This window comes from Excalfactoria chinensis, chromosome 5 (assembly GCF_039878825.1).
Source record: "Excalfactoria chinensis isolate bCotChi1 chromosome 5, bCotChi1.hap2, whole genome shotgun sequence".
NCBI lineage: Eukaryota > Metazoa > Chordata > Aves > Galliformes > Phasianidae > Excalfactoria > Excalfactoria chinensis.
The window spans coordinates 22535321-22762164 of NC_092829.1; the positions used below are offsets into that span (position 1 = coordinate 22535321).

Genomic DNA, 226844 nt, shown 5'->3' on the forward strand with positions numbered 1-226844 from the left:
TGTCCAGTGCTTGAAATGTCAGAGTGTAACCTCACTGTCACCCGGGCTCCCTGCCAAGCAACAGAACAGACCTGTGTAGGGAGATGCTTCTGCCCACTAGGGAGACCATCCGAGCCACCCAGTAGCAGGACTACTTAGCAGGGCTAAGGAGTGGCTGGCTGCCACAGGGCTCCCTGCTGCTCTTTGTGCATGCTGGGGAGAACAGGACCTGTTAAAGACCCAGCTCTACCGGTGGCAGAACTGATGGCTCCAGTCTGGCGGCCCACATGCTCTTCAGGCCTGCCTGGGACTGGCAGAGAAGAGCACGTGAGCTTTCCTTTGCTCAACTCAGATAGAACCAGCTCACATGGCTTAGGCAAAGCTGAGCTGGCACCAGGCAAGGAGACTACTGAGCTCCAGGACACCATGGTCTCTGCCCGTCCTGCCTGGCAGGAGGTTGAGGTGAGGCCAAAGAATGGCAAACACCACGAGCCAGACCATTGGCTCACATAGTGGGAAATTACAGGTTGCTTCCACACGTGAAATCTTCATTTGTAGGCTTGCTTTGGTGGGATTTCTGCCTACACCCAACCTGTATGAATAATACCAGGGCTGAAAGTGAAGGTATCAGCTCTGTGGTATGCAGAGCTTTTGAATCAACACTTTCTTTGCTAATTGTGGTATAACAGACACCATCTATTTCCCCAGTAACTTCTTCAGTTAAATCTGATGAATGTGTGTGAGGTGAGCAGCACGTGCCACCACATGTGCTGGTCTTGAGGCTGGCATTCCCCACATCACCTGCTGACACTGGGGTGCCTGGGTGACTCAGCTCCCATGACATGCTGCCACTCATCAAGAAGGGTTTGCCACTTCCATCCTAATTAGCGAGGCCAGAGTTACGTGCATTTGAGGTGACCCTTCTTCTCCACATCACTGATGCACTACAAAGGGCCAATGCCCTTCTTTCCTCCATCACCCTACAAGGCAGATAGCTACAGGATGGATCTACCTTGAAGAAACAATTCCATAGCAGATGAAGGGCTGCAGTGTGCACTGCAGAAGAGATCAGGGCATGCAAAAAGTAGGTGTCAGCACAGAATGGTCTTGCAGCAGATAAACCCCTTTTTGGCTGGCAGCACTCTCACACTGCCCACACTGAGAGAACCCGGGAATGCTTCTTAATGAGGGCAGGGCTAGGACAAGGCCTGGAGGAACTCCCAGAAGCCTTGAGGAGCACGGGGAGATGATAGGAAGCTGAAACAGACCCAGGAGGATGTATACAGATGGAGTTGCTGCCTGCAATTGCTATCCTCAGAACAAAATTACCCCTGGATCAAGCTGATATAATTTCTAACTGGATATACTGGATTTCAGTGCAGATGGGCGTGTCTTGCAAATGCTCTCCTTCTAGTGTTTTTGCTGAGAAACCAGAGGGTTTCCTGTGGTAACTTGCTGAGACAAATTCTCCTTCTCAGCTTTGGAAAGGAGAAAATTTTCCACACTCTCCAGGGCATCTCTCTGATGGGACACACTGGGGAGAAGGAAGGACTCTGGTGGGCCCTGGAGCAGTGGGGGCTAGCTTCTCCTCCTTACCCTTTTTCCTCCCCTTTCCTTTTATTGTGCCTGGCTACTGCAGAAGCAGAGAGGCAGCTGCAGTGGCTCCCTTGGAAGGCAGTTGCTGGTGGAGCTGTGCCAGTTTGGCCTTAACTGTGGTTTTCTGGGGAATCAACCCAGAGATTCTATGAAAACAAATAAAGCACACACCTGATGGCTCCTGCTAAAGTGCATCTCATCTCCCTAACGCAGGGAGCCAGCATTCTGCACAACCCTGGCTGGGGCTGCTTTGTGTTTGCAAAAGCTGCTGAGGCCAGAGTACTTCAGGGAGATTTACAATGCTGGTTCACACAGATAGCGATCAAGCAGTGCTTCTCTCCATGTTACCAGGCTGACCTCCTTCACTGTCACACTAATCAGCCGATTGTATTTCAGTATTAACAGTAACCTGAAAAAAGTGCCTTGTGCCATCTCCCTAGGATTCTCCTCACCTACTTTCATAGTGATTCATAGTGGAAACACTGCAATGGCCCTATTTCCACTGAACTAACAGACTGATAGGGCCACATGCTGATGGAAGGTTCAGTGGCAGTTTGCACGTTGTGCCCTTATTTTAGCAGCAAAAGAAACAACTGATGTTTCCAGCAGACAAAGATAACAAAGCAGTACTGCCAGCTCCACCCAGCTGATGAACCAGAAGGCTGCAGTGTGGAAGTGCAGCCAAGCCACCTAGCTGCAACACACAGGCAAAAAGCACCAGTACTACTATGGCTCTCTGTACTGGCTGCTCGCTTACAATGCAGGGCAACAGAGCATCCTCCTTCCTCAAAAATGCATTCCTCGTCACAGTTCTACTTCTGCCTTCCAGTAGCGCTCTGCTGCCCCAAAGCACCACAGATTTTTGGTCAGGACTGACATGCCATAATGCTTACTTGAAGAAAGGCACATTCCTTCTATTTTTTCAGCCTGCTTTGCCATGCAGCTGAACAAAGCAAGAGACCTCCATAGTAACAGAGCATCCAGAGCATCCTATCAGGAACACTTTTTCCTCTCCTTTTTTTTTTTTTTTTTTTTTCTACTTTGCTTTTTTGTTTGTTTGTTTGACAGCTTTTCACTCACCTTGTGTAGCAACAGTTACATAAGATACAGCAAGGAAGTCCACACTCTGTCCTCAGCACGCACAGTTTCAGCTCACTCAGCTTCTCCTTCAGGGGATTTCTAGCAGGTCACCAGCCACGGTAGCTCACGTGACTCATCCAGCAGCCCATAAACAATCTCTGCCCTCCAGCTGAGGATCACATGCCTTTTGTCAGCATCAGCTCTTCCATACATACCCAGACCCTGTCCCACTAGCAGTGGTGAGAGGACCACTGACTTGTTCATAGCCCTTCATTCTCCAGACCCTGAAACTTATGAAATTGGGCTTTTGGGGTTTGAAGGGATTTTCAAAAGATTCTTCTTTGTGAAGATTCCTCTTTGTGAAAAATATCTATCAAAGTTAGAATCTCCATTAGAACTCATTCAGCAGTACCTGCTCTTCTCCATTTGCACACTACATTAGTCTGTCTCCCTTTAATCCTTATCTGCTTAAAAGCAGGAACATCTGGGTCAAAAAGCTGTAAGGTTGTGAATGTACAAGCTACCTGTGCCTGAAGGCACTGTCATTTCTCTTGACAAAATGACTGAGAGGAAAAAATGAAGATCCCTCATTCCTTACCCTACCAAAGATGCATGAGAGTCTGCAGCAAATGCCATGAGTGGAGCAACAGCTGCCTCCCATCCCACAGAGATCATGGCGTGGCGTCAGCTTGTCACTCAGAAGGCACTATGGGTTTGTGCAATGACAAAGCCACTACATTTTAGGAAGAAGAAAAGAAGAAGGAAACCATGCAAGATAGGGATTTCCCAGACTGCAACACCACCTTCATATGAGGTACTTTTGAATGGACGTGTCTGGAAACAGGAAAACCAGGAGGGGGTTTTGTGGCTTCTACTTCTCCTTGCTGAACCCAAATCCCAGGTTCCAGCTGAGGCCATGGCACAGTTCCCTTCCTCAGGCAGCATACTGCAGATTCATACAAAATACAGATACTGGGAGCTGAAAGATGTGCACACAGTGCACAAGTGACCACCTGCACTGACTGCTTGCAGACCTGTGGTGCTGGGAAATACTTTGAGCACCCTTGAGCATGGTGCTCACTGTCTGTATAGGAAACTGGTAATCACAGCCTGAACCTCTGGTTAACCAGCTGAGGCAAGGGTCGGGTCCGCTGTGGGAGCACAGGTGAAGGTAATTCAGCTGTGCTTCTGGAAGGGGTGGAGATTGACTCCACCTCTCCTAGACTTCATTTAAGGGCTGACCACCACAATAACAGCATCTCTTTTTGGAGGTTGCTTCTTCATGGAGTTTGGGTGACCAGCCTCAGTGTTTTCCATCTAGATTGAAAGCCTCAGAATTGGTGAGTTTTTCCTATAGATAACTTTTGGCTGCCTATTATACCACCATTCTTGTATTATCTTTTACTTCCTTACTTTACACCCTCCTTTCCAGCCCCTCTGGGGCTGGATGGTGCCACTGCAGCACCCCACAGACCTTAAAGCCCTCAGCCTGAGGACCCTGCTCAGCTGCAGCACCCAGAGGGGATCTGGATGTCAAACTGCTATCCTGCACAGCCACAGCTGAAACACAATAAGGTTTGACCTACAGCACCAGGCAGGAAGATGTCACTGCCTTTCTGACCACGAGAGATAAAACTGATAGCAGAGAGACTTAGCTTAACAGAGGAAAACCATTGCTCATTGCTTATAAAAAACGGGAGCAAAGCAAACACCACACTGCCCTGCTACAACAGCCCTTCTGTGCTGAGCAGATATAGCTGGGCTTCGCTGTAAGAGATTCAAAGGCACAGCAAACCCTCTGCAGGAGGCTGAAAGCCATGCACTTTCCCACAGCCCTTTCCTTGCAGATCCGTACCACAGCTCCTTGCTGTGCTGGCTCTATTCCCTGCAGCTGCTGAGCGTGGGAATTCCCTGCTGGGTGGGGTCTGGGTGCGGTGTGGGCACAGAGCGGCCCTGTGCTGCTGCGTGCAGGGTGGGCCTTTGGGCAGCTGCCAGCATTCTGTTTGTGGCTTATCAGAGCAGCAGTTAAATGCAAGGTGTGTGTAACTTGGAGCGGACAATGTGAGCACAAGTACTGATAAGACAAATTTCAATCGACTTCGTATCCTAATGTTTTATAAGTTACTCTATACAGAACTTCTTGTTATTTGTGCACCACCAAGCAAGCACAGGCCCAGCTGAAACAAACTGGGCAGGTTCTACTGCAGCTGTATTTAACTTTGCTGTGAGTTCTGCATAGCAACATGGGGCTCAGTGGAGCAACTGCAGCATGCAGCATCCTCTCCAGCTCAGGTACCCTTGCGTGACCCTCGGCACTGCACTGCAGACAACACACACAGGTACCTCATGCTGCTTGCAGCAACACAGCCTGGGGATCACGTTTCTACTGCTGAAGTGTGCTGTAAGCCAGTGATGTGCGTGAGGCTGGCAAAGAGCAGCTGTTTATTCTCCCAGGTAACCAACCAACCATCACAGAAAGGCTTAAAGTGCCAGTGCAGCATAACTGCGCAGACTGCAGTATGTCTGTCCGCATCAGTCAGTGTGCTTTCTACACTCTGTCAGGATGGAAGAAGGGAGGAAAGCAATGTGTCCTGTTGGGCCTGGAGGGGTACTGTGCACTGGCCCTGCATCACACTCCTTGTACCGAGCTGGATGCAATGAACCTGGGGCTGGAACAATGCCATGTGCTGCCCTGCTCTTACAGCACTTGGCACTGCCCGCCCTCCACCCTCACACTTCCAGAGCTGGCTTAAAGCACATCCATACTACATGTTCATTCTTGTTGTGAAGCACAAGTGTTCATACACTGATTACATGTTTTGAATCGCTACTGAAGTGGAGCGGCATTATATACATTGTTACCTATGCCTGCAATGAGGGCAGTAAGTCGTTTTGAAAACATGCACTTCATCAACAGGAGTGGTTTCTCAGTCCTCTTTCTGAAGGCATTGTACGTGCTGCTGTTTGTGAACAGGCACATCTTCAGAAAGCATAAATCATAGAATATTCTGATTGGAAGGGACCCATAAGTATCACTGAGTTCCACTCCTGGCTCCACAGAGGACCTGGAACCACAGACTGAAAATCCACCAGAGGCTGAAGGTTTGGGCACATTGCCTTGCTGCAGGTCAAGCCACCTCCCTGGCCACCACTGAAAGTGCTTTTGTCTCCTGCTGCTTCTGTGAGCAGCCCTAAGACCAGTGCTTGGCTTTCTCACAGTCACATCCTGTCACTTTCAAACACCAGAGACTACAGTGGGGCACTAAGCAGCTAAATTGCCCTGGTAGCCTATTTTCAAGGTTCACCACATCCTTAAGTGTGAAATGTTTTTCTGCCAGCCAAGCATTTCCAAATGCTGTTAGCTGAAATGAGGCTATTATCAAGTGCAAATCAATTTCTTAATGGTACCAAAAGGTATGACCACGTGCAGATGCTTTGAAGGACACAGATGGAAAGGGGCAGGAAAGAAACTCATATGTTCCACATGTGCTAAATCCAACCCAAGGCAGCTGCTCCACCACCATCCAACTTGTAGGTTTTCTCAGTGCTTTGCTGGAAGCTCTACCTTCCTCACACCCCCAGGCTGCACTGATCTGAGACCTCTTCTTGGCTGCCTGCATTTCTTTTGGATTCCAGAAAGAAGGCTCCCACATACTCAGAGAATGAATATTGCTCCCCTTCCCACAGAAAGAATTTGCTCATTTGAGAGAACTGACTATCACACCTACCAGATGCACCACTAGTTGGACCAGACCTGTCGGCAGCTCCTGTCCTGCACTGCCCCCTGTGCCGGTACTACTGGTGCAGGACCAGCAGCAAGGTTGAATAAGAAGCCAACACATCTTCTCTGGATTGTTATTTTTTTAAACACAGATCCACTCCTGATTCAGGTTCCCTGGTCAGCCCTATAAGTTGCTGGGCCACGCAACAAGTATAGGAGCAGAGAAGCCAGGGAGAAATGACTGAACAACACCATCCCCAAAGAAAGCCCCTTCAGCCCAGTACTGGCCTACAGAAGGGATGTCAGTGTGAAGTTACAGCTTGTGTCACCTGCTCACGGATGTACACTGCACTTCAGAGGGACCAGACATCATTACATGAGTTTAAGTTAGGAGTGATCAGGGAATAAATGAGCACTCTGTTCCTTTCCTCCTTTGGTGTAGCTGGCTGTAATTTCCGCAGTGACAGCTGTTCACTCTCCTTTACTCCAGTCCTACAGCTACTTTGATCCTACAGTGATCCAGGCCACTAATCCAAAAGAGGACAAACACAAAACAACAAACCTTCCCCATCAGTTTAATAAACAGAGTGGCTCATTACAAATTGCATTTGTAGTTCCCACACAGCCCCACTGCTGGCTGAAGGAAGCAGACATAGCTGGGATCAAAACAGGGAGGATCACAGATAATCACAGATAATCACTTGTCACTGAAAAGAATTTCCACTCCCAGTTACGCAATCCCAGCCTGTACACACTCATGCTATGTTTGTTGTTGTTGTTGGTTTGTTTTTCCTCACAGAAACAGGCGATTCGTCAGCCTGTGCGTGAATGACGTGCTTCTTTTGCCTTCAGACAGGATAGCCTTCATTCCCAAGCCCATTCACAGCTACATTTGACTGACTCAAGAGAAGGTGGCTTTTTATTCTAAGGAATCTATTTTCAACGATTTCTGTGCAAGTAGGTGTCACAGGTGGTAGGGGTCTCTTTCCTGTTTTGTTTTCCAGGAGAGGGAGCAGAAAAACAGATATAACTCAGTGCTAAAAATTTATTTGGGCTTGGGTGTCTTAACCTGCCCTGCATACTGCGCTGCTGAAGTCTTAGCTAGAAAAACTCACTCCAGAGGCTGCTGGTGCAACACGCATTAAATCAGCTGAGACGTGACAAGTTGCATAGCAAGGACTTCTGGTGAATCTACAGTGACCAAACACTCATCTATAGCTGACAGAAAGAAAAGCACCTCACTGTGGATTACTCAATTGTGCCACATGCAGTTAGCTGGATTTTGATACTGCTGAGTCTATCCTCCAGGCTATCAGTCAGACGCACCACAGTTCCTGTATTTAACATTGCAGCACAGAACTCTCCTAGATGGTGACACAGGATAGACTACTGCTGAAGAAAAAAGTTGATATGCTAAGAAAGGCATGGTGAGCAGCAACTATTAGCAAAGATCTTTGATAGTCATTTGAAAAATGCAAGGTTATCTGTACAGGCAACCTTGCAATAGGATATTTTAAGATGATTGTTTTTTAATATAGGAATCATAATGAAGAGACAAAATCCTGACACCAGTTGCTTTAAGCAGCCTTGCACAATAAGCACGTGACTGTCTGTTTTTACTGTGGACACGACACTGTTCCAACAGATCCTGAACTACAGGATATCTCACACTGTTTCCAAAACAAGGGGACGGAACAAATCGTTACTAGCAAGAACTGGCGGGAACAAGCTGTGACAGTCTGTGAACTTCCCATCTGAAAAAATCACTCATTATAAAACAAAAAACCAACTCGCCCTCCCCTCATTACCCCAAGGAATACAGTGCTTTTCCTAGAAGGAAACATGAATACTCCCACAGATACACTTCACTATCTTGATCTCACGAACCAACAAGTCCTAAAAAATTCAAACTAGCAGGCTTCATTCCACGTCAGGTGAAAAATGGATTTCTTTTCTTCCTTCAGATCAACTTTCCATGTTACTTCTAACAACACACAACAAGTCAAAACATTTCTTCTTTGGTACTTCTGGTCAGCACTTGAAGAGGAATGGAGCAGAAAAGGCAGAGGATAATGCAGCACATTTTTCCATGTCTCTAACAGCACTGTTTACATACCCTCAAGAACTCACTCCACATGAATTCCCAGCTCAGCTCTCTATACTTAAGAAGACTGGCACCACTGACAGCTTTACAGAGAAAAGGTATGGTCCAACATTGTGCATTACAAGTTGGTTCAGTGCCATACACTGCATTTACAAAGTACCTGAAATCCTAGGAAGGTTCATTACTGCCCGCCTTAACGTTCTGTTTCTGGATGAATACACAGACAGCTCCTGATGATCCATATCTTATTTATAGTATGATTTCCCATTAAGCTAATTGAGTCTATAAAACATGCCTTTACTGTTTTGCTGTGGTTCCCTCAGGAGCTGGGGGGCATTGCTAGTAAGTAATTCAACTGCTTTTCACCAAGGAGTCCAAAAAGTACTGATTTACCTCAGCAGACTGCATGTGCTTCGTATTTGTGTCCTTTACACACAATACGAACAGAGCACAAGGAATATAACATGGCCGCAGTTACAGGGCTATGCAGGGCCAGCCCCAAGTTTAGTACAGCTGATACTCATATGGGTCCAGTATGACAGACTCGATCCTACTTCTGCTTAACGATTTGTGTACTCACACTGTAACCATACCTACCAGCCTGCAGCACTGTCACAACAAACTACTCTTGAGGCACTCTAACCAAACTAGAATTGCAAGGATCACGGCACACATCCCCAGGTTTCTTTGCATGTGCCATACCTGGACCAGCAGGTGACACCAGGTACAGTTCAACACTGATAGTTTGGTTGCAGATGCTATCTGCTTAAGAGCATGAGGAATGGGATACACATATACCTGTCATACATGGGGTTTTCCCATGAGATCAGGTATCAATCCACAGCCTTCTTACCTTAAGCAATAAAAAGCTTTACTGAAAAAGGAAAATCCCCATCATTAGTACAAGAAAGAACCACGAATCTTCATTGCAGGACAAGGAACCAGCAAAAATGGCATTTCAGCTGCCACAACTTAAAATCTGCTATCAAAAAGGACGCAACGTTCCCAAAGAATAATCCGCAGACAACGTATTTCATCATGTCTAAACACGAGGTGCAATGTTCTGCATGAAAAACAGGAGGTATGAACAAACGCCCACTGCTCTCAGAAAAACCATGCAGGTTACACAACCACATATAAGCTTCCAAAATTTGGAATTAAGAGTCTTGCAGGGAGCTTTAATACTGAATAGTATGCAAATACGCTCTAGTCATACGGCTCCCTGACCATCTTATTCCTTTTAACTGGTTTTGTTCAGGTTTTTATGTGTAATTAAAGCCAATCAAGAACAAAGTATCAGTGGATTACGTTTTATGCCAAAGTAAATAATGACTCCAGTATAGTCAAAATTCCAGGTTGTTTTACAGTCATATCATTAGGAAGGATTCTAGGAAAGTTCAGAAACTCAGCTGTCACTCAGAAAGACATAAACCTTTCCAAATGTGCTCCTAGCATTTGTTTAGCCAATTGCTGCACAAACCGCACAGTTCTTAGATAACCCACTGACTCCTACTCTCCCCGAAAGCAGAAATGGCTTCATTTTACTATCTGTACAACAGTGTCTGACGTGACAGAAGCTGAATTCTAGGGGTAGCACTGAAAATTCAGGGAATCTGGCAAACTCAGCATTTCGCACTATTTTAGAAGCATAAGAAAAAACATTTCAGCGTCAGAATCTCCTCAAGTCAGTTATACAATTAGCATTATATTTTATTAAAGCCAAACAATGAACTGCGTCTCTTTTACTACAGTGAACTTGAAAGATACACGTTCAAGGGACTTTAAATGTAAAGTGGAGGGAAAAGGAAAAAAGAAAGAAAAAAAAAGAAGAATCAAGGAATCTCAGCCTATGTAAATTTATGAGGCCTTCCCAGAGGTCTCAGAAATCAAAGAGAATTTTAGAGCAATGAAAACCAGTATCAGGAGAGCAAAGACAGTGGAAAGAAGGTAAGGGGCTAAGTCATATTAGCTTGGTGCCTTTCCAGGAGGACTTTCATGTCCACCCAACAGTGACAAATATCTAGTAACCTTCCCTTTCTCAGTGTTTCCTCCATCACCTCCCTGTTTGCATGGATACTGAAAACTCTTCGATTCTAACAAAACAGGAAAGCAGTTTCCTTCACTTTGACTCAAGTCTTTCAGTCTTAACCTAGAATCTTTGAAGGTGTGAGGAGGATTGCTCGCCAGAGACATTCTTGTTGATGGATCTTTTCCATTGGCCCCGTCCACCCAAACACTGACTTTGGATTGCCCAAAGACTCCAGCCAGGTAGGTGACATCCAAATCTCAAAGTACACACCAGAATACGTTTCCCCTAATTAAGTGCTAGCTTCAGGGCTGTTCAACTGTAGCAGACAACTGTTAATATTTCTTCCCCCTTCCCAGTCAAATTTGTGTGAAGGAATGCATGGGGAATTACAGCTCAAGTTTTTTCTTCAGCTTTTGTTATACTTTCTCATACAAACCTGAGCAAATTCTCAGCTTTTAAATTAAGATCCTCTTAGTTTTCCCAGGGATAGAACAGTGATGTTATAAGACTTTCAACATCAGGGGAGAAGAGAACAAATGGAAATGTAACAGTTATCAAGACACACACCACAATCTGATACAAAACATTACGCTCAGAGTAAAACAGCTCATATGGAAAATACAGAGCTGAGGATAAAATTTATATTAAGATAAAATTAACAGGCAAATAATCACCACAGAAACATTAAAAGTCGTGTATTTTGATGAGACCTTCATAAAACAAAGATTAAAAAACACATTAAGAGGAAACATCGAGTATTTCAAAAACCTCTGTTTTATTTGTACAGAGTAAAATACATTGTATTGTGAACATCATTTTCATTCCATAACCGAAAGCCATTATTAAGTGTCTTCTTTTCACCAAATACCCTGGTCAGGCGCACAGACAATGGAAATAGGAAAGCTAATTAGTCTCTCTCTGCCAGAGCTACAAGGTGCATGTCAATCTCTGTTTCTGTAAGGATCCTGAAAGAACAAAAAGAAATCCTGAATAGCTTCAATGATTCTTCCCCTTAAACTCCAACCTAGCATCTATTCAAATCGGTTTTAGACATTTCAGCCCCTCAAAGCCCTGCTGCCAAGGCCACAAGCCAACATTTCAACTCTTTTTGAAAAACAAAGGGAGAATCAAAGCCACTAAAGAGCAAAGTAGCAAGAGGTAGAAAAAGAATAGGTAATTTCTCCTGTGCAATACATTTGCAAGCTGGGACCTGGTGAAAATAATGGGTATGATAATTAGTGCAATTACTCCAAGGAATACACATGTTTTTATAGCTTTTTCCTTCTGTTTGTTATCCATCTTTCTAAAAAGGACATGACTGGTAAATGAAGTTTGGCAGAGGGGTAGCATTGGAAAAGGGATAATTCAGCTCTTGTATGCTTTTTCAGAAAGTCTGTTGTTCTAAACATCCATTATCAAACATAAATTCACTCATCAACACCATATAACTTTATACACATTACAAAGCACTCCAAAGTTTGCACCTGTAGGGCTCCAAGGTTTGAAGCCTCTCTCCAATTCTCACCTGCTAAATCTTTAGATTAAAATAGCAGAGGACTTATTCCCCACCAAACTGTTACTCAGCTTTTTTGTTCTATTTTAATGGAAAAACAAACCAAGAGACAATGAAAGACTAAGGCAAAAAGTAATGAAAGACTCTATGGCGAGCCTGACTAGTAACACATACTTAAAGGGCCTTTTTGCATTAATCAACATGTCTCAAGGTTTATTCTTCCATTCTTTCACGCATTCTTCCACAGCTGTACAACATGCTGTGAGAAGGCTGTCCAGCACGCTGCATCTAATGTGAGGCACAGCCTGCAGCAGGAAGATTTCCAGGTATTGTCTGCTTAAGACTGACCTCGTAACCATGCTGCACACACAGGGCTGCACTCCAAATCAGACAATAGTGGAGGCAGCAGGGAGGAAATGGCAGGTCTTCCTTTCACACTGGGTGGGAACGTGTTGTACTTGGAAAGTAAACGTTCAGCCAATTTCAAACCACTGCAGTGATTTCAAGTCCAGAATATTTTGATCTTGTCAAAATAACTGCACTAATTGTCATATTGAAAGTAGACTCCAGATATCAGTACTAACCATTTTTTACATTCTCTTAAGCATTAAAGAAACATCTGGAATGGGCATAACAAGATTCTGATCACCTAACAATACTCTTTTTAAAAGACTGGATTCCTTAGCCAGTTTAAATACTTTAAAACAGCATCTGTTTTATTTTTAATTTATTATTTGAACAATGTCTTTCAAGCATTTTGAAACTACAAGTAAAAAATAAAACAATCAGAAAACAAACCTCAAACTTCAATTAATGACATTTTCTGAACTTCCCGTTACACAAGAAGTTAAAACAAATTGCACATAACCAGAGAAATACACCATGTTTTATCAACAGTGATCACAATCACTTACCTGAACTTCGGATTTTCCACTGTGACTACACCAACTTCTATTTCTGAAGGTTTGAAATCAATGGATAGTACAGTAGACAGGCATGTTATTGCTGTCTGAAAGGTGACAAAAAACTCTTATCAATAAACAGAAAGAGCTAAGGCATTTTTAGTAGATCTAGCATTAACGATTATTCTCTCTTCTAGTTTTACTTCCTTCCACCTCTAAACCTCAGCTAGTTTCTATTTGGTACATATCTATTGCCGTTCCAGTTCTCTCTCAAAGAAGTTCAACCTACAAAAGCCAATGGATACGTTTTCTTACCAGGAAAAAGAAAAAAGACAAAACCAAACCCTTTATCAGGCAAAGATTAACATCCCAGGTCCCAAGGACAGAACACATTCCCTAAGTAGCAAACAACAGATACAACCATTACAGTCCAGGATTACTCAAAGCACGTTACTTGCGTGGCTTCCATTTTGGTTTATTTTCTGGTAACTAAACTTACATTGGCTGTTTTTGGAAGTTGCATTTAATTACGACTTAACCTGTATGTATATATATTTTTTTACCTTAGTCATCACCTGTTTCAAAAGGTGTTACTTGCAACCTCACTCATGATTTGAATTCAACTCATAATAATGCTGAAGATGTATTCCTAAAATGATGACTGACCACAAAAAGCTCTGTAAAACTGCTATGTAGTCAGATGATTCCCAAATCAGTTATTTTGCATAGCATTTCACATATCTTAATACAACACTGTTTTAACTTACAGCAGGGTCCAATTGCTTCAGATTTTATACCTCATTTCAAGCGCTGATCTTGCAATGCAAGAGACTTAATGTTACAAGAGAACAAGACCAGGCAGGAGAAATAGGTGGGCCATACATGAGGACTGCTTAGATAGCTCTCTATGGTGTAGGTGAAAAAGGATAACTATAACACAAGCTCATTAACCCGTTACATAAATAGGGTATGCTTTTACAATGGGCCTTGAACAATAGTTCTCACAGTAGGCATAGCATCTGCTGTTCTGTGTGCTGAACTGAAGCAGTAGCACCCATCTTGTTTAAAACATTTTTTAACACAGTTTTAAGCACTGCTGAAGAAATATTATTCTGGTATGCCCAGAATCAAGCACTGCAACAACCAGCCACCAACTACAGCAGGACTGCTACAGCCACAGGTTCCACTTAGCTAACGTAACACAGAGAAACCAGATAAGAAGACCCTAATTGCTTACCAAATATCTTCAAGAGACTTTCTGGTTGAAAAGCTATACTTGCTCTGGCAACAGTACAGAACAGTCAGAAAACAGTATCAGAATCCTATACACCACAGGCATTAAAAATACTTTGACAAATCTTTATGGCCTTCTACCAGCCTACCTCTACAGTTTGTTCATACGTCCAATCAAATTTCTTCTTTACTTTCTTTTCAAGGAAACTGGTCGACTCTGTCTGTTTAACTCCTGCAGCTGTGGCCTTGAATCCACAGTAGTAACCTGCCGGATCACACTTGTACACCTGAGGGCCATGCTCTTCATCAATACCAATCAAAATCATACCTTGAAGAGAAAAATTGTTAATTATTATTTCCTTTTCCAATATTAGCAGTTTCATTGAACCAAAGAACAGTTTTATACTTCTCTCCTAAGAAACACATGCATGCAAAGCAGTAGATCCTTAGAAGCAAGTCCAATACCTAGACCTGAGACTTCCTCTTTATCTCTCATTGGCCTTTTCTTACCAGTGTCCCACACCAGACACACAACTCACGTTAGTGCAGACTAGATTTGTGTTACACACGAAGAAAGCTATTCATTAAACATAGAAATGCTTTGGCCAGCCTCAGTGTGTAAAGAACCACAAAGTCAGGAAATAAATCAGTTTAATCCTGATACAAGGCTCACCCAGCCACAGTTCACATCCTGTGTATTATATAACAAAGAGACTTGGAAAACAAAAGAATCATTTAATAAAGATGTCTTTTACCAGAAAGCAAGTTTACCAACATGATGATATTATCTAAAATATTAAAAGATCAATTTTAGATTATTTAACAGTCAGAAATAAAAAAATAAAAAGGGAAATATCAGAAGGCTACACAGATCTTTGAAGGCCATTTGGCTGTTTTCCATTTGTAATTTCAAGTGGTAGAAGCTGGTCAGATCCCTGCAGCACATCCATGTGCACCTGCACTTCCAGATCTACAGTTCCATAGTTTCAGCACACTCATTAAAAATAACTCAAAATAACAACAAAAAGAAAGCATCTTCTATTGCCATTAGCTTTATACCTGTGTAACTTTTAAATAGTAGTTGCAGCTTTGTCAGTGTCTGAACAGCTACTACTGCAAATGACAAAGAAATCCCTATCGACTATTTAAAAAAAAAAAGTATTTTTCTTTTGACAGTTTTCTTCTTGCACAGAAAAAAGTACACTTTCTATCAGTATCAACGTATGGGAAGTGCCAAGCAAAGAAATGATTGTTCCTGAACATTACATGTATACAAGCATGGGAAAACTTCCCCAACATGGAAACTGTGGTGCAACCCTGAATGCTGCTTTAGTAAGAAGTGCTTGTGTCTAGTATGATTACCAGAAGTGATTCATCAGTTCCGACAATATTCTCTTTAAAAGAAAGAAAAAAAAACCAACACCAAAACCAACAGTAACAACAACAAGAAGCTCAGGCTAAATGTTTAATGAAACAGCTATTGAGGAAACATCAAGTCTTCTACCTCAATTCCCAGACAATCTGCCAATATGGCTACACTTTGTTCATGGCCAAGTGTAAGAAAGCAAAAAAAAAAAAAAAAGGAAGTCAAAACCAACCTCAACATACAAGGATAATTAACTATGGTAGAAATACATATATAATTTTTTTTTAATTATTATTTAAACATAAGTTACGTTTGCTATTATAAAGAAATATCTGTGCGGAAATGTTGACAAGTAAAATACTAGGTACATCTTCCCTATAATACACAGAAAACGATTCAGTCAAAAGCACCAGTTAAGCACCAGTTAAGCTTATTTTTAGCCTATACACATTACTTAAGATACAAAACAGCTGAAGTCTGCGCAATCTGCATTCTCCATATGCCCAAAGTGTTTTTGCAGACCACATATGCCACTAAGAAGAGTTTCTTCCATTAACAGCCATCACCCTGCAAACAGACCAAGCCCATAAAACTGAAGTAAAATAGCACCATGTGTTTTAAAAGCACTTAAATAATTTACTTAAATTCAGAAGCTAAGTCAGTGGTAGAATCATGCTTTCAATTCAAGACTTCCAAGATTATTCTCACCTGGTTGTTCATCCCTCTCAGTTCCTTGGTTACATTCACTCAATATTACACACTTTGAAAACAGGTGAGAATCTCATATAAGTTATACTTCTTGCAAGATTAAGCAAGAAACAGCACAGACTTCATACACTATACTTACAGCAACCAAGAGGCCTCATTTCAGCATTCTGCGTATAGACCTGAGAAATATCCGCAATCCTTTTACATAGCATATCCACAGGGATGTCATAGCCATACTTGTACTTCCAGTTAGCAGCCTCATAGCGGGCTCTCTGCACCTGGGATCTGCTGTCAGCTAGAGAGAAAGAGTTGACATTAATTTCACTAACTGTGTACCATATTTATTGCCAGCATTATTTGAGAAAACCACACCCAACTCTAAGTTGTCTTAAAATACATACATGCGAAGTTTTTTAAAACCAGACTGAGAGAAACAAACTTCCTCGAGTGAATAATTATTTTTATGCGATACACAGTTGGTAAATTAAATAGAAATACTGACACTTCAGATACTTAAAAAGATGGTGAATTAAATACCTGTCATTCCTGTCATCACACAGCCAATATTTTCAGTAATGCTGAACAAATGAGTTACTGTGTTGGAATCCAGTAACTTGTCCTAAAGAAGAACAAGAAACAGAATCACAGAATATCCTGAGTTGGAAGGGTCCCACAAGGATCACCAAGTCCATCCACCTGGCTCCACACAGGAGAACCTAAAATCCAAACCCTATGCCCGAGAGTGTTGTCCAAATGCTCCTTGAACTCCAGCAGTTGAGGCCATGCCCACTGCCCTGGGGAGCCTGCTTGATGCCCATCATCCTCTAGTGAAGAACCCTTCTCTAACCTCCAACATGACCCTCCCTGCTGCAGTTCCATGCCATTCCCTCAGGTACTGTTGCTGTTATCAGAGTGAAAAGATCAGCACCACCCCTCTGCTCCCTGTGAGGAGCTGCAGGCCACCACAAGGCCTCCCCTCAGCCTTCTCTGTTCTGGGCTGAACAAACCAATGGACCTCAGCTGCTGCTCATACACCATGCCTTCCAGACCCTTCACCATCTTTGCAGCCCTCCTCCAGATGCTCAATATCTAGAAAAGGCTGTCAACTTAAGCATGACCAATACTGAAGTCCTTTTCTACCTAAATAAATTTTGAAAACAAACCAGAAAGACTTGAGTTCCCACTCCATGTTGTCTTCAAACACAGGAGTTTTACCCCTTTGTCATCAGTACAACACCACTGTGGCAAAACACTCACAAAAACATTACTGTTCTATTGGCATACTGGTTCTTTAGTAGGAATTAAAGAACAGAAATCAGAAAACTGACCTAGGGTAACTCAGCCCTTACCAATCAGAATGATGTGTGCATGTCAAACTACACCAGACCCTAATCCAAATTTTAGTTTTACCCCTTCACCAGCTCTAGAGAAATAACATTAATGCAGCACTTGGTGACAAAATACACAATTGAGCAGTAAACAAAGCTAGAATTCAATATAATCAGAACAAGAAGATATCCAAACTGCTACCTATGTCAATGACAATAAACATAATCTTAACAGTGCATCACTACACCCTCTACTTCTTTTATTCCTCATGTCCTCCCAGCCCTCCTTCCAAAATGGACTACTTACAGGTACTTTCTTCTGTGTTACAATTACTGCAGAGTCTTTCCCACGAACAGCTACAGATGTAAGTCCACCCTGGTTTATGGCCTTAAAAGCATACTCTAGAAAAATATACAAAAATCACAAAAAACTCTATTAGATATGTTAGTATAAGCAACTCTGACACATCTACACCCCCCAAAATCTCACCACGTTCTATTAGTGCTTTGTTCAGGTATTCCTAACAGTTTGCCTTTTATTTCTATTAGAGTACCCAACAAATTGTTTTAAATCAAAATGGTAGTTCTGCACTTGACCAAAGCAGTCCAACATTCATCTAACATAACTGTCAATCTTACACATCGTTTTCAACACGTGGGAACTTTCACATATTACTACATTGGAAGGATGTGATTTTTTCTGTATGCTTTAGTCGATACAGATGGAAACTGAAATAACAGGCAAGGCAGAGGAATTTTAATCTTACCACACTTTATGACTCGATATTCTAATACTACAAAGTTTTAATTTACTCTCTTAAAACAAAATCCGTGTTCATGCCTACTAAAGAGCGTTATTCAGACAAATGATTAAAATTCCCTTCATGCGATCTAAGAATCACACTTCCCTTTATTAACAATTTCGAATCTGGTAATACATATCTACCCTGAGCTTCCTAATACCTAGTCAAGAAATGAACGTTTCAGGCACTAACTAGATGTGGATAATTTTTTTTTAAATTAGCTATTTCAATGAGGCTGGGATTCAGAACAATCTGCTAAACCTGTATTCTAAAGCGTATGGGAACTGTTGAATCGCAGCCTGAAACACTGATTGATCACTTGAGGCAAGCACCAGTCAGCCTTGGCAGCACAGGTGAAGGCAATTCACCTGTGTGGCCAGAAAGGGTGGAGGCTGGCTGTACCTGTCCTAGGCCCCATTTAAGGGCTGACTGCCACTGAGGTAAGACCTCTCTCTGGAGATCACTCCTCTTGGAGTTTTCTACTGCAAGCCTAGGATGTGGGTGAGCATTTCATTTTTGATTGTCTCTTTCCACCATGATAATCTTTCTAACTATAAACCTGTAAAATATCAGCCTAACCATGCTGCTCCTCTAACTGTATGTTTGTTAATCATACATAAAACAACATGAGAAAGAAGGTAACATGGTTTTAAAAGCTGCACTCAAATCTATGGCACAAACTGGAATTTCTCCTCTGTCAGGCAGTGCTTCATAACTGTGCAGCTGTCTGAGCACTAGCACAGGTTGCCCAGTGGCTCTGGAGTCTTCTACTTGGAGATCTTCAGAAGCAGCCTAGAGGTGGCCCTGGGCACCGTGCTATGGTTGTCCTTGCTTGTGCAGGGATTGGAGAGGTCTCAGACACTCTCATCCAGTCTGTGACTCTGACACATAGGTGTGAGCAGGAATAAGTGCTCTCAAAAACTTTTGCTCACAAACATTGAAAGCAGGCAGAGTGCTGGCATTTTAGTCTGGTATCACTGTACTGAAAATCTCTGTTCTGGGAAAAAAAATCAGGTTTTAAGACAGCCTTAGAGCAACACATACCCACACCTATCCTCAACAGCACCTGATTAACTGGAATCTAGTATGCATACAAAGATTCACATGATTCAGAAAGAAAAAGGCTGGAATCATATAGTTGACCACAAGTAAATGTGGTCATGCTGCCCATGACCTGTGGCTAGCCAGCAGGAACATTAGTGTAGGATCATGCTCAAACTATTAACCTGGCTGCTGGCAGAGTGATTTCATACTTACCTGAGGTTAATTAGCACATCTAAGTACTTATCTCCCCATCTTCCCCTAGCAGACAGGTACTCAAAGTACCTTTAATACAACTTCAGACTGCACGCAAATACTCTCAAACACACATACAGATACTTCTCAGACCTGAACAAAAGATATGCAAGTGCTGTACATTTCTCATATATTAACTGCTGAATAACAGTTGATGAATGTATCCAGGAGTCAGAAACCCCCTATTTACTCTTTGCGACAGGACACAGAAACCATGTAAGTAGTACTGCAGCAGAGAGAGGTACAAAGGTGTTCCGGACCAAGCAGCGTGTTTTAAGGGCAACTGCAGGCTGTATTCTGTGACTCTTCCATTACATAGCCACTGACAACCAGTGCAAAAAAGTGTTGTTCCCACTAACCATACATATAAGGCTTACTGTGCAAGTTGCATACAAATGCTACATGCACTACAGGTATTAATAAAGAACCTGTATATGTATGCAGTCAGTACAGGTAGCTTTCTACTTATATAAAGATAGCCAAATGCGTGCCATTTCACAGTCATACCTTGTGAAAAGGTCTCTGCAGGACTGCACTGCCTACCCAGGAAGCCTATTACACACAGACCTCTTCATGAGAAAAACTTATAGTCAGACACAAAATAAACTACTGGGTACTACTGACAACTTCTGCAGACTGATCTCAGCAACTTCCTTTCCTGGAGAACAGAGAAATGTACAGATGTGCCATGTAATGTACAGAGGCTGCTGCAGCTGGGGAAGAGCTGCTGGGATCCAGGGAGAGAGCATCAGGATGGCGCTGCAAGAATAACTCGTCTGGCCCAGTCCGAAGATCCTTCAGGCGCAGTGTGGGTGAAGCTGTCTTTGCAATACTAAAAATTAGCTACACAGTTACAGAAGACCCTAAAAGGAGCAGAACCTGGTGCACTAGAAAAGTAGATTCAGTGACCTAAAGAAGAAAAAGAATTTTGGCTGCAGCTTAATCTCATGAGGTTTGCAGAAGCCTGGAAATAAAGGCTGGTTGCTATTATCTCACAAACCATGCTGCACAGAACACACGGTATTCAGGTGTAGCAATGGAGCGTGGGTTACTGCCAGATACAGACCCTACTGTTCCAGTACACATTGTTTGGGACAGCCCAAGTCCCATTCCAGACTGCTATTGTATCTCAGACTCCAAAGCACAACGCCGGTAACTCTAACAGATTAACTGAAGAGACACTTAAGGGGCAGCCTTGAAGCCCCTGCAATGGCACAGAGGCACTGGGCTCTAAAAGCCCCGCACCGCCCACGAGGCCGCACTCAGCCTCCACGCATGACCGGACCGCGGCAGCCCCAGCTCCCTTCTGGTTGCCGCGGTACCAGCAGGGCAGGGACCGAGCCTCCGTGCCCGGCCAAGGGGAGCACAACGCTCCGAGGCAGCGGCCCGACACGGCAGAGCTCTCCGCCTCGGCCGCAGCCCGGCGCCGTGGGGGAGGCCCGGCCCGTGACGGGGCAATTCAACGGCGACGTCCCCGGCGTTCGGCACCCACCGACTTGGTAGAGGCGGCCCTCGGGGGAGAAGATGGTGATGTGGCGGTCGAAGCCGGCGCTGGAGCCTCGAGACATGGCGGCAACAAGAGCGGCACGGCCCGAGGGGCTGTCGGCGTGCGGGACCCCACAGCCACCGCAACGGGCCGCCGCAGGAGCACTTCCGGGTCACTGGAAGCGCGCAGGCGCCCGAGGACTCCCAGCTCGCGCCCCGTCACGCTCCATCCCCGCCACTGCGCATGCCCGAACTCCGCGGCACCCCTCGGCCTTGCGCCTCTCCTCTGGAGAGCATGCGCAGGAGGGCGGTTGGGCGTAGTGGTGGTACGGGCGGCGGGCGGTAGGAGAGCTGGGTGCTGGGGGAGCCTTACGTGACGTGCCGCCTCCGCCGGACCATCCGAGAGCCGCCAAAGTGCTGCCTGGCGGAAAGGAGGGAGGGAAGGTAGCGGGAAACGAGAAGAAAAGCTCCGGTGTGAGCTGCGCGGGCAGCCCGAGGAGCAACAGCCCTTCGCTGTGCAAACAAAGCGCCTCCACGTGCTGCCTGGATGAGCGTCCTGTTAAAGAAATAAGCAGGCCGAAAGAGGCGGGTAGCGCTCTTGTGAGGAGCCGCTGCTCCGGCAGCTGCACTGCAGAGCGCGGTTCGAAGGCTGCCTCAGTCGGCGGGGGGAAATCCCTGTTCAAACCGGCCCATCTGCCTGCCCGCAGCTGCATTTCCCCGCTCAGTGGGGAGGGGCTGGATGGCTTTTTTCTCCTTTTTTTTCCTAAATCCGGGCATGGAAAGCTGTGCCAGCTGTTTGGATCAGCACAACTTCATTTAAAACATGATTAACTCACTCTGGTGAAGTAGCGGGTGCATTTTGGAGCACGTTGTTTGCCCCGCATTAGGCCTGCTTTGGTTTTTCCTTACAGCTATCGTTCTCTATGAATGGGACGCTGGGTATTTATTGTGAGAGGCAGGTTTTTGTCCCCTTCGTTTTGTTGTCAGCAGATAAAAAGAAGTGTTTAAAATGTGTGTTGGGAAGTCTCCAGCCCAGCAACCCATCACCAGCTGTGAGCAAAAGCAAATGCCCAAGGAAAAGCATTAAGGCTACAGAGAGCCTTTCATGATGCATTCCCTGGATATTCTCCCAGCCTCCTGCCGTCTGCAGGGACTTCCCAAAGCAGTGATAGCATCAGGTTATTTAACAGCCTGTGCTGGGGTTCTCTTTCATGAACTTGCTGGTTTCCCTTTGAGCTCCTGTGAACCACCTGCATCCACAGCACATAGAGGCAAAGGGCCGCTCAGCACAACGTGTTGTGAAGTTTCATCTGAAAACTCACATTTCATCCGAACCTCCTACCTGCCACCATCATCTGATGCTGCTTCTTCAATGGGAAGAGACAGCAAGCAATCTGTCCCCATTCATACCCTCCACAACACTCAAGATTCCTAAGACCTGTTTCTTTTAAGATCTCCTTTCCTCTGGGCTGAGGATGCTTTGCTTCTTACTCCTACCATGCATGAAGCTATTCTGTCTTGCAATATTGGAGTTTCATGTCAGATATTTTTTCCTATGAGAAAAAGGAGATGAGAAAAGCAGAAAGAATGTTCAAACATTTCATCAAAAAGCAACCAAGCAAGAAAATCCTTGACTCTCAAGTGTATGGATTCAAAGATTCAATGTTTTACTTACACCAAGATCAAACAGTTGCTCAGTACCAACAGTGTGGCAGAGTGGAAGCTGTATCACTTTGAGGACACAGCTTCTAGAAGTTTTCTCCACCTATGTAGCAATTTCATCAAGTTCCAAAGTATGGTTTTGTTTCACAAGAGTATTCAAATATTTTCCATGTAGTATCCATCATCTCTTATCAGCCATATGAGAATCAAAGTCTGGGCTGTAAGCTTCTGAGAAAGACTGTTCTCACATCTTTTTTAATATTATAAACAGTAAGTGGATGATCTTGGAGATGAAACCATTCCCACAATAGCTACAGCGTTGGCTCTTCCTCCAGTCTACTTTCCCAATGCAACTTCCATAACCATGGCATACCAAAGGCTAAGCTGAGCATTCTTTCCATCTCATTCCCATTCCCCTCACTCAGTGGACTACCAAAGGGCACCTGTGCCATCTGCACTGGTTGCAGGGTAACAACTCCTGCTGCGTTTGGAGGACTTGCCAGAATTGGCCTTTCTGGATTTAAACACAGGCCCATCCATCTGATAAATGGATACCAGGAAGTTGTTAACATTCCTGTGGTTATTTTCGTGTTGTTTTGTTTGTTTTTTACAGTACTATTGCACTAAAAGGTATGAAGTGTCAGGTAGATCTCGATGTGCTGTTTTGCCATTGTCAGGAAGAATTTCTAGTTACTGCCAATTTTTGTTTAGAAAATTCAAGCATTTCCATAAGAAAACTAGTCCAGTGGCAAGTCAGAAGTAGCAAATCTAAGACTGTGAAAGAACAACACAATATTTCACCAGTTGTTTCTAGCAGACAAAATCTTAATGTATGTTGCTTTGCATTGTAATCAAATGAATTCTAATTAAATCATGAGAAGTATTAGATCTGTATGTGCCAGACCAATAGTCGCAACCATGCCATTTGCCTCAGTAAGCTCTATTTTCTAGGTTCTGTGCAACACTGCAGCAAGGTCAGCATGCCAATTTTGAAGGTACTGAAAGCCTTGCCTAATTTTGCTGAAGAACAGAGTTTCAGTGTAGATGAAAAGCTACAGGAAAAAAAAAGAAAATTAAACAAACAAACAAACACACGACCTGAAATTCCAGAGGGAAAAACAAGTTTTAATTCAAATCACATGGAGAGGGTACAGAAATTACTTGTTAAGATGGAAATAACAGACCTAATTCATCCTTGCTGGACTACCATTTGTGTCCAGAGCTTCGTAACAAGAATGAGTCTGACAAAAAGCAGTTACTGAATTTTCTTTAGTTATAGGCTTCATACATTAACCCCATAATTGTACTGCTGAGTTCTCCTCGTCTGCTGCAACTGCCTAGCAAAACAAAAACAAACAAATAAAACCATCACGGAAGCAGCTTCATCTTGTGCAATTACGTTGTTCTGTATTTCTGCTGAAGGCAAAGCCATTTTCTTGGTATTTGATATGAATATTTTTCGTCAAAAGTGTCTTTATAGGGGATATGCCACGTGTCACCCGTAGTCTGTACCACACAGTCATAACTGCAAGCAGGCTGTGGGATAAAGAAAAAAAGAAACAAGTTTTTAGATTTGATCTAACACATCAGTAAAACACTGACTGCAGGTAGCTATTTGCCTTCGAAATCTGCACAGATTCACCTCTTTAGCAACTCTCAATTATTTGCCCACAAAAACAAATCACAAGATTTAGCACTGAAGGAAAAATTAAAACATCTTTTAGTAGTTGAGGTCTAGGTGGCATTATAAATGGTTACGATTCTGTCTGCAATCTCCGCCAGGTAGTAATGGTTTGGACATAACACATTACATTTTCAGGAATAAAGAACTGTTTCTCTGTTCAGTTAGATGAAATCATATGGGAATTAGTTCAGCATGCAGTGTTTGGCAGCTTGAACTCACAGGGCACATTAAAGACATCTTGTGTTTGTCCCGCTGGTATAAGTCCACAAATTGATTTGTGCCAAGGATGTTTTAAGAAAAGGAGTTCTCAGTAACACTTTGAAGAACAGCCAGTCAGACAAATACAGCTCTGGTGTACTGTGTTACAGGTACATTAACCCAACACGTGCAATACAAATATAAAAAAAATCACTGGTTTGCAATGATGGTTCTCAGAACATATTGTCACTCTGTATTTATACACTTGCAAGTCTACGATTGGGAATGTCCAACATCCAAAATCATTCATATGTCAATTAAGATTTGAAAATTATAAGCCCTGCTGCAACAAAATAAGTACAGCTAAAGCTGTGCTACTCAAGTTACCCTACATCCAATATTCGCTTCCATTAATAGGAATGTATGTAGCATTCATCTTTCTGTATATAGCTGTCGTCTTTATAAACCTGCATCTCTGCAGTCTGATTGTAGTGAAGAACATTCATTTACAATTTTAACTAGAGCACCAAGAAAATGAATCTAACTAAGAGCAGTATTGCTTTAATTCAGCAGTAACAATGGAGGTAGACCAGCCACCAAGTAACCACATGCTATGCAATGTCACATGATTCATTTTGCCCCAAAAAAATCTGTTCAAGCCTTATAAGGACATCTGTCTCCTACACACACACACAAAGAAGAGCACAGTATTCTGCTATAAGATGATATTGTGCTAGGAAGTCTGTGATTTCAGTAGCTAAATACCAACTACAGCTCTGACTGTTCTGGGATCTCCTTTGTGAAACTTTACAGATACGCTTGGATACCATTACTGTGAATATTAAAATGCAGGTATTTTCTTATGGCTTCTCCTTTAACATGAAGACGAGAGAATTCTATTACACAATTAGAAGCATAATGGTGCTACAGAGGAGAATTCTATAGTTTAAAATTTAAACCAAGTGAAAAATATTAGCACATTTTACAGCAGCGGACAGACTATTATACATGAGAATATAACTACATTTACATTATGAACATGTAAGGTGACAATTTCTTGACAGCTTTCATGTTTATGCTGTGCTTTGTGAATACAGTCAAATCTTCAGTGAAAACGAAGTTTTGAGCCCACTGGTACAAATCTGCTTCTTATGTTGCAACAAAAAACTTATTTCTTACTGAATTAGAAACTCCACATAATTAACATCCTTTGTGTGCTTTCTGAATGCAGCAGAAAACTTACCAAAAAATTTATATGTTTTCCTCCTGCAGAAGGGAAAAACACTATTTGGTGTCCACGCTGCCACTTACGGAAAAGAAGTCGAGTCATGCTGTCAGAAAAACAAGCTTTGTGATCCCGGAGGAAGTCTCTTGTAACAAACTTGCAATGTTTCCCTGACCGAAGGGTGGCGTACAACAAGAAGGCATCATCTTCAGAACTTAGCAAAACAAATGGAAAAGACAGAGAACATTCGCAAGGTTGTAAATGGCTGCAGGAAATGAATCAAACACTGACCTGAGATTCATTCATCAGCAACACAAAATTCCCATCATTATTTTAGTTCCATGTTAAAATAATTTCTGCTTACCATAAGGCACCAAAAGCAAGAGAGTACAATAAAAATACACACCACACAGAACATTCTTCCCTCATTACTGTCTGCTAATGCAACAACATAATCTTTTGTCACAAAACTTAACAATACAGTGCTATGTGGAACAGAACTGCTAAAACTAGAAGTTTTGGGCAACCCCAAAACTTTGTTGAAATAGAAACAATCAGCACCGATAACAAAGCATAACACAGGCAACAGCTCAAATCTGTGAGTCCCTGTAACATGGCACTGTAACAGTGTCCCCTTGGCTGCTGCTCAGACAGTAGAAAGAAAAGCAAGGTGACTTGACAGCAAAGAGAACAAGAGCAAGAACTAGAAAGGGTGATAAAGGAGAATCAATCTGAAAGAATGAGCAAGATGGAAGAGCTTTGGATTGGCTGCTGGGACAAGAAACCTGGTCAGAAGTTCTGGGAACTGGGATCACAGAAGCAGCAGAGACAGGTAAACAATTTCAAGTGATGTAACTCTTCATAATGCATCATTTAACATGTAGTTCTTTGAAGCAAGTATAGCGAGGAGAATGTTTCTTTTTCACACATGCAAACCAGAGATACTAGTAATAGCACCAAAAACCACAGCTATTAATAGTAATTAAAAACACACATAAATCAGGTGTGGATTGCCATTAAATTTAGCTATTTTCTTCAACTTACATATTTTCAGCAAAGAAGAAGTCTGCCTTATTCTGCATTTCTTTCATAACCTCTCTTTTCCAATTGAAAGAGTTGGTCAGCATGTGTTTGCGGCCCAGCACAAGCAACCGGGAATAGTCCTTTGCCAGGCAGTTGACAGCCTCTAATAACTGCAGGAAAACAAAGCAAATCAAAAGATTTCCTTAGCTGTAAGCAAGCAGAATGGCACAAAACACCAGTGGGACTTGTGACACATCCTCATTTCCCACAGCTCTTACCTGCAACATAAATTAGTAGTAATAATAATGAAATTCCTTGTAGGAAGCTGTTCACAGAAAATGCACTACTATAAAATTTTCCCGTCTCTTGCAGCTTTGCACTGAGCTACCTCAGGGACCTGGATCACTTTGGAAATTAAATAATGCCTAGCCTTGGAAAAGATATAGCAGAGAAGACCTGGCTGGTACTGGAGAGAAGGATCAAGCCCTAAACACACTGCTTTTCCAGCACCACCTGCTGTCAAAATCACAGAACTACATTTGATCTGTGCTGCCGTGAGGAAGTAGCAAGCTACAACAAAAGGGAATCTGTGACCTCAAGATGAAGGGTTTATGAAAGCCACATCCAGACTAGCCTCCCACTGCTAAACCGACATCCTGAGATAGCAAATTCACTGCTGCATCAGCTTCTCTTCAGAGGGACTTTTTGCCAGCCTCTCAGAGCTGCTCAGTGCAGGCACTTCTGTCCAGCTCCCTCTCCCAGCTTTTCTTCAGCATGTTTCCAGCTCCTGCCCTCCCCCCTCCTGCTCTCAGCAGGTGAAGGTTCTGATATTCAACATACACACAGGTACCACAGGAGTTGGTGTGTGTCACAGAGCAGTGCCGTTGGAATTCTGCCCAGAAAAAGTGAACTGCTTCTTCAGATGACTGTATGCTCAAAGGTGCTTCCTAATTTGCAACTGTTTGCTGACACTGTTGGTAGATACACGGTCTCCTGATTTTTCTCCAGTCCCTTTTCCTGCTTTGCTAGCTACTTCCCTATTACCTCTTCCCCCTGATAAACTGCTTTTCTCCTCTTTCTTGTTTTTCCATTCTTTCCCTCCCTTTAACCTCCCTTAAATTAACTGAGCTCAGTGTTAAAAAAGCGACCCAACAGCATACCATCCTTCCTCTAATTGCCACAAAGACTATGCTTGACTTACACAAATAAAATGTAGAATACAGGTATTGTTTTTAATTTCACAAGATACAGGTAATTTTGTTCTGAATACTGCCTTGCATAATGTGACTTTACTAGAGAGCACAGTGCCTCCCTTCGAGGCTGGAGCACTTGCAGAGGTGGTCTGCAGAGAGTCACATTGCCCAGGTGGGGGTTTCCTGAATGCGGCTACTCCCACCCACAGCTGCTTCTGGAGAAAGGAAAGCATGAGACACAGTAACACTTGCTTTAGTCAGAGAGGAAAACGAACGTAATACAGTTAACAAAGCAGCAGCAGTGATCCCTCACTTAACAAGAAAGACTGATCTCCTGTTTCCAGGAGTTACCTCAAAGTTATACTGTTGCATAAAACTACAAAGAGCAAGTACCCTATATGAAACAAGCTCAGCATAGATACACACTTTGAACATTCCTGCACCAGGTTGGCAGTAAACGTTGACTGTTCAATAATCTGTTCAGAAGGCAGTGGGTGGAGAACATTAAAAAAATACACAGCACACACATTCCCCATGTCACTCAAGAATTTCTTGAGAACGAGGATTAGAAAATTAGCAAAAGAATGACCATTTATACATACCTACTTATAATAAGTTGGTAAACAAGACCCTGACGGTGCCCAGGTGCAGCCACAAGTCAGTCTGAAGCTACTACAGATCAATGCAGGAATGAAGACCGCTGTTTACAAATGTATCTTGATCCCCAATGAGGCTCTCTGAAGCACTTTGTTATTGTTTAATTTTTATAGGAAAAGCATAATTAAATTGATGCATGTATACAGTGTGTGTGTTCTAAATCTTATTTCTGCTCCCTAAGCTGTGATTCAGAGAAAAATCTGGCTGAGTATGTACATTCATCTTTCCTTAGGACAGTCCCAGCGATAAGTGCGTGCACCCCCCAAGGAAACGAGTTCTTTTTTGTTTCTGCTGCAGTGTTATTTGATGGTATTTACCACCACTACCACCACATTCTTGCCCTTACAGTAAAACACACCTGCCAGCTATGCTGGAACAATCATTAACAGTTTCCCATTGGAAGGGAATGCTCCAATACTAGTTCCTGGAAGGAGCTTTGCAGAGAACCACATTCACACATAAATTGTGCACAGTTTACAAAGGATCAAACCCAGAAGTTAAGCTGAGGAGGAGACAGTCTTTGTCATACTGCAAGATGAATCCCATTTCTTCAATTGTAAAATACTTTTATGAAGCAAAGGTACAATTAAATGTCCTTTTTCACAAGTGCACAATGCAGCACTGGGAAGACGGGCTATGAGCTCACAAATGGGACTTTGAACAGGGCAGGATATAGATTTCCCAAGGCCTCACTGCCAGCCATCCGATCTGATCACCCTCCGCCACGTGTCACATTTTCAAAGGTTAGCTTTCTGCACACAGCACTTTTCCTTAGACATTACCGGTGCTTTCCCATTTGTCACATGGGAAACCCCTAAGTGCCATCACTCGGAGGCACAGCACTCAGTCCCTCAGCAAGAGCTGGCTCACCTGCACACAGCTATAGCAGGAAGAAATAGCCAAACAAATAGCTTAAGTCCAGTTTGATTCTAATAAATTCATATTAAACATTTTCTAAACATTGGGTGTTACTAACCACCATTTAAAAGCAAAGCACACCTACAGTCTGGTGTCTGCTAACAACTGCAATAAGCCGCTCTTATTGTGATTGCCGCCTCCCACCCACTCCTGTAGCTGTGAAGTACAGGGGAAACCACTGCACTGATGCAGGTAGCAGGCCTGAGTGTGCTGCCAGCTGGGGCTGAGCATGAGCATCCCCAGGGTTATGCAAGGACCGAGTTCCCACCATCAACACATTCATCTGAATTACAGTTTCAACATTTCTAGTTCCTTTTTTACGTAGTACAGACGAAGAAGCTCAAGAAACCTGTGCACATAGCTGCTACACGTAGCAGGAGGAAAGAGACTTTCCCCAGAGCACACCAGCTATGCAGGAAGGCACACAAGACAGGTTGGACTTTCCCACCTAGCCCAGTAATTTCACTGAATTCAACACCAGCGTCAGAGCATCAAATACAATAGAAGCTTCTTCTCACAGCATTACTAAGAAAGTCCGTTTTCAGAGGCATCCTGAGGATGCTTCTGCAGCCAAGTCCAACCTGACTGTGCACCAAGACACTTGGTGTTTTATCACATCCAGAACTGACACTGACTGCAAGACTTGCTCAAGTGCAGCACTGCATAAATGCAGACATACCTTCACCCAGGTAGGAACTAACTACAAGGACACTCTGTGAACAACATCCAAGCTAATGTGTCTTCTTGATTCCTGAGTGCAAATGAGTTATAAAGAGTTATATATACATCAAACAGATTAAGCTCAGGCACAGAAGCAACAGTGTAATGTATGTTTTCCTGCATTCATGCTACCCCAGGTATTTAGCCAGTAATGGAGATACCTTTAATTAGTACTTCGTTTGATTAAACTGAAGGTTTGAGGAACTTCCTCAAAATAATCTCTGAAACGGTCTGGAATGCAGAAGCAGTATGTTAGTAATTAGACTCTGGCATTCCACTCTGCTTTATTATAGACTATAAGTAAAATTTCCTACTTCAAACAATTTCGAAGAGCCACCTCAACAAAATAAACCTCTTTAAATTGCCTTTAGGTTTGGGAATATTGTTACAAACTTCTTCATACAAAAGAACAAGAATAGGTCCTTACAATTTCCAGCAGTGAGGCATGTTAAAAACAAAAACAACAACAACAACAACAATAACAACAACAACACACAAAAAAAGCTTTGAAATAGATACTTTCTAATATGTATTTGATTACAGCTGCACCCTGCTCTTACACTCAAAAGGCATAACAAGTAATCATCTGACGGATAATGAAGCAGTATTTTCTACAGTAACAAAATCCAACAGGGTGCATGCAGGCACCAAATATATATATATGTTTGTGTATATATATATACACGTTTGTATATACACACCATTTAACTTATTAGTATGACATGAAGGATGGGGAGGCAGGAGCAGGATTGTCAGTTGGAAGAGAGCTTTTTTGGGGTCTGGCTTTTCAGACCGATCACCACTTTGGAAGACCTCAGCCCCTTCTCAGAGCTTACGCCTCACAAATCTTTTAGTGTCACCATATTTGCACACACTTGTTGAATGTCACTCTTTTTGAATGATAATATTTTCATCATCATCATGATCTTCAGATGAATAAAGGTCAACTATAGATAAATGAGAGAAACACGTAATGACAACAGTTAGCGTAGCATGTTATTTAATGAACAGTGCCAGGAACTATGGAGTGACAGCTAAAAAAGGGAGGAGAAGTAGTAGGGAACTGCTTAATTTTGTAGCAGAATTTGTAGAAGAGAAAAACAGTCTCATTCTGACTCTTAAAACAACTCAAGAAATATGTGGAAACGCAAACATTCCTCAGTTGCACAACTGAATTTTTGAAAGTTGAGTTTTGAAAGTCACTGCAGAGCCAGTTAAGTTTCCCAATCCACAAACTATTCTGTTATGTAGCAACAGGCTTCGAGTTGCATAGAGAAGTTCTTTTGTTAACCAGTTATGATACCATTTTTTCCCAGTCTCTTAAAAATATATCTATACTGTTGGTCTATAGATGCAAACAGACTCACTGATGTTGGCTCAGTAGTTATAAAGTAGGCATAAAGATCGAAAGGGTGAATATGAAATCCAAAGTAGCATTCTAACAAAGCAACAACTAAAACTGGGAAATGTTTGTATTCACAAGGAAAATAACGTAATGCAGTCATTTTGTCCTTTTGTCACAAGTGCAGCAAACTTCCTTAAGATCTGAGGAATTCAGAAATACACAACACATTCACAATCAATAATCTGAAATCTACACCTAGGCTTTGACTTACGTGATCTCAGAAGTTGCACCTCTCTGCATCCTGAAAATGTTCAGGTGTGAGATGTACAAATCTGGGCTGAGATGGCTCCTGCTGTTTTGGCTCCACACTCTCCACTTGGCTGCACAATTTTGAGGGGCAGAAAGGTTAGGAATGTGGCTCCTGATCTTACGTTCCCACCTAGCTGATTTCCTGACATGGGGCTTGTGAAGGGAACATGGAGACTTCCGCTACAAGGGAATCTGTGGGAGGCAGAGCCTCTTATCTCTACAAGCAATTAAAGCATTCATATACGAAGTTTATTCTTATTGTACAATTATATTTTTTAATATGTTGTTTTCAGACAAAACTGGGCAATAAAAAGACATAAGCTTGTTTCATCAACTCCTAAACATGAACAGTTTTAGACTTCAGTTGTACTCCCTGGAAATCAGACCTCTGTTAGAGGGAGCTCCTTAGAAAGTAAGACTGAGCACCTGTGTCACTCAGGCTGTTTCAGGAATTATAGTATGATTTGTTGGATCAAAATTCTTTAATATTAAGGATAAAATCTCTCTCTTGCTTATGTCTAAGTTTTAAAAATATACATTTTACTCTTGTTTGAGAGATTAATTCTCCAGAAATAATGGCAAGTTTACAATAATGTTATTATTATTAATTCCTGGATGTTTCCCATCCTAGACAACTCCTTCCCAGGAGTTAAGTATCAATACCGTAAATCAAAAAAGACGAGCCATTTTTTCCTTACACTGCAATTAAAAATAAAGAAATGATGTAAGGTTTACTACAAAACTTAGAAAGCCAATTTACACAAATAAAACTACTATATCATGGTACAACATCCTTTCCAGATTTCAATAAATTCTGCTTTGTGCTGAACAGCTGTGTCATGCTGAGCTGCCTGCAGGGTTAAGCCACAACAGGCATCTTATGTGAAGGGCTTTTTTTATCCAGACTTCTACTGAATATTGACTATTTTGTAGCAAAACTTGGAGATTTGCAAAGTATTGAAAAGAGCCACTGGTATAAATACTCCACACTTTGGAAGTGAGTGAGATGATTCTGTCAATCAATGATTATAAAGCAGGAGGAAAATGAGCAAGTAAAAGTTTGAAAGACACAAAGTGTCGCATACGTGTTCCCACATCTCAGTACTATCCTTTCTTCTCATTCTTAAATTCTTCCTGCTTGTACTACTGTTGCCTCAACAATTACTTTCTTACTGTTCACTACTCACAGCTTAATGGCACCTAGTACTGCAAATACACCATCTTTATTTTCACGAACAAGCAAGTTTTATGGAAATGATAAGGAATAAGGTTTATTTTATATAGCATACAGAAGTGAAACTTCATCTATTGGAGCCACAAACCATAAATGAAATTATTGTCCTAAATGAAGCTGCAACTTCAGGGGTCTGCCATTACATCGGTGTTTTTGCATGTCTACTATTAATGTAGCAGCTGTATACAAAAACTCCAAGTCAAAGAATAGTTTACGTTACCATTTCACATTTTAGAAAAAAAAATAAAATGTAAACAACAACAACAACAACAACCAACCACAAAAGTTACTAGAAAGGAATATTTGTGAACTAGATGAAGCTGCACCAGCCTTAGATTTTGACAGAAGTTATAGGTAAGTACTGAAAATCCAAGATGTGAGCAGGATCTCAGGGTGGTGGTGGCAGCGGTGTTATGAAAACGAAAGCACAAGCCTGATTGATCTTTTCCATAGATAGGAAATAACTTAGTGCAGGACTGAAATCAGCTTTGTAAGACTGAAACTGACAGTTTAAAAGATACCAATATTTTAGTTCTCACCACTGTCCTATGCAGATGTCTGTACAGCACCAATGACCCAGTACAATATGAAGTGTTTTCCCCCTCACTGTGGTTCAGAAAGTCCCAGTCGGTACTTTTATTCTTTGAGGAAAGGAGCTGCACCAGCTGGGGAGATCAGTGGTTCAGCAGGCACAGGTATGATGCTGTTCAGGGCCCAGTAGAGCTGCGCTTCTGCAGTGACAACTTACCTTTCAATAAACTTGAGAATTACAGAAAAACTTTTAAACATATACAATTTCTGTGCCCAAAGGCTTGTGGCATTTGATTCAGAATTTTCACAGTTTTTCTTCTGTTCCTCACTACTATTTTCCATCTGTTCACTACAGATTATTATTCACAGCCAAAGATGCTACCTCCAAAAATAGTTGTTCCAATAAGAACTTCTAGTCCTTTACACAAATAAATACATTAACCAATAGTACTCAGATCTGGTGATTTCTATTTGAAAGATGAAAAATGTGTTTAATCTGACAGAGAACATATCAAACGTTTACCTTCCAGAGGGTAAAAATTAGCAAAAACAAACTACAGCGCAAAGGCCAAAGGTGGAGGAGCAGCTGTTTGTCCAGAGCCAGGCCCACCTGCCTTGCACACATACTAGCTACATGGTAGACCATGCAACAAGGCTTCCAGCAAGGAGGGAAGCAATCTGCTTAATACTAACATAAGCATAACTAACATTTATCAAGCTGAAGAAAACCTAAAACCCAGGGGACTTAAATATTTTGACATTGTTCTTATTAATAGAGTCATTAACTTGCATCGTCCAACACTGTAGACTCATGCTATTTTGCTACCACTGCTGCCAACATCTGAGGATGGAGATCCTAGGCAGCGAAAGTACTCACCATGGCTAAGATCCACAAGATCTAATATACTTCAATGCTTTTAAAAAGAAGTGTGTTGATAACGTCTGAAATACTCAATAGCTGAGCACTGGGTGGATCAGTGTTTATCTTAAGTATTTTTCTTTAACTCAGGAGATAAGATAAAGTAATTCAACAAACTGATAATATTGTCAGCTCCCATGAGTTAATTATGGGTGATACCTGACATTTGTCTGCAAGCTCCATCTCCTGGAAATAACTGGTTATATGAAAATCTTTAACTACTTTGTTAAGTTTTGTCCCTGCAGTCAGAAAAATAAGCTTGAGAATATTAAAATACGATCACCAAAAGGGTGCAGGCAACAGAACCAAAATAAGAACATTCCACCCACTGTTTCAAGAAAATCTTTCTCATTTCAAAGCAAATTTTGTTTTGGGGACTTGGAACAACTGTTTCCAGCTGTCTGTGACTATACCTGCCAGCCCATTTGAGGAATTCCACTGTATCTTTGCCCGCTTCTATGGAAAGAATGCACACACTCCATAATGGACCCTATGGCACTCAAAACCAAATGTCTGTGTTCAAGTGCAAGGGATAACTTTAGTTTACAAATACAGCCCAATTTATCTGATAATTCAGTGTTAAAACTATTTGATATTACTGGTTCAGTTGGCTAGGCCAGCACAGTGAAGGGGCTTTTAGATATGAGAGTGAATGGGACGAGAAAATAGAAATCCCTGTATTTTACTGCTGGCACTTCCAAAAGTCCCTTTGGGGATGCTTGATCAGTTGCAAGATAGAACTTTCTACTCTTCAAGGCGAGAAAATATTAAGTATGACATACGTATCAATGACAAGTGATGATGTCAAAAAGCCTCCAATTATTTTATTTTAAACCCCTTCCTTCAACTACTGCATCTTAGGACCATCATGAATAAATGGATTTAGACAGCACAATACAAAGTTTTTCAGGGATATAATGTGTAAACAAAAAAATTAACGTTACACAAGCCCGGGACAATGACTCATAATAACGAGCAGGATAAATCAACACCATTAAGACTGTCTGGTTCAGCTCTCTGACTAGATTCATACATCCCTCTTGCAACCACCTTATTTATTTATTCAAGTATATGCCAACTTAGAACTGCAGTGGAAGTAAATTCCTATTGATTAATCAATCAGGTAGTAGTATAGGAAGTACTAGGATCTAAAGAATATCTGTCTTCCACTCAGCTTTCCTCAAACTTATATTAAATATCAAAGCTCAAATTCCAATGAACAACCCTAATAAGCACCTACAACACACTTCTATGTTTAATTTCTTCATTGCATAGTGTAAGTACTATTATTAGTTTACCCAAATATCATGCAGTCAGGTAATAAACAAGGAGAGAAGGCATCAGCAAAGAGGATTCTTCTACACAGGTACACCATGTGAGTTAGGAACAGCACCACAGAATCAAAGGAAATTAACTGGTTCTCAGTTCCTGTGAGAGAGCTCTTGCCACACAACTTGCTCAAGGAGCCATATCAACATGAACCCTGGAAAGGATCTTTTTAAATCAAAAAGATTAAAATACTGCAGACGTGATAAATATTACTGCCAACCTGTTTCTTTTTTAATGACCACAGAAGTGAGCAGGTAAATAGATGAATGCAGGAAAGCAATGAGGACAGATATAAGCACATCTAGTATTTCCTCATTTACCTCAAAGCTAAGTTGGTGTCATCAAAAGTCTGACAGATGCACGGGTCCACTTTTAACAGTCACTATAGGAAAAATTGTGCAAGGATAGGACAAAGCAGCAGTTGGAAATGGTATAAATGATTCAGAAAGCATCAGTTAATACTGATAAAATTGTTTGGAAAATAGAGTCCTTACATTCGCACAGTTTTAGCTTCTGACTCACTTGACTTGCTATAACTTGTATGCACGTTTCTGAACAGATGTGCAAGGTGAATGATAGATCAGGAGGAAAGTATCACAAGCGAGTATCTCCACGCAGACAGAAAAAGTTGAAAAGATTAAAATGAAATACGTAAATGATTTGAATCGAAATGGAGAATTTCTCAAGATGATGTAGGTTTCCTAAGAAGATCAGGCTGTTTAATGTAGTGTCAGAGATGAAGCACTACAACTGATTTAACATCTGTTTTTGGGGATCATTTTTAGGGATGAAAATGAGAATTATTCTGACAAGGAAATTAAATAAACTTTTCAGGGGAAATTCTATCAACAGCAATTAGATTTGCTAGTCAGGATGCACCTTCTTAATCCACAAGTTCCTATATCAGTAACAAAGTCTGGGAGATTGTAACAATAGGAATCATCTCTCCAAACCTGACAGAACCCATCAACTTCTGCATCTGACATATAAAATCAGTACTGGAAAAAAAGTATATTTTTCATAGTAACTGATGCAGGTTTCACCTGTTGTGGGCAATAGTATTCTACATTAAGTGTTTTTACAATGTGTCAGAAGTCTGAAATATGAATTCTTGTGAATTGTTTTGAACAAGCACGCTGTCAGTGTGATCACGTTTCACAATGCTGTCTTCACTTTGGTGGATTCAAATAGGAATTCATATTTTTTTTTGCTTCAAAGATGAATGTGAACAAACAGCCTAAGAAGAGGTTTAGATTAGAAGCCATGGAGAATTCTACTCAATTTTTCTGGAAGATAATAAAAAAATTAATAACTTACTTCAACTTTGGTTTTAATTTTCACTGCAGTTTATAACTATTTTATAAACGCAATTTAAATAGATTAAGCTACCTATACAAATGTTTCTTCCATTCTAGCTCTACAAGTAGAATTCAACTAGAGAAAAAACAATAAATGTGGGTTAATAACTTGTTGGATTATTAATTGGCATGTAAATATACTGGAATCTCTGGAAATAACTGTGCAAGGACATCCAGGCTTTTGTCACTTCAAAAACAAATCAAAATGAAATTTAGGCTTTAGTTTCATCGTACCTTTTCTCCCTCAGATAACACAGCTTCAAAACAGGTGTATTTTCCTCCTGCTAAAAATAGCATTTCGGATATAAAAGCCAAGAGATAATAAAAAATTGATTGTTTTTCAATGTACATAAACCCAGATGCATATAAATGAACATAACTGCCGTTCAGACAATTTTATCTACATTATCTTTAAGATGACACACAAAATTAACCCACAGAATTTCTCAGTCTCAAATCAATTATTTTTACACAGAATTAGCCCCTAATAAGCTAAACTTTCCATTCGATGGCCTACTCTCCAAATCTTAATGGCACTACTCAGTATGGAGTTTCCACACAAGAATCATTCCTAAAGATGTAGTTCAGTTCCCTAAAGACTGGGTTTCAGGTCTGGGGGCATAGCATACTATTGCCGTAGAGGTAACAGTTCTGTAATTAGATGAATCAGTTGGGCAGCCCAAAGAAAGTTCATCTCACAATTTTTTTTAAGGGGGAAGTGAAACAGCAGGACAGAAACTCATCCACTTCATAGATGCCATTTGACTTTATCACCTAGATTTCAGTGGGACTTCTCTACACCACAACAAACAACCCGTTGCTACAGTTACAGAGTTCACTGGGACATGAATCACAATCATAGTGCTTTCTTGAATTTCAAGCTCACATACCTGGTGATGTACAAGAGCTTTTGTTACAAAAATATGTGATGCAATTCCCCTGATAAAAAAGGAGTGCCTGTCTGCACTCCTCCACTCATCCTAACATTTGATTTGCTGCTACTGCCAAATACAAAGGCGGAAATTAATAAATACCAGAGAGGAATCAACACAGATCATTGATTTAATCACCTTTATTCAGCCTTGTAACCAGCAGCGAAGGTTGTAAATAGTGAGGGGAGGCACCAGAACAAAGTATCAGAATTGGGCAGAAGGCAACAGGGAGGTTCCCTGATGGTCAAATGGCTCAATCTACTCAGTTTCTGCTGCTTTATTTTTCAACAAGGAATGTAAAACCAGACTGGCTACCTCTAAAAGGAAAGTGAAAGCACACATCCTTACAACTTGGAGCCGTATTTCTAGAATCTGTGACATTCATGACAAATATGCTTTCAATTATTATGTATGAGAAGCTGAATACTAAGTGTTCTTTCATTTATTTTTTAGCCACAAATGGAAACTGTCAGAGCTTTCTGAAGAACTGTGAAAAGACACACTTTTCAGGTCTTCACTCTAGGTTTGAGGCAAACAAGCCTAGCTTCCTTCACCTCTTCTTAGAAGCTTAACAGCTATGCTCTTCTTCAGGATATGGTGACCATAAACGCACGAACTTTATCTACCTTATTTCACATGGCCCCAGTGTGGAGGAGAAGATTTTAGTGTATCAGTCTCTTACGTGTGACCTAGGAGAAGAAACTGACCCAATACACCTGATGAGACACTCAAGGACCCTCAGAAATCAACTGACTGGAGAGAGAAAATGCAGTGCTGAGAGCACCAGTCACACACCTCTAGCACCAAAAATAAGTGAAGTTGCAAGAGTACCTGCTAGTATTTGAGTTCCTTTTCTCTTCTTAGAGAAAACTTGAATGTCGGTAGAGGTATCCTGTGACTAAATCAACCAAAGATCATATCATGTTACACAGATGCTGGAGGTGGCTTTCAGTGAATCCATCAAATATCTTCATTATTTGACCGATACATTATAAAGACAGGAAAGAGAGAGATGGAAAAGGCTGAGAGCAAATGGACAAACATGTCTGACAGCTCTGCTGAGTGGTAGGACAAGAGATGGTGGGAGGAAGAATTGATGAACTGTCACAGTATGACAAATAAGACCTCTGTTGGATGTATTGATTCTGAACAGGGAATGACTCATGGATCTACTCAATTTTCACTTCATTTAAAGACACTAAAGTACTTGAACAAATCACAGATGCTGCCAAAAAAGTCAAAGAAGAAAAAAAAAAAAAAAATTGTTTTCCACGCATGACTTGATTTGGGGCAAATTCATTAATAAATGCATGTTTTGCAGGACAGCTCATACAGCAGTGCTCATGTTTTGTACCAAGTACTACTGCCTTACTAGACCTTCAGCACAGCTAGAAACAGACTTGATGACTAGGAAAAATTACTAAATGAAAATCTGGATAAGTTTAGTACCTGAATTTGTCTACTGTATGTAAGCACAGGTATTACTTCTTTTGTTCTTTGACCTCCAAGTATATTCAATACATCAGACATGTGAGACAAAGTTTTCCTTATAGCTTCTCTCGAATACTGTAAGTTCCAAAAGGTTCTTTTTCCCTTTAAATCATAGATAATTTACAGGTGCAAGAGTCTTCAAAGAAACAAAGTTATACTTCAAAACTGACTGGAGTTACTAATAACGGGTTAATGTGTCCCTATATTTTTCCTCCTCTTTTTTCCACTTATTTTAAGAGCTGCTTTTTTTTATTATCATATGTGGAGAAAGAGCCTTAACACTGTGAATAAGGCTCATATCAAAACAATAGTTTAGAGCTGAATTTACTAAGAATAATTCTTCAAAATTCTTCAACACCATCCTATTTTTTTTTTTTCCTCCCCAGGAATTTAATAAGACCATTCATATTTTCCTGTAGATTAGCATTCACCATCCTGTTTTACTCCTCTGTTCCAGTGGAAGCCTTCTCACTGTCAGCTTTCCCTTCAAGGCTGCAACCTCTTTCTCCCCTTCCTTTTCCATACTGCCAAGGTTAGGGGAGCACAGGTATAACTAGCACAAAACCACTAGAACAGCTATAATACTACGCTTAAACTTTGACAAAATTTGAAGCCTAATTAACATGAAAAATGAGCAAACAAATGCAGTAACCTGTGATTGCTACGCTACCTGTGATCACACAATTCACCTAGTCATACAACCACTCTCCCACTGTTAAGCCTCAATGCAGCAAGTTTGCTACCTCCCCCAGCAGAGAGAGAGAATATCTACCAGGTAAATCCCAACCCTCTGCCTGTCCTAGACCTGCCCCTAACAAGAGCAGTCACGGCTTTTTTTTCCCTGTGGAAGGCTGTGAGAGGTGCAGGAAAGCAGTTTTGGTGGCTCTTGTGGCAGGGGCTGACTGTTGCCAAGGGGAAGAAGTGTGGTAGGACTGGCTGCCAACTGCTGCCACCAGGCTGGGATGAGAGGGGAACTGCAAGGGTCTGGCTTTGTCAGCTGCTGTACAGGCCTACTGTCATTTGCATGGGAATTATACGAACTTGTGTAGTCCATTTACAGAAATGTTGATTAAGTTTGGGAGAAACCACTTTGAACTTCTCACCAAGAGCAAGAACTATTCCTTTGTGCTTAAGGAACTCAATCTGGAAGTATTTTACCAATCTTTTAGATGTCTGAGTTCAATACAGAGAGTAAAGTTAGGGTTGATGAGGCCTCACTGGCTGAACTGTTTGAAGAAGGGAATTGTGAGTTTGCTTTGATCTATTCCAGCACACATCTAAAACATGTGTATACATATATATAAATATATATATATGTCTTCCCCCCCCCCAACCCCCCCCCATCTATATTCAGTTATGTCTAAGACCAGCTGGGTACTGCTATGAAGGGAGCTGGCTGCATACCTCATTTACAACAGACTAATCTCAGTGTAAATTAAAAATAGTGAAACCCTTTCCACATCATGTTTGCTTCTTACCTCTCACCTCCTGCTCTGGCCCCTACAATCCAGAGATAGTTGGAAAGAGCTCAGCAGAGCTTCTACACTCCTCTCTCACAAGGGAAGTGGGATTCTTCAGAGTCTTTGTATCCCTGTATGCACTTAGATTCCCTTCTAAGGAATATGACGGAAAACTGATAAACCAGAAAAAGTGCACTTGAGAATTATGCAACATTTTTGTTTAACAAAAGAACCACGCAGCTAGTGTGTGGAAATTCCCTCTCTTGACCTTTACAAGGTGAAAAGCAGGAGCACTGTAGGGAGTCAGGGCAGCAAGGGACAGGGAGTTCCAACCAACATTGTGCTAGCTGAGGATTTATGTCATTAGATACATCTGGATTAACTCAAAGTCACAACACAGCCCCAGTGACCTTTGCTTAGTCAAACAGCAAAGCTATCTCAGTTTCTACTGCAAAAATGGTAGTTTATAAACTGCAACTGACTCATCAAGGCGAACACATCAGGACCAGTCTTAAACAGGAGAATATAACACACAGAAGACTGCAAGAAATACATGACTCAACTATCTTACACTTATGGGAGTCTGTTTCTGCTGCTTGGATTACGTAGCAAGAATAATTTCCATTCTACCATACCTTTTAATTAGAAATCAATTTTAATGTCTAATGTAAAAGGATAAGCTAAGTTGGAAAGAGTTGAAAAGAGGTACTGCTAATATGTAGTGTGGCAGATTTACAGTGACTGCCCTCATAAGACATCCTCTCAACATTCTATTCCCTCACACCCCCTCCTCTTTTTGTCAGTAACTGATGCAGCAGCACAGTGATCTGCATCAGGAAAAACAGCTCTAGTTTAAAAATCAACCTGGCAAAAAAAAAAAAAAAAAAAAAAAAAAGGATTATAATTACAAAGTGACCGTATTATATAATAGAGAAATTACCACAGAATATTGCTGTAAATCTGCCAAGTCAATAAGATTCATCATGCTCTGTTAAGTAAGTGCTAGCTGTGAAAAGTGAAGGTGCCTGTGGCTACTGAAAGTCACATATCTCGTTTTACAGGACAATGGAATACTTCTGAGATTAAATGAGTAAAAATCATTCCTTCAAGTTCTGCTGTTTTTCCTTCTCACCCTGCACACAAGGTACTTGAGCCTTCCCCATATAGCCAGCCACCTTCCAGGATGCTTACAGAAGGCAAAAGTGTTTTTCAAACAGCCCAACATGTTTTATTTGTAATTCCAAAGTAGTACTCTTACCAATGTTTTCTAATTTTAATAATCTCACAAAGAGTTGTTTAGCTCGTTGTTCTTCAGCACCACATTCACATTTCCTACAACTAAATCTAAAAGTGGGACAATGCTTTTTGTTAAATTTAATAACGATAAAAATGCGTCAAAATTGCCACACAGATCTTATTCCACTTCCCATGTTTAACAGTGACTTATATTCCGGTATTCCCTCTAAACTGTGCTATAAGTGGTACAAAAAACCACCCACTTACACATACTCACCTTTACAGAGAACAACAATCTCATTTGCTCTTTCAGCCATCAGAGCATACTCCTGTTGGGCTGGGAACAGATTTACCATGCAGTATCCTGACTAACTCTGACCGATGTTGCAATAAACCCTTGAGAAAAGCACAGATGACTCCCATCTGGAGACGTAAAATAATTTAACTTCTTCTAAGTAAAACATGTTGGGCTGTGCAGCTTTTCACACAAGTTCTTGGACATATACTCCTGTATTATCATTTCTCAGGACAAGCAGAGGAGGTCAGTAAAGAGTCACAACATGCTCCTCTTCTAAATTGACCATTCCTGCTGTGCTGGACACCCAGTTTGACCTCAGCAGCCTTCACTGTTAACTTTATCCTTCACACTATGTCTCCAGCCTTTCTTGCATGTATTTCTTCACTTTGCACCACTTCCCAGTCAGCTGTCTCCACTGTGAGGATGGCAGCCTCCAAGCACATGCTAGTGGCAACATGAGCCTCAAAAGGCAGCCTGCAGCCAGGTCAGCAGTCACACGTGGGGAATTACTCCACAAAGCTGGTCTGCCTTTCCCTTATCTGGAGGCAAAGTTCAGAGGCAAAAGAAAGAGTTGCACTGTTCTGCGTTGCTGATTCTTTTCCCTCTTTTCTTCTGTTTAGCAGTCACCGTTATGTTATGCAACACAGAACAGCATACACACTCTCCTAAGCTGTAGGTATCTAGGACTCACGAGGAATTCAACCTGTACCAATACAAAATCATCTAAATGAAAAGCTGATGTCTCCATACTGCCCTCCTGGAGCTGCCTGGCATGGCAGATCCTAAGGTCCTTCCAACACAGTAGAAGCCAGGAAGGAAAAAGTAGCTTACACTGCTCAACATGCCAACATCTCATAGAAAGATTTCTGACCAGAAATCAACTGTAACTATCCCACAAGACCAGGCTGACTCTTCTCTCCACTGACTCCAATCACACAGTCTGGGGGAGTTGGAAGGGAACTCTTATAGAATCCAAAAACCACTGCAAAATCACAATAGATCACACAGGAAGGAGTCCAGATGAGTACTGAATATCTTCAGAGAGTTTACTGAATATTCAGGACTTCATTCAGGGCTCCCAGACTGGGATAGGCATGAACTGGTACAGGACATCAACGAGCCAACAACAGTTCATTTCTCTTCATCCCTTGACAGCATCAATCTGTCTTTATAGGTCTAAAAATACTGTGCCACTGCACACTGCCTGGGAATCTTCTCAGACAATCAACTCTTCTCCATGATCCCATACAAACAACTTGTAAACTTCCTTTTCTATTTTCATACTAAGGAAAGTACCCTTTTTATGAGCCAGAATCTCACAAAATTTCACCACAGCTCTCAGACATCTTTCAGCAGGTTTATTTAGTTCCCGAGCTCAGATGCTTTTATCTCTATATATGAGAGGATATCCTGCCTCTTCTGAATAGCTTTAAAGTAGTTCTAAGAACTAAACTGTTTTTCTTGTAATTACTAGAAGTAAATTAAATTATCAAACTCTTTACATTTAAAAAGGAAGTAAAATTTGGCTTTGGAAGACATATCCCAAGTTGGAAGGAAATCATGAGGAATGCTGTGTCCAACTCCTCACTCCCAAAAATCAGAACATACATCTGACAGCGTTGTCCAGACACTTCTTCAACTCTGACAGCTCAGTGCCATGACCATTGCTCCGGGCAGCCCATTCTATACCCATCACCCTCTGGTGAGGGACCTTTGCCTAGCCCCCAGTCTGACCCTCCTCCAATGCAGCTCCATGCCATCCCCTCAGGCCCTGTTGCTGTCACCAGAGAGCAAAGCTCAGTACTGCCCTCTGCTCCCTCTAAGGAGTTGCAGCCACGAGGCTTCCCATCAGCTCTTTTGCTCTGGGTTGAACAAACCTTGGGACCTCAGCTGCTCCTCATACATCCTCCCCACTAGACCCTTCACCATCTTCATATCCCTCTTTTGGATGGTCTCTAATAGTTTTATGTCCCATAATTACTAATTCAGAATAGATCTTGAATGGGACAAAAACAACAACAATGAAAAACATGAAGCCATTTCTTAGTGAAATACTAAAAAAGGAGCATTGAGAATTCTCCAAAATGGGCACTGGTAAAGGGGCAGGATTATCCTAAAAATCACTCAAGTGGAAAGAAAGGAAGCTTGTTTGCCCCTTGCTAGAATAGGACTCAGATGCTTAAAACAATAGAAAGTGAAATTAAACTTGTACAGGATACAGTTTGAAATAAGAGTTATTACAATATAAAGACTTACGTGCATAACTGTATTAGACTAAGTTTTCTATATAGTACGTTTATTCTGCTCCCTATTGCGAAAACAGACAACATATGTCCTAGTAAAGTTATTGTCAGTAGCTTATCTCCAAGGCATGACACACTAAGGGAAATTCAGGTATGATTTTATTTGACTGATACAATCAAATATGTAAGAACCACCATCTTTCATCTGCTTGTTTTAATCTGCAAAGTCTAGATAAATCTTTGAATTTTACTGTAATACGTGCTACAAAAATGTTAGACCAATTTCTCAAGAGGGTAAGTAATAACGAGGCACTAATTGTTCTGCCATCAGAATAAGAATACACAAAATCCTTAATAAATATTTAACCAGCACTTACATTTTCACACTGCAACTTTCTGGGCATTATATGGGAAATATTGAGTCCATCGATAACGATATCAAACGGAAGTCGATTTTCCACAAATGTTTGAAAGGCTTCAAATTCCTGAAATAAATCAACAAAAGGATATGGCAAATAACAGGTTTCGCTTAATAGAAATAGCTTTCATTCAATTTTTATTATAAAAACAATCAACAAAGCCTCCACCAAATCTCTTAATTTTTTTACTTGCATATTTGCAAAAATAACAACAAACACAGAAAAACTACTTCCCAGTTTCCAGGCTCACAGTTTTCATTGGAACTCCTTGTGGTTCAAAATCAGTCAAGTCATTGCTGCAATAGTGGACAGCTGTCTGAGATGAAAAGAAGAGGAAAAAGAAGGAAACAGAGGCAAAATAGGAAAGCCTGGAGACAAAAATAAGTACGAATGGAAAAGACAAAGAGGAGGCAGATGAAAATACATGGAAACACTTGAACTGAGCATTATTTTTCCAGTGCCAACAAATGCCATCGTTACTGGAAGCAATTAACTACAGTCAAGTAGATGTTTTTAGAAAACACGGTGTATGTATAATCTTGTCTTTAAGGGCTCCATTCCTTATAAAACACTTAGTGAAGACTCTTCACAGGGGTATTTTATTTCAAGTGACAATAGTTACAGAGCAGTTCCTGAAGCAGTTCCTTAAGTTGGTTACCCCAGTAGGCAGACAGTTTTGCCAAGAAAGCATGGCAGCACAGGCACTGGAAGAGCCACAGAGGAGCTGGGTGCTCTCTCTGCACCCTGTGCTTTGCTGTCCCTCCTCTTCCAGAGGGGCAGATGGAGCAAGACTTGCCAGGGCAGGCTCAGCACCTTTCAGAAGCCAACTTCTTGGTTAGGGCCATGATCTTTTTTTATGGTCCCCTCCAACCTAAGCTACAATATGACTCTACAAAAGCAAATTCGAGCTGTCAGACTTCCCATCCTCTTCAGGCACAGGGAAGGGAAAAGGGCAAACCCTGGGAACAAGCAGAAGGCTATACCATCCAGATGCAGTGCAAAGGGTTATTCAAGCACACAAACACTGACCTACACTGTAGGAAATATAGTATAAAAATTGAAATATGCTGATCTTCCAAAGATCAAGAATTGCCTGGGCTTTATCCAGCTGTTACTTACAGCTACAGTAATCAAGAGATGATTCACCCACAATTCTCTCTAGACATTCCCCTCACTAACCATCTGGAAAAAGAAATTGAAGATCTTCCTTGTGAAATGTAATTAAGCAGAGCACAGCTTCAGCTAAGCTACAACCTATCAAGACAAGCCAGACACAAAATTCACCAATGCAGTACAGTAATGACATGAGGGCCAATTTAGACAAAAGGAATTGTGCTACTCAAACAAGCTTCCCCTTCCACACCGAGAACCTGATCTGCGTGCAGCAATGTGTTTGCCAGACAGGGAGGTAATGAGCACAGGAAGACCAAAAGGAACATTTAGATGAAGTCGTCTTGCTGAACACAATAGGCTGCTCTCCTGCAGATCCCTATAAGACACCAACAAGTAGCAAAAGATCTCTCCTTACATAAAAGGACATTCAAATGAACAGAGTAGATACTACACCAATTTCTAGCTTGGGTTCATCTCAAGAAGCTGCTGAGGAAAAGTTTATCTTAACGCAAGGGAGCTACAGAAAAGTACTGCAATAAGATGTACAGCAATTCCATCTTATTTGCTGCCAGATGTTTTGTAGCAGCCTATGTACCCAGTGAGCATGACTCACTGCAGCAGGACTGTGGGGAGCCTGCAGAAGGGAGGTTCAAGTCATAACTTCTTATATACTACGTTCAAAAGAAAAGGGAACTGGAAAAGGAAAACACCCAATTTCATTCACTGCCTGGCTGGGAAAACAGGGAAATGCCAACTACACAATTGGTACAAGTGGTTCACTACCATTTCTATTAAGATAACTTATGTTTGCAAATGGATATGGCACTGACTACATCAGTTCTTTACTGAGTCAGTCATAAAAATCCAATGTGGAATTTATCCTTACACGAAGAAGGCATTTAAAATATTTGTTTGATTATCCACTAGCATGTGGGTGGCTGAAATCCATTCATACCTCAGCAACAGTACAAAGTGATCTCACATTTTTTGGTACTCCACACCATCTGGATGTCCCATGCTCTCTTTCACCATTTTTTCTTTTTTTAACCAGTATGTGCTGATGTTAACACAGAAATAGGTGTTTCTATCTTTTTCCTTCCCTCAGCCAGTCATTACTAACCCCTCCTCTACCAATGCAAACAAGTTTGCTGGAGCAACAAGGAAGACGGGAGCAGATTAAGACCTTACCTGACATGAGCTAAGCCAATGGAACAGACTTTAGCCTGAGCCAGTTCCCCTGTTCAGGTCAGTCTGTACTGGCACAGCAGGAGACAGCACACAGATTAGGGGTGAGGCCAGGAGCGTGTGAGGCTACTGTGATCACCAGGTAGCACTGACTGTGCTAACTTACAGCATTGTGAAACTACAGGATTTGATGAGATTTTTTGGTGAAGTCTCTGAGGGTTAAAAGACCACAGGATCACAGCATTTTTTCTGCTCAAGTCTGAATACAAAATATCTGGACAGACAAAAGTAACAATCAGTCTTTCAAATTCATCACCAAGTCGAAATGCCTGCTGATCTGTACATTAAAAAACAAATTAATGTAGCAGGCAAAGGAGCTACATGGATACGTGAGCAAATCCATAGAGGAATTTTAATATAAGAAAGGCCATTCTGTTCATGCAAATGCACAGAATTTGAAGGGAAAACAAACAAACAAACAAACACACACACACAAAAAAAACCCAACCAACAAAAAACCCTATAAAAAGATATCAAAACCACTGAAGAAACAAAGGTTTGTCACTTCTTCTACCCAATAAAACTTGCGCTCACTCATAAGGAATGGTGGAAGCAGTACAAGATGTGTACAAGAACAGAAGTACAGTTACTGATGTATCATTCTCCAGAAGCATTCCTAGTTCTAAGGTTTGAACAAAAGAAAAATCAGTCCTTTCTCTCTCCACATTGAATGGCAATATATGCAAGTGCAAGGAAATAGCAAATCGTATTGAACAGAACGTTACACTGCACTTAAAGATTAACCAACCCTATTCTAACCATCAAGGATATTTTTCAATGCTGTGAGAACAGTTTTTAGAGAACTGAAAACGTTCACTTTTTGTCAGTTTCATAAAACACAAAGTGCTGCAGGCTGCTCTGGTTTTGGCAGCGTTTCCTGGTATCAGAAGAAAAACACAGGAATGTGCATTAGTGCGTGAGACACAGAATCCAGCTGTCAAGCCAAAATCCAGACAGTTTTTTAAGGTGCTTTGTGTTGCAACTACTGGACTACCCTTAAGTCTGCTGTTGTTGTGCCTGAAGGCTTTAAATATTTCCCCTTCTAGTTTCAAAGCTTGGAAATCCCCTTCGCACCATTGTAAGCAGGAAGGCTTTTCTCAGTATTGTGTACGGTATCACTATGTACTCTGCATTAAACACGATTTGTTTGTCCTCTATTATTACGCTTGCAAAGTTAACAAATAAAGCAAGAGGCTCAAAGTACTGTGGCTGTAACCTCCAGAGACAATGTCACAAACAAGAAGGAACCCAGAAGCAAAGAGCAGGCAGGCGGGCAGCCAGGCTGAGGTGAGCTGCGTGCTGCCAGCTCATGCTCCTGCGTCAGCAGCAGGCAGCACTGCTGCAGGACTTGCTGCTGCCTGATGTGAGTCAGTCCCACCGCCACAAGTGCCCAGGAAGAGCACTTCCCGAGCACACTGACCATGGAAAGAGAACAAGCAGTTCATGCTGCTTGTCCTCAGTGGAAAAATACCCTCAGCTTTGCAATGCTGCCATCATATATGAACTTGAACACCTAATAATACTGTAACAGGCATTATACAAGGACAGTGGGACACTATACAAGCTATGTATCACAAACTGTACCAAAGAGAGAGCATGACAAGTACATGAGGCAGGCGAACATTCCCGTACAGTCAGTCCATAATCTCCATGTGGAAAGATGTCACATGAAGATCAGACAGCCAAATATACCCCTGTGCTGCTGCCTGCTATGCTGGTGCAAATGTTTGTAGTGAATCTAAGCAAGCAGCTCACTTAGCTGAAAAAAGATGAAAAGTCATCCAAGGCAAAACACAACCTTGTTTTGCAATCTAGCCATGTCCCCTGTTCACCACAGGGACACGCTCACCTTTTTTCTCCCTTGGCCCACTTGAAGGGGACAGAAGGGAGCAGCTGGGAGGGTGGTGAGGCCAGCTACACTAGTTTGAAAAGCATGCTGCCACCAACTGCACTTGTTGAGTAATATTTGCAATCTCAATAGGAACAGCAGCCACTCCAGGGACTGAATGGCACCAAACGTTCTGCCCTTATATCTCTGGAAACAATCCAGAGAATTATAAAACCTACGCACCCAGCATCTGTACACCGTAATAAGATTAAACTGACAATTAAAAACTGTGCAAAACCTCTGGAATACGATGATCTGCCAGAATTTGATGTGCATACCTTTTGCAAAGGAGTAGTTAAAAACAAATCTTTCCATGTGTCCATACAAAAGGTAAAAGAAAACCAGAAAACGCTACTTAGATTTAAAAAACAAACCCAAAAACTGACACAGAACTTCATAAAAGGCTACTAGAACATGGAGCCAGCTATAGCATCTTACAAATGCAGAGGGGAAAAAACAAAGGGTTGTGCTATAAAATTAGCACCATCTTTCAAATTCCTGTACTAATATCCACACATATAAAACGTTTTACAGGCATTTAGAAAAGGGAATGGCAAAGATGCCAAACCAGTAATGAGTACAAAAGAAAATTAAATTCAACATAAAAAGGATGAAGCTATGCACGCTGTAAGGGTTAAAAAAAAAAGATATTTTATATACACATTCCTGGAGAAATTGCATTGATTTAAAGGATCATAATGTGTAAGGAAAATATCTGCTCAAACTGTTGCTCTTCTAAGAGAAAATTAATTCAATCTTAAGGAATAAAGCACTGGATATATAACGTGAAGTTATTATAACCTGTTATGCTATCCTAATTTTCATAAATTACAATGCCATTTTCTGCAGTATCAGAAAACTCTGGCTTTGACCACAGCTGGAAAGCAGCTCCTCCATTTTGCAGTAGCTTTGGTGATGGATCAAACAATGAAATGGTAAAGGATGACTTGATAAAGCCCAAGTTAAAGGGGTAACCTTGTAAACTGTGTAAAACAAAAGTGTTCACAATAATATTATTTGAAAGTACTATAAAAAAAATTAGCAACATTCAAACACAGAAAACACTTCAAAACTGCATCAAGCCAGCATTTCTCAAGAACCTCCTTAGTGGAATGGATGAATGACAAGTACCGGACTGTGTACTCAAGGAGTTCCCGATAAAATAATGTCCTTAAAAATTAGCTACTCAGCTAAGTCAAACTAGTTTAACTCTTTGGTGAAAACCTACTGTTCAAATTTCATGCTTATAGACCTATCTGCATCTGTTGAATGAACAAGAAAATAAGGTGATGAAGAGGAAAAAAACCAAACACTTTATGAAGGTATGACATTCTAAAACTTCAGTGGATTCTTCCTTTTTCTTCTTACATGTTCTAGATCATGAAAGAAGACAAATCACTGCATCAGCAAAGCAACTTTGTATGTTGTTTAACAAGATCGCCAAATCACATACAGTGGAAATTGTGTATCATTAGCACATACCTTTTAACCATGCAAAAAGTTTTCAAAGGATTTAAGATTAGAAATAGGTTTTTCTTCCTTGATTGTACTAACTGGAATATGAAGAATGTATCATGCTAGGAGCATTTTCAAATACAGAGAGGATAAGGGAGTTGTTAAAAAAATAACTGTGGTGGACAATAAAACATTGGACTGTTTAACACTGGACTGGAATGTTACCTTTTTTTGCATGATGACCCATTTTTGCTGAACAATCAGTTAACAGTAGACAGCGACCTAAACAAAATCTCAATCCATTCCTTGTTAAATGAATCAAGAAAAGGAAGCGTGGACCACCCCAGAAGATCTGACCCAACCTCAAGAAAATTCTCTAACAATGAGGTAACCAAGAGAAAGAAATACATGATAAATATGTTCTCATCATTCCTTTCTACTAAGGAAGCAGCTTAGCCTTTTAGTCTTCTAACAAAATAATCTCCGTGCTTCTGTTTGCTTCCATTATAAATCAGGAGCCTCTGCAGTAAGATAAAATGCAAGAAAAGCCTTAAAAAACTGCAGCTGCCTTCGTTTCTCAACACCCGTTTTCCCACTCAGTCTTTCCTCTTCTCCTCCTTTTTTCTTTCCTTCCAGAAGTTCTCTCTTCTCTAGCTCTAGAAGATAATATCAAAGGAAAAGTGTAACATCCACCCTGAATTAAATGCAGGTAGGAAGACAGACAGTAAGCAGGATAAGCCTGCAGCTTGGTCTGCAGTGTTCTCAGACTCCAACCAGGAAGCCCAGTACTGGAATTATCTTAACATTCACCATAACTTTACCCATCTTTATTCTATGCTTACTGGTCCTTACGAGATTCAGGACTGGACCAAGCACTGAAGCTAGTGTTCTTCCTAACCTTCAAACTAGCCTTTGTCCTAGCCAAAACAGTGCAACCAAAAGAAACCTGCAACTAAACCAGAGCCCCACTCAGTCCAGCTCTCCTTGGTCCCTGTGGATCTTACAAGACTTAGCAGCAAAAAAACTGCCTTATAAGGCAACACAGGATACTGCTGCACCCCACTCTGACTGACTCCAGCAGCCCATACTTAGCAAAGAAGTGAAAGAAACATATTCATCTCTATCTACAGATGCATTCACAGTAGGCCTAGCTGAATTAACTACTCTTCTTTCTCTCTGAAAGGATCAGACATAGAAGTCATGGCATTCAGGTGCAAGATAACCATAATCATCCAGGCACCTCAGGGCAGGTATGAATAGTCAACCTCAGAAGCAGCTAATTTCATTAGACTCACATGGGCCACTTTTCTAGATTGTCCAGGTCCCTCTGGGTTGCACCCTCTCCCCTCAGCACATTGGTCAGACTGCATAGCTTGCTGTTGCTGACAAACTTGCTGAGAGCATGCTCAGTCCCCCTGGGCTCAAAGGGCTTCAAGGCAAATCTTGGAGTTGGAAAAAGCACACATCAAAGGAGAACCAATGCATTATACAAAAGCTATCAACTTAAACATTAAGACAGAGAGCTCTATTTTCAAAGCTTCACAGTATCAGCTGCAAGAATTACAGGAATATGAATGGGTCACTTTCTCTTCCTCCTCCAGACTATTACATTCTAAAAGAACATGTAAAACCCCTTTACGCACTTAACTCAGACCTAGCACGGGGACTATACATGGCCACAAATCCATCTCTTCCTGCCTTCCTCACAGCACAAGCACTTCCTTCCCCATGCACAACAGCCCTTATCAGAAGTAACTACGAATGGGATGAAATTATTAGAGTATTTGAGAAACTTCTGAGCATGAAAGTCATCCAGCAAGAGATTACACTGTCTCTCAGTACACTGATTATACCATCTCCGTCTCAATAGCACAGCTCCCAATTAAATGCAGCCAGAGTAAACAGGAGTCCAGCTGAAAGTATCATATAGACATTAGTACAAAGGTGACAGCCTTATTAAAATTGTTTTCTTCCTACATCAGCTTGTAAGGCTGCAACTTGCTATATCAGATCACCACTTAACATCCTAACAGCTTTTGGTAGCTGTGCATAAAGATTTGAATTTGTATTATCTATGCAATAGGTATTTTCTCATTACAGATAATGTTCAATAGTTCAGGCAGGCAGTCTCGAAAATATTTGTAAATACTGTTCACTGCCATTCTTATGTATCACAATGAATTGCTTCATTTTCTTTGCTAGAAATGTCTAATCACACGGCCTTTGTATTTTTTTCTAAATACAGCATTACAGAGTATTTTCAGAGAGAGGATCCTCAGTAAACCAAACCTTTGCTCCTCATTAAATACTCTGACTGCATTTTTGCCTGAGAGGAATAAGAGCAACAATACTGCTGCAACAGTAAAACAAAAGACTAAGCTGTGAAGAAAAAATAAAATTCCAAATGCATTCCATGCTGCAGTTTAAATGTTCTCGGAATAAAACTTTTCAGAGCTCAAAAATACTTAAACTATTTCTCCATTTAACCATTTTGTTACAAGAAATACCAAAGCACTAAAGAATATTAGTTAAAAGAAAATAGGGAATAGAAATCTAAAATGTTTTCTATTAGTGGCAGCTACAAAAAGGCGTGACTGACTGCAAAATGGAAAACACCCTCACGTATACTTTGCCTACATTGTAATTTCAGGCTTTTCACCTAGTTTCCCCTCTGGAAAACCCTGGCTGCAGGAGAAGTCACACAGTCTGGCATACCTAAAATGGGCAGGATATTTTCATTACCGTGTCTGCTTTCACAGTGCAAAGGCAACCAAAAAGTCCCAAAGTTATTTCTGGAAACCTCCAACACATCACAACACCGCTTTGCCTCTGTCACACATCCATGCTAAGCACTCAGGGAGGAAGCAGAATCAGCTGTACTGCCACCAGTAAACACACCACTTTTATCCCCCTTCAGCCTGTCTGCTGGTACAGAATTGGACTGAGGTCAACTCTGAGCTGCCAAAGAGGTGGCCCTGGAGCGGTAAATAACAGAAATTCAACTGTCACACAAGTCAGCAAAATCTGTGAGCATCAAATCTTAAAATCATAGAATGACCTGGGTTAAAAAGGACTACAACAATCATCTAGTTTCAACACCCCTGCTATGTGCAGGAGCACCAGCTGCTAGACCAGGCTGCCTAGAGCCACATCCAGCCTGGCCTTGAATGCCTCCAGGGATGGGGCATCCACAACCTCCTTCTTTGTTTAATCTTTGTGTGATCAGTCAGCTCCTCACAGTGGTAACATGAACATCCCATTACCAGAACTGCCTTCCTAAATCCTCCTTACTCCAACCAGTACTGTTAACAATCTAGCTCTGAACACTTTACACATTTGAAATTTTCAAGACAGCAGTCACTGTATAGAACACAAACGAAGCTTCACAGATTAGACAATAAAATGCTTAAGGAATTAAAGTTTTGTTGTAGCTTTCTTTAATAAACCTACCTCAAACATAATTTTCACCTTTTCATAAAGGCTTTTAGAGAACAGGTAAAGTTAGTTCTGCAGCATGCAATAAAACACATCCCTTCATTTATCTTATATTATGGAACATCACTAATCACCAAATTGCTAGTAAACTACTGTTACATTTTTAAGGATAATTTCAATCTCCTCTAAAATTCACAGCTAGATCAGCCAGAAGTCCTGAACTGAGATGAGTATCTGCACATAAATTAGAGGTCTGAACTGGCTTCAGGCACTATGAGCACCCTGACAGTTTCAAGTTCCTTTAACTGTTGCACGTGTATAAGGAAGAAAGCAGAAAGCCTTAAGAACTAAACCTGGTGAGTCTTTCCATATTTTCACAATCTATATGGATCAGAGTTGCCACCTACAGCCAAGTCACATCGCTGCTTATAAGCTAATGCAAAACCATCCCACAATGTGGTGTGGGCTCCATCTAGTGGAGTTCAGCTTCATTCAGTACCACTAAGGCAGAATCTGTGCACAAGAGTAACGAACAGAACTGCAACATACAACAGAGTATGGAAATTATGCCCTCTCAAATGTTTAAAACATCCTTTGAAAAAGCTTGCTACTCTTGATGTATGCTGTAATTACAGAGATGAAAGTATATATTTAAAAATAAAAAATGTCAGTAAGAATCTAAAGGCCTATTAATGTTTAAAGCAAAGGGAAAAAATGACCATCTGTGCTGTTTTCAGAGTACACCAACATCAGCCGTGTATTACTCTCTCAGCCTGTCAGCATGCAAGACCTACCTGTGGACTTGTCTTTCTGAAAGTGTCAGTCCCATGTATCACATCTCTTATTATTCTTTCCCTCAGATTATTGTACTCCTCTTCGGTGAGCTCACCATCTTCCAGCTGATGGTTGCAAACTGGGCACTGTCCACTGTGAATATTGAAACATGAAGATAAAAAATAAGATACAAGGAGACAAAAAATAAACAAGAATTACCTTAAATTTTACTCTCTTAATGGGCTTCTGACTATAGGAACATTTCTTCCCCACAAATCCAACACAATAAAATAATGAGAAAATTGGTTGTAGCCTTTCTGGCATGCATCTGAAATTCTGAAGTCACTGTGGCCACTTCTAGATTTTTTTGGTATGATCTTTCAGAACTATGCCTAGAGAAAGAATAAGAATCTTTTTAAAGACCCAGCCTTTTTAAAGTTGTTCCACGTCCCACGGCCATAGTCTCTGCCCTTGCCCCCAAGCACCATTTATGCTTATTTTTTTCTTTCCTAGTTGCTTCAACTGCTACCTCTCCAAACTAAACCTGTATGTCAACACAACACACAAATCCATACAACAGCTCACTTTTAAGTTAAACACTGCATTTACCTGTCTTTAATATTGGTCAGGTGTCCTTTCCATTTCTCTCCTGGTATACTAAAACATACACAGGAAAAGATAAATTACAGCATTACCTTCTCATTTAGCTATACTGACATTACAGATAACGAAAAAAAATACATATATTTTTGTCAATATTTAGAAATAGGCCCATTACCTACCCTGAAAAACAAAACAAAACCACACACAAAAATTCATACATAATTCAACACTCCCTTGAAGTACTAAATAACAAATCAGTGTTCAACAACATGCAGAGAACCGACACAAACTCCTTCAGTTTACTTTGTCCCCAAACGTAAAGAAATACACAAATAACAAGATTGCACAGACAAGTTTCAAGGTGCTGTCATACACATTCATAAAGCACTCGGAAATCAGATGGAAAAGCATGAAATCAAGAATTCTATGCAAGTGTAGAACAATACTCCTAAGAGTAATGTTGGTCATACCAAAATGCTGCATTGAAACTTCCTAATGCCACATCATCATCACCTTTGCTATTAACACTGGAGCCACCACAGTAGTGCAAATGTTCCTTTTTGCCCACAAGATCCAGAACAGAATAGGCTATCTGCACAACAGCATGAAATTGCAGATACCTCCCCCTTCGCCCCTTTGGTTGGACAATTGTGTGCTGTGGGCTTTGGAATAGCCCTTCCACTTCCTGCCTCCTTTCTCGTTCTGTACGATGATACACAGAGGATCTTCAGTTGTTTGTTTTTTAACAAAGACAATAGGAAACAAAAAATACTGCGATCATCAGACACTCAGATCTCTACTGGATCTGGCTTTACTCAATAGTAAAGCCAGTGCTGGTCTGCTCTTCAGAAAAATCATTACTAAAAAATAATACTTTTTCTATTATACTCACTTCTGTGATAATAGTAACTTCCTTTTCCTGTGTTAATAAAAGCCCAGTCCCAATTTACATTATTTTTATGATGTTAATAGAGCTCAAAGTTAACAGATCCTACTTTAGTTCAGGAACTCCACACAAACTGCCTATTTACTTTTAGCCAACAGCATAAACGCTATTTCAGTTATGTCATTAGATTTAATGTGTGACATAATCAGAATTCTCACGAACATTGAGCTTGCTATTGAAACAGTATTTACCTTTCAAACCACAGCTTTACACTCCGCATAAATGTTTTGTGAGGGTATATTTGGTTCTCTCTCAAATATAAGAGGACACCAAACATCTCTTTTTGCAATATAGGATCTTTCACACCCCTGCTATAGTCAAAAAGAGCCTGTAGGACATCCAAGGTAGGCACTAAATCCTTAGCCAACATTTCATGGTAAAGTTCACAAGCAAGGGTCATTTCTTGGTGACGGCCAGCTGCTTTGATGCAGGATTCATAGTTTGATCGTGAAGGAACCGTAACCTTTTTAACTTCTTCCAAAAGAGTCAATGCCATTCTCCACTGATCTGAATTAGCCAGTCCTCTGATAAGAAGGTTGTAAGCCCCACTTTCTAAAATCTTAAATCTGATTTTCATTATGTCATACACATCACAAATTTCTGAAGTTTTCCCTTGTTGGACACACAGTGCCAGATATTTGACCAATAAATTATACCCAATGTCACCATTACTCTTCGCCACATGAGTCAGCAAGGACTTAGCCACGTCAATGGGGCTGTTGTATCTGACCATACTGCTAAACATCACTTCTTCAAATATTTCAGGGGACTGAAAACTTTCCCTCAGTCTACTCCATTCCTCAGCACACAAAGGCCTCGTGGGAGGCTGTACAGTGGCAAACTTATGCCTTGATACAGTGTGATTCATTAACTGTTTCTTCAGAGTTCCCCCAGAGGAAGAAAAGTGGACTTTCCCATCGTGTATTTCTTGAGTGTCCTCATCCCATCCCTTTTCTTCCTCATAATCAACTTCAGACTTTTTCCTAGATGGACAGGCATCAGTCCCTTGGGGATCCACTGGTAGAGCAGTGCTGGAAGACGTCATAAAGCTGAAATAACTAATCTTGTCCCTTTTAGGGATGCCAAAAGGGACAGCAAACAGTTGATTGCATCTTGAAACAGGCCAGAATACACGGCTCTTCCATAGCAAAGCCTGTAAACCATGCTGACTGGGTTGAGAAAAAAGTGCCATCACCAGAATGAGCTGTCTTAATATTAGCTCACTGTAACAAGGAAAGTTCTGAAATGGAAAATACAGTTTGCACAGGACAGTTTATTATAGAAGCCTTAAAGCTGTCAAGCCACATATGCTTCACTTTCAAAATGCTTGATCTGTGAGTCCTTTATAGCTCTGACAAAAACAAAATGTGGTAAAATGTTTAAAACAAAATAAAATGCAGCAACCTCCCTCAGAGCTGTGAGGACATTCACCCAGATGAGACTGTTTTTCCTTCTAGAGATGTTCTGCAGGCTTGCAGCTTTCTGTCGGACGCTGTGAAGGTGAACACTGTGTGTGCTGCACAGTCAGAGACTGGTGACGCTGCCAGGCAGAAGGAACAGGTATTTTTCTTTCTTGCCTTCATCCAAATGGAGCCAGAAGGTTTCCTAAAACCACAAATCACCACAACGTCACGCTCTGAGCACACGAGGAACACCACAGTTCCCACGCTAATAAAGTTCGATACAATTTTAGGTCAGGAGCCCAAGTTCCAACTCCTCGGCCCAAACACGGCTCACCCCACAGCAGTCCCCTCGGGCCTCCAAGCAGAGACCAACACCTTTCTTGGGGTCCGAGCCACGACGCCCAGGGAACCGCAGCACTACAACTCCCACAGCGCACCGCGCCCCAGCAGGGAGCCGCCAGTTGTGAAGCACGGTCTTTCCCTCTTTCCCTATTTTGTTCCATCAGAGCCTCGCGAGGCGCGGTCCCGGCGCACCGCCTGCTCTCGCCCTATGGGGCGCACCCACCTCAGTCGCTGTGCGGCGGCTATAGGCGGCTATAGGCGCCCGGCGCCGCGCGATGCTACCCAGCTGGTGCGTAGGACTGAGGCGACCGCGCGGCAGACGCGGAGCGCGCACGCCCACCCACTCTCACCCGGAAGTGCTACCAGTCGCGCTCGACGCGCTTGCAACCAATAGCATCTTGCGGGGTAGCACGTGACCCGGCGCGGCCTATCAGAGCGCTGCACAGCGCTCCGTTCGCTCCGCCATGTCAAGTGCGGGACGGGAGCGCAGAGCAGCGTACGGCGCATGCGCGGGGCCGCCGCGGGGTGCGGTGGGACCATGGACTGGAAGCGGAGTCTGAGGAACCGGTTGGCAGCGCGCTGTGCCCGTGAGCGTGGGGCTGCGGGGATGCGGCTGCGAGCGGGGCGTCTCGGGAGGGGTGGGCGGGAGGGAGCGGGGCTTAAATGAAGGATCTGGCCCTTGCTTGGTCAGCTGTGACCGCGTCTGTCATACACGTCAGAGCATCGGGCGCGCGGGGCTGCTGCTCGGCTCGGGCTGAGGTGGGACACGCCGGTCGTGTGTGTGCGGTGTGTGCAGGGGCCGTGCGCCACGGGCCTGCTCTTGGCCCTGCTCTGCTCGTTACATGACAGCTCTACTTGGAGTCCCATCTGAAAATCGTTTTCTGTGTTAATCAGCCAAAAAGAGCGAACAGGAGCTGAAAGATGAAGAGATGGAGTTGTTCACGAAGTATTACACGGAATGGAAAGGAGGAAGAGCTAATGTCAATACGTCATACACAAACATACCGCGATTTTATTACAGGGTAAGCGAGGTGACCAGGTGCATTTAAACAAGGGGCTGTTTTATGTTAGAAGGGAAAAAAAAAGTGCTTATTCAAAGGGGGTATCTCAGCTCCAGAAGCTGAAGTAGGTTGAGCTCTGAAAGATGTGAATTGTTAAGCGTAATACATCTTTGACTTCACATACTTATGAATTTCAGCAGTTTCAAATAATTACTGAGCACCTTATGGTAGATACACAATAGTTTGCTAGCTGGACCATAGACTTGGGTGTTTACTAAAGGTAACAAGTCCTGTTACTCTTTCAGAGAGACTTCTTAACCCTGCCCGCAACAGGAGCTTGAAACTAGATGGTCTCTAAGGTCCCTTCTGATCTAAGACATTCAATGATTCTTGTTTTCCCTGTTTTGCCATACCATTGTTACAAAGCTCCCTGTCTTTATATAGACGCAACAGGCTGCTGTGTTGTGGAAAGGGTCATTGGTGTTGCAGGCTAAAGATGTTATTTGCATTGTCATGGTCAGACAAGTCATCTGTGACATAAATCAAATTGGGTTAGGGGAATAAAAGCAAAGGTTTAACACTTTTGGTATTGGTCAGCAGCTGTCTAACCTTGCATCATTCCTCAGGATCGTGAGTTTCTGCCAATAGAGTTCTCAAGCACCAGTGTTTCAGCTGATGAATATATATGCAGCCATTCATTCTGATAGTTCAATACAGTTTTGTGTGTAAACATCAGCGTAATCTTCGTGCAAACCGTTCTCCCATCTGTATTTCTGACCAAAACTTGTCTAGTAGATGTTCACACTTGTGAGAGTCAGGCCTACCGTGAAACAGAAAGTGCTGTTCTCTGCTGACTGAAATAGCAGTAGTAAAAGTTTAGTGTGCAAGCCCTTCTGTCCACAGCAGTGGAGAAGTGCTAAAAATTAAATTATAGAATAAAGGGTAATTCTCTGTCTCTCGTGACAGTGATGCCCTGCTTTGAATAAACTTGTCATATTGAACTAATTTGAGATAGTGTGCAAGTCTAGAAGTATTCCTGTAGAAGAAGCAGGTACTGTGGTAACATTCCGATAGATAATTGACTACTTTCTGTCAAGTAAGCAACTTCATCCGAGTGTATCAGGCAGGGGTACCTAAATATACTTGGCGACTGTGTGGTTTTTCAATAGAACCACTGTACAGAAAATTGAAGTGCTCCAATTTCTCTAGCTGCCAGCTGAAGATGAAGTCTTGCTTCAAAAATTAAGAGAAGAATCTAGAGCAGTCTTTCTGCAAAGGAAAAGTAGAGAGCTGTTGGATAATGAAGAGCTTCAGGTAAGAAGACATTTTCTGTATGTCTTGCAAAGATTTCTGACAAACTTCTTTTTCACTGGAGAGTTTGAGCATCTCCTGTCGGTCCACAGAATCTTGTGATTGGTGAGGTGCTTTGTATTTACACAGGATGACTTGTTGGAAGCACTAGCTAACACAAAAGTGTGGAATAGTCTGGGTCTGGTAATGTGAGTGTAAATCTTATTTGTCATGATGTACTTGAGAAATAAATCAGTAGCTTCTGGTTTTCCCACATGTTCTGTCAATTTTCTAGCGGGCTCAGAAGAAGTGATAAGTTCTGATTATGTATCACTGAGAGAGACTCCAAAGACTGTTGAGCTAACTGCGGTGTGAAGACAGAGAGCTGTGGCCCTAGAAATCCCAGTGACATGTTCATAACACCAATTTAGAGTAGTGGAAGAGCTCCTTGCTTGTTATGATATTTAAGATGATGTCCTGTCCCAGTTGAGACAGCCTTACAGTAAAAGCATGTATTTGCTGCGTTTTTTAGATGCTCTTAGGCACATTGATGTATACAGAGTGATAACTTCTTAATCAAATGTGTAAATATCTTTCAAGAATCTGTGGTTCCTACTGGACAAACATCAGACATCACCAATGATTGGGGAAGAAGCAATGATTAATTATGAGAACTTCTTGAAAGTGGGTGAAAAAGCTGGACCTAAATGCAAGTAAGCGTTTCTTTTCTTACTTATACTTAGTCTGGCCAAGTTTAAATGGTAACTTTTAATTGCTTAAGTAAATGGTGACAGTCTAATGGTGAGAGACTTAATGAAGTTATTGCTGACCTAGTTGGTTTACATCCTTGCAAATGTATGTTTCTCTGCATCTCTGCAAGAAATTTTCATAGATTTGGAAAAGAGGATACTGTGTTGTTTGTTTTTAAAGAAGAAATTCTTGCCATCATAAACATTTTAGAGTTAGTATGGCCACTAAACTGCATGCTTTATACTTGAAATCTTGTCTGCAGTGACACTGTCTAGCATTCCCTCATATCTTTTGGTGGAAGATTGCCTACAAAATATTCTGTGTATGTCATGTGATGAGTATTGCTGTTTTACATTCTTGTTGGAGACTGCCATTGCACACATGGCTTTGCAATTGAGATTTGTGCAGAAGCAGATTGGTTATCTGTACTTCGTAGCACTGAAGAGGATTGGGAGCTACCAACTGTCCTGTACCAAAGACAAGTTGAAGAAACATTCCAAATTCATAGGCTGTCGAAGAGTCTCATGTTTATGAACATCGAAGAATGCTGCTGTTTATTGAGTGTACCATTGCTGTTTGGTAGGGTCCCAACTACATGTGTACCTGCTATGAATAAACTCAATGCTAATTGCTTTTAGGTTAGTGAATTAATATAGAACACTTTCTATATTGTTAAAAGTCTTTCAGATTTTCTGCAAGTTTCGAGTACTGGAATTGCATCTGTCAGTGTAGTATAATCAGGTGCACACAAGTAACTTTGTTTTACAGGCAGTTCTTCACAGCAAAGATCTTTGCTAAATTACTCAATAATGATCCTTATGGGAGGATATCTATCATGCAGTTCTTCAATTATGTCATGCGAAAAGGTTAGTTGATGCTTCCTATTTTAATGAGAAGTTGTTTTATTTTTGAGGCTATTTCAAGCTTTGTTAATTAATTGCCGTTCTCATCAACAGCAGTAGAATCCCATCCTTTGATTGCTAATGCTGTTTTCTTAGAGATTTGAGGGTTTCTTTCTTTTGGGCAGGTAGGAGTTCACTGTACTCTTGAAGTCCATCAGTTTATTAAATATAATTGATGTATCAACTTATATAGATTATCTTTCTGATTTTCCTTATTCAATCAGTATGGTGAAGTACAAAACAGTGAAGTTATGTAAACAATGTAATCATAACTGTTGTCCTGTAGATGATCTGATTAGCATGATGCCTTCTCATTTCAAAAATACACGTATGTGCTATTTAAATTCTGCTGTTGTATATTTTACATTGCAAGTGAGATCAGAGCAGTTGGATAGTAGCTGCAGCACTTCACACTGCACAGAGGGCTATAGCAGTCTAACGGATAATCTGTATACCACATTGTGCAGCTGTTTTTAATGCATGAAAATAATTTAGTGACAGAGAGCAAATATGTAGAATTCTATGTACCGGGTGAAACATGGTACCTGCTCAGCCATTTCTCACGGCTGGTTATTATAAGGCAGTCTTGGTCACAGTGTACCCTGTATCAGTGCTGATTCTTACCAAGTTAAAGACAGGATCATGGTTTCTAAGCAGGACTGCTTAGACCTCAGAAATAAAGGAAATACAGAGGTATTTAACATTAAACAGTGCAGTGTGCATTTTAGAATAACTTCAGATTTTGGTGAGGCCTCAAAAAAACCCCTCCAGATTTCTTTCCTGTAATTCTGTTTTCTGTTTTACAGTGTGGCTTCATCAGACAAGAATAGGTCTCAGTTTATATGATGTGGCAGGACAGGGCTACCTCAGAGAATCAGTAAGTACTTTTATGACTAAGTTGCTGTCTGTCTTAACTCATGCGGTAGAGAAACAGAGAAGGTCCAGAGAAGGTTTTCCGTGACTGGCCCTTTACTAGCTTTGTTAGGATACAGTAGAAATCACAAAAAAGTTACGTCCAGAGTGGGAGTGAAATTAATCTCCTATTCTGTCAGGAGTTAATACTGTAAAATAACTAACAAGGTTGCAGTTACTGCTGTAACTGGAATTATATAGTAAAGAACATGCAGTAGTAGAATAATCCAATTAGAAATTACATACTGGTATTTGAAAAAGTTGCAGTTGAATTCATTTATATTTAGATGTGAATATTATGTACTTTTCTGACATTTTGTTTTGCTTGTAAACTGTTTCAGTTGTGGCACCAGATGTGCGTGTTTTGTGCCTGACCCAGCATTTCTTGCACGAAGAACATTTACGCCTTCACTTTCACTCTTTGCTGCGTTGGTGTATTTTTAACTGAGTATACATGAAAGTCAGAGTGGGGTATGACAAACATATGCTTTAAACAACAGTACTGTTTAAAGCTTATCTGTGTATATTCTCTTAATTCTACAGGATTTAGAAAACTATATTTTAGAACTCATCCCTACTTTGCCACAACTGGATGGCTTAGAAAAATCTTTTTACTCCTTCTATGTCTGCACAGCAGTTAGGAAGTTTTTCTTCTTTCTGGATCCCCTCAGAACAGGTAGGTCTGTGTTTTTCACATTCTAAGTATGTGTATTTTCCACATTAAACAAATGTTTCTACTGAAACTACTTGTGCCTCTGAACTAAAGTATTGTCTTTGTAGGCTCCCATTCAGCAGTATTGTATTTTAATTTTAATCTCTGCTGAAAACACGAGCCTTCATGTGTGCCTGATAATCAACTTGCAGTGCTAATTAGTTTTACTGGAAGATCCTTCAGTTATGATAATCTGTGTTACAGAAATTGGTAAATAAGACATTCATAATAGCTAATTCAAATGAATAGAAAGCGTGGCAACTAACAGGGAACTCAGAATGTGTGGCAGAATATCCTCGGAGCTGTGGAAATGCTCAAGAATGTTGATGACGGCATCGTTTCCCTGTGATTAAATGTGTGCACCATGCAAACTCATCACAAGTGGTTTGCAGTTATGGATGCTAATCATCTTGTGACAGGTGCAGCTTACTGGGACAACACTTTGGTTTTTCTGTATCCCTCAGTTCACAAACTGCATTTTCAAGATTTCACTGTGCCGCTTGAATACAGCGGTGTTGTGTGGGCAGTAGTCTCCAGCAGGCGCAATAACAAGCGTATAGAGAAGGTGTATGTGAAGCTATGGTGTCCTTATTCTGCACAACTGTTTGTGCAGTGTCTCTCCACTGGTTAAAGGTACAACAGCAGATGCTCAGTCTTCCATCTTAGCTTTGCCAAGTCTATGATTTTGGAAGATGTGAAAAAGACACGGTTGTTCTGATGAGCATTTTAAGCACGTGCTTTCTTTGTAGTAATTTTCTTTTGCATTTTGTGTTGAACATTTGTGTTTTTATGAATTTCTCCGGCTTTCAAATTTGCAGAATAACTACCAGAATCAGCAAATCTTGTTCTGCCATTTTAAAAGCAATTTTTGTTTTATTATTTAATTGTCTGCATTATCAATTGATGTTTTTGGTTTGTTTTTTTCCCGTTCCACCTAAATGAGAACAGCCAAAGGGATGTGTTTAAAATGCAGTTTCCTTCTCTTTCTACAGGGAAGATAAAGATACAGGACATTTTAGCTTGCAGCTTCCTGGATGACTTACTGGAGGTAAAGATCTCTTAACACGCATTGCTGCATTTTACTTCACTGTTTCTGAATTCTAACTTTGTGTTTCACTTAGTTAAGGGATGAAGAACTTTCTAAAGAAAGTCAGGAAACAAATTGGTTTTCTGCACCTTCTGCACTAAGAGTTTATGGTAGGTTCCTTTTATATGCCAACACTTTATTTCTGTACCTGATACGACTTAGTCAAATTCCTGGTGTTATTTTTCCTGTTGTTTTTTCTTTCCTCTCATTAACCCCTCCTGATAAGCAGGCTTTTCAATGCCTCTAACTGTTTTTTCAGTGCATCCTCTTAACTTCCTTTACAGTTTCTGTTCTCCAATGTTGCTTTTTACCTCGGTTTTATTCTTTGACACTTTGTGCTTCTTACTGAACAAAATATAAAATTCCTTTTCTTCTGACAGTTCTGTTCATGCTTTTGCATCACCTTGAGCTCTTTTTTTGATAACAACAGATCCATTAAAAATACTGTTTTTCTCAGGTCCCTTCCCAGTATAAGCAGCCTTTCCTTTTGAGCCCTTACTTTACAACTGAGCTAGTAGAAGCTTGTTACTGGAGTTTTGAAACCCTCACCCCCACTGCTTCCATTGCTCGTTATGATGATCCATGAACATTTCTGTGGTTCCAGCATACTCCCATTTAACTGACTTCTATGTTAAAAACAAATTAAATGTTAAATGTGCTGAATTTTCTTTCTCCATTGAAACATTTTATTGTTTCTATAGGGATGCTATATTTTGTCATCTGTTTCCTTCCTAGGACAGTACTTAAACCTTGATAAAGATCACAATGGCATGCTCAGCAAAGAAGAGCTGTCCCGGTATGGAACAGGGACCCTGACCAACATATTTCTGGACCGTGTCTTTCAGGAATGTCTAACTTATGATGGAGAAATGGTAACTGCGTGATTTTATTCTGTTCACAGTATTGAAGTTTTTACTTGTTAATAAGGGAAATGTCCCACAGTCGGTATCTTCTTTTAAAAGAGTAGCTTGAGGTAAAGTAACGTTTTGTTGGTCTTTGTTAGATTAGAAAATAAACTTTTAGTATCAGGATGATTGCAGTGTAGTTGGAAGACAACCTTCTCGTTTTGAAAAGCAGCAATGGTACAGAATCCAGGTAGCCCAGGAGAAAGCTTCTCTTCCACTTGTATGTTCTATATGTAAAGTGCACATTGAAAAAAGTGTATAGGTGTATCTGTGTTTTTAGAGGGCATTTAATTCTTGAAAGAGAGACAAGGGCAAGTGGCACACTCCTGGACTATCAGCTAATGTATATGCATGGAGCTAATCAGCTAATCTGTGCATTTCTTCATGAAGAAAGTAGTGTATTTTTTTATTGTAGGCTTTGTCTAGCTGTGAAGCATGAGGAATCTAAGCAAATTAGAGTTAAAATGAAAAATATCTGTGTTGTATATTTTGAAAGCTTTATGTACTGTATCACTACTTCTAATACGCCCGTTTTCAGATGATTCATTACCTCTAAAATGTTCTAAACTCCAGTTTACTATATAACATGGCTGCTCCCTTAGTAATTTTTTGTAGAATCACTGAATCATTGTGCTCTTAGCTGCCCTTTGTTTGACTTGCTTTAATAGTTCCTTACCTCTTTTGCACTCAAGAGTCCAGAACAGAACCTAGCACTCGGATTCAGGCTAACCAGTGGTAAGCAGAGAATCATCATCTTCACTGACTTGCCAGTAAAACTCTTCCTCATGCAGCTCAAAATGCTGTTGTTAGCTGCCTTTGCTTCAAGGGCACATTGCTTATGTATATTCAGCTTTGTTGCCCATCAAGACTCTCAGCTTATTCTATGCAAAGCTACTTTCTGGCTGGTTAGCCCCCAGCATGTGCTGGTGCACATGGTTATTCCTCCTTTTTTGCAGAACTTTGCATTCCCTCTGAGCTCGGTGTGATGCCCATTTCTCCAGCCTGCTAAAGTCCTTCTGAGTGGTAGCACAACCCTCTGATGTTTAAGGTAGACAGGGATGTTACACACACGCACACACACACACACACAAGATTATAGGTTTTCTGTCCTTAATTATTGCAAGTGTAACTTGATCAGGAAACCAAAAATCAGCATAAGCAACAAAGTAAGGAAAATGTAAGGAAGGCACATGTCTGTGAGGTTTACTAATGCTTCATCCACGCAAATTGTCAAACAACTTCTCTGGTCTAAGGATTGTGTACTTCGGCTGGTCAGATGGTTTGGATAATACTGGGATTATTACCTCTGAACACTTCTAATTTGTGCTAATGAAAACTGTTACGGCTTTTCTTAACTGATTAGGTACGTTCGGTGTTCTAAAGATGTAATGAGCAATTTTTTAATGTATATATAGCCTGTTTCATTTGGATTTATGTTTGGAATACTGTTTTACATCTAAAAATGGCAAGATTTCCTCTCCTCAGCGGTCACTAGGAACTAACTTTTCTGCTCATGTTGGTGGTCGCAGCCATTTTCCATTTTATTTTGTCTTTTTCAGAAAATAGACTGATCCCCTACAATGAAATAGCTGGCAATTATAATGTTCCTGCTTGCAAAATCAATTTAGAAAGAAGACTGTAATAAACATGATTGTATCTACTTTTAGGACTATAAAACCTACCTGGACTTTGTACTTGCATTAGAAAACAGAAAGGAACCCGCAGCTCTGCAATATATTTTCAAACTGCTTGACATTGAGAACAAAGGATACCTGAATGTCTTTTCCCTTAATTATTTCTTTAGGGTAAGTCCCTTTATACAGGTAGGCCATTTTCTGTGTTTATGGTGTTATAGCCTGTGTGCTTCTGCATGCAGATCTGCAGGGAGTCCCTTTAAATTACCAGTACCCACTGGGAAGCCAGTAACTGCTTGTAAGAAGATTTAAAACACTAAAAAATATATTCCAAAACTTGGAAAGAATTCAAAAGGCATTCAGCATTGTTCTTCTGCAGTTGAAATGAACTGCTTTGATTTAATCTAGGAAAACATTTTGTTGCTTAAAAAATACAATTATATATGTATGTAATGATTACTTGTTAAAATCACTTATGATGGTTCTAGTCGACTATTGCTCGTGCTTTTAGTTTCCACTATAATCCTAAAATTTGGTACAATGAAGGAAAATGCTGAACTACAGCGATGGCCTGCAAGGCTGTGAGATTTTTCATCCCAGGTCATCACTGCAAAAAGCTTCTTGCTTGTGTCATGCTCCATATTACTTGACAGTTTTTAGAATCATACAGTGGTTTGGGTTGGAAGGGACCTTTAAGATCATGCAGTTCCAACTGCCCTGCTATGGGCAGGGACAGCTCCCTCTAGACCAGGTTGCTCAAAGCCCCATCCCTCGAGCACTTCCAAGGCGGGGGCATCCATAACTTGGCTGGGCAGCCCATGCCAGTGTCTCCCCACCCTCACAGGAAAGAATTCCTTCCTAACATCTGGTCCACTTCCAGTTTAAAGCCATTTCCATTCATCATGTTGCTACATGCCCTTGTAAATAGTACCTCCCCAAAAAAGTCAATAATGAATTTCCTGATTCGAATATATTTCTATCTTGAGTAATAGATGATCCGAGTGTCTGGATATCCTGTCTTCCAAATGCTCGAATGTTGGTCATAATAGAAGCTGGATTCTTATTATGCAAAGAATTGCGGACTTGGAGATGCACATCATGGTTGTACCTTAACTCACCACTGCCTTACGTGTGAAAGAGAACCAATGGCAGGCTGTTCTATTAATGCCTTGTCATGCAGCAATGCATCTTAACAAGCAGAAGCATATTTAAAAGGTATTGTACAGTATCAGTAGAACACTGCACTGCCTATTTCTAACTTTTCTTTTTTAGGCTATTCAGGAACAAATGAAAATCCATGGACAAGAACCAGTTTCTTTTCAGGATGTCAAGGTCAGTATCCCCAAACAGAGTGCTACGTGAAATATTTGAATCAACATTTCATAATTTACCTATAGAGTATTGTAGTTTCTAGGCTGATATGTATTTAATTGCAGGGTAGTAGAGGTGAATCTGACTTGTGTGTCTCATGGGTTTGAAAATGTCTTTCTATTCAGCATGCGTTGCATAAGAAAAATCTGGTATTCAACTGTGCTAGTAGCTTCCATATTTAATAGACAAACTGTCTATTAATCTCTACTGCTGCGCCTTACAGTTCAAGATAGTTCATATAATTTGGAATCATCTCTCCTTCAGGACCAAGGAAGCATAGAGTTGACCAAAAAATAACTGTTGTCAATACAGTTTTCTTGTACTGTCTACTTACATTAGCAGTTTCAGTACTAAAGTACAAACTTGGGTAAAGCTTAACTCCCGCAGATGAGCTGAGATTCATGTTGCTACTTGGAGCCCAAAGGCTCCCAGAAAAGCAAGCTCTTATTTGAGCTGTGAGAGCTGAGCACACTGTTCCTATCTGTAGCTGTTGTTATGTTTTACATTTTACATGGTTAGGGACTTAACAGCCTGTTTTGTATATTAGTGCGGGTGGCTCTGGTTATCCTAAGATCATTCTGTATACAGTATAAAGTAACCATTATTCTGCCCATTAATATGTGAGGGCTCTTCCCCCTCACACCTCCTAGTTTTGACTGTTTTTTTTTCACAGGATGAGATCTTTGATATGGTGAAGCCTAAAGATCCTTACAAAATCTCCCTTCAAGATTTAATCAATAGCAGTCAAGGAGACACTGTTACCAGTATTCTAATTGATCTGAATGGGTTCTGGACATACGAGAACAGAGAGGTCCTTGTGGCAAGTGATAATGACAGCATTGCTGATGCTGATGATACATGACTTTCAACAGGAGTAAACTGCATCCATTGAGATATCTCTTAACCAATGCATTCATTAACTATTGGATGCTGGGAACGTTATTTACATTGATGCCTCTTCCATTTTACTGCCCTCCCGTCTTTATCTTCCTCAGGCATGTAAAATAAAGCGTGGTATGTAGAAATCAGTTCTGCAGATTGTCTGAAATGAAAACAGCGGGTCTTGTTTAAGAGATAACGATGATCTGTTGTGTTTTTGTTGGGTTTTGTTTTTCAAATAAATGTTTTTAGATGTTTTCCTGACATACTGAGCCTTTCTTAATTGGAATTTTCTAAAAGCGAATTTATCTTGAAATTAAGGATGTATTTTTTGAGTATTCTCTGCACTGCCCTGTATCCACTCTGCCTCAGTGTTCTGTATGGCTTTGGCTAATGACAGCACTGTTAAGCATTCTACTCAAAAGGCGAAAGTCATCCTTAAGAGGTAAATAACTTTGGCAGTTTCCTTCTTTATGTGTTTAGCTGTAAGTGCAGAACAGAAGGCTGCCTATTTCATCAGTTCAGCAGTTGGTTGTTTATCTACTGAAGAGGTTCATTGACAGAAACAACTGCATTAGATTTAGGTCTGGATAAAGCTAATCCAAACACCTATAGAAAGGCTTTCACCACCATAACCTCCTGTGTAATATAGGAAATGTAGCTCAGCTATACAAGTTATAGCACTAGTTAAAGAATGAGTATTTTACTGATTTAATAAACTAACATAAGCGTTTCATATGTCTAATGAAATCAGAAGAGGTACAGGCCAGATCTGGTTGTAGTCCTGCACTGTTTATCACTTCGAGATAGTGCTGAAAACGTCGAGTTCGTTAATACGTAACTCCATGAAGCTGTAAGGAAGGGGTGGTGGCACGGAGATGCCCTGAGTGTCAGCGCCTGGACCTTCTGCCAGGACATGTGACTCAAGGAAACTGGAAGCAGTGAACAAACACCACACCTGTTTGCGGGCATAAAATTTCAACCACCCCACAGTTCAAAAGGAAAAGCCACAGCCAATTTTCAGTTCAAAAATTATATTAAATATAAAATAACCAATTAATGCACTTACAGAAAAATTAAACCATTATGAAAGTAACCGCTTCCATACAGTTTGAAAACAAACAAACATAAAAACTGAAGAAAGGATTAAGTTAAGGCACGGTGAGTAATACAGCATATTATACAAAGAAGTTTAACCCCAAGGCAGTGAGAATATTTCTGATATACCAGACAACGGGGACAGAAGAAAACAAACACAACTGACATTAATTTCATGGCAGAAAAACAAAGCATCATTCAGCTCTCAAGTTTCTGGTGTTGAGCCAAGTGAGGCTTTATCTTTGCCACAGTTTAAGAAGTCCCAATATTTTCTTTGTAGTCTCCAGGTACTGATCCATGCTTTCCCTTGCAGCTGCTCAGGGTAGAATGATTTTACACAGCTGTCAGCACCCTCTGTATTACCATTCAAAACAAGGTAAAGAACAAACAGATCAAAACAGGTGACTGAATCTTTCTCAGAAGATCTGCTGTAGTGTAGAAGCGCACATGAGGGAAGAAAGGATTTGTGTTACACAAGATACTAGTTCAGAGAGCTGTCTAAAATATGTTATGAGCTCTGCTAACTAATGCCAAGGTTCCTGGCCTGTGCTGTTCCAGCATGCTCCTTGGTTAGCTGGTAGTGGGAACAAGGCTGGGGAAGTATGATCATATCCAAGAGAAAACTTCACTGAAGGTTCTTGAAATTTCTGGATTTTCTCTATAAATATTCTGCAAAGGAAGTGACTGGGACAGAGTTACTTGTTTTCCTGCCTACAGCAACGACTCCTGATTGTCCCAATGTAAACCATTCACCTTTTGCAACTTAGAACTAGGATCACAGTCATTGCAATAAAATCCTTTAATTGGTAATTGGGGGTAGTTAAAAACTGGAGTGAAACTGCATTTCACTTAAAAAAGGATGAGTTTTGTTTCAATACTAAAACAAGTCTTTTTTTTTTCATTTAAAAGAACATAGATAAGCCTGGTTTTATAATTCTTAGTTACTTCTGAATTCTGCACGAGGGGGGAAAAGATACCTGCGACAGCACATTCCTTCTTCATAACGTTAAACAAACTGCCTGCTCAGGTTAATTAGGTGCACTGATTCAGGTATCATATGACAAAGAGGGAAAAAACAAAAACGGTGTAGTTAGCAGGTTGTTACTGTACACAATGCCTACCCCATTCGTTACTATTTAGCAAGATCTCAATTTACTCTCCGTACCAATTCAAAGCATGTAAATAAGTATTTGAACAGGTGGCTCGCTATTAATTCTTGGATCTAGAGGGACAGCATCTTATGCTGACACTAGTTCTGTGCTTGATTACAGCACTAAATGGAACAGTTGAGCAGTATCAGCTTCCAACAGTGCTTGTACTGGTACCTACCTATTCAGGGGTGTTTATAGCCTCCTTTAAAGTTAAGAGTAATAACAAAGTGTCTCATTGGGCCCTTAAATCTAATTAACATTAAATCTAACATCTCTTGTGTCAGTAACAGAAAGATACATGCACACAGTAGTGACAACAAACAGGGGAAGTCAGAAGCTACTATGACTTGTGAGTTACAGGATGTTGATTCCTATTAATCTATTCATAGAGAGCTAAGTTGCAAACAGTACAAATCAGAAATAGGCGTTTAGAAGTAGGGAAGATCTCTACATCTGCAATCCACAGCAGAGACAACAATTTAAATGTCTTACTTGCTTTACAAGAAACTCAATTTTGGACAAAATGTTTGTAGTACAATTTTCATTTTAACTGAAGTGCCAATTTGGCAGAATGCCTCAGCCTTTATTAGGCTGACAGAACGAAGAGGCATCACTTAGCTCTCTCCTGATCAATAAGAATGCTTGAAGTTGTATTACACTGAACAAGTATCATCCTATTTTTCTGCTCGTAGCCAGACTGTGACACCTGACACTTCCTATTTCCTACAGTATACAGAGTTTTTCACTTACTTAAGAAACTACATCTTGTTTATTTTCCACCACAGACTGGCAATCTCCCTCATTTTCGAAGTTTACATTCACAAAAGAAGTACTTGATGCTTCAGGCTGGTCTGTTTGGACAGGAGCCTCTGCCTGTGGCTTGTTCTGCTGCTCCCGATGCTGCCTTTCTGCTTCTTCTGACATCCTGTTTTCCTGTTCCTCCTCTTCTTCCTAAAATAAACCACCAGGTTCATAAGCTACTGTTTCCTTGAAGTAAATGAGGCTTATATTCTGTAAGAACATATCAGTTCCCATTACAAGACACAAACATTTGTTCTGCTTAATAACTGTCACCAGCTTATCATAATTCCACAACTCCCATTAAGGAAAAAAAATGCCACCAAAAGGATTGAACTGTGTCCCACCAACACAGAAAAAAGTGACGTGTCTAGATAAGCAGTGTTTAGTGAACAGTAGTAGTGATAGGTCTACTTTCTATGAAGCATTTCAGTGCTATTTGAATAATAAAAAGCTATTAAACTAAGTGTTAAAAGTGTTAAAACTTTAAGTTTTTTTTTGCGTAGGGCACTGGCTACCTATCATTCATATTCAGTTACAGTTTAGAATAAATGGTAACATAACATTCAATTTACCTTTGAATTCAGAGTTGGAAAGTACACCTACTTTAACTGAGTAAAGTGAGGCAGCTGCCTCCTTAGAGTGTTCCTCTCAACTTACACTTCTGACTAACTTAAACATTTTTTGTAGAAGAGAAGCAAGCAGAGCAGCAGTCAGGACCCAACCAATTCTAAGACCGACAAGCTGATGTGAAAATGCTCATGGATAAGCAAATAGAAATCATGTATCAAGTGAAAACTGAAGGTGAGCTGAAACAGGTTCTGAAACTTCATTTCAGTAATCAATGTAGGAATATAGATTTTATTTTTGAAAGTGCCAAGATAAGTAGGGAGAAGAAAAGTTTAATAAGAGTCCAGTCTCACACACACGTACCTCTTTCTTCATTCTGTAATACTCATCGATGGCATACTGGTATTTTGGAGTGCTTATCCCCAAAACAGACGCAATCTTTTCCCCCAGGAAATCACACACTGAAAACAAATGGGATTTAATAAATGATTAATACATGAAAGAAAGATGTTGAACGCAGCTCCGCTGTAAAAGGCATCAACTTTCCCAAATGGTTTTCCATCATTTACATCACTCAAAAGAGAAAATCTGCTACTCTAAGCTACTTCTGTATAGATTTGAGTGTAATAAATTAATAATTGCTCTTTAAGAAAGAGAATGAACAAAAAAAAGAATATGGAAATGAATGAAAAGCTTGACAGTGGTAGTGTTTGCATTCTAACAGCTTTAGCTTTGCATCCAGGCTTGTTTTGTTAGGGCATCCATTAAAATTTAAGCTTTTAACTGAAATTTAACTGAAAATTAGATAAAAACATACGGCTACCAACCATACTGGCACTTCAGTCTAATGGTACCAGACAAACGAAGTTATTTAATGATAGATATACACTTTAATGCAGTATGATGCTCTGTGTTGCATTCTGATGGGTTGATAAAATTTATAGATCTCAGCTGTCTCAGTTTTCAAGGCGAAATGTAGGACTACTTTGCCAAAACACGTAGTGAAGTCGGAAGTATGGCACAGGTGGGCATGGGTCAGTTGGTTGCTGTATCAAAATGATAGTTAAAGCACTATTGCTTCAATAAAAGCAAACAAGGAATCAAATATATTGCACTTCAAATTACAAAGCTGCTCCTGTGAAGCAAATGAATGAGTTACTCAGTAATCTTTAGTGAAAACAGAAGTCATCAGCTGAATGGTTCTCTGAGCATACAGTCATTTTATAAATAACCTTCCAGACAAAGCTCTTGCAAAAGATCAAATGGCAAATACAGGAGGCAAAACTTAAGAGGGAAGAAGGAAGCCTCTAGCAGTGCTCAAACTCATAAAAGACTTCTGGAAAAAAATAAATATATATATATATAAAATAATAAGAAAAAAAAAAAAAAAGGAGAGTGACATCTACCTTTGTGAATGAAGAAAAGACACGGCAATGAACGGGACTGTAGTGTAAAGTGTTTCTACAAATAATAATAGTTTAATCAATAGGATAGACTGTCAGTAGTCCTTTAAATACTGACAATCAGGCTGTATAATGATGGAAATCCCGCAGATATCTGTCAGTATACAATACAGAATACTTCATGTGTTGGGAAGAACACAGACTAGGACAAGCATTCTAAAAACTGTGTTTAACTAAGAATTAAGTGAATCGGTACCTGATAAGGTTGACGTGGCAACTCTCAACATATGAAACCATAAGTAAGGTCCCCACGTGAGCGTTGTCTGTAACAACAAAAATAGTACCAACATGTATAGCTATATGTTAAAGATACATGGTAAGACATGCAAATGATCAAGTAGATCTAGAACAAAGTCTGCAATAGCACCTGTTTGCAGCTACCATTATATTTTTGCTTTACAGTAAGTATATACCAGGCATACCTGAAGCAAGATATCATTGCAAGATACAAAAAATAACCATGGTTTACATCTGGGAACATTAATTTCACTATTTTTTGTTTCCCGCTCCCAGACATGGGGAAGCAGCAAGCATCCAGAGCAATCCCAAGGTATTTCCTATAAAGACCTTTTCATTATCTGACTTTCGTCAGACCAAGCAGAGAACTGGGCTAACCAAATATTCTCTGATTATAATAAAGAGAGAACAACAAAAGAAAGTTTAAAAACCAAACAAGTGAAAAAAAAGGCTTGTGAGGAAAAAGATGGGGTTCCACCATTTGTGTAAGAGCAGCTGGAGTTCATGGAGCTCTGCCTGTGCTTGGATAAAGGCTACCTGAGAGCATTAAAGCACCATGGGTGATACAGTAGTACATGCATGCTATAGGGCAAATGACCAGGAAGAGCAAGTGCATGAGGCCTGCTACACATGGCTAGAAACAGTCTCAATGGTGACCTCCATCACCATAACACCTGCTGGAGGAACAACGCAGCAGGGCATAAACCCAGCAATTTCTTGACACAGAAAGAGGTGATCTGGACCTCACGTTCACCAATGAGGAAAGCATCTGCTTTCACAATGTTTAAGCAAACTGGACACAGCTAAGTTTGTAAACCCTAATGGGATGCACAGTTACTAAGATGGTGAAGGGAGTGGAACGTCTTCCACGTGAAGGAAGGATGAGAGAGGTGGGGCTGTTCAACATTGAGAAGACTCCAGGGAAATCTTATCCGTGAGTACAATCTGTCAAGCAAGAAGCTCAAGCTGGCAGGCAGAAGTAAAACAGATGCTACATATTTTTGGCAGTGGATATGGAAAATGTCCTGCCAAGGTAAAAGTGTAAGCAAAACCAGCTGCTATCCTGCTTATACAAAAGCACCTCCAGCTTGTTGATTACGTACACAGTTGGCAGACAAACTAGCGACAATCATTTCTCAGTTTGTTCAGTTGAAGAACTCAAAGTGCTGGAAAAGCTCATTGCCACAGGTGCAAATAATGGCATTGACAAGCCTTTCTACAATCCTTCATAACGAGGTGACGAGGTCAAAAAGCGCTCACACAGCGCACAGAACAAACAAAAGCCTGCTGTGCAGCAATAAGTAAGAACCTACAAGAGCCCCTTTAACATTTAAGGATAAAAAGAGAAGCTGAGCTTCAATGTGACAGAAGTAAATCAGACACAGAATATTCTAATGTCCTATAGCAGTACCACAAACATTACATTTGAGTCTCAGCAGGCACAGAGATGCTTTATCTCTGCTATTCCCCCACCACAATTAAAGAACAGTTTGCTATGTTAGAAGTAATTCTAAGTTCAACTTTGTACAAACCTCCACTTTCTACACGCGTCTCTGGCCCAGCTAGATACTTCTTCACTCAGTCCTATATTTCTGTGCCAGTTCTGGTGGTTTAAAAAAGGAACATTCTTTCAAGTGTCTCAAAAAGCCAAAAGAAACCACGTAACGAAGATTCAACAGTAAAATGAAATGCCTTGAGTAAATACCATGAGAACAAGCAGGAACATGCAAACACATCCGGGAGAAATTATTCTCCTGGTTTTTTTTCTTACTTCCTCAGGGTAAGTTTGGGCAACTTCTGACAGAACCTTAGATACCAAAGCAGGGAATCCAAATATGAGCTGAGAAGAGGTACTGGAGAGAACACAAGAGCCTTATGAGTGATAAGAACATAAATACAAAAACTGAATGCAAATTAATAGCACTACATGAAATATCTTTGATTTATTGAATGACACTGGAAAATGGTTCTGAAGTTAGGTCTTACAGTACCAAAGTCAGTTCAGTAGGAACTGCACACCCTGACATTATGTATCTTCTTTGTCCAGAGAAGTCTTGATGTTCGGTATAATCAAAACAAGGACAGATAATGTTGTATTTGACGAATGGAATGCAGGGCACTAGTTTAATATGAGGGAACAGTATTTCTCCTACCATCATTCTCTTAAGTATATGTTTCTACAATGCTTAAATATACTACTGTGCTATCATGATTTAATTTTGTTTTTTAAAATTAAAAATATAATGCTTATTTACACTTGATTTTAAATTACAAAACATCCTAATGCACAATCCTAATCTAAAACTCAGCTACAATATGATCTGTCTGAGTCCACGTACAGAAGGTGTTAGTGTACCTTTAAAGTAGGAATTAACATAATGAATTCATCCACTGGTAAAACCAAGAGGGCTATGATTCAGCAACAGAACATGATACTGTTCCCTAGTATGGTGCTGCCTAAGGGGGCAGACACACTCTGAACTTCTCAATGTGCCATATAAACAATCCACATCCACATTTCTTTTGCCAGATTTCATTCCCTAATAACACTTTCGAGCTTTCTAAAGATTGTAGGTTTGCCACTTTGTTTTCTGTTAGGTTGATTCTGTTCACTTTGTTTTGTTGGGTTTTTTTTTTTTGGAGTGAGTGTGTGGTTTTCCTCAGAGAAAATGGCAAAATGAGTTAAAGAATCATTTACTGATTTAAGAAAAAGCAGCCTGTGGTTTATGAGTTAAATATTGCCAAACAGATTCTCTTCCATTGTTTACTGTGTCAAGACGCATTTTAATGAGTTTAATTACTGATTGAGTAGTCACTGGTATAACAAGTCCTTCAGTGAACACAGCAGGTGAAACTGCTATCACAGGCCAGTGAAAACAAGATTGAAGAGCATAGGAAAAAAAAACAACACAAAAACTTATATTGTGTGATGAATAGCAATTATTTGGTCATTGACTGATTTTCCTCCCTCACTGCCAAGTTCTTAAAACCAGACTTTCCGAATTCTCAGACAGCATAAAATAATGCTTTTTGCTATATGAAGTTAAGCTCCCTTTAACTAGGAGATGTCAGAATCATCTTCCTGTCAGAATATCTTTCATTCTTTCCAACAAAATCGATCTGTTCTGGAGCAATGTTGCCGAAATGTTCTCAGGATGAATACTAAGGTTACAATCAACAGTTATATTGTTGCTTATATTTGCTCCGCAAAGGCATTTCTGCCTACTCACCTACCAGGTGAAAGCAACAAAGTGACAATCCAGGGACAGGGAAAAAGATTATCTTATGGAGCCGGTTAGAGAAAGGATGTGGTGGAAAGAATTAAAGGAGATTTGCAAGGATATAAATTACATTTTGGATAAAAGATTCAGCTGTGAACAAAGCATTTACAAACACCGAAGAGGCAAAAGAGGCCGCGAATAATAAAAAATGTTATCTTAAAAAAATAAGTCAGAAAAATGTAGTAAGCATGACCTGCGTTTTGTATTCAACTCCCTCTTAAAAAAACACAACAGACCGGACACTCTGATCCAAAACCAGCAATGAACTGAATGGTGACTTAGAGAAGTGTCAGAATCACTGCTTCAAAGCAAAGTGTAAGACTCAGTATTTTATGAGAATTTGTTTTGGGTGGCATCACGCTGAGTTCTTTTGTATTCAGAATACATGCATGTTACTTTGCTTAGTATAGAAGACATTGCCATCGTCTGCTGAGCTCTGCGGTGTAACTAAACCAAGGTATAGCTACTGAAGAAGTTTCTTTACAACACAGCAAAATATTTGTTTCTCTTAAGAGTTAAGTTTAAACTCAAGTTTAAACTCACCCAGAACCTGCTACTATGCCAATACCAGCTGAGCTTTGGATTTTCATGATTTAAAGTTTCTATTCCAAATATTATGTGCTTTTTCTAAAAATAAATTGGTCCAGGAACAGCTATTATTTGCAACATACTTTTTAGTATCCCAACCGAGATAACAAGTTTTAGACATGCTGGTCCCAGCAAACTGACTACTTAATTGCTTTTATAGAAATCCTACAATAAAAACATTTTCAAGGCAGCTGTTGGCTAAAACATCAAAGCTCAGCTTGGACTAACATTTCTTCAATTCAGTGGCTCAGTTGGGATACAGGAAGCATTCAGCAGATAAGGTAAACTTCACTTAATGGCAACCCTTGGTCTAATCAAGTTTATTCTGCCAAGGTAAAAAGCAATGCTTAATGGCGCATACTGTGCTCCACAATAAAGTATTCTGCTTTAGAAGGTTCTTTTATTATTATTATTAAAAATAAAAAAAAAATAAAATAATTTTTAAAAAGTAATAAAAATTAAATATTTCATGAAGTGTAGTGGAATAAAGCAATTTTAACTGTACCATACAATTTGCTTTTCGGTATTCAGAATATAATTCATATTAGGAAAGTGGGACTATGATCCCACAAACTGCTGGCAGTTGTGAATATTGGAGGACTTTTTAGTTAAGTGTCCATTTGTACAGCAGCGTGTACTTCTCTGGGCTCATGACACACACATCAAGTACAAGGAGCCTTCCATCATGCTAATGCAGTGGAACTGTTCTACTGATAGGAAATGACAGAGAAATTACACAGATCTAGTCCCCTGATAATTATAATTGAAAAAAAAAATCATCTCTGTATCTACAGGTACCTGTGTGCCCCCAGTGGCGCAGTGGTTTAAGCTGCTGCCTGCGGCACTGGAGGGCCCGGGTTCGAATCCCCCCTGTGGCGCAGGGGTAGAAGTGCCACTTCGCTACACAGAGGGCTCGAAACCCGGGAGTTGGACTCGATGATCTCTAAGGTCCCTTCCAACTCGCACGATACTATGATACTATGATGATGATGATGGTACCTAACAGAGCCTTCATTGCATAGAACAGATCTGAGTCTGAAGATCCATTAATGTTACAGTAATATGCACTAAGTTTCACAGTTCTTGCACTTCTAGAGTAAAACCTTAAGGGGAAGAAAAAAAATGCCCCCTCTCGCCCCCCCCCAAGCTATCATTTATTAATTGTTTATAAGTTAAATATATTTATTTGCAATGATTACATTTTAACTAACATGTAAGCTTGACATGCATTTTTATATTGATACATCTGCTCTCAGGCTAATGTTACTTTTCTTTGTATACAAGAAAGAGGTACCCAATGCCATCAGTACATCCAAGTCTGAATGCAACAGCTTTATACATGAATCCCTTGGAGCCCCAATCCCAGCTCTCCATACTCTCATAGCAGCTCAATCCTCAAACTGTTACTTTCTCTTCAAGCTAAATTAATTTTGCATAGGGAATAAAGGAGAACTGATTGAAAGTCCTTCACAATGCAAACCCCTTGTGGCCACACCACTTCTTCAGAAGAAAAAGAGAAGAAAGTCACACTCTTCACTGAATTCCCTCCCTTTTGCTTCCTTGGGAAGGATACACACAGAGATAAATACAGCACCTAGTCACACAGTAATTAGCAACCTTTAAACACAACATTTCTTAGTTAAAGATTCCCAAGCCACAGAGCACAAGTCATTTCAACAGCAATGCTTATGTCATGTAGAAAACACCAGCAGTTTCTGTGTGTGCAGTGACTCTTATCTGAAGTGTAGGAACAAGCAGCTCTGAACAGACATTTGCCTCCAAAGCACAGGCAGGCTGGCTGCTGCACAAAGCAGCAACCCCCAGCCACTTGACAGTACTAAGCACACGGGGAAAGATCCAGCTGACTTCCAGAACCCCACTTCAAGTCAGTACAGGCAAACAAGGCCAGAGAAGGCCAGGAATGGAGTCCCACAGACAGGCAGGGTATGGGACTGTAGACTCAATTTATGGGAAGACAGAATTGTAGGAGGGTAGAGAAGAAATAGCCAGGTACCAGTTTGTGGGGTTGTCATAAAAGAAGCACAAGACTGGGGTTTCTCAGTGCCTCGAGCCAATTGAATTAACTTTGATGCACCATATCAATTTGTGACTTTGAAACTAAAGGAAAAACCGCAAGTAGTTATCCAATAAACCGGTAAGCAGAAATGTGTCAAGTGAAATACTTACAGGATCTACAGGAGGCAACAGGTCTTTTTTCTCTTGTTCATCTTCCTCTTCATCTGTGCTATATTCTTCCATTGTTTCTCCACTTGCAAAGTGAATAACCCTCCTTGGAACTTTCTTCTTCTTTCCTATGACACCCAGCTCCACATTCTCAAAGCCTCTATCTCCATTTGCAAGTTGCTACAGAGAAGAACAAAAATAAAAGTTATCTCAAGTACACTTCTGTGCAGTAAGCTGAAAAACCGGACTTTTCCCTTAAAAAACTTCATGATGTGTTTGGATTGTTTAATATACATCAGCAATCACCATTAATACAAGGGGCCAGGGAAAAAAACACGCTTAATTTAGTGGGTAAGGATGGATGAAAAATAGAAGTGTGGATTTGTTCTTCCAGCTGCTGAATGCTACAATGCAGTCTTCAAGTCTAAGAAAAAGCACTGGGAAAGCTTCACTTCTGGTTCAAAGGGCAATCCATAATTCTTTAGGATAACAACTCGTGTGGACAGGGAATTTTAGTAAGTTTTGTATGGTATCCATCAAAAGGGAACCTTCATTTTGGCAGAGCATTTAAATACTGCAACAAATGCAAAAGTTGTTTTGAAAATACTGCTGTTATACAGAAAAGGACACAGAAGACAGGAAATGGTAGCCAGTTGCTTTTGATGTCCAATACACGTTTTTATAAAGCACACAAGCATGTGTATTGTAGAAGCGTGTCATAAGGAACTTAGGGAAGGAAATGTATGCATGCATACATAGAACTAAGTTCATGTAAAATGGACACGTTCCAGTTTTTGACTAATTGCCTATTACTGCAGTCTTCACAGATCACAAATCAAAAATATTAGTAAAAATGTGTATTTTTAACACAAAGTTGTAGGACTACCCTTAATCCTAAACACAGTATTGCTCTTCCTGTCTCTTATGCTGGGTTCACCAGGAAAATCAATGGGCACAGTGCAGTGGGGCAGGTGAAGGTAGGGGGGCAGAACTGCCTACTTCATTCCAAGCAATAGATTTATCTCATGCCCAGAGGAGAGGGAGGGAATACACCGCTCACATTATGCCTGACGACGTGGAGAGGGAGTACACGCTTTGATCATCCCTTGTAGCAGGATGCAGCTGCAGAAAACTGCAAGTCATTTTGGCTTCCTGCAGCATTTCTTTAGCTACCATGGCACATTCTGTGTGTGTTTCTGGAAAAGCAACGCAGAATGAAGTGGCAGAATGAAGTTTTCAGTGGTATAATCCAGCTGAGCTGGCATTACATTTCCACGCAGAAGCACGAAGCTTACAGCCCTGGGCCTAGCGGACTCTCTCTGTTGAGTTTCAGTCCTGGAAACAGCAGTAGTAGAACAGCAAAGCTACAGAAATGAGTGCTGAAAAAGTGGAGTCTGAGCACAGGGAGCATCCCTTGTGCTGCTGCAAGGGCAGGCACCGCTCACTGCAAGTGGGTTCTGTGTTTTTGGAGCACAGAGCACCACAGAATTGGCCTCTCACAAAAAATTTCACACTTCTTCATTGGCACAGTACAATGATTCCATTTTTCATGGTTAGCCACAGTACTGAAGAGCACTATTTCTTAAGACTATTTATAGTGATCAATAGCAGTCAGCCTCACTACAAGCTCCCAGAAATCAGCTTCTGCTGATTTTGATTCATTTAATTCAAATACTTCAAATATCTTTTTGCTTAGAAAAATAGCGTAGCAAATCTTTAAAATTTAAAAGCAAGCTTTAATTCTCTGGCTATGGAAGCTGTACACTTCTCAGTGCATCCTGTACCCCTATTACACTGGAAAGGAGCTCAGCACAGTCGGTGCTGCTACAGCATTTTGGACCAATGTAGTCAACACAACAAAATAAAAGAATCATCAAGGAACAGTGAAACGTTTCCCTGAGTAATCTGCTCCAGAGACCTGAATATACTTAATAAAATACAACTTATTATTACATGGGCGGCAAACCTAGATGTTGTTTCCAATCATCACTGTGGCATTTGTCCTTTTAATTTTCATGTGCACAATGCCAACAAAAGCCACCTCTCCCAGCTGCAAGCAGAAGCCCAGCATCAGTACATTTTATTTCCCTTCCCAACAGGGTCTGCTCAGAAATGTGGCAATACAGATCTATTCTGTAATTATCTCCAGACTCACTTTATAGCAAAACACAACAGTATCTTCTGTTTGAGTCCTTACACATTTAGCTTCTTTTTCCAACGCAGGGAGCTGTCATAGAATCACCCCTCATGGGCACAGCTCTGGCCAGGTTGCCATCTCATTTTCTTCCACAGGCCTATCCCCACCACCACATTATACAGGTCCTGAAAGCCCTGGCACGTGGCATAACAAATAAATGCTTATACAAGCATTTACTTTAGCTTCCATACTGTCAGCTATTAAACATGAGGCTAGTTACTTTTGCGTTCTCTTCTTCAGCTTTAGTTGTGAAGATGCTCTATGAAGTCTGTCACACTATCTCCTTTCAAATGCTCCCTTAGAATTTTAATTCACTTTATGACCCTCGCACATCTCCCCTGTCTGAAGGTTACATCCCAAAGCGTTGTTCCTCATTACTTCTTTCACGCTCCCCCTCACCTCAGTTTTTGTAGTAGGGAGCACTTCAGCTGTGCTGGTACAATGCCCAGCACCATGGAATTCCAGCCCACGATCAAAATGCCAAAACAAATAAACTACGATTAAGGATGAAACGTGTCAGGACACCTGCAGCCGGCGGCACTCAGGCACACACACCCCCAGAAGGATGAGTAATTAGTTCACAGAGAGCTGCTGGCCTGATGGCACTAGTCACTGAGGCTGTAATACTAACCGAGACAGGGTCCTGCCCGTGCCATCCTGTCTGCCTGTATTTGTACTATTTTTGTTCTCGGAGCACTCTCCTTAACTTTCTAGCCCGTGTTTCAAGTGTAATTAAACCGCACGAGTCTTCTACAAGCAGAAGACGACAAAGTACGGGTGGGAGAGCAGAGCTGTAAGGAGCCCTCGGAACCGCAAGCCTCAGGACGGCAGCGCACAGCCAAGGCGAGGCACAGGAGCACCGAGCGCACAGCCTGAGCCGCCGCCGGAGACTTCAGCCGGGCGGCTGAGAGCTCTGCAGGTCAAAGTCCGCCCGAGACCCGGTGTCGCGTGCGCCCGAGGCAGGGATCTCTGACACCTCTGCTTTGTCACTGACACGCTGGCTGGAAGCGGAAAGCCGCCCTGATTCAATATTTATCAGGCGATTTGTAAGGCGCTGTTCGCCCGTGAAACAGAAGACGCCCGTGCTGCAGGCTGTAACTACAGCTCACTGAAGGGCAGAGCTGTTCCGGCTGCTGCTCACACGACCACCGGCCCTCCCCGCTGGACTCGGCCACGCACACCGCGGCCCCGCCCGAGCCTCCCCGGCCTCTCCCCGCCGAGCACCGGTGGTCCCGCTCACCTGCTCGGACTCCATGGCGCAGGCGGCGGCTGCGGGGCCGGCGGCGGGCGCGCAGTAGAGGGTGATGGCGGACAGCCCCTGCTCCATCCTCCCGCCCGCCGCGGCGCCGGGGGAGGGCGGCAGCGGCCCGCGGCGGCCCAGGGAAGCGAACAACCGGGCGGCACCGCCCGTCACACCGCCCGGCGGGGCGGGGCGCTGAGAGAGGGCCGCTGGGGCCTGGTGGGCCCTGCCGTGCTCCCGTCCCTAGGCCGCTGACCGGGGAAGAAGGAAACGCGCGACGCTTGAGCGCCTTCGCGAGCCCCACCTCGGGCATTGCGTCCTCCAACCGCAGCAGTCAGAGCCAGGAGAGCCTGGGGAGAATCGCTACCAGGAACAGGCTCTTCAGACAGGGCCGGACTGAGCTCCCCAGCCTGCTCCGCGTTCCCCTCACATCTGCCTCTGCGCCTGTTGGGGCGGCAGGTGACTCAAGTCTCAACTCAAGAGCAGGATTTCACTTCAGGAAAAAAGCATCCGAGCATTAAAGCATGCAGACCTTCCAGCACAGCTGCCTGCAGTTGGAGGAACTATCACCCCTCACAAAAACAAAGAAAAAAAGAAATAACGAGATGGCAAATTTTGGACCTGTAGAAAGGGCCCCACCATGTGCCTTTTAAAGGTGAAACAAAAAGAAAGTAAAAACAGGGTGTCCTGGCCTCTGGGATTTGTCTCAGTGCGATAACATGTATTCCCAGCAGGCAAGGAAAAGCATTTGACTTCACTTAATTGGTTTGCTTTATGGAGCAACAGCAGCAGCAAGTAAAGTCCTCTTTCTCCAAACTCCATGCTGAAGGCTTTTGCTTCTGCTAACCATCTTAACAAAGGGCCAGAACTGACCTAGGAAAAAGCCACTGCCAACAGCTGTAGAACAAGTCCCTCCTCCTCTACCTGTGCAAGATCCTGTTTACAGAACCAAGGAGTGAATGAATCATTTTTTCAAGGTAGGAGTCAGTGGCTGTAACGCACGCTGCCATTACTTACATGATGACAAGGATGATACAGGATTGAAGGACAGCTGACTTCTAAGGAACTATGGTCTGTAGCACAGATAGGCTTTTGGAACACATCTTAGTATTGCAGTCTCTTAGAAGAGAGCTGTCATGAACAAAAAACACATCCTTTTCAATAGCTGCAATGAAAGAATATAAATATTTGAGCTGCCAAAGTCATCCTTGTTCTTTGCAAGGGCAAAAATTTACATCAAACCTGTTGCACTAGCCCTGTGGGTAGGACTTCCCATTAAAGAGCAGCAAACCAAACTAGCACGCACTGAGAATACATGAATGATTGTTCCACAGCTGTCTTAGCTGTTTTTTATAAATGCAGAATAGCACAATCAGGGTTTGCACACACTGTGATATCCACCACCCTTCCAAAAACAATAAACACAACAGAAACCTGTTTCTACGTAATGTGCCCTAATAAGTACATTTCTAAACTTGTTAGCATGTATGTTGTGGAGAGGGTTATGAACTGCAGGATGTCACTGACTTTAAATTAAATATGCACATCTAGAACATAAATTCTTAGGAGTTAAGCGTATTTGGTACATTGCTCTCTTAGCCATTAGTTCCTCCTAGTGGCGTTTTCTAGGCACTACAATTACCCGATAACCTGAATTTAGATTTAGCCATGTGTACAGACAGTAAAACAGCAAACACATACAATAAGCCTAACAATAAAACGACGTAATGTTTGCACTTGCAAACACTGCATCAAGAGAGGCTCTGTAAAAGCAATGAAGAATATCAAGCCGAAAGAAGGCAGAGTACATTCCACACTGTGCTCTACAGAACTCACATTTTTATTTCTCACGCTCCTTAAAAATGTTGTTCTTCTACAAAGCAATAGGAGGGTTCTATAGACCATTCTATAAAGTCAAGCTTAAAAACAGAAAATAAACAAACAAAAAACCAACACCAAAACAATTCAAATCTTCAGGCAGTTGTTCCTAACAGGCTCTGAAGACTGTCCTACTTAGCATGGCAAGAGTTCACCTATGTGTAACTGGTGAGCAATATACTGCTGTTTGTTAAGACCAATATATACCTTTGAAATAACAAATCACACATCCTACACTAACAGAACTCTTTTCCAAACTTGCCCTTGCCTGTTGCTAGCTGGTTGAGCTGGCAGAACTCTATTCCTGTACAGTAGCAGCAGTGGTAATATGGAAATTCAAAAGACTAAAACTAAACATGTGCAATGAATTGAAAATAGGAAGAGTTAACTGCTAATAACTTGACAGTCCAGCTGAGTCTGTACAAGAGCACAGAGCTTCACTGTTCCATCCTCAATATGCCTATTCATGCATGATTTCCATCAACAGCATTCGAATTAACTATCCACTATCCCTTATGTTGCACACCAAGATCTGTTTTCCAGTCTCTGCTACAAGGTTTTGTATATTGTATTAGTTTTTATTGCTCAAGAACTGAAAATACTATAAAAACAAACTTTTGTAAACACATACCATTTAAATAGCTGAGGGCAGCACCCACACAAGCTCGTGATACAGAAGTACTCGTTGTTTTGTTACATTTAATATATAAGATCCAACTTAGCAGTCCTTTCAGACTACTTACGTGCCTAAAATGCAGAGTTGTAGTGAATGGTCTATCTACAGATTTTTCAGCATCCTCTATAGGTAAGAATACAGGTATCATTAGCAGTGCAGAAGATAATTCCACATTATAAATTAAGTTACAGCACATCTTACGTTTTATTAGTAGAAGAGGATTTCTGTAGGAAATTATGCTATCAGCTGTGTTAGCTGTCACCTTTTCAAACAACTGACATTAACAGGTGGATACACTTTAATTACGGCATTTAATTTCTATCACTCATCTAGGAAACAGAAGTGGGTGTATTTACAACCCAAGCACACTGCAGTACATGTAAATAAATCCATAACCATCTTCTTCCTTAAAAGAAGAGTTAAAGATTTTACCGCATTTGCTAAGATATCAAATTTTAACTGGCTTGCATAGATTCTCAGGCACCTGTAGATTCCAACCATTTCAGACCAACACAGTGGATGACATGGGAAATTAAGATCAGAACATAGCTGAGTTGGGGCAATACTGTCTGTCAGATACAGCTGTTTTTACTTCAATTTGGATACCAGCACAAAATCCTATCTACTATGACTACCTTCACCACGGAAGAACAGTTTATTTGGCAGTCTGGTATGAAGACTATCAAGCTGTCAAATATACTGAAGATATCTGCATACAGACATTGTTAGTTTCATTCTTTATATGCATAGGGAAAGAACTATAGAATCCTGGAGAGCAAAATTCTGTGCAAAATTAACACACTCCAAAAATCTGAGCAGAAGCAGCAACATGTTTCAGATGTTGAACTAGTTACATTGTGTATGTCAAAGAGTTATAGCACTAATTAGAAATACACAAAATTAAGGACGTCTCATTACATACTAACAAATGATCATTGTGAAAGAATTGAAAAAATAAGCCATTCTTGTGTTTATAATTACTTAATTTTATTTTACAGTATATTTGTGACATTTTATGTACTATAACCAAAGATCAGGGTTGTTTACAAATATAATGGCTGCCATTTAATGTAAACAATTAAAAAGTGTCTCTAAATATTAAAATTTTACATCATTAAATTCAGTTATTCTTTGTGCCATCAGGTATTAGTGGAGAGGAACTAATTTAAGCAAAAATAGTTTTCAGAAATTAGATGTAGAAACTGAGAAGCTTGAATAGTATTTTAAAAGACCACTCCGCCCACCACTGTAAAAAGGAAGAAAGCAAATCCTTTCACTGAAGTTGCAACTAATAGTTAAACCAGTCCAATTTTATTAAGGCTTCTTCACATATTATTGAATCCCATCATGCCTTTCATGTTCCCAGCAGCACCTTGTTGGAATTGTCTCATCATTGACTGCAATCCTGCCATACCACCTACAGAAAATAAGCGAGAACATGCGTTAATCAGTTCTGAAGCACAGCTATCTTACTTCAAAAAAGCCTGTGTGCGGTAAAGAGGCCATTTTGGTAATATACGAATGAAAACTCAAAACCCAGCCAGGCTTAAATAACTATCAAAATATGGACATCTGACAAAGCGATTACAGGAGGATCTACAAACACAAGGCCTAGGGTGGATTTTAACATGACCTCTGCATTAAAATTTTGACAAAATAAAAAAATCTTGAAGGAATTATCATTATCAGTGCACAAGACCTGAGTATGGAAGTATTTACTGGGAGATGTTCGTGTCAACATCACTTATTTGAGGCAAAGCTTGCGAGAGATGTTCAGAAATAGATGCACTTTACAACAGACATGCTTGAATTCTGTTAAGTGATATTCATTATTTTGTCAGACACTACTCCCATTGCTTGTTTTGAGACCTGAATCCAAATGAAGAGTCTACAAAAAACACTTAGTGCAAAGTATTCATAACACATCAACTGAGCTTTCTGATTCTTGTTAGAAGACACGGAGACACATTACACTGATACATAAAAAACACATTTCTACATCACCCTCCTCAATTCCATAATATTTCAAATGGATCAAATGTAACAGACCCCTGCTGAAGCTGTAAAAGGCAATGCATACCCATATGATGAAGGACTCTTGGATCCATCATCTTTGCCATCTGTTGGTTTAGCTTGGCCAGCTGAGATGGGTTTACATTCTTGGACATATCACCACCTTAAAGAAAATGGAAGAAGCAAAGCTTATTAATGTACCAGGCCAGAAAAAAAACACCAAAATTCTGGCTCATGTTTTTGTTTTATCTCTTCCTTCTAAAATCCACATAAGTCAATGATCAAAAGTTACTACATCAGCCAAAGTACGTAAGGGCGAACAGTCTCTGTCCCTCCCCCACAGCAGACTCAAGTGTCAGCACTGTAGTAGAAATGAACTCCACATTGGTTAAGCCAAAAAATATGGTAGTTTTGACTGCCACATTATACATTAGCACCATGAAGAACAAAACAGCTCTCACTCATTACACAAGAGCTTACAAACATGTGTTTTGCTTTTTACCTTTGAAAAGTCCTTTGATACCTCCCATCTTTTTCACCATCTGTGCAAATTTAGTGTACTGGGTCAAAAGCTCCTGGACATCTCTAGTAGAAACACCTGAACCTCTTGCTACTCTTTGGATTCTTCCTGGCTGCTTACTGAATACTTTGGCACCATCTGTACTGTCAAGTTCTGCAATTACAGGAGAGGAAAAAAATTCTTTGTTACTGATTACAGCTGGTAGCATGTCATGGTTTTGTGCTGTCAGTATTCTACATCATGACATCATGTGCGAAATGAAAACAAGTGTGCTGAGAATTTAGTTTTGAGCCAGAGAACAAAAACTAGTTTTAGAATTGCTGATATAGAACTGCACAGAAATAATTGAGAGTATTGTAGGGAACAGTAAAAAAAAAAAAAAAAAAATTATTGTCCTCCATGTGTTAAATCACAGTGAAATAAAAAGCTGCTAGAAACAATTTATTCTTTCAGCATATCCAGCCTAAGCCAGTTTTATAGGTTTAGTTCAAGGGTAAGAGTACACACTTCTTCCTGTCAAAGTTATAGGCAGATTAGAAACAGCACACCTTCCAGAGACCAGGCTGTATCACTAAATTTGAGGGTGGGAGAAAGACACAAAGAAAGACAGTGACTCTGTGAAGACGAATGCAATGTTTTCATTTGTAAGGACAGCACTAATCATTTAAGAAGCATAGCTCCACTATGAAAAACAAAATTGAATTATCAACAGAATTGCTTTCAAATTTTGTCTAGCTTCTGCAAGAAAGCAGCAGTATGTATCTATGTAGCCAGTATATCTCCAAGTATGGACAGAAAGTTTATATGGTACAAGGATACATATGTGCTCTTTACTATTTTCAAGAGTGAAATGTACCTCCCTCTCTTCTATTATCCCACATGTAGTCTGATAGCTAACTTGTTGCCCCAAACAATCGTTAGCCTTGTTCAACAAAGAAAAATAGTGGTTGAAATTTGTTTTACCTTGATCATTCATACTGTCCATTATAGTCATCAACTTCTTTAGCCTTGCCATTGATTCTTGTTCATTGCCTTTGCTCATGAAGTCAGTTCCAAAACCAGGAATCATGCCCTAGTTTGAAAATGCAAAACAAATGCTGTGTCAGAACAGGCAAAGCTAACTTTAAGAAACACAGACCAGAAGTTATAGTTTAGCAGGTATGTATTACAGTAGGCAAATAATTTTACCTTTTTGAAAAATATAAAGTACAGATTCTTGTACCAGTTTCAGTAAAGAATTTTAAGTTTACGACATAATTTTGTCAGCTGTAAATCAGAAACTGATAAAATGATTTTTAGAATAACTAACCAGGATCTGACTGAATGGTCCCATTTTCATGATGTTTTGGAATTGTTCATACATATCTCTTAATGTAAACTGACCTAAAGTACAACAAAAAGAAGATTAGCAAAGGTTACACTAACATTTTGCTGCTACTACCATTGCTCAAGTATTCTTTATATTTACAGGGTAAGTACTATACTGGATAAACAAGCAGATAAGTAAACCTCAACTATTACTATAGCTAAGCCATTTCTGATAGCACACACTTATGAGTTTTATGGTAGTTCATCTGCAATTACAGTTCTACTTGTCACTTAATGAAAAACATAACTGTTTCTTGCCTGACACACATTTACTAGAGAACAATCACTCTTCAGTGTGCACTTGGAACAAGTTACTTGTCTTTGCATTCAAGCTTTGGGAACAACTTACCATGTTTGAGCTTTTCTATGAGCGCCTCGTTATCATCCAACTTTAATTCATTTACTTTATCTATCAATCCTTCAATATCACCCATACCTGGAAAACAAAACCAGACCTGAAGTTGGCATTGAAGAAACTAAAGTTTAATTTTCAATTACTCATCTAAAACTATCTTGTGCACAGCTGCATGTAGTACATACCAAGAAGTTTGCTGATGAAAGGCTGTGTTTTGAAGGGTTCAAAGTCATCTATGTGCTCACCAGTTCCAATAAAAATAATAGGAGACTTTGTAGCAGCAACTCTGCAGTAAAACACATAATATGAGATGGCCTCTTGGCTAGAGATCATCAGCACAACACAATAAACAAATATCAGCACAAGCTCCCAAATATCTTTCATACACCAAGTTATTAATACAAAAAAAATCCAATATTGATGATGAGTAGCTAGGAGTAGCTGACAATATTTCTCTTAATTAGTACCTCATAAAACACAATCTCTACTTTGACACTGTCTTGACAAAACATCAGAAATGTAAGTTGTTTATCTTCATTGCCAAGTTCCAAAAACTTCAGAAGATAGAAAAAAAAATAAATTGCATCCATTTTATCCTAATACTCGGAGGTCAGATGTTGGCTAATTTTGTTGCCTGTTGTGGGAGGTACCCTTAGAAATTCTCACTTGCAACACAGGAAAAAAACAAAGACACAGGAAAAAAAAAATCAAAAGCTTTTAAAGAATCAATATGTAGCAATAACTTTCAATGAATTCTGCTTCCCATCCGCAAAGAGTAGAGAACAGACACAGCAGACACCATATAGAAGCACATGACAGCAAGAACTTATTTTGGTATTTTCACTTTGCCTCTAAGTTCAGTTTTCCATCACTGTGCTATAAATAACAGCAAAATACATATGGCAGATGAAAAATTCTAACACTTAAAACCTAAATCAAACAGTGATTCAGCAAGTTGGTGTCAGATAACTGTTCTGACATATAATCTCAGGTCCTCACAAGCTGTATCATCCAAAAGCAGCTGGAGGTGAGTCTAACACAGAAGCAGAAGATAACATCACACATTCTACTTAAAGGTTGACAACATACAGCACAGTGTACACAAAGCCCAACAAGAATGGACTTCAGAGAAGTGTAACTGCTGATTTACCTTTCACCAAGTTGCTGGATACTGAATTTAGAAATTTAACATGCATCACAACTCTAGAGACATTACATTTGACTAGCTAGAATGTCTCCTATTTCAGTAAAGATCTTGGACGTTAAATGAAAATAAACATAATGTGAAAAGTTATTGCATCCAAATTTATATTCTTAGTTAAAAGTCCTGCTAAGCAAGATGCAACAATAGTTGTATTCCATTCTCAGAAGACAGAAGCCTGACGTGACAGTAGTACTGCATTGGAAGTACATTCTAATCATTGATACTGAATATCAACACTGAAATTAGGATAAAAATAACTACTTAAATCTCTGGATGCCCTGTAACTTGACAGCAATGCTTTCACTTGATAGGTGAAACACACATTTGTCCATCCACAGCCAGACACTCCTATGATATCACAGTACTTACGCACTAAGAGCACCACCTCCTTTCGCATGTCCATCAAGCTTAGTCACAATGACAGAAGCTACATCTACTTTATCTTTGAAAGCTTTAGCTTGAGCTTCACAAGCTTGGCCGATAGAAGCATCCATCACATAAACAATGTTATCTGGTTGCTAGGAAGAAAAAATAAAAAAATTCCTGCATTCTTAACATTTGTTCATGTATTATGTTCAGTAACAGAAGTTATTGCAATATGTTTGTATGAGCAGTATTACCTAAGGGCTGCTTGAAAACCCTTATGCTGTGTTACTACCTGCAAAAAAAAGTATCTAACACAATATTAAAATGTAATAGTTTCACAGTTATTACTTATGTTTTGAGCTATTTTAGATAGTATCTGAGCCAGCCAGCTAATTAGCACCTATAAGCAATGAACATCCTCTGTTTCTTTAAGATGTCCATTCGTTTGAAAACAAGTTACTCATTAGTTGCGTGGGAGCTGCCATATTGTTATGCAAGATTACAGAATTAAAAATCAGATATTTTTAATTCACACAAGAAACATCAACTTCATTCACACATCCAACTTGCTGAACATCCTGTTTCAGGGCAACTATTTGTAACAATCACATAAAAGGTTGTACACAACTAAAGAAACTTGACTGGTTTTTTATCTAGTTTCACATTGCAAAAACCCTGAAAGGCAAAGTTGAAGCAGGAATTATAGTCTGGCTCCATTCAAGCATCCTTAAATTACAGATCCAGTAATTAAAACTGACTCAAAGCTACTAAGCACTGATCATCTCTCTCTTGTTTATTCATATCAGCTCATAATTTTTTGCATATTCTAGATGTTAAAAGTGCTGACATTCCAGAAGACAGAAAACCACATAGAACACTAGGAAGTGAGCAATTAATTGCAGTTGCATTACTATCACAGAATTTAATGTATTTCTTGAAACTACTCACAATGGCGTTAGCAACTTGTAACATCTCTTCAAACAACGAGTCTTCCTGTTTGTGACGTCCACTTGTATCAACAATGATAATTTCAAAGTTTTCATTCTTAAATTTCTCAACACCTTCTGAGGCAATAATTACAGGATCCATTTCTGTATAACTGATCAAAGAGAAATATCATTACATATTGCAATTCTTTACTCCCAAACCAATTAAACCTCTTACTGCTTGACTGTAAAATTATTAACCATAAATCTACTTGGATTTTGAGATTGACATTCTCTTATGCCAAATCAAAACTGATTAAGATTACAACTTTCTTAATCATTTACCCTTACTGTTCAGTGAACTGAAGTACAAAGGACTGTTGCATCTACTGAAGACTACACAAGGTCCTCCTGGCCCTTCTCTGAAGCCCTAGTTCATCTCCATGAACTAGCAGTGCACCTTTGAGGCAAGAAGGCCAATGGTCTCTTTTGCTGCATTGAGAAGAACACTGCGAGCATGTCAAGAGAGGTTATCCTACCCCTTTACTCAGCCCAACTAAAGCCACAGCTGGAGCACGGTGTTCAGTATTGGGGAACCTAGAACAAGAGAGACCTCATCCTACTGGAGAGAACACAGGGCTACAAAGATGATGAGGGGCCTGGAGCATCTCCCTTATGAGGAAAGGCCAAGAGACCTAAGACTGTTCAACTTGGAGAAGAGAAAACAGAAGGAATCTTATCAGTGTATATAAATATCTTAAGTGACAGAGCCAGATTCTTTTCAGTGGTGCACAGTGACAGAGTAAGAAGCAAAGATGCAAACTGCAACATAGGAACTTCCAGATGAACATGAGAAAAAACAATTTACTGTGAAGGTGACAGACCACTGGCATAGGTTGCTTAAAGAGGTTGTGGATCCCCTTCTTGAGAGATGTTGAAAAACCCATCTAGACATGACCTTATGCAACCTGCTCCATATGACCCTGCTCAAGCAGAGTGGGGGTGGACTGGATCTTCAGAGGTCCAACCTCAGCCACACAGTGTCATGTCATCAGAGCAAATGTTATTATGAAGTCTAAATAGTTAAGCAAAAGTGAACAGGACTTCGTAAGAGATGTTCAATAAGGAACATTAAAACTGAATTGTTCTTCAAGCAGATCCTGAAAGATACTTACCTCCCATAAAAAGGAATTCTTGCTTTTGTCGCATTCTGCTTTAATTGGTCAAAAGCACCTATAAGACAGGTATGGTCAGGGAAATACTTGAAAAAACAAAACAAAAAACCAAACAAAATTAAATATTAGAAAGAGACCCATATCATTAGTAGTTGTTTGTATTACCTGCTCTGTATGTGTCTGCACATATTAAACATGTCTTCCAACCTTTCCTTTGATAGAAGTATGCTAACTGTTAAAAAAAAATCCAAAACAAACGATTAAACCAAAATCCCACAACAAAGTATGATACTATGTAATACTTGAAAGTACAAACTGAGGACAAAAATCAAGCCAGCCTTGGTATACCGGTGATCACTTAGTAACATCATACAACCATCAAATGTTAGCATATTGGAAAAGCATGATATACAAGTAACTGTTCAGTTAGACAAAAATAGTGGCTTGACTGCTTCTGATTTCAGTTTCCTGAGCTAAGAATAGCCTCTGTTCCTATTTTATTGTCTCTTAATATTGCAAATAGAGCTAGCTTCTGGAAACCAGTTAAAGTAGTAAGTTATTAACTACAGTAGTAGATAAAACTTGACCATTTATTTGCTTCTTTACTTCTAGAGGAACAAATATATTCTAATTGCAAGGATATGTTTTAAAGCAACAAATGGAATCCTTACTGTTTTGTAATACAACATACATTCACAGAACATTTGATTCTCCCAAATAAAGACTTCCAAGATATATTTTCCTATAGAAGCACCAGGAATGTCTTATGAAATCAGAGCAGTGATATATTTAGCAAGGCCTACATATGAATCTTTCTGTGAGCAAGTGACAAAAAAGGGAAGTATGCATTGGTCTTCTTCAATCGGATAATCTTTTCAAAAATAATTAATAGGTTAAGTTACAACTGCTCTGAATTGAGCATTCTTTTCTAGTCTTGAAAATAGAAATCTAAATTTCCTAAATAAACTTGCAGCTAAAATAGATTTCACACCATCCACTCATGCTTACCTCGGATACCTAATATAGAAGTCAACTTATATTAGTTCCCCTAAGCAGGCAATAGAATGAGAAAGATTCCACTCACAGGGACTCTTAAACCCATGGAGTGAAAAGAAACTTATCCATACATAATATTGTTTCATTAGAAGTTGAATTAAAAAAAATAATTACCTTGGAGGAAGTCCTGCAACTATAAGCTCCAAAATAATATTACTTCAGACATTCACCTTATTTAAAAACTTCCTCTACAAAAGTATTTCTATAATGCAGTCAGTAATAAAAACAGCAAAAGCCACAAGTACGTTGTACAGATTCAGTGCAAGTTACCTTTGAGCAGGTTGTCGTTTTACCGCTTCCTTGCAAACCAACAAACATTATAATGTTCTGTTTTCCTTTGGTAGGCGTCCATGCTTTGACTCCAGGATCTACAAGCTATAGAACAAAGGGTAGCATGTTGCAAAACTGCATTTCAGAGACTTGTAACACTTAGTGTCATACTCAGCCCTGATCAGTGCCTGGTTTCATGTTCAACAAAGAAATCCAATTTTTTGGATATTTAGGTCTCAGTTTGGCTTAGATTCTTTAAATTCACAATGAATACCCATATATCTAGTATATAGTGTTACACATAATCATTCTATAACACTTATTTTTTTTCATAAGACTAAGCACCAAAGATGAGGCAGCCTATATATACTGCAAATAAAAAAACACAGAAACTTAACCTCCGCCCCACTATCTCTGCACAAGATCGATCTCTTCTACTAGCGAGAATCCTACAGCATGGAAGACTTTTTAGGCTTAGTCTCTTACTTCTGGAATGAATAGGAGCATACAATCCATGGAGCCAACACATGCATGATCACAGACTACAGATGAACAGAAGACAACATGTAATAGGAAAGAGGCCAAATACTGATACCAGGTATGGACTTGACCAAACAAGCCGATAAAAAGTTGCCAGGTTGTTACTTAGACTTTTTCAATGCTTTGTAAGTAGTTTGCACAAATCTTCCCTAGAGTAGCAAGGACATAATGCTGGGACCACCAAAGACAGCAGTTCAGGAGTTTACAGTCCCTTATCTGTATTTTGTCTTTAAATTTATTGAAATAGCTGAACTTGAAGGTTAGTCCAGAAGATACACTCAGAAAGTAAAGTTCCAATCAGAAAAAGTACTACTGTTTGCATAGGAATTAGCTTTAGAACAGAAAACCTGACAACCCAAACAGGCAGAACACCTGTTGGTACCGTACAATAACCTTAAAACTTAGTTTACTACTGTACTGCTCACACAACACAGGCTGTAAAAGTAAAGCACAAAATTCTGAAAGTCCTACTTTAACAAGTTCCTTAAAGACAGCATGCTGAATCATTTTTCTCTTGTTAAGGCCAGATGCCATCTCTTCAAGATCAATTGCAGACCTGAGTTAAAGAAAACAGTTTTAGGAAAACTGAAGCCATGAAGCACTGGTAGAACTTGCAGCATCACTTTAACCTAGTAGTAAGTGAAGTCTCTGCAAGTTGAACAGCAACCTGATTTGCCTTCAGTTTTTAGGTAACAATGTATTCAAGAAGTGACATACATTACAGGCATACTCTTAGTATGTAGAACAAAGGCAGGTTTCTAGTATACTTGTATCTACTTGACTTACACATCTCAAAGCAACAAGGTAACAGTGCTGATCATTTTTGAAGATCTATCTAAATGCAGCACAGAACATGGAAAGATGAGGTGTCTAGGCTGTAAACAAAGTGCTTGTTTACTATTCCACTCAACTGACATTTTTTTTATGAAGAAAGATCAAAGCAACTGGCTAGACTTGACGAAAAGTATTTTGATACAACTGGCTAGATACTGCTTGAAACTGAATTTTTTTGTTAAAGTGAAAACTATGCTTCGAAGGTAGACTGGACATGTCTGAGAAAATCATATAAAATTATAGTTATTCTTCCATAATATCAAGACACAATTATTAGAAAAATTAAAATTAAAATTGATGTTGATCACTTACTTGACATTTTCTCTTAGCTGCTTCACAAGTTTAATATTAACATCAGCTTCCAGTAATGCTGTGCATACTTCTTTTAACATAGCATTTAAAACCTTTGGAGTATAGAAGAAAAATGGTTTTACAACACACGTTGACTAGCTCAGCATTAGTTTCCAATAACAATGAGAAAGTCTATTTATGACATAGTAAAGGCTTTTATGACATAGATGCATGAGGTCTTACTGTTATATCAATTGTCACAAAGTCTACACCATTTGCTCATATGCAAATCAAGTTTAAATCTGAAAGGGAAAAGGAAGCACCTCAATTTGTTACCTGCATTTTCAGCATAAACTATACTGCTGCTCTCTAGTACGGTTTCTCAGGCAAACATGTGCTTCAGGAGCCCGTATTAGTAGCAAAAACCTTTCTCCTTGCACAAGTTCTAAAACTATGCCAACCTTACAACCTTTGGTAAGCCTATTTTTTAGTTACTTCAGGGAACAAAACATATTTGTCTACCTGAAGTTTCTAGCAATTTACTCAAAAGCTCTTCCAAATGATATCTTTTAGTTTTCAATCCTGTTGTTCAATCCTTACAACGCATTCACCATTTCAAAATCTTAACTCAAAAATACAGACTATCAAGTCAAGCAGATTCCAGAATCACACACTGGCTAGGACAGTAAGGCAGCAAACTCCTCTCATTTTAGGGTGCAAAGCCTATACTGAAAATCATTTCTTCTTCCACAGTCCGCCTGCTAGCAATCCAGTGCACATGTCCATAGCACAGCTGAACACAAATGCTGGTGCATTCTGCAAGGTCTCAATGTAGCTCCCACCAGAGCACAGGCATAAATTGCCTTCTTCAGTATTCGCCACTTCTAAATGCTACTTTCCAGGAGTACAGCCACCAGTCATGATGACCCAGGGAACGTGGGGCCCACTATCTCTGAGGTGACCCTATGCACCTAAATCTAGCACTGCATTTTAGCTATCAGAGGCTATAAAACACTAGCTAGATATTTCACCTGAAGGATGGAAAGAGCCCAGGAATAATATTGACTAACTTTCAGTTTCTCATCAGCCTAATCTACCAGAACTTTGCTTTCTACATGTTACAGTGTCATCATGCACTTGTGTTACATACCTCTTCATTGATAATCGTAGCATTGCTCAGTGAGCGCAATGCTGAAGTAATTTTTCTTCCAAGATCTGCTAGAACCATTTTGGCGGCTTCAAAACAAACTCAGAAGAATCTGAAAAACAATTAAAAAATAGCTTTAAAGCTAGCTGAAGCTATACCGTCACAATGTTATTATTCCAGTACATTCTGGGTTAAGTAACCTGCTTTGCTCTCCAAAAAGCACGTTTGAACTTTTAAAGTATTATTTTTAGCAAATACTGGCCTGAAATTGATTTTAGGACATCCCGATGGCCTACTTGAAAACAGAAATACCATCCTGCAACTAAGAATCATTTCACTGCCTGGTGTATTTGTGCCTAAAATTCATCATGAAAAAATAGCCCAGACAGAATTCCAAACAGAACACTGCTCCCTGTTTCCTTACCAGGACGACGTTACATCGCAGACTTAAAACCAAGCCAAAGAGCCTAGAAGCTACAGATCCTGCAGAGACGACATGATCAGAAGCAGTATGCTTTGCTAACGAGAGTGAGCACTGTCTGATCAGTACCATTATATCTATCCCATTCTTAATCAAATCAGATATCCTATGTCAACAACCCCATAAACACACATGTATTTTAATTAGCAGAATTCATGTTGTGGTTTTGGACTGTTCTGTTGGGAAAGCAGACCATTTTTTGTTCGTTACAAACAAATCTTACATACAAGCCTAAAACAACTTGACAGTTAGAAAAATTAATTAAAAAATAATTCCTGAAGGCTACACTTGCAAAGTCAACATCTTAACCCTCTCTGCCTCTAAAACTTTGGAAAGCAACAACAGAAATAGTCTGATAACAAAGCTGCAGCAACACAGCCACTGCAGAAAGTACTGCTTCAGGCTGCTCTTGTTCACCTCTGGACTTCACAGCTGCTTTCAAACACTCAGCTGGAAATCCCTCCTAGGTCGATGCTGAATTCGAACCTCACACACGCATTCTTCCTTTCAGACCTGAAAGCAAACTTCCCAATGTGAAACCACGTGTAATCAAAACAGCTGACAATTTCCACGCTTTTTTTCCCCGCCACGTTCCAGAACTGTACAGATAGCTAAACACAAAAAGTTAATTATTTCCTAACAAACATTTTCACTGCCGAACCGTCCTACGGACCCAAAGACCCAGCTGTGTCAGAGCAGCCAGCGGCCATGAGCACCAATTGCCACGCAGCACACATCCGTAGCACCATTGAGCCCTGACGCAGTGCCGCGTACTGCCCGGCACGGACCGAGGCCTGGCGGCGGACCGCAAGGCTGAGCCGTAGGGCGCCGCGGCATTGCGGACACTGTAGGCCGCTCGGCGGCTGCCGGCCGACGCGCACGTCGGGAGCCGCGGTGGGATTTGAGCCACAGCCCGAGGAGACGCAGCGCCCGTCCAGCCAGCGCTGAGCCCACCGAAGCCTGTCCAGACAGATGAGCGCGCCGCCAACACGCTGCTTTATGCGACGCCGGGAGAGGCCGCCCGGCGCGGGCACTCACCGGCGGGACGGCGCGGGGCCTACTGCTGGCGGGGCCGGGCGGCACTGCGCTGCCCTGCGCTGCCTCCGCGCTCCGCCACCGGCAGCGGCGACCCGCTCCTACCGACCGGGGAGACGTCACCACTCGCCTACGCCCTGGGCTCACTTCCGCCGCCGGGGCACACGCCGGCCGCCTCGCTAAGGCCGCCACCACTCGGCGGCGCGCCCGCGCTCTGCAAGAACCCCGCCGAGTTCCATCGCGCCACCTTAAGAGCGTCTGGCGGGAGGGGCTGAAGCGGAACGGCCCTCGAGCATGCGCGGCGGGCGGGATTTCCGCTTCAGGCATGCGCAGATCGCGGGCGTCTCCGGGTCGGCTTCTGAGCGTGCGCAGCAACGGTCGCGGAGCGGCCGGGTGCGAGTTGGGGTGCCCCCCCGCGGCGGCCGGCTGCGCGGCGATGGAACTGGCGGCGGCGCGGCGCGCGGTGTTGGCCGCCGTGCGGGGCACGTGCGCCGCCGACCTGCCCCGCCTGCTGCACTGGATGCGTCACAGCAGTAAGCGGCCGGGCGGCGGGAGGCCGAGGGGAGACGAACGCCGGCCCGCGCGAGAGGCTCGGAGCGGCCTGTTGGGACGGGGGCCGCCGAAGGCCCGCGCCCTGCCGCCTTAGGGTCGTTCTTATCGCGTCCGATGTCCCGACGCCTCGGGCTGCGCCTGGAGATGTTTTCATAAACGCGTAGGGAGAGTTAGAGGCCAGGCGCGACCCCGGCAGCGCTGCCACGGTCCGCCGAAGGGCTGGGACGGAAAGCCTGCCGCTGCCTGCGGCCGTGCGGGTAGCGGAGATGCGGGCACCGTGTGCCGATCGCTGCCGCGGCCTGCAGCGTCGGGAAATGCATGGCCTGAGCGTGCAGCGCACGCCGTGTGCGACCACGACGCCCTCCCGGCATTATGCATCATCTGATAGGAAAGTTGTGGACAGATGCTTCAGGGCACGCACAAGTCAGCCTGCACAGGTAGACGAGAAATAGGGAGTCCCCGGGGCTTGAAGAGGGCTGACCTTTGATGGGTATGATTAGACTTAACTGTAACCAGACGTTCTTGTGTGTGTGTTTTTATTTACACTTATGCATACATAAATACATATGTCTACATCTGTCTGCATATATAGGTAGCACCACTCACAGCATGTCAGTAGCAGCTGGTGGAATTTAGCCTAATTCAGTTTCCTGGATTGACAATCTGTGGAGAAATGTAGAGCCCATAAAACGTGGTCCTTTGCTACTGCCTGTAGAAATGACCAGTTTCTGCATCGACTGGTCGTGCTGCTTTGGAAAAATTACTATCATTTGCTCATTTTTCTGATGCAATTTTGAGGTTTTATAGACTCCCCACTAAAATGTACGTTTGTGTTCACGTGCCTCTATAGTAGAGGAGAGAGGACTGCAATGCTTTGTGCAAACCTGTAAGAATTTGTCATTGTTACCCAGTGAGGATGGTTTCATTGATTTGTTAGGCCATTCACCTGCTCGTATTTTCCCACTCTTTTCCAGAATAGCTTGTGGTTCATTTCTTTCTTTTCTTCTTTCTTGAGTGAGCTCAGACTCGAGCAGAGAGCCCTCTTTCTATTACTGGTTTATGTTCATTTGTCACTGAGCAGTAAGTAAGCAGAGGCATGAATCCAATTTCTGTTCTCTTTCTGCAGTTTTGCCAGAATCACAAATGTTTGGGGTGCTGTTCCCAACAAAACACTTTGATGATTCCTCTCTCCGTGCTGCCCCTGGTTCTCTGATCAGCTGTGTCTGCATGCTGACAGTTACCTTCACTGTGGTCCTGCCCCCCTCCCCCCTGCCAGCAGTCTAATTATTGTGTTTGAGTGATCACGCTGTCCTCATTTGTCCTCACTGTAGCTTGTGGGGAGAGCACTAATAATTAGTGCTGGTTGTCAGAAGAGCTGGGACTAAGGTTTCTGCTGTTGCATACTGAACACAGGAATTTGGGGTTCCTGTGTGCCAAAACAGTCATGAGAGAAGTTGAAAAGGTACTACTACATTTCTGTACCACACAGCAGTATGGGTGAAGGAAAGAAACAAACTTTGTAAAGAAAAAGAAGTGTAGGGATGTAGGGGTAGCATTCTGAATGGAAAAAACAGTAAATGTAAGCAAGGCTAGGATAAAAGGAAACACGAATGGTATCCTCACCAATAAGTTCTTTTGCTGTGGTCTGCGTTTTCCCCCCTCCTGCTGCCAGCCTATTCCCATTCCTGTCAAGGTGTTGTGCTTACAGTTTTACTTCCAGCTGAGGAAGATGGGGCACAGTGTTAGCTGTGGTCAGGCTTGCTTCTCTCCCAGACAGAGCGTGCATGTAGTCTTACAGAAAGCCATATGTAAGTGGTTGCCTTTTAGCCATGTTTACTTATTTAACTTAATTGATGCTTTCTGATTTGCATGCTATATGTGTGGATTAAAATAATAATAAAAAAATAAAATAAAATAAACTTTTCCAGGATGGAGCCAGATTACATTTTAGTGAAACAAATAACATAAAGACCTTTATGTAGGTGGAGCAAAGAGAACATTATCAGGTTCTCAGTCTAATGATTTCTGATTAGTCTTTCTTAGTTATTACGGGAATGTATGTGTACGATGCTATTCATTTTCTTTGTCCCAACCAAGAATGAAATAACCAGTCATGCTTTTTTTAGTCTTGCAAATTTTAGAAGTTTCAAATTTTTACATATGATGGAAGAAGACAGTACAGTTTTAAGGCAGCTGCTTAGCAACGCGGCATTGCTGTTTCGCAGTTGGCCAGCCCTTCCCACACACTGCAGTGGGATGTACGTCATTTCATGGTGACTCGCCTTCCAGCTTTTCTTTGGAGTTAGTCTTAGATCACAGAGAAAATGAAGCGATAGCAGTTGGAAGGTGTAGCAGGAATCTCTGGTGTTTTAACTGATTCTTTTTTTTTTATCATAAGATGATTAATGCTTTAATATCCTTCTGCAATAAGCACGTTCCTGAAGTTCTGGCTAGGAAAGCTTGGGTGAAGCCCAAGGGCTAATTCAAAACACTTGGGGAAACCCCCCTGAAGATCCCACTCAGTTGGTCCCAGCATTTGATGTATAGCTTCTATATAAATGTGTGCATGCACGCATTCCCAACTGTTCTGCTGCTGCCCAAACTCATAAAAATTTTCAATAGCAGGAGAGGTTGCATTTGGTAAGAGCGGGTGCTGGAGGAGATAAACAATGAAAGCAGAGATTGATCAGGCTTCTGTATCTCAACAGAGATGCAAGAATCAAAGTAAGTAGCCCCAGGAATACTAATTTCAAGATTGAAGTCACCTAATCGCTTTACTTAGTGGCAACTGTTCATGGCGAATCTTTGCTGTACTTGGAGCTCCAGTGCAGGGTTGCCACTGTCCGTCTCTTGGTAGATGTCAGTGAAACACAGATAAGGCAATAAAAAAGACCCTTTGTGGTTTTCATAGAATCACAGAATCATAGAATTACCCAGGTTGGAAAAGAGCTTGAAGATCATCAAGTCCAACTGCAGCCTAACCATAGTACCCTAAATTCATTGCACTGTCATGGGATCTAAGATAAATGAAAAAAAAAAAACAAACTCAGCAAGGCCATAACAGACTGATAGTAGCTTTTATTTTCAGTTACGTAACAGTGAAGTAAAAGAATCTTACAAGCTTTTTCCATTTCACACATTTTAGTAGAAACTTTTCTATTTGAAGCTGATGTTTCAAAGTGATTTACAAGGCTGAACTGCCAGTTGTTCATACAACATTGTATTGTTTGAAACAATAATTGAATAATAAACCATCACAGATCTTCTAAGTGACGTATAATTAAATATGATTATTTTTTTCTTTTGGGCTCACCTGTACTGGGGGTAAACCAGCTTTGTAAGTGAGTGGCATAGAATTTACTCTTGTCACTTGGAAGATGAGGTCCATCAGTGCTGTAAGCTCAGACTTAGAGAAGGTGATGAAGGAAGGGTACCCGACAAAGTTAACCAAACCTTGGTGGGTGTGTTTCTTTATTATAGTGATGTGCATACACAGAACAAAGCTTTTCTCAGTAACAGACCACATTTGTCCAGCTTTTATATTATGTAATTCATGGCCAAGGCATTATTGTGTTCCTAGGCATCCTAGGTAAAATTAGCAGATGGTGATTTTTACAAAGCAAGGACATAGTATGAAATGAGGGAAAGAACCTCTCTCACAGGGAGTGTTGTCTGTGAAAAATCAATTTAGTGTAGGGTTTCATATCCAAATGGATAGAAATGATTTATCCAAGTAGAATATCCTTGTAAAAGAGATCAAGTAGTGTTGTGGAGCCACATTAACAGGAAGGTATTTCTTACAGTGATACCATACCAAGAACCTTCTTCACTATTCTCTTGTTTGGTTAAACCTGTTGTGTGATGAATCACCAATTTTAGGAACTGGCATTAATTTTCGTTGTTACTCTCTGCTGAGACAAATGATACTGCTGTGGGAGAGAAATCTTAAGAATACCAAGTACTTCTGAGTTGTTAGTCACTGAAACTTAATGAAGGTGGGGAAGGCCTGTGATTAGAAAATGGGTAAGTGAAGTGACTAGTTTAAAATTTAACTTTGAAGGTTTTTTACAGTTTATGAATGAGAAGAATCAATAAAATAAGCTCCAGTTATATTTCTGTTGGGAAAAAAAAACTAGATACTCTTTACCAGTAGTTAGCTATGTTTGAGGATACAAAAAGCATTTGGCATTCCTGAGGAATCTGTCACATATATTGAGGTCAGAGGTTGGTTCTGACATTGTTAGCCAGAAAGAGACTAGTAATGTGCTAGAGATGTGGGACTTCCTCTTTGACCTGTTTGTCCAGTATCATTAAAGCACACTGCACGACTGATTTAGTCTTGTATCAAGTAACACGGATGGTAGTATTCACTTCTTACATCTCTGAGGCTGAGTATCTATCTAGAAAACCATAAGGTGCTGGCTGTTACAGTTGCTTTTGCTAAATCCTCGTACAAAATCATCTATCGCTTCTCTTCTGACATGCAGTATGCAGTACCTGGATGTGAAGGTGTTGGTGTAGCAATCCTTTCTATACTGTGTGAGGTTTTGTGATGTTTTCTTACTACGTGTCGTATTTGCTGTAGAAAGACTGAGCAGCACCGTGGTGTTAATTAGAGTTTTTGCAATGTGTTGATTAAATGTTAGAAATATGTGTTGAGTAGATCCAGTGAAACCGGTTTTTGAAGTAAAATACAAACACTATTGCACTCAGACTTCCTCCATAAACAAATGATTGTGATTCATCTTGCAGCATTTCATGAACTGTGCACTTCTTTCCTGGTTAGCTGTCTGCTCAATGAACACCAGGTTTGCACACTGCATTTCGTATATACAACAGGCACTAAAATGATAGCAAAAATAGATTTCTATTTTAGTTTCTTCTTTGAAGATCCTTGTAAGCTGATACTGAGATTCTCAAGAGTGAACAATTTGTTAAACACCAGGGTGGAGCTGATAAAACTGTACCAGACTGAGGCAGAAATACATATTTTCATATTTGGCACCTGCATTCTGTACTTGATGGCAATCTGAATGTTTACATACTGCCAAAGTAAATGAGGCTTTGTGGGAGCTGCTGCTGTTCTTGCTTTGACAGGAATGGTGTGACTCGGAGCCTGCATTTAGTCATGGGGTAAGCATGCAAGTGCAGAGCATGCCTTGTGCAGCTCCTGCTGTTTTGTTGTCCTGGGAGGAACGTGTTCTGACCTCCTCCTCTTCTTTGCAATACTGACAATTGGAAAGGAGTGCTTCCAGTGGCCATTTATGTTTCAGTGTTAATGTCAATGGTTTCCAATGGCCATTTATTAATTATAATTATATTAAATGTTTTCAGTATTAACATTTCATGTTCTTCATTTGAGCTGCTCAGATGTTTTAAGATTTTTGGTAGGTTCATACAGATCATCCATGAGAACTGTTGTACATCGTTGTGTTTCCTAGGAGGAGCTCAGAGAGCCCCATGTGAGAAGTTCAGTGTTGCGACCAAGTGTTGTACAGAAGGCAGTCCCAGCAGGAAGGACAGTCAGGATTTGAGGAAGGGGAGCATGCTGCCCATCTCCTTCTGACAGCACCATCTCACTGCAGCACAGATGGGACATGATGTACAGCCTATAGGACCATTCCCACCACCCTTGGCCAGGAGAGGTCCCTCAGGGTGTGAGGGAGCAGGCCTTAGCTCATCAATTCTGCAAAGAAGGGAACTAAATTGTCCTCTTTGCCATGTGATATGGCTGGCACGGTGGTCTACAAACTCTTCCTGCATTTCATTAAACTCTGTATTTGAATTTGATACTCTTAACAGCTGGATGAGGTCTCTTGCATAGTAATAGCATTGTTGTAAAGCATCTGCCAGATGTAGGGGCTTATTGCCCCCAGGCACCAGTCTGTACAGCTGCTAATATCAGCTTTCTGCTCTCTTTCTGTCCATGTCACTATTTTTCCTCTTGCTTCTTCAGATGTTTTCCACCTCTGCAGATTCAGCTCTCTAAAGTTCTGTCCTAGTGCCCATGGACCCATTCCCACACTATTAAGATTTCTTCCAGCTTAGTATTATCAGATTTAAGCTACATTTAGTGGGTCCACCTTCCCGTAATATGTGAGTTTACATCTGTGCATCTGTAAAGGCCTGCTCTGAGCTGATCAGAATAGTCCCTGCTTCTTGAATGATCCTAAAGAATCTGGAAATGTTGAGCAAACTCTGGGACTCAGTGGGATGGGTGCTTATTAGAGGTTTCATGTTAAAATGCTGACAGGCTAGAGCTGCTGCTTTGCACCTGTTGTGTTGTTCATGCTGCTTCATTTGCAGCTGCCTCCTCTGTCCCACCCAGTTCCTCACTGCAAAGTTTGCATCTTTTGGGGAGCTGAAGTTTTGGAGGATGTATCTGTGAGCTGCTTCAAATGGCAGATTGCCTTCTAAAGTGTACCATGCCTGTCAGGGCTTTGGTGTGTTACTGTTGTATGTTTGTGAATAGTAAACTAAATACATTTTAATACTGTAGGGAATTTAGGATTATCTCTTGGTGTCAATACTGGCAAAACCATTTACAATTGTACCTTCAAAGAAGATACCGTTTTGCATTGATGAGTAGTGGTTTCTTTAATAGTGTTGTTCAGACTACAGGGCTTAAGCATAAAGCATTTCAGTAGCATTTAATGCTTAAAAATGTAGCTGGTGTCTGGTTCCTACCTATAGTAGCCTTGTATTTTCTCACTGTTTCTGGCATTGCTTGTGCTTCAGAAGAGAGATTGTACTAGCACAGAACTGTAGTATGTTTCATAGATGCATTTTGAACCTGCTTGCCATCAGTCTTGCTCATACAAATGTTCCCACCTGAAACAGCACTGCTAACACTTAGAAAAGCTGCCATACCTTTTGGTGAGTGGAACATGTACATGTGAAAATCACAGTCTGTACCGTTAGTGGCATTCTAAATAGAACAAGAAGCAAACCAGAAGGAAAGGGGAACCAGACAAATCTGAAGAGATCCAGATGGGGTGACTGTGCTTTTTAGGGTTAGGTTGTTTTTAGGGTTAGGTTGTTTTTTGTTTTGTGTTTCTTTTATGCATATGTAGTTTTGACCTGATGGGTGCCTTTGTTTAGAACCACCAGTTCAGTGTCTTCTGAGCAGGCAGGGGGCTGACATGAGACTAAGGTATGTAAGCAGGATGTTGTCTGCAAGGCGTGAAAGTCTGCTTGATGCAAATAAACATTTAGCTAGATAAATGGGTTTAGTTCTGAATACTGCAGGTCAGAAGGGATGAGAGAGTCCAGAAGTTCCAAAGGGGAGTGATGAGAATGATCAGACTGTAGGAAAAATGAAAGAAAGGGCTGAAGAAGTGGATCTTGTTTCTTCCAGAGAAGTGATGGCTGAGAGGATGTGATGAGTCTTTGAAGAAATAAAAAGCTTCTATATACGAGAAATAAACAGATTTCTCTACTTCCGTTGTAAATTAAACAAAAAGGTTTAAGTTGTGGCAGAGAAATTTAGATTAATTACCAAGAAAAGTACTGAATTCTTATGGTAATAATAAGTGTAGTCCAGCACTGGAATGGGCTGATAAGGAAGACTGTAGATTGATAAAGGAGGTTGTAGATTCTCCAGCATCCAAAAATACTTAATTTATTTAGATAATGGTTTGGGAGAAGTATTGGCACTCAGAATTGACTCTGCCTTGGAAGAAGAAGGGTTGAAGAGGTAATAACTTCCCAAGGTTCCTTCCAGGTCCTTTTTCTAAATGCCTAAACTAAAAAAGACAAAGAAAGAAGTGTTGAAAGAATGCAGGGATATCTTGGAAAAATAGCAAGAATTTACAGTGTGGCTTTGGAAGAATTTACTGGTTTATATTTACTCCTATTTTCTTTCACATTTGAAATATTTTGATAGTTTTAGTCACATAAAATCTAAGTTGAACTGCTGAACTGTGCATTATCCCTGGTTGTTTTTTGTAACCGCTTTATTAGAAAGATTGGAATGTACAAAGAAAAACTTTTATAAAAAAAGAAAAGCAAATAAAAACCAAAACAAAACGATGTGCGTTCAGGCAACTGTGAGTTTTGTAATTTCTCCGATAGTTCAAAAACATCTTTGATGTTTTTATATCTTAAGCTGAAACAGTATCGCTTTAGTGGCAGTCCAGACCATCGTATGTGAGTTATAAGTTTATAAATATGAAAATAATTTGAGATTTCAAAAAAAGTGATACATTTATTTCCAGTGTTATTACAATCTAAATCTGTCACTGGCTGGGAAAACTAACAAAGGCTGAAAAATGCATTTCAAATAAAAACCTTATCCATCTGGTATTGTTTATGTCTTGCAACTATATTGTATTGGTCATCACTTAGTCCACATGATCTACATATGATTGTTCAGAGTTTTTTGTTTGTTTTGATTTATAGGTGACTTTGATGAGTTTGTGGTGACGAACAATGATGTTGTACTCAAAAATATCGCTGAAGATTTGCGGAATCATTTACCCATTGAGGCAATGTTTAATTCGGAACATCTAGCTATCCAGAAAGTAAGTTAATCATTATGGTCTTCTTTTGCTGAGCCATGCATTTATTTGGGGCTATGCAGTTTTACTAGTTGCTCATAGCAGAGAATGAGCATTGGATTGAGATATGGGTAATTGCAGTTTGGTTCTCAGGTCTGTTTCTGTGTAACTGTGTGACTCCAAGGAATTTGCTTCATACTTCTTAAAACTTTCGTCATAAATTATTTGGTGCAGCTTTTGTTCTCTGTGGTGTGCTACCTGTCACAGCAGTTCTTTAATGATAGCTCCACAATAGACTCTTAACAGTCCCTTGAAAGACAATAGAAATACAGGGCCAGTGTTCAGCCTTTGCCATAATGGGAGCAGCCCAGAAGTGATTTCCAGTTCTTTTCAGATTGTGATGGCTCAGAAAGAGGTAGGCCGTGAGCCCTGTGGGAAGGGTGAACACCTCTTCTGCTTCAGGTGTTAAAATAGCTGGAAAGTGAATGCATTTCCTGAAAATGCTGAATGGCTTTTAGATGAAAAAAAAAATGGATTGACCACTCTAGGAATGGGAGGAAAGAGGAACTGGAGGATAAAAATTATACCCCTTGAAATGATGAGAAGGCAATCATCTCAACTGCTATTCTTTTGACTGGAATTTACACTTGTGTAAATCAGGTATTTCTAGATTGAGGCATAAGGCATGAAGATGAAACTACTTGTATGGTTAAAGTGAAGAAGCAAAATTGCCCCTTCTTAGTATACAGTCTCCTCTTGTGGAAGAGAAGAAGCTTCTCTTAACTTTTACCTCCTCTAAGCATTTCTAAGAAGACAAAGTTCACAGCAGCTCTCCTACTCAGCTGTCAAAACCTGCAGCTTTCATTCCTTCGTCAGCTTCCACCTACTGCTTATTTCAGTGAAATTCGATGAGCCAGTTTTCATGCAAGATTTCTGTCGTTTAATTTTGATTTGTTACTTCTGAATGGGGAGACGCTTGGCCTCAAGGATTTTGGTAAAGGTAGACCAGTAATGTTAAGAGAGATGGTTATGCCTTTCTTACGTTTTCTTCCTTTTCTCAGATACATCAACATCCTCTGCCCATGGTTCATGTTGATGCGTTCCTTTATGATGATGATTTTGTTGATACAATGTGTGAGGAAGGGAGAATGAGTAGGAACTACTGCACAGAGTGTGGCTCATACAAGACTGCATCTTTAGGTAAGTGCTCTTTTCGAAACGTGAGAAGTGAATTTTGTTCAACTTTACATACTGGTTTGTGCAATGACTCAGCTGGGCAACTCAGCATCCATCTGATGGAGGACTTTGTGCAGAAGGGTGCAGTACACAGGCCAGTATTATTTCCCATAACCCATAGAAGGAGTCTCCTAAGTGTGTAAGTCCAAGCAATTTGCTGTGAATGAGTGACCCTAGTTGCCCACAAAAAGTGCTATGTACCACTGAAAAAGTATATACAGGAAGAGTACTACAGCAGCCCATGCAGTAGCTTCAGTCGTCTCATGTACACTGAAAAACAGCGGAGAGCACCATCTACCTTAAAGCTTGTGTAGCGTGGTACAGATCAGTGTTGTCACCAGTACAGCACAGACACCGAAGAAGGAATAGCTTATATGGAGAACATTCTGTTCCTTACAACCTTGGTGCTGAATATTAAGCTATTAGAATGTTGGCTCATAAAAAGATTTGCATGGATTGTGTTGAGTTTTAGGTACCATGTTTCCTTTTCTACATCAGTGATTCCAAGTTATTGTATTTTGTTTTGTTTAATACATGTCACTCTACAGAAAAAGGTAACTCAGTTTCATGAAGGATTTCAAAATACTCCATGTAAAGGAATAAGTCCCTGACTTGGAGCAGTCTGTTGACAGGCTGGATCAGATCTGCAATCCCTGGTTTTCCTGGGATCCCTGCACTAGTTGAGGAAGGAAAGCAAATGGGTTTTCAGTGATGGTAACTCCTCAGATTAATATTTTGTTGGTTACTAACACATCAGTTAGTACTGCCCACCCAACACCTTTGTTCTGTTCTTATTTCCCAGAGTTTATTTCGCATTCCTTTTCCCTCATGGAACTGAAGTTTCTTTATCACCATGTACTGCCTGACCTGACAGGAAAGGTAGTGGTTGACGTTGGCTCCAGGCTTGGTGCAGTGCTATTTGCGGTAACTTCCAGCACAGGACTTTGTATTTTATTACTGTAACAAACATATTCCTTCCTCTCTGACTTCCTACTCTCATTACTCAATCTTGGACAGGTCATTCTGAACAGCATCTCTGATCTGGCTGAATAAAGTATGGTGCTGCTTCATAGTGATTTTAATTTTTGCTCTCTCAAAAGAGCAAAAAAAAACTTTTCTCAACAGAAAAGTCTGTTGTCCAACACAGCAGCATATTGCTGTCACACATACTGCTCTTTTGCTAATTCCTGCTCTGTCTCTCCTCCAGAAGTGAGTTTGTCCCATATGTCTTGACCATGTCTATATATAGATCAGATATGTTAAATTCCTTTATGAATCTGACAAACTGTTGAATTATACAAAGGAAGGCTTTGATATGAATTTGTCTCCAAAAACATATTGTCCTGCTCTGCATTTTAAAATGCACATAAAATACTTCATCGAGAAACTTGAGTGCAATTTTGATTGCTTTTGGCATGGCTGGTGCAACATATGGCCAACAGCAACGCAAAACACACATTACAACTTTCTTACAAAAGTCAATGGCTGTTTAGGGCTCAATCTTGGTAATGCTTGAGTATGTGATTTTACTTATCTGAATAATCTAATTTTGGGATGACTCAAATGAGAAGAGTTACTCCCTTTTGTCCATATTTGCAGCATTGGGTCCTGTAATGATAACACTTTTGCTAGCTATTGAATTTCTTTTGAAGTACTTATATGCTTGTAGTGTTATAGTAGAAGATAGTTTCAAGGTAAAGCAGGAGAAATGTTTTTCAAGAAGAGTTCTACTTTTTATCATGTTCAGAAATGGTAACCTTACCTTCATAGGTTGCTGTCACTGAGTTGAATGGGTTCAGAAAGCATTAATAATTAGACTGCAGTAGGTAGTCATCTTGAACTTTCTGTATCTTCAGCGTTGTTTGCCGGTGTTTCCCGGTGTTTGCAAAGTGTTCTATAGAGACAGTTGCAAATAGAAATTAAAGCAGTGTCTCCATTAGGGAAATATAGGCTCAAATGTTTTTGTTTTCATTTTTGTTTTTTGTTCTTTTTTAACATCTCTTACAAATTTCTACAATCTCAGTCCAAAATGGAGCCACTTCAGTATTTTTGGGTGTATCATTTAGAGATGATTTCTCAATTTTTTTTCATACGCATCTCTGTAAAGCACCTGAAAATGGCAGTAATACACGACTTAGAGGTGCTGACAAAGACTGTCCCAAAATATCCCGTTCTATTATGGGTAGTAAGGTTATCCTCTGTTTTCACTCACATTATGTGTCCTGGCTGTTCTTTCTTCTCTTGCTTTTTCTTCTTCCATTCTCACAAGAAACAAAACTGCACAGTCTTTTGCCTTCTTGCTGTTTTTATAATTTGGTTTCTACAGCTTTTTTCCTTCCCAGGCCTTTTTCCGTCTACTTTGCAATCGAAGTAAAGTTGAAGCTTTCCTACTTTTTTGTTATTTTGACCTGTTGTTTTGGATCTCTTACAAAAAAAGTTTGTGAGACATAAGTGGAAATAGTCAAAAGGGGCCTAGCTTTGAAAGATATATCACATCCACTGTAAGGCACTTCTTAGTTTCTTTTTCTTTGTTAAATACTTCCTTAATATTTACTTTTGTTGTTTTGTTTTGTTTTTTTCCATTTCAACTCAAATATTTGAAGTTGTTTTAAAGGCATCACGGTTACTAAACTTCCTTTTCCTAATGTAGGGTTATCTTTATAGCTCAGCATCCCAACTGTATGGAGTAGAAATGAATGCAGACTTTTGCCAGTTGCAAGAAATGACAATTACAAAATACCAGTTCATTGACAGAATAAAGGTAACTAAACATATGGCTAAGTGTGTATATTTTTAACCGCTGTATAGTGGGTATGCTATTTGTGAGTGTGACTGGTAAACTGGCTTTCTGAGAAATTGTTTCTGCCTTTGCTTGCTTTGGTCTTAAACAAAGGGTTTGTATTGGAAAAAAAATCTCAGTGTGGAAAAAAGAAGAAAATTACCAAAATATGATAACGTGATGTATGCCCTAGCTTCTTTCCCAAATGGATTTGCCTGCTGGCTCATGCAAAACAGATACATCTTAGCTGTTTCTCCCAGTGAAATGAACGACAGCATTGCCACTGACTTCCTTGAAAATGAGTGAATCAGAGTTTCTGTCTTGAATAAGAAAATCAAATGTCTGTGCATTTCATTAACATTAGCAGAAGGATTTGTAAATTTGCATCTAAGATCACCTGGAGGACTTTTGGCTATTGGAATTTGTTGTCTTGGCATGTCAGAGCATGTGTACTTTCCACAAACAAAATGAGTTTCAAACAATATGATATAATTATGGGAACTGTTTCTCAACTCCTGTTATGGAAATAAGTAGTACTATTATTTTAATGAGAAAAATATTTGTGTTTTTTTTTTCCCTTTCTGGGGATGACCAGTTGTTTTGTTTCCAGCAAAAACTGGTAAGTAGAATATGCTGGGTGAAATACTGGCTTTAAATCCTGTGTTATATGCGTATGCTCTTGAGTGGAGTCACAAAACCTCTGGGCACAGTTATTTCTTGAAAATTAAAGTAACTGATTTTGAACCATAATGAAATAATAAACATACATAAATATAACACCAGATAAGTAGTGTCATTGGGTTGCCCAATTCAGTACCAATTGCCGACAGTTTATCCATAAACCTTTAATTTTTGCATGTCCTTTGTGTTCCTTTGAGATGAGGCTGAAGTCACAGTTAGAACTTTGTCAAGTTACTTCAGTGGAACTGGAGATGCGTATACATGCTTTTCAGCCTTCTATGTTCTATATTATAAGACTTTGTTTTTCCTTCACACCTTGTTATTCTGCTGATGTATTCATTTCAGAAGATAAAGATAAGAAGATCTGATGTTTTCAAAGCAACGCCTGAGGACTTTAATATTTGAATTTCATTAGATGCTAATTTAGTCATGTGACTTCTGTTATCACCATGCTTTGAATATCTCATTCTTAGATTTTTATTTTACCTCTCTAGAGATATATACTAGCTTAAAAATAGTCAGAATCCAGCTGCTGATAATAATTTATGACACAAATTTTGAAGAGACCCTCCTTAAATAACAATCGTTTTTCAGGATGTACTGAATTTTTATTAGAATATGATCCTAAAGGACAAAAGGGTGGAATCCCGATCAAGATTTGGTTTGTTAAAGTATATAGAAAGTTGCTCAGTGTCTTTTGATGTCTGAGCAAATGTTTAGATGCTGGAAGGAAAATAAAATAGTTCAACAGATTTAAAATCAGTTGCTTTCCTCTCTGTTGTGCCAACATATAGCCAAGCTGAACAGAAATCAGGTACAGCTGACGTAGAACTCAGTGTTTCAGCTGGACCGGTATCTGGGCCTGACTTGTGGTACAGCCATATATGCTCTTGTGGTACTGCATTCTCCAGCAGGAACAAGGGTGGGTTTAACAAGAATGGGCTGCAAAGGTCAGTTTAATCAGTACAGTCTCCTGTTCTGTAAAAACAGTCTAACTTTAATTTAAGGTCTGAGCATTTTTGAGGTAAATGAGGTATCAGACAGCATACGTTTAAAATTTCCTGGTAGCTTATTTTTCTGAATCAAGACTAAAAATACTTGGACTGCCTTTAGCAGCAAGTGAAGAAAGTTCAGTAGTAATGTGATGTCTTGTGCCTCTTATGTATGTGATCTCTTCCTCCATCAAGCTGTCATTTTAAAAATCCCTTTGGGAACAGTCCATCAGTCACTTGGGTTTGAATTAAACGCTGCTGCTCAGGTGTTTTGTACAGAAATGTGCTGGTTTTGTTACTTTCTCCCCTTGAAAATCAGAGAGTAAATTAAAATGTCTCCTTTGCCTTGAAATTTTGACGTGAATCCCACTTACAGCATAGATGCACTAATAAATTATGGAGGAATCCAAGTGCTGATGCATGAGTTCCAGCAGTTCTAGCTGAGGCAAGTTTTGTCCCTTGCTGTTTGTTCTGCCCCTCTGCAGGAAGCTGTAGCCCATGTACTGCAGTTAAGGCTGTATCCATAATAGCTCTACCACCTCAGTTATTTATATAGCCTGTTATTTATATCTATAGTTAGCAATGGCTTTATTAAGAGGACCTAGATTTGCAACCAGGACCTACCTTCTTTAGGACAGCTGGTGGTGACAGTGACAGGAGTGGTCTATCTTGTTTCTCTGCTGCCTGGATGTTTGAACTTCTTTTTGATCAGATCCTTTGCAGGTGTTGTTTATACTACACTGTTTTAAGATAAATTATCACAAATATTAGTTGTCTTAATATATTCTGTATATCGTGAACTAACGGATAAGTTGTTCAGATATTCACACATTGGTGGTGAAAGCTGTCATTTCACTGATAAGTCAGCTGTCCATATTTCTCAGTGAAATATAACCTTCAAATACTAACCTGCCAATTCTGCGTAAACTCTAAGAACACAGTTACTTCCCTTCATTACAGGTAGCAGTAAATTTAAGGAAATGAAGCTGTTGATACCTAATAATTTCTGAATAGTAGACATTTGTTTCTGCTGTTACTGATCTTAAAACGTTTGGCTCCAGTTTCAATTGCAGTAATGTACCCTGATAGCATCAGTTTGGATCATCAAGTGTGACAATTTGTCATCTTGTTCCCCACTGGAACTCCTACAGGTTGCAGGGGTGGTAGTATCTGTTACCTCTGTCAATCAGAACAGCATGCTTTACATGTTCTTTATGAAGAGGGATATGTATCTTACCCTCTCAGCAAGTACTGATATGTTAAATGGGCAAAGTGTTTCTCAACAGGTAAATGTTTATATTCGGTACAAACTTTAAGAATCAAAAATTCTTTTCTGCATCTTTCAAATATTGGAAGAAATCTGCAAAATGTGAAATTGTTGAATCCATAACATTACTGTATTCCCTGCACAACCCAGTAGTAGTTCACACAGAAAAGACCAGACATTGATCAAGTTTTCTGTATGCCTTTAACATGTATGGATGCACTTTCAAAAAGTTTTGTGGAATTCAAGGAATATTCACATCGGCTTTCTTTCTCTTACCCCCTCAAAAGATATTCTAGTTTGTTTCTCAGATTTAGGATATGATGCACTTTTCTGTGTTGAAGAGGAAATCAGACACATCTTGTCAGAGTGCTAATGAGCACTCATGGTCTCTTGTCACTATAATCTCACCTGTTTGAAAATGACATGACGTACTAATATCCTTTTTGATAGGTGAAGGTAATTGAAATCAAACCAGCTCTTGTGCTTACTGGAGAAGTAGTTGCTTGGGAAGTTAAAGCACTTGCTGTCTTCCAGTGCCAGCGAGCATTTTGCATATCCAGCACTCCCAGTCCCTATATAGGTAATGAGAATTCAATTGTCAAATCTGTGTCTGTAGTGTATTTTCTTGCTGTGATCCCTTAGTGAGGCACTGAGCTCGTGAGGGGCCTTCAAGTATTCTCAAAAAAAAAAAAAAAAAAAAGTATCTAGTTTAATTTAACTGCAAGCATCTACAATTAGAGGTCAGTGAAGTACCCCTTTTTGTGATGGGTTCAAAAAGGTCGCAGCATGTGTTGTAATATGTCATTGGTCTTCATGTTTATTTGAAGAAGGTATTTGTCTCTTAAATTAATTTATGTTTTGTGAATTTTTTCTCCTTCAGGTGGTTCATGCAGACATCTGTACTCAGGCTTCACTTCTTCAGAAGGCTGATGTTGTTGTAATGAATAATGTCTTTGAATATTTTCTTGACAGACTGGAACAGGCCAGGTAAGATATGTGTCCAAACAAGTAATCTATTTCTTTGGCACTGTATGTGTAACCTTGTAGAAAACTTTAAGGTTGTGCTTTTTGAAGTCACTTCCATAAATTATGTAAGGAAATTGTTTCAAACTGCCTTTACTTAATTGTTTTTCTTAACTGCTAAGATAGTACAGCAGCTGTTTGTTCAATTCACTGAGTACTGTTTCTTTGTTTACCCAAATCTTGCCCTGGGTCCTTGCACTGTTGAGGGTCTGAAGTGGATTTATCAGCATAAAGCTTCATTTTCAGGAAGAAGACAGGTTGCTCTGACTTGTGGATGTCACAGCAATGATACAAATGCACTGCAAAACACAGATGTTCGTATTTCTAATGTATTTTCATAAGGATGTGGTAGCAAATAAATGCATGATTAAGCTGCTTCTTTTTAGGGTACTGGATGCTTCCAGATGAGCGTTTGTTAATCATTATCCATTTAAAACTTCAAAAACTTTACCTACCAAAAGTTACTGTGCCTTTAGCGCAGGTAGTTAAAAGAAAAGGGTGTCTGTGTCTCCACTAGCATTTTAAGTTAAGGTGTGTTCTCAGTACCAAACAGTAATCTCAAACAGAGACAGAATGGGTGGGTGAATTAGTGACTGTTTAATTTAATCATTTAATTCTTCAAGAATTCAGTTGTAGTGGCTTAATGTTGCATTAGTAACATGAAGACAAATTACATTTGAAAAACAGTGAAAATTATATTCTTTTTAATATGAATTGCTGTGCTGTTAGAAATGAACCAGCCTGCAGAATCAGAAAAAAAGGAAATGCTGGGGGCTATATTTAGATACTTCTATTGCTGATGTCTTAAGAGACTTTTGTCACTACTGCAAAATAAGTATGAATAGAGCTGCTTAAAACAACTTTGTGCTTGGGGATTGGATTGATGTTTGATTTTAGTCCAGAATGAAGGTATTGACGGTACAAAATGACATGCATGTATTTATCAGAGTGAAAAAAAAATTAAAAACCCCAACATTTTAAGACCGTGTATTTCTTCTGTTTGTAATATAAAGTCTGATTTTGTTTGTACGCAGTTATTTTCTGAGACACAAACAGTGGGTGATAAGCATATGTAACGAGTCTTCAAGCTCAGTCTACCTCCATCAACTTCTAGTGTTGGATTTGTTGTGTCTCAGAGGTGTTTTCTATCCCTGAAAATTGATGACGTATTTTCAGAAATGTTTCAGAGCTTAGGAATTTATTGGTTATAATATAAAGTAAGAATATATTTATTTCCCTAAAACCTAACGACCTGCTTTTCAATGTGTTTCAGAGCTTGGGAGTTTATTGCTTGTAATGTAAAGAAAAGAGGGTCCTTGTTAGTTACAGTTCCAAGCCTTAAAGAATCACTCTCAAAGCTCCAGGTAAGCTCTTTCAGCCAGTTTTAGCCAACACATTTTGTCACTTTCTATGGAAGTGGCAGCTCTGTTCCGGAGGTTAGGTGCCTGCCAGTGTTGCCATCAGAAAGGGTATTTAATTCAGAGCATAGACTAAAATGTGCAGGACTCTGGTTTCTGTTTCTGGGTTGACCACCAACAATCTTCTGTACTTTAATTGTTCCTACCCGTAAAATGGAAAACCCAGTCTATATCAGTAGGCTCCGTGAATCATTATCATGCATATTATTACCAAGACTTTAGCTGTGAAGTTACGAAAAATAACATTGTATAAGCTGCATAATAATGTACATTCTGTGATAATAAGTGTAGTCACAGATCCAGGCCAGAACTGTGACAGTATCCACTCCCCTTAAGACTACATCCAGGTATAGGTGTAGAACCTCAAAAGTACACATATATTTACAAGCTTCTAGTTAGAATTCCTTTCTCTATTTAGCTTTACATTTTTGCACTCCCTTAAAATATGACAAACTGTTTTGCTAAAACAGTGGGAAAAAGGAACATATTGAAGAAAGGACCATCCTTGATGGTATCCTATCTTCTTTTCTGCTGTCAGCATCAAGAGTAATTCATAATGTGCCATTATGAGCTATTAGAAGTACAGATGAGGAGAGATGTGGTATCCCAGCTAGGCAAGTGACTAACATCAGGTGTATCAGATCAGTAACATAGCTTTAAATTGTGGTTGGAAACAAAAAACAATGGCAGTGCAACTTTAATGATATTGAATATCCTGTGCTGCTGCTGTTCTGTTGTTCTCTGAGTACTAGTCACTTAGAATCATCATGGAATCATAGAATTATCACTTCTGACAGACCAGCCTCTGCTCTGCATCCATTCTGCCACAGGTCACTGGTAGATTACAGTTATGTGTATGATGCCTATACAAATTATATGGGCTAGCTTTAGTTGGGAAACAAAATGCTGATAATACATGACAAAGTTACTTATAAAGTGGCTTGCTAGCCAATAGTCTGCTTTAGAGAAGTTAAATCATTTGTTGCCATGTGCCAATGGATGAAATGGATCCTCAGCCCCAGGAGAAGCAGTGATGTCATTTGACATTCTCTTGAAGTAGAGAGAAGTCATACAACACCTTTGTAATCTTATTCTGTATTCTCTAGGTGTAAAACAGGAAAGTTTGTGTGATTCTTTCATAGTACAGTTAGCTGCTCCCTCACTGCTTCTGTCAAAATGATGCCCTGAGATCAAGATGCTTGAGGCTCATACAGATACAGTTAGAGAAGCAGTTGTAACATACTAACACAATATCTAGGCTACCAGCTGAGATCATGTTTAGAATTTGTCATTATTGCACTCCTATTTAAGTTAAATGGCATTTCCAGCAATGAATTTATCCAGTGCTGCATAATTTGCAGTGACTAATCAGTCTAATTATTCCTTGCTTTCCTAATGTCGTGCTGGCCTTACTCCTGTTGTGTTTCTCAGAATTGTGTTAATTTAATGATCTGTTTTCATTGTTTCAGACGGATATACAGCTCAGCCAATGGGTAGAGGAGGTGCAGCTAAACTATGATGTATATGTGGAAAAGGATGTTGACAGAGAAGCACTCGAACAAATACATTTATACAGGATTCTGTAGCACCTGGAAAAACTTATTCATATCCTTGCAGTATCATTTATTTCTAGTCTAAAATGAATTCTGATTTATACGTATGAATAAATTGAGTAAAAGTTGTTATTGTGGTTTATAATGTTAGAGTCTTTCTTTTTTCAAGCAAGATTCCTTGCATAAGCATTTTGTCTGACAAAAATCTATTGGCTTTTAACTAAAAGGTACATTTTACTTTAGTAGAAATGTTAGAAAGAGTGACTATTGACTGATGGCAAAAGAGTTGTTGTTCCCTAGCATTATGCACTGCTAAGGTTTGCTGAATATATCAAAGCTAAGAATGGCAAATCATTGTTAATGGGTGATAGCAATACATTTAACATAGTTACTTAAAAGCTGCATCTGTTAAGATATTTCTGTTTTGTTCTGTCAAAAACCAAACTAAAACTCTTTCTCCTATGGAATTCTTAGATTTTCTTTCCATGGTCTGCCAGAAAAACTGAGCATTTTCTGGCATTAGTTAAGAGAAAAGACTCCATCCATTTAGTTAATCCTTAAGGTAAGGATGTTAAAGTAAAACACTGAAAGGTACTTGGGAGGCAGTGAGAATTAATACCACAAGCCTGGAACTGAAGGACGCTGTTCCATGCTCTGCACTTCTAGGGATTATAGAAAGTATAATAAGGGGTTAAGAAGCTGAAAATTCTGAACAGGTGTCACGGCTTAGCGGAGGCTTGGTGGTGGCGTAAAACATTGGAAATTCGTAACAGAGCCTCCTCAGAGAAAAAAGATCCACATACGCCCACCACATTTATATTTAGATTTTACATTCTAAGGATGTGAAGCTTTTAGTCAGCTGAAGAATGTTTCAGCTTTTGCCAAACACTGGCAATCAAGTGCAAAAAATAATATTAACTTTGGGAGTTTTGGGCTAAGTGCGTTATGAATTCAGAAACATTGTTAGTGTCTGAAAGTTTACTACACAACTTACGGCTAATGCAGATGGGAAAACTTTAAATTGGGTTTCAGTGTTCAAATGATTTATAGGCCCGTGACCTTTATAATATATCTGACAGGCAAAAAGGAACGGTGGCCATTAGGCGCTCAGTAACAAAGAAGTTAAATGGTACTGGATAAATGGTAATAAGTTTTAAGAAGCTGCATTTTTAGTGGTTTGTTTGGCATGGAGGAGGATGTTTAAACGTGAGGGATACTGAATCACGGCCCCAAAACATGACTGAATCTGTTCTTTATGCACTTAAGAACAAACAGGCGTTACTTAAAATATTTGTTTTATTCAAGTATGGTAAGTAAATTGCTGATTGCCTAATTGCCAAAGAGACAGATGCCCCTAGAAAGGGAACCTAGAAGAGTTTATGCAGTGGCGTGGAGGTAATGCATGTCTAATAGCTTTGGAGAGAATAAAAAAGGGGAAAAGAAATGCATGGGCAATTCAGAATGAGGAAATGAGACTGTAGGAATCAGTACAATACAGTGGAAGCTCTGACTGAATTTGGAGTGTGTAAATAGTCTACTGTAAAAGGAAAACTGGCTGGGTATTTTAAAGCTACTGCATAGCCCCACTGTCATGTGAGATGCAGAGACCATATTGGAATGTTTCTTGTTTCAGAGGTCCTCCAAGATCTGCTCCCTAATCAGTTGCCAGGACTTCTAGTTTATGATACTGAGTATAACCTGTGCCCTGCACCTTTGGTAATACAGGAACGATAGCTTTCATTGCAGTCGTTTCCCCTCTTCATGCTGAGTCTTCAAATACTTTTTGGGTGTTGATCTCAGATTAAAATAAAAAAAGCAGTAGACTGGAGCAGATCACTAGCATGTTTAATGACATCTGTATCCTCTGGTTCTGGAAATAGCATGCACGCATCTGGAGCTCATATGTAACAAGGGTGCAACAGGGAAGAGCTCCTCTTGTCTTTTTTAGACATCAGGAGAAAGTCAGAAGTGAGTTTAACTTGCTCAAGTTTCTGTCTTCCTCTGCTGCCCTTACCAGGTCCTTGATTTAAACCCAGACATCCGAGTGTTTGCAGAGAAGTTTTGGTTAAAAATACCAAAAAATAAAACTTTTCAGTCCCTTCAGACATTTCTTCCTAACTTAGCTGTGTAGGGCTTGAGCTCATAGGGCCATTCTTAAGGGTGTTAGGTTAGACGAGGAAGACAAGCTCAATTAACTATTGTGTGAGAGAAGGTGTTAATTGAATTTGTTCCTTTTCCAGCTTGTCTGGCTACTGTTAGTCCTGTAACAGATTCCCCTACAGAAGAGTAGCAGAAGCAAGATGTCAGGAGGTTTGCAAAACCCTTTGTGACAAGTTGGAAATCTGTACGCTTGGTCAGCCTGAGATGTCAGTAGAAATTCACCTGAGAGTGTCTGCGTTACCTCAGCTCTGGTTTTGCTTGTTTGGAACCTGCCAAGGATACATCCAGTGGGCCGAGTCCCCGTTCATGGTTCTGCTGCTGCTGTACTGCATGCATCTTGCATGCTTTCTCTGCCTTAGTGTCTGTGGTGAAAATAGGAATAAGACATCCAAAATCAAAGCAAGGTGCTTGTTGGAAGCATCAGGAATTTCTGATACATGGTTAAAGCCACGCCACTGTTCCCTGCAGCTTAACTGCCCGTGCTGTACTCTGTCTTCTGCACAATGAGCTATCTGAAGTTCAGATCTATTGAGAATTACTTCAGTAAACCAAAGGTGTTTGGGACCCATGGTATGAGGGCAAAAGATGTCAAGCTTTAAGAATAGTAGATTAACTTTACAAACAGAAAACGCCACAGATATATTCACTCAGGATCATGTCATCAAACGCCTGTTCTGGGCAGCCTGGTTGTCAAAGGTGAGTCATTTTCCATGTGTGCTTCTTCCCATTAAGTGGTATTGGAAGGGTCTAATGACACGTGCTTAGGAAAACTTGACAGTGAGACAAGCTTGAAAAAAAATCCACCTCCTCAATTCCTCGTAATCTGTGTTCTTTTCTCTTTAGGTTTCTTTTATCTCTTCTCTCTTTTAAACTGTGTTCTCCCTCCCTGCTCCCAGAGCCAGGACCAGGCAGTAGTGCAGCAGGAGGCAAGCAGGAGCTCTGCACAAGTGTGGCCATTGAGAGACAGTGACAGCAAACAGCCAGTCAGTTTAGCTGAGCAGCTTCTTGGGGTCAGTGCTGACTGGAAAGATGATGAAAGCATTTATGAAGGGCCGCTTCACACCCTCCACAAAGTCCTGTCAGGACCTCTAAAGAAATGTGCAGAGTTGGCTCCATCCCATCTTGCAGGCACTGCGTCAGACCCTGGCTCTTACTCCTGCACCTCAGTATAACAGAGCTTGGCACAGACAATGCCACAGCTCTTTGCCAGTGTTTTAACAAATGGCCTCCCCAGGTTCATCCTTGGGCTGTGACAAACCCTCTGCAGTTGGGGGGTGTGTATTTGCAGCATGGGAAAAGGAGAGTAATGCTATTTGTCCAACAAATGCCCATGAATTACTCTTTCTACAAATGTCTGTACTTCCACTAATTGTGAGCACAGATTATCATGGCACAGTGTTTTGGTGAAGGAACAGAGGTGGAACATCATGCTTAAGTATTTTAAATTCCTGCAACTCAGTGCAGCTTGCAGCTGTTAAAAAAAATGACATGTTTGTGTGGCCTCAGGGATGGGTCTGTTCTGACAGGAGTGAAGGCAGTACTGCTGAAGGCTTGGAGCTCGTCACCCCAGGAGTCCACCGTGCCTTGCCATGTCAGAGCCCCCTACCTTGGCACTTGCTGGAGTCATTCGCCACGTGCCTCTTTCAGGAATGCCAGCAAACATATCTAAAAAACTCAGACCCAAGAGTTGCCTACTTGCTCTGTTTTTCCTAGTGAGCATTTGGAATTCCCCCCACTCCTGGCTGCATGACATCCCAGCCCCTCCTGCAGCCATGCCAGTCCTTTACCTGGAGACCATATCTCAGAGACTTTTGGATTCATTCAGATAGTCCCTCTACATTAAGGGAGGAAAAAAAAAAAGAGGAGGAAATCATTCTTCATTTGCCATTGCAGGATGCAGCAGAGTCCTGGGCTCTGCCTCATCTGTCCCTTTCTGTGTGAGAAAGATTCTGTGGGTTCTGCCTCTCCACTACCTGCCTCAGAGCCCAGCAAAGGGATGTTTGGGCCGAAGGGAAGGCTCTGCTTCTGTCCTCCAGCATTTCTGCTTTGCTGCGTTCCCCAGGTTTGCTGGAGCATTGAAGGCAGCTAAACTGAACTGTCAGCCTGGGCTAGGAATAGCAGGAAGGAGGGAAGTCAGGAGATTTCATGCCAAAGTTTGAAGCGGGATATTCCACCAGAGTTGCTAGCAGTCCCAACATAGAGCAGGCTCTGATTGTTTGCAGCACAGTGTGCGCATGTGCATTGTGTGTATATGTATACATATACATACAAGCACAAAATGAGATTCTGCTTATCCTCAAGAGTCTGCTATGTACATGAGCAGAGGTAGAAGAAGATTTCCAGTCTTACAGAAAGGCATTGAATTAAGGGTTGGTCACTGTGATGGTGTAAATCTAATTGCACACATGTGGTCTGCTGTAGTATTGGTGAGTGCACTTCTGTGGTCAATAACTGACTTACAATTTTGAGCATGAAAATAGCCACACTGTTGTTAAAAGAAACAGTTTCTATATTTAAAATGACATTAAGGAGATGAATAATCCACGATGGAGGGAGGAGGGGAGAGGAACATCACTGACAGCTTCCTGGCAAAGCATTTAAGACACTGGAAAACAGACACTGAGCTGATATGTGGATAAAAACCTAGCAAGGACGTGGTGTAACAGAGGGAAGAATTTGGGTGGAGCTGCCTGCTTCCCTTCCAACCGCTTGAACAAAGAAAGAAAGAAAGGAAGAATAATGGTATTAGTAGTGAGTTAAATGGAAAGCTGAAAACGTGAGTCTTAGTGTCTTAAGACTGAATGTAGCATGATGTTGTAAAAGCACTTGCCCACCAACAAGGGCTGGGTGTCAGGGAGCACTATTGATACCTGGTGGTGGATGCCTGAGTATTTTCTTTTTGACTGCACTTAAGGTATGAAAGCAGAAGATGTACATGAACTGGTAAATTTTTGTAGTAATTTTGAAGTCACCCATAACCCAAAGAAGCGCCAGGTAGTGACGGGTGTAGGAAAATGTCAGGGGTTTTGTAACCACAGATACTGCACATGTAAGTACATCTGGTGCTACAACACTGCAAGCCTGTCATTCTGATACACTTACTGGAATGAGTGAGGAGCTCCGCTGCCTATTTAAAATCTCTGCTTCGTAGACTGACTCCCTCCATTTCAATGTCATAAAGGTGTCAGCCAACAGTTCTGAGGCTGCACTAAGATCTCCATGGAAGAGAAGACTACAAAGTACGTATGTATAGCTTTTGGCCCTCCCTCAGGAAGGGGCTGATTGTGGAGTGCACTGCATGTTGTTGGGCTTGTTGTATTTTTTAATGACTCACGAGTTGGACCCTATTTCTGTTCATCTTTCAGTGCCAAACAGAAATTGTTATTTAGGTCAAACTGCTGTTTTGGTACTAATAGAAGCAGACATCAGTTTTGTCCATGGATTTCACAGCTATGCATTTTTGTCAGAGTGAAGTTCTTTAGGCTACTGTTGACATTCAGCTGTGCTGGTCTTGCACACACTGGCATCAGCACTACCTCTGCTGCATTACCTGCACATGCAGAGTCAAGGGATGCAGCAGCAGAGCTTCTGTTCAGACATGGTTCCTTTCTGTTCTTGCAGGCTCTGGGAATGGTCATCTCCTCTCATTTCCTGCTTTCAGGCTGCTGCACTGTCCTGGCTTTTGCATCCTGGCTCTTCTCTCCATTGGTGTGACCCTGCATCCTATTGTATAACTGTGTGTACAGGACTCCTGTGAATTCCCTTCAGTTCTTATCAGCTGAGGATCTTGCTCCCTACCTCTGACTCAGGCACTGAGATGTCTAAAGACGGATCTTTAAGCCTGCTTTTGCGCAGATAGTCAGATCCTGAGCTACAGCTAAAGGTATGGGCTGAAGGAAAAAGTAAAAGAAATGGCGTTAAGCTACCTCGAAAGTTCTTCTGTATCTGTATTACTTTGTTTGCTCTCATGTTGTCATGGGTTTGTGATTTTGCTATCTTACTTCAAACATCAACTGATTAGCAGCTGTTCCAGGTTCTCTGGTATCAGCTGAGGTCTAGAAAGCCAAAACCACCTTTTAAAGCTGTTTTATTCTTTCCCATCCTCCTTGGCCTTTCCTATAGGAGAAAGGAACCTTTCAGATGATGTGTTTAGTTCTAAGAGGTCTTCGCACTCAGGAACAGCACAGATGAGGATTCCCTGAGATTTAGTATTTACTTAAATAGATGACAGGGTGGGTTTTGTGAAGTTTTCCAGTCCCTTTCAGACTGATCCTCTTTCACTGTACATAAATGACACAATCCAATGCTGTTCTTTGTCTTGAGCCACTGTGGTCTGCCTTTCTAGTTCTTTGTCTTCTGCTTTTGTGTTTGTTTTTGTTTTTTTCCTCTGGTCAACTGTTTTGCCCAAATTGAGTGTTTGGAACAACTGATGCCACCCTGAAAGCTGTTTGGTAACAGAGGGATGTTCTTACATGTTTTTCTTTTTTTTTCTCCTACCACTCATCAGTAAGAGTTGATATTCATGCTCTGAATTAACAGAATTTAGCTGCACCACCCACATTTCATCATGACTGTACATATGGTTCAGCTCTCCCAAACAACAGGGATGAGTTTTTATTTAGTAACTGGATGGGGGCATTTCACTGAGACTTGCAGGCACACCAACCCAGAGCTGCCAGCTATCAGTCACATGCATCATTCTTGTCCTGTAACTGCAGTCTTAGGGTGCCCAGCCTTTGGTTTATTTCTTTGTCCCTCCTGTAAGTGGCTGCAGGTGTTTGAGGGGAGAGGCAGCTAGTCAAGGAATAATTGCCCACCTGTGCAGGCTTTAATCATAGGGAATGATGGTAGCAAAGTGGAGAGCAGGCAAGTACCTTGTGTATGTGGATGAAATCCCAATCTGCAACCTAGACTAGCTCCATTGTGTGAGGCTCTCTTCTGTTGGGGAAACAGCGAGGATACTCCCTAGGCCTCAGGAAGAAGAGGTAAGCTCTACAGCCCTAATGGTGACTTGAACCAGGATAAGCCATGTTCAGCTTGGCCTTTCCCCTCACGTTATATTCAGCCCTGAACACCCCATCCTTGTTCTGCAGCCTATGGATTTACTAAGCCAGGTCTTCTCCTTGCAGGCAAGCTTCTACTTTGTTTTTCACATGATCCAGTCAGCCTTCATCCTCTCATTTTGCCAGACCTTCACACCTCTCCCATTTGTACTTTCACCATAGCTCTTCCTGTGGGGTTTTCAGAACAGTGTGTGCATCTCATTGCCCCTCACCTCAGCAAGGGGAGCTGGAGTACAGAAGTCACAGCCTAGTATTGTTTTCTGCTAGGCTGGTTCACCTGAACATGCCTGCCAGATCCAACTGTGCCACTGGTTCCCAGCCAGCTCCCTGGAACTGTGAGAGGGGCAGGGTGAGAGGGAGAAAAAAACAGAACAGGAGAAATCAGTAGCAACAAGACTTGTTCTGAAGAAAAATGGGGGAAAAGTGCTGCAGACAGGCAGGCTGGTGTGGGCTGTGGTTTCTGCTCCTGTCTAGAGGACCAGGGTGATGCACAGCAGGCAGGAAGCCCACCTGTCCTCTGCAGTGCAGTGGGAAGTCCCCCAGAGAAAGAGAGGTGAGTTAGAGGGATGAAGGGAGCAGGAGAGAGCTGACAGAAGGAGGGCTCTGCTAACAGCACTTCAGGGCCTGCCAGTACCCACCATGGAAGCAGCGTGGAATGGCTGGATGGTTGCTAATGCCAGTCCTGCTGATGAGAACAGCGTTCTTTCCACTTCACCCTTCCACTGCTGAGCTCATGGCCCAATACCTGGTAGCTGAGTTTTTTTCACATAAGTGTTCTTTCTGAGCTGGCAGGCCAGAAGGCCTCCTTTCTCTCCCCACTGTCATATACTCGCCCAGCATTTGCAGCTGCTCTCCCTGAGAGCCCTGGGCTCTGTGTGCTCCTACAGCCTGCGTTCTCAGAAGTCTTATTTATGGCCCCATCTAAATAAGATACAGATTGTGTCTGGCACCTATGCAAATTAATCAGAGGTACATGAAACTGGGCAGGGAGGCCAGAAGCGAGGGGGATGCTGCAAGTGAGAGAAGATGGGGCCCATGCTTATCTCTGTGTAGAAAGGCTGGTGGCCAAGGGAGACAGGGTTACACCAATCCAGATCAAAGCCATGAAAGGAGTTGTAAAGCTATTCTTCTTGCTGCATGAACTGCTTTGTTGTAAGCAAAACTTTCTCAGTGGTTGTACCGTTGTGCATGTGAAAAAGTTCTCGCATGAAAGCTCTAGAAAGGAGCCGGGTGTGAGGTAACACCATCAAACTGGGTTGGATTCAGTACTGACAGGTCTGCATTACCCCAACTCTCAACCTCTCCCCCTTTGCAGAGGTCCCTGTGGCAGACCTCACTGGATATCAAAACCTCCCATTCTTCAGTTCGAAGCCCAGTGCTTTAGCTTCAGCCAGCAATAAAGGCAGGCCTGTGCAATGACACCCAGGTGTAAACGAGGATGGCCCTCACATGTGTGAATCCATCTCATCTACCTGGCAAAACACAGCAACTTTCTATAACTGAGATATCTTTGACTGTTTTCAGCAAAGGGGACATCAGCAGGGGAGCTTCATCAGAGCTCTGCAGGCACTCAGCTCCCCAGTGAGAGCACCTGCATAGGGCTCAAGATAACATGAGTTATTTGTGTTGTCTTCATGCCTTCAAATGATTCATCTTGAATCTCTCAAGGGGCAAATGGCAAAAGTTTGCCAAAAAAAACAAGGGGAATTTTGCCTGTAGGCCCAGGACAGCTCTGAGAAATAATTGTGGAGGCACCTGCTAACAGTGAGGTTACTTACATCCTCTTAGTTTTCATTGCTTCTCTTTGTTAAGGTACACTGGAAATTCTGCTGTCGGAGGATGACAGCAGTTTGGGGATGTGGTTACCTGCCTCCACTTGCTGCATTCTCAGTACTCCCTCTCAGTGGCTGAGTGGGATGGCTAGAAAATAAGGAGGATGTGGCTTCTGAATTCTGAATCATGACAGCCTTTCATCCAGCGCTCCTATCTGCAGTAATTAAAACATCCACCCAAGTAATTAGACTGTAGCTGGTCCCAGGCTCCATGGGCTCACTCTAGCTTCTTACATTTCTGGACTATTCATAACAATCAAGTTAAGTTTGGGGGTTATTTGTTTATTTTGTTTTGTTTTTAATCCATTAATCTGATACTAAATCAAGGGCCAAGCTGAGTAACAGCATTTTAAGTCATTCTGTTACTTCCACTTCTCTTTTCATTTCTTCCCTGAGGAGCTGTGAGTACCATGCTCAGCCTTTTGTAAAACCCTGCAGCAAGGTTAGATACAGACTGCGTGCTGGGAAGTGTGGAGATATGCGAGTGAAAATATCCCAGCAATCTGATGTGGGCTGTTCCAAGCTGCCTAGGCACAGAGGATGGATTAGATGGCCTTCAGAGAGCCCTTGCAGCCCTGTTTTCTCCAGTCTTTGTAATATATTTGGGAATATGATGGCCATAAAAGAGATGGTTGCCTCTTGCTTCTGGTGATTTGTTTCCAGTTGGTAAACTGATTATACATGTAAACAAATCAAATATACAAACAAAAGCCTTAGGAGGCTTCCAGACTGTCCAATATGTACCTCAGAGCTCTGCTTTAGACACTAGAGGCAAGATTAATGTTTCTTCTCAGATTAGGCTGGAGTGTGTGGAAGGGAACTTGTCAGTTTCTACCCGAAACCAACTTGGTTGGAGCTGCAGCTGGTATGGGGCAGAGTTGGGTCCCTTCCTTCCCATGCCCATGTACAGTAGGTGAATAATGCAGTGAATGATGAGCATTGGGATCTGCGGGCCCCACAAGATTCCTCTTGGTGATCTCTGAGCTGAGTTCAGCTCTGTCTGGTGATAGGATTATCTCAGTCCCTGATCAAAACCAAACAGTGATGCACTACACCCACAGATATTTCCTTTGAGAAATTGTGCTCACAGCCTGAGGTTCATGCTGTGCTAAGCACTAAATCCAGTAGTGTGTGCAGATCAGATACTGCATTAATATCTAATCCTGTGTGTAGCTGGACACCAAGCTCAAATTCATTTATACACGTAAGCTTTACTTAATTTAATGATGACCCTGTCCCGCGTTTTCTCACGTTGCAGATTAGCTGACACGTCTGAACTGGGAGTTACTGCAGTATTAATCATTTTCCTGGCTACTGCTCAGCTTACCCCTGAAATTCATCTTCAGGCTTTGGACCACCTTCACCCTGGAAGCTGAACAAAGATAAAATGCAGCAGTCTTAAATTCTGTCATAGCAAATCTTAAACTGCCTACATCTCACGGAAGAATCTGACAGGTGCCTTATTTGGCACTGCTCTGGTTTAGGTACGTCATTCTATTTTGTTCCCTTAATACTTTTTATTTTACTTTATTTCAATGAAAACAGGGTTGTGGTTTAGGATTTAATCTTCTGTGGACTGCTGGGTTCAATCATAATCTCTGCCCACATCCCAGTTAGCGGGGACATCATCTTCATGATGTACATCAGAATTGAAAATGATCTTTTTATCTTTTTTTCTTTTTTCCTCTGTAAAGGTCTGAAAGCCAAGCAGAAAAGCAATGAGAAAAGCCTACTTTCATTTCACTCGTGTGTCACGCTCTGTTTTCTCACCCTTTCTAAACTACTCCTAGTCTGAATTGATTCTGTGGTATTGATTCTTAGCAAACTGTCTGTAAGCAGTTACACTTTGAGCAACATGTTAAATAACAAAAAGGATCTGGGTGCGTTAATTAAAAAAATGCAAGAAAACAGAACTATTCTTTACATAACCTATGTAATAGCAGAAAGGAGGCTGTCCGCGTTACGGTACTGCACTTGCTTTTCAGTTCTCCGTGTTAACCAGGAAAGACAATCATGACCCTGCTGTCGTCTCATCCAGAGCAGGATGGCACACAGATGTGAAATACTGGGCAGGATAACTTTGGTTACCCATAACTTTCTAGGAGTGATTGGAGAGCTGACTGAAGAACCCACTGAAAGATGCACTCAGACAACACACAGAAGAAAAAGCTAGTGGCTTATACCAAGGGTTATATATATTCACTACCAGAAAGAGTAGTGACAGCACCCTGTCATCTGCCCCAGCTGAACCAGTGCGTTATTGTATGTTGGCTGTAGGGAGGTTGTACTGAAGTTACCACAAAGGGGATCCCAAAATAAGCCAAACCATCCCTTCCCTGCAGAGCTGCTTCTCACTGCTGTGGGAAGCAGCAGGCATGGAGGGCCTATGCACCATGGGCAGAGGCTGCAGGCTATGTGGTGTAGGGCCTGCAATTTCAGTGACGTTTGTAAGTTAAAGACATGCAAAAAAAAATCTTTATATCATCCCAAGCGGTAAGATAACAGCAATTAGCTCCATTCCAACTGCTAGTTGGAATTCCTTAGTGTTAACAGTGTTGGCATAGGTACTAAATTATTCAGGTTGATCTACAGAATAATCTGCACTATATTTACATGTATTCTAAATATTTTATTTAAAACAATTCGATACAGCTTTCCAATTTAGTTGTGTTTTAGTTTGTCTTCATCTCTGTGAGAGGTTGTTTTGCTGTAATTAAAACTAACCCTTACGAAATGCATTTATCCAAAATGGTTTCCTAGAAATTTTCTCCTCCACAGACTTACATTACCCTCCTGGTGCCGCAGCTGGGGGCCGATCTGCCCAGCTGGCATAAAGAAGGCTGATTTAGATCACTGAGCTCCAGCTCTTGGTTAGTGCTTTTTGCCACCATGAAATGCTTCAGGAATTAAGGCATACCAGAAAACTCACTCGAATCGCATTTTAAAAAGCATTTTCCACAAGTGACTGGGTTAGCAGACATTATTGTCACCAGAAAGCCTCTGCTAATCTTACAAAGCATCTGCGATGAATAATCTTCCCCTCCCCCCATTCTTATTTGCTGCCAGAAACAGCTTATAAACGCTTACTTGAAATCTCTGCCAATTTTTGTTTTTAGGCACGCTGTTGTAAATAGAGAGCGTTTCCACCGATCTGGGTAGGATCTCTCTGGATTTACACGGGTGTGAATGAAACCCAAATTTCGCCTGGCCTGTTCTCAGCTGCCCCTCGCTGCCCTGCAAGCTGCGGTGCTGCCGCCTCTGCTGCTGGTGGAAGGCAAGTGCTCGAGTCCAGCCCGTCCATTGCTGACAAATTATTATAAACAGATTTGAACAAATATTTCTTTACAAAACAAACTGGTCAGCAGGCTCCAGGCTCTATTCTCCTGATGCATTTTACAGGAAATAATATCAAGTTAGCTATTATGAAACTACCCCCTCCTCACACACACGTAATTGCTTCCAGCTTTCTGATTATTACCCTTTCCTTAACTGATAGAGTGAGAAGAGAAATAAAAATATCTCCATACAGTGGGCCAAATCCTCATCTGGTATAAATCGACATAGCTCCATCAAAGTCAATAAAACCATGCTGATTTACACCAGTTGAGGAGCTGATGCACTGTAATTTTTTACTTGCTTTTAAAAATAAAACCTTATGTGATTGTGTAACCAGCATTGCAACAGCGCCCAGCATTTCCTTTTGTGAACTCAACATGTGCCCTCAACTTTCAAACATTTTCACTTAGTCCTACCGATATTTTTCCTCACCTTCTGGCACAATGCTCCCACCACCCTTTTACTGGGCCAGCATCATCACAGAGGTGCAAACTGTGCTGAATGAGAGTCAGACACAAATTAGTATTTTTACAGAGTAATGAGAAGAAGGAATGATGTTCTGCCACTATTCCTTCACACAGAAGAGGAAAAAGAGGTAAGTAAAGCAAAAGATAAGACAATTGTTTCTCTGTTGGCTTTCTCTGTGGTCCCCACAACACTTTGCAGCTAGCTGACATATATTAGCACTACCAAGCAATTAGTATTATACCAGTATTATATGACAATATTGTAAACTACTATTATAGTTTAAGTTTCTTTAAGTCATCTTTAAAATATACAAGACATACAAGGTTTACTGCAGCTGATAGAAACTGTGTACTCTGCCTGGACAACATGAGGTTTCTAAAATCTCTCTTCAGCCTTCACTGCAGGCTGTTGAACACATCGTGGATCTTTTGGGAATGCTCTGTCTCTTGTTCTGATCAAGAGTATAAGTTATAGAGATGCTTCACGGCAAATCTTTTACATCCTGTGTGCTTTGCAGTGTGGTCCATCTCAAACATGTCTACTTTTTGACTGGTTGTTTTGATTGATTTGTATGTGCAGCAGTTCATGACAATTCCAAAAGCATCCTGAAAAATCTGAACAATTTATTGTTAATGTCGACATAGTTTTGCCTTGGTTCAGCAAAGGACTTTAATATTAATAAAACTTGTATTAATTAATCCTGGGCAATTATCAGCAGCCAATAGCATGCTGGTAGTTCTGTGAAAGTGAATGGTGCTGTTTCTTTGGAGGTTCATAGCCTGCAATTTCCAGCACCCTTATTGTGTACTTTAACAGGTCACGGTGCAATAAAAAATTGCGAGAGCGTATATTTCCAGATGATTTGTGAAGAATCCGGACAAGGTAACGCTCACTTTAAAATGCATATTCCATTGCTTTGAGTAACATCTTCAAAATCATTCTGTGATGTCTGGAATTTAGTTGCAAAGATTGATTTAGAATTTAGTTGCATATTCTGGTCCCTGCTTTAGTGTACAATTTTTAATTCACGGGCCAGCCTGAAATGGATTCAGATTTGATTGTAAAGCTTCTTGTGGTAAGACTTGAAAATTTCCTCATCATATTTGGAAGGTTCCACTGCACTATATTGATATTGGTTTGATTTGGAAAAGATATCACAGACTGCTCATCTCAGCCTGGGAGACCTCTGCTTCTGAGGTCCTGCTTTTACTGTAACCTCTATTTTGTTGAGAGGATTTGTCACCTGGTTGAATGAATGACTGAGACATGGATGCAGAAAAATCCAATTCAGATCCTTCATTAGCCATCTGTTTCCATGGCAAGATATGACTTGAAAATACAATCTAGCCCCCAGAGAAAAGAGTGGTTCCCCAAGAACCATTTAAGCAGATATTTATAGGCATACGCTCTCCAGATCTGTGCAGAGGAAATTAAAATAAAGCACACACAAATTGGCAAACATTCTCCAGTCAGTCAGGATTGAGAGTGGCCCAGTCTGTAAAGGAAGACAATGGTAGATCTTGCCAAGTAGTTCTGTCACACATAGGGTGACAGCCTTGCATAACTTGGGCAAGAAGCATTAAGTCCTGCTGGGGACAAACAAAAGTTATTTGAAATGCCAGGTCCTGTCCTCCCTGGTGCTGATGGGGACAAACAAGTCCTTCCCAATTGAAGCTGCACAAGGAATCAAGCAGAGTGCCGAGGAGAGAGGGCAGTGGTTGAAGCTTGCTGACTCTCAGGAGATGTCAGGGTTTGCGGGAGGCTTGCTTTCAAGCTGTGAGTTTAATAGCCCAGGGAAGCCCTCTACAAAGCTGACCCCATTTCCTACATGGCAGCAAGAGCAATAGTAATATGGCAGTGCCCACACTTGTGAGGCTTGAGCTTTTCCTGGGAAAGTCACAAATTGTTCTTTGAGGAAGTAGTGTTGGCCACTATCAAGATGGAAGAGTTGGAGGCTGAGTCCCCACAAACCATTTGCCTGCAGGTTGGAGATGGGCGCCCAGATCAGTGCAATGTCCTGTTCTGGGCTTCGGCATTGATTGCTGGAAGCTCATTGAAGCAGGGTGTTTCTAATGAAATGGTTCCAGCCGTGAGCTTGTTTCATCAGAAAATGCAAATCTAACCAGCTACAAGCCCAGCTTCCTTCCTCCAAGTCATATGGAATAGGCACAGAAGGTTTAGGTAATGTCTCAGACTTGTCTTCCTTTTTATCTGTAGCAAAAAATTGTATTTTATTCCTAAGTATGGCAACAAAGATTGGGAAAAACAAACAAAAGAACAACAAAAAAACCCACATTACACTGCCTTGCCTTAAGTATGCTGGAGCTTTGTGGCACCTTTAGACTGGATTCTTGGCCTTACAGACTAGAGAAACCTGAAAGTGTACTGGATATGAAGTCAAAACAGCTTGTTACCCAACTTGCTTTCTTCCACAGAGTATTGAAATATTAAGAACACAGGCAAATAATGCTTAGATACTTTCTTTGTTTGCATGGAGTTGCATTTGTTTGTTTGAAGCCAAGCTGGGTGGAGAATTTTGCATTTTATGTCTTCGCGGTGAATTGTGTGGCTCTGAAATGTGAGTAAGATAAGATCACAAACAAGTAAAAACATGTGTAGGCTGAAAAATCAATATGTTTCAAAATAACCGTTGAGAAACAAATTATTCCTGTATTAATGTGCTGAAAACTAGGTTTAGGATTCTGCTATGGCTGATAATGGTACTAACATCTAATGCAGTACTGCCAGAAATTAGATCTGCCCTCTTAGTCAGAAGTTAATCACGTCACCACCTAGAAGCAAGGTACTCAAAAAGCTGATAATGGTAAATGCAATATTAAGGATTTTTTGAGCTTCCCATTCTTGGCATAATAATTAGCTCTTAACAACAATAGTTCTTTTTAATCACTTATGCTGAGGTCAGCTCTTTCCGTTTGCCCTGAAATTTTCCAATGTTTTAGCTGAATTATCCAGAACAGCTACTCCCTTGTTAAAGACGTTCCTGTTTTTCAATTCAGGACTCAACGTCATTGTCACTGAAGGGTGGCAGAATTCCTGCTAACTTAATCACATTCAGACCTATACCATGCCTAACATCAGAAAGCCATTAATAACTAGCTTATGCCAACCAAAGTCTGCTTTGTCCGTGATGACACATCTTAAAAATAGTTTCCTCTGAATGAAATCTATGTTTCTGTACTGAATTAGTACTTGCTGGGAGTCACTCTTTCAGTGATCCTTACCATTTTGCTCAAACACCCACTGCCCTTGAGAAGCACCTCTAGAAGCCATTCCTAATATGATACAATTCAGGAACAGCTAAAGACAACAACTGAAAACTGTAGGCTACCAGCAATGTAAAGATTTAGTTTGCTTCCAGAACCTGGCATTTCTTTTTTCAGCCCGTCCTTTGCTTAGAACATTCAGGAATGCTACGGGATTTGAACACTTGACTTTTCATGAATAATCCTAAGAACCCACAATCTCTGTGCCTGGTAAATAATTCACGTTAAGACAGAATTAACATTTCCTGTTTATATTTCTCTCTATATGTTGAAGTCTCCTGAGTGCTGGATTTGTCTACAAGTCGGCCATATATGTACTATAAACATCTGCGTATTTACAACGCGGAATTCCCCAAATTCTCAATACCTCAGATAATGATCGACTTTTAAAGAAGATACACATGGAATTACAGTCTCATCCTCTCTACAGGTACGTATTTGTTCAACAGCACTCTTTAGAGAAATGCAGTGTCAACAGGCAAAGGGGCAGACTGCTGAGCTCAGAGGCTGTGGGAGAACTGCTGAAGGGCAGCTGGGATGGAAACAGTGAACCAGGGCGGGTGTTAAGTCAGTCCTTCCACACAGCCAGAGCAACTCGAGCAGCCTATCAAGGCACACCATGCGGAGACTTACCTTTCATTTGTTCATTGCAGATAACATTTTTAAGCATGCTTGGCTTGTCTGTATAGATGTTTTCCAGTAAGAAAAGACAGTGCTACACAAAAGCATTCAAACAAAAAGAAAAACAAGGAAATCTTCCTAGCGGAACTCATACTAACAGTGCTCAAGATGGAATTTGGACCTTAGGCCTGAACTGAGAGTGTGTCAGTTTCTCTGGTTTTTATGACAAGGGTGAGAAGTGCAGATTAAGGCTTACAAAAGGAAAATCCTTACATGTTGCATTAAATGGCAGAGGAAAGAGGAGAAATAAATAACAAAAGAATGACCTACTTTGTAACCACTTTAACCTATTTTCTTCTACATGCCCCCTAAGTTCCAACTTTATTATCTTGGACATTTTTAAACAGCTGTGAAATCACTTGTTACTTGCCAATTACAGTTTAACTTCGGATAATCAATGACCACAGCCACTCTTGAAGAAGAAAAACAAGTTGGCAGCTGTGACTATGTGTTAAAAGGGATGTTTATGACTGCATGATTAAGAACAGCCGTTGGAAGGGATCAAGACTGGCAGCAAAGGTAAGGCCAGAGTCAGTGAGTGGGACCGGGGCATACAGAAATGGCTTGTCTGAAAGAAGGTACGAGCTTCTTGGAGTGCTGGGAGCCTTACACACATAGTGTTGGTTCACCATCATTCCCAAGGGGGTGGGGCTTTCTAGCTTGGAGAAACAGGAGCAAAACTTTAAATCTGGTCATATTTGGAATTTTTTGTTAGATTGTGGCTTCATCTCATTCTAGGAAGGCTCATTTTGTTATGATTCGATCCTATCACTTAAAGGACTGTGTCTTGCCAGCTGTTTGGTCTACATCTGGGATCCTTCTGGAGTCATGGTATTGTACAGCACAGCTTGATTAGATTCTACAGCTGGTCTCCCACCACTTTTGCACTCCTAGCAGTCTTCAGTTCTCTCTTGCTGCTCTAACCCAAGACAGGATAGGCTGTAGCATCTCCCCATTTGCTGAAGCAGAAAGCCACAAGCACACAACCGGGGAGAGGAGAAAGCACTCCTGGAGACAGGCTGAGTAACAGAGGTAGGAGGATAAAGTGGCCAACATTTGCAAGAGCAGGAGACTCATTTCATGGACTTCTTGTCCAAGCCTTTCAAGGATTACTCCTATTGTAAAAAAATCTGCTTTCCACCCCAGGAACACACCATTTTGTGTGCCTTTGATACTTGTGTTGGATTTTCTTAGACATAACCTATTAAAGTCCATCATACCTTAGACTACCAAACTGATGGCTAAAAACATGGGAAAGCTGTATTCAAAACAAAAATCAAAATACAATGTGGCATTAACAGAATCCAAAGGGAATTCATAAATTAATACAGACACAGTCTTTATTTTTCCCAACATGTTTAATGTGTGCCTTGCTTGAAACATACCATAACACACATTACTTGTTTAGAATAAGAAAACCACTTATGACAGTACTCAATGGCATCTGCCATTACAAGATACTTAAAAGCATTCTTAAATACTATAAATATTGCAATGAACTGTGACTTCTGTCTCTCTTGAAAAGTTTTTATAACATCAGAGCCAAGCTAACTTTTGATGTACGCTACTGCTGTAAAACTGGATATGACAGCCCAATGCTGAGTTGTGTTTCTGATTGATAAGAATGCACTTTAAGTAATACAGCAATTTACTTTTTGTAATGATCTAAATTCTAATTTATTCCAGAACTAGAGATTCTAGGAAACTGATGTGTTCAAAGATGTCAATGAATATTAAAAAGAAGGATTAAAAACTGTAAGGGAAAATGCTAACAGAGATGTTATAAATATAATGCAGAGTATCTTGTAGAATATTCTGTATTTTTTATTCTATATTTTTTAAATTGGGCTGTGACAAACAAGGTGAATTTCTCCCTTTGCAGTTAATATTTATGCACCACTCACTTTCCTTGCAGACCATCAGAACAGAGACTCAACTGAATCATTTGCACAACCTTTTTCTTATCTTTCCAAGAGACAAAGTTCACACAGAGAGATAAGGAGATAGAGCAAATCAGAAGGTGAGTTCTGAAATGAAGAAAAGAGCCAGGATTCAGCCAGAAATCATTGCTGCCTTCTAAATTCTTTGGCTGTCATGTTTTCATCTTTGTTACAGCCTGGCCGTTCAAAACATGATACTAACAAAAATCCTTTGAAACAGGGGCTTTATGCACCTGCAAGAACAGAGGGCATCGTCATCACTTACACCAGTGAAGCAGCTATAAACCATTTAAGATCAGCATCTCTTTCAGGTGTCCTTGTTCTTTTCTCAGTTAAACCTGGAAGAGGTTGCACTTGGAGAACCTTTGCTGCTACTTCATTTTCCTAAGGAAACCCAGTTAGTTTATGGTCCATTTCCAGATTGACTTATTGATTGATTGATTTTGTGTATGTGTTACCTGGTTCACTTTAAGTGATTATGAACTGCTCCCTGTAGGCTGCATCATTGCAGCAGGAAGGAAGCTCACTTAGTTTGACGTGCAGTATTCCCTTTTCCTCATAACTGGCCCTGCCTGTCTCTTAGATGCACATGGAGAGTTGCTCTCACTAAACATCTGATTGTTGTAAAATTTGCAAATAATTTTGGGTGTTTGTTTGTTTGTTTTGTTTAGATGTAATTACTTGAGTCTTTGAATTAGCACATCAGTTGGGAGGACAAAGGGATAATACCAACTCTACCCCTTTCTCTGTACTCCTTGTAAATTGACAGTACACAATTCATTTCTCCTAAATCCTGTGCTTGGCCCTCAGGTCCATTGAATGACTATTTCCCTCTTTTCTTTCTTGTTCCTTCTCACAAAGTGCAGTACCCAGTCAGGCCCAAGATTTGTAGCTAGTTCTAAAAGGGCAAAGGTTCCACATGACTCTAGGCAACAGGAACACACACACACACACACAAATCTGTCTCTTTGCTCCAGGCAACTGCTAGGCAGAGGGTTGGGTTTTTGTTCTGTTTTTGTTTGGGCTTTTTTCCCCCTGGAGGAAACGCCTTCGCTCTTAAAGCATTCTCATCGATCTGGGAAAATCACACAGGATTACTTCTTGCTCAAGTCTTCACATTCAGCCCATCACCTTGGATAGCTGCTGCTTCCAGAGCTATCACTGTCCAAAGACACACGGCCCAGAGCACCTCAAGTTTAGCCCAAGCTAATAAATCAAACGTATGACCGTCAACTGATTAAAACCTGTTAGTGTTGCTATTAATCGTTTTCAGCATTGTAAAATGTTGACTTTTTAATTACTGCATCAAACTTCACCATTTTCTCACCAGAAGCTTGAGAGCATGATTGCATAAAGCAAGCAACAAGAACTCAAAGAATAATGGTAACTGGGCTGATCCACTGGATACCAAAGAAAAGTAAATGTTGGAATCCTATTGGTTGGTATGAAGAGAAGTAGTTTCTAATTGCTGAGCTGATCCATTCTTCATCCAAAGAAGATTAAAAATAATAGTAATAATAATGTTTTCTGTTTGAAGGGTTGCAAGTTTTGTGTCATTGTTCTGCAGTGTGGATAATTACTCAATGACCCTTAGCTTTTCACGATCCTTAGCTTTTTTAGCTGTTCTCAGGGTGCTCCCGAGGCAGACCCGCAGCAGAACAGGTATGTACAGCTTGTCCCAGGTGCTCTGGGCATCAGAGCTGAGAAAGGGACAAGTGTGGGCTGTCGCGGTGGGTCTGTGCCCTTCTGAGTTGCTCCTGGCCATGTGAACACATTTATGGCTGGGGCAGTTAAGCCGCTGGCCCTGGAGCTGTTTTGTGCTGCTGGAGCCATGCCAGGGATCTGGCTCAAGTGATAGATTTTGTTTTCAAGTTGCATAAGCACAAGTAACCTGCAAGGCTCGATTAATTTTTAAGTACAATTGTTAAGTTCAGATAGGATTACCTTTATAGCAGCCACACACAGGGACCCCGTGTCAGCATTTGTCACCTTACCTTAAATGCCCTCCCTAGAAGCTGCATCCTCACCTATAAGCCTTTGGGTCTGGCCTTACAGCTGGTATTCTGACCTCCGCAGTCAGCAGAGTCCTGCCTGCAGAGGTTGGGGGATATTCACCTTCTCCTTTTGAGAAACTGTAGATCATATTCACTCCTGATGTAAAACCTCCAACCTCAGCCCATATTATTATAATTATTTAGGACAAAACTGCCCAGGTTTCATCCTGAAGCAAGAAGTAATTTTAATAGACTTGAACTTACAAGTGTGACATTCCTTACTTGTGCTCATGGTTTTTTTCTTGTTTGCTCGACCTCTGCATTCTTTAAAAGTTCAGAACAAGTTCCTCTTCTATAAAGGTTTCTGCACAGGCTCTGGAACATGCTTGTGTAAGGGTAAAACATACATGAGTTGAACTATGTGGCTGGTGGCTGTTTGCGGAGCTCACAGCAGGACCAAGAGTGGGATTTGGGAAGATTATGTTAAGTAGGAGTTGGAAAAATTCCCTCCTGCGTTCCCTACCGCTGCAAAAACAGAACAATTCTCAGGAGCTTGTATCCTACTCCAAAGGACCATAAAACTGAGGGTAAGACGGGACAGGCTGACAAACGCAAGCTCAGGGCGGTCGGGCGGCACAGGAGCACAGATGTTCAGCTATAAGCAATGACTCCGGTGTAACGGAGGCCCGCACGTCCGATCCCCCAGCGGCACCGCGCGGTCCGTGCGCCCTGCCGGGGCGGGTGCGGGGCGGGTGCAGCAGGACGCGGGAGGAAGCCGCGCCGGCCGGCACGCGTGCAGCGCCACGCCGCCATTTGGTGCGGAGCGGAGCGGGCCCCGCGGGCGAGGCGAAAGCGGCTCCGCCCCAGGCGCAGCTCCCGGCGGGGCACCGCTGACAAGCGCTTCCTGCCCGCTGCCGGCGGTCGCCCCTAGGCCTGCCCGGGTTAAGCTTTAACCGAGCCTTATCGAAGCGGACCGCGCGCGCATGCTGCCAGGCGGAGGCAGCGCTCGGCCGGCAGGGGGGCCGCTCCGCACGCTGCCCGCGAGTCCCTTTCCTCCCGCACGGAGGGGCGGCGATGCGTTGGGGCGCGGGGCAACACCGCGCCGCGATCCCCTCCCTCCCGGGCCCGCCCGGCGCTCCCGTGCCGCCGCTGCCGCCAGGGGGCGCCGCAGTCGGGCCGCCCGCCTGCCCCGCGCAGCTCCGCGGCCGGCGGGCCGGAGCGAGCCGTGACCCCGCGGGGCCCGGGTTGGTGCCGGGGGGCGCGGACCGAAGGCGGACGCTGCGTCGGGCTGGCGGCTCGGTGGTAGTTGTTTCGGTCTAGTGGATGTACGCCCCTGTTCGCCGGTCGAGCGGGGCGGCAGCGGGGGCGAGAAAATGTCCTTCCCTGCCCCGCCGGGAGGGAGCCGCCGGCGTGTAGGCACCGCGGTGGCACCTCGGGTGTTAAAGTCCCGCTGGTTAGCACCGAATCCGAGCTGCTCGCTCGGCAAGTCGCTGCATTCCCCGGGACCGGCAGCGCGGAGCGGGGGGCGCTCGGAGGCGGCGCTGCCCTGCAGTTCCGCGCTCGGCGGTGCTGCCGGCCGGGCGCTGCGGGATGGGAGAGCGCTGTTACTGTTCGCTTCTGCAAACACTGTAAAATGTTACAACTTTTCATAACGACGTTTAATGTGAGCACTGAAATATTTCGTATCTGTTGGCTTCAGAAGTCGGTTATGAGCTCTGCGGTTGCGGATCTCATTGAGAACGTGGCCACTGACATAAAACGGAGCGTTGTTTCCTGGTGTACCTTTTCCAGTCTTCCTGATTTTTATAAGTTGTCCTGCCAGAAGCTTCCTCAGCACTGTGTGAATTATCGCTCGTAGAGGGAAAAAGAAAAGGGGGGGAAAAGTTTTATTTCAACTTAGGCCAGCTGAGAGGTGTTTTTACCCAAGCACGTGTACATGATAATACTGGATAAATTCTCAGTTGCACAACAGGAGAGACACTGAGAGCTGAGGTCATGCTATGCCTTGCTTTCGTATAACTGTACATGCAGAGCAGGCAGTTCTCTCCCTGAGCCTTTAGTTTTGTCGCTGATGTACAGTGCACCGACTTACAGCGTCTGATAACTGTCTCATTTCAGCCTTAAACTTGGATCCCCGTAGAGATGCATAAAGATACATTGCACCACTAGAAGGTGTTCCTATAGAAAATAGTCAGTTGAGATAGAAGCATTTTTACATTATACCTGTGTCCGCACTGTGGAGTTGTACTAAACTGGATCTCAGCTCGTGTAACTTCCATCTCTGAACGTGGTTTAGGATCATGAAATGACTTTTTGTGTCAGAACTTCCTGGATGACTGGAAATTGTGACTGAAATAATGTTTAACTCCTAACTCACCGATCACTGAATCCTTAGCAATCGGTGCTTGTGCTGAATTAGTACTAATAACAGAAGAAAGCATGTATCTTCTTTCTCGTTGTGCATGCTTAGCAGTACAGTGGCGCAGTAACAGTCTTACTAACTTGATGTCTGTCCTGAGCCTTCCACAGCCAGCAAGACCAAAGCAAGCGCTGGATTTATCACTTTCGAGTTGTTTTCCCTGCATGTTTTGTATACAATAAACATACTTTCAAGTGCCTGAGTTTAAGAAATGTAGAAATCCCATCAGTATCTCCATTTCCCTAAAGCATGAGGCCCCAGAGGGGGCAGTGTGACTGGTGTATGTCTAACACATGCCTGTCCCCAGAGCTATGGGAGGAGGGAAGGTCATTGCGGGTCTGTGCCGAGGGAGCACTCCTTCCAGAGGATGCCCTTTGCATGTAGCATTCCCCTAAACAATGTTTTGTGACTGTGACCTCCCTCTGGTGTTAGATGCAGCAGGTCTGGATGCCTCTGCCAGCACCCTGCTAATACAAACTCTTCAGGGAAAATCAAGAGGCTGAAATCAAACTACAGGCTGTCTTGCACCCAGGACACAACACTGCTTTATGCCAGCCCTTGTCTCCCTGAGCTGAAGCAGTTTCTGTGTGTAAATGCTATGTTGGAGCTGTTCCATGGCAGGACCAGCCTGTGAGATGCCATGTGGGGAGGCATCAGGGGAGCTACCAGGCAGGATGAGGCTCAAGCAGCTGCTGGCTTCTTTCACACCTCTCCTGTTCAGCATCTACATTCAGAATGGTGCCTAAGTGGTTAATCTCTGTGCTTCAGCTTTCCTACAGTGCTCTGCGAGAGATGAGCAACAAGACAGAGGAAAATAATCTGGGTGCCAAAGCAGCCTTGTATTACATGGGTAAGTCAGAATACCAGTAATGATCGTGAGTCATTACATTTGTCAAACAAATGGCTCAATGAAGACCCATCATGGTGTGTATTTGGGCAGAATTTTATGATTCAGATTGGCTCATTCCTGTAATCCTGGACTAAACGACCCAGACCAGGGACTGGGCCAACTCCTCTTCATGTGCTACTAAGCAGCAACTACAATGCATGGGATCTCTTTCCACAAGCAAACAGATTTGGCTAATCTCAGTATTACTGCAAAAAGATGTTGCAGCTGTTATACAGCAAAGCTATGAAGTATAGCAACATCCTTCATACTGTGGGTTCCACTCACCAGCTGACAGAAAGGCGTTCAATATAACTAATTACAATAACCTCAGTGCAAGCTTAGTGAATGGTTAGTATTCTGCAGTTCTAGGTTTCTTCCTCTCAGATTTGACCATGTAAAGAATATCTTGTTGACTCAGGTCCAGGTTTCAAACAGTTTGATGCAAGGCGTTTAAAGTGCTGTACGTCACCCAAGGAGTGAGAATGCTCATATGTAGAAGAAGGTATCAAGTTCACCCATCAGAATCATTAATCAGTCACTGGTCACGCTGAGTAGTGGTTGGCAATGAGAAATCCAGCATTAGTGTCAGGAAATTACAGTAGCGTCAGTACTCTGTATCCTGTGCATTATAACTGTATCTAAGAAAATGCAGTACCAATCCTCTCTGAATTTAAGCTGGTTTCAGAGACACTGTTAGGAAATGAAGAGTGGTTTCACAACGTGATTCTATCATTTTGTAATCAGGTCAGAGGCCAATGATACATGGTCATCGCTGCACAGTAGATGAGATCAGAGTTCCTCCTCACTTGTATAAGGTTATCAGCCTAAATACCTCTAATAGCCCTTTCTGAGAGGGGAAAAAATAGGTATGATTAAAGGAAATGTTAAAGGAGTGTATCCCTTAATTTGTGGAGCTTTAAGAGCTTTAAGCATGCAGTATTCATTAAAAGCAGGGAGAACTACTTGTCTAAATCCCACCAAGCTGTGGAGGGGAAATAAAAAAATAAAAAATGAACACAGAATAACAGAGTAGTTCTTACACAAAACACTTCAGTGCTCCCAGGGGGCTTGGTGAGAGGTGGGCCCTGGTGCTTATTATGGTATCACAACTCAGCAATAGGCAAAGCGGGCTCTGGGCATGACATGCTGCCCTCCCTTCTATTACAGCAAGAAAGATGCTGGGTTAAGACCATCAAGGAACTACTGAATAAATATGAATATGTCCAAAATTCATTGAACGTAGGGATTGATTCTTTACCTCCTCCTTTATTTGTCTCTTGTGAAAGCAACAAGTGCTGAATGTACCCAGTGGCAGAATAAGGAATCTGCTATCCTTGTGGTTACAGAACTGCTCTAAATGCATGTTGAAATGAAAGAGAAAAATGAAATGTGCTGTGAAAAATTGCCTGTATGCATCTCTTCCTTTTTTGACTGAAACATGTTATTCATAAGCAAGTAAGTTATTAAAAACTGAGTGTAGTTCCTTGCAGCCAGTAAAAGACAATAGACCAAATGTTGCTGTTACACACAGCTGGAGCGTATTGATAAAAGCAGCACATTGTCTTTCCTCACATAGTTTAAAGTCTAAATAAAGATATGCGATCAAAAGAATGAGTGCTCAGCAAGGTGGTGCAGAAAGGGCAAGAGGTGAACAAGCTGTATCAGTAAGTTATAAAATGCATCATCAGGGAAATAAGGTGTTTCTGCTGGCTGCCTCGAGCTTGAAGGGGAGCGAAGCTTTGTGTGTGCATTATGGAAATACAGGGCTTTCAAAACTGCATTTGGAAAGAGAGGGGACTATAGTATTACAATTGAGTTGATGCTCATATGTGAGTTAGTTTTCTTCTTTTTACACACTGCAGACAACGTAGAAAAACATAGAGACGATTGATAGTATAACTGTCATTTGACTGAACATCTCACTAGCAATGTATCACTTCAACAAGTGTGTTCATCTTGAGAGTTTATCTTTTCCACCATATGTTTTTTATGAAAATAAGAGTTAAGAACCTATACAGTCTCATTCAGAGCCCAGTGAAGTTCTCTACCAAGAGCTTCCCACGATATATATATATATATATTTAATTTCAGCCAAAGCCTGAAAGAAGAAACTGGCAGCCTTTGGGGAAAAGGTGGGCAAAAAAGCAAGCAAGCGAGTGGCTAAACGTGCTCCAAGAAAAAAATAACAACTCTCCCAGCTGCATGGTATTACAGGTAAAACAGGTTGGGTCAAAGTCTTATTTTTGCATGGTTCCAAGGATATGATTTGGCTAAATATTAGTTATTCCGGTATAAAGTTAAGTGTGAATTTAAAGTGGCAACACTGCATTAAAATGATTCCATTGCGTTTGTTCCAGAATAACAGTTGTTATACATGGAGTTATTCGGTAATGGTCGATGTGAACAGGTATTTTGGAGGATATCTGCGCAGATCGGTTCTTGGTGGCTTTAGGACAAGAAGAAATAGCAGTGGAGAAGGGAAAACAGATCTGTGATGAAGCAGGGAGCAAGTGAAAAGTACAACAAAAGCTGAACTGTGAGGAGTTTTGATGGACCAGCTGGGGGGTTGCACAGTCCCTCATAAACTGTCCTACTGCTGCAAAGCACACGGACAAGGTGCTTCCTAAGATTTTATCCTCCCAGTTCAGCTATTTGTAAAGTTCTGTGAATGAGAACTGCACAACTTCACTCACTGGCAAAGGAACTCTCACCTAGAATAGCTGCTAGAGTTCATCTTCTAAAAGCAAAAGCATCTTATTTTTACCCCTCTGTGGCAAAATCCACATCAATAACCCCAGTCTGGTGTCTGTGATCAAAACTGTATTTTCTGTGACGTGTTAAAAACACATCAAATTATTACAGCACTCAAATATAGTGCAAAAATGCAATAAATATTCCCATGAAAGCAAAGTGACTTTTTTTTTCAGACTTTTCAGAATTAATTTCCACTGCAATCTCAATGCTCCCTCAGTAGCCATTATCTGGTGCCATAGAAAATGGTTCTAGTTCCCTCTGACCTCACTGGGAGCAGAGTCGGAGACTGACTTACAGGGCTTTAAATAATGGAGCTGGATTCGGAGGTGAAAACTATATGAACTGCTCCTCTGTATCCTGAGAACATCGAAACGCAGTGCAGCCCTAATACTTAGTGAGGATCTGCTCATTGGGAAGTCACTGCGGGAATAATGAGGGGGGAAGAACAAGAGGAGGAGGAAAAGGTGAGAAGAAAAGAGAGAGGGCAAGAGAGAGCAAAGAGGAAAAGGGGATTTGCTTTTGATGTCACAGTTCTATCAACTCATGCATTTTTCATGGATACCAACTAATTCTGAAATAACACCATGCTGACAGTCCAGGCGTAAGGAAAATCAGCCCAACTCCCAGATATCACGATACTGGCTTCAAAGTAAAGATACTTTCAAAAATGATCAACTCGAGTCTGGCTGTTCCCTTCTAATTTGTGAGCTGCAGGTTCACATATTCTAACTCTTCTCTCCAACTTGAGATTTAGAAATGCAATTATTTTTATATAAGCCGAGGTTCCAATTTAATCCCATCTACCGAGGAGTTTGAGCTGAAAACAAAGCGTAGTGTTGCAAAATCTCACTGTAATCGTAAGGGCTGCCAAGACACAGTATGTCACAACCGTGGCACACTGTAGAGTTTTGATGCAAAACTGACTAAAATTGATGTTTGATGCGCTAAAAGTGCATTAACCGAAGTTGCATTTGTGCCATTTGCTAGTAATTAATTACAAACTGAAAGCGAAGCCAACTGGCAAATAAAAGTAAGCTGGTGGGACTCGGGGCTAACCTGTGCTGTAGTTCAAGTTCAGTATTTTGTTAAACTCGAGGAGAGCACTGGCATTTCTCAGTGCTTTTGATTAAAACCCGATCACTTTTTAAACAAAGCAATTCATGACTTGGAGTGTAAACATTCTTCGAGATTGCAGTCATCCGGGCTGCAGCAACGCCGATCCTTGCACGGAAGACAAACAGCCCCTGCACAGGTGCAGGAAGCAGCGCAGCACCTTTATGTGCCCGAGCAGGGTTGATGCTGAAGGCTCCTGCTTAGATGTGAGCCCCCAGAAACCGCCCACCCGGGTGGTTCTGTGTGTGAGGGGGAGGGTTCTGCAATAGTTAAGTACGTTTCTGTGTAAGCGCTGGAGCTTGCGGTGGGCTCTCTATATACGTCTCTAAGCCGGCTGTCACCTAAGAGATCACAATTAGGCTAACGTCCATGATTTAATTATGTACGGAAATGCCTTAAAGACAGTAAAAAACGGTGAAAAATAAAACCAACACCAACAAAAAGCCGAGTACACCGCTAACGCGATGTACGGACGTTTCCAACGAAGTGGCGGAAAAATAAAGGGGGTAGCGTAACGGGGCCCAGCTCCGGGCACAACTGACGCGCAGACGACCTTCCCTGCAGCAGAACACGCACACCCTTGTGCTGCCCTGCGCGTCGGCAGCCGGCTCTCCCCGGCTTCGGGAAGGGAAAGCTGCGGAGCCGCGCGGCCGGGGGCTGCCCGCTTAGCGCGGCGCTGCCGGGGCAGGGATCCCCGGGGCCGGGGGGCGAGCGGCGAGAACCGCCTTCCTCCCCTCGCCCGGCAGATCGCAGGCTGATAATTCAAAAATGGAGGATGAGCCCTCTCAGCCATTAATTAATAATGTAGCTCTCTGTCTTCCTGTGTGACACACGCTGGAAGGCACCGAGCGGCCAATAAAGATGTAGGGGAGAGAAGTGGAAAGCTCCTCCCAGCAGCTCTTCCTGATTGAGGGCTCGAAGAAGTAGATCAAAAACTTCCCAGGAGCTGGGGGGCAGAGGAGAAGCGGGGTTGAGCCGCGGGCCGCGTCGCGTACCGCCCGAGCAGCCGGGGCAGCGGCTCCAGGTAGGAGGCGGGCGGCGGAGGGGCCGGGGCCGGGCAGCCCCCCGCGCCGTGCCGCACCCGGAGCCAGGGCCGCGCCGTCCCGCGGAGGCAGGCGGCGGCCGGGGCGGAAAGGGCTGCGGAGCGCGCCGGGGCGGCCAGGAGGCAGGAAGCGGGCGGATCGGCCGCCGCGCTCGCCTCGCGGGGAGTGGAAGTTGTGTCCGGCCGCGGCGCGCGGCTCGGAGGCGGGGAAGGGGTGACCCAGGGCGCGGGGGGGGGGCGACGGAGACAAAGCCGGCGGCGGCGGCCGGGGTGTCCCCGCGCCGAGCACGTTGTGTGGCGCGGGAGGGGGGGGGGGCGCCGCGCCCGCCCGCCGCTCGGCGTCATGGCCCCATTGTGAAGGCGGCGGGAGGAGGCGGGGGAGGAAGGATCCGCCGCCGCTCCCCGCGCAGTCCCAGGCAGGCAGCGGCGTGTCAGGCACACAAAAGGCCGCCGCCGCCGGATCCCGCCGTGCTGCCGTTCTCTGCCGCTCCTTCTGCGGCGCCCCCGGGGGAGGGACGCGCCGGGCCCGCTCTCACCGCTTCTCTTCGTCTCCTTTTCTCCCCGGGTCCCGGCGCAGCGAGGAGAGAACGGAACGCGGCGATGCCGCTGCTGCACCGAAAGCCCTTCGTGAGGGAGAAGCCCCCCGCCGACCTGCGGCCGGACGAGCGCGTGTTCTACTGCAGGGTCACTAACGAGATCTTCAGGGACTACGAGTAAGTCGGTCGCCCCACAACACCCCCCCCCCCCTCCTTCTTCCCCGCGGCCGGGAGCGGTTACCCCCAACGGCTGACACCTGGGCGGGGAGGAGGAGGAGGGAGGGGATTCCCCGGCAGCGCCGCGGGGCGCCCGGCGGGGAGGGGTCGCGGCTGGCGTCGAGCCCGTGCCCCGCCGCGGGGTGGGGGGAGAGGGCGGATCTCCCGGCCCGGCCCGGGGAATCCCTTCCCCGCTCGGCGGGGTGATCCCACGGCCCCGTCTTTCCGCGGGGAGGGGGCAGCCGGCTGCCACCCGGCTCCTTCCGCGGGGAAGTGAAAGTTGCGCGCGTGGGAGGCGGCGCCGAGCCCCGGGCCGCTGCTTCTCCCCCCCCTCCTCGCCTCCATCCCGCCGCGTGTCGGTGCTGCGCAAGGCCGGGACGCGGCAACAACCAACGGCCGCCGCGCGCAACGGGCCCGGGATTCGGCGGCGGCTCCGCGCGCGGTGCGTGGCACGAGCCCACCGCACTATTGTTGTGTGCGTGCGTCTGTGTGCGTGTGTGTGTATGTGCGTGTGTCTGTGTGCGTCTGTGTATGTGCGTGTGTGTATGTGCGCTGAGCCGCAGGGCCGCGCGGAGCCTCTTGTTCCCGGCACCCTCTCCCGGGCCGGTGTCAGGGCCGCCGCGCCGCCCATGGCCGCCCTCGCCCCGCCCTCCGCCGGCTGCCGGCCCGCCGCCTGACCCGGGTGGACGCGGCCCGGCCCCGGGAGCCCGCGGCGCTGCACCTGCTTCCGGGCGAGGGTTGCGGGGGGGGCAGCACGGAGCGGTGCAGCACGGAGCGGTGCCGGTGCGCTCGTCCGGCGGGGACACCTGTCCCCCGCTCCCTCCGGTTAGGGTCCTCTCGCCGCTTCCCTTCCCGTCCGTCCTTTTTTTCTGCCGGTGCGAAGACCGGCGGCAGTTGAGTTGTCGTTAGTGCCGGAGGGAGCCCGGGCTCGTCCCTAAGTTGGTGTCAGCGCTGTCAGAACAATAGGCGGAAAGTGCTCAGCGTCTCTCGGCGCGGGGCTCCGTGCCCCGGGGCTGCTCGGCTCCGTCCCACCTGCGGGGGGGCCCCAGCGCCGAGCTCTCCCTTTCTTGTCTGCACAACAGACGTGCAGACTAATGAGATTAAATCAGAAATGCTTCTCGTTTGCAGCATGCGAAATTAGAGCACACCTAGATCTTTTTCATGCTTAGACTTGTTTTTCTTACTCAAATGCACCTCGCCGAGTACAGTCGGGCCGGGGCCGGGTTGGGTAACTCCTGGCGCTGCGGGGATGGCTGCGGCGGCCCCCGTGTGTCAGAAACTGCCCTTCTGCTTACCGTTATCGCTGTCACGTAACCGGATGGCTCCCGTGCGCTTGTTGACACTGCTCTGCACGACGTTTTTGGTGTATATAAATATATGGTTTAGAGTAAACTTTAGCATGAAAGGTATCTTTCAGCTTTGGCGCGGTGTGGCGAATGTTTAATGCGGAACCAAATCCCATATTTAACTGAAGTACGAATGAAGGGATAAATTTAAGCTCGTTCACACAGGCTATCCCTAGCAGTGCCTGTGGGTGGCTCGCCCTGAGGTCGAGGCTGGGATACGGCGTTTGGGAACGTACTTCCACCTTTCCTGCAGATATCTTTGCTGTGTTTATTTATTATTATTATTAATTTATTTTTCTGCATGGAGAAAATGGATGCTTTGCAGCGACAAGCCCAGTATTTTTTACATGGTATGTCGTGCTGCAGCTGGGTGTGCTCAGATGCAGGTGAATTGGTGTCAGTGTGATCTACTAGGGAGCATTGGCAAGCTCTGTAGGTGCCCACCTGCTCTCAGGCCACGCTCTCACTGCAAAGCAGTGCCTCAGGTGGCAGCTGTGGTATGAGAGCATTGCCCCCTTCCCAAACAACAGCAGTTAGGGTAATGGTGACAGGCAGGGACTGCTTCTTGAAAATGGGACTAGTTGTTTCATGAAAGGAGACAGTTGCCTGAACTAGTCTTTCCTGAATCTACTTTTGTGATAATAGCTAGAATTTTCTGAAGGTGAGAGCTTAAAACAAAAAAAGGTAGAACCTGACAGCAGCTGGCAGGCTGTATTGATAAATGGGGTAACCTAAATTTACCCCTTCCTCATGTATATGGGCACTTCAGTTAACTACTATTTACTGATAATTGGTTTTTTTTGGTTTGATTTTTGTTTTTTTTAATTATGAATGTAGGACATTGGAAAGATAATTCCATGCTCATAACAGCACCAGTGGAGATGAGTACAGATCATGCGTAGCATGATTCTTCCCCGTTTAAGAAATCCTTATGCTAATGCAAGGAGAATTTGGCAAGACTGCTATTTTGTAAAGTGACCTTCCTGTTAAGAATCCATTTCCTTTTTCTTTAGAAATACCGTCACATAATTTTGCAATCCTTTAGAAGGAGGTATGGTGAGGTGACAATGTTCAGTTGTGTTTATCAAGAGCAGCAGGCGCAGGTGGAGCTGATGTTCTCACCGCTTTCTTTTCGTCCCTGCTAACAGGGGTAGGGCTGGGGAGGGATTAGCAAAACAGTCTCTTGCGTGGCAGAGCAGCAGTAGGAAAAGCACGGTGGGTGTGTGTGTGTGGGGGGGGTGCATAGTGAGATGCTGTTGCTGGTTTTGACACTTTGTCTGTGAACATCTTAATAGAGATGTACAGTGAGAACTACTGGCAGAGTATGGCAAGTCTTGCTTGTGAAGGTAGTCTGAAAGGTAGGAACTCGTGGTGTTTTTTGTTTTTCTTTTCTTTTTTCCTTCTTTTCTTTGAAGAGGCAGTTGACCTACAGAGATAATTCAATGAAGCTGAGGAAAACTGAGTAGTATAGAGGCCAGTAGTAGGAGTGTTTCCCATTGTAAGACATGGGAATGTGGTGAGTGGAGTTCTGCATCTTTAGAACTTACTGAAAAAAGCTTTTTTTATAGGTCGGCCTGTGGGACTCTTGGTCAAAAGTCAGAAGTTAGGCCTGTGTAAAAGGCTTCTGAAAGTATACCTAGTTTAATTAGATGGATTTTTCTATTTTGTTGAAGAAAAAACCCTCAATTTGAAATACGTTAGTATGTGATTAACCTGTCAACGTTAGGGGACAGATGTCTTTTTAGTTGTTTCTTTTTTTTTTTTTTGTATGTTACTATGTAATATGTACTATTGACCGCTTGTGGGAACAGGTTGAGTACATGAACACTTGTGATGCTGGATGGCAGAGTTATCTGTGAATATGCTGGTAACGCAGCCTACGTAGATTATATGTTAGATGTGGATAAGGGCTCCAGTATTAAAAATAATCTTGTCTGCGGATCAGCCATGCCATGTAATTCTTCTGCTCTTTCCTTTTGCTTAAATCTCCCTTAGCGTAACTTTCTCCTGTTCTACATTCTCCATTGTATAATTTCTTCTGTTTAAAAAATAACTTGTTCTCTTCTGACTTGTTTTTAATATATGTTAAAAATCAATGAAAATGATTTGAAATAAGCATGTGCGTGAAGTACTAAAAATACTGCAGAGCTTAGACTCAATGACAATACTTGGTTAGTTCAGGCAAGAGCCATCTCTTACTGCTGTGCTGGGTTGGTTCTTTTATTTTGATATCTATTGCAAGCACAGTTAGCACAGAAACTGCAAGTAGTTTACTTCCAGAATTACTTCATTTCGCTAATGAACTGCCTTCTGTCCAGTACTCACTAAGCACTGTGGAACTTCCAAATGGTTTGCCAGTAACTTTGCTGCTTAGGAGGACTGATTCTGTCACATCAGTGCAAACAGGTGTCCAGCTGAGAGTCATTGTGAATTACTGCACCCACAGCTGAGCTTTCCTGGTACAGCACCTTGGTCTGATCTGGAAGCACCTGGGTGAGCTCTGCTTGCTGTTGCGGATCTTCTCCTGCACCCTGCTAAGGATTGTGTGTCCTGACACAGTGCATAAGTCCCATGATTTAATGCCCCCAATAAGGGCATATTCAAGACTATGGGAAGTATGTGGCAGCAGTGGCACTTGCTGTGTGTGTTGGAATTGAGAGTGGAATATGGTTGAGTGTACTGCTGCTCTTGGTGGGCAGAGCAAGTACAGCACCGCTTGGTACCGATTGTTGCTTGATGGCTCTTGTCTGTGCTCTCTGTGAATCCTCTTGTGTTGACTGGCGTGTATTGCAGAGACAGGGAGACCAGTGCCACCAATAAAACCTGCTGTTGTGATTGTTCTCTCCTCTCTCAAACAGAGTTGGTGAGATCATTAAAACATTGCAATAAAACTGTGTTAACAGACTAAGCCACAGATGGTTTTGATGTGTGATGTGTAATGACTGGCTACCAACAAATAATGCCTTCAAAACTGAGAGCCATTTATTTGTTATGATTTTTATCTTTTCCTTTGTAACTTTTCTGGGGGGAAAAATCCATACAAAACAGAAAAGGAAATGAGCTACAATGAGGCTTGGTACATGGAGCTCTGTCTGCAAATGAAATAGGGTTTTCCTCCAATATGTCTCAATTCAAGTAGCCTTAGAATTTTGCACCTGTTACAATCTTGGGTTTAAAAAAAATATAGATTTTTTTTCTTTTTTTTTCCTCCCCATAAGTTCAATACTGCAGCTTTAAATAGCTGGAGCACCCAGTGCCCCCTCACGGGGAACAACAGCAGCCCCTGAAGGGACACTGCCAGCTTCAGCCTCTGCTCTCCCTTTGGTCGTTTTTGAACAAGATATTTGGATCCGTTTTAAAATAACTCCTGGTAATTATCAAGAACCTCTTTGTGAACTGAGGTGGAAGTGTATGTAGGGAGAGATCTGATGAAGACTTCAGTGGATAAACATTTACTGAAGTTGGTTAGGCCACTTCAAATTGCTGTGAATCTCACACAGAAGTAGTTATATGTAGGCCGGAGCAGACCCAGATGAACTGTGTGTTGTGTATACCATCACTTTTTGTTTTCTTTTTTAAAGATCAATTTAGAGATACCTATTTTTAAAGTCTAAACTGTTATTTAAGAAGTCTCGTTTAGTGCTTTAGCAATGATAGTTCATATTTTTGCTAATACCCGATTGGATTCAATGTGGCTGACTGCAGAAAAGGAATATTCTTTCTTTTCTATACACAGTATGGCCAACAGCCATCTGTTCTTCATATAGTGAAGAATAATTTATCTCCTTTCTCACTCTTTCTTTGTTCTCCATTTCTTGTTTAGAGGAAGCAAAATCAAATTGTCATCCAAGCCTTAGATTGTGTATCATCAAATATATTAAGCAGACACAAGAAATGTTTTTTTTTTTTTTTAACGTATAATCTGTAGGGTGTTGTTCATTTAACACATCTTTTCTTCCTCTGTTCTAATTCCATTCTTGTCACAGCTGATATTCTTCCTTGAGCATCCTTCTTTTGCTCAGAGGAATCCTCTGCTCTCACAAAAAGGATTATCTGAGCCAGGACCCTCCATTGTCCTTAATCTGGAGTTTCCATTTCATTTTCAGCATGTTATTGTTGCATCCGTCCAGCTGCAGTGAATATCATCATCTTTGTCAGTGTGACTGATGTATGTTTGTCAGTGTGAGTGGGGAGCCTGCAACAAAGAACTTCAGGAGAGAGCTGTGCAGTTCTGTAACCCTGTTATGAAAATGATCTGAACAGTCCTATTGGTTAAAAATGGCAGCACTGCACCCTGTGATTTTTTTAAAGGAAAAAAAAATTCAGTGTGGCTATCTCAAGTGGTGTGGAATGCTCTGAAAGTGTTGTGTGTGTGTTTGAAATAGCTGTGTTAAGCTAACACAAGGCAAACGAATGGAATTTTTCACGTCGTATATTGAACTCCTATAAATACTGATCTGTAAAGAGTTGTAAAGGAAGGCAAGTCAAAATAACCATCAGAACTGGAGCGTGCTGAGAAAGTGCTCTGCTGTCATATCAGTGATCCAGTGTGTGATATATTTTAACATGGTTTTGTGAATAGCTCTGCCAACTACGGATCTCAAAAGTGTTTTAACAAATCACTGTTTTTTTGATACCTGTCAAAAACTGCTGTATTTTGGTATTAGTTGCGAGTAAAGGGAAGGAAGAGGATCAGTATTTGCTAATGGAACGGGAGAGAAGAAGCTATGGAAAAAAATAGTTTGGTGGTTTCTTTAAGAGCAGTACAAACAGTGAAGGAATAAAAACTATTTAGAGAAGTACTTGATGTGAATTTTTTAACCTCTCCCATCTTTTCCTGTGTGAGCGAGGACACTCCAAGTCTGAAACATACTCAAGTTTCAGCATGTTTCTGTGATCTTAAGGTTGCTTTTTCTTTGCGCAATTTTAGACCCTCCTCCTGCTAGTTTGTGTGGAAATACAGGCAATGCGATGAAAATATGACACGTTAAACTCAGCATGATTATTCTTGTGCATAAGGCTACTTACATGTGAATATTTTCCTTCAGTACTAGCAGGTCTTGATACTCCATGATTGCCATCTGTAGTTTTTGCAATAACAGTTTATGAAGCTGTAGCTTAAGTAGTGATAAATAAACCTTGATGGTGTTTGCAGATGGCATAGACGTAGAGCTATCTTTGAACTTGAGGTTTATAACAGAAATTTGCTGCTTTATGAACTGGGATCAAATTGAAAATGTTGGAAGGTAACAATTTTCTTTTTACTACTTCCTTTCTTTTCAGTGATTTTTTTGAACGCACCATTCTGTGCAACAGCCTTGTATGGAGCTGTGCTGTCACAGGTAAACCAGGACTCACATATCAGGAAGCACTGGAATCGGAGAAGAAAGCCAGACATAATCTTCAAAGTTTTCCAGAGGCACTCATCATTCCGGTTCTCTACCTGGCCACCCTTACCCATCGCTCACGACTTCATGAGATCTGTGATGAAATCTTTGCCTACGTCAAGGATCGATATTTTGTTGGTGAAACAGTGGAGATGATTAGAAATAATGGTGAAAGGCAAGTATATTTAAAATAACACATTTCTTTTTAGCCAATGTGGGCCTTTTCTTTGAATGTGCTTCTTTTAAGCCAAAAATCAGAACAGTAAACTCTGTGAAACGCTCAGAAGTGAGATGATGCTTAAGCTAGCTGTACTGCTACTGTTCCTAGTTACATTAATTAGGAGTAGCATTGTATTGCTGGGCTTGCTATCTCATTCCTTAGTTTTGAAACAGCTTTAGAGGCGGGACGGTTCTCTCCAGTCTTGATGCATCAGTCTTTCAGTCCAGTGGATTTGCAGAGGAGTGTTAGTCCCTTGGTGCACCTGTGTGAGGGAAGTAGTGTGCTTGTAGAATGAGATCTGATTAGAAGCCAGGAGAAACCATTAGTTAAAAATAGCATGAAATCGCTGATGAAATCATACAGGACACAGTCAATTGAATGATATTTTGTATACTCATGTAAAGAAAGCTTAAAGAATCAATTAGGATTGGATTTTTATTTTCTAAGTAGTCACTAAAATTGTAATAGTGTTCTCAGGTAATTAATTGTAAAACATTTGTTAGTGATTATCTGAGATCAGCTTTTTCTGTTTTGTCAGGAGAAAGGTGTGAGCTTACACTGCAGAGCAGATGAGGCACATCCTATGGGCTTCATTACATTGTGTATGTTGGGTGGTAGGAATAGGGTGGTTCAACATAGTCATCAGATAACCCGTGCAGAATAAAATAATTTTCTCTTAGCATCTCATCCAGATGCTTTTCCCTTTTCTTATTAAAAGGGAAAATCTGTGCTGAAGGAGAACCTCACAAAGGTTCCTTGCAAGTTTTGTGTTTTATATGGACCTGTGCTTAATTTGGAATAGGGAAGCTTTTGTTCTTTTCAACCAGTGAAGTCTCAGTCTGCAAAACCTGCACAAGAACTTCAGTAGAGCTGCTGTTCTTTGTATGGAAAATGCATATCCAAAGCTTATTTCTGTTTTTCTCATCTGGTCTAGTGAGACCTACATCATCTTTAGTATCAAAGTGATCTTGCTTAGGGAATAAGTTCTTACTCTTTCTTTCTTTTCTTTTTCTTTTTTTCCCTTACTAACCAGGAACCCAAATACAATGAATTGTAAGTGTAATTTACCTCTTGGTTTTCATTTGCCAAATAAAATGCATTTGTTTTCAATCTTTGACGATACTGTCAGTTTCCAAATTATTTGCACAAAAAATGCTTTAGAAGATCAACCTTTTTTTTCCTCAGGAGCAGCTTTCCCATCTTTCTGCTGCTTTTCTAAACTCTTAACTAAAATATTTATGTGCGTCTTAGCTTTTCAAAGCTGAAATGAAAAGTAGGTTTGTATGAAGAAACGAGGAAGTTTTGTATGTATGACATCTTTTGAAATTCAGAATCCATTTCAGTTTCATTTGCACACCATCATAAATCTGGTTTTAAGTTTTCCCCAAGAAAATGGTTTCTGCTTACCTTGTGGGCTGAATTCTGCTCAGGTAAAGGTGTGATATGTTTCTGTCTCATGAAGATTGCTTTCTTTTTCTTTTTTAACTTCCCTTTGATTCAGTCTTATTGGTTATTCAAAATTATGCAGAGATGCAGATTTAACTATTATATATTTATGATCCAGTTTCACGGGGAAATTTAATATCAAAGCTAAATTTCTTAAGCCTTTGGGGTGGGTTAGATAATCGTTCAAAATTTATTTCCACCTTTACCTAAACTGCTAAAGATTTTATATTTTAAACTGCTTGAGTACGGATAGTCAGTTAAAATGAAGCATATAGAATTCTCCATAGCTAATTGTATGCCACTGATATTTTGGACAAATGTGTAGCAGGGAGCTGCTTTGCATCTTCATTAAATTTAGGAAATGGTGTAAATTAAATGTTACTGCAGTGGGATTTCTAGGCTTAGAGATAAATAATTAAACAATATAAATTGAGAAGGGGTTTAGTTTATAGTTTATAGGTTTATATAGTTTATAGTTATTCTGCTTTTGAGAGTTGACTTTGACTTGTATTTTGAGGTACTTCTCTGAGGATTATGTATACTAACTTGTGTTACTTGTAAGTCACACTGCTGTTCAACGAAGCGATTTGTGTGTTTGCCAGGTGGAGCTACGTTTTGATGGTCTGTTGTAGCAAAAATGTTCCTTGTCAATCTCTAGTGAAGTAGCTCTCATGAGACCAACAGAATTAGGCAGATCATGAAACTTATTTGTGTAGGGTTCCTGTAAACTGTGTTAATGTATGAAACTTTCTGCACGTGGAATGTTAGCTGGGCTGTTCTATTATCTGGGCTCCCTGCATCTTTTAATGCGAAACCTATACTACAATGCTAGGTAAATAAAAGTTGTTCAAGTAATTTAAGTATTGATATTATTCCTAACTTTGCGCATGCAATATGTTTGTAGGATAGGTTACTTTGGTTCAGTTTCCTATATTTTCAGCGAAGTAAGTGGGTGAGATTGTAGACACTGGGAAAGCTAGTGTTTTATCTTAATGAATATGTGTGTGTATCTTGAGTATAAGAACCATTCTGTAGCACTGTGAGTAATGGACAGGTCATCTGGAAGGTTAGAATTGCCAGCGCTTTGTCCAGAGGCTTGGAAAAAGACTTCTGAGACTTAATAGTTCCTGTATTGTACCTGTGCTTTCTGGTTACTACAGAATGTCGTATCTCAGTGATTTTTCCTGGTCTTATGTCCCTGTTGTGCTATTATGGTTTCAAGCAGGTCATTGCACTGCTCAGTTTTGATTTTTTTTCTTTTATTTCTTTTTTGCTTCCACTTTGTTGCTGAGGTCTGGTAGGAGGAGCTCAGGGAGTTTGGGAGTTATTGCCCTTCCTGTTACTTTGGTGTGTCTGGTCGTTATCAGCCAAAATGAGAATTTGCAGATGAGCCCCCATACTCCTGGCATGGCTTGGTCAGACAGTCTGTGAAAATAATGCGTGCAATTTGTTGTCTAGTAGAAGTGGCAAGGAGGTAATTCAGTTTGCTCTTTAACTCTTTCAGATGATGTACAGTTTAAAAATAGCTAGCCTGCCTTATTTTGTTTGTGTTCCTCTTTTCTGGCTAAACTTGGGCTGACCTTCCTCCAAAGTGACAGCTGCACTTTGCTTTCAAAAAGGAGATGCCCCGGTTGACAGTTAAAGAACTGTAAGAGTTCTGTATGTTTTTGCAGTACTGCCTCCATTAAAATAAGTACTCATTTACTGTATTGCTCATGTAATACAGACTAAGAACTTTATTTCACGTTAAGCATAGACTTTTGTTGCTAAGACATTGTGAGCAGCTGTCAATAAATACTGTCGCTTAAAATGTCAAACTACTGTTTACAGAAAACTATTTATTGATGAAGGCATAGAAAATTATTCTAGATTTTTCTGGGGGGAGGGCAAGAGTAATATTTCATGCTGTCTGTCATCACTTAAGATGTCAAATAAGCAGATAATGTGTAGTTTAAGACCTGTATGTACTGGTCTGTCTTTTCTGCAAAGAATGGTGTATCCTGCAGTTTTTTGTCCAGTTCTTGCCGTCTTAGTCCTGTGTTGCATTATTAGCAGTTAAAACTTGCTGAAGTGTTTCACATCATCTTAAAATCTGAATTCAGTTGTCTGTTGTGTTGGAAGCCTTACCTGAAACAACATCAGTGAATGCCTGAATAGGCTGAATAACAACCAAATGAGCTACTACAGTGTGATTAACTCAACAGCAGGACCTGTTACTTTTAACTTGAGTTTAGCAGTGCTGCCTTTAAAAAGGAAAAAGAGAAAAAAGAAGAAAAAGGAAAAAAAAAACCTAGCATGTACAAACAACCCGTTGTGATTTATCAGTGTTCTGAGATCAGATGCTATTAAAAGAAATAATATCTGCCTTTATTAGGGTAACTGAGTGAGCAACGTGATAATTAGTTAATTAATCTGTAAGCTTGCAGTCTGGCTTGAGCAGTAAAAAGATCTGAGGTTTTATGTTGGACAACTTTACCAGTTCTTTGATTTCCCCTCCCATTCTTTATAAACAGCTTATGTGGTGTTGTCTTCCCATCCTCACTGATGCTAAGGCACTTCTGATTGTTGTCCGACAGTTAGTATGGAGTGTAATGAAAGTGTAGTCAGCTGACAAAGTGCACTAGGTTACTAAAAGGTAGGGAAGAAGAAAGTATATAGAAAATGGTAGATACAAAAAGGAAATACATTTTTCATTTAGTTTGACCACTAGATGACACCACTGCAAAACAATACTTGCCTGATATCTGTAAGCAAGCAATGCCAGAATGCTTGAAGAGAATGTGATGTTTATAAAATGAAACTGACTTACAGAAGGAGTAGATGGTCTTCTCAATGAGAAAGATTGCTTCATCTGAGATAAGGTTAATATCCTTTCTGTGCTCTGAATCACCTAATGTTGACCACTGCCAAGCTGTATAAAACGTAGATAATCATGGAATAATGGAATTGTTATTTCCAAATTGTTTGGAAACGAAACTTCTTTAACTCACTGATTGTTCAGGTGATGTCCTAATGCTTTAGGACTGTTCATAGTGGATTAATCACTGCTTTATGTCAATTAAAAACTTGAGTAATATTTTCTTCTCTAAGTCATAACAGGGGCACATGGGGAGCGTGTTGCTACTATTACAGTGCCTAGCTGATAATGGGGTTGGGGTGGGAAAAGATGATCCTTACAAGAGCTAAGATTATAGCTAGCTTTCTAACTTCATTTGACCTGGCAACCATATTATACTTGACTATATGTGTAACTGACTGCTGAGAGCTAGGAGGAGTTGATACAACTCACCAAAACATAACCCCTTTGTTTGGGGTTTTCCTGAGTTGTACTTATCGTGGACTACCGGAAAGTGATAAATATGTACTGTGTTGCCCAGCTATCTTCGTAGGTGTATGCTTCCGTGGAACGGACTCATAACATTCTGGAGTTAGTGTGCCTAGATTGTTTGGTTAGGAAGGTTTAGCTACCGAGATCCCCTAGCTATCCCGGGAGTTACATCGTCTCAGGGTTTCTGCGAGGGGGAAACCTTAATTACTTCTCATTCATTTCCTGCTCTGGTTGTGGCCAGTATTTGCGTCTTCCACATGCTCTGGTTCTCTTCAGGTACTTCAGTGAGCCACCTGATAGGACAGAAACTTAGCCAGCTCTTATGCTGTGTTAGTTTTTGGCAGGTAAGTGAATTCAATTTAATGTCAATTAGTAAGTAATATTGAGTGCCAAAGCTACAAAAAGCAAGCACCACATGTGGCTGGAAGGAGGGATGTAAGGGAAGATTTTCCTCTTCTGGCAATGTCAAACTGTTAAATCATCTCTTCATCTTCCTGAACAGCACCCCAAGGCTGCAGGTGCAATTTGCTTTTGAACATCTTCAGCCAGCCACATCTTTACCATTTTCATGGGAAGGTTTTCTGCTAGTTGTGCCAAACTTCAGAGTGCAGCCCAGAGTTATTCTTCATAGAGAATGATAGACATGGGGCTTCTAAAGCAACCATGCATTGTGTATAGTATCTCTCACATATTGTGTGTCCTCAGGCATTTTGACTCCAGAGGAGCTTGTGTTATATTTTTGCAGTTTTATGTAGCTTTGTAGCCATGGACCTTTAACTGTATGCTTGAATTGTTTTGTAACAAGCTTTTACTAGCTCTGTATGTATATAATTCATACAGCATGGAGGTGTAAAGGTTACTGATGTTGGTTGTGTTCTTTTACTTGTGCAGCTGGCCAGCCCCCACCTGATGTTCATGGAAATCGTTAGGAAATCTCCCTTGCTGATTAGGAGGAAAAAAACCGCAACCACCCAAAACTGAGATAGGTGCTGCTATTTAGAAAACAATACTTTTAAAAATTGGTTGATCCCTCATTTTGCTTTGTGTTTAAAACTCTTGTGCTATTGTGGTGGTGCTGCTTCTTCCAGAAAATCTAGTCTTAAAGGCCAAGTGCTTCTTGAACCTTTCCTGTAACATCTATTTAGCCTAGCTGAAGAAGCCTCAGATCTTGGTTTCTGAGACTAGCATAAAGGCCACCCTTGTGACAGATCAGAGGACTTGCATGCTGTTGTTTGCAGCCTGTGATGCAGAAAGAGGTAGCAGAACTGCTACAGGATAGGATAGTAATTTTCCAGGTTTTCTAGCTCTAGGCTGTCAGTTTTTGAGCTAGAGTTGTTGAGAATCCTGTAAGACATGTGATGGCTGTTCTCAGTTTGTCTGATCGTATTCTGAAAATGTTTGGGATTCACATAGTGTGAAAATAAACTTTTTCTGCAATATTCGCTGTTATTTCAAGGAAAGGTCATTTTGACTGAGAAAGGTGTATGCGTGTGTAGATATTACTGTAGTTTTCTTTTTAGATTGAGGCGTCCAATCTTTACGTAATTTGGAAGTTATAACTCCTTCCCAGAGCCTTCACTCCCAGTAATACTCTTTTTTTTCTTTCTTTTTTCCCCCCTCAAATACATTGGAATTGGATCTAAAGATCTAAAGATTGTTGTGTAGCAACAAATGAGCTAAAACTGGCTGTGTTGAAGGGTAGGCAGGAAGTCAGAAAAAAGTGTTTTACTTTGAATAACACAAAGCACTGGAATAACTGTAGGAATACATAACAAGCTCTTAACGTGATGAATTCATGAATGGTCATAGATAAAGTATGGTAGTTTGTTACCAGTTAGTTGTGCCTCGGTGGCTGGAATTGGAATTATCATCGTGTAATTTTTATGAACGGGACTACTGAACTAAGTGTTTTCTGTGTCTTTTCTAATTATGACTATTTTTTTCTGTAAGAGGAAACCTAATCTGATCAGTTTGACTTCAACGTAAGCTGCCTAAAGATCTTAAGGTATCCTTTTTAGAAAGTATTTAAACTAGTGTTCCTTATTTGGATATCTTGATTTAGCTTTTAGCTCTGTTCTTCTATGTGACTTACGATGTGAAATAAGAACCGTAAAAAATGAACTCAAGGAATTTTTAACTTCTGGAGGAGAAGCAGACCTTAATTCTCACAAAAAGCTGCGCATCTGCTCAAAGAATTTGCTCAAACTCGCCATGGCTTGACTGTAACAAGGCTAAGAAGTCATCTTCATTCATAGATTATTAATTCTTCAGTGCTGGAAGGAATGATTGCATCACTTTCTTTAATCTCCTCTCTATTATAAGCAATGAAACGTAATGGCTGTTATTGAGCCAGGTGCAGTGTGTTTCACTTGGTTCCTTTCCTGAAGGTTTCAGGTAATTATTTGAATGAACGTATAGAGGATGCAGAATCATTTGGTTTTTGTGTTTGATTATTCCATTAGTCATTCTTCCTGCTTAAGAATAACAGTAATAATGAAAAGCGGCTAATTGAAGATTTTGCTACTTATTGGATAGTGTACGGAATGTATAATTTCTGCACTTTGAGAAGGCAGTGTGAAATTAGAGTGCACGAGCAGGTAAATTAAGTGTTGGTAAAATACTCAGTGGCTCAATATTCAGTCTCTTTTGTCCAGGAGGATCGATTCGTTTATGTTTCAGATTCTTTGTCCTCTTGTGGCACTGGGTTGGGTAGGTTGTAATTCAGCTTTCATGTGGCTGTTTTACTGTGATTACAAATCCAGTGTGTATGCGCTCCCTCTAGTGGTCGTTAAGCTAAATAGTTTAGATGAGTAGCGGTGTCTATCAATGTTCATTGATGCTTTTGATTATTTTCCACTGGAAAGCCATTTAAACGCTATTAAATTGAGTGGGACTTTCTAGGATATACATTTAGTAAGGTGGAAAGAAATTCTGCTAAGTTTTTTATTAAAGCTGGTAATTTTACTTATTTATTTATTTTTTATTTTTTAATTAGGAAAAAAACAAACAGCCAGATAACGCACTTTCTACCACCCTGTCATCTTCATGTTATTAACATGAAGTGGGAGCTTGTGATATTTTGAGTACTGGAAAAGCAAGGCCCTGCAGTGACAAGGTGTTTGATGTACTTGGCTGCTCTCAGGATTGAGCTGGTGCTGGGCCAGGCCTTAATAAGCCCCCTTGGACCTGGGATGAGGCTGTGAACAGCCACTAGGATCTGTCTCTCTGTTATGAAGTCGGGTGCTCTTGGTTCTTTACACGGGGTCTGTTTAGATTTGCACAGTTAATTAACTTGAGCTCGGCTCATCAGGAAAACGTGCCTCCCAGACCCAAACCAGCTAGCTGTGGAAACAAGGCCAGCTGTGTTTGAATGGCAGTGTGCCTGGGGTTAATAAGTCCAGTGGACTCAAGCTGGCTCTACATGAAGACGGCTCTGGTGTCCCCATGGATAATTAAGCATATTGATTGTCCTCTTTACTCTAGGAATACATGAAGATGTTAATAGATTACCAAAATAAATAAATAAACATAATGTGCCCTGTGGAGCATGTTGGATCTTGCTCCCTGTTGGAGAGAGGTGTGGGAAGAACAGCTGCAGGCACTGACTGCTTTGCAGCTCCTAGCTTAACTCACAGGGATTTTTCAGTGCTCTGCCCCTCAGTTGTGTTCTTTCTTTTTGTTGCTATTCTGTGGTCCCTGTCCCCCACCTCCTGCAAGCAGGGTTTTTATATCATGCTCACATTCAGAAAGAGGTGATTGTTTGAGGAAATATTTTTGTATTGTTTGAAGAAATATTTTGATTTTGTTTGAAGAAATACTTGGATGTTGTTTTCTTTTTGCCAGCATTTAGTTCAGTTTTGATAAAGAACACTTCAAATTTGTCTTTTTTTCAGTCCAGCTTAGTTTGTTTTTTAATTTAGGTATAATAGCAGGCTAATTCAGGTCCTGTGCTTCATGTATTTTCTGTCATACTTATTTCAAGTGGTAGTGTTTGGTGCCTGGAAGAAGAGAATCATTGTTTTTTTTCCTCCCCCACCCCTTTGGGTAGTACATGACAGCATCCATTGACTGTGATAGTTAATTTTTGTGAAGCAGGCAGGGCTTTAGGAGATTAAGCTACAAAATATGAACCAGGGAATTCCAGGAAAGGGTGAAAGTTAGCAGCTAAGAATCAGCTGTGATAGTTATCCAGTGTTAAGTGTACGCAAATTGTAGTTTTTGATATGTAATTAATTGTCTTTTTTTTTGTATCTAGCATTCAGGATGCTAGTTATAAAGGGATAGACTTGTTTTGTCAATTGTGTGCATGCCAGATGGAGCCTTAATATGTGTCAGCAGATAAATGGGCCATTATTAAGATTAGATGCATAATGATCATTTCAGCCTTGTTTATTTAGGTCATGAACAGCAGTAGAAAATGATCTCTTAAGTTAAAAACAAAAAACTTTGGAATCTGAAAATTGTGCTTTCCTTAGATTATTCTGAAAATAAACCTAACAGATTGATTTGGACCATTTTCAAGCAACACATTGTTAACTTTCAGCATTTCTTTCAAACTTCAGGCTTACTTGGGTAAACTTAACCTTGAAACTAATTCTGCCAGTGACTTGAAAATTGTTCTCATTAGTGAAGCTAATGATGCTGTGTAAGCAAGTGAGTTTATTCATTTCCTATATGGAAGTCATGAAATGAATGTTTTACTTAGTATTTCAGTGCAAGGCTCTTAGGTATTTACTTATCCTGTAGACAGTATAATGTTGTTACGTGTGAGTGTTTTTAAAAAGACAGCCGATACTTTCTGCATTAGTGAAAGACTTTAACAGCAATAAATGTCTGTGTTTTATTTCAGGTTGCAGTGTCAGATTTTGGAAGTCATTCCTCCAGCACAACACAACGGAATGGCAAATGGCCACGTCAGCAGTGCTGATGGGGAAACCATCGTCATCAGTGATAGTGACGATTCAGAAACGCACAATAGTTCTGCACAAAATGGGTAAATGATACTTCTACAGGATAAGGCATTTGGTTTGGGTGGAAATGAGACTAAAAAAAACACGGCAGGGTCTGGTTGAAACAAATCACTCGATTTATATGGATTGTGAATATTCTGCCAGCTTGGAGGTGACAAAATGAATGTTCGCAGGTGCCTCACACTTTCGTGCTAGTTATACTATGTATAATCAGCCAGGAAACTGTGTATGATGAGAATCTGAGTACCTACAGAATATGTGCTGTTAATCTCTTCAGAATGACAGTGTTTGTGTTGAAAGATAGTGGAGGAGCTTTGTGTGCCTGTCACTAGTCCTCTACAGAACCTGTGCTGCTATATCCTTGAAATGTATTTCCATTCTGCAGTCCTACAGCATGGTACTACTTAGCTTGCTTCTGTTATTTTATCCCCAGTTCTATAATGGGCCTCAGAACTGAGACTGCTGTACGATGGAAAGACATGATCTTACTGGAAGACTGTGAAGTGTCTTCGCATAGTTTTAATGCAATTGTCTAAAATAGAAAAAATTGCAAAGTTTTCTTCACTGTGTGTGTGTGTATTATACCTTTGTATTTAGTGGATTTAAATATGATTTAGGTGCAGTAAATCAGCACGTCTTGCATTGAGGAATTATACATATCCTACAGTGACTTAATAACTTTGAATAAGAGAGCTTCTGGTCAATGATGGGGTGTTAAATTTGGATTGTCTATCAACTTGTAACAGTGTTTGCATGTGCTGCTTATCCTAGCACAACAATGAAAGATTTCTTACAACAAGCACAGTGCTGATGGAGGAAGAATGTTTGAAATAGGTCCCAATCTAGCTCTAACAATTTACAGGCTCTACGTGAACTTCTGTTGACTTTGAGATATCACATGGATGCAGAAGTTAACGTTACTGATTGCTGTATTAAGGCTTCCATGACCTGATGTTCCTTGAATAACTAAGGTGGAGCTCCTTGCTTGGCTGAGAATAATGTAGGCTTATCATTTTTGTTTTTAAAATTATCTGCTGTTCTTTGTGAAGAAGTCCTACATCTTTGAGAAAATTAATGCATTTTGTGTTCCCCAAGGCATATGGAATTTAGAAGGAGATTGTTCTTGGGGTAGTGCAAACACACACAGAGCTGGCAATAAAACTGTCTTAGAGTCTCAGTCTTTGGATCTTTTTGGCCGATTACTTATTTTTCCCTCTCTAGGTTACCAAAATGATTTCTTTCTGTTAACAAGAGAAGTGTTGTAAGAAAATGTGAATACATTTTGAAGCAGTGTTTTGTGGTATACTTAAAAAAAACAATAACCCCAAACCAAGCAAATCTGTCAAAGAAACTGGAACTATAAACCTCTTAAGGCTTTAAAATGCCTGCTGGAAGTTTTGAGCTAGTCTTTTATGATGGTTCTGTGATTTCTGTTGTCAGTGTTGGACATCGTAACATCATGTAGAATTTTTATAACAAATGTGGTAGCGCTCTGACTGTTTTTCAAGTTTGATATACCCAGAAACTATCATTTGCAAAATCTACTTCAAAATAAAGCAGTGTTGTCAAATTTTCTATGTAGATACCTGACATTCTCTATGCCTTTACAGATGACTTAGTTTTACAGGTCTAATCCTTTAGAGACTATATTTTTCTGTTTGTGGAGGGTATAGATGTTACTAGCCTTGGGACTGGTGTTAAGCTGGTGCGTTCTGCCTCTGTCTGCAGATAAGTATCCAGGTTTTAGAGCCACCTTTCAGGCGAAGCTGCAGTGCCCCTAAACAATGGTACAACAGATGCTGGATGTGTTTGGGGGGGGGGGGGGTGGAGCACACAGCACAGATTTGATGGGCCATCTGCAAATATTTTTCCTAAAGAATCTGTAAGGCTGGAGAATCTTAACTGAAAATAGATGTCATTAGAGATCTCAACCTTTCTCTGACCCCGCTTATGTTTGCTTGGGGCAGAAATAGCCAAGTATTCTGTAGAAATGCTCTTGGTGGCTATTTTTGTTGCATTCTGTTGTAAAAGCTTAGGTTTTACAGGGAGAAATTGGCCAGAACAGCCTCAGCTGATGTTTCTTCATTCACATAATTTTGGACTGATTACTTTTCCTGTGGTCCATCTGTGCTGTCCTGTGTTAGGTTTCTGTTGAGTGTTTGTCCTGTGAAATGGATCTGGCTGTTAATTTCTGTATGTATTTGATAAGACTTGATGAAATACAACAAAAGTTAATGTTGCAATTTCTGTGCTAAAATAACTGGACTGGACTCCATTATTTAAAGTTGTCCATATGTACTGAATGACTACTTCATCCTCTTCTGCACTAAGTAATAATGAGACTTTAAATCAGGGTTTACAAATGAGGATTTCAGGAAAGTGTTCATTTCTTAGGATCATTATTGGAAACTAAGTAACTAAGCTGGGAAAGCTTGGTGTGTTTGCAAGTTAGATTGGAGCTCCTGTGTATGATCCACTGAAGGTGAGAGAAGGACTTAATCAGACTAAATAGTAACAGTTAATGGTGCAAAAGTTAACCATTTTGTTTTTCTTTAGATCCTGCTTTCTATTAGAGAAAGTATTGGAGTAGAAAATCTGTGCTTTTGGTATAATATTAGCACTCAGTTGTCTTTTTTTTCAGTGTTAGTGCAATATTTTCTTGTGTCCTTTAGTTAACTTTAAGATGTGATTCTATCTCTGATTGTCATCTTTTTAAATACTTTGAAAGTCTTGCTTTTGGATTCCTTCATCCCGTGCCTACTTCAGATACTGAGAATATTAAGAAGGATAATTTTCTGAAGATTGGGGTATATCAATGCTCATCTCTCTGTTTGTTCCCATTCTACAAGAAAACCAACATCTCTGCATCTCTTTTCTGTTCCAAGCAACGTTACTGGCTTTGGTGCAAGGTTAAACTAAGTAGCAGAAAAGCTGGCAGAAGTGAATAGGTCCAGTTGGGTACTGATAGAAGTTATAGACTAAGTCTGGTTGGGGATTCTGAAGAGTCCTCCTGCACTCAGCAGTATGATTTAGTGGAGGGTTGTTAGGGTAGTATGGTTAGGATGGGGTTGTACTCAATGATCTTTAAGGTCTTTTCCAACCTTTGCCATTCTGCAATTCTATATGTATGCAAACAAAGCATGTAGAATGTAAGACTGGTATTTTGTGATTGCCATTAACTATTTCTTAACCTTTTCTAGGAAGAAGAAAGCCATAATTGATCCTTCTTTGTTCAAATACAAAGTCCAGCCTGTTAAAAAAGAACTGTATGAATCTGTTATTGTTAAAGCATCTCAGCTAAGGTAAAATTTACAACTGCGTGTGGGTTGTATCAGTCACTGTAAAGATGTTTTTGATATAAAGTGGCTTTTTATATAGTAAGTTAGAACTATTAACTAGAGACACTGGAGCAAGCAGCTGCTTCACAAGCTTTGTGTATTAATGATTCCAAGCTTTAATAGTTTAATGCATATACCATCCATTCAAATCTGTGTTTTCACTGGCACAGAGATGAGACCTGATATTACTAATAGTACCTATGCCTACTGCTCTGGTTGAGGATGGTGAAAAAAGCTTGAGAACTGTATTCTGTTATATTTCTGGCCTATTCACATTGTGTAGTCTTTTTGTTGCAGTAGTCATTGTAATCTGTCCGCTTTACTATTATGAAATAGGAAGTTGTAAAGATTTTCTGTGTTGTAGATGGGTTTTTAAACCTCTCTAACCTGGATACTCTGGGAAAAGTTCCAGTGATTTCAAGACACTGTTCCAGCATGAACTGTGATTAGTTCTTTTTATAAATTACTCCAGTGTAATAGGCAAGTCTCTTGGATGATTACTTGAATCAGGGCTAATTATGCCATATTTTTCCATTCGCTTAAGAATTTACTTACCCTCAAGTACCATAAAGCTATTCCAGCTAGATGGTTTCTGTATCTCAGTAGCTCCTAGTTTGTTTTTGTTTCCATGAAGTAGTGCAAATTCCCTGGAATGCCAGGAAGATTTAGAATGCATACTATCCTGTAGCAAGGAGTTAGATGGCTTGACAAAACAGCGTGAGGATTCACCCCCTCGTGCTCTCATACTTGTTGGCTTGAGACTTTAATTCCTTACCTCCACGTTTGAGAGACACTACTTTAGTGCTGTCTCTAGTTTAGTTTGTTTTTCACTCTCCTAAAGCCTATCTTTTCCTTTGGATATTTTAAATGCCATTTTGATGGAATGATTTTTGTGAATGATGTTTGTGAAAGACTTAGTGAAGATAAAGCGTCTGTGGAGCTGTGTGCATATCTAGTAAAGGACACAACAGGGTTTTAGCACAAAAATTTGCACCTGTGCAAAAAGATGCACGTATAATAAATAAATGCAGTTTATAAATGTGAAGATGGTAAAAAACTTAATCATGTGATCTGCTACTTGTGTTTTTGTACATACTGTCAGCTGCATTTAAACAATAATTAAAGTATATCAGTTGATAATACCTCCTTTATTTCCTAACACAGCCGGAGGAAACATCTATTTTCTCGTGATAGACTTAAACTTTTTCTGAAACAACACTGTGAACCACATGATGGAGTCATTAAAACTAAGGTAAAAAATAAGGAAGTTTGTGGAATAGAATATCGACCTTATTCAGACTTTTCTCCTGGTGTTTTTAAAAAGGAGCATTGGTTGTTCTATTACATTTTGCATTTTGTGTGTGTTGAGAGGAATCGTCGTACTGTGATTTAACTTCTCATTCTGTATAGGAAAGCTTTGATAGATGAGAGCCTCAGTGGGAGTCATAGTTCTGACGGTTGTGGAAAATTAATAAAAACAATTAATTTTTGAATTGAAGCTGTGACTTTAACATCAGTTTCTTAAAGAAAAGGAAAATAGAGCTGAAAGGGGTGAAGGAGGGTTCTTCTTCAGAGTGCCTCCTTCGTCTCTTCAGCAGTATTAATCGATAAGAGTTGATGTCTGACCTTACCAGTTTGAGAAGGCAGACTTGAGACTTTAACAAGCCAATTTTTTTCCACCTCTAAGAATCATGTAATTTTATACCATACTTCACAGCTTTCTCTGTCAAAAGTGACTCTGAACAAATTGTGGTAAGTTGCTGGAAATCCCGTGTCCTGCTCTATTTCCTGAAAAATATTTAACTATTACCAAATGAGGCCAAATTACGCCTTCAGATGTGTGCTGTTTAAGGTATCTTCCTACTGGATTAACTCTGCATTCATAGCATAGCAGTTTTATTTCTTACAATGAGCCAGCCAATTGTGACTATATTTACAGTCTTTCTGAGGGAATTATTCATTAATTTACATAAGTTTATGAGAAGGAAGGAGTCTCACGTTGAATATGTTTTCATCTTTTTTACTTAGGCAACATCAATTGCAAAATATAATCTAGCAGAACAGAATTACTCCTACTTTTTTCCTGATGACCCACCCACATTTGTCTTCAGCCCTGCAAGCAGGCGACGAGGGAGACCTCCAAAGAGGGCATCCATTAGTCATGTAAGTCATGACAACATTTTAAACTCTTGTGAAATTCCAGAGCAGTTAGAATTCAAGATTGATGCTGGGTTTTTTTGTTGGTTTTGTTTTCTTTGGGAATGATTTGGGAAACATTATACAATTACTATTGAAGTGGGTTGTTTAAATATAAGGTTTAATCTCTTTTATCAGCTTATCTTTTTGTCTTTCTTATTTCTGTAATCCCAACATGACTGTACCTTTTCAGTATGTTTTAAGTTATACTTTTCTGTAAATGCTTAATAAATAATCTAAAAAATCTTGAATCCCTACTCTCGGATGCATTTATGTCAGTTGCCTGTATTTAAGAAGAGCAAAAGTTTACTGCTCTAAGCTTGTATATTTTAAAAGAAATCTAGAAGAACTTCAACCAGTGGGCAGAATCTCTGAGTTGTCAGTGTGTTTGAGAAAATGTTACAGGCCATTTTGAGTGTTCCAGAGGGCGGCTGAAAAAACAACAGTATCTGTTGCAGGTCATTTCACTGCTGATGTTATGTCCTTTCTTTCAACCCCCCCCAACTGTCTTTTAGGAGGACAGTATTACTGCTAAGCAGAACACCCAAGGAAACAGAAGTAAAGTAGCAAAGGAAAAGACAAGATTTCAGAAGCAGAAAGAAGATATGCAGGCCATGGGTAAGTTGAGGTCTTGTGACTAGTGGAACCTGTTCTTGCAGGCTTGAGAGCTGGCCATAATTAGAGTGTTTTTGGGGTTGTATATTTCAAGGGGAAAATGTAGTGACAGTTCATTCAATTGCAGAATGTCACTTCAGTGGTTAGAATTGTTGTTTCCTGCTTTTATTTACTTATTTCACTAAACTGTGGGTACGTGTGAGGCTTGCAGTCCAACTACATTGGTCTCTTAAAGTGGTGAACTGAAAATTGCAGAAGTTCAAATTTTGAAAGTGTACTATGTTAATGCAGTTAATATTAAGCTAGACGTATTTACCTGTAAGTGATACTTAATTGGAATGGTAATTTGTAACATTCATGAAGCCTCTCAAAAAGAGGTGCTATAGTAGTAATGTGAAATGGTAGCAAAATTCCAAGGACGTTGGAGAATCAGCCTCCTCGGTGCACAAAAGGCTGTGGACGATAAGTGTCATTGCTTTTATTTTCTAAATGAGAGTCATGACTGGCATGTCTGATACATAGCTGAGAAAATGATCTAGCCCTTTTTCAGAATTTCACAAGTAGATAAAAAAAGCCTTTTTTTCCACTGTTAAGCACTTTGTATTAAAAGTAAGGGTCTGTTTTTTGGTTGTTTTTTTTTTTTTCATTCTCATTCACTTGTGATTCTAGCCTACTTGCTTATTCAATTACAATTGTAATCTCATTGATCCCTTTTATTTGTTAATTTGTGTGGCAGTTGACAGATATTGTCTGTCCACTGAAAGTAGAAGCATGTGTCCTGCTGTTACTCTGCACACAGCTACAAAGAAATCTATCAGTAACATTTATTACCAATTAATTTTCAACTTAGTGTGTAATGGAAGTATAACTTGCACAAAAGCCACTGAATTGATAACTGGATTTCAGATGAATCGACTTGTCAGTAATAATTGTTTTAAGTATTGAAAGTTAATTTCTTTAAAGGATTTTGCTGAAACAAATATTTCATGTGTATGTGCCATCGCTGCTTTTGACATGCTTTTATTAAGCTGCTGCAAATCTATGCATTTGGAATCAGTTGTCATCTTTTGGTTTTTTTGATGGGGAAAGAAAGTAATAAATGTCTGTATGCTCATTAAGAGTTGAGAAATGCAACTTTACTACAACTTTGAGAAAAAACATGTATAATACGTAAGCCCTAAAATTCTGGTTTTCTGAAGAACTTTCAAGTGATTGAATTTCTGGTTGGCATAGAAACAATTCAGTCTTCAAGACAATATGTTTTTCATATGTTAATTATAAGAAAGATCAATCTATTTAAACACAGTTAATTTTATTTAACTTTTTGTGGAAGAAAAAATTCTGTTTTGTTTTTTACTTCCTATATAGCTTTTGAGAAAGCTAGATTAAAACGAGAGAAGGCAAATGCTATAGAAGCCCGAAAAAGAGAGAAAGAAGATAAGGAAAAAAAGAAAGAAGAACTAAAGAAGATTGTGGAAGAGGAAAGGATGAAGAGGAAAGAAGAGAAAGAGAGACTCAAAATAGAAAAGGAAAAAGTAATGTATTTGCAGAATGTGTTTTATATGGGAACAGGCCATCTAGCTCATTTAGTTTGTTTGCTATCTGTGTCATTGTTTTCCATTAACTGTTTTTAGTTCCTAGAAATGCACTTTAGAAGAGTAGATACTCGGAAGACATGATAGGGAACTGCATTTCTAGTTATCTTGTTGTATTTCAGGTCGTTGATTCACAAAAATGTATTTTTTTGTTCTCATTTGATACTAGATGTAGATTTTCTTGTAGTTTATCTTTGAATGAAAATTGGTTTAAAAAAACAACCAAACAAAACAACAAAAACAAGAAAAAAAACCCAAAACTTTGTCACTTTACATGGAATGAAATTACCTACGCCACTAAATTCTACCACAGCCATATCCAGTACCTATTTTGACAGTCATTTTTTATGGCAACTTTCATGAATACTTTTATTTTAGATTTTTTTTTTGTCTGACCTCCATTTGAAAACTAAAAAGTCTAATCCAAGGAAGTATTACTGAAGCTCACTCTCAGTTCTGCTAATACGTTCTGTGAGAAGGTTAAAAATAGATTATCTCTTTCTGTTGAAATACGTTCTGACTTTTTCCCCCCACTGTGAGTTAAATTGTAACAAATGATCTGACTGTATCTCTAATACAATTCTGACTTTCTTTAGGAAAGAGAGAAGCTGCGTGAGGAAAAAAGGAAATATGTGGAATACCTGAAACAGTGGAGTAAGCCTAGAGAAGATATGGAGTGTGATGATCTTAAGGTAGGGCTGAATTTGGAATATATCACAAGCTTGTATTTCATAGGGAATCTGTCCTGAGGTCCCTAGTGCAGAGGTAGTTGCAGTCACGTATTTCCCAGTGGTGATGCTACACAGGCTTATTTCATAGGCTGAGTGTTACTGTGGAATAGTGGTATTTTGAAGTGCTTATATTACTGAGTGGAGGGTATTGAGTAAGCCTGACTCTGTTAATATGCAACATGAGTTTACCTACTCTAAGGCTGAGTTACTTAATATTTACGTGATGAAGAAACCATGTTTTTGGATGCAAAAGGTAGAAAGGGTATTAGTTTATTACTCCTTGAGGCGTGCTTTTGTTTTAAACTCAGTGTCTTTCTGAATGATACTGGAAGTCTATAGAAAATATAAATAATTTACCTCCCGAAGTTAATGTTCCAAACAAGAATATAGTGTGGTTGTAATAACGGAGTATTGTCTTGTATTATGTATTAACATGTGTGCTGTTACAATTAATTTTGGCAGCAGATAGCAAAAAGAGGCAAAATTGTCTGAAACACAAGGATGGGGTTTGTTTGAGACTTTCTGGGAAACATGATGGAAGAGAGGAAAAATGAGACTATATTAGAGTAGTAAATGATAGCACTCATTGGGATATATATATCTCATATATATATGAGAACTGAATGTATTTGCAGTTTGAGCTGTATATATACTTGAAGATGAGTGGAAACTTCTAGGTGTGTATAGGAAGAGAGAAGAAACTGAAGCAAAGTGAAGGGGGTTATCGTGAAGGAAAGCTGCAAAACATCTGCTGTTAAAGTTGGAAAAGGCAAGAGGAGAGCTGGGAAAAGTAGCATCCTAATTACAGTAAAAAGTGACAAGAATATGAATAAAGACAGGTTCAGATGAGGAAATAATAAGAAAGATCTGTCTGTCTGCTGCTTCTCAAGAAATACCATTCTTGAGATGCATGAATTACTATATTCTTTTTAAAGTACAGTTATCATTCATATTGTGAGCTGACACCTTTGTGGAAAGGAGCTGTGCTTTCTGGAGGTTGTCTGAATTTGTCTACTAAAAATCATCAGGTGGAGACAGATCTTTGAAGACTTGCATCAAGATACTGATTTGAAAGTCCAATAGTCAGACATGGTCATCTGTGAATTCCCTCTTGTGTCCGCTAAGCAATCTTGTTATATGGTTACATCAATTCCCTTTGAAACATCTTCAGCTACTGTAACTGCCTTACCAATGCAATAAAGCAGATGACAGAGCACTCAATCATTAGACACAACCTTGCATATCTTACTGCTAAATTGATGTGTTTTTTTAATATGCATGTGATATAAAGCAAGCAGTGATGAGTAACTCTTTAAGAATATACTTATTTTTGCTTGTCTGGACAGTTCTGTAAAACTTAAATTCAAAACTCTTATGGAATAGAACAGTCTTAAAAGAGAGATCTTGACACCCAATCTTCTTAACTTGTCATGGAACTGAGTTCCTTTAAATGAAGTCAAAAGTTGTGTTGATGTTTATGAAGTAGAATAATTTGGCATCTCAAAAGATGTATATACAAATTATGTGCTGTTTTGTTTTTTTAGGCTATAAAAGTTACAACAATGCTGTTGTGGTAATAGATTGTTTGTGTCTATCTTCTGTGAAAAACAACCACAAAAAGCTACACAGATACAATTCTTAGAACCACAGCCTGTTTTTAATCAGCTGTGTATTCTGTAGGGACTAAATACAATACTAATGTCTTCCTTTTGGATTGTAGGAACTTCCAGTTCCAATGCCAGTGAAGACGAGGCTTCCTCCTGAGATCTTTGGTGATGCTTTGATGGTTTTGGAGTTTTTATATGCTTTTGGGGAACTCTTTGATCTTCAAGATGAATTTCCTGAAGGAGTGACTCTAGGCAAGTTGTCATTTATGTGGCAAAATGCCTCAATTTTGTGGCGTCCTTCTACCAAGCATTTTAGATGCACCTTAATACCGATGCTACAGGATTGTCTGTGCAACTTCAATATAGCAATGCACATCTATCAGTTTTCATCCTCACCGACTTTTGTGGTGTTTATAAAAAATAATTTCAATATAAAAGCTGCTAATCTGTTTGCTATTACTGTCTCCTTGTGCTTTCTTAATCTGTAACTGCAAGAGTAAAACAAACTATTTTTTGTCAGTTCTTACAGCATTATTGCAGGAATATTTGTGGTAAATTACGGGAAGGTAACTGGATTATCATACCTGAGGGGAAGATGTTTGTTTTCTTTAATTCTTCAGTACATAATTTTTTTCCAACTTTGTGGCAAAAGTGACGCTTCTTAAACTTTATTCACAGAAGTTTTAGAGGAAGCTCTTGTAGGAAATGACACTGAAGGCCCACTATGTGAATTGCTGTTTTTCTTCCTGACTGCCATCTTTCAGGCAATGGCCGAAGAGGAAGAAGAAGTGGCCAAAGATCAAATAGCTGATGCTGAGACCAAAGGTCAGATCCTTAATTTTACTGCTAAAAAACTGATTGCACTGGAATTAACTTTAAGCTGCATGATCTGTGTCATTTCCTTGCTTAACTTTGTCTTATTATGCATGGATATTGTATGCTAACGGTCTTGTTTTTTCACTTTTATCTGCATTTAAAACTTTGAGCATGGAGGGTGGGGGCTGGAGGAAATTCAGAAGAAACAAGCTCATTCTTACTGCGCTTGTATCCAGCAAAGCATAATAAGCATTTAACAGCACTGCTTATGTTAAGGAGGTGAAGGAAACTTGTGTCTACATTCCTTCTCCTCCTCCTTCAGCACTGTTCATTGTTTCTCCTGAGGGTGAGGAAAAGAGATGCTTTCCTGAATCTTTTCAAAGGAGTTCAACTAGGGAGAAAAAAATAAAAATCTGGATTTACTTAAATTAAAAACTAAAACTTCCCAGCACAAATGTAATGAAGAATTTCATATAATTCTTCAAATCGTACAAGTGTGTATCTACAGCTACCAGATGCTACTTTGTTTCTGTAGCATTACAGTAAAGCTGCTTGCTGCCACTCTGCCCTTGGGCTTCACGGTAAGGCTGAAACTGCACACATTTTTACAGGCACTCAGAATACAGTGACTACAGAACTTGTTCCGAACTTATGCAGTGAACAACGTTATGTATGTGTCTTCATCCTCAGTAGACTGCTTCTGTTTTGTGTTTAGGCAGTTCAGGGATTCAGCTGGTAGTCTGTGATTGCTCTTGTAGGTACAGCAGTCTGTAGAACAGGCCTTAGATCTGTTGCTATGCAGGGTGTTTTCCAGGAGTTTGTCAATAACCCAGACTTAAAGTATTCTGTTTATGCCCTTTCAAGGTGCTTCTCCCTTATTTGTTTAAGTCTGGCTATTTATAAAGCCTTGATGTGTATCAGGGAGCTGATCCTACCTCTTTGTTATACTTGTCCCCTGTCTAGTGACCTTCTCTCAAACAATGTGTAAGTGAGGAGGCAGGAAGAAATGTCATACTTAGGAACCTTGAAAATATTATAAGATGCCACTGTCGCATATACCTCCTGTATTTTGAATCTGAGGTCTAAAACTTCTACCAATTCTTAGGCTTCATGCAGTGCTTGCTGGGAAGGAAGACAGCCACACTGCTGTTTCCCTTTGTTTCCTTTCTTTGTGGACTAAGAAATTCGGTTATTTCAAGGAGAAATTTCATCCTTCCTGTTAGTGTGATGTTATTACAGTTAGGAATAGAAGACCACTTCCTGTTTGATTTGATTCCTTTAGCACTCCTTGTGAAGATGCGGTACTTTTTGCTTATGTCTGATCTGTAAAATATCTTTCTGTAAAACATGGGATTCCATCTTCAGCAATAAAAACTGCTCTTGTTAATTGAATAAAGTTATAGATTGGATGCAGGGCTAAAAATTTGGACTACATGTTAATTATAGTTGAATTTAGCAGTTAAACTTGTTAAACTCTCTTAAAGATAAGTACTGAGAGAGAACACTGCTAGGGCAATATAATCAGGGATTCCATTATAGGGTAGTCATAGAACAGTTGATGACTGACTAGATTCTTTAGTTGATTAGAAATATCAGTGTAACTCCCATGTTTTTATTTCTGTGAGGCCAACAGTGACAAAAATATGCTGTTCATTTCTAGTTTGGCTGAGTTATGGGCAGGGCACTTTGTCCTTTATATTTATTCTACTTTACCTGAAAGCCTTTTAGTTTTATTCTTGTAATTCTTACTTACACAGCTTCTTTCTTGTAACAGAATTAGATGTTCTCAGCTTTGTAATTTTGGCTAACCAAACTAGTAGTAGTCAGCATGAATGTTAGCTTTCCTAAATCCCCTAGAAATGGTGTATTCTTTTGCAGAAACACTAAGAATATAGGGCTTTGGCGTGTAGTACTTTTTCAGATGGTGGCATACAGATAAGGTGAGAGGGGAAAATGAAGAGATGAGTTTTGTTACATCTAGGTGGCAGTTCTCAAACAACATATATCATCAGGCAAGACTACTGTGAATTTGCTTTTTATGTAGTCTTAGTTTGGATTTGTGACTCTTTGTTCAGTAGGTGATGCTGAAATTGCTTAATCACAGTGAATTAAGTGAAATTATTCAAACAGCATGCAATGCTAGGGGAAAAAAAAAGATGTCAACCCTCTGGAGAAATACCTGTAAGTGCTAAGGAAACTAATTTCTAAGAAACAGGAACTTTGCTGTTTCTGCCTTTCAGTTCCCCTGCTTTCTTGGTTGGTTTGCTAACATGTGATGTTCTTTATTAAGTGTAGATGCTTCTTGTAGGTCTCTTGCTGATATCTCAGGAATAGCATCTGTGCAGATCAGTCGGGTTGTCTCTAGGTTGCATACTAAAAGAGTGAATAGTGATAGCCAGCATCAGAATGTTTTATTTGTTTTGGTGGCCTTACCTAATGTTAATAGGAATTAACAGTTCATCTGAGGAAGCAAAATACAGGTGTTCTTGCATTGTTGTCTATTTTTGCTTTCAAGTGTGTATCCTAATTTGTTTCCACTGCTTTTAATGTTGCTATTGTGCATGACTTGTGCATTGCAGTTGCTTTAGCTGCTTACACGTATAGGGAGAACGGCGTGTAGCATGTGATGCATGTCTTAGCTTTTAGTTGCATTTAAAAATATATTACTTCTGATTTGGAATTGATTTCTCAGTAATTCATGCTTTTGTAAATATCAGGCCTCTTTGCTTTGTCTGCAACTTTAAACAATGGCTTGCTTTCCTCCCTTCCGCAGTACAAGTTTTTACTTGCACTAGAATAAAGTGTTTATTTCTTAAAGATTTAACAGAGGCTTTGGATGAAGATGCAGACCCCACAAAATCTGCACTGTCTGCAGTTGCAACTTTGGCAGCTGCATGGCCCCAGTTACATCAGGGTATGTGTGGGTTTCACTTCTTGTTTTGTTACTGTTCTTGTTTTATTCTGTATTGTAAAGCACTCTTTTATATACATATATATGTGTGTGTGTGTGTAAATGTCTATGTAAAATAACTGTTTATTCTTCTTAACTGTAGGCTGCAATTTGAAAAACTTGGATCTTGATAGCTGCACACTTTCTGAGATTCTCAGACTTCACATTCTAGCATCAGGTGCTGATGTAACATCAGCCAATGCGAAGTACCGCTACCAAAAACGAGGAGGGTTTGATGCTACTGATGATGCTTGCATGGAGCTGCGATTAAGTAATCCTGGGCTCTTGAAGAAACTTTCAAGTACCTCAGTGTATGACTTGTTGCCAGGTAATGAAGGACAATAAATGTCCTCTTTATTGTCTGACTGCTTGTCACATAGTTTTGTTGACATTATTTAGTACATCTTTATAAAAGAGGACGGGTGTTTGAGTTGTGTAGTGAAATATGAACATTGGTCTGAATTTTATTAGGAGAAAAGATGAAGATTCTTCATGCTCTCTGTGGGAAACTTCTGACTTTGGTCTCCACTCGGGATTTCATTGAAGACTCTGTTGATGTACTACGGCAGGCAAAACAGGAGTTCAGAGAACTAAAGGCGGAACAGCATCGCAAAGAACGGGAGGCAGCTGCAGCAAGGTAGAACTAGGATACAGGAAGCTAAACATTATTGATGCATATTAGGCTAATTCCTCAGTTGCAAAAGGTGTATGAGAAACACTAAAAGTGTTTATATTTTAGAGTAGGTTTATGAGACCCTAGGGAGTAGCGAATGTTTATTGTTCTTAGCACTGTGTTTTCCATGTAATTGTCATTTTTAGATGATGTCTGTAAAGGAAAAACAACATGGCTAGATCAGATACTGGATTAATTGTCGTTGATTTTTCTATGTTCTTATTACTGGTAGGATACGTAAGAGGAAGGAAGAAAGGCTGAAAGAACAAGAGTTAAAAATGAAAGAGAAACAAGAAAAGCTGAAAGAAGAAGAGCAAAGAAATCCTGCTGTGGAAGTATCTGTTGGGTATGATATGTGGCATTATGAGTGTTGTTTTTTTTTATTCCAACTTAACATTGTAGAATTAAAATTGCTTTCATAAAGTGAAGCTAACTTTCATTGGGCTTGTAATTCTGTTGAATGCTTGACAACTTTATTGACGAGAAACTTGAAAAAAATCTAATTTGTATTTCTTACTTTAGTTATCTTACTAACTTCAGTACTATGGAGATTTTCTTAAGAGACCACTGTAGTTTTTATAACTTGAATAATTGTTTTGATCTGAACTAAATAATACTGACCTTGCGTAACAGTTTATGAATCAAATTTAAAAGCATTTTGTAAATGCTGTGCTGTCCCAGGTGATTTCCATAGAACTAAGGTTTTTGTTCTGTTATTGAAATTAAATTTGTAAGATTTTAAGTGGTAAGATTCACATGCAGTTGCATATGTATGATTCTAGGGGAGGGAGGGGAACCTACAACAGAAAACCAAGGAAGCATACACACAAAACTGTATCTTCACCTGCTTGAGGAAGATAGTTAACTAAATCTGCTTGTAAGAGATGAGCATGGGCCGAAGTCAGATTTGTGCTATGTTTCTGAAGCTGTAATTGTGGGGTTGGGGGGGATAGTGAAAAATGAATGTTACACTCTAGTGGCTACTCATAGCTTTCTGAGTTTTCAATTGTTTGCTGAATGAGGGGAAATATAAGGGTTTTATAAAAAGTGCTGTATGGGGGAACATATATTCACTCATGAAAAATAATTCAGCTTAGTTGAACTGTATTATAGAGTATCTTCAATCAGAGTCTGATTACTGTAATGTTCTTTAAATGGAAGAGTGAATACCAAAGAGCTGGTTTTAGTCTTCAAATAGAAACTTTGCAGTTCCAACTCATTGAGTTACCTTGGGTGTTCTTCTAGTATTAAGTGTAGTTTATGTTGAAGGTGCTGTGTTGTACTGTGGGCTCTTCTCTTTCCTTTAAGTTTTTAATATGTGGTTGGTCAACTTTTTTTCATTATTTTATCATACCAGGGAGGAGGAACGAGAGGACCTTGATACCAGTACAGAGAGCAAGGAAAATGAACGTAAAGAGCCAGAAGTAGACACAGTGACAGAGGATGAAGAGGAGCTGGGACCAAACAAAAAAGGAAGGAGAGGTAATAATGCTCTAATGTGTGTTTATGTGACTGTGTGCATATTACATACACAGGCATGCCTGCAACGTGGAAGTTCTTGCTCATAGTGAGCTTAGAAAATAACAATTTATGCCAATTTATTAAAAAAAACACAACTAGATCATAAATATAGTTCATTTGGGTGGCCTGTTATGAATCTGTCATTGGTGTGATCTTCAGTTTCTTCTTGTCTTCTGTGCTTGCTGTTTGGATAACAAAGAAAAAGTTGTTGCCTGACAAACAATTACAGTTACTTGTAACGTACCTCAGTGAACTTGTAGGAATCTAAATTAACAGGCTGTTATGTGGTTTTGATTCTTCTTGTTGGAAGTCTGCAAAAACAACAAATTTCAAAAGAAAGTGCTGCATTGATTTATTTTAGCTAAAGAAAGAATCTATGGGCATTGTTATCTCTCTTCCTTTAACTTTTAGGAAGGAGAGGACAAAATGGATATAAAGAATTTACAAGACAAGAAGATGCTTCTGAGAAGAGTGAACCTCTTACTGCTGAAGATGAGGAAGCTTTAAAACAGGAGCAACAAAAGAAAGAGAAGGAATTATTAGAAAAGATACAGAATGCAACAGCCTGCACAAATATTACTCCCTTAGGTCGTGACCGTTTGTACCGACGCTACTGGATTTTCCCCTCAGTTCCTGGATTGTTTATAGAAGAGGACTATTCTGGTCTCACAGAAGACATGTTGTTGCCTCGAACCTCTTCCTTTCAGAATAGCGTACAGTCTTGCACAAATGAACCTCAGGTATTCAGTAAAACTGGAGAGTCTTTGAAATCTTCTGAATCTACCTCCAATGTTGACCAAGATTCACACACCAGTGTTGTAGAGGTGCCAAGGCCAGTATATAAACCAAACCGTTGGTGCTTTTACAGTTCTCGGGAACAACTGGACCAACTTCTAGAGGCTCTCAATTCCCGAGGACATAGGGAGAGTGCCTTAAAAGAAACTCTTTTACAAGAGAAAAATAGAATATACGAACAACTAAGCAGTTTTCCTGTGGAAAAATTCCATATTCCAGGTAAAGGAAGGGTTCCTGGTCTTAACTTACTTCCACAGTTGTAATTGCGGTATAATATTCTAGAAGCTTCAAAGTCTTATTTAGTTTTAATTAATTCCTAAAAACCAGGAATTGTTTTTCAGCACTGTTTTGCCCTATGGAAAATGTTTGTATTGTTTTCCTTTTTTGCTGATGGAGGATTGGTGTTGTGATTTATGTCTGCTAAAAAACAGTGGTTTCTTTTTTCTGTCTGCTTAGTAACTTAAACATTGGGAAAAGTTTGATTTGGGGTTAGGTTAATATCTGCTAAAGATAAGTCATAGCATTGATCAACTGATATCACTCCTTTCACTGTACGGGAAATGAGGATATGACGTTGGAGATGGAAACTTCACAGAAGGAGGCAGTTATTTCTGCTTGATTTTTTGAGTAGGTGGGACATGCACTTTCACGTTTTGATAATGCATGAAGTTACCAAAAAGCCTTTGCTGACCTGAGTGTTGTGAACAAGGGAAAAACAGCATATTTGAGAGTCATGCCAAAACCTTTGGGAACAATGGAAGGATGGTTTTAGCTGTGTTGGTTGCTACGTGGCTTAACATCAGTGCTGTGGTGGGATTAGTGGATTTTTTTGTAGAGTGTTTTTTGGGTTTTTTTTGGGGTGGGGGGGATGGTAGTTTTTTTGTTTTGTCCTCTCTCCTTTAGTGAATGCTCACTACTAGAGGAGGAAGTGTATGCAGAGCAGTGTTGTTTTTATGGGTTTCAAACTGTAGAAGCGTGCACTTGAGCGTTGTAGAAATTCACCCTGTACTTCCTCAACAACAGCTTCAAAGCACTTATTTATTGAATGCTCCTAAGTTTTTGCATATTCCTCTTCATCGCTGCATTGAGAGAATTTAAGGTAAATCCTCTGAAAAGATGTTTGCCACCTATGCAAATTTATGAGCTTCATTGAGGAACTGTGCATGCTTTCAGTCAGTGTAGTCCATTCCTCTGGCATCTTACCTGTTTGGTTTTACAGGTAGTTTGTTAAAAGGAACTATAACTTGTTCTCTTAGTTTCTGTGACTTGACAGTTGAATGTCTTAAATGTGGTGATAAAGATCCATGCACAAAGGAGAAATGATTTTGCTTATCCAGCAGAGTACGAATACAAGAATACTGGAAGTGTGACTTGTTTTTTCCCTTGTATTCTTAGCAGAGTTGTTATTGAAATAGCACTTTCTAAAGCAGTGGGTAATTTAAAAGCCATGCTTTCGTTTTTGGCAAGAATTTTTCATCCTGTGTGTTGAGACGCACAGATGCTGGTCTTTTCTATCTTCTCTTACAAGGATGCTGTTTGACTGGAGTAGTGTGGAGATGTTGGCATTGACAGCTGTTGCTGTAGGAGGGGAGTTCTGAACCTGTGCATTGAGTTTGTTCTGCCTTGTGCCGCCTCTGCTCCTTCCACTGCCAGCTTCTTGAAGGAGCCAACTCCCCTAACAGAAAGCTATTTGGTGTTATTGCAGACAAACCTCAAAGTGACATTAGACCTCCTCCTCCAGTACGGGGAAGGATGCAGAATGCCCATGATGCATCCCAAATATCTGCAGAAAAGCAACTTGAAATGAGACTCAGAGACTTTCTTTTGGACATTGAAGACAGGATCTACCAAGGAACACTGGGAGCTATTAAGGTATTTGTGAACTGTCGAGCACCTGGGAGCACAGTGGTGCCGTCAAGTCTGTAACTTAAATGAGAACTCTTGCGTGTTGTGGGTTTTACTGACAGTGTAATTTAATTAAGTGTAGACAATAATCGGCACTAAAATTTTGTGGCTTTTTATTCTTTGGAAATGTAATATTTGTATGTTTGCTTCAGGTTACAGACAGGCAGTCTTGGAGAGCAGCCTTAGAGCATGGGCGGTATGAATTTCTAAATGATGAAAATAAAGAAAATGGTGTAATTAAAACTGTGAATGAAGTATCTGAAGAAATGGAAACTGATGATCAAGATAAGTTCATTGTTAAAGACCGGTAAGAACTAGAATTGAAACAACTCTTCTATTTGAGCTTCCTAACAATACTCTGATTTTTCATATTCAAACTTTTTACTTTCCATTTCTATATCTTGGTAATTTTCAACAGATGCATTTTAAGATTTGAGTTGTAAAATGTTATTTCTGCACTGCTTTATATTTTGTAAATGATGCTGCCCTATTGCTAACAAGTGTCTTAGTTTTATCTTGACAGTTTTTACGACTTCTACCATTCAGATAATCAATTTATTTAAATAATATTAATATAATATTAATATAACAAAGAGAAAAATGATTCTACCAATATATGTTTTGTTTTCCGAAGGGAAAACGCTGCTTTTTATGGAGTGTTTAAAATGGACAATAGTAGTAGTGATTAATTGTCAGCTGAACTGTACAGTGTACCTCTTCATGAGTCACAGAAAGAGCCATGATTGCAACAAACAGGCCATGGTCTGAATTGGCCTGCAACAAAATTGGCCTGAATTCTGCAACAAAAGTGATATCATCTCATAACTTTAGTAATGCAAATCCTTTTGTAGAACAAACCTCAGATCATAGTGTTGCAACTACAGAATGTTTGCTTTTCTTCTAAACAATCTTCTGAGAAAGATTAGAGACTTTCACTACACTGATGTTTGTTGTAAGTCAAATCATGGAGGCTAGGACTTTTCTGTCAACATTTGTAAACATTTCATTCTCAGAAGCTGAGAAGAAGCAGAAGTTCTTTGCAGAAATGGAGATTTATTTATGTCCTTTAAGATTATTTTTTTATTATTATTATTATTTATTAAGTAAATGTTGAAATACTGGAAGGAAATAAGATTCATTGGCAGCAGTCTAATGTAGCGTTTGTGCATTTTGCAATGAAATGTTTCTTTTATGAGAAGAGTCTTTGTGGAAAGACTTTTGAATTCTGAATTGAGTACTGATTTTTCATGTTCCAATTCAACGAATTGAAATAATGTTTAGATATAAGACTCACCTTTGAGTTCTCCAGTTGCGTAGAGAATAGGTGGGGCCATCAGCATTGCGTTAACGGCGTGTTCAACAGATGTTTGCTTTCTAAGAACTGCAATGTGGAAATAAATATTCCACTGTTTTAATGTAGCAAGAAGCTAAAATTTGTCTGTCCCCAGTTACCCTGAGCACTTGCTTTATTTGCCGATTCTCTGTTGAAGTGCAAAAGCTTCTTGCTTTATTTTTGGCACTTGATACTGATTCCATCAAAATTTCTGGACTGCTATTACTCCAGTGTTATAGTCTTGCATATTCAAGCAGAGTATAGGTTTCTGGAATCATGCGACAGATTCCTTTTGATGCTGAGCTTTTAATCCACCCGGAGCAAGTGACATCTCATTAAGACTGTAGGGTATGACTAGTGAAATGCAAATAAGTATGCAGCTTCTTTTCTGCTTGCTTTCAGGCTCTCTAAACATGTGTGACTGCAAAATATAATGAACAGCTTTTAAGTGTGAATTAAGAAGAGAGATAACCAAAAGCATTGCACATCCATCAGAATAAAGCACAATCTGGACAGTCTTTATTAGTTGGTTACTTTTTCTGTTGTTGTTTGGCTGTTGTTTTTTTTTTTTTAATAGCCTCAAGTAGAAGCTGAGTTTTATTTTCATTAGTGTTAGCTGGCCTCCTACACTTACACTTAGGCCTGTGGCTGGGGAAGATTAACTGTGCTTTGAAATGATTGCTTAGTCTTTGGTCGGAAAAGTAGGCTGTTTATTGGAAACATGACTTTATTCTTGGTTGAGAAATGTTATTTATTATTAAAGGCATTAAAAATAAAACCCACAAAACTCTACATCCAAAGCACATCCCTTTCAAGGCATTGTGTTCTGTTGTATTCAGCACAGTTGCTGAAGCTGCGATCTTGGGTGCTGTATGTTCTGGGGCTGAAACTTCTACAAATCCTGAGGGGAAGGGCATATGCTTGAAGTGAAATACTGGCACAGTTTCTGATTTCATCTCTGTCGCTGAAATGAAGTTTGTTCACACTAAACTTATAAAGAGATATACACATTTCTGTTATTTTCATTACGCTAAGTAAGCGATTTGTTATGGATGTTGAGCATTTTGATTTTTTTATTTGTAATTCCTGTGGACTGTGTTTGTTTTTTGTTTTTCTTTCCTTAAATGAAAAAAATAAGAGACTGTACTCTAGAAATCCATTGTAAATCAGCTGATGAAATCCTCTGGAAATCTCAACAGTTTGTTACAAAATTTGGCATCCACATTTCTTGAAATTTAGCTATTTTTGTTACATAAGGATGATTTATCTTAGTTAAACTAATTAGCAAACCAGAGGACTGGTATAACTAATCATGTCTGAGCAGTATCTTTGTCTTTATTCTATGCATACAAATTAGGTTAAAAAATGAAATCTCTTGTAGATGCCAACTTAAGCAACTATCTGTGGTGTTGAGTTGAAAGTATGTTAAAAATGTGTTTAATACATTATTATTTTAGACTCATTGGACTGAAAACTGAAGCTCCAAGTGCTGCATCAACAAGTACGAGTACTCCTCAGCCAGTTAATAATGTGGTCCACTGCTTAGCATCTGCACTGCTCCAGATAGAACAAGGAATTGAGCGCAGGTTTCTCAAAGCACCACTTGGTAAGCTTTCAGGATTGAAACTGTATGTCTCCAGTTTGGTATAAGGTGTTGTTCCACCTTTTTTCCCCAATGCATCCCTCTGTAACGTGCAGTCATGTGAAAGATGCAATTAGCTTACTTACTGATATATACCATTGTATAAATTTGCAAATTTATTAGGTTACACACCCATACAACTGAGATTACAGTGATCTTGTTGATATGGTCCCATATTTACATTTGATGCACTGGGACGTGAGCCATACCCTCAGGCAGCACTGAGTGAGCTTCCTTTGGGGGATATAATTCAGCCTTTCTGTTGAGGGCAGCGTGTCATGCAACTTTACCATGAGATCCATTTGTAGGTCTTTAGGTTGTTAAAAACATACCCTCCTTTATATACTGTTTCAATGGAAACAGTGTAGCCCCAGTTCATGTAAATCACCTTATTTAGCAATAACAGAATATTTATAATAAAACTTAGTAAAAGTTTAAACCACAAACTCTCAGATTCTCAGATCTTAATTTATGCTGTGAGATTCAGAAACAAAAAGTTACAGAAAAATCAAAACAAAATGTGCCTAAAGCTTGACTTGAATTACTCTGACGTGCTCTAGTGGTGAGAGGCAGATTGTGAAGTGTGTGTGGTGGCTGTGTTTTCCAGTGTTTGGAGTCCTTACCTGGGTCCTTTTGCAGTTCAGGGCTGGAGGTTTGCTTGGAGATGTGTGTCCTTCCTGAGGCAGCCATCCCAGCAAGCCTCCTGTTGTCATACTGAGGAGCTGTGCTTTGTACCCCAGCTGAACTAGTTCTTACATTACTGGGACTGTGGCAGGGTTAACAGTGTAACGGATCCTGTGACTGCATACAAAGTCCTTAGGCTCTGATAGACTTTGCAGCAGTTCAAGATGTTCTTACACCAGAATCTGTATTTTCAATAGACATCAGTGCCCTGTGGCACACTTGATCTAAACTGACCTAAAACTGTTTCTGTGTCTCTGCTGCCTCTGCATGGAGCCTGATGTCTTAATATCAGTTGCTGCTGAAGGTGAGTTTGAGCTGGACTTAACACCAGAAAATCTGACATGGACAGCGTTTCCTTCCACAAGCTTTTGTTTTCAGGGTAATTATGTCTAGAAGAAGAAGATGCTGCACAGAGTGGTGATCAAGGTGTAGAGCGTAGTAGTAGCTTAACCTACTTTACTTGGTTAAGCATTCGGTCAACTCATTGTGTCCTGGCTTATCAAGCCCAATGTGGTATAACTTGTTTTGACTGGACTGGATGCAGTTAATTACAGCATTTCCAGTTTGTCACTTACTCTACTTGTGTGGGTTGTAAATATGCAGTGCAGTGTAGGGGTCCATTTCCAAACTGCCTCTGAGGAGAGTATTTTGGCAATAGCATTTTGCTGATAGCCACAAGTATGCTGCAGTCTGCATTGAAAGGAAAAAAATGGCTGTTTGTAGGTTATAGATGAGCATCTTGAGTTGAATGGAAAGGACTAGCAGACAAAAGCATCCCTGCTGAAGACTTCCATCATTTCAATCCTCATTAATTGTGGAGGTTTTTTTCAGGAGTTCCAGCTCAGCCATAGTCTAATGATGGCAGTTGTTTTTGTCCATCCATTTGATGATGATACAGTTCTTGTTTCTAACTCAGGGATCTTTCTTTAGAGGCCTTATACCGTGTGGTAGAGAAGGAATATAGGGAAAGTAGTCTTACATCGTCTACGTATCTTAAATCTCATATGTTTGTTCATACTACTGTACTGCCTGGGAGTTTCTTCTGCTTTGAGGTAACTGTAGTGTATAGGATAACATATGAAGTTCAGGGAGCAGGAAGGGATCCAAGGCTTTCTTCTGGCTTTTGTAGTTTTGCATTAAGCTACAGGGTCAGGTTCTGTTTTTGTTGTTTTACTTTTGCGTGAAGCATCTCATACGTCTTGATTGTGTAATGACTTGCTCTTAATAGGAGATGAGTGTGAATGAAAGCAAATTTTTTTTAGTTCTTTCCTCAGAGAACTCTTTGAACAGCTCCGTAGAAAAGAAGACCTGAAACATGTACTGTTTCCTAACGGATTTTATGACTTTAAGGCAGTTTTGTGAAAGATGCTGTGAAATGAGAGCTTTTGGGTATGACCAGAAAGTGAGCCTGCTAAGGGTCAAGGAAAACTGTGTACCAGAGAGGTGTCTGGCAAATGTAGGCATTTCTGAGGGTCAAGCATCAATTCTGGATGCTGTCCTTTCTGAATATAACCTTTCAGTATTTCAGATGTGTTTAGGAAAATGAAAAAGTAGACCAAAATTTGCAAATTCTTATATTCAGCTTAAGCTCATTACTTGAAACCAATGTCTTTTGCTTGTTACCAGAGCAAGTTCTATTTCTTAGTTTGCCTGTGTGTAACAAGCAATGAAAAGTTCTCTGCTTAAAAAGTGTTAGAAATGTTATTAGATGTTCTAGTAAAATGGGAAAACAAATTCTTGCTCAAAGGCTGACTTCACCGAACTGTGATAGGTTCTTTGTGTGGCCTGGCTAGGAAGTAGCCAAGACAGAAATTAATTTTCAATTTACAAACAGGTGGTTTTTGTAGGTTTTTTTGTTTTTTTGTTACCTGCTCTTACACAGATCAGCATCTATACACGTTTTTTTTCTAATGGGACATTTTGTTGGAGTCATTTCAGCTTCACCCAGACAAAATGCTTGCAAGTCTGTTTCTAATATTAAGCTTGTCACAGCTATCTTTCTAGACTAATTTAATTATCACTGACGTAAAAACACAGCAAGGCAAGCAAGTGCCATGAGTTCTGTTTTGGTAGCAGAGCAGAAAAGCACTTTTGGTAAAAGGATTGCTATTGCATTTCTGCAAACCTTGCTCTGTCTTCATTATTTCAGGTGTTGCCTTTGCTGTGTCATTTCTTTTTCTCTCTGGCCCCTCATCCCTTTACTCAAGATGCTCTGCTCACATTAAGAATTGGAGCCATACTTTAATTTTTAGTTTTCACTCTATCTACAGCTTGTACTGATGACAACGCAGTGAAATTCACTGCAGTCACCGGCAAGTTTATCCTGGTGGCCTCCAGGGTGCAGAGTAGACAAAGAGACCCAGCAGACTAATAAAAGGACCAGCTGCTCCTCTTTGGTCTGTTTTTGTTCTAAGTCTCTATCGGGCAGCTGAGAGCCTTGCTGGTGATTCTGATAAATTGAGAATTGAGGTGCCTGCCAAATGCTCAAGTTGAAGAGCAAGAAAAGACTGACACAGAAGATAGCAATGCAAAAGCACATCTAGAAACTCCTGAAACAGGACCCTCTGCCTTGCAGAAATGCTAGATGGCTGTTAATCTTCTGTGCTTTGGTGATAAAATTCAACAGTTCATTACTTGAATTGTAATGTATGCGTTTCTTAATTATGAATGGTGATTAACAAATCCTTTCGTTACACGCTGTCTACGAAAACTTTGATTTTCTTCCTTCATTTGGGTCCTATGTAGCATTTGGGGAGAGTGAAAAAACAAAAGGGGGGGAGAGGAAGGGTGCAGGTTGGATAACACACTTCTGCAGAATTATGCATTAAAAAAGTATAACAAAGGCCATTTCTTTTTTGTTTTCCCTGAAATGTAAGCTGTTTAATGGAAACTCTGAAGTGTTACTTCTCAAAAAGAATGTTTGAGGGGAAAAAATATTAGTTATTTCGTTGTGACCTTTGCTGCTTTTTCTTAGTGTGAATTACTTTTCCTTACATTCCAAAATACTTTTCAATAGAGCAGTCTTGTTCCTGTGACAGATGTAAAAATTGAGACTAAGTGATTTGGTCACCCTGGTATCCAGCGAGGCAATCAAGAGAAAAGCCTCTGCTTTCTGCACTAGTATAGTCATGAAACATCTTTCATGTACAGTCTTTTACAATATGGATTTCCATACGTCTCTAATTCATGGAAGCACATTTGTGATTGATACTGGGAATGATTTATGTCCTTTCTAAGTCATGCTTTCTTGCTTCCTTTTGTTCATCTCTGTTGCATTCCTTTCCAGGCTTTGTTTGTTTTGATTTCCTCTACTTCCAAAGTTGTTTCCCCTTCTGTTTAGAATTGTCCTCACTGTAACAGTATCAGGCATCTTCTAGCAGTGAACTGGTAGAGGATTTGTACATATACACGTTTACTCTTGTGCTTTCATTACTTCCCTGCAGAGTTTCATGAGCAGACAGAGAAGGTGGAAGCTTTCTTTTTTTTTTTCTTTTTTTTTTTCCCTGATGAAAATTTTCTTATTTACTCTTCAGAGAAGGCAGTCAAAGAAGATATCTTGCATTTGGTTCAGATGCTGCTTACTGTGGCCCTTCTTGGAGAAGTAACTTTATCATTTAATACTAAAAATCGTGCCTACACGCAAATACCTTGTCTGTCCAAATGAAATGACCAAGTCAAGCTAGTTTTCTTGGTCCTTGCCAACTGTGGCCACAAAACAGCTATATTTTTGAGGTGTTAGAAGGCTGATGGCAGCATAGACCAGACAAGTTGTCTGCTGAGGGAGAAACCTTTGGGCAGTAAGGTATAAGTTGTGTTATAGACATTCTTACCAGAGATGGACACAAAGGTAAGATGGGATAGACTTAAGGAGCTTTAAGACTGTCTTTGCTTGTAATGGGAGTCAAATTGAATCCCAAGTTATGCAATTACTCCCTGCACGTTATTCTTTTACCCTTCCCTGTCTGTCTTCTTCTATATGCATATGTGGTAACCGCTGTTCTGTTTACATTTTTGGACTATGCAAGTATGGGTAATACGAATTAACATTAAAAAAAACTCAAACAACCAACAAAAGACCACACTTTAAAAAAACGTATTTGAAATAACTGTATGAATTTAATGTTAGGTAAAGCAGAAGATAATAAAAGGAGCCACAGGGGGTATAAAAAGAGGAAGAAAGTGGAAGACAAGACTAGTCAGAGAGATGGTAAATTTTAAATGTTTATTTGCAATACTAAGAATTAGCAAACATTGAATATATTTCGGTTTTCTTTTCCCATTCTTTTAATTGTGTAGCCGGTTCCTTATACTGAAGGACTTGCCATATAAATACTGAAGTACAAAAATTATTGAAAGTTATTCAAATACAGAACAAAGATTTAAAAAACAAAATTCTGCACCCAGAGATAAGGAACTGCATTTTGTTTTTATTGTGTTCACATAATCCCCCCCTCCTCCCTCCCTTCCCCCATTTTTTTATGCCTCTTCTTATTTTTCCTTTATTTTTTTTTTCCCCCCTTCCCTTTTGGAAGCCTCACAGCATTGTGTCACTGCATATCCCTTCTGAAAATACTGAGATGGAAAACCCTTCCCTGAACTTAATTAGCTATTGATAGATGAATGCATAGATCTGTCAAACAACTTCATTTGCATTGTAGCAAGGCTTGGACGGCTTAGCTTGCTGAGAGGTGTCCCACTGAGCAATGTAGAGCTGCTCTGACACAAAGGAAGAGGCCGTTTTTCCCTCTGAGTTCGCCATATAAATGGGAAAGATGATAAATGGAAGAAAAAGGTGTTACTTGTATTTTACAAGTTGGGAAGTGAAGCAGTGGGCTCCATTTGGCATGTTCCTTTCAGCGCCGGAGTGTGTTTAAACAGGCAGTGGTCAGTAATTGCATTACAACTGCAGTTTTGCGGTGCACATATTTGCTGTGATGTGTGATGAACTCTATTGATGAACCAGTCCAGGTTAAAAATAGCTGCCAGTGAAAAAGTAATAATGTTCAAGCTGCCAGTGTCAGCAAAAGAAATGCTTGCCAAAATATACATACACTGAAGAAGAATCGTGTTTGTCAGAATCATACTGTGGCAGAATTGAGAACTGAATTGGGTTTCAAATTCTAGTCTTGTGTCCTGATTAGCAGTTTTAATGTTCTTATTGAATTTCAAATAATACATTGAGAGCTGTTCTGCAGTACTGCAAGTGGAGCTTGCCCACTGTGTGTAGGAAGAATGAATTTGAGAAGGGAAGCCTTGAGGACAAGGTAGAAATACTGAGAAATTCAGATTTGTATTTGTGGTTCAGAATTGACTGAATTTTATTTATGAAGCTGTGCTGCTTGTCTATCCTCTGCCTTTACTCATTGTTTCTGTTGTGCCGCTTGCTGCTAATGCAAATATATGCAAGATTAGGCAAATCCTGGCAGACAGTAGATGAGAAGGCAGAAAGGCCTTGCCAGGAGAGTAATTAGTCTCATTTTTGTTCTTTCATTTTATCTGTTATTAGATGTTTTTCTTTTCCTGTTTCTGAGGAGAAATCATTTGGCAGACAGCTAGATTGCAGGCCATTCCTGTGCCCACTGTGACTAGCAGAGCAGGCAAGGTAGCGTTTATTTTTTAGTGAAGTGCACTGTTAACAAGCTGGAGATCACAGAGTAATAACTGCAACATCAATTTTAGAAGGGACATCTTTAGAAATTTCTATAATTAAAAGTACTGCTTTTTTTTCTTCTTGCTTTAGAATATGAGAAATAGCTTTCAACACTCAAACTTCTTTTCTGCATGGCAGCAACAATGCGGGGTGTAATTCATACTTTCTCTTTTTTTTTTTTTTATTACCTCCTCACGCAGTCCATTTGCTTCTGCAATTCCCAGCTGCTCATTCCTGTTCTGTACCACTTCTTTCACTGTTCTGTGCTGCTCCTTTTGCTACTTTGTGGGACCACTTCAGTGGCCTGGATTGAAAACCTGCCCCTCATTTATTTCTAACCTAAAGAGGACCCCAGATCTGTCTTGTTTTTCCACTAGGTGTGCATCACAACTTCCTATGTGTAATATTGTGAATAAAATACCGAGAAATTAGTTATTTTTCCTTCAGAAGGGTCACCACATCTAACCTTACTGACATGCAAATGCCTGTGAAGGCAGAGTGCAGGATAGAAATAAAGGCACTGAAGCACTGGGAGAGGGCTGAAAAACTGTCTGCTAGACTGTGCCACGAGGGAAGGTGTGAGAGCCTTTGGAGTTGGTTAGTTGGTATTTTCTGACTGTGTTTGTTTGTTCTTGTTCAATGAAGTCTCTGCTCAATGCTAAGCAGTTTCTTTAAATGAAATCATTTTGGGGATTTGATGTGTCTTCCTGTATACTTTTAAGTGGGATCAGATTATTAGGTTTCCAGGTTGACATCTAAGTAAAGATTTTTGTCTTAGGTCCTATGTAAGTGGCAGTTCATGGTTAAATTGGTATTGAAAGGTGAAACCCTAGAGCTTTGACAGCTGGGAAACTAAGGAGGAAATAGTTATATACTGAAAAGTTAAGACAAAGGTTGTTCTGTTATCTCAATTTACTACTCCGTATCTGTTTGAAATACCAAGCCTTCCTTCATAGTCTCCAAAAACTGGAATGACTGAAAAAGAAGCTTGATCCTGTGCTTTGTTTTGTTTCCTTCTTTTCTAATGGAAGATGCCAGTGATGGTGGACGATCCTATAAAACAGTTTTGGATCGCTGGAGAGAGTCACTTCTTTCTTCTACCAGCTTATCTCAAGTCTTCCTTCATCTGTCTACGCTGGATCGAAGTGTCATCTGGTCAAAGTCCATCCTCAACGCTCGCTGTAAAGTATGTCGAAAGAAAGGTGACGCAGAAAGCATGGTGCTGTGTGATGGCTGTGATCGAGGCTATCATACCTACTGTATCAGGCCCAAGCTTAAGGTATCTGAGGAAAAATAAGTACTTCCTTTTCACATAAAGTTGGCATCGTTCTTACAGCTAACGCTGTCTTGCTAATGCTTTTTTTCTTCTGTTTCTAGGTCATTCCAGAAGGAGACTGGTTTTGTCCAGAGTGCCGACCAAAGCAGCGCTCTAGGCGCCTTTCTTCCAGACAGAGACCATCTGTGGAAAGTGATGAAGAGATGGCTGAGCAAATAGAAGGGGAGGAAGAGGCAAGCTATGATGAAATGAGACAAAGTGACGAAGAGGATTATGAAGAAGAACATGAAGAGGAAGATGAATCTCAGGAAGAAGAAGAGATGAGGTAAACTGGCATCCATTAGAGTGACTTCCTACTGGAATACTGTCTTGACTGTTAGCTGAAGTAGTTCTTCAAATAAGCAAGTCTTGAAAGTCTGATGCTGGGTGGGGAAGGAAGCTGGTTGTCAATTTGGCTCTTACTGATGGGGTTTTAAAAAAAAAAAGCTAGCTCCAGTGGACTTAGAGTTGCTTTTCTGGATTAAAATTCCACCTTTGGGCGCATAGGTGTGGGATGGCTGTCACAGTTGGAGTTGTGTACAGCTGCTGTTTGAATGTACAGCGTATAGAGTTTCAAACAGTAAAGGTTTTCTGGAGAAAATCTGGAGTGTTTTAGTCCAGTTTGAATTTTAGGGGACTTCATGCACACAGTAAGTATGAGAACATTATGGAAGACAAGATGTCCAAGATAACGTCACGTTGAGAGGACTGAGGATTTCTGCAGTAGCTGATTTAAAAAATAATGATTAAAAAAAAACACTGAAGTAATTCAAAGTAGTAACTCCTGTCATGTAATAGACCTGATGTGCAGTAGGGATGTAAAAAGCTGAAGGAAACTTTTGATATGAGAGTACTTCTTGTTTTTTCAGTTCAGTCATTTGAATTGACTGTAACAAAAAATCAATACAGGTTCAAATTCAAATTGCATCTTCTTGAATTAAATTTGTCTCTGGGATCTTTCTGTTCTCCTTCAATAGCTGGAGAGGTATGAATGTTAGTTACAGATAACATGTATTTGCAGCTTTTTAGAACCGTGATTTATTTCTTAGCTAATAACGTTCAAAACTGCTCGTCGTTGCAGTTGCTGTTAGAAATGAGTAGCCAGTTTAAGAAAATGGTAGGTGTTGTCCAGGTAATGCGTTCACTTTGCACCAGCTGCAAGGGTGATCAAAATTCTGATCACTGCTTTAATGTGTTTGCACGTAATATTTAATTAAATGAATTCAGAGCAGTGTTTAAAAGACTGGTAGTGGGGTGACTGCATCAGTGGAATCCTGTTGCCTGCTAGCCTTGAGTTGTTGGGGACTTTTTAAATGCTGAATTAGAAAACTGAGGAAAAAGAAGAATGGAATCTTGGGATAAATATAATTTGTTTTGTTGTTTTTTTTTTTTTTGGTAGCCCTTCAAAGCACGGAAGACCACAGGTCAAGTTTCCACTAAAAATGAGAGCAGCCAAACTCAACAATCCTTTTTCAAGTCGGAACATCCAGCGTCAGACAAGATATGCTTCCCGGAGTCAGCAAAATACACCTAAGCAAGCAGGATCTTCATCTAGAGTGACCAGAAGGGGGCTAAGGAAGGTAAAATCAGCCCCTCCATCAGTGACAAAACCAACTTTAAGACTTAGCAGCCGGACCACTCGTCAGAGCCAAAGTTCATTAGAAGCAGATGTATTTGTGGAGTTGCTCAGTCCTCGAAGACGACGAAGAGGAAGAAAGAATGCTGATAACACACTGGAAAATAGTCCTGATTCTCTTGGATTTAGAATCGTTGACTCTTCAGACTCTAATGAACGGGTTAGAAAATACCCAGTTGCTGCTCCAAAGTTTTCTCTTCCTGTTAGTGAACCCAAGAGAAGAGGCAGGAAACGACAATCCACAGGTTAGAGAAATGTCTCAGTCCAGAATGAAAACAAAGTTCACTTGGTTGCTAAAATTGTGTGGTAGAGCAAAGGAAACTTGAAGTAGTGAGAAATGATAGTTGATGGCATTTTTGTCGCTTACAGCAAAGCATTCCCTTCTTTTACAGTGATGGAAGGGAACATTAAAAAATACAAGTCTGGTAATTTAAAGTACAAATATGACATTTGCCAGGAAGATATTGATGTTTGGAAATTTGTACTTGCACATAATACAGAGCATGGCATACAGAAAATCTGAAAGTTGTGCGAATTCCTGAAACAGTGTGAATGTCACCTTAGAGTTTGTCTGCTTTTATTAAGTTTGGGCAAGGTAGTGAGATTAGGAATATACCAATATAACAAGAAACTGCCATGAGATGACAAATGCCATCTTTTTGGTACAGGACCAATAGTGTCCTTTCTTGTTAAGCTAGTACCAGGTAATTGATTGCAGAGAAGTTCTTGAAAAGCTGCAACACCTTTTACAAACCAAAATGACGTAGTGTAAGACTGAAGAGTGTAAAACAGCTTGCACTCCAGTGTGGCTGCCTTGTATTCTACGCCATTTCTGTCCTTCACCATTGGGAGTTTCTGGGTTTATTGTCTGTAACAATTCTGATGACTACTCTTGAAATTAAATAGAACCTGACTGAATAGAGTTTTTTGTGAAAGTAAGTTATGAGTAGGAGGCTTATTCTGTTTTTTCTTAAGTACAGCAGTAGCACAGAAGGAAAATTAATATGTGCTGTTGTGCTAGACAGAAGTCTAAGGATTAAATAATCTTCTTTAGTTATATTTCTTTCCAGGATTTTGTAACTAAATGTGGATTATATTTGTTGTAACATAGCTGTTCTTGGGATCTGCCCCTGCTTATGGTAGGGTGTAGGATGAGGGCAAGCAGGAGGGAAAATCTGTTTGTCTTACCTCCATTTCCTGTGATGCAGGGACTGAGAACTGTAACACAGTGCATCTTCTTACATGCCAAATCCTCTTTATTTTTTTCCTTTTACAACCAGATAATGTTGTTTCACTTTCTTTTGGTTTTTACTTGTCTTTACACTTCTATTTTCATCTGGTGAGGTTTTGTTTTTTTCCTGCAGAATCATCTCCTCAGACCTCATTGAACAGGAGAAGTTCAGGACGTCAGGGAGGAGTCCATGAACTCTCAGCATTTGAACAACTTGTTGTGGAACTGGTACGACATGATGACAGCTGGCCTTTTATGAAACTGGTTTCCAAAATCCAGGTAACTGAAGGAACTGTAGAAGTAATGATAACATTGGACAGTCTTATTTCCCATCAGTAAAACTTGGGACTTCATAACATTGCCCAAGCAGGGGAGTGCCGTGGGATTCAGGAAAACTCTCATGATTCAGCTGAAATAGCTGGTGCAAGACATTTTTTAGAATGACGTGATATTGACTTTTAACTATGCTTGATATCAAGAGTTTAAATAGTGAAACGCTTGGACTTGAAAAAACAGAGCAGTGCACTGCTATGGATAAGCTTTATGGTTATTAACTAATTGAATTTATGCTCAGTTTGTGCAAGGATATTTTCAGAATAGGCCTGCAATAAAATAACAAGGTAGGAACAGCTTCATTCTGACATTAATTATAATGCAGTAAAAAGGTAATTTCTTGGCTGAGTTCTTAATTTAACTTCCTTCTTATTTAGACTTGACAGTGAAGTAGATAGAAGCCGCTAAAGCAGCATTTACTTGGAGTATCTCAATGAAAGTTCCCAAAGCACGTCTGCTTTTCTGCAGATTGCACTGGCTTGTCAATTGCTTGTCACTGCTGGATCTATTCAACCTTAACAAAATACCAGTCCTCTCCAGCCTCCCTGGAGCAACTCTGTGCTGACAGCAGCCATAGTCGTTTTTCAGGAGTGTTTACTAAAAGTAACAGTAGTAACTGGTAAATGAAGAATTGAAACTTGGGTTGCAGATGTTGGGGAGCTGGAAGGCAAAAAGACAAAAAGAATGATCCACAAATGTGGATGAAAGATTCAAGAGCAGAGGAGAGGATTCTGAATGAATTCCAGACAAGTGGATGGATGCTAGGGTAGTGAAACTGCATTGGGAAGTACAAGAGTGGTGAATGCAATGAAACTTCTTAAGGTGGAGGGATGAAGAATTCAACCAAATTCAAATATTGAGAAGAAGATGCTGGAGTTTGGTGCATTCATATTAGCCTGAGTAAATTGCCAAAGGATAATTCAGACAGTTCAGGGGAAAAATTCATGAATGTCCTACATTTTCTTCATTGAGCTGGAAATCTTGGGTTTACTTTCTCACTGCGTTTAGGACACCATGGAAAGTATATTAACTCATGAGTGCCCAGCAAGCCTGAAAGACAAAATTACATTTCTTTTTGTTTTAATGTAAACAGCATTCCAAGAGGGAAAGGAATGAAAAACTTGTTCATCTGTTTCTGTACTGATTCTTCCGCCTGTGTTTGTTTGCAAGTTGTACTCGATATGGTAAAGTTTTGGGCAATAATAAAGGACGTTGTTTTAAAATATTTTCAGTGATGCATGGGGGGATATTTGTTCTTGTAACCAAAGACAAATCCAGAACAGATTGTGCTTTTAAGAAGATAATGTTGTTGTTCCCCCCCACCTTTCCACACTCTGTGGGTTAAACAGAGGCACTCAAACTTCAGTGCTTGTTTGGAATTCAGAATCTGTGATCCGAATGATCAGTATCCTTAAGGGTTAAGCAGCCCATTGTTGTCCTTAAGCATTTATCTCACGATTGCTGGTCAGTGTGGCTCTATATCTCTTGTACTTGCTCACTGCATCCTGCTTGATACCGAAAGGCTCACTACCATCTTTTCAACATAACGACATGAAATTTCAAGGAACACTGCAAAAAGGTGAACAGTAGTGGAGCAAAAATGGCCCTTATTCTTGATGAAGGGACTTGTAATATTGTCATATGTTACAGGAAAATGGAAGTTTCAAAGTCTGGGAAATCATTTTTGTCTCAATCACTTTGGAGTATCATTAATACCTGGCTGTTTATCAGGTTGTGCAGTTTTAGATCTTACAGTTGTTTGCAAAATACTGAGGGTTAGATTTGTGTTGAATTACTGGCTAATGTTTGTTGTGATTGCAACTTTAATGATAGAAAAAAATGCAAAAGCAATATCTGCACACTGATATTAAGATCAGGAAAGAGAGGTGATTCCTTGGACTCTTCTGTTCAAAACCAAAATGCTTTCTGTTCATGCATGATTTGCTTTTTTCTTCCTTTTCTTTCAACGTCAGAAGAATTTAAGCTTTCGTTTCTTTTGTAGAAATAAAATTCTTTACTTTTTCTTTTCTTAAAGGTACCAGACTATTACGACATCATCAAAAAACCTATTGCCTTAAATATAATCCGTGAAAAGGTGAATAAATGTGAATACAAGCTAGCATGTAAGTATCACACACTGAAAGAGGTAACAAACCCCGTTCTCTCTTCAAAACAAATTCTCATTTGGGTTTTTTGAAAGAACTTTTACTGATCTGCATTTAACAAATGTTACGTCTTTAACTACCAGAGTGTGAGCTGCTGAGGTACTGCCGATAATTTCTGAAGCTTTTGATGTCAGTATGTGAGACAGATGAAATATTTGGAGAAGCTTCAGTTGTTATTGCCTGATTTGTAATCTTTCCGTCAATTATTATGGGAGTTTAAGAATGTTTACACAGCGCTTTGCTGATACGTGGTACATGCTTGATGCACGCATAAAGACATCTCTGTGTTGGGAACTCTTTACTTGTTCGGTGGTGTCATACTCCTCGATCATAGTGCTAGCTGATGATGTGAGATGCACTAAGTTTATGTATTTACTTTTTTATTTACTAGCGGAGTTCATTGAAGACATTGAGCTGATGTTTTCAAACTGCTTTGAATACAACCCTCGTAACACAAGTGAAGCAAAAGCTGGAACTAGACTTCAGGCTTTTTTCCACATCCAGGCTCAAAAGCTGGGACTTCCTATCACATCTGGTAATGTGGACCATGCCGCTCCTGTGGCCAAGAAGTCGCGAATCTAACCTCTGCCTTCCAAAGGTTTTTTTGAGGGAATCTGCTATGTTCATGAAATGAAATGTTAAATCATGCAGTCATCATACCTGTATAAAGCAATAACAACTGTTTAACCACCTTGAAGCGTGGCCTGCACTATATTCTCAATGTAATATTAAGCACTCAGGAGAACGTAGGAAAGATTACCTTTGCTACAGTTTTATTCAGTGTCTAATAATTTTGATAGCTGTACTGGATACAGTACTGGTTTACAGAGGTTTTGTACATTTTTAATACATTCATGTGTCCAAATATCTTCTAGAAATACGTTGGGTTTTTGTTTTTCCTGCACCAGATGATCCTGTTTCATCCTCTAGGTATTGTAAGAGCTGTGGTATCGAGGGCTTTATCAACTCAGATAAAATCTTCTGCTGTAGCGCAGTTGAAGAGACTGTGTGTGTGTTTAAAACTCATTTGAGCGTATCTTCTCAACACTACACATGAATGAGTACAATGAGCATATCTTATAAGTACTGTACCAGTGCTGGCTGGAGGTATTCAGTCCGAGTTTATTAAGTAGATATTTATTTAGCATTCAAAGTAATTTGTGAATTTGTTTTGTATTTATAAAATTTGTACTGGGGATTAAAAACAAAACAACAACAACAACAAAAGAGTTCCATAACTTCTAAATTTTTTGCCTGTGTTTTTTGTTTATCCCCTCTAACTTCTTGATGATCAATCATTAAATCCCTTCCCCTCTCCCAGGCAGTTCTTCTAGCAATGAGTAAATCTACAGGACTGTATTATAAGTTTCTATGTACAACTTTGGAAGTGTACAAATAAAATGACACGTTTTTCAAAGTATTTTGAGTTTCTGACGCTTATTTTTGGGGCACGTTGCTCTGCCACCGCTGCTTTACTTGGACAAGTTGCTGGAGGGAACGCAAAAGAATTTGGTTTTGGCATGAATGTCCTACTGAGCATTTCAGCAGATGCAGCCACTGTGATACTTGGTCTCTGTCCATTGCAGATGTTTATTGGTGTGTAAGTAACACAAGAGTGTATATAAGCTGTATGGTTCTTTAATTAGGATCTTTAACGGTGTAAAACCTATTACAGCATTATTACTGACCTTGGTAGGGATCTTTTTAACAGGATTTTAACTTTGAGTCCATGCATCCATATCTGGAGAAAACTGTATGTGCAGAGTTTGTTGGGCGCGAGTGAAGAGGTTGGGGAAAAACAAAAGATGAGGTTTGCTGCTGCTGCAGCTTTTCTGCCTGCACTTGTGCTAGCTTGTCTTGCAACAATGAGACCTGTATATGTTGACAGCTACTTGCTATGCAGTTGTGGATTTTCTCTGCCTGTAGTGCTTACTTTGCTTTAGAGATGGTAACAACAGGCATTTTCTTGGATGGTGATATGGGACTGACCAATTTGAAGGGGCTGGTTGGTTTTGAAGAATCAGAATAGCACATTTTAAAATGCCTGCTAATACTTTGGAGTTGATAAATGAGCTGCTCGTTTTTCCTAGCTGGCATATCTCTTGCTACTGGATCAAAGAAGTGTTTCTTGTTCTATAAAGGTTTTGGCCCCTCCTGTCCCAGAGTGCTGAACACAATAAAGAACTGAGCAGCAGCAGACTTGTCTGCAGGCTGAGTGATTGTACTGGGTGTCCCTGCATCTGTCCAGTCCCAAGAGGATGCAGTGGCATTGACCAGCAGGTTGCATAAACAGTTGTGCAAGTTCCTGTCCACATGAATAGTGCCCATTGACTTGAATGTGAATACTTTGGTGGGCACAGGGAGCTGGACATGCTGTGACAGATGCAATTTAAATTGTCAGTGTCCGCAACCTACTCTCAGCTGTTCATTCCTATCGGTCTTTTCTGCAGGACTGTTTCCTTCAATAGCTTCCCCTTAGCACCACAAGTAGAGTTATGAGTTTGTGTAAATGGGAGCATAACTTCAGTTTTTGTCAGAGTTGTTTGTATACTTGTGTCGTAGTTACCCATTTTCCCCTCAGTCTGCAAACCTAAGGCCTTGGCTAAACTTACTGACAGTAAAACAGGGAAAAGATTCCCACTTCTCCTATGAGCTGCTGTGCTTAAAACATTTGAACGTGCTGTGTGTGCAATGCAGACCTGACTGTGATGCAGGGGTGCTCAGAGAGCTTACTCACCTGGTGGCTGCTGTGTGCTCAGCCACATAGGAGAAGCAGGTAATGTATTGCAGGATCTGGAAACAACATGCATGTTTTTAAACTAGGCAGATACATGCGTATACCTGTACAAGGTTTGGGGTTTTTAATTGCTGTAATCCATCTACTTTTAAAATGATAGTTACCATTCATAAGCATTGCACTTTTGTGCCTTTAAAGATTACATCTCCAGTACCTGGGAAAACGCTGCTGGGGATGGGATCTACTGACCCCAGTGGTGCTGGGATCAGGGCTTGGCTCCCTCTTGGCCATACCACAGCAGCAGCAGCCCATGTTTGGGGCTGTGTGGACAGTGTGGCTGTGACTGTGTTTAAGCTTCTTATTCTTTTGGTAAGTGCCCAGACAAATGTGATTGCTTGGGGTGAGGCACCTGTGGGCAGATGATCAGAGTCACGTTCTGGCAGATGGATGCTTTTCCAAACTCATGCTGTGTAATACTTGGAGTAAATACTTGGAGTACACACTGAAGTACCAAACGCCACCATGAAATGCAACTGAGATGTTTTCAATGGCAGAAGGCCACAGATGGATTACGTTTTCCAAAAGGTACACAGATGCTGGCTTTGGGCTCATCTCTCTGCCTTAATATATCCTTCCCCAGGCTGCGTAGTGCTTTGCTTCTGGAAAAATGCTGTTGCATTGTTGTTTTTTTTTAAGCTGTACCTCTACAACTATTTTTCTGTAGAAGGAAAAAAAGAAAGTGGTTTCCTGATACTCATGAGGCGAGTAGCGGGGCTGCTTGGAGCAAGGCCATGCGTGCTGCTGGCAGCAAGCACAGCACCCTGCCCTGCTGCTGCTCGCAGAATGCATCCAGTTGTTCGACTGGGCCAAGTTTGCTCTGAGGACGTTACATTACAGCATGTAGTCCAAAGCACTTCTACTGCCTTTATCTTTGAACCTCAGCAGCACTATGTCAACACACATTAACTGCCCAATAGCCCTAGTGTGCAATGCCGGGATCCCTGTGCTGGGTACTGCCTGAAGCACGTGGAAGAATGGGAAATAATTTCCTTTGTAACTTGTAGCAAAGTTGCAGAGGGTATTCACGCTTTGATCACTTGACTTTTAATACAGTCGAGCTTGAGTGTTGTTGTTTGCTATTCTTAGTTTACCAGTTCATTTAGACTTTATATAACCATCCCCTAGACTGAGTCCCATAAGAGCACAACTTTCTTTTCCAGGTACCTTACAGAACAAATTAGCCTGGAGAGGAAAGGACTTTAAAGAGAACAGTCCGACAGTGGCTTGGCAACTGTGAAATGCCAGTAATGCAATCCAGGATGCTAAAGTGTTTGGATTCTGCGTTTGTATGTGGCTTTGCCTGTGGGATCAGGATGTGATAGTTCCTTTTTGTGAGCATTCCTGCCTGGATCCTGCCATCAGTCACATGCTGGGCTCTGCAGTCCTGGCACTGCTGAGTCCTGCTGTCACGGGAGGACACTTTCACAGTGACCAACAGGTTCAGGGATCCATCTGCAGTTATAAATATTCCTGTGCCCCAGCTAACCTAAAGCCCATTCTCATCCACCAGCAAGTGACCTCAACTCATGTATTTAGCATGTTACGCTTAGTTAATATTTTATTTTTAGATTGCTCTCTGAGAAACAAAAGCATATTGGTTTTCAAATGCAAGATCGACTGGTCTTAACGCTTTGCGAGGGGTCTTGCAGTGTTGGGGACAGACACATGAGTAGGTTACCTCAGGCATCTCTTGGTTCCTTAGCTTGTGCTTCATCTGCTTCTATAGACTGTCCTTAGTTTTGAAGAGATTTCTAAGAGCCAGTCCTTTGATTCAGCCTTCATCAAACAATATAATTTCCTTACATCTGGTTGCAGTGCTGCAAGGTGAGTTCTAGGTCTGTCAAAACTTTAGAAGAAAAAGTATCAGCCATTTTTTGTTGGGCTTTTACAACTTCCAATCTCAATGGGCCATGCAACTTAATCTTCCCTGTCTTGGCACTTTTGTGATGGCTTCCTCAGCTCCTGAGCTGGATTTAATCCTTTCCTAGTGAACGTTTTTTGTGTTGCAGTGATGTCTCGTTAAGATGAGCCTCCAAGTCATGGATGTGATGATAACATCAAGGGCTTTATCCCCAACTACAGCAGGAAGAGAAGCACACATAGGTGAGATGTCATCTTCAGCTTGGCAGCAGAACCAGGCTCAGGCTGTAAGATGTGGGATTAGTGTTTGCAGTGTGTGTGAGCTGTGTACATCCTGCTGTGTGCATGCCCAGTTACTGGAGGAGGGTCCTGTGTCCCGCCAGCAGCCCCTTTTTGTCTCTCTTGGGGCCTGCTTCTTTGGACCTTTTTGTAAAGAGGAGTATAGCAAATTTGCATTGCATTCCTTACGTGCTAACCAGCTCAGACGTCTTGAAGGTTTGCATGCCTTTGTCCAGGAGGAAAAAGGACTCTTCAATTGTTGTCACCTCTTCCCAGAGGTGTGCCAGCTTATGCAGTCTGCTGAGATGTCTGCCTACATCCCAGCTGCTGGCAGTTGTTCTCTAAGAAGTCAAGAAACCGCCACTTCCAGCTGTAGCAACTCCTCCCCTGCTGAGAGGAGCTGCTCTGTCTGTGCCGAACAAGGTCTCAGAACCCTAAGCACAGTCCTTCAAGCTCCTTTGTCTAAGTATTACATTTATATACTAAGTTTTGTATGCTAAACAAGTGAAGAAACAATTGCTGATCCACAGTACTTAAAAGAAAGAAAATGAAACACTGTTAAGAAAAAAAATTAAATTGCTCCTATGCTGTGGCAAAATGCATAGAAAACCTATTGTAACAGTCAGCAGGATTTGACTTCCTAAACTTGGAGAGAAAAGTAGCTTGAGACTGATGGTGTAAGGGCTGGTCCTGTGTAAGACACAGGAGAAGTACAAATTGCAGAATGTCAGTGGGTGATGTGCTCGGCAGCAGACCTTACAGCAGCAAGAGACACATGAGCCAGGCGCATGGCAGTGTTCAGCTGAACAGCTGCTGTTGCAATGGACAACCTTCTTGTGGTGCAAAAGCAGAGGGATTTTAGCCATATAACTGAAGAGGTTAGTGAAGGGTGAAATTGCTACTGGAGAAGTACCTCTTGGGACTGCTGAGTTGATTAACATCCCCGCTAACCTCAGGCATCCCAACTTTACAGCTCCTCTGGAAGCTCCTGACAGAAAGCAGCAGAACTATTAATGGCATCTCCTCTGTGCTACTGGTGTGTGTGTCCTTGAATAGTGACAGGAAGGAGCCTGGGGCTGCTGGATTCCTCTGCGGCTGGGAGTGGCTGCTGTGGGCTGGGGGAACGTGCTGAGAGGAGATCCCGGCATCACTTCCCATGCTTTGCACTTCTCTGTGCAGCGCTTCTGCTGCTGGCACAATTGGGGAGAGCGATGCTCTTCAGACCCGAAGCAGTTTTCTTCAGCCAAAAACGAGCTGGCAGTGCCAGAAAACAATTTGGTTTTTTTCTCCTCCAGTTTTCACAGCTGGCATGTTTTCAGCTTGAGAAGTTTCAGTGTTTTAGGTGACTGCCATTAGCTCATTTTGTAGGAAACAGTTGTGTCTATGAAACAAGAACACAGAAGGATTGGATTATCCAGAAGAGGTTTTCTAGCTGACCGGCACATCCAGCAAATTACACTGCTGCTTTTTGGCTGCTTGAAGAACATTTGGACCTCCATCAGAATAAAATGAAATAAAATCTATATGTTGTTTTGCATTACAGTCTATACTTGTAAAGCAGTTGGGCAGCTTTTCCCCAGTGTACTTACCCAGCATCTGGGTCAGATCTATACACCTGGTTTTCCAAAGGCTGCTCTGGCTCCCTTCTTGCCATGTCACTGCAATAAGCATTATTCTGTGAAGAACAGCACTGGCTGTGCCTTCCAGAAAATGATGCTGCTTTTCACATTTCCAGTCTTTACAGGGTATTTAGCACACACATCCACGTCTGCTATGTAGCCAGGGTCCTGCTTCACCCTGTGTACAGATATATGCGTCTCTTCAACACAGTATTGTTAGAGCAGCAAACTTGAAGCTGGTGTTGTCAGAAGTTGCTAGTGAGAAGGAAAGTCTGACCTCACTGCTTGCTGGAAACTGAAGTTTCAATAAATAATTGTTGTGAGTGAGCTGTATTTCCTTCCTAGGGAGGCAGGATACTCTGCAGCTCAAAGTCTGGTAGGGGCACCAAGCCCCCAGCCCTGCTGCTGAGCTTGCACAGCTTCCTGAGTGACCTCAGCAGCTCAGGGAATGGAGAGGCAGTACTCATTGGGTGGGAGAACTTCGTTAATAATTGCAATAGAGAGCTTGCAGGCACTGCAATATAAATGCTACAAGTAGTATAAGTGATATATATATATTTGTATATATATATATATGTAGTCTTTACCACGGATACCAGGGAATGAAGGTTTTCTTAAAAGCAAACAAATAAATAAAGATGGTAATGGTGTCAGCGTTGAATAACTGATAAGCAGCCAATGGCTGATTGAATAAATCCTTCCTTACCTGAGACTGTGCTGTGAATTTTTCTCTACTGTGAGTGAGGGGCAGCAGGAAGAGATGTGGAAAGAAATGACTCCTGGGGAAAATGCATTTTGTCAGACATGTGGGCATTTATGAAGGCTACTGGGGTAAACAGAAGTTACCTCTCTCAGCACTGTAAATGTGCAAAGCTGTGTGAATGCAGAACGTGTGGTAATTACCCGGAAATCATCTTTTATCTCATGTCTGTTCATGAATAGTACTGAGCAAAATTTCCCTCTGTATTAGATTTTGGGTGATTTTATTGGTTTTGTTTACCCATTTTCCTGCCATTAGTTTCTCTCCCAGGAGAGATTTCCTTCTTTATGTTTAAACACTATCTCTGAAATGATGTCACTACAGGGCAACCCAATTTTATTAAGTCTGCCCTTTCCTGCCCACGGGCTGCTGGCTGGACAGTGGGAGCCCAGGGCCACGACCCATCAGTGGGATTTAGTGGCCCCAATAGAGCAGCTGCCTCTGAGAGCATCAGCTGCTGCTGCCAGCACCCCGAGACTGACTGAACTTTGTACCAACTTCAACTGAGTGCTGAGACTTTCTATCACTCCTGCAAACACCCACACAAGTTCCTCTGCCTTCCCTTTATAGTCCTCTTCACGGTGATTCATCAGCATCCAAAAGGATCTGAAGTCTGACAGCAGAACTCAACAGGTCTCTGAGCTGAACCTGTAGGCACACAGCCCCACTTTCTTCTATCTCACATGAATTATTTTATGAAGCTTAATCACTTAATTAAGGATCTTAATTACTTTTGTGACCTCTATCCTTCTGCCAGATTTAACTCAGACAAGCTCACAGGTTGAGTTACGGGGCCGAGGAGCAGCCTGGGTGACCGCAGGGACATGGACGAGGCCCAGTGCTGGCCTTACCTCCACAGGAAATTGGCTGGAATGGCACTGTTGAGCTCAGTGACGCGAGAGGAGCAGAGAACGCAAAAGCAAAGGGCTCTGATTTAAGAGAGCCTGCATGCAGACAGCAGCTCTATTCATTATGATTATTTCATGCCAATGAGCACCCAGGAGCAGAACCCAAATGAGCAGTGCCTTCTGCTTCACTGTGAGTCACTGCCTCTGTCCACAGAGGGCGAGGGGGACGTGGAGGTTTCCTCAGAGGTGTGTGCTCAGTACAGCACGTCACTGCATCGCAGGGCTATTTTGGTGGGGCCCAGTGGGATGCAGGCCTCGTGGCACCCGGACAGTGAAACCTGATGCTTCCTAATGCAGCTAGACCTGATGTGGGGACCAGAGGAGTAGCAGCTTTGTCCCAACGTGCTCCTGCAATATGTTGTTTTTATTATGATTATTTTTCTTTTTTTTCTGGTTATTATTGTCTCTGGCTGGTTATCAGCCATTTCTGTGCCCTCCCAAGGTCACCACTGGATTCCATCACAAGTTCTTTTCTGGTGGTTGTTGTTATCAGGAGTCCAACACTCATTTTCTTGGAAATGAGAAGCCCATCTGTTTACCTCTGACCTCCCTGACTATTAAACTTGTTTATCTCTCATAGATTTCCATAGAGTCATAAAATACCCTCTCCCTAATCCTTTTCAGCACTCCGGTGACTGCCAGGTACCAGTCCGGGCTGTGGGGCAGCATCCCTCCAGGCTGGAAGCCTCAGTTAGGCACCTGGTGAGGTGAGCAGAACAATGAACACTGTGCCTCATTATTCAGTTTCCATGGCAGTGAGCAGGAGGTGAGTCATGCCTGATTTTGACTTGTCATCCCTGGAGCATCAGCCCAGCTGTGCGGCTCTGGGACTGGTATCTTCTCTTCTACCCTTTGCTGTCTCTGCCTCAGTGTGGGAAACGGGCCTCTGTGCAAGTGGGGTGGGTGCCCTGTGTAGGCATGGGACTGGGGCACTTTGGTGGGCTTGTACAAGTGTCAGGAGCAGCCTGCTGAGGCCACAGCAGCATTGGGATTTAGTGGCAATGTGGGATGCCCTGCATATGTGCATGACTAAATCCATTTTCAAATGCTACAAATCCCTTCCTGCTGTTTTCCCGGTGGCCTCCTGGCATTGGGTGCAAGGACACAGAAGGGCACGTGCCACAAATACTGACACACTACGGTGTCTCAAATGGGTTTGTGATTCACCAAACCATGCTGAGCAGCTGGAGTTCACCAAAGCCTGTGAAGCTGTGCGGGAGACATCCCAAAACAGGGCTGAAGAGATGGTCTCATTGGACTTACGTTGTTGTAAGTCAACCATAAAACTGTGCCTGGAGAATTATCCATTTTAGGAATTGTGCTGTTATGTCCCATAAATTTTCACCTATTCTACCTAATTACTTGTACGATCAAAAGCACATGTTGTATTTCAAAACTGAATTGTGTTATGGGTTACACAAAATGCAATTATGCAGCATCAGCTCTCTTCCCGGGTCTGATGCTGCTGGCAGCACAAAGGGGTGGCCATTGGCTGGAACAAAGAGGTGCCAGAGCTGCTGTCTTTGGCTGTGTTGGCAGGGACTGTATGGATGTGAGGGGCTGGAGCCATAGGGCATCTACAGGGTAGTGGCCTTATGGTTGATGGGCCACATTTTGGATCTCACCAAGCTTAATTCAGGCCTGAACTCTGAAATCAGAGAGGGCACGATGTGACTCATCATGTCAACATGGTGGCATGTGGTAATGGAGAAAGGGGGGAAAAACCCTCCACATCACTCAGTACAGTATGAACATACACATCTGTACACATACGAACACCAGTTTGGTGGTGTCCATCAAGATACCATTAACAGCTCGGGTACTTTAGGAGCTGGGTGTTCACTCATACTGCTGGATGGATCCTGCCTACGCAGGAGCCCTGGGCTGCCAAACAGCAGCTCATGGGATGAGAGCAGCACCGTTCCAACAGTCCCCACATCCACTTGTTGCACTGGAGACACAAAGGTCCACATCTGGTATCCTGTGCCTGACCCCTGCCCGACCCAACACAGACAAATGGCATGCTCCCAAGAGGGCCGTTCCTTCTTGTTTTCCTAGAAGCCATCTTCCTATCTTTTAATACTGCTCCTTCCCCCTTGCACACTGCGCCCTGCCCCGCCGTATCAGCGATTCTTTCAGACCCGTCTCTGTGCTACCAGGAGGTGCTGTCCCCATGCCAGACCCCCCCAGATCTGTGCTCACAGACTGACGACACCCATAGGAGCAGCACAACTCCATTCAGAGAAGAGCGAGGAGACGGCAAACGGCAGCACTAACACATGCCCCTCGCATGGCACACACACAGCCCGAGCCACGCCGGGTAGGGCAGCGATGCGAGGGACTGTGCCTGCTGAGCGGCACACAGAGTACCCGTGCTGAAAGCGGCCGCTCGGGGTGAGCTGCAGTGAGGGGCGGCGGCTGCGCTCAGCCTCCAGGAGCCCGGCCGCCACCGTGACCCTGCTGGGCGGCGCGGCCACATGTCTCGGTACATGGTTTCCACGTTACAGGAGCGAACGGGCGGCCGGGCAGGCCCCGGGGAGAGCCAGGCGGCGAGAGAAGGCCGCGTCCAGGCCGCCTCACCGGGCCGCCCGCTCGGCCGGACCTCGCTAGCACAGGGGGCCGGCCAGGCACCGCGCGGGGCTGCAGACGGGGGCCGAGGCGCGTAATCAAACGGCAGCCCGAGCAGCTGGGCCAGAAGAGGAAGCACGGCTTCCTCCCTCCTCCTCTAGGCCCTTCCCCGCGGGGGGCGGCCCCCCGAGCCCCGGCTGCGGGCGCCGAGAGCCGGGCGGGGCGGGCCGGGCCGGGCCGGTGGCACGTGGTGGCGGCGCTGCCCATGTGACCGGCCCTCCCCGGCCGCCGCGGCTCATCCCCCGCCCGGCCCGAGTCCCCGCCCGCCTCGCCCCCAGCGCAGCGCAGCGCAGCGGTCTCCTGCGCGCAGCAGCCCCGCACCGCAGGCAGCCGCCGCCGCCCCGGACCCGGCGCCATGGTAAGGGCGGCGCGGCGCGGCCGAGCGGGTTGGCGGCTCCGGGGCCGAGAGGCCGAGCGGGCCCGGCGCGGCGCGCTCAGACCCCGCGGCCTCCGGCGGCCATTTTAGTCTAATTTTAGCCCGGTGCGGGGGGAAGGGGCGGTGGGAGCGGCCCCGGGGCGGCAGCGGGCGGCGGGACCGAGGGCTGGCGGCGGGCGGTGGGCGCGGCGCTCCCCGCGGCCGCTCGAACGTCGGTCCGTCCGCGCGTCCGCGTGTCTGCGCGCCGAGGCCGGGCGGGCCGCGGGGAGGGGGCTCCCGGAGGGCCGTGTTCCCCCTGGGCTCGGGGCGCTGCCGCAGGGGATGGGGCCGGGCCGGGCCGAGCGGGATCGCGGCGGGGCCGCGGCGGCGGCGGCGGGGCCGGGCGGGGATGCGGCGCGTTGTGCCCGGGCGGACGGCGAACAAAGCGCGGCGGTGGGCACGGCTCCCGGGGACAAAGCCGCCGCCCCGTGCACCTGCCCGCTCCGAGCGCTCGGGCCCAGATGCAGCGGTTGCTCTGAACGCAAGGGCGCTGCGGATGTGCTCGCTGGCTCGCGGTAACTGTTCGGAGGGTTTGGTTTTTTTTTCACCCGTCGGTGTTTTGTTTTCTTACTGCGATGGGTTTGGGGTCTGACGGCTTGGTAGCGTTACGGGAGCAGCACGCGTCGTAACCCCGCTTTGCTCGGGAAGAAATAGAGATCGGAGAACACCGGCAGTGCGAAATAGAAGTCGGGAGTTGTTAAAGCGCGGTGTCGGGGCTGACACAATGCAGAAAGCATCTCTCCTGCTTGTGGAGCCTTACATCACCCAGCAAAATGAGAGTCATGACAGTGCTGGCTGCAAACCGCTGCCGTAGCGTTTGTTCCATCACAGAAACCCACCCTGGCCCCAGTCTACAAACTCCCGCGTCCAGCTCCCTGCCCGCCCCCCCCCCCCCCAGTGCACGATCAGGTAATGGAAAAGTGCGGGAGCGGTGCGGGTGTGCGGTCGTATAAAAGCACCGCCCGGAATTAAAGCGATGCTGAGTGGACAGGATTTACACCTCCTGTATGTCCTCTGCACCAGCCCTGCGAGCACGACCAACCTCACGGTGCGGTCTGGTTGAGCGCGGTGTTTTTATTGCTGCAGGGGCAGGTGGAGTTCTTGATCTGGTGCTGTGGGCTGTTGCGTTGTTTAGCGAATGTTAATTTTTGCCGTTTAAATTATTCCTTTGATCTCATTTTACAGGCTTCTGGAGTAACAGTGAATGATGAAGTCATAAAGGTTTTTAATGACATGAAAGTAAGGAAATCTTCGACCCCAGAAGAGATTAAAAAAAGAAAGAAAGCCGTTCTCTTCTGCTTAAGTGATGACAAAAAGCAAATAATCGTAGAGGAGGCAAAGCAGATACTGGTCGGTGACATTGGAGATACTGTGGAGGACCCCTATACAGCCTTTGTGAAGTTGCTACCCTTGAATGATTGCCGATACGCTTTGTACGATGCCACATATGAGACAAAGGAATCTAAGAAGGAAGACCTGGTATTTATATTCTGGTGTGTAGAAGCAAAGCTTGCAGTTAAATTCGAATAGGCGTGACTTAACACTGGGTGATTGAATAACTGTTTTTCCTCCTTTAAAGGGCTCCTGAAAGTGCACCTTTAAAAAGCAAGATGATCTACGCAAGCTCTAAAGATGCCATTAAAAAGAAATTTACAGGTACGGACCTAAAAGTGTCTTGGTTGCGAGTCCCAGTGCTGCTTAGACACTGGGGTTCTCACAAATACCCTGTTGTCCATCTGTCTTTCAGGTATTAAACATGAGTGGCAAGTAAATGGTTTGGATGATATTAAGGACCGTTCAACACTCGGAGAGAAACTGGGAGGCAACGTGGTAGTTTCACTTGAAGGAAAACCCTTATAAAAAGACAGACAAGTGCCATCTGGATCTAAGGAGCTTCCATTTCTGCAGCTCGTTCAATTGGAATAGTATTAGTCTCCCTTTCTCCTTCCCTCCTCAAAAATAAGTCCCTTCCCTTCTGCCCCTGAAGGAGATGTCATTGTTAAGCAGTCTACCAGTGATTGCCATTAGACTGTTTAATCCTGGTAGTTTTATGTAGGATCCAAGGAATGCTTTCACGTCATACTCTTAGCCAAAACTGACGCTGCATGCATTCCTTGCCACACGTACAATGAATGTGATAGTTAATGTGAATAGTCTAGCAGACAGCAAAGGGTAAGCTAATTGAATGCCTTGAAAGTATTGTCCACTGGTGGGATGGTAGACTCTATACAGTATTACTTACAGTTGCACTTGATTGCAGTTCCATGAGGCTCTTGTGCATTCATACACCTCACCTGCCTTGACAAGCCTATTTTTGTGACATGGCAGCACACAACACTATGCATTTAAAGCACTTTTTTGTAATATGTTTGACCCGCCCCTCCCCCCCAAAGGAATGCCAATTAAGTTGCTGTAACTGTGTCATCAAGTTATTGTAGTACCTCAGTTTCATTCCTGTTACATGCATATCTTTATAAATGAAGTAGCTGTTACGATGCCTTTCGTTTTCCATTGAATGTACACTACTGAACAGGAGTAGAAGTTATCTGTTTACCATGTGAGTCTTGAAACACTAAAGTTTTGTAAAACATCGGTCATGATGGCAATTTCTGTATTAAAAAGAGCCTTAAATGGAACGTTGTTTTTGAGATCAAAAACTGGCCACATTGCAATAAAACTTGTGGCTTATTGCAGAACGTTGCCTTGTTTTCATTGGAAAATATAGTTTTTAAGTATGTTTAATTTAAGCATATTTCAAATAACTTCAGTGGAAAGTATTGTGAAGATAAACAATCATTAATCTCATCATAAATAGTGCAAGGTTTTCATTCCTAATCACGATTTAGGCACTGCTTTACAATACTTGGTGGCACTGTTCTGATCACTCGGTAAAGGACCTATTCCTCGTTTACCGTAGAAGCAGCTGCCGCTGCTAGAGACCATTAGCTTCCATGAAACCCTCGTGTCAGAAACTTACAAGTACCGAGGAATTAACCATGCAGTGTGTTTCGTACCTGAATGCTCTTAAAGTTCTACATGTCAGAGTAAAACCTTACACGAAATCTTGCAGCTCTGTTTTGATGATATCTAGCAACAGTTGTATATAATGCAGAATACAGGTTGGTGAATAGTTTTTGCTTCTTAAGCGTCACAGTTAGCACTGACTTGGTACAAGAAGTATCCTAGATGAACTGTTCTGCTTGTTAACTTCTATGTAAATAGAACTGGAAAGTGTTTGCCGCTACTGAGGCTTGCACTGGGGACATGTTTTGGCTGAGAGCCAGATAATGCTCTCCTTATAGAGAATTTGATCTGCTCTGTGTGAGCAATCCTCCGTTAGCCAGAGCTATTTATGGCAAACACATGCTTTTGTATCTTGTCATCGTTATCCACAAATGGCAAAACTGGACATGATTCTGCTGGTATGCGTAAAGGCACTCTGTTAGGCAGCCAGTCACAGCTGAAATGTACATGCTGCCAGAAGGAATGCTCTTTATCATTACCTTGCTTTAAAAAGTTGGTGGAGTAGAACTGAGGAGCTCTTAAATACTGGCCCTTTACTTTCAGTTCGTAGCCCCCTTTTTGCAACAAGAAGCAGATAATCATCAACTTTTAAGTGTGATTACATTAAAGATACTGTGTTTAGGCTTTCTTGTAGAACTGTAAGGCTCCTGTAGAACTTTAAGACCTTATTTCAGGCTTCTGGCTGTCCGTACGACTTGCATGCCTCATTGTGTTGGCTGTTTTCTGTAGGCTAAACTCGACTAGAATTTAACTAAAAAGGCATGACAACCACTGACTTATTAAGTGTATCGACAAGTCTTGGTTTTGTTATACAAAACTCTCCTTTCAGGATTCTTTTTAAGGCTGGGAAGTAACTGATGGTATGCATGTTGTCTATTTAAAAAGCAACACCTTTTTATCCCTCAAATTAGTCTCTTCATTTCTGATTACTCATGTTGCGTGCAAAGCCCAGTTTAATGTAAAAATCTACTTTGTTCTTTATATTTGACTTGAGTTCGGTATAATGAAATAATCATTTTAACTGATTTTCACAAGGCATAAGTGGTTTCTTTAGAAAAAAAAAAAGCCAAAACTGAAAATGTTAAATTTTAATAAACAATATGAATCATTTCAGACAGTAAAGTTTGGGGTTCTTTTGTGTTGTTTTTGTTTGTTTTTTAAGCAGTACTGTGTTTAATGTTTGTCTCTGCTGCAAACAGTCTGGAAAGATGTCTGTGGCTTCTGAACTGAATATTAGTATTATTTTTTAACTAGCTTATATGTCTATACACTCAGTCCAAGTAAGTATAAAATTGAAGCACAAAGTGTATTTATATAAGATCCAAAGCTACCAAACCGAGTTTTGGATCGGAAAGGATCAGCCTGCCTTCAGTTAGTTCTTGAAATGACTGACGGATGCGAGGTCCAATTCACACGGCTTGCTTTTTTAAAAAAAAAAAAGAAACTAACAATAAAGTGCTACAGAACTGTTACTGCTTGAATTATAAAACAGATGAGAGACAGCTGGCATCTGTTCCAAAATGGTTTGTCAGCTGTTGTTTTCTGTCATTATGCAAAACGGTGAGGGCCTCATTGTGATCGAGGAGTAGAGGAAAATCCTCTCAAGTTGAATATCTTCTGTGTATCTCGATGTAGACATGACTTTTGGGTATCTTGGCTTCAGTTACTTTATTGATAAACATTAAATAAAAGTTTCATGAGATTAGCATGTGCAGAAATGGCATTTTTTCTTCTAAGAAATAGTTCAGAACCTGCAGTTGTTTTGTTTTGATTTGGTAAATCCTGGAAAAGATACAGACATACAGGCCTGATTTCTCCGACAAAGGAAATCAAGCCCATGACTGGCGTGAGTAGGTGATGTTTGTGCTTGTGGCAATTCTGGAAATGCAGAGTTTAAATTTATAAGGACTGAAGTGTAAGATTCGTTCCCAGTCAGATCCTTAAGCAGGCTTTGAGTACCATCAGTGAAAACCCACTGAGTCCATTTCTCTGAGCAGAAGGGTTTCTGTCTGCTGTGTAATTCCCTCACAACCCGCAGCGGACTACAGCAGCAAATTGCCACAAGTGGATAATAAGCTTTACTCTCTTATGCCAATTCCTGTATGAACGAAATTTTCATGTCTGCCTATCTTCATAAACTTGTGAGTTCCCCTTAGTTTGTGGTGGAGAGTTAACGATTGTAGAGTGAAAACATGGCACTAATGGTGGATGAAGGATCATCAATGTAGCACCTGTCTTTAAGTATTGAATTTCTTTAAAATATTTCTGATTTTGAAAACCTGGTATAAATAAAATTAATTTAAATGTTGCCAGATGTGAGTGAGTTTTGTGTTCTAGGCTACACCAATCAGTTTGCTGTCGTCTTTGGATTGGGAGTAATTCAAGCAATGCAAAAGAGCACACTGTGGAGTAAATGCATTGTACCAGGCATTATTGTAATGGATTTCACCTGCAGCCCATTCAGTACAGTAACCAGCTGTAGCAAAAGGTAGGTGTAAAGAAATACTTGGTGGGTAGATACTGGATAGCCTTCTTTTCCTGCATTGGATCTCAGGTTGTATCTTCAGGTAATTAGAATTGTATTTTTGTCTTTGAAGTTAGTACAAGCTCTGTGCAGATGAGTCTTTTTTAATACTTTAGAGAAAGTGGGTTATTGAAATATAGAAAAGGTCACCGTAAAGCACACACAGAGTGATCAAAATCGCCTCTTTGGTTCCAGTGGTATTTCTACTGTTAATGGAAATTTTCTTATATCTAGAAGTAGCTTAAATGGAGGGGAGTCAATCTTGTGAACAAATCTCAGTAACTAGTCAAGAAGCAGCTTCATCACATCATCTGGTGAAGACTTAAAAATGTCAGCTCAATGCTAATCACTCTGTAATTTAGCAGTTCTTAAGGACTTATCTGACACAAGGTTTCTGTGTGGTTGTTTAGGGGATATATATGAAAGTAAGCATTAATGGTGAGTGAAAGGTTTCCTAGGAATCTAAGTGATTTCATATACATTACTGCTTAGTTAGAAATGGAAGATTATTTACCTATTTTCATACCTGTTATTGGATGCCCTGTGTAACCCACATATACTGCTGTTCACTGTGCTGCTGACTTGTGCCGTCTGCCAATACTATCTGAAAAATTACTAAAGGGGAAAGTCAAAGCCTCCGATAGCTGCAATATTCCAACTGCTAGCATCGCTTACAGTGCTTATTTCATGTTATAACGGTCTTTCTATGTTGTAAAGCTTACAGCAAAAATGTGCAGTTTGGAAGCACTGAAGGTAATTCTGACACTGCCTTTTCAGTGCCTCATTGTGGGTTAGTATTTCTACTGTCAGATTGGCTTCATAGTTACTTAGAAAACTAATGATTGCAGAAGGAACTGAAGGCGCTGATCATCTTTAAAAAGTTTCTGAGTGTCAATTCAAATGATAAGGAGGAAAAAAAAATACCCACACAAACTGTTTCCCAATGGTAGGTTAATTTTTATTCCTGTGTGACCAGGCTTAGGAACGTGTGTGGCTGCAATCATGCCTCTCCTCTCCCACTTCTTTATTTTTAAAAACAGCTGTGTCACTGCAAATCCCTGCCATCTGCCCACCATCTTCTGTAAAGCTGTACGGACAATCTCCACTTGTACCTTTTAGTACCTATTTTTCCTCACTTGCCCGTGATTGTACAGATCTGATTTAGAGAAAGCAAATGCTGTAATATTATGTTGCTCAAAAGCTTTTCTATTATGCAGAAAGTTAAAAGCATCAGTTACTCTCTGGCGAGCACAGCTGCAGGGTATACACGGGCTTGAAAAAGAGATGTGATTTTGAGAACCGGTTTAGAGAGCCTTATTTGTGTCTGCTTCCTCTTACTGGCAGCGCAGCTTTCATCTCTGACCTTCTGTTAAGGCTGATGTGAGAGCTAAGCTTTTCTTCCATTTTAGCTGTTTCAACAGAAAATTGAAAGTGCACGTAGCAAACAAGGTGCAGAGAAGCAGAGGAAGATTTAGAACAAGCAGTTTTTCCTATAGACCTGAATAGCTAAAGGGAAAAAAAAAAAAGGATGAGGGTTACAGCACAGGTTTTCTTTTTCCTTTTAATTTCAACATGAGCTTTCAACTGTAAAGGCTGAGCTTATGTTATTGTTTGCTTTGCAGGAGCATACCGATTCCATGTCTGTATGTCTCAGTGCTTCTGAGCCACGATGTGTGAACATAAACTCTGTATCGAGGTAAAATTATTTTAGTCCTGCAAATATGAGGCTGTGCATAAATAAGATTTTGGTCTCTGATAATTTATAGATGGTGCATGTGAGCAATCCCTTTAAATCATGTATTTTGTTGATTGTGCTAATTGCAATAATTAAGCTATGACACTGGGCATTAGAATGAACTTAGTTCTTAATTAAGTGTTTGCAGGTGACAAATATAACTCACAGTAATATTTTAGACTCCTTTGCCCTGTTATTTAAGCACGACTTAGCCATGAAACACCTCCAAGTCCACAGCATTCATTGCCTGCAAAAGTTCTTTAATGAAGTGCACAGTTTTAGCTCTTTGTTGACTACACTGATGCAGGATCTGTCACATGAAGGCTTTTATTCTTTTGCTTTTGTGAATTCCCTTGTAATGCTGCATTATTTCTCTGCATCCATACTGGAAAATCAGTTCCCAGAACTTTCCTTCTGAGTAACCAGAATTCCTAAACAATATTTATTCTGCGTGACTAAAGTGGAAAGGCATCTTGTAGAACACCCATAGGAAACAAATGCATGGCATTAGCCTATATGGCCACTGAATGTGACTATTCCTACGTCTCTTCCTGCCCACCTCTGGCTGCTGCTTTGTCCTGGTGGCAGTGTCACCCTGCTCAGGTTGGCGTGCAGCAGCCCGGCTCAGACAGCATGTGGAAGCTGAACAGAATGTCTTATTTCTATTTAGGTAAAGACTTTACCAGCTGGCTGAGTGCCTTGTTTGCTGGTAATGCTGGGTGGAACGGCTACCATGGTCACACTGATAAACACTGCCTTTATTTTTTCTTTCTCTTCTTCTTTTTAATTTTTTGTAACCTGTTCTGTCAAAACCTGGCTTTGATTCTAACCACTTTTACGGATTTACTTCAAGAGATGAAGTAATGTGAAACATCTTCGAAACAAGCTATATTTATATATAAAACCTTGCAGTAATTCTGGTGGTTGCTTTGTTCTCATTATTATTATTTTAATTCAGTCACTCCAACTACATTATTATTTTAACTGCCTGGAGTTCAGTGCTGCCAGTGTAGTACTCGCAACACATTGCAGACAGCATTTAGAAGTTGACGTAGTCAAAATAAGTAGCAATGTAAAACAGTTTTAATGCAATACCCTGGTGCCAGTTTTGCAAGGAGAATAACTTAAAACTTGAGCTATCTTCCAGCAAGCTCCAGGCTGAGTATCTGCCACAGATCTTTGTGGTGAGATCGGAATGTGTTGGAGTACCAGGTCACAGAAGTTGGCTTGCTTTCTTGCATAGCTGGATATATTATCAATGCTGGGATGTATTGAGCTTGCAGCAGTATCAATGTCTAACATTTAATCTCATTTTTCATTCTGAGTGGAACGACAGTCTGCAATTACAGCTTTTGCCTTCTGGTATTATAGTCATCCATTTCAGCTATTCATTTTTATTATTATTATTATTATTATTTTCATTATTACAGTAAGGGAGTATCAGAGCATTATCGTAGCATTATGCAGCATAAGGCCAAAACACAACACTGGAATGTGGTCACAATTTTCAACTGCTGTGGCTGTTGTAGCAGATACAAAATGTTATCTTGTCAAACTTGAATTGTGCATGTGTTCTGGTGGGCTCTGGAAAGGAGCTGGAGTGTGAGTAGCTGGCACTTTGCTCTGTCACTGTGACATCTGTCAGGTGTCGTCCCTGGTGACTGGGAAAGGGGAAACATCACTTATGATTTTCAAAAAAGGGAGAAAGGAAGACCCAGGGAACTACAGGCCGGTGAGCCTCATGTCAAGACCATGGAGCAGATCCTTCTGGGAGCTATGTTAAGGCACAGATGAAACAAGGAGGGGATCTGAGACAACCAGCTCAGTTTCACCAAGGGCAGATCTTGTCTGACAGCCTTTTATAGTGGAGTGATGGCACTGGTGGACAAAGGAAGGGCAGCTGGTGTCATTTACCTGGACTTCTGCAAGACTGTTGATATTGTTCTACTACACATCCTTATCCTTAAGTTGGAAAGAGATGGATTTGAAGGCTGAACTATTTGGTGGATAAATAATAAATAATTGGTTGGATGGACACAGGGTTGTGGTTAGTGGATCTATGTCTGGGCAGGGGCTGGTCACTAGTTGTGTCCACCAGGGAGACTGATCTTGGGACCAGTGCTTTTCAACACCTTTATCAATGACATAGGCAATGGGATTGAGCGTATCTTCAACAAGTTTGCCAATTACACTAAGATAGGTGATACAGTTGATGTGACAGAAGGAAGAGATGCCTTTTAGAGGGACCTGGACACACTCAAAAAGTGGGCTCTAGCAAATCCAATGATGTCAGAAGACCTCACACAAGGCCAAGTGCAGGGTATTGCATTTGTGTAAGGGAAGTCCCAGATATGAGTTCTGACTGGGAGAAGAACCCATTGAAAGCAGCTCAGGGCTCCTGATGGACAAAAGTCTGGGCATGACCCAGCAGTGTGCACTTGCAGCCTGGAAGGCCAGTGGTAATCTGGGCTGCACGAAAAGAAGGGTGGCCAGCAGAGAGAAGGAGGTGATTGTCCCCCTCTACTCTGCCATTGTGAGGCCCCACCTGCAGTACTGTCACCAACCTTCAGGCCCACAGCACAGCAGAAATGCAGAGCTGTTGGTGCAGGTTCAGAGGAGGGCCATGAAGGTGATCAGAGGGCAGGAGCACCTCTCCTATGAGGAAAGGCTGAAGGAGTTGGGCTTGCTTAGCTTGGAGAACAGAAGGCTCTGGGGAGACCTCATTGTGGCCTTCCAGTGCTTGAAGGGAGCTTACAGTCTGGAAGGGGACAAACTTCTTACGTGAGTGGATAGTGACAGGACAAGGGTTAATGGTTTTAAACTAATAGAGGAAAGATTTAGGTTAGATGTTAGGTTGTTTTCTTAGAGTGTGGTGAGCCACTGGCACAGGCTGCCCAGAGAAGCTGGTGTCATTCAAGGATGGGCTGGATGGGATACTAGGCAGCCTGATCTAGTGGCTGCCAACCCTGCCCCTGGCATGGGGTTGGAAAAGGATGGGCTTTAAGGTCCCTTCCAACCTAAGACATTCTATGGTCTTGATAACATCATGGAATTGTGTCCATCCTAGGCTTTCTTATTTCCATGAATTTTACAATGCTGTACTATACTTTAGAAGTCAGAGCAATTGACAACTCAATACATCTTCCAGGACTGTAGAATTTCTGTTGCTATTGCTGCTAACAGTGAAAGGCAAAGCTGAGATACTTAACAATAATAATAAAATAAAAACTAAGCACACCGTACATGTGTTCAGCTTCAGCCATCTTGTGCACAAACTAATAACTGTACTATAAATATACAGAAAGTATATTTAACACAGTATTTCAGATGTTCACTTTAAGATTTTTTTATTTTATTTTTTTAAGAAATGTTGTTAATAAGCAGATTTTCTACTGTAATAGTAAACTGTGGGAAGACGTTGTTTCTCTTTACATCAGCATCATGTGCAAATACAGATCCTCTCAGGTTCTTCCTAATAACATGTTTGGATCACGTTCAGAGGTTAATGGACAAGAACAGAGAATTATTGTAAGTCACATTTTATATTATGAATATGAACATACTTTGAGTGGAAATGCAAACTTTTATATACCAGAATACATATTTGGGAAAAAATTATGTCATTTTTAAAAGCTCATAGTTTTTTCTCCTAACAAATACTTTTATGTTGTAAGTTGCCCATTAAGATCTATTCTTTCTGTGTTGGTAGTTACTTGGTTTTGTTGCTGTTTCCCACACTGCATTGTGTTTCAGTCTAATAGAAACTGCACTCGATTGTTTGCAAAGGAAATGTACTGATCCTTTTCCATTGTCCTTGTTTTTAGTTATTGTTGTTTTTTAAATTATCACTGTATTTGCATGTCATCACCCCAGTTTCAACAGAGAGAGTCTGTGCTGAGGTGCAATCCTTTCTATTTTCCTTGTATAAACTATAGCAGTTTGTATGGGAGATTGGTAATCACAGCCTGAACCTCTGATTAATCAGCTGAGGCAAGTGTGGGGTCAGCTGTGGGAGCACAGGTGAGAGTGATGTAGCTGTGCTCCCAGAAGGGGTGGAGCTCGACTCCATCCCCTCTGAGACCTCATTTAAGGGCTGACTCCCACTGAGGCAGCATCTCTTGGAGATCGCTCATCAGTGAGGAGTGCCCCAGCTTCTTCAGCCAAGGCACCACCACTGGTGAGTTTTCCTTTGCTTATTCCTTCTGTACATTTGCTACCATCTGTATATTAACAACCAATACACAGTTGAAGTGTTTGTGGTTTTTTAATTATTTTAATATAAGATGCCACAAACAATGATTCTTAGGGTATAAATATTGTATTTTTTAACATCTTCACATAGATAAGTTGGAAATAAACATGCTTACAAAGAATCAGAGAATGATGAGCCCCCCAGGTTTCTCAAGTTGAGCAATTTCTGCAGACTTCCATAAGCCAATCTGCTGTTCCTATTCAGTGGAATATCTTTGATGTGAGCTGAACACAAGATGGTAGTTTCTGCAGTTTACTGTCGGAAAGATTTATGGAGCTTCGTCTTTCTACAGGGATAGGATCACAATTAAGGAAAAAGGACAAATGGGTTTGAGAGTATTCAGGAGTGTTCAGTGGGAATGAGATTATTATTGTAGAGTTTAATCCTGAAATAATGATAGACCATCTCATAGATCATCTTGTATATCTGGTGCCAGCATCTGTGAGAGATGAATACTCAAACTACTTTGTGATATTATTCTGAGTTCATTTTGTGTTGTTGTAAACTTGGAGCTCTCCAGAGAAGTGTAGAATAGAGCATTTATATACGTGATGAATGTTTTGATGTTTTCACATTAAATATATATATATTATAACATGTTGAGTTATATCTCTTCAACATCTTTTAAGTGGCTGAAAACTGAAGGTTGGTTATACAAGGAGCCGTTTCACTTGTTCTAATCTGGGGGACTGCTGTGTTGTCAGGCTTGTTTTGCAGTCTCTCAGGTGCAGTGTGAAAGAGTGCACAGAAAGTGCACTATGTTGCTACAGTATCTGTGACCATGGAGGTTTAAACCAATATAATGGTAGTAACCCTACAAGTCATGCTGTCTGCAGGAGTAAGAAACATTCTCAGACCAGAGCATGTCATTTTGATAATTATAACACTTTGTTTCCACTTTGAACATGTGTGACTGTCTCACAGCATCTTTTATTTATTTAAAGAGGAAAATACCAAACTGAGCCCTCCTCCTCCCCTTGACTTGCTTCCTGTGTCCCTTCTCCTCCAGAGCATTCCCCCACATCCTTGGCCTACATTCAGAAACTGCTCACCTGCTTTCTCACCCCACTCCTCCTATTTCTCTTGGTACATCAGTTTTACCTGTTCTCATCACCTCTCATTTTCTTCCCTGCCATCACTGGTTCTCTACTTCTCCCCTGCATTACCATTGTTTATTAATAGCAATCAGGGGAAAAAAAAAAATCCCATTATTGGTCCATTAGCTGGTTTCTCATGTTAAAAACACGCCACCTTATGAATTGTTCGAAGAGCGAACTTAACTTCAGTTTAACAAACTGTGGCAAACGTTTTGGAATAATATCTCAGGACATTTGAACAGTTCCACTCTGGTCACAGGGTTTAACTTTGAAATGCAGGCTTGACAATTTAGATAGAGAGCTGCTCTATTGGGTTATTGTATGCTTTTCCTGGTGCCATAAACCTGAACTTTCCTTTTCCTCAATCATTTAAAAAAAAACACATTTTCAGCCATTAGCTTTCACAAAACACTGTTCTCCCAGTGTGGGGAGGTGCTATGGATGCAGGGATGTATCACACACTGAATACTGAAGTTGTAGATACAGAGAAAAATACAGGGTAGAAACAGTGTTTTGTACTGTATATCAACATAGAAACATGAGAGTCAGTTGCATGTGATTTGTTAAGACTGCATAGTTATATCAAGAAAATCTGTTTTATAAAATATATAGAAAGCTGCTGCAAGAGTATCACCAACATACTATGAATGTATTGCCAACGTGGTTATGTATGTAT

At 41.0% G+C, this 226844-nt stretch overlaps 7 protein-coding genes and 2 long non-coding RNA genes across 16 annotated transcripts; 6 read left to right on the forward strand and 3 right to left on the reverse strand.

The window, feature by feature from the left end:
• Positions 1–11260: 11260 nt before the first annotated feature.
• PSMA6 (proteasome 20S subunit alpha 6) lies at positions 11261–21385 on the reverse strand. The gene is made up of 7 exons (XM_072337700.1): positions 21151–21385; positions 17867–17961; positions 16769–16850; positions 16371–16526; positions 14307–14485; positions 12937–13031; positions 11261–11474 (listed from the first exon to the last, which is right to left on the reverse strand). Exons 1-7 carry the CDS (start codon positions 21224–21226, stop codon positions 11417–11419), a joined length of 741 nt encoding a protein of 246 aa, XP_072193801.1. The 5' UTR covers positions 21227–21385; the 3' UTR covers positions 11261–11416.
• Positions 21386–23909: 2524 nt separating this feature from the next.
• Positions 23910–59083, reverse strand: PRORP (protein only RNase P catalytic subunit). The gene is made up of 8 exons (XM_072337979.1): positions 58955–59083; positions 57178–58591; positions 56047–56094; positions 55458–55590; positions 45486–45593; positions 26957–27105; positions 25931–26126; positions 23910–24341 (listed from the first exon to the last, which is right to left on the reverse strand). Exons 2-8 carry the CDS (start codon positions 58176–58178, stop codon positions 24201–24203), a joined length of 1776 nt encoding a protein of 591 aa, XP_072194080.1. The 5' UTR covers positions 58179–58591; positions 58955–59083; the 3' UTR covers positions 23910–24200.
• Positions 59084–59086: 3 nt separating this feature from the next.
• PPP2R3C (protein phosphatase 2 regulatory subunit B''gamma) lies at positions 59087–70438 on the forward strand. Of its 2 annotated transcripts, none has more exons than XM_072337980.1 (13): positions 59087–59318; positions 59626–59753; positions 60942–61046; positions 61623–61735; positions 62541–62638; positions 63481–63551; positions 64130–64262; positions 65291–65346; positions 65420–65495; positions 66121–66257; positions 67958–68095; positions 69197–69256; positions 69969–70438. In XM_072337980.1, the coding sequence occupies exons 1-13, from the start codon at positions 59237–59239 to the stop codon at positions 70155–70157; spliced, it is 1386 nt and encodes a 461-aa protein (XP_072194081.1). In that variant the 5' UTR covers positions 59087–59236; the 3' UTR covers positions 70158–70438. The 2 variants fall into 2 exon arrangements, with proteins under 2 accessions (XP_072194081.1, XP_072194083.1); XM_072337982.1 differs by having other exon boundaries at positions 59172–59298.
• An 869-nt stretch (positions 70439–71307) lies between these two features.
• Positions 71308–101258, reverse strand: LOC140252927 (signal recognition particle subunit SRP54). 2 transcript variants are annotated; one of them, XM_072338171.1, is made up of 17 exons: positions 101120–101258; positions 99604–99712; positions 98475–98566; positions 97800–97884; positions 96789–96893; positions 95628–95694; positions 95463–95520; positions 94310–94460; positions 93365–93513; positions 91977–92077; positions 91786–91872; positions 91378–91451; positions 91032–91140; positions 90051–90221; positions 89616–89711; positions 74155–74252; positions 71308–73374 (listed from the first exon to the last, which is right to left on the reverse strand). In XM_072338171.1, the coding sequence occupies exons 2-17, from the start codon at positions 99679–99681 to the stop codon at positions 73174–73176; spliced, it is 1722 nt and encodes a 573-aa protein (XP_072194272.1). In that variant the 5' UTR covers positions 99682–99712; positions 101120–101258; the 3' UTR covers positions 71308–73173. The 2 variants fall into 2 exon arrangements, with proteins under 2 accessions (XP_072194272.1, XP_072194271.1); XM_072338170.1 differs by lacking the exons at positions 71308–73374; positions 74155–74252 and adding an exon at positions 88176–88952.
• Positions 101259–101491: 233 nt separating this feature from the next.
• Positions 101492–121254, forward strand: LOC140253063 (uncharacterized). Of its 2 annotated transcripts, none has more exons than XM_072338410.1 (8): positions 101492–101649; positions 110069–110190; positions 111228–111366; positions 112205–112326; positions 114053–114163; positions 118002–118108; positions 119418–119508; positions 121032–121254. In XM_072338410.1, the coding sequence occupies exons 1-8, from the start codon at positions 101553–101555 to the stop codon at positions 121146–121148; spliced, it is 906 nt and encodes a 301-aa protein (XP_072194511.1). In that variant the 5' UTR covers positions 101492–101552; the 3' UTR covers positions 121149–121254. The 2 variants fall into 2 exon arrangements, with proteins under 2 accessions (XP_072194511.1, XP_072194512.1); XM_072338411.1 differs by having other exon boundaries at positions 112205–112281.
• Positions 121255–128126: 6872 nt separating this feature from the next.
• On the forward strand, positions 128127–134117 carry LOC140253452 (uncharacterized). The gene is made up of 4 exons (XR_011903854.1): positions 128127–128260; positions 131429–131654; positions 133287–133444; positions 134041–134117. It is a non-coding gene; the product is annotated as an uncharacterized lncRNA (long non-coding RNA).
• Positions 134118–134785: 668 nt separating this feature from the next.
• LOC140253278 (uncharacterized) lies at positions 134786–141302 on the forward strand. Its single transcript, XR_011903819.1, has 5 exons — positions 134786–134856; positions 137533–137688; positions 138319–138458; positions 139855–139959; positions 141210–141302. It is a non-coding gene; the product is annotated as an uncharacterized lncRNA (long non-coding RNA).
• Positions 141303–149947: 8645 nt separating this feature from the next.
• On the forward strand, positions 149948–203689 carry BAZ1A (bromodomain adjacent to zinc finger domain 1A). 4 transcript variants are annotated; one of them, XM_072338417.1, is made up of 27 exons: positions 149948–150072; positions 150668–150803; positions 157472–157750; positions 167419–167562; positions 170740–170841; positions 172042–172129; positions 172906–173040; positions 173589–173691; positions 175057–175223; positions 175880–175975; positions 177735–177873; positions 178300–178446; positions 181256–181351; positions 181491–181715; positions 181859–182024; positions 182293–182406; positions 183418–183542; positions 183993–184595; positions 186082–186248; positions 186434–186588; positions 189072–189220; positions 196622–196869; positions 196968–197191; positions 198305–198786; positions 199906–200051; positions 202141–202228; positions 202662–203689. In XM_072338417.1, the coding sequence occupies exons 2-27, from the start codon at positions 150691–150693 to the stop codon at positions 202850–202852; spliced, it is 4692 nt and encodes a 1563-aa protein (XP_072194518.1). In that variant the 5' UTR covers positions 149948–150072; positions 150668–150690; the 3' UTR covers positions 202853–203689. The 4 variants fall into 4 exon arrangements, with proteins under 4 accessions (XP_072194518.1, XP_072194520.1, XP_072194519.1 ...); XM_072338419.1 differs by lacking the exon at positions 149948–150072 and having other exon boundaries at positions 150408–150803; XM_072338418.1 differs by lacking the exons at positions 149948–150072; positions 181256–181351 and having other exon boundaries at positions 150503–150803.
• Positions 203690–213322: 9633 nt separating this feature from the next.
• On the forward strand, positions 213323–218868 carry CFL2 (cofilin 2). Of its 2 annotated transcripts, none has more exons than XM_072337941.1 (4): positions 213323–213479; positions 214722–215029; positions 215116–215192; positions 215284–218868. In XM_072337941.1, exons 1-4 carry the CDS (start codon positions 213477–213479, stop codon positions 215394–215396), a joined length of 501 nt encoding a protein of 166 aa, XP_072194042.1. In that variant the 5' UTR covers positions 213323–213476; the 3' UTR covers positions 215397–218868. The 2 variants fall into 2 exon arrangements, with proteins under 2 accessions (XP_072194042.1, XP_072194043.1); XM_072337942.1 differs by lacking the exon at positions 213323–213479 and adding an exon at positions 213611–213712.
• Positions 218869–226844: the final 7976 nt, after the last annotated feature.

Bases quoted from the DNA above. Each gene is read 5' to 3' on its own strand.
- PRORP (XM_072337979.1), bottom strand. From the start codon at position 58,178: ATGGCACTTTTTTCTCAACCCAGTCAGCATGGTTTACAGGCTTTGCTA. The intron at 26,127-26,956 runs GTAAGTTGAAGA...TGTTTTGCTAAG, and splicing joins TTCTTCTTTGCTGAAAATAT to TTCTGAAGATGATGCCTTCT. The intron at 24,342-25,930 runs GTAAGTTTTCTG...TTTATCCCACAG, and splicing joins GAAAACATATAAATTTTTTG to CCTGCTTGCAGTTATGACTG.
- LOC140252927 (XM_072338171.1), bottom strand. From the start codon at position 99,681: ATGGTTCTAGCAGATCTTGGAAGAAAAATTACTTCAGCATTGCGCTCA. The intron at 91,452-91,785 runs GTAAGTTGTTCC...GTTGTACTTTAG, and splicing joins CATAGAAAAGCTCAAACATG to GTCAGTTTACATTAAGAGAT. The intron at 90,222-91,031 runs GTAAAACAAATT...CTGTAATTGCAG, and splicing joins GGACAGTATGAATGATCAAG to AACTTGACAGTACAGATGGT.
- PSMA6 (XM_072337700.1), bottom strand. From the start codon at position 21,226: ATGTCTCGAGGCTCCAGCGCCGGCTTCGACCGCCACATCACCATCTTC. The intron at 17,962-21,150 runs GTGGGTGCCGAA...ATATTTTTCTAG, and splicing joins GGGCCGCCTCTACCAAGTCG to AGTATGCTTTTAAGGCCATA. The intron at 16,851-17,866 runs GTAAGTAGTCCA...GTTCTTCTTTAG, and splicing joins TAACACAGAAGAAAGTACCT to GACAAGTTACTGGATTCCAA.
- LOC140253063 (XM_072338410.1), top strand. From the start codon at position 101,553: ATGGAACTGGCGGCGGCGCGGCGCGCGGTGTTGGCCGCCGTGCGGGGC. The intron at 101,650-110,068 runs GTAAGCGGCCGG...TTTGATTTATAG, and splicing joins GCACTGGATGCGTCACAGCA to GTGACTTTGATGAGTTTGTG. The intron at 112,327-114,052 runs GTAACTTCCAGC...TTCCTAATGTAG, and splicing joins TTGGTGCAGTGCTATTTGCG to GGTTATCTTTATAGCTCAGC.
- PPP2R3C (XM_072337980.1), top strand. From the start codon at position 59,237: ATGCGCGGGGCCGCCGCGGGGTGCGGTGGGACCATGGACTGGAAGCGG. The intron at 63,552-64,129 runs GTAAGTACTTTT...TTAATTCTACAG, and splicing joins AGGGCTACCTCAGAGAATCA to GATTTAGAAAACTATATTTT. The intron at 64,263-65,290 runs GTAGGTCTGTGT...CTCTTTCTACAG, and splicing joins TCTGGATCCCCTCAGAACAG to GGAAGATAAAGATACAGGAC.
- CFL2 (XM_072337941.1), top strand. The intron at 215,030-215,115 runs GTGTGTAGAAGC...CCTCCTTTAAAG, and splicing joins GACCTGGTATTTATATTCTG to GGCTCCTGAAAGTGCACCTT. The intron at 215,193-215,283 runs GTACGGACCTAA...TCTGTCTTTCAG, and splicing joins CATTAAAAAGAAATTTACAG to GTATTAAACATGAGTGGCAA.
- BAZ1A (XM_072338417.1), top strand. From the start codon at position 150,691: ATGCCGCTGCTGCACCGAAAGCCCTTCGTGAGGGAGAAGCCCCCCGCC. The intron at 177,874-178,299 runs GCAAGTTGTCAT...CTTTATTCACAG, and splicing joins TCCTGAAGGAGTGACTCTAG to AAGTTTTAGAGGAAGCTCTT. The intron at 202,229-202,661 runs GTAAGTATCACA...TTTATTTACTAG, and splicing joins ATGTGAATACAAGCTAGCAT to CGGAGTTCATTGAAGACATT.